This window comes from Amblyraja radiata, chromosome 1, assembly GCF_010909765.2.
Source record: "Amblyraja radiata isolate CabotCenter1 chromosome 1, sAmbRad1.1.pri, whole genome shotgun sequence".
Classification (NCBI taxonomy): domain Eukaryota; kingdom Metazoa; phylum Chordata; class Chondrichthyes; order Rajiformes; family Rajidae; genus Amblyraja; species Amblyraja radiata.
Window position 1 is genome coordinate 110,454,663 of NC_045956.1, and position 253,055 is coordinate 110,707,717.

General features: G+C 42.0%; 3 protein-coding genes across 10 annotated transcripts; 2 read left to right on the top strand and 1 right to left on the bottom strand.

Moving 5' to 3' along the window:
• Window positions 1–12,934: 12,934 nt before the first annotated feature.
• LOC116977987 lies at window positions 12,935–134,796 on the bottom strand. The gene is made up of 17 exons (XM_033028939.1): window positions 134,715–134,796; window positions 134,530–134,603; window positions 126,766–126,877; window positions 109,518–109,592; window positions 86,354–86,442; window positions 82,837–82,999; window positions 81,446–81,529; window positions 79,365–79,429; window positions 70,730–70,807; window positions 66,329–66,389; window positions 61,661–61,808; window positions 32,590–32,745; window positions 31,555–31,653; window positions 29,430–29,473; window positions 26,354–26,431; window positions 22,281–22,328; window positions 12,935–13,449 (listed from the first exon to the last, which is right to left on the bottom strand). Exons 1-17 carry the CDS (start codon window positions 134,733–134,735, stop codon window positions 13,207–13,209), a joined length of 1,638 nt encoding a protein of 545 aa, XP_032884830.1. The 5' UTR covers window positions 134,736–134,796; the 3' UTR covers window positions 12,935–13,206.
• Window positions 134,797–143,968: 9,172 nt separating this feature from the next.
• Window positions 143,969–161,051, top strand: exoc1l (exocyst complex component 1 like). Its single transcript, XM_033023281.1, has 2 exons — window positions 143,969–144,083; window positions 160,687–161,051. Exons 1-2 carry the CDS (start codon window positions 143,994–143,996, stop codon window positions 160,942–160,944), a joined length of 348 nt encoding a protein of 115 aa, XP_032879172.1. The 5' UTR covers window positions 143,969–143,993; the 3' UTR covers window positions 160,945–161,051.
• A 13,378-nt stretch (window positions 161,052–174,429) lies between these two features.
• On the top strand, window positions 174,430–242,716 carry exoc1 (exocyst complex component 1). Of its 8 annotated transcripts, none has more exons than XM_033028953.1 (21): window positions 174,430–174,540; window positions 180,340–180,471; window positions 184,403–184,533; window positions 195,328–195,487; window positions 196,154–196,174; window positions 203,037–203,224; window positions 204,234–204,461; window positions 205,628–205,760; window positions 207,796–207,905; window positions 210,061–210,114; window positions 212,079–212,228; window positions 215,068–215,173; window positions 217,683–217,727; window positions 222,403–222,566; window positions 224,109–224,219; window positions 227,527–227,609; window positions 229,521–229,758; window positions 238,155–238,338; window positions 238,438–238,637; window positions 239,703–239,897; window positions 240,618–242,716. In XM_033028953.1, exons 2-21 carry the CDS (start codon window positions 180,348–180,350, stop codon window positions 240,768–240,770), a joined length of 2,778 nt encoding a protein of 925 aa, XP_032884844.1. In that variant the 5' UTR covers window positions 174,430–174,540; window positions 180,340–180,347; the 3' UTR covers window positions 240,771–242,716. The 8 variants fall into 8 exon arrangements, with proteins under 8 accessions (XP_032884844.1, XP_032884851.1, XP_032884870.1 ...); XM_033028960.1 differs by having other exon boundaries at window positions 227,530–227,609; XM_033028979.1 differs by lacking the exon at window positions 217,683–217,727.
• Window positions 242,717–253,055: the final 10,339 nt, after the last annotated feature.

The following is a 253,055-nucleotide window of genomic DNA, read 5'->3' on the forward strand; positions in this document are numbered from 1 at the left end:
ACTCCCCACCCCATCTCCCTCCTCCTAATTTCCATTATCTTCCTCCCCTCACTTCCATGCCCTGCCCCAGCACCTACCCTGGTCATAGAGCAGCGCCTGGGCCCCGAACTCGGCCTGGTTCTCGTACTCAGCCCGGCCCTGGCTGTAGACTCCAGCCCTCAGCTCAGCCACCGCCTAGACTCCAGTGAAGGCCCCGACTTCATCTCCGGGCTGGTCCCTGACCACAGACCCAGGCTCGTCCTTGGTTCCAGCCCAGGCGGTGGCTTCTTTCTCAGCCCCGGTCATGGCCCCATCCCAAGCTCCAGGCTCGGCCCTCACTCCATCACCAGGCTCGGCTCCAGGCAAGGCCCAGGCCCAGTCCCACTCCCCAGGCTCAGCCCACAGCACCACCCTCCCCACCAGGTACAGGGCGGCCGTAGCTCATCGGGCGTCGCCGGCTGCTGCCACTCCTTCACCGCGCGATGGTGGCGAGTTGGCGACATCCAGCCGACTGACAACGAACGTGGCCAATCAGTGCAGCGATGGTGCCAGGAAGGGGTTGTCTATTGAACAAGATTTTAATGTTGAGTTTAGAGGGAAGCAAAGAGAGTAAACTAAATTGCTATAATCGAAGGCAAATAATGAGTCATTGTTTCTCTGTCACTATAAGCAATGTTGGCTTATTTTTTATGCTTAATATCGTAAATACGTCTTTTTTCCAGCCATGTGTCATTTTTTATATTTCCTTCACACTCAAACTGAGGATCCATAGCACAAGATATTAGCATTGATGAAATCCTTCTCATATCATCCTCAAAGTATATTAAGAAGAACCAAGATAAGCATCAGAACCTTGACTCAAAGTGACAATTGGATTTCAAATAGAAATAAGTAGCAACAATTTGAACAGATTGCAACCTTTTTCTTGTTGGCCTCATTCAAAGAGATAATTCATCAGTGCGGCAGTGCAAGGCGTAACTTATCAGAGATATTTTGGAACAGATGGAATCACTTGAGATAATTAATATTTTTTTTGAGGGTTAAGCATTGGTATTTATACTTCCTCATATGGAAAAGGGAAATCATGAACCAGAGGACATAGGTTCAAGGTGAGAGTGGTAAGATTTAATAGGAACCTAAGAAACCTAGGAGAGCTCCCCCTCCCCTCCCCCCATTCACCATCAACAACACCACATTTACATCTGTGGAGCCATTTAAGTTCCTTGGATCCATCATCTCCAGGGACCATAAATGGGAGGGGAAAAAGGCCCAACAGAGGATGTATTTCCTGTGGCAGCTGAGAAAACACAATCTGCCATAGGCACTGATGGTCCAGTTTTATACGGCCATTATAGAGTCTGTCCTCACCTTCTCCATCATGGTCTGGTTTGGCTCAGCCACCAAGCACGACATCCGGATGCTGTAGCACATCGTTCAATCAGCCGAGAAGGTTGTTGGCTGCAACCTTCCCCCCATCGATGAACTTTACACTGCACGATCATCTCTGACCCCTCTCACCCTGGCCACAAACTCTTTGAAGCATTTCCCTCTGGAAGGTGAATCTGGATTGTCAAAGCAGTCACAGTCAAACATAAAACAGCTTTTTTCCACGACCAGTAGCTCTGCTCAACAACCAAAAGTCTGTAGCCTCCTTTTGCTCTGGGATTTTATTTAATTCTTCGCATGTTTGAATTATAATGTTTTATTCTTAATTGTCTACTGTATATCGTGTTGTTATGTGAGCAAAGCACCAAGGCAAATTCCTTGTATGTATACATACTTGGCTAATAAAATTTATTCAATTCAATTCAACTTTTTCACATAGAGGATGATGGATATATGAAATGTGCTGCCAGAGGTGGTAGTTGAGACAGGTACAAAAACAACATTTAAAGAACATTTGGACAAGTATATGGACAAGAAAGGTTAGAGAAATATGGCCCGAATGCGGCAGGTTAGATGGGGGCATCTTAATCAGCATGGACAAGTTGGGCTGAAGGCCCGTTTCTGTGCTTTATGAATTTATAACCCTTTACACTACATATATATAATTTTCTAGACCAAAGTGGGACCCGTTGAGTCCCATCCCCCAACTCGAGGCGGGGGGGGAGTCGCGGAGTCGAACGGGAGGGTTGGTCTCCGAATGCGGTGTTGGCGCTCACACCGGAGACAGGTGCCCCACCGAGAGCCAATAACCCCATCACCCGTTCCCCCAACGTAACCCGTTCCCACAACGCGAGCGAGGCCGAGCCCTGCGAGCGGGGCCGGGAAAGTGAATAAAAGCAAGGCGGGCTGAGCCGACCGAGCGGGACATGAATAAAAGCAACGCGGGCCGAACCGACCGAGCGGGGCCAAGCCAAGCGAGTGGGGCCGAGAAAGAGAATACAAGTAAGGTTAATCTTTTTTTTTAAACCGCAAGGTGATTTAAAATAAATTTTATATTTAAAGATGCCGAAAATGAAGCAGTCAGAATCAAGTGTTGCAGAAGTCGATGTTGAGTCGACCTCAAGCAGTGCAGAAGCGACCGTTGGGGAGCTGATGAAGATGTTTTTGAAATTAGGCCATCTCCTGACGTCACTGTAAGGTGGTGGAGTATTCTGTTTCACTCTACCATTGTGGGGGAGGAGGGGGGGACATTGTGACATCACTGGAAGCTGGAGTTTTAAAAGGTGGTTTTGGCTTATTTTTACACTTTAATGATGAATAACCTGGGGGGGGGGGGGGGGATGTGGCACTCGGCAGTTTGAGAGCCCATTGTGATTGGTGCACTGTGAGTGGCATTGTGACATCATCACTGGAAGCTGCTGGAAAAAGGCTCTCTGTGAGAAGCGGTTTTTGGCTTTTTTTTTAACTTTAATCATGAATAACATGAAATATAGGATAAAATCTCAAGTGAACCTGAGTACGGTGTGGACTGCAAAAATGGAACATGTAAAAATGTAAGCACTAGCGCGTAGTGTTTTGAGGAAGATACAAAACATACTCACACACACACACACACACACACACACACACACACACACACACACACACACACACACACACACACACACACACACACACACACAAGATGAGACTTTTAGTATATAGATATTATATATATTAAAATGTACTTATTGGATTAATTTCTTACCTCTAGAACTCAATATAATGAAGCATTAAGCCTTGTTAATCACATACCACAGGGATTCTGATCAATGATGTTTTTAAATATATTTGGTTTTAAAAACATTTGAATATTTATCATGTAACCTATAAAGAGATTAAAATAAATCCAATGCACTAAATGATTAACAAAGCATTATTTCATTCATCAGTGTACTAGAGCATGCTCATAGCCCATGTTATCTGAAGTATAAGATATCTAAGAGCACGAGGATCAGCAGCCAAACTCTCTCCACACATCTACATTTAGCAGCCATCTAAACTCTTGTAAACAAATGTCAATGCAGAAGTTTTTGTTATCTCCCTCATTGCATGATGCGAAGGACATATTTCCAGCCATAAACTATCCAGAAGAAGCAAGAAGGAGATTAGAAAATGCTAGTATATATTTTCTCCTCTAGTGCCATAGTTTTCTGGAAAACCAACTGAGATTGCCCATCACCTGCGCGTTGCAGGGATAATGCTCCACAACCAACACAAAGTTCACTGATGCCTGGTCTACTGAAGGACACTATGATGTTTGAATGGTCTGTGGCTTTTGTTGCATCTTAATGGAATCCATGAGGAAATCTTTGAACAATGTTTTGCTTTCATCTTTTTCGGCAGCTGTGAGCATCTCACCGCATCTCAAAATGTCATCCCAGTCTCTTTCTGTAACTTTTTCTCAGAAATGATCTTGACCTTATTAACATGGCAGAATGCCATGGAATGATTTAAGATACTTTTGTTCTGTCAACTTTGCTGTTATTAGATTCATGTGACATGATTGGAAGACAGTTCATTAAACTCTGAACAACTAAGTTGAAGACATTTTTGTCTTGTTGAGAAATGGCACTTTTCTGATTGATATTCAGTTTATTATTTGGTTAGTTAATTAACATAGGGTCAGTCTAACAATTCTAGAAGGCTATACATTATGCTCCAAACTTTTAAGCTGGAAAGAGTTTGGAGAACACTTATGTTGCCATACTCGAGGGCCTGAGCTATAGGGGAGAGTTCCTCATCTTCTATCTCAGCATCTTTCAGCCTTCAGGATTTAGTATCAATTCAACAATTTCAGGTAGTTCACTTTCAATGATTGTGCCAGAACTGACCAGTTCTATAATGAATAGTCCATATCTACAGCTTTTGTTTTTATCCTATCAGAGATAGTTTCATTTTTCCTTATCTATTCCTTTCCCATCTTCTCTGAAACGTAAAATTAACCAGTTTTCTCTCTTTCATGGTTCCAAAACCTTCAGTATGTTTCTCTTCCCACAGACGCTGCCTGATATTGAACACAGAACAGTACAGCAAAAGAAAAAGCTCTTCGGCCCACAATGTCTATGTTCAACACGATGCCAAGTCCATCACTTATCTACCTACACATAGCCTATATCCCTCCATTCCCTGCATATCGATGTGCCGAACCAAAAGTATAATGTATCAAAAGTATAATTCAACTATCACCTCCGGCAGTGCGTTCCAGGCACTCACCACCTCTGTGTAAAAATCTTGCCCCGCACATTTTCTTTAAACGTTATATGTTTCCAGCATTTTGTATTTTTAATTAAAATTTCCAGCACCTGCATCATTGATCTTCATTTGCATTGAAAAATCCTCCAAGAATTTCTGGGAGCCCGGGCGCCAAAGTGGCGCAGCGGTAGAGTTGCTGCCTTACGGTGCCAGAGATCTGGGTTCGATCCTCACTATGGGTCCGGGCTGTATGGAGTTGCTATGTTCTCCCTGGGTCTGAGTGGGTTTTCTCTGGGTTCTATGGTTTCCTCCCACATTCCAAAGATGTGCAGTTTTGTAGGTTAATTGGCTTCTATAAATGACCCCTGGCATGTAAAACATAGAACTAGCATACGGGTGATCGCTGGTCGCCGTGGACTCAGTGGGCCGTGTCCACTGCCTGCCCGCAGTGATGGCAGCCTGCCCGCAGTCCGCCTCTACACCTTTCTTTATTTTATTTTATGTTAGTGGAGGTCTTCTATGTGGGGGGTGGGGTGGGGAAGGGGGAAACTTTATTCTTAGTCCCTTACCTGGCCGGAGAGGCAGCATCCCTCCGTGCTGTTTCTTCGCCCCGTCCTCGCGGCCTACCACCGAAAGGGGAGCGGCGTTTTCCTGTCGGGACCGGCTGGGACTACAGCTTCGGCGGCGGTGGCGCAGCGCTGGGATACCAACAAGGAGCGGGCGATGCCTACCGGGTCGCCGTGCGGTAAGCTCCGGAGCGCTTTGGTCGCCGACTTCCAACATCGCGGAGCTGTGGCTGCGGGCGTTCGGCCGCGGGCGGCGCTGGATTTGGATTTGGAGCGCCGCAGAGCCAGAGATCGAGTTCGCCGGGGTCGGAGCTCCAGCCGGCGTGGCCGGAGGACTACGAGTGCCGCGGTCTCCGGTCTCCGGGGAGGAGGCAGCCGCTCCAGACTTTTCCAAGCCGCTGAGGAATGTTTCACCCGACGCCGATGTTTCATCTTTACGGCAAGAGGGCCCTGAAAATCATCGGACTGGCTACACGGCCACAGATGGGCCCTGACCTCGGGATGTTTCACAGAGGAAGAGGACTTAACTTTCTGGTGCCTTTCCCCCGCAGTGGAAATGTTTTGATTCTGCTGTGGGGGGATGTTTGTGTTGAACTCTTTAATATGTTGTGTCCATTTTTATTCATTTTTTTTAAAAAACCTTTTTCTATGGAACTTATTATTATTTAAATTATGTGAAGCGCTTTGGGGTCAATGCAAATTGTCTTAAAATGCGCTATATAAATAAAGTTTACTTACTTACTTACTTACACACTGTATCTCTAAATTCAAACTCTAATATCCCGTTTCAATGGATCACTACTCATTCCATTGCAGCATAAAACATCTCTCACATAGAACAATTCTCTCAACCAGACAATGGATGGTATGGGGAACATCGGACCCAGTGATAAATGGTCAGCAAGAGATATGCTAGTTCAGTGAGGGGTGGTCAGTTGTAAATGTCTGAGCCTGGTGAAGGGTGGTCAGGGGGTGATGTCCAAGACTGCTGAGAGATGGTCAGGGGTAGACATCAGACCCCAGCGATGGACAGTCAGGCATAAGCATTGAATCCAACGATGGATGGATTGATGGGTCCAACGAGGGGTTGGACAGTCATGGGCAAACACCCAGTCCCATGATGGATGGTCAGGGTAGACATCATAGCCCAGTGATTGATGTTCATGGGCAAGTGTCTAATCCCACAATGGATGGTGAAGGATAGTCTAAACTTGGTGATGGATAGTCAGGGATAGACATTCAAGCCCTGTGGCAAATGGTCAGGGATAGACGTCAGACACCAGTGATGGACGGTCGGGATAAACATCAAAACTCAGGGATAGATGTTCATGGAGAAATGTCTGAGCCCAATAATGATCAGAAGGAGCTATCAAGCTGGTGATGATGGTGGAGGGAGAAATAATGGAGCCTGGAGAGTGATAGTCACGGAACGACATCAGACTAGAGTGATGGGTGGTCAGAGGGTGACCGTGGAGTAAATGATGGAGAGTTGGAAGTAGATATCATAGCAGATGATTAATGGTTAGAGGGAAATTAGCATCTGGTGATAGGTGTCAATGAATTGGAGAGCTAGCAGGAAAACGATCGTCATCATATGTTACTTTAGAACATTATGAAAGATCAGCATTTGTATTTTTTGTCATTACTTGACCTTAGTCCTTGCTGAATCTATTGCTCCTATCAAAATGAGTAATTCTAAATGTTTCACATTACAGAAAACTGTACACAAGCAGTAATCTTAGTGGTGTCCCGGTGCTTAGAATATGTTTAGGTGACGGAGGAACCGAAGGAAATCCACATTAGGCAGGAAATGGTGTTGGGTAGACTGATGGGACTGAAGGCTGATAAATCTCCAGGGCCTGATGGTCTGCATCCCAGGGTACTTAAGGAAGTGGCTCCAGAAATTGTGGACGCATTGGTGATAATTTTCCAATGTTCTACAGATTCAGGATCAGTTCCTGTGGATTGGAAGGTAGCTAATGCTATCCCACTTGTTAAGAAAGGCAGAAGAGAGAAAACAGGGAATTATAGACCAGTTAATCGAGCCATTCACAGTGTACAGATACATGATGTGAAGTGAATAATGTTTAGTGCAAGATAAAGCCAGTAAAATCTGATCAAAGATAGTCCGTGGGTTTCCAATGAGGTAGATAGTAGTTCAGGACTGCTCTCTAGTTGTGGTAGGATGGTTGAGTTGTCTGATAACAGCTGGGAAGAAACTCTCCCTGAATATGGAGGTGTGCGTTTTCACACTTCTATACCTTTGGCCCGATGGAAAAGGGGAGAGGAGGGAGTGGCCGGGGTGCGACTCATCCTTCATTATGCTTGGATGGAGCTGTTCCCAAACTATGCTGTGATGCATCCTGATTAAATGCTTTCTATGGCGCATCTGTAGGAGTTGGTGAGAGTTATTGGGGGACATGCCGAACTACCAAAGCCTTCTTATGGGGCTGTCCCACTGTACGAGCTAATTCAAGAGTTCTCCCGAGTTTCCCTTGATTCGAACTCGGAGAATTACAGTAATAGCCGCTCGTAGGTACTCGGGGCTCTCGTGAACATTTTTCAACACACCTCCATATTCAGGGAGAGTTTCAACATGTTAAAAAATTATCACGAGTCTTCCCGAACTTACCGCGTTTCCCGAGTACCTGCCGTTAGCGTTATGAGCTGCTAAGAGATGTCCCGAGCTCCGACGTACCCACTCCGTACATTCTACGTGCTTACCTCGAGTTTGATTTTTTTTTTTACTTCAGGAGAGCTCATGAATTAGCTCGTACAGTGGGACAGCTCCTTAAGGAAATAGAGGCATTGATGTGCTTTCTTGGCCTTTGCTTCAATATGGGTGGTTCAGGAGAAGTTATTGGTGATATATACTCCTTGGAATTTGAAGCTTTCAACCATCTCTACTTCGGCATCATCAACATCATGTATCACTTTGCTTCCTGAAGTTGATCACTATCTCCTTTGTCTTGGAGACATTGGAAGAAAGGTTGTTGTCTCGACACCAGCACACGAGGTTCTCAATCTCCTTCCTGTACTCCGTCTCATCATTATTTGACATCCAGCCCACAATGATGGAGTCGTCTGCGACTATGTAAATTGAATTAGATTGGTACATGGCTGCACAGTCGTGGGTGTACAAGAAGGGGGCTGGGAATGCAAAAACAGTATATGCAAAACAATGTTGTGCATTTATTTCTACTCCCTATTATGTCTGTTAAAGCTCATAGAAACATAGAAAATAGGTGCAGGCGTAGGCCCTTTCGGCCCTTCGAGCCTGCACCGCCATTCAATATGATCATGGCTGATCATCCAACTCAGTATCCTGTACCTGCCTTCTCTCCATACCCCCTGATCCCTTTAGCCACAAGGGCCACATCTAACTCCCTCTTAAATATAGCCAATGAACTGGCCTCAACTACCTACTGCGTTCCTTCCACGCTGGTGCATAATCCTGGTCCTAGGTAGCTCTAGGTTTGTTGAATAATCTTTTTATAAAACATTCATGTTTTGGGTCACCTTATCCAATGTACAGTTACAAATAAAATTCTTACTGGATTTATAAAAGATGGCTTCCTTTTCCAAGATCTGTTAATTTAAGGTACACAGATTATGATTTTCTATGTGCCCTGTTTCCCATGACAACTAATAATAGCTTCTATTGTTTGTTCCTAGCAGTGCTGTGAGACCAATTACTCCAAAATCGACTTTCCCTTCCTCCTGTTGGTGTTGGTATTGATCTATTATTGTCACATAAAAGCTTTTGTTGACATGCTATCCAATCAAGTCAGGTAATAATATACATGAATACAATCAAGCCGTATACACACAAAAAATAACAGTGCAGGAAATGGTTTAATTGTATAGAAATACTGATAGATTTACAAGTGGAAAATAGTTTTGAAAGAGTGGAGTGATTAAATTGGAAGATTCCCTTCATGATCCAGCACGTAAAGAGTCACCACGCTCTGATGCCATCTTGCAGATTCCTGCTACATATTTGAATCGATGGATTATGTTAATTTGGAATCGATGGAGTCCCGACCCAAAATGCCTTCTCCAGAGATGTTGCCATGTCCAAGATCTTTGTTGGCTTTGAGTTTCACTTATTTTTCTGGTATCTGCAAACAACGCTTTTGATGAAAAACATGAAACAATTAAGTTCTAGGACAATTAGAGAAAGCAGGCAGCCTGAAATTGTTGAATTGATACTGAATGCAGGAGGCTGCAACATGCTGAGATGAAAGATTAGGAACTATTCCTCAAGTTATGATGGGCCCACTAGAACAGTACAGAAGCGTTTACATGTTCCTTCTGATCTTTCTCTCTTTCTTTACTGACAATAAGTCTATACTGATAATAATTTCTTCTTGTTCTCACTAAGCCAGTTATTTTTTTCTATTTTTGTGTCTTTAACCATAATGATAAAATAGCATTTGTTTATTCCCTTTGCATTTTTTAATAGTTTCACTTCTCTTTGTCTGCAATGAGCAATTTGTCCTTTAACTAACTTGCTCCAAGGCAAGACCACTGGGCCACCTGGCCTCACATTGGGGTAATACTCCTCTCCCAATTATGACACATTAACATCAATACTATTACTAAAAGTCTCATCTTGACCAGTTCCGGCCTTGGTTGTAAATACATTTTAGCAAAAACGCTACCCTATATCGCTATGATTTTTCGCCATCTTACTCACCGTCCTCCTCTCCTCCAAGCGCCCCAAGGTTTTTTCCAATCGGTGAAATAATAGAAAAGTTATGAATGTTTAAAAAGTCGTGAGATCAGCAGATTGGTCTACTCGCCTGTCTGTCACCATGATGAAGGTAACACCCCTTCCGGGGGCCAGGAGAATAAAGCCCCGGAGGCCGGACGTGGGTCAGTCAGCCCGGAAGACCGTTAGTGAGAGTTGAGTCCAGAACTGTGATTCTACGCCGTGAGTGAACTGAACTGTGAGTCTGCACCGTGAGTGAACTGATGTGAGTCTACGCCATGCTGAGTCCAAAGGTCGCGATTATTCCGGACGTCCCGCTCACTCCGGAAGTCCCGCTCAGTCCAGAGGCTGCGCTCAGATGCGTGAGTAGATTCAAGAGAGTTTTACTGTCATATATGTGTGTAAGAGAGCGTGTGTGTGTGTGTGTGTGTGTGTATGAGTGTGTGTGTGTGTGTGTGAGTGTGAGTGTGTGAGTGAGTGAGTGAGTGAGTGAGTGAGTGAGTGAGTGAGTGTGCATGTATGAGTGTGTGTGAGTGAGTGTGCGAGTGAGTGTGTGAGTGAGTGTGTGGGTGAGTGTGTGTGTATGAGAGTGTGTGTGAGTGTGTGTGTGAGTGTGTGTGTGTGTGTGTGTGTGTGTGAGTGTGTGTGTGAGTGTGAGAGTGTGTGTGAGTGTGTGTGAGGGAGTGTGTGTGTGCGAGTGAGTGTGTCTGATTGTGTGTGTGTATCAGTGTGTGAGTGTGAGTGGTGGAGTGTGTGAGTGACGGAGGGTGTGAGTACGTGTGTGAGAGATGGGAGTGAGTGTGTGTGAGTGAGTGTATGTGTAAGTGTGTCTGAGTGTGTGTGTGTCAGTGTGTGAGTGATGGAGTGTGGGAGTGATAGAGGGTGTGAGTGTGTGTGATGGAAGGTGTGTGTGTGTGTGTGTGAGTGAGTGTGTGTGTGATTGATGGGTGTGAGTGATGGAGGGTGTGAGTGTATGTGTGAGAGATGGAGTGTGTGTGTGTGAGTGTGTGTGTGTGCATGTGTGTGTGTAAGATGGAGGGTGTGAGTGTGTGTGTGATGGAGTGTGTGCATGTGTGTGATGGAGGATGTGTGTGTGTGGGCCCACCAGCCGTGAGTGAGTGAACTGCCAGCCCACCAGCCGTGAGTGAGTCAACTGCTAGCCCATCAGACATGAGTGAGTGAACTGCCAGCCCCAGCCGTGAGTTAACTGCCAGCCCACCAGCCGTGAGTGAGCGAACTGCCAGCCCACCTGCTGTGAGTGAGTCAACTGCCAGCCCACCAGCCGTGAGTGAGCCAACTGCCAGCCCACCAGCCGTGAGTGAGTCAACTGCCAGCCCACCAGCCGTGAGTAGGCCAACTGCCAGCCCACCAGCGGTGAGTGAGTCAACTGGCAGCCCAACAGCCATAAGTGAGTCAACTGCCAGCCCACCAGCCATGAGTAGGCCAACTGCCAGCCCACCAGCGGTGAGTGAGTCAACTGCCAGCCCACCAGCCATGAGTGAGTCAACTGCCAGCCCATCAGCCTTGAGTGAGACAACTGCCAGCCCACCAGCCATGAGTGAGTGTCAACTGCCAGCCCACCAGCTGTGAGTGAGTCAACTGCCAGCCCACCAGCCGTGAGTGAGTGAACTGCCAGCCCACCAGCCAGGAGTAAGTGAACTGCCAGCCCACCAACCGTGAGTGAGTCAACTGCCAGCCCACCAGCCATGAGTGTCAACTGCCAGCCCACCAGCCATGAGTGTCAACTGCCAGCCCACCAGCCGTGAGTGAGTCAACAGCCAGCCCACCAGCTGTAAGTGAGCCAACTGCCAGCCCACCAGCCGTGAGTGAGTCAACTGCCAGCCCACCAGCCGTGATTGAGTCAACTGTGAGTCCACCAACCGTGAGTGACTGAACTGTGAGTCCACCAACCGTGAGTGACTGAACTGTGAGTGCAAGAATCCATTCGGCCAACAATGTCCATACTATCCCTCTGGAAACCAGTCCCTTTGGCACACAACACCCATACTAGCACTCCAGAAAGCCCCCATCACCCACTGGCCACCAATATTTGAATTGGTGGAGAGGTGGAATATTGCAGTGGGAGACCAGCCCTCCCTTGTGAACATGAGACCCAATGGGTCCCACTTAGTCTAGTCTTTAAATAAATGTGAAGGACATCATCAAATACATCACATTTTCTGTTAGCCGGACCTGGTTTTATAAATACACATTACTTGCGGAGTTCACCATTATTCAAGCACTTCCCTAAGTGCTTGAATACCTGCTTTTAAGACATGGTTGGCCTTTGTGTCCAGGTAGTGCTTTTGATTGTCTTCTTTCTGCAACAGAGTAGAGTTACATGTACCCAACAGAGAAAATTTGCACAAAAACCTTGTTGCAATGGAGATTCTGGTCCATCCTGTGCAAATTGTTCCAGGACAGCACTGACCCTCAATAACATTAGACAAGGAAATCCAAGGTGCCCTTTTCCAGATTGCGTTTGATGTATATTTCTGCTGCTAAACTCTTGGCTGGTCATGTTACAGGCTGAGAATGGAAGAGCTGAAATAGTGGGTAACTTACTGCAAGCAGTCCTGTGGAAATATTAAGCTCCCCAGCTCCCCAATGATCCCTTCAATATGGCCATGTAACCCTTCACTATTGTCAGTGATCACATTTAATGTGGGTCAATTGATACTCTTCCCCAGACCCCTCCAACCTCTGAAGTCTGAAGGATTCTGATCCGAAATGTCACCTGTCCATGCCCTCCGCATATGCTGCCTGACCCGTGCAACTACTCCAGCAATTTGTGGGGGGGTTTTGTAAACCACCATGTGGCTCTCTACATCTTATTTATTGATCCATTCTGCCCTGATGACTCCACTTGATATGTACTTCTAAGTATGAAATTAGCCTGTCTATACCAGCGCAGACTTTTGACATTTCTGAAACTGATGAAAGGGGTGCCTATTTTGATTTTGAATTAAATTGAAGTACAAGACATTGGGTTCAAAATCTCTGATACAAATTTCAAAACTACATGTTCATTTTTATTTTAAATGCTGTTCCGAAAACAAGATAAGATTGTGTACAGATCATGGTAAACAAAATAATGTGATAATTGCAGTAAATTGGTCTGGAAAATCATGAGTACAAGCCTGATATGTGAAGATCCTAACTTTTAGGAGCGGGTCCTTTCACAACATGTCTGAAGTGTGTCCACTATTTAATGATCTGAGAAATGGGTGTCACATTGCCTATTTTATGGTTCATAAATTAAGTAACTAAAATGGTAACTTGAGTGTAAATTAGTAGCCTTGTTGGCGCATGGCAATTAAAAACAAATTAGAAGCTTGTTGTTCCTAAATTGACAGAACCAGAGGTCTGCTTTGCACGGCTGCTTAGCACGTCCCTGATGAGTCGAGCCTTGTACAAGCTCCATTCTTGCTCTCTGGTGAAGTTCTCTCTAATAACCTGCTCATTCGGGTACGTATCCACCAGCTCCAATGCAACTTGCCTTGACCTTTCTGTGGCTTCTCCCAAGAACAGCTTCCTTGGGATGAAAATACACTCAGCTCCACCACTAACCTGAAAAGAGACATAAAGTCGACTGATTACAAAATTATCTTAACAATAGTCAAATTAATATCGTCAAACCAAGTTTTTATTCATCCCACCCTTCACCCATATGCTTATTTGTTGATGACTAGCAGACATCTTTGGCAAGACCAAGTCTGATACGTAAAGATCCTAAGACTTTTAGGAATTGGTCCTTTCACAAAACAACTTAAGTGTGAACACTATTTAATGGTCTGAAAAATAGATGTCACATTGCCCACTTTCTGGGTCATGAATTAAGTAGCTAGAGTGATAATTAATAGCCCAGTTTTTACATCGTGATCAAAAACAAATTAGACAGTTGTCATATGTTGCCCTGTACTTATGAACATTGGAGGCAGTTCCAGATTCTATCAAGTTGATGAATCCAGAATCGCAGACAAGTTGAACCAAATGAACACTGGAGGTTTCCTTCTCTGTTAGATATTCACAACAAGGTTTTGTGGTCACCAATGCTGATATCAACTGTTTGTTCCAAATTTGTTTATTTACTCAAATTTAAAATTCCAAGGTGCCGTAAAGGTGTTGGAATTCATATCACTGGATTATTGGTGCCAGCACCTGGAAATTCATCCAGTAACAACCATAACGTCACCATATCCCTTCTGTTCATTTGAAAAACAGATGCATTGGTTCGAGGCACATGGTTGCACATTTTGAGATCCCAAACCTGTAGCCGTAAAGTTGGAGTAAAAATGGTCATCATGAAACACTACCCAGGGTACACAATGCATCTTTTCCCATTGGACAAGAGGGGAAAATCATTTGTTGCTTTTCTGTTAAATAAATCAAAATCCTTAGATTGCCAGCTCCAACAGGAAATAATGAACACAGCTTACAACTGTACCATAATAGAATGTAGAGAGTGGAGGAAAAACATTCACAGTAATCTCCAAGGACTGAGTTTTGTTATTAAACGCCAACTGAAAACAAGATAACCAGAAAGTTATGGAATCAATAACGTCCAGGAGACCATCAACAAATAATGACAAGAGATTGTAAATTAAAATAACACAGTCTGTGCTGCACTGCTCAGTATTTTTGGAATAAGATAGTGAAAGAGCACCTTTTTACAATCGGAGTAGCACTTTATAAAATATCATCCTGTGGCTAAAATTATTTCCATCCTTTGGGATATTGCCGCGGGTCTGTGCGAAGGAAAATAGACTAATTTCTAAGTAATAAATATCATAGTGTAAGAAATTTAAAAATATATAACTGCTCTGTGGCAGTTGACTGAACAATTCTATATGTTAAAACTGCACCCGGTTGAAGGCCTGGGTGAATTGTAGCTCAATATCATTTACCATATTAATTTATTTAAAGAACCCAAAACATATTTCAAATTGAGAAATATAAATAAGTATTTACTTTTGAACTTGCAGAAATTGATGTATATGTGATGTATAATTTGCATGTAATTTATGTAATAAAATATATAAATCCTGGGCATGCCCTCATCTTGCTGTTGTCATTGGAAAGGCAGTGCAGGAGCCGGAGGCATGAGCTCCAGTTTCAAAAACAATTATTTCCCAGCAGTTCTTGAACCACACCACAGAACCCTCACTCCAACCCTACCTCAGTTGGGTTACAATATAACTTTTTAGTGCTACCTACAGTGCAGAACATTATCAAAGGGCTTGCTTAAATCCATATGGACAACATCTGTGGCTTTGCCTTCATCAAACATTTTGGTTACTTCCTCAAAAAACTCAATCAGATTTGTCAGACATGATCTCCCATGTACAAAACCATGCTGACTAGCCCTAATCAGCCCCTACCTGCCCAAGTGATTCAATATCTTATTGCTCAGAATCCTCTCCAATAACTTGCCTTCCACAGATGTTAGGCTCACTGGTCTATAGTTCCCAGGCTTTTCCTTACAGCCTTTCTTAAATAAAGGCACATCACATAAGTTCACACAACATCACTTAAAGTCATCTTCCAGTCATCCAGCACCTCATCTGCATCTATTAATTATTCATTTATCTCATCCAGGACACCTGGAATTTCTCTAGCTTCCCACAGTGTCCTCAGATGTATTGGAATAAGCCTGGGACGTTTATTTAGAGACACAGGGATGTTGGAGTATTTAGAACAAGGTGCCATAACCTCACAATAAGAGAGCAATCACTCAGGGCAGAGATTCGGTGGCAGAGCGGTGGAGCTGCCTTACAGCACCAAACACCCAGGTTCGATCCTATACGGAGTTTGTTTATACGGAGTTTGTACGTTCTCCCCCGTGACCTGTGTGGGTTTTCTCTGCGATCTTCAAATGCAATGGACAACCGACTATGAGTATCAACTGCAGATGTGGTAAGGTTTGCAAGATCAGCCGAGGCCTGAAGATTCACCAGACCCGGATGAAGTGTTTGGAGGGACAGGGAGTGTCACAAGGCACAGGTATTTTACCTGGTGAGATGCAGGAGGAGCCGGGCCCGGAATCACCCCATAGAGCCCGAAGCCTCCAAGTGGCGCAACTAGTCCCTCGGAACAGTTCTCTGGAGAAAGTTCGAGTCAAATGACCTCAGGCCTGCAAGACGGCAGTCTGGCATCAGTTCGACGAGGACGTCGACAAGGTGCTAGAAGCAACTGTGAAGGGAGATGTGGACCGAAGGCTGCGGACGATGACGACAATCATCATCAGCCTAGCTGTGGAAAGGTTTGGAGCAGTGGAGAAGAAGCCGGCCAGAACACCTTTCGCCATGAACCAACGAGCAACAAAGATCCACAAGATCCGGCAGGAGCTGAAGTCCCTCAAGAAGCAGTATAAAGAGGCCAGGGAAGAGCAATGTCCCCCCTTGGCTGAGCTGCGAACCATCCTGAGGAAGAAGCTGATGACCCTCCGTAGAGCTGAGTGGCACCGAAGACACCGGAAGGAAAGAGCCAGGAAGCGAGCATCCTTCATAGCCAACCCCTTCGGCTTCACCAAACAACTACTCGGGCAGAAGTGCAGTGGGAGTTTGGCTTGCTCTAAGGAGGAGATCGACCGGCACATCCAGACGACCTACAGTGACCCCGTGAGGCAGCAGGAGCTGGGCCAGTGCAACATCCTGATAAAACCACCTCCACCCATCCAGGAGTTTGATAGAAGAGAGCCACTCCTGAAAGAGGTCCAGGACGTTGTGAAGAGAGCAAGAGCTGGCTCAGCCCCTGGCCCGAGCAGAGTCCCCTACAGGGTCTACAAGAACTGCCCCTTGTTACTGAAACGGCTGTGGAAGATCCTGAAAGTCATCTGGAGGAGAGGAAAAGTGGCGCAGCAGTGGCGATTCGCTGAAGGAGTCTGGATCCCAAAGGAGGAAGATTCCAAGACGATCGATCAGTTCAGAATCATCTCCTTGCTAAGTGTTGAAGGCAAGATTTTCTTCAGCATAGTGGCGAGGCGGCTGACCAACTTCCTCTCCAGCAATGGTCACATTGACAGCTCAGTGCAAAAGGGAGGTTTATCTGGAGTGCCGGGTGTCTAGAGCACACGGGAGTGGTGACCCAGCTCATCAGAGAAGCCACGGAGAACAAGGGAGACCTGACAGTGCTCTGGCTTGACCTGGCCAACGCCTACGGCTCCATCCCACACAAGCTGATCCAGACAGTCATGGCCAAGCATCATGTGCCGGGCCAAGTGGCTGATCTCATCTTGGACTATTACAACCAGTTCAGCATGAGAGTCTCATCAGGGTCAGTAACATCAGAGTGGCACAGACTGGAGGTTGGGATCATCACAGGTTGTACCATCTCTGTGATCCTTTTTGCCTTGGCGATGAACATGATCGTCAAGTCTGCTGAGCCAGATGCCGGGGCCCTCGGACCAAGTCAGGAATGCGCCAACCACCAATCAGAGCCTTCATGGATGACCTGACTGTCACCACTGAGTCAGTGCCAGGAGGCAGGTGGATCCTGCAGGGGTTGGAGAAACTGATTGGATGGGCAAGGATGAGGTTTAAGCCAGGAAAATCAAGGTCACTGGTGCTGAAGAAGGGCAAAGTCATGCACAGGTTCCGCTTCAGCATCGAAGGGACACCAATCCCAACTGTCTCCGAAAGGCCAGTGAAGAGTCTTGGCAAGGTGTTTAACAGCTGCCTGAAGGATACAGCATCTGTCCAGGCAACCTGTCAGGAGCTGGAGAGTTGGTTGAGAGCAGTGGACCGGTCGGGGCTTCCCGGCAAGTTCAAGGCATGGATTTACCAGCATGGTATCCTGGCAAGGATACTCTGGCCACTGCTTGTCTACAAAGTCCCAATATCCATCGTAGAGAGATTGGAGAGGAAAGTCAGCAGCTTTCTCAGAAGGTGGCTGGGACTGCCCAGGAGCCTTAGCAGCATCGCCCTTTACGGAAATAACACCAAGCTCCAGCTGCCCCTGAAGTCCCTGGAGGAGGAGTTTAAGGTGATTCGGGCCAGAGAGGTGATGCTGTACAGGGCCTTGAGTGCACTGGGCATCAACGGAGTGGCGAGGAGAAGGGCCATCAAGAACACCACAGAGGCAGCGGAGAAGGCCTCGAGATGGCTCTGGATCAGGAGAGGAGGTCCATGGGGAGGAGCGAATGCCACCTGAACACAAGTCGTGGTCTGATCAACCACGGCTGGATTGTCTGGGTGAGGGTGTCTGATGTTGAAAGACCCGAAACACCCAATGACCCCAGGTTACATCACTGATGATGTGTGCAGGAGCATCAATAGATGTATTTGTTTCAATCCTCCCACACTCCAGACATACAGGTTTGTAGGTTAATTGGCTTGGTATAAATGTAAAAATTGTCCCTAGTGCGTGTAGGGTTGTGTTAATGTGTGGGCATCGCTGGTCGGTGTGGACTCATAGGCTGAAGGGCCTGTTTCTGCACTGTATCTCTAAACTAAAAAAAAAAATAGAAAAAAGTTATTTATCCAGGGTTTGTAGAAGTTACAATTTTTCTTCTGAAGAGAGAAATGGAGGCTGAGTTGCTGAGTTTATTAAAAACTGATTAGATTTAGATTTCTGGATATTCAGGGACTCAAAAAATGTGGGCTTAGTATAAGAATATATATAAAACTGAGGTTAAAAAAAACATTGACTGATCCTATTGAATATTGGAGCAGACATGAAGGATGAATGGGGCACTATTGTTTCCAAACCATAGTTTTCATTCTACTCTTATCCTTATTAGTCATACAAAAAGTGTTCAACATTATGTGCATTGACCTGTAAAAAATGGTTTATAGACGAACCACAAACACATTTGCAAAGACAAGTCACACACTTCAGTAATTCTTTTTTCAAATATTGGAAAACCTCTCCCTTTTACTCCCAGGTAGACAACAAGAGTGCAATCATGAAATTCCTACCTCTTATGCTCTTTTCAAATTTAACTCTACATAATGAACTCGCCTTTCATTCCCACTCTCTCTATCCCTCCCCCACCCAAGTCGCACCCTCTCGTTTTCACCCAACAAACAGCTAACAATGCCCTTATCCGTTATCATCGTTCTTTTTTGCATATCTTCCATTCATTGATCTATATCTCGCAACATCATCGTCCATGTCTCTCATTTCCTTTTCCCGTGACTTCCAGTCTGAAGAAGGGTCTCGACCCGAAACGTCACCCATTCCTTCTCTCCAGAGATGCTGCCTGTCCCGCTGAGTTACTCAGCTTTCTCTGCCTAGCTTTTCATGAACCTCGACTGCAAGATCTCACATTTCTCTCAAGTAAATTCCACGTGTCATGCCCTCATCTATTCATTTAACCTGTCTATAGACTGTGAGTTGCCGCACTGCATTCTCCTCACAACCCACACTGCTACAGAACTTCATATCGTGTCAGAACACATTTCAAGCTTGTTAACCAGGCTCCAAGAATATATTCAATGAATAAGATAGTTTTGTCCTTATTTCTTGAAAGGCTGGTTGATTATGTAGTTAAATTTGAAAAGATAGTTTTGTCCACATTTCTACTTCCATGGCAATTGATACGGGAGTGGCTGCGCTGCCTTGCAGCTGCGGCTCGCCTGCAGTCCGTTTGTCTTTTCTGTATTTTGTTTTCTTTTGTCCTGTGTTTGCGGTTTGTTTCGGTTTGTTTGGCTGTGTGTGTGTGGGGGGGTGGGTGTGGTGTGTTTTTTGGCTCTTCCTTCGGGGGGATGCGACTTTTCCTGCCGTATCCCCGTCTCCGTGTCCGTCTGCGCTGAGACCTATCGCGGAGCTGGCGGCCTCCAACTGCGACCGACCTCGAGGCTGTGGAGGCTGTGGAGCAGAGCCAGGACTTACCAACGCGAGCCTGGCCAACTTCGGGGCTGTGGTTGCGGTGCGGCACAACTTCCGACCTGACTTTGGAGCCTCGGAAGCTCGGCCGCGGGCCAGTGGGCCAGTGGACGACATCATCGGGAGCTCGAGTTCTGTTTTCCGGAGCTCCCGCAACTACAGCTGCGTCCGCTGGACTGGAGGACGGCAGCTTCGGCAGCTTCGACCGCCCCGGGCCGCGGAGTTTGAACCAGCCCGTTTGCGGAGCTCGGATTCAGCCTGCGGGACTTACCTATCATCACCCGGCGGGGTCATAACATCGGAGGCTTGGATTGCCTCAGCGCAGAGGGAAAGCAAGGAGGGAAGAGACAATGACTTTGGGACTTTAAACTGTGTTGAGTGTTTGTTATTTATTCTATGTTATGACTGCAGGCTAAACCATATTGTTTGTTTTGTTTTTGTTTTTGTCTTTTGTTTTTACCTTGTTTGGGATGTGTTTACCTTGTGTGGGACTAAAGATGGAAATTAGCTACTGGCTACAATCTTGCATATTACATGCAAATGTTTATTAATATGCACTGTCCCTAATAAAATCAATTCAATTCAATTCAATTCAATTTAACCAAATTGTCTCAAGTAATTTTCCCAATACGCTATTTCCTTTGTTCATGATATTGCCATTGTGGGGGTCACAAAAAATATTAATTATATTTAAACCCAAACAAAAATTGAGGGGTAAAACCTCACGATGCTTGAATGAATGAAACTATCTTAAATTCTCAAAGATTGAGATACTGTGCGGAATAAGACAGGGCTAGTTTACAGAGGAAAATAAGTTGCAAAAGAGAAAATAGCTAATCATCCAACAAGCCCAGGGGGAACTGGTCGGAGGAAATATGTGCAGACTAAACAGGCATATTTTATAGGCTGACAAGGAGTTAAACATCCAATGCCAATGCTAGTTCATGAAAGAGAAACAAGAATTAGGCTAGGCCCAGATATAGGAGCATAGTTCAGACTTCCAAAGATCAGCTCCAGAATTTATTTTTAATTAAGAGTCCTCTGGCTTATTAGAAGTTGCTATTCAGGGAGACCCCACTGACCCAAGACTGAGATACCAATGAAGGCTCTTTCCATCATTGCTGCAATGCTGGGTATCTGGTTAGTGCACCCTGTGCCATGGTGTTCTCCTGTGGAGTGCCCCTGCACTCTGGCAAGTTAGCAGATGAAGTGCTGGAGGAACTCAGCGGGTCAGGCAGCATCTCTGGAGAAAAAGGATTGGTGATGTTTTGGGTCGGCACCCTTCTGCAGATCATGAAGTCTGGATCAGAAACCTGGGCACTGCCCCTTGATTGAATGCTGACAACACTCCGGCCACTGCCGCAGAGTGGCAGATGGTTTGGGGAAACTCAACACAAAAAACGATAGAAAGCAGTTGCACTCTGTGTCTTAAATTCCATTCATTGGATCAGATCATTCAATCACTCTGAGATTGCTGCCATTTCCCTTCAGTATTGCTCAGGTACAAACACCCAGGACAGTGAGAGGTATTCAAAGCCAGAAGCAGACCCATATTCCTCAGTTTTCCCACTAAATTCCTCATTCCACTCACTAAGCTGCTCATTTTTATCCAAGGTCTCCTTATTTCACTCTTTGGACTCCTTACATCTCCCTCCCCTTTGCTTCTCGTTCTCCTCAAGTTCCTCTTCCTTGCTCCCGAGGTATCTTGGCCCCCTCACCAGGCTCCTTGCTCCTCTTCCGTCATAGCATCATCGAGTTGTAGAGTTGTACAAAATAGAAACAGGCTCTTCAGCCAACCATGTTGATGCATTTGTCAAGTTCCTTGCTGCTTGCCGGGGCTTTCTTAAGTTTCTCGTGTTCTCTCTTCAGACTCCTCATTCCGCTCTCCAACCTCATAGAAACATAGAAACATAGAAATTAGGTGCAGGAGTAGGCCATTCGGCCCTTCGAGCCTGCACCGCCATTCAATATGATCATGGCTGATCATCCAACTCAGTATCCCGTACCTGCCTTCTCTCCATACCCTCTGATCCCCTTAGCCACAAGGGCCACATCTAACTCCCTCTTAAATATAGCCAATGAACTGGCCTCGACTACCTCCTTGCTTTTCTCTCTAGACTCTTCACACTTCTCTACAACAAAATCTTTCTTTGTGCCTAAGGTTAAGAGTGCATTATTTGATTTTAAGCTGCAAGGTTGCTGGTGGCAAAACAACGGAAAATAGTACATACAAGAGGTTTAAAGGAAAAGGTTAAAGAGAAGAGCAGATGCACCATAGAATTAAACATGCCTAGTATTTCAAACTGTATCATTAAAGTGATTTTCAGTGGCCCATTAAAAAGGAAAAGCAAGACATTTCCAAAAGCGTTGGTACTCTATTATTAATTAATGATGTTGTTTAATAGAAAGTAATTCAATCTTAATTAGTAACTGTAATACTTTGGATAATTGATTTGTTTTTTCTCATCACTTTATCGTCTCTACCAAATATATTACAATATATTTAAAATATTATGTAACTTTGTAACAATGAACTGTCAATTGCTTTTTTAAATAGTGACTTTTGCTCTCACCAAGCTTAATCGTAGTTCGCAAGCACTGCCAGGAATATCCGTCAGTCCCTGTCAATAGAGAAAGATTATTTTGTAGTAACAAGTGGTTATGACATGACAGGAATGTACAGTAAGACAACAAAAAGTCTGCAATTAAAAAACATAATTTTTCACTCACACTTTCATGTAATCCACAAAATTATGTATTTATCTTAGAACATGAAACTAAGTGCAAGAATTATTTATTCGTACAACCAATTACAGAAATATGGAATTAATTCCACACACTGATTATTTTTTAAGATTAAGAATGATGGATCTTTGTTAAATATGGTTAAGTGTTACAGAGCAACAAGAAGTAAATGCAATTAAGATACAGTTCAACAAAAAATAAATGTTGATAGAAAACATAAGGGCAGAATAAATCAAAGTAGGAGTAGACCTTATGGCACGTTAAGCTTGCTCCACTTGTCATTGAGATAAATACCTCTGTGATTAATATACAAGGACTTTCTGAAAATCAGCATCTTTCAATTTCCTGCCATTGTAAATTAGAACATAAAGGAGTACAATGCAGGAACAGGCCCTTCAGCCCACAATGTCAGTGCTGAACATGATGCCAAGTTAATCAAATCTCATCTGCCTACAAATATCACTTCCTGTAGTCCTCTAAAATGTCATCTGTTTTTCCATATTTTCTGCCAGAGAGCAATATGTCATATTTTTTAATATGTTTTGGCTATTCCTTTAACCTTTTCATCAACCTCAAAAAAAGTTCAGTGTGTATATATACACATACTCACAAGTACACACACATATATATATATGTTGATATAAAGGGGATTGTGGATCCTCATCCTTCCTCTTCCAAAGTCAACAATCAGTTCATTGGTTTAACTGATATTGAGAGCCAGGTTGTTGTGCTGGCACCATTTGGTCAATCGGTCGATCTCACTTCTATATTCTAACTCATCACCATCTGTAATTCGTCCAACAACGGTGGTATCGTCAGCGAACCTGAAGATGGAATTCGCACTGTGTCCGGCTACACAAGTCATGAGTGAGTAGAGTAGGGGGCTGAGCATGCAGCATTATATAAATGCATATAAATGCATAGAAAATATTCTCATGGATGGATGGACAATTAACGGGATCCTGCATTTAAAAATGGTGAACGAGTGAGTTAAGCGAAAGATGGATCAATCACTTAAAATTGTTCATTGGGAAAACATGAGGGGCAATATTGTGGTTGGAAAAATAAGGTGGTCGAAAACGGTTGGGGAAAAAAATTGAGCAGAGGAATCTTGAGGGGTCAGATATACAAATCATTATAAATGTAGCAATGCAAGCGAATAAAGCAAAGAGGTTATCTGCCCAGACATTCATTTCTGAATGATTAGCAGTGAAAAATAAAAGGTTTGTTAACCTTTGTACTTTCTGTCAGTTAGAAAATAAGTTAGAATTCTACGAACGTTTCCAGTGTCTGTTCATTATAAAAGGAATATGGACAGGCTAGGAGAGATGTAACGAGATTGAAAGAATGATACCTCTGCTAAGCTTAAACGGAGCAGGGAAGATGGAATGGAGTGACAGATATTTAGCATAATTAAGGGGAAATATATAGATATAAGTGTTTAAAAATTTGACTTATTTGCATCCATACTTATGCACAAATCTGGAATATAATTTATTTTGCATGTGCCTTAATTCAATAGACACCACTTCTGGAGGAAATCTCATGCAGCGGAAAATTGAACCCCAACATTTTCAGGTACAATTGATATTTCCCTGATATGATGTCATTGATGTCTGCAATGCTTATTTCTGAATTACCAGCAGAAGTTGGCACAATAAGGAGCAATCATGGCCTTTGTTTAGAACTCCCAACGAAACATGAAGCAAAACCCAAAACAAATCAGCAGGAAAACATAATTTCTAATAACCCACGGGAATATTAATGTGCTGTTGTCTGAGTGCTGCTGGACTGCATATTTCACTGGAGCTGACAGTGATTATTGCAGCAGACGACAGCAGTAATACTTACTGTAATCTCTGCAGAATGAAGACCTCGACCCGAAACGTCACCCATTCCTTCTCTCCAGTGATGCTGCCTGTCCCGCTGAGTTACTCCAGCTTTGTGTGCCTATCTTCGGTTTAAACCAGCATCTGCAGTTCCTTCCTACACACCCATTCCTATATTTCCTTGCAGCAAGACACAGAGGCTGCCTTTGGGAAATGTGTAGCTCTATTTTGATGCTGACGTGGTGTTAGACATCATAGTAAAGAGTAAAGTTTCCCAAGCTTACCACACAGTAGGGTCCCCCAATGGTGCCAAATATTGCACCATTTTAGTCCATCAAATAACTGTAAACTCAATGTGCAGATAAGGAATGATACCATTAGAGAGGAGACAAGAACTGGAAACCAGGGAAGTTGGATAAGCAGCTGGCATAAGGGCATTTAGGCAGGAGGTTGGAAAACAATGAGGGGAACAAGGGTTAAAAGAGGTTACATGAGGTGAGGAGAAGCTCATAGTGTGTGTAAGCACCAACACACACCTGCCTGAATCAAGTAGCTTACTCCAATGTCGAAAATAGTTTGTAAACAACCTGCTGCCATCTGTGTGTTCAGAAAAGTATTTTACATCTATTTGTTTCAGTGAAATTACTGAAGAAAAAGTTGTTTAATTGAATAATCGCAGTGAAATTTAGAATTTGAAGCCGGCACAAACATTCTGAAAAGATCCAATATGAAGTTAGATCTGAATTGAACCATTTGAAAGCTCCAATGAATGAATGGATCTCTTATAAGCTCAATATAAAATGTAAATCTTTTATATGCAGATCTATGAACTCCAAGCATTATGTTGAAAATCAGCGCAGGGTTGCGACGGAGTGATTATAAGAAATCACTGATTTGACAAAGGGGAGCAACATGAGAAATAAAGTGTGTGCATAGAGCCAAGATAACTTAATATAGTTAACTTATGAATCATGAATCATCCAGAAGGCAGAACAGTTTTGGTGTGATGAACGTACTGCTTCTGCACCTCAGTTTCCTAACTTGGATTTAGCAACATTTGTTTTAATTAAATTGTGCATGCACTTTGATTATAATAGATTTACACTTTATATTGCTCCCCTTTGCCTGGGTGCTCTGGTTTCCTCCCGCATTCTAAGGGTGTGCAGGTTTGTAGGTTAATTGGCTTCTGTAAATTGTCACCAGTGTGTATGAAAGAACTAGTGTACGGGTGATCGCTGGTCGGCATGGACTCGGTGGGGCGAAGAGCCTATTTACACGCTGTATCTCCAAACTCAACTAAACTGGACTAAACTAATGCAAAGACTAATAAATTCAGAATCACACTATATGTTATGTATCAAAGCAGACGTGTGTCATAAAAGTAACTTAGCATAGACAAGCGTAAAGAAACCACAAAATCACTCAGCGGGAGCGGGCAAAAATCAGTCAATATTGCTTTAAGGGCCTGTCCCACTTGATGATTTTTTCAGCAACTGCAGGCGTCATATCAGCGTCACCAAAAGATTTTGACCATTTCAAAATCCAGCGGCGACAAAAAAAATGTTGCGAAAAACAACCGGCGTCATTCGTCACCACGCCGCGTCATTCGTCACCACGCCGCGTCATGCCGCATCACGTCCGCAGGCCTGATACGTCAGTCAATGATGCCGGCAGTCGGCGAAAAAAATCGCTAAGTGGGACAGGCCCTTTAGCGTGTGTTTAGTGAGACTGTTTCTGAAATTAAACGAGGTGTTTGATGGAACTCCTGAGGAAGTTCTGGGAATAATATTCTGAAAAGTTGTTAAAAGATGGAGAAGAAGTGAAATTGGTAGTGTACATCATGCTAATGAAAGCTTAAGCTATCCTTGTGCATTATGTCATTAAAATACAATATAAAAATGCAGGAATGTATGATCAAGGATGGACCCTTGCACCACCATGGAGTGACATTGCGGGTAAATTCTCTGAACAAATTACTTCCTTAGTCGCTATGCTGTTATAGACATTAATAGCAAAAAAATAATAGCAAAATTGAAAAGTCAATTCTTCTGCATCCAGGCAATCAAACTTACAAAAATGCCTCCCTGTTCCAATTGTGCTATTTTCACAAACGTTGATCGACGATACTCTCGTGAAGAGTTAGGCAGAATCTTTGGAAACAGAAGAAATTATCTTTTTTACATTATTCTATTATGTGTGATATGCAAACATAAAATGCTGAAGATCGCTGTCGGGCAGCATCTGTGGGGAGAGAGAGAGAGTTGATATTTCAAATTGATAATCTTTTATGTAATTCTTAGGCATTTCAACATGTGGGATGTTCCACCTTTCAATATGGAAAAGAAAAACAAAAGGTTGGAATATCTGTGTGTCAACTGCTCTACATCGGTGAGACCAAGCACAGGCTTGGCGATTACTTCGCCCAACACCTCTGCTCAGTTCGCAATAACCAACCTGATCTCCTGGTGGCTCAGCACTTCAACTCCCTCTCCCATTCCGAATCCGACCTTTCTGTCCTAGGCTCCTCCATGGCCAGAGTGAGGCCCACCGCAAATTGGAGGAACAGCACCTCATATTTCGCTTGGGTAGTTTACACCCCAGCGGTATGAACATTGACTTCTCCAATTTCAGGTAGTCCTTGCTTTCTCCCTCGTTCCCCTCCCATTCCCAGCTCTCCCACAGCCTACTGTCTCAACCCGAAACGTCGCCTATTCCTTCGCTCCATAGATGCTGCCTCCCCCGTTTCTCCAGCTTATTTGTCTGCTTTCGATTTTTCTAGCATCTGCAGTTCTTTCTTAAACATATACATTCATACTATTTCTTTCATATTTTCTTTGGAAATCTTAGCTCCTATGAGAAACTTGCATTTTTTAAAAATATTTTATATAGCAGGGGTGGTAAAGCAAATGTACTGTAGGTATAAATTTGATTCTCTGACACCAAAGGAAAGCTGAAACAGGAGTGCAACTGGAGAGTGACCAGAATTGTAATCATTGTCATTTGATATGAAATATTTGGGGAAAATGAAAAATACATGCTAACGCACATATGGGCAACAATTAAGTTTCTTGGAGATTTTATATATTTCCAGGGTAATTTCACATAAAATGTGAACATTCAATCCATCCTGCCCTAGTCAGGAAAAAAAGCAATAAAGTGCTAGGTTTTAAGTAGGTATGTTGCAAAACCTACCTTAAGCGTCGCTGCAGATCTGTCCCAGCCCGTGTGTGCGACTTTGGCGCCGTTGAGAGGGGGGGCGGGTTAAAAACGCGATTTTCCTTAGGCTATTCAAATCGAGCTTGTTCAGCCGACTTAGTTGCTGACGAAAAATCGCTGCGAGGTTTGTTCGCTGGAGCTATTTTTACATTTAGCGGTTTAAATTTAATTATTATAGTAGTTTAAAAATTATCCTCCAAACCCGTGACCGCCGACCACGGGCCGGATCTCATACAGGGGACAACGGAAGGTAGGTTGTTTATTTTTACATTAAAAAGCGCTTCTTAAGATCCCTTTATACAAAGTTTAATGTTGCGAGTAGCTAATTTGGGGCCCCATTAAATCCCGCAGTATTTTTCTGGGCATTTGGGCTTACAAATCTACCGCAATGGGAACGTTCTAAACCAGCGCGTTCCACAGAGTTCCACACAATCCCACTCGAAAGCTGATTTAAATGGCCATTAATTCACAGCAATTGAACACTAAATTCCTTCCATTTGGCCTATAAATTAATGTAAATGAGATTTTAAAATCATGTGTTATTGTGAATTCTTTGTGAATGTTATTTGGACACTTAGGCTATTTAAAAATGTTAATCTTTTCTTAAGAAATGGATAGATGTTTAGATCTAGTAATTGAAGTTTGGAATTAGTTACAATTGGGTAACTAACTAATTATATGCTTTAATTTCAGGTCATCCAAGTAAGATTGTTTTATATTAGTTTCAGAATGCTTCAATCTATGATAACTGAAAATTTCTTTCAGTTCTCTTAATTTTTAAGAAAGTTCTGGGCTTTTGACTGTCCTTGATCACAGCTTTTGTGTTATGTCCATAGAAAATCAATAGGGAACAAGATGCTAATTTCCGAGTATGAAAATGGCCATAACTTTTTTAATACTTGAGATATGTAAGTGAATTAGGTGTCAAATTAAACTTCTTTTTATGCTTTATCTGATGGGATAAATTGCAGACTTGATTTTTAAAATTGCAAAATTTTGTAACATGGCTATTTTAAGTCACAAAAAGGGTGGAGAGAGAGGATGGATAAGACAGAGGGAATATCTTTGAGATTGTGAAGTCAAGTGATCCTAATGTTCACAGAGCGATATTAATGAAGGTAGTTAAAGAAGCAGAAAACAAATATCTAGTATCAGGACTGTAGTTTCTGCTTGATAGCTGATACGGTGTTGTTTCAATGTCAAGGTCAGTTTATTGTCACATGTACCAATTAAGGTGCAGTAAAATTCAGATTACCATACAGCCATACTAAAAAAAGCAACAAGATACACAACTACATAAAAGTTAACATTAAAATCCCCCAAGTTCCTCACTGTGATGGAAGGCTATAAAGTCCAATCTCCTTCTTCTTTATTCTCCCGGGTCGGGGCAGTCGAACCATCTGCAGCCGGCGGTCGAAGGGTGATCGAAACTCCCACGTCGGGGCGATCGAAACTCCTGCGGCTTGGAGTCCCCAATGTCGGTCTCTACCAGAGACCGCGGGCTCCACGATGTGAAAATCCCGCAGGCTCCCACGGTTGGAGCCCCAAAGATGACCGTCGACAGGGATCGCGACTTCGTGATGGTAAGTCCGCAGGCTCCCGCGATGTAGATCCCGGTCGATCTCCAGCAAAGGCCGCCAACTCCACGATGTTAGCCCGCAGTGCGGACGGAGATACGATACGGAAAAAATCCGTCAAGGTGAGAGATTAGAAAAAGTTTCCCCCAACTCCCCCCACCCCTCACCCCCCACCCCCCACACAAAATAAGCTAAAGAACACTAAAACATACATTTAACACATACAAAACAGACACAAAGAAGGAAGGGACAGACAGACTGTTGGCGAGGCAGCCATTGCTGGCACCAACCAGTGTAAAACTTGTTATCTTTGTTACTCCACTTTAATTCAAACTAAATATTGTTATGATCTTACCTTTTTTCTTTCTTTATTCTGCTCTTGGTCTTCATTATTACCTGCTGATGGACACAAATGATATTTTTTATATATATATATTATGAACGATTTTTAAGAACTTCAACAGAAATCAAAAAAGATGTTGAATTAGCAGATTTAAATTAACGGTTAAAAGCACATACTCGGAACAATTTGAGAACTGAAGCCACACAGACTTGTTTGGTGCAGCATGACCACCTGAAGTAAAGCAACAATGGCTTAATATTGAAGATACACACAAAGTTCTGGAGTAACTCAGCAAGACAGGCAGCATCTCGGGAGAAAAAAGGTGATGTTTCGGATTGGCACATTGAGAGCATAGATTTCTGCCTGGAATGTAAAATACAGATAGCTGAGAACAGCTTTAAACAAACCCATTTGCACCGTTGAAATGAGCCATTGTCAAATATTATTGTGATAATTTAAGAGCATTAAGAGCACAACTCTTAGATCAGTTGCAGGGGTCTGTCAGCCATGAACTAGGAAGACAATGGTACAGTAGATTGTAATTAATAGTTGGCCATCCAGTGGTGTGTATTGGCTTGCTGGATGTCTGACAACTCAACGGAGATTTGCCCCCTTCTACACAGGATTGGGATATCTGAAGACACAGCTTTTTGCCGCTTGTGTCCCATTTTTCCCCGATTTCCCAATGCAACCAAACAGCTGAAATGAACTCAAACTCACTTGGACCATATCCGACACCCCGCTGCCCTTTCTTGATCTCACAGTCTCCATCACAGGATATAGACTATTGTCTGATGTCTATAATAAACCTACTGACTCCCACAACTATCTCGACTACACTTCTTCCCACCCTGCTTCCTGCAAAGATTATCCCCTACTCCCAATTCCACTGTCTACGCCGCATCTGTGCCCAAGATGAGTTGTTCCATACCAGGGCATCCGAGATGTCCTAATTCTTTAGGGAACGGGGGTTCCCCTCTTCCATCATTGATGAGGCCCTCATTCATGTCTCCTTGTTACCCCACATCTCCGCTCTTGCTCCCCCTCCCTCTAGTCGCGACAGAGACAGAGTCCCCCTAGCCCTTATCTTTCAGCCGTCGCACACAACACATAATCCTCCGACATTTTCACCACCTCCAACAGGATCCCACCATTAGTCACATCTTCTAATCTCCACCCCTTTTTGCCTTCCGCAGACACTGGTCCCTCTGCAACTCCCTGGTTAACTCATCCCTTCCCACCCAAACCACCCCCTCTCCAGGCACCTTCTCCTGTAACCACAAAAGATGCAACACCTGTCCCTATAGCTTCTCCCTCAACTCTTTCCCGGGACCCCAATAGTCCTTTCAGGTTAGGCAGACGTTCACTTGCACCTCCTCCAACCTCATCTACTGTATCCATTTTTCAAGGTGTGGACTCTTATACATCGGCGAGACCAAACGTAGACTAGGCAATCGTTTCACTGAACACCTTCGCTCAGTCCGCCTGGTCCTACCTGATCTCCCGGTTGCCAAACACTTTCATTCCCCTTCCCATTCCCACACTGACCTTTCTGTCCTGGGCCACCTCCATTGTCAGGCTGAGGCCAAATGTAAATTGGAGGAGCAGCACCTCAGATTTCGCTTGGGCAGTTTGCAACCCAGCAGTATGAATATTGATTTCTCTATCTTCAAGTAACCCCTGCATCGCCTCTCTCTCTGTCCCTCCCCCACCCAGGTCATTGTGCTAGCTTCAAAGCCAGCTTGCTGAGTCTCATTTTCTGTAACTCGTTTTCACCTAGGGCACAGCTAACAATGGCCTGTTCCCTTTATCATCTTTCATTTTCTGCATATCTTTCATTCATTTGTTCCATATCTCTCTATGTCATTGTCTATATCTCTCGTTTCCCTTTCCCCTGGCTCTTAGTCTGAAGAAAGATCTCGTCCCGAAACATCTCCTATTCCTTTTGTGTGGAGATGCTGTCTGACCCACTAAGTCACTCCAGCTTTTTGTGTCTATCTTCAGCTTAAATACTTAGTCATCTACGGCCCAGAGGTGTGATGCCAGCTGCAGTGTCTGCTTGGCAGGGCGCAGTGCAGATTAAAATGTGGTGTTTGGATAGCATGTCTTCTGCATCTGTTGAAGATTTCCTTCTTACCAGAGGGTTTGGTGGCCTCTTGAGTCTCAATGCCTTCTTCCACAGTTGTGATAGTTATCTGAGGCGTAGACTGCACAAATCTAAATGAAGGTGACTCATCTGTGGGAACAAAAAGACTTCACTGCACTTATTCTTTTGAACAGATAGTGCATATACCATGGAGACACATGAGAGTTCAGGTGGTTTAATGTCACCAAATAGTGACCTTTCAAACTGATACCAACAACTACATTTAAATGTGTAGAAAGGAACTGCAGATGCTGATTTACACCAAAGGTAAGACACAAAATGCTGGAGTAACTCAGTGGGTCAGGCAGCATCTCTGGAGAAAAAGGATGGGTGACGTTTTGGGTCGGAACCCCTCTTCAAACTCAAATTTGAATGATGTTTATTAATTTCTACAAAAAATAAAATAAAAAATAAATTTGAGCTTCACATACACCAGGGGAAAGGGGGAGGAGGGAGGGGGAAGAGGAGAGGGAAGAGGATGGGGAGAGGGGGGAGTGGGAGAGAGGGCGGGGAGGGGAGAGGAGGGGGGAGTGGGGGGAGAGAGGGAGAGGGTGGACTTGAACACGGCGAGCGGGCGGCAGACCTCGGGACCTCGCTGGACCTATGAAGCCCTCGGAAGCCCAACCAAATTACTGCTTGTTCAGTGGCTTCAATCCAGAGCCCGAGGGTGGGGGAGGATGGCTGGGCTGCGGGCGGGGCGCTGCGGACGGCCGGCCGAGTGCGAATTGACTGCGAGCAGGAGGCGACAAAATGACTGCGAGTCTGGTGGAGGGGGGGGGGGGGGGGGGGGGAGGGGGGTTGGGAATATCACCAAACATAAGGGATCTGAAGATGGTTCTGGAGATGTGTCTCGATCAGAAACACCATCTATTCTTTTTCTCCAGAGATGCTGCCTGACCCGGTGAGTCATTCCAGCTTTTTGTGTCTGCCTTCGGTTTAAAACAGCATCCTTAGTTCTTTCCTACAGATAAGGGATTATTTGCTATGGATGTTGCCGTGTTTTTAGCATCATTTATTCCTCCTTACCCAAATACTCTTCTTTGCAAGGTTCCAAATCTTCGAGTCCTTTGTTTGTGTCCTCTGGGATGTGGTTTATTGATATTGTTGTGAAGGACGCAGATTGCTCTCGGCTCATGTCTCGTTCTGATCCACTCGCACTGATGGAAAGTTGTTCTTCGAGGCCTAAATTGACAGAAAGAGAACAAAACATAAAAAGCTGGCTCCAAAGAAATCATCCAAATGCAGTTAATTTTCAAAACAAGAATTCGGTGAACTGACACTCCCTAATTTTTTGTACTATTATTGGGCAGTGAACATCAAAAATGTAACTCACTGGTTGGACAAGTCTGCCCAACAAGTAGACTGGATAATAATGGAGAAAGAGGATTGTTCTCCTTTCAATATAGGAGCAATCCTTTTCTCCCCGATAACACTGAATAGTACAATGTATAAAAATAATCCAATTATTCATAGTACAATACGAATCTGGAAACAAATAAAATTAACTCTCAAATTAAGAAACTTATCGCTTCTCTCTCCAATAGTAAATAATTCATCTACTATTGATAAAACGTTTACCCACTGGGAAAGAATATGAATTAAAACACTTGGAGATATGTATGAAATGGGAAACCTTTTATCATTTCAACAATTACAATTAAAATACAACCTGAAAAATAATCAATATTTCAAATACCTTCAAATCTGAGATTACTTGAAAAATCACACTCAAGAATATCAAACCTTAACCCCAGATCTATTAGATGAAGGAATGAACAGAAAGGCAGAAACAATTAATTTAATATCATATTTGTAGAATATCATTTAAAATATAGAAATACCATCGACAGAGGCAATTAGAATGGATTGGGAACAAGAATTATCTATAAAAATTCCGAAAGACAGATGGGAAAAATACTTGCTATATGTACATAAATGCTCGATTAATGTAAGACATAACTTAATTCAATTTAAAATTTTACATAGATTATATTACTCGAAAACTAAAATGAATAAAATGTTTCCCCCATCTGTGATAAATGTTTATCTCAAAACGCTACTATAGTACACTCTTTTGTCTCTTGCATAAAACTTCAAAAATTTTGGATTTAAATTTTTGGAATTTTCACAAAATTATTTAAAATAAAATTGAACCCCAATACAAAACTGATTATTTTCGGATCAATGGAAGACGGATGTAAACTGACTTCGTTTCAAAAATGTTTTCTTAATTATGGCTTAATAACGGCAACAAAAAAAAATTTAAATTCTGGAAAAATGCACCCGCTTAAAATGTGGATCTCAAATATGTCGGAAATGTTACATCTTGAAGATATGAGATTCGTCCTATCAGGCAAATCAGACCAATTCTTAAAGATTTGGTCTCCCTTTATCGATTTATTGCAAGCATGTGGTGCAACGCAAACTTAGAAATTAACTGTTTCAGAACCGGGTGAGGGGTGGGTAAAGATACGAAGTAGGTATATCCCTTTCAATTTCTCTTTTTTTCTCTCTTTTCTTCTTTATTCTCTTTTTTTTCTTAACTCACTTCACTTCTTTGTTTTCTCCTTCGGGCTATACAGCCCCATGGGCTCTTTCTTTTCTATTTCTTCTCGAACTAACAATATCACTACTTTATATAATATTCTCTTTCTCTCTATTTCTTGCTTTTCTTACTCTTTTTTTTTACTATTAAATTTAAAATAAGAAGTTGTACACAAAATGTAATAAATTATTCTTGTCATATGATTTAACACTACTTCTAATAAAAATATTATTTTTTTTAAATGTGTACATTGCTTTTGTGAAAATGAGAGCAACAAAGACACAAAGGCAACATCATATCAGTGTGAACTTAAAGGATGCCTTTGATATCATATCCCCTTCCTCACCCATGCCCTTGTGTGTTCATGTGACCAGCATGGCAAAATGCCTGTTCAATTTGTGGCCTTCTCAATACCAAGATATTCTGCAGCCAATTCATGCTACCATCATCTGAACTGTAAAACTCATTTGAAAGGCTGGAGCACCAATGCTTTCTTGTAGACATCTGAATAAATGCTTTGCCGAAATATGAGCACAAGAGATTTCATGACAGGGAAATGCTATACAAGAACTTGCTATCGATCTGCAGTGAATGTGGAATAATTGGACAGACAACAATTCAGTGTTGCTTATTCAACACAGCGACATCACAGTGGTGCAGCAAAGGAGGTGTTGCATTACAGTTCCAGGAACTCAGGTTCTATCCTGACTATGGGTGCTGCCTGTACAGAGTTTGTACGTTCTCCCCGTGACCTGCATGGGTTTTCTCAGGGATCTCTGGTTTCCTCCTACATTCCAAAAACGTACAGGTTTGTGAGTTAATTGGCTTGATGTGTGTGTAGGATAGTGTTAGTGTGCGGGGATCACTGGTCCGCATGGACTCGGTGGACCAAAGGACCTATTTCTGCGCTGTATCTCTAACCTAAACTAAACTGAACCCAATGATGTTTCTGCCCTACAAGATTTATTATTGCAGTGTGCTTCTTCTGAAATTGTCCTCAGGACTATTTTGTTCTCAGGACTGAGCTTGATAGACACACCCTGTCTGGCCAGTGCAAAGATCACAGCTAAGGACCCAGTCAACAGAGACGATAATCAAGAGTGTTTAATTGTCAATAGGCACAAAATGCTGGAGTAACTCAGCGGACAGGCATCATCTCTAGAGAGAAGGAATGGGTGACGTTTCAGGTCGAGACCCTTCTTTAATTGTCATGTGTACTGTCATTGGAACAGGCATTTTTCCTTGCAGAATTTAACAGGTCTGTAAACACAATACACACAGACAACATGTGTCGGAAGGAACTGCAGATGCTGGTTTAAACCGAAGATAGACACAAAAATCTGGAGTAACTCAGCGGGACAGGCAGCATCTCTGGTGAGAAGGAATGGGTGACGTTTCGGGTCGAGTCGAAACATCACCCATTCCTTCTCTCCAGAGATGCTGCTTGTCCCGCTGAGTTATTCCAGCTTTTTGTGTCCACACACAGACAATATATCATAAACAAAAATCCAATAAATTAATGATACAAACACAAAAGCAAAAAAGCTTAAGATCCTTTGTGAAACCATAGATGGTCCATAATTCATAATTGAGGTTAGTGTTGTGCAATTTTCAAGGTTGTTGAGAAGAACCTATTCTTGAACCTGGTGGTCACAATTTTCAGTAGGAAAGAACTGCAGATGCTGGTTTAAAACAAAGGTAGATACAAAATGCTGGAGTAACTCAGCGGGATAGGCAGCATCTCTGGAAAGAAGGAATGGGTGACGTTTCGGGTCGAGACCCTTCTTCAGACTGCTGAGTTACTCCAGCATTTTGTGTATACCTTCGTTCACAATTTTCATACAGCTCTACCTTCCTGGTGATGGTAGGAGTGAAAAATGAGACCACGGGCAGAATGGTGTTGATCTTTACGGATACTGGCTGCCTTTTTGAGACTGTGCTTCCTATAGATCCTTTTGTTGGTGGAAAAGCCAGTACGTGTGATGGCCAGGCAGTGCCAAAAAAGGTAAATGTTCTTAACACCTACTTCAGCCATTGAATAAATTGAATACATTTTGAAATGAATTGAATTAGACAATAGACAATAGACCATAGACAATGGGTGCAGGAGAAGGCCATTCGGCCCTTCGAGCCAGCACCACCATTCGCTGTGATCATGGCTGATCATTCACATTCAGTACCCCGTTCCTCCCTCTACTGCCTTATGAGGCAGAGAATTCCATAAATTCACAACACTCTGGGTGAAAATGTTTTTCCTCATCTCCGTTCTAAATGGCCTACCCCTTATTCTTAAACTGTAGCCCCTGGTTCTGGACTCCCCCAACTTCAGGAACATGTTTCCTGCCTATCAGACTGCACAACACTATCCCGCTGAGTTACTCTAGCATTTTGTGTATACCTTCGGGCACAATTTTCAGACTCTTTGCTCCTATACTCAACTCCTCGTGTTATGAAGGCCAACATGCCATTAGCTTTCTTCACTGCCTGCTGTACCTCAATGCTTACTTTCAGTAAGTGATAAACAAAAACCCCAGATCTCTTTGTAGTTCCCCTTTTCCCAATTTGACACCATTCAGATAATAATCTGCCTTCCTGTTTTTGCTACCAAAGTGGATAACCTCCCATTTATCCACATTAAACTGCATCTGCCATGCATCTACCCACTCACCCAACTTGTCCAAGTCACTGCATTCTCATAGCATCCTCCTCACAGTTCACACTGCTACCCAGCTATGTGTCATCTGCAAATTTGCTAATGTTACTTTGAATCCATCTAAATCATTGATGTATATTGTAAATAGCTGCGGTCCTAGCACCGAGCTTTGCGGTACCCCACTAGTCACTGCCTGCCATTCTGAGAGGGACCCGTTAATCCCTACTCTTTGTTTCCTGGCTGCCAATCAATTTTCTATCCATGTCAGCACTCTACATGGATAGTGCTGCCATGTGCTCTAATTTTGCCCACTACCATGTGCTCTAATTTTGCCCACTAGTCTCCTATGTGGGACCTTATCAAATGCTTTCTGAAAGTCCAGGTACACTACATCCACTGGCTCTCCCTTGTCCATTTTCCTAGTTCCATCCTCAAAAAATTCCAGAAGATTAGTCAACCATGATTTCCCTTTCGTAAATCCATGCTGACTCGGACCGATCCTGTTACTGCTATCCAAATGTGCCGCCATTTAATCTTTTATAATTGACTACATTCAATTGAATTGAATTGAATTGAATAAATTTTATTAGCCAAATATTTATACATACAAGGAATTTGCCTTGGTGCTTTGCTCGCAAGTAACAACACGATACACAGTAGCCAATTAAAAATAACACATTATAATTTAAACATGTGAAAAATGAAATAAAATCCCAGAGCAAAAGGAGGCTACAGACGTTTGGTTTTGAGTAGAGCTACTGCTCCTGGAAAAAAACTGTTTTCATGTCTGGTTGTGGCGGCTTTGACAATCCAGAGTCGCCTTCCAGAGGGAAGTGCTTCAAAGAGTTTGTGGCCAGGGTGAGAGGGGTCAGAGATGATCTTACCCGCTCGCTTCCTGGCCCGTGCAAGTGTACGGTTTGTCGATGGGGGGAAGGTTGCAGCCAACAACTTTCTCGGCTGATCGAACAATGTGCTGCAGCCTCCGGATGTCGTGCTTGGTGGCTGAGCCAAACCAGACCATGATGGAGAAGGTGAGGACAGACTCTACAATGGCCGTATAGAAATGGACCATTATTGGCTGTGGCAGATTGTGTTTCCTCAGCTGCCGCAGGAAGTACATCCTCTGTTGTGCCTTTTTGACTGTGGAGTCGATGGTAGCCCCTGGAGATGATGGTTCCCAGGAGCTTAAAATACTTCACAGATGTGACTGTGGTGTTGTTGATGGTGAGTGGGGTGAGGGGAGGGGGAGCTCTCCTAAAGTCTACAATCAATTCCACTGTCTTAAGAGCATTGAGCTCCAGGTTGTCGCGATGGCACCAGGACTCCAGCTGTGTCACTTCCTGTCTATGGGCAGATTCCTTCTCCTCCTGGATCAGTCCAATCAGGGTTGTGTCATCCGCAAAATTGAGAAGCTTGACAGAGGAGTCTGTGGAGTTGCAGTCATTGGAGTAGAGAGAGTAGAGGAGAGGAGAGAGTACGCAGCCTTGCGGTGCTCCTATGCTGCGGGTCTGCGTGTCCGAGATGTGCTTTCCCAGCCTCACATGCTGCTTCCTGTCTGTCAGGAAGTTGATGATCCACTGACAGAGGGTTTGAGGCACAGTCAACTCGGAAAGTTTGGAGTGTAGTAGCTCTGGCACAATGCTGTTGAATGCAGAGCTAAAATCCACAAACAAAATCCTTGCATATGTCCAAGAAGGAACTGCAGATGCTGGAAGATCGAAGGTGCACAAAAATGCTGGAGAAACTCAGCGGGTGCAGCAGCATCTATGGAGCGAAGGAAATAGGCGACGTTTCGGGCTGAAACCCTTCTTCAGACTGATGGGGGGTGGGGGGGGAGAAGGAAGGAAAAAGGGAGGAGGAGGAGCCCGAGGGCGGGGGGATGGGAGGAGACAGCTCGAGGGTTAAGGAGGGGGGGGAGACAGCAAGGGCTAGCAAAATTGGGAGAATTCAATGTTCATGCCAACCGGACGCAAGCAACCCAGGCGGAATATGAGGTGCTGTTCCTCCAATTTCCGGTGTTGCTCACTCTGGCAATGGAGGAGACCCAGGACAGAGAGGTCGGATTGGGAATGGGAGGGGGAGTTGAAGTGCTGAGCCACCGGGAGTTCAGGTAGGTTATTGCGGACTGAGCGGAGGTGTTCCGCAATAACCTACCTGAACTCCCTGTGGCTTGAATTCTCCCAATTTTGTTAGCCCTTGCTGTCTCCTCCCCTTCCTTAACCATCGGGCTGTCTCCTCCTATCCCCCCGCCCTCGGGCTCCTCCTCCTCCCTTTTTCCTTCCTTCTCTCCCCCACCCCCCATCAGTCTGAAGAAGGGTTTCGGCCCAAAACGTCGCCTATTTCCTTCGCTCCATAGATGCTGCTGCACCCGCTGAGTTTCTCCAGCATTTTTGTGTTCCTTGCATATGTCCCCTGGCGATCTAGCTGCTGGAGGGTGAAGTGCAGTCCTAGGTTGACTGCAGCATCCACTGATCTATCTGCCCGGTATGCAAACTGCAGGGGGTCCAGAAGGGGGTTGTGATATTTTTCAGGTGGATCAGCACGCCTTTCAATGGTCTTCATGATTACAGAGGTCATTGCGACAGGCCTGTAGTCATTAAGATTAGTAATCCTTGGCTTTTTGGGTACGGGAACAATAGTGGAGGCTTTGAAGCAGGCAGTGACAGTGCCATAAGCAGAGAGTTGGTGGTGTATCAGTCCTTCAAAAGCCTGCAAACATAGTGTCATATTGATTCACTGTGGATTCTCCATCATTTCATTTTTGATTGTCACTTTCCTCTTTATCAACACTATGCTATCTTCTTTTCGAAAAGGGATTAACATTTTCGGATGAGAAGTCCTGATGATCAGCTTTTGAGGAAGGGACCTGACCCAAACCGTCCCCTGTCCATTCTCTCCACAGATGCTGCCTGATCTGTTGAGTTCCTCCAGAACTTTGTGGAGGAAGGAACTGCAGATGCTGGTTTATACCGATGATAGACACAAAGTGCTGGAGTAGCTCAGCAGGTCAGGCAACATCTCTGGAGAAAGAGGATGGGTGACATTTCGTGTCTGAAGAAGGGTTCCAACCTGAAACATCATCCAACTTTTTCTCCAGAAAAGCTGTTTGACCCGCTGAGTTACATCCAGCACCTTGTGTCTATCCTCCAGCACTTTGTTTTGTGTAAGAGATTAGCTCAGTTTATATTGAAGAAGCACTGCAGGCTTTTACTGCAAACCTGTGATGTGGTTGGTGAAACAAAGAATGGATCACCCGCTGTGACAGCCATGCGCAGCAAGAAGGAAGATCATGTTGGTATCAAGTATCGACTGATGGCAGCAGGAGAATTCACCCAAGTGAAAACACCAGCTTTCAACAACGAGGCCCCAGTTGATTTGTGACTAAATGGAAATTCATCCAATTAGCAGGCAGAGTAGAAAAAACAAAAACAGCAGGAACAGCCTGCCAGAAATTCAGGAAAAGGTATTAATACTAAACAATTGTGCAAACTAGAGCTGTAAACAGTAATCTGTATATAGCGTAAAAATAGGAAAAACAGTAACTTAATTCCAACAGATAATGAATATATCTATATCTATATACTATATCTATATACTTGCCTCATACTGTGTTTTGTATTGAATTCTGTCTTTACTTTGTGTACTAGTCATGTCTCTACTATTTATTTCATTCCCCTCACATGTTTTTCCTCTACATGCTCAATTTTTGTAAGGTGTCCTTGAGACTCTTGAAAGGCGCCCATAAATAAAATGTATTATTATTATTATTATTATTATATACTATTAAAACTCTGTGCCTGCCGCCTGCCGTCTGGCTGGCTGCCTGTCTGCCTTTTGATTCGTTCCCAATACTCGCAGATGTCCAATCGGAATGGCCGATGCTCGCAGATGTCCAATCGGAATGGCCGATGCTCGCAGATGTCCAATCGGAATCTGCCGGCTGCATTTCTTCCTTTGATTCATTGCCACGCCGAATCCAGACGCTCAATCTCCGACATCATTTCCATTTCGCTAGAGATTTCGCTTTTCTTTCTAAGTATCCGCTCCTCATTACATTTCGTCCTCTTTAAGTACACGTTTTTAATCAAATCCTTCTCACCCCCCCCCCCCCCCACCCCCACCCCCTCATGTTGTCGCCTCCTGCTGGCCAGCGACCATAAAGGCTGCTGGCGTCCGCATCTCAACCTCAAGGGACGCCATTTAAAAACGGCCTTTCGGGGATGGCTTTACTTCGACGACCACGTCTCCCGTGGGGGCTACGGGTAGGGAACGGCTGCGTTGGGGGATTATACTTTTAAAACTCTGTGTGTGGGGGTGCTTGGTGTGTGTGATGCCGCCCCGCCCCCCACCCCCCCCCCCCCCCGCAATCGCACGTTGGAGAAACGGACCCGACTTCGAGGACCACGTCTCCCGTGGGGGCTACAGGTAGGGAACGGCTGCATTGGGGGAGCAGACCCAACGGGTCTGCCATTGGTCTAGTATATAACTAAAAGTCTCATCTTGATCACTGTATCACTGCGCTGTATATTGATTTTAGAAAAAGCGCTATCCTATATCGCTATGATTTCGGCCATCTTACTCACAGTCCTGAGGCAGCCCTGAAGATTTTTCCAATCGATTAAAAATAAAAAAAGTTATGAGTGTTTAAAAATTCTTAAGATCAGCTGATTGGTCCTCTCGCCTGTCAATCACCATGATGAAGGTAACGCCCCTTCCGGGGGGGGGGGGGGGCAGGACTATAAAACCCCGGATGCCTGGACGTGAGTCAGTCACTCTGGAAGATCGCGAGGGAGAGGCCACAACTGTGATTCTAAGCTGTGAATCAACTAAACTATGAGTCTGCAAAGTACTTGTAATAAATGATTTGTTAGCCCTTAATGACAATGCAATGAGTTGTTTGGCCTGCCCTGTGCTTGAGACTGCAATGCAAAATGGAAATGGAAATTACAATTCCATGAGTTGTTTGGCCTGCCCTGTGCTTGAGACTGCAATGCGAAATGAAAATAGAAATGACAATGCCATGAGTTGTTTGGACTGCCCTGTGGCTGAGACTGCAATGCAAAATGGAAATGGAAACGACAATGCCATGAGTTGTATGGCCTGCCCTGTGCTTGAGAGTGCAATGCAAAATGGAAATGGAAATGAAATGAAATGAGTTGTTTGGCCTGCCCTGTGCTTGAAACGGAAATGCAAAATGGAAATGGAAATGAAATTAAATGTTTTGTTTGGCCTGAGTGACTGACACAAGGCCCCTATTAGCTGAGAAACTAGTCCCTTTTGCCCAAAATGCCTGTACTAGCTCAGGAACAGCATTTTGGCCCAAAAGGCCCGTGCCAGGCCAGGAAAAGTCTAGAAAATGTACCTTTCACTGAGATTTCACTCAGTCCCTTCAGTATTTTTTTCCCTCCCTTCATTGGTTCCCTGTGAAATCCAGACCAGAATCTGCAGAATTTTTTCTGGCAGTTTCTGAGCTGCCAGCCCACCAGGCCTGAGTGATTGAGCTGCCAGCCAGGCCTGAGTGACTGAGCTGCCAGCCCATCAGGCCTGAGTGATTGAGCTGCCAGCCCACCAGGCCTGAGTGACTGAGCTGCCAGCCCAACAATCCATTTGGCCCACAATGTCCTTACTAGCCCTCTGGAAACCAGTCCCTTCGGCCCACAACACCCATACTAGCGCTCTAGCGCAATGAAAATATTAGATATACACTATAGAGACACAAGAGTGGGGATTTACTCTACACTTCATCTTCTATGAATTTATGTTCCTCATATGCTTTGGCACAATTTCTACCCAGAGAAAAGAGTAAATAAACAGAGAAGGTCGTCATATTGTACTGTAATGTTTCTTTGATTACTGCTGGAAAATCTATGACAATATAACACCAGTGACTGCTAATTTAAATTGACATGGAGTTGGTGAATCGATTATCAGTGAGGTAAAAAAAAGCAGCCTTTTGAATTTGATGTGTGCATAAACAAGTAAAACCAAAGTGAAAATCTCATAGATGCTGTCTGTGAAATGCTGCGCCTTGGCAGGAAGCAATAATTTGTAGAAATGAGTGAACTGATGAGAATTTTAAATTATTTATAAATTATTCTCACTGAAAAATACCACACAAAATGCCTGTTGTTTGCAGCTTGTATTTTTTAGGGCATATTAAAGTATCATTGTACATCTTCACTGGCTCCTAGATTTAATTTTACGTCTGTATTGTCATTCTCTGAGATAAACACTTCAACATTTCAAAACTGATTGTGATAAAAACTAATTAAGCAATTGCTACCTTATTTTCTAATGCCTGCTCCAATTATCATTCCAGTCCACAAAATATTTAAAGTTAATTAAAATTCGAGTTTTTTCAAATGAAAACCAAAAGTAAACAAGGGTCCCGACCTGAAACCTATCCATATCTACCAGAGATGTTACCTGACCTGCTGAGTGACTCTGGCACTTAATGTGTTATTTTATAACACATCATCTGCAGTTCCTTGTGTCTCACCAAAAATATTCATCAGATCCAGCAAGTAAATGTGGAGAGAGTGAAACAGAATTCCCAATGAGAAACCACTGAACGGAAATGTTAGCCTGCAGAGAATTTCCAGCATTTTTATTTTTTAGTTTGGAATTCCAGCATCCACAAGGTTTTTCTTTTGTGTAACGGATTTTTAATTCCTGGTTTGCCATCTTTGGGAATTGTTCCAGATGACTGGCTTCTCAACAGTTCTGCTTCTAGATGGCGCCCAAGCCAGGCGACTCTTTATGTGCTGGTCATAGAAGTGGATCTTCAATCACGCATTACAATCACTCCATTCTTATAAAACTCTACTCCAACACCAGCACTTCCCCATACACTGTGGATGGCTCAATTGTCATTGTGTATTGTCTTTCCACTAACAGTTTGACTGTTTAGCATGTAACAAAAGGTTTTCACTGCACCTCGGTACACGTGACAATAAACTAAGCTGACCTAAATTAAACTAAACTAACTTGACTATATCATTGTGATTGGGCAGCAGTGAACAGAAACCCTATCGCACCCCATATTAAGACATGTAAAGTCCACAATCCAGGGTGTGATAGACCATTGTAAGCATCTTCCCTGGAGTTCAACAATGTATCGTCCTCACCCTTTTGCTGCTAACCATAAAATCTGGCCGATTATCAAACACATTTTTCAGCAATTATTTCGAACCCATGTCCTATTACCTGTATGTTCCAGTTCCATGGTGCTATTTTCTTGAAGTAAAGAATGGGTTGGAGAGGCCATATCCTGTGAATTAATTTATATATTTTAGAAACAAGCCTTTGCAGAAGTCTAAACACGGAGGTGCTATTACTTTATTAACTGTACATACACCCCAAAACACCTCATAAACTTTTGGTGAGACCAACATTATTCTTCCCCTTTTTCATCCTTATTCTTATATAATCACATTCACAAGAAATATTGGTTGTCATTGTCTCGCTACTGGGTTATATATGCTTTTTCTCATCAAAGAGAATATATATGTATTCTCATCAAAGCTCTCGATAAATACAGCAACACTTGCTTGCTCATATTCAACAGCGTCCGTTAAAAAAAGGCTAATATATCACTTATTTTCCTAATTGCTTGTTATAGCTGTGTGCTTGTGTTTCATGGACAAGAACACTGAAATTAGTATGTTAAGGATAGTGTGCTGTTTCCACACAGAGTTCAATTATTACCGAATGTAATATTTGGGAACGTTAGATTGCATTAGACAAGATTAGTTTATTGATATATATAACCATATAACCATATAACAATTACAGCACGGAAACAGGCCATCTCGGACCTACAGGTCCGTGCCGAACAACTTTTTTCCCTTAGTCCCACCTGCCTGCACTCATACCATAACCCTCCATTCCCTTCTCATCCATATGCCTATCCAATTTATTTTTAAATAATACCAACAAACCTGCCGCCACCACTTCCACTGGAAGCTCATTCCACACCGCTACCACTCTCTGAGTAAAGAAGTTCCCCCTCATGTTACCCCTAAACTTCTGTCCCTTAATTCTGAAGTCATGTCCTCTTGTTTGAATCTTCCCTATTCTCAAAGGGAAAAGCTTGATTACATCAACTCTGTCTATCCCTCTCATCATTTTGAAGACCTCTATCAAGTCCCCCCTTAACCTTCTGCGCTCCAGAGAATAAAGACCTAACTTATTCAACCTATCTCTGTAACTTAGTTGTTGAAACCCAGGCAACATTCTAGTAAATCTCCTCTGTACTCTCTCTATTTTGTTGACATCCTTCCTATAATTGGGCAACCAAAATTGTACACCATACTCCAGATTTGGTCTCACCAATGCCTTGTACAATTTTAACATTACATCCCAGCTTCTATACTCAATGCTCTGATTTATAAAGGCTAGCATACCATATACGCCAGGATGAAATGAAATTCTTTACTCGGATGAAACTTACAGTGAACAGTAGACATGGTAATGAGGAAGGACATTCTTGCCATAGAGAGAGTACAGAGAAGGTTCACCAGACTGATTCCTGGGATGTCAGGACTTTCATATGAAGAAAGACTGGATAGACTCGGCTTGTACTCGCTAGAATTTAGAAGATTGAGGGGGATCTTATAGAAACTTACAAAATTCTTAAGGGGTTGGACAGGCTAGATGCAGGAAGATTGTTCCCGATGTTGGGGAAGTCCAAAACAAGGGGTCACAGTTTAAGGATAAAGGGGAAATCTTTTAGGACTGAGATGAGAAAAACATTTTTTACATAGAGATGGCACAATGGGCTAAGTGTTCGGCTGGCAACCGGAAGGTAGCTGGTTCGAATCCCGCTTGGAGTGCATACTGTCGTTGTGTCCTTGGGCAAGACACTTCACCCACCTTTGCCTGTGTGTGTCCTTGGGCAAGACACTTCACCCACCTTTGCCTGTGTGTGTGGATGTAATTATGTGAAGCACTTTGGGGTCAATGCAAGTTGACTAAAAATGTGCTATATAAATAAAGAAATTTAATTTAATTTAGAGAGTGGTGAATCTCTGGAATTCTCTGCCACAGAATGTAGTTGAGGCCAGTTCATTGGCTATATTTAGGAGGGAGTTAGATGTGGCCCTTGTGGCTAAAGGGATCAGGGGGTATTGAGGAGAGCAGTTACAGGATACAGAGTTGGATGATCAGCCATGATCATATTGAATGGCGGTGCAGGCTCGAAGGGCCGAATGACCTACTCCTGCACCTATTTTCTATGTTTCTATGTTTCTATGAGAGGTATAACAATAAATGTAATGGTGAATGTAAAACAACAGAATAAAGTATTGATGATTTACTGCATTATGAAGTAGGGCAGGATAACTGAATGAAGTAGAGAGTAAGAGTAAATGGCAGCACCTCTGGGAAGGCGGTGTAAAATAAGTGATCGGTTCAGGAGTCTAATAGGTGTTCTTAAGTCTGAATGACTGGGTTTTTAAGTTCCTGTAATATCTACAAGAAGGTAGAGAGAAAAGGGAATGGACAGAGTGGCAGGCATCCTTGACACAATGGCAAATGAATGCCTTTTTAGCGGAGTCGAGACCGTGAGTTAATTCAATGAACTTTATTACGAACGGTAACAATGAATAACGCGAGTCTATCAGACAGCTAAATAAATGATGTTGTATCCACAAGTGTGGAGCTCGAATGAATGAACTCGACAAAAAGCGCGCAAAACCCACTCCTCGCGCCCAAGTGACTGGAGTAGTCAAACCCTCTACCCCAAGGCACTAGCAGGTGTCGCTACACCTTTATTATTACAGCCAGGAAGGAAATTTCAAATTAATACCAAAGGCTTTGGTATCTTTTGACCATGGCTAGCACCCCTGACATTTTTGTCCAGAGGTTATGAATGGTTTTAATCCCATTCCAGAGATTTGAACAATAATCTGAACTGCCTCTCCAATGAGGGTGTGTTGCACTAATTCAATGAGAGTTTTTTGAAGTGGTCACCAAGAGGGTGTTGAGGACAGGGCTGGGCAGATTGTCTATAAGGATGTTAGCCAGGCCTGGGCTGGGCAGATTGTCTATAAGGATGTTAGCAAGGCCTTTGACAAGGTCCCACATGGTAAGCTAATGTGGTAGGTTAGACTGCATGGAATCCAAAGTAAGCGAGCCAAATGGATTCATAATTGGCTTTGAGGAAGGGGTTAAAGGATAGTTGTGGAGGGTTGTTTTTGTGATTGGAGGCCAGTGACCAGTGGTGTGCAACAGGGATTGATGCTTTCCTGCTTTCCATTATATACATTAACGATTTGGATGACAATGCACTGTAGGTACTTTTGTAGCGGGCACTGATGGTATCGAAGACAGTGAGGTAGGATATTCAGTGTATAACAAGATCTAGATTCTTTGGGAAGGTGGCCAAAGGGATGGTATATGGAATTTAAATCTGAGAAGTATGAGGGGTTGCACTTCCTTATGTCAAACTGAGGAAGGACTTACACAGTAAATGATAGAGCCTTGGTGAGAGTTGCAGAACATCTGGGATATGGGTGCACTGTTCCCAAAAAGTTGCGAGTCAGGTGGCATTTGGCACACTTTTCCTCATTGGGATGAGTAGTGAGCACAACAGTTGGGACATCATCATACAGCTGTATAAGTTGTTGGTGAGACCACACTTTGAGTACTGTGCGCAGTTCTGATCACCCAGCTACCGAGAGTTAGAAAGGATGCAGAACAGATTCACCAGGATGTTACCTGGGCTTGCGGGCTTGAGTTATGGGGGAGCGAATGGATAGGCTGGCACTTTTTCCTTTGGACCATAGGAGGCTCAGAAGGTGACCTGATTGAGGTTTACAATGTCATGAGGGGCATGGAGAAAGTGAACATGCTGGGGCTCAGGAAAAGGTGTTCATGTCAAACAATGGTGCCTACGTTGGAGCTCGGGACGTCTCTTAGCGACTTGTAACGCTAACGGCAGGTACTCGGGAAACGAGGTAAGCTCGTGAAGACTCGTGAAGATTTTTCAACATGTTGTAAAATGTCCACGAGGGCCCCGAGTACCTATGAGTGACTATTACCGTAATTCTCCGTGTTCGAATCAGGGGAAATTCGGCAGAACTCTTGAATTAGCTCGTACAGTGGGACAGCCCCTTTACAGCGAATGCATCGCTGGAGACCCTTGTTTGATCCCAACTACGAGTGCTGTCTGTACGGAGTTTATACGTTCTCCCCGTGACCTGTTTGGGTTTCTCAGAGAACTTCCGTTTCCTCCTACACTCCAAAGATGTACAGGTTTGTAGGTAAATTGGCTTGGTAAATGTAATAAATTGTCCCTGGTGGGTGTAGGATAGTGCTAATTGGGACGACAGATGGCACAATGGGCTAAGTGTTCGGCTGGCAACCGGAAGGTAGCCGGTTCGAATCCCGCTTGGAGTGCATACTGTCGTTGTGTCCTTGGGCAAGACACTTCACCCACCTTTGCCTGTGTGTGAATGTGTGTGAATGTGTGTGAGTGATTGGTGGTGGTCGGAGGGGCCGTAGGCGCAGATTGGCAGCCACGCTTCCGTCAGTCTGCCCCAGGGCAGCTGAGCCTACAGAAGTAGCTTACCACCACCGAGTGTGACTGAGGAGTGAATGAATAATGCGATGTAAAGCGCCTTGAGTATTAGAAAGGCGCTATATAAATCCCATCCATTATTATTATTATTAATTTGCGGGAATCGTTGGTCGGTGCCGACCCGCTGGGCCGATGGGCCTGTTTCCACGTTGTATCTCTAAACTAAACTAAACTAAACTAAAACATTGTTGCTTGTGGGAACCTGCTGTGTCCAATTTGCCTGCAGCATCACAGTCACAGTGTCTGTACACTTCAAAAATTCTATATTGGTTGTAAATTGCTGTGCTCAGAACTGAGGCTGTGAATAGCGTGATATAAATCCATCTTCTTTATTTCAATTTGATTTCACGATATATCTCTTGATAAGGGCTCGGAAGTGTAAGCACAGTCCTCATGATGGCAGCAATGATTCCATTTTCTTCAGCAATAGTTTCTAACTGGAAATGAAAGGTGACAACATCTCTGTCAAAATATGGGCAGTCATAATAATAAATATGTCATTCACTTTGTTTCCTATCTTGATGCATTGCAAAGCCAGGCATTGTGAAGGGGGAGAATGTCAGAATACAAATCTTTTCCAGCCAGAAGAGGATGAATGGAATAGCTTCATGCACCAGATTCATAAGCAGTAAATGACTGCAGCATGGTAGTGCAACGGTGGAGTTGCTGCCTTTCAGCACCAGTGACCCAGGTTCGATCCTGACTACAGGTGCTGTCTGTACAGCGTTTGTACGTTTTCTCCGTGACCATGTGGATTTTTTCCGGCTTCTCTAATTTCCTCCCACACTCTAAAGATGTACAGGTTTGTAGGTTAATAGGATTTGGGAAATTGTTCATAGTGTGTAGGATAATGTTAGTGTGTGAGTGATCAATGAGCCGAAGGGCCTGTTTCCGTACTGTATCTCTGGACTAAAAACTGGCTCGCTCAGAGTGCAAGATTACTGCAGACCTGCTGAACCACCTCCTTCCTGGCTTGGCAGAGTCTGAAGAAAAGAGCCAGAGAAACTGCAACTTGAACCTGGAGCAATAGCCAATCTGCTGGATGAACTCAGCTAGCCTCGCAGCATCTGTGGAGGAAGGAATGGGCGATGTTTTAGGTTGAAACCCTGCATCAGGAAATTGTCAGAATCAGTTAAAATTATCTTGAAGGTATAAGCAGAACATCTTTGTGGCATTGGGTATAAGAAGAACATCTTTGTGACATTGGAAGGGGTAGGATAGGGACCCACAATCCTGTTTACATCAACAATGGTGGAAAGGGTCAAAAACTTCAAATTCCTGGGCGTGCACATTTCTGAAGCTCTTTCCTGGTCCCAGCACACTGATGCAATTACAAAGAAAGCACATCAGTGCCTCTACTTTCTGAGAAGATTACGGAGAGTCGGTATGTCAAAAAGGACTCTCTCAAACTGCTACAGGTGCACAGTAGAGAGCATGCTGACCGGTTGCATCATGGCGTGGTTCGGCAACTTGAGCGTTCAGGAGCGGAAAAGGATGCAGAAAGTTGTAACCGCTGCCCAGTCCATCATCGGCTCTGACCTCCCCACCATCGAGGGAATCTATCGCAGTCGCTGACTCAAAAAGGCAGCCAACATCATCAAGAATCCACACCATCCTGGCCACGCACTCATTTCTCTGCTACCATCGGGAAGAAGGTACAGGAGCATGAAATCTGTTACATCCAGATTCAGGAACAGCTTCTTCCCCACAGCCATCAGGCTATTAAACTCACCAACAAACAGACTCTGAACTGTAACAGCCTATTGCACTTTATCTGCTAATTTATATGTACATTAAACTGAACGGTTCTGTATTTTTGCTTACTATATTCTGTTGTGCTGCAGCAAGCAAAAATGTAATTGTCCTATCTGGGACACATGACAATAAACTCTCTTGACTTGACTTGACTTGACTTGACTTGGGTGTCTCAGCACACTGTAACTAAATGAAGGATCTATTCTACTGCTCCAGAGCAATCTTAAATGATTCCCCACTCTAATCAAACATTTAGATTGAGTGACCACATTTACTATGCACAGACAACTCTGAACATTTTGTTTCCTGCTTTTTAATTCACCATACAACTGCGAAACTGGGTGTTGTAACAACACCCAATATAAGGACAGATACTTGGATAGGAAAAAAAAGATGGGTAGTGACCTAATGCAGGCAAATAGGATTAATGTAGATAGTCAGCATGGATAATGTGTAAGAAAGAACTGCAGATACTGGTTTAAACCGAAGATAGACACCAAAATCTGGAGTAACTCAGCGGGTCAGACAACATCTTTGCAGAGTGTAGATTTGCAAAGAGAGTCTGGAGAGGTTTGCCAGGGTTCCTGTCACGGTTTATTTGAAACAGCTCTGTCACAGAGGACTGTTTACGGACTGTTCCCAGGGACGCATTCAGAGACTGACATCGAGTGCTGCTGGAGGATCATCAACTCTGTGAAAGATGCTTTTTGGTCTGCCTGAGCGTTGTTGAGTACCCAGCAGAGCGAGATGTCCGTTGGGGAATGTTGCCGACTGGCCTGCTGCAGACTGCAGGAGTACGTGCTGAGAGACGCACTGAAGCTTGGTGCAGCCAACGCCAAGGCTCGGTGGGGGAGGACCACAGTCTAGGGTCCTTCCGCTGCTGGACTTGGGGGGCAGGGTGTGGTGGAGACGCTCCTCAAAATAAGGGAAGGGATTCCACGCCAGTGGGCCACATGAGTGGTAAGGGTGGGAGATAAATTTGTGAAATTTGAGCAACAGTATTGAATGCCTTGTATAGGCTCCGAAAATGTCGGATGAATTTCTTGCATGGTTCATGTATAGTACCTGTATATATTTATTACCTGAATAAAGTCTATTTTGAAATGGGATCTCTGGAGAAAAGGGATAGGTATCAACCTGAAACAATCACCTATCCCTTTCTTCAGCTTTACTCCAGCTTTATATGTCTATCATCAGCATGGATAAATGGGCTGAAGGGCCAATATCTGTGCTCCACAACTCTGACTAAGTTTAAAGAATCACATTCAGCCTTAGTGCATTGCACCCTTCCAGATTCAATATCAAATTCAGCAATTTTGGATAACTCTTTCTTTGAGTGTTAGAACAGTTACTGTATCTGTCTGTAATGTTGACCGAGTATTTTTTCCTTCCATGGTTTGGAAAGAGTTTATTTTTGGTAGCTGAGAATAGCACACTCTGACCTACAGCAATCAGCAAAGGAAAACACTGTGAAATGTTGATGCATGATAGAAAATGTTGAACAAGAATATTTTTCCAAATTCATCTATTAAAAAACTTGTGTTTACCATTCCCCCACTTGAGATTTCTAGCACCAAGATTAATCCCAGGATCTCAATTTTTAGGTGAGAAACTCTCAGAATGGATTCTGCAAATATTGTTGAATCCAACCAATTATTCATTAAATTATCAGAATAAAAACATTAATTTAGGTGGGCAACCTACTCCATTAGTTAATACCCAGCGTGTTGAAGACAAACAAAATCCCACTTTCTTTCAACTTTCACATTCCAGTTGTTCTTTTTGCCTTTTCTTGAGAATTCCTCTCTAAAGTTCATCTTTCCTACCGTACTTCTGGATTCTTTTATTTTATGAGTCTTCGTAGCTTCTTGTGATCCTGCCGTCGCAAAGCTTGGGAGAATTGAAACTATTTTAATTCATTTAAGTGTTTTGTATTCATTTAATTTTTATTAAATATTAATATGTAATATCATATTTTAATGTTTTAACTCATTACTCGCAGAATTGCAGCAACATATAAGAAGGTTGTTCACGCATCACAACAACAAAATAACCCCTGTCTGAACTTGCTCTATCTCTTGTAATCACTTTCCCTTGAACATTTATCTATTCTTTATTTCTTAATACTTATCCATTCATTTTTAAATGATCAGCTGACATAATGCTAAGGGATTTCACATTGCAGTAGCCATCTCTGCAAAATATTTCCTTAATTCCTGCTTTCATCAAAGCTGTATCATCATATGTCAGCTTTTGCGAGGACAGTTGCATTCCAACTAAGACCCGGACATGGTTCAACAACAACAAGCGCTGGTTCACTGCAGAACTCAGACAGCTCCGACAGTCTAAAGAGGAGGCCTACAGGAGCGGGGATGCAGACCTCTACAGGCAGGCCAAGTACAAGCTGAGAAGAGGAATCAGAGCTGCCAAGGAAAGGTACTCTGAGAAGTTAAGGAGCAAGTTCTCAGCTAGTGACTCTTCTTCAGTTTGGAATGGTTTGCAAGAAATTACCAGCTACAAGAAGAAAGCCTCCCGCTCTTTGAACAATCGTCAGCTGACCAACGACCTGAATGAGTTTTACTGCAGGTTTGAAAATCAGAAACATAACACTCCAAACTTTCCGAGTTGACTGTGCCTGAGCCCCTCTGTCGGTGGATCACCAGCTTCCTGACAGACAGGAAGCAGCATGTGAGGCTGGGAAAGCACATCTCGGACGCGCAAACGCTCAGCATCGGAGCACTGCAAGGCTGCGTACTCTCTCCTCTCCTCTACTCTCTCTACACCTCTGTCAAGCTTCTCAAGTTTGTGGACGACAGAACCCTGATTGGACTGATCCAGGACGGGGAGGAATCTGCCTACAGACAGGAAGTGTCACAGCTGGCGTCCTGGTGCCGTCGCAACAACCTCTCAATGCTCTTAAGACAGTGGAATTGATTGTAGACTTTAGGAGAGCTCCCCCTCCCCTCACCCCACTCACCATCAACAACACCACAGTCACATCCGTGGAGTCTTTTAAGTTCCTGGGAACCATCATCTCCAAGGACCTTAAGTGGGGGGCTACCATCGACTCCAGTCAAAAAGGCACAACAGAGGATGTGCTTTCTACGGCAGCTGAGGAAGCACAATCTGCCACAGGCAATGATGGTCCAATTCTACACAGCCATCGTAGTCTGTTCTCACCTTCTCCATCATGGTCTGATTTGGCTCAGCCACCAAGCACGACACCTGGAGGCTGCAGCGAATCGTCCGATCAGCAGAGAAGGTTATTGGCTGCAACCTTCCCTCCATTGATGAACTGTACACTGCAAGGGCCAGGAAGCGAGCGGGCAAGATCATCTCTGACCCCTCTCATCCTGGCCACAAACTCTTTGAATCACTTCCCTCTGGAAGGTGACTCCGCATTGTCAAAGCTGCCACAGCCAGACATAAAAACAGTTTTTATCCACGAGTAGTTGCTCTACTCAACAGCCAAAAATCTGTAGGCTCCCTTTGATCCGGTATTTTGTTGGTTCTCATGCTTAATCAATGGTGTTTTATCATTAATGTCTTATTATTATTAATGTTTAGTGTTTTCTGAGTCATTTGTAATTGTCACTGTATGCCATGTTGTTACTTGTGGGCGGAGCACCAAGGCAAATTCCTTGTATGTGAATACTTGGCCAATAAACTTACTTGCTTACTTACTTGCTTCCTTAAAAGGAAATTGGATGTCAATGTACTTTGTTCACCAGGGGAAATGTTCTTTCACAATCAATTCTGATTTTGCCAAGATATATAATATTTCCCACAAACTATTTGTGGTCCTGTATTTCATGTCGACGTTTTCATTTCAGAAGTTTTTCCACAAAATCTTCACAATACTCTTCCCTTAGTTCCAATGTCTATCATTGTTTACAAAGAAAAGTGAGGCTGCACAGAGCATTGTGTTCAGCCCTGGTATAAAAAGGAAGTTGTTAAGTTGAAAAAACTGCAGAAAAAATTTACGAAGATATTGCCAGAATTTGAGGACCTGAGCTGTAGGGAAAGGTTGGGCAGGTTAGGACTTCATTCCTTGGAGTGCAGGAAGCTGAGGGGTGATATTATAGAGGTGTCTAAGATAATTAAGGGAATAGATAAGGTGAATGCACGGAATCATTTAGTAGGGGAATCAAGAACCAGAGGTGAGAGGGGAAAGATTTAATAGGAACCTGAGGGGCATTTTTCACACTGAGGGTGATGGGTATTTGGGAATGAGCTGCCAGAGGAGGTAGTTGAGGCAAGTACTATAATAACATTTAAAACATTTGGACAAGTACATGGATAGGAAAGCTTTAGAGGGAAATGGGGCAAATGTGGGCAGGTGGGACCAGCGAGGGTGAGCATCCTGGTTGGCATACGCATGTTGGGCCAAAGGGCATGTTTCCGTATGGTTATGACTCTATAAATCTAACTACCTGCAATTCTAAAATAAATAAGCCAAACAAGATTTTGTACAAACTGAGTACTTAATTATTTTATATTCATTGTTTTAAAGCACAAACCCCAAACCGTTTACAATCTTCAAAACTGATCTTTCTACGCCCAGAGACCAAGGACTCAGATGCTAATGGATTGCTGCTGCACCTCACCTTCACATGAAGCACAAGGGAAATGTTTGATCCGGATCAAGGAGTTGGGGAAGGAGATACAGTATTGAAGGTTGGTAATTGGGGGCTCAAATTGTTTCTGAAGCTGAAGCATGGGTGGTAGTTGATCATCAGTCCCCATCAGATGGGAGGGGATGTGTGGATATTGGATGCTTGTTCTATGGGAAGAGTGGATTAAGAGCCTGATCAGAGCCCTCTGGAGGGGGTGATAAAACAGTGATGGGGTGGGAGGGTCCAACAACAAGAGATCAGTGCCTTGAATTGTGATGTCAGGGATAACAGGTTGCAGATAGTGGACTGTGCTGATCGGAGGTGTGGAGAGGATGTGTGGATGTGGTGGGGTCAGTGGGATCAGATAGGGTGGGTCATTGGGGTTGCTAAACAAAAGCGGAAAATAGTGTTTAGTTTAGTGTTTAGTTTCGAGATACAACATGGAAACAAGCCCTAAGCCTACTGGCCCACCGAGTCCATGCTGACCATCGATCACCCATTCACACTAGTTCTATGTTATTCCATTTTCTCACTCCTATACACTAGGGACAATTTACAACAGCTAATTAACATCAAAACCTGAGATAATGCAAAAAACTGGAGTAACTCAGTGGGTCAGGCAGCATCTCTGGAGAAAAGTAGGTGGTGTTTTGTGTCGAGACCCTTCTTCAGACATTGCATGCAAATTGCAAATCTTTGGAATGTGGGTGGAAACTGGAACACCAGGAGGACACCTTGATGCAATCACGGGATTTTGTCCAAACTCCAGATAGACAGCACCCGAAGTCAGGATTAAATCCCGGTCCCTGGTGCTGTGTGGCAACAGGTCAACCAGCTGCACCACTGGGCCACCTATGAAAGTCAAAGCTTGAGTGCAATCCAGCCCTGTGTTATTAAAGATAGACACAAGGTGTTGGAGTAACTCCGTGGGTCAGGTAGCATCTCTGGAGGAAAAGGATAGGTGACTTTTTGGGGTGGGATCCTTCTTCAGACTTAACCTGGTTATTAAAACACGTTTTTTCTTGGTGGCAAATGATGGTTGCTCTTTGGAACAATGTGCACGCAAGTGTCCTGAAATGCCTCAGAGAATGTGGTGCATGTGGAATGTTGTCAATATGATGAGGGGCCATTAGTTGATCCTCATGACCAAATCTCTAGCAAAGTGCCACTTTCACATCAAACTCAGCTGCTAGTGCTTGCACCACTATACCTGTCTGAAAGATGTATACTTGAAACCTTGCTTTGAGCAGCTAATACATCCAAATATTTATCTACACTGGTGACCTGGAGTTCTCTGTGCCACCAGGGACATTGGCCAGATTGAGCCATTGCACTGCCCAGATTAAGCTGCAAATCAATTTAAACCGAGCCCAAATAATAATCAGGCCAATCTCTTCCAGCCAAGGACTTTAAATACATATAGGATAAGAAGGAGATCAGGATGGAAAGTTGAGTACACAGAACATTGCTTAATCAAAAGTACAGCATAGGAACAGGCCATGTCTGTGCCGAACACGGTGCCAAAATAAACTAATCATAAGATCATGTGATAGGAGCAGAGTTGGGCTGTTCTGCCCATCAAGTCTACTCTGTCATTCAATCATGGCTGATCTATCTCTCCCTCCTAACCTCATTCTCCTGCCTTCTCCCCATAACCTCTGACACCCGTACTAATCAAGAATCAATCTTATAGATAATTAAGATAGTATAGATCTTAAGAATAATCATCTGCCTACTTCAAAAATAGACACAATGTGCTGGAGCAACTCAGTGGGTCAGGCAGCATCTCTGGAGGAAAGTAATAATTTCTGCACATTATCCAAATCTCTCAATTCCCTGAATATCCTTATGCCCAACCAAAAGATTCTTCAACACAAGTAGAAATAAGTTGGCTGAACTTTCATACACCTCAACTAGTTCTGAACTTGCAAATACCTTGGGTTTTCACTTTAAAGACCTTCAGTGTGCAAGCTATTCACCGATTCTTAGATCAGAAAAATCAAGCAGGCACCTACTATTTGGTCTTCTCGTAAATGAACATGGATTTTCTTTGAAAAAGCGACATCAATCCATTCAATTGAGCAAGATGAAACTGAGGAATACAAATTCCACTTCGTCTGATCAAAATCCTTTCTCTTGAATTATTCACATTGAACCAGCCTAGAGCGTGTCATTTCAATATTTACATTTCTCTTCTAATAATAATAATAATAATAAACTTTATTTATAAAGCGCGTTAAACAACCGCAGTTGCCACAAAGTGCTGTACATGAGAACTCATGGAAAAAAGTTATTACAAACCATTAAAAACTGTAAAACGAAGGACTAAAAACAGTAAAAATTAAAAGACATTAAAAGCACTAAGAACAAGAGCAATGTCTCAGCCAGTGTCGAAAGCCAGAGAATAAAAATGAGTTTTTAGGGAGGATTTGAAGATGGACAGTGAGGGGGCCTGTCTGATGTGCAACGGCAAGGTGTTCCAGAGTGCCGGAGCAGCAACAGAGAAGGCTCTATCTCCTCTGAGCTTCCGCTTAGACCGTGGTACCTCAAGGAGCAGCTGATCAGCTGACCTGAGGCACCGGGCAGGAGCATATAGGTGGAGCAGCTCAGAGAGGTAAGGCGGGGCGAGCCCATTCAACGATTTGAAAACAAATAAAAGAATTTTAAAATGAACTCGAAAGTGCACTGGGAGCCAGTGAAGGGAGGCCAAAATTGGCGTAATGTGCTCCCTCTTTCGAGTTCCGGTCAAAAGGCGAGCAGCAGCATTTTGAACCAGCTGGAGACGAGCCAATGAAGCTCGTGCGACTCCAGAGTAGAGTGCGTTACAGTAATCCAGCCTAGATGTAATAAAGGCATGGATTACTGTTTCAAAATGCTGCCGCTCGAGGATGGGCTTCACCTTTGCCAGCTTCCTTAGGTGAAAGAAGCTGGACTTAACCACCGCGCCTATTTGTTTATCTAGTTTAAAATCACCGTCCATCCTAAAACCCAGGTTTAAAACTGTTGGCTTTACGGACAATGCCAGTGGACCCAAGTCAACAAAGGGAGGTTCACGGCAGCCATTGGGGCCAAACAAAATCACCTCTGTCTTTTTTTCATTAAGTCCCAGAATGTTTAAGGCCATCCAGGACTTAATGTCATCAAGACAAGACAGAAGTGATTTTAGAGAATAGTCGTCTTCTTTCCTGAGTGGCATATATAACTGGCTATCATCGGCGTAAAAGTGAAAGGAGATGCCATGCCTTCTTAAAATTGAGCCCAGAGGAAGTAGGTATAGAGAGAAGAGCAGGGGCCCTAAAATTGAGCCCTGTGGAACCCCATATGCCAAGGGAGTGGAGGAGGATTCAAAGCCAGCTAGGCTTACACGCATGGTTCTGTCTGCCAGATAGGACCTGAACCATCCCAGGGCACTGCCACAAATGCCCACTTGGTGCTGTAATCGGGAAATTAAAATTCCATGGTCCACTGTATCGAAGGCGGCAGATAGGTCCAGCAAGACAAGAACCACATAATTACCGGAGTCGTTTGCCAGGAGGATGTCGTTAAAAACCCTTAGCAGAGCCGACTCTGTGCTATGCATAGCTTTGAATCCAGACTGGAAAACCTCCCGAATATTGTGCTCATCCAGGAAGAGTTTCAGCTGAGCATAAACTACTTTCTCCATGATTTTAGAGATAAATGGCAACTTGGAGATCGGCCAAAAATTGGCCAGAACAGTTTGATCCAGGCCAGGTTTCTTAAGTAGTGGTTGCACTACTGCATGTTTAAAATTTACAGGGACAACCCCAGAACACAAGCTACTGTTTATGATGGCGAGAACCGACTGCCCTATACTCGGGAAAACCTCTTTAAAAAGAAGAGGAGGGACAGCATCACAAGGGGAACCCGACGGCTTAATATGGCTAACCACATCCTCTAGACCCGACAATGTCAGATGCACAAACTTATCGAATGCCACCAGGCATGGGGCCGGAACAGAGGGGTCAGAGGCAGGAGCTGAGATGAGAGCCCTTATAGAAACAACCTTATTGATAAAGAAGTGCAGGAAGTCATTGCACAATTCGGACGATGCTTCCAGGCAGACAGGCTGTGGGGCATTTAAAACAGAATCAATAGTTTTGAATAACACACGTGGGTCGTGACGCTTAGACACTATTATATTAGACAGGTAATATCTTTTGGCCTCTTTAACAGTATTTTGGTAATTTCGCCAGCTGTCCTTTAGGATTTGCGATGAAACCTGCAGCCTGTCCTTCTTCCACTTTCGTTCAGCTCTGCGACACTCCCGTCGAGCTGTACGAGTTGCGTCACTGAACCAGGGCTCGGGTTTAGCTCTGGGCTGCAAAGTTTTTAACGGAGCCACAGAGTCCAGTATAATTCTGCAGGAGGAGTGGAACCAAGAACTAATCTCCTCTGTACCAAGGGAAGTGGACGCAGAGGGGGCACAGAGCTGATCGAAAGCAGCAGAGAATTGGCCAGCAGCAGAAGGGTTAAAGGACCGACAGCGCCGAGCAGACGCTACAGGTCTAACTGCAGCACTGGAAAAACCAACATCAAATAGTACAGGCATGTGATCAGAAAACACACTATCACAGATCTCCAAGTTCAACACAGGCAAGCCACAAGAGAGAACAAGGTCCAATGTATGTCCATGTTCGTGTGTGGGACCAGACACACACTGCACAAAGTTAAAAGAGTCAATAAGAGTTAAAAAGTCCTTCACCAACGGCTTATCAGGACAGCACACGTGTATGTTAAAATCCCCAACCATAAGGACACGGTCATAGTTAGGCATAATCCCAGCCAGAAACTCAGAAAAGTAATTCACAAAGTCCTTGTGGTATTTGGGGGGTCGGTAGATGACAGCACAAAGCACCGCGTCGGAGCGACCCACCTCAAATAAAGTAGCTTCAAAGCTGGAGAACGTTGATAATGTAGTGCACTGTTTGCATTTAAAATTGCTTTTATAAATGACTGCAGTTCCACCACCACGGCCCGACATCCGCGGCGAGTTGAAGTAAGAGCAGCCCGCCGGCAAAAGTTCAGTAAAAGCGCTGCACTCACCAGGACCGATCCAAGTCTCTGTCACACAGAGGAAGTCCAGAAGAAATCCCTCAAGATAAAAGTTTTGTTTGCCAGCGATCTGGCGTTCACCAGGCCAACCCGGGAAGGGGATAGACTCTTTAGGTTTGCAGATCGGGGAGTCCGGGGCAGTGTCCGCAGGTTCCGGATATTCACCCCGCGATGGCGGGGCCGAGGAGAGCAGGGGGAGCGGAGCCGGTCCCGCTGCAGCCTCCGATCGTAAGAGGGTAGGGGGGGAGGGGGGAGAAAGGAGCAACCTGAAGCAGCCGGCACACCCGGCGACCGCCCCCGTCCCCTCCGAGGCGGCGTGTCCGGCCAGTTTTCCGGGCCGTGGCAGGCGGGCAACTAATGAATCAGTTAACTCATTTCCAGAATATGGTTTAATAAGAGATTACAAAATTGATTACCTTTCAATGGTGGCTCAGAACAGGAGGATTGGAAAGTCCATTCCACTGTAGAAACCATTGTGGTTGGCATGAATTCTATTGTCACATGACATTGATGTCCGTGAGAATACCATGAAGACAATGAGGTTGAATTCCCGGACATTGTTTTATTATCCAGCTCTATTTCTCTGAAACCAAGTACACTATCAGCTGCTGAAATCCTAGCAATTAGCTAACTCGACATGGACTTAAGATCAAAGCCAGCCAGGGTCAATTGCACATTACGACAATGCATTACTAGATTAGATTAGATTAGATTAGATTCGGTTTATTGTCATTCAGACCTTTCGGTCTGAACGAAATTTTGTTTCCCTGCAGTCATACATATAATTTAACAAGTGGCAAAAACACACAATCAACACAAATTTAACATCCACCACAGTGAGTTCACCAAACACCTCCTCACTGTGGTGGAAGGCAAAATCTTAAAGTCTCTGTCTCTTCCCTCTTTGTTCTCCCTCTGCGCCGAGGCGACGGTTCAAACTCCACTGCTGTTGCTGCCTCCGCCACAACTCCAGGGCCGAGTCGGGTCCCCGCCGCCGCCGCTGCCGCTGCCGCCGCCACAGCTTCGGTGCCGAGTCAGGTCTCCGCTGCTGCCGCTGCCGCCGCCACAACTCCAGGGCCGAGCCGGGTCTCCGCTGCTGCCGCTGCCGCCGCCACAACTCCAGGGCCGAGCCGGGTCTCCGCTGCTGCCGCTGCCGCCGCCACAGCTTCGGTGCCGAGTCAGGTCTCCGCTGCTGCCGCTGCCGCCGCCACAGCTCCAGGGCCGAGCCGGGTCCCCGCCGCTGCCGCTGCCGCCGCCACAGCTTCGGTGCCGAGCCGGGTCTCCTCCGCCGCCGCTGCCGCCGCCACAGCTCCAGGGCCGAGCCGGGTCCCCGCTGCCGCCGCTGCCGCCGCCACAGCTTCGGTGCCGAGTCAGGTCTCCGCTGCCGCTGCTGCTACAGCTTCGGTGCTGCCAGCTCCGCCATTAGGCCTCAGCGCAGCCGGAGACGGGGAATACGACCGAAGAAAAAGTCGCATCCCCCCGAAGGAAGAGACCAAAGCATGTTTCTCCCACCCCACCCACACACATACACAACTTAATAAAACAAAATTAACTAAGACATGACAAAGAACAAAACGAAATTAAAAAAAAAACAGACGGACTGCAGGTGGGCCGCAGCTGTTAAGCCAGCGCCGCCACTTCCGGTGTTGGAGTAACTCAGCTAGTTGAGCAGCATCTTGGAGGGAATGGATAGATGACAAGAGTTCGGGTCAACATTTTCAGGTCAAGAGTTTCTCAGACTGAAGGACCCAGAACGTCATCAGTTCATTTCCTCCACAGATGCTGCCTGATCCGTTGAGTTAATCCAGCATCTGTAATACCTAATGTCTTCAATTGCATAACTCTCTTAACTATTCATTTGCGAAGCCACTTACTCTGTAGAGATTTTCCTGTGGACTTTGTTTCCTTCTCCAATGAAGTCAGCATAGAAAGCTCCTTGGTTGATTTTTTTGACCGCAGTCGCTGGGTCTGATCTTTTCCATGATGATCCATTCTGAGATTTGTCACTATGTGACACCGACCCTGATAACATATCAATAGCAAACACTAAATAGCAATAATGATTACTATGAATAAAATCATGAGAGAAATAGATCGGGTGGGCACAGTCTTGTGCCCAGAGTAGGGGAATCGGGAACAAGAGGGCATAGGTTTAAGGTGAAGGGCGGAAAGACTTTATAGGAATCTGAGGGGTAACCTTTTCACGCAAAGGGTGGTAGGTGTATGGAATGCGCTGCCGGTGTAGGTAGTTGAGGCTGGACTATCGCAATGTTTAAGAATCAATTAGATAGGTACATGAATAGGACAACTTTAGGGGGATATGGGCGTAGGATTAGTGTAGATGGGAAATGTTGGTCGGTGTGGGCAAGTTGGGCCAAAGGGCATGTTTCGACACTGTATCACTCTATGAATGGAGCAGAGGATTTGGTGTGGCAAATTTGGCTGAAAACAGGTATGATTAAAATTTAGTCAAGAATCAAATTCCCGAAGGAACCCAGAGGGTCAGGCCACATCTGTGCAGGAAAGTAGATTGATAATGTTTCTGGTTCCATCCCAAAATGGTATTTCTCAATTTCCCTTCACAGATGCTGCCTGACCTCCTGAGTCCCTTCAGCAGTTTGTGTTTTGCTCATGATTCCAGCATCTGCAGTGTCTTGTGTCTCCATGTTTAAATTATATATGTCCAATATTTTAATACATTGGTTATAATCCTCACATTCAATTTTTAACACAAACACTTTAACGAGTATTCTTAAAGTTCACATGGAGGAGATGTCAAACATGTCTTTGGCTCCACAGCTGCTGCTTGACTGGCTGAGTTCTTTCTGAAGTTTAGTTTTGCTCTACATTCCAGTTTTTGCATTTTCTCGCATCTCTGAAGATTTGCTACAATTGTACAGTGTATTGTTGAGGCGACGCAGGAGTACTGTGCACATTTTTTTGCTCCCCTGAATTTAAGAAAGAATAAACTGGCTAAGGAAACCATCCAGAAGAGATTCGCTTGGCTCGTTCCTGGGATGAGAGGATTCACTATCATGAATTGCTGAAAAAGACTCATTTTGGGAGCAGTTGCAGCAAAGATGAAGGAATTGAGAACTGGGGATCGCGTCTTTGTAATTTTCAAATTGAGGTAAGATTTTCCAGCTTGCAGATTAAACAAAATACTTTATTTTTACACTGATGTGGAATATCTCTTGCTTGTCCTGTCACATCTGGTAGCACTAACTGAAGCATTGTTTCATTCTAAGGCCTTCCTCTCCAGGAAACTTATATTACTTTTTGTTGTAATTAAGTAATCTTTCCCTTGCTTTGTTTTTCTCATTACTTTTATCCACACCAATTATGTTCCATCCCATGCCTACACTCTGTTGTGTCTCAGACTCTTATCATTTCATTAACACAGTGGCCTTTGCACTTCTATCACACAACAGCTGGTGCTGCTCTAATTCATGCAGATAGTTTAATGGAATAGAAATGTAATATATTTGATTGTTTTGGAGAGTCTTTAGTCAGAGAGTGGTGGATCTGTGGAATTCTTCACCACAGAAGGCTGTGGAGGCCGTCATTGGATATATTTAAGGCTGAGGTACAGTAGATAGATTTTTGATTAGTATAGTTGTCAGAGGTTATGGGGAGAAGGCAGCAGAATGGGGTTAAGAGGGGAAGATAGATCAGCCATGGTTGAATGGCAGAGTAGACTTGATGGGCCGAATGGCCTAATTCTACTCCTATCACTTATGATCTTATGACCTAACGATAAAAGCAAAGCACAATAATGATAAACTTAACAGTGGTAAGTCTCCAACAGATTTGCATGTACGTAGGCCCAGCTAATATACAGCCAGATTTATTTTGTCTCAGGTGGTAGTGTTGGGCACCAGGATTGACACATTTGAACCTATTTCTAAACTCCTGCTGATAACGTTCCGTCAGCCAATGAGTTGTGGGTGGGATGGGGCAAGGCCTATATTTGGCCTGATAACAGCTAGGAATAACAAAGTCAATTTACTCAGAAATCAGATACAAAATGCTGGAATAACTCAGCGGGTCAGGCAGCATCTCTGGAGAACACAGAGAAGTGATGGTTCCACCTGGGGTCCTTTGGGCAGAGATATTGCCTGTCCTGCTGAGTTACTCTAACACTTTGTGTTAGAGTAACTCTAACAAGAGTGAACCTGGGTCTCTGGTTCTGTGAGGCAGCAGGTCTATCAGCTGTGTCACTGTGCCACTCCCAGATGCTGGAAACCTAAGCAAAAATCAATGGGCTGGAGGAATTCAGCAGGTCAGGTAGCAAGTGTGGGGGGAATGGACAGATAACTTTTTAGATTGCGACTCTTGTTCAGACTGATATAGTAGAGGGGAGTAAGCTGGAAAAAAGAGATGGTGGCGGAACAAAGCCTGGCAATTGATAGGTGAATACAAAGGGGGAGGGGGGGTAATTGCCAGTGGATGGAGTAAATGACAAACACTAGAGGTGGAAAGGAGACAAAAAGGAGTCAGATAAGGAAAGAAGAAGAAGAAGAAGAAGAATGAAATGTAAAGCCAGAGGGAGGGATATGGGAAAAGGGGGGACAGTAAAGAGGGGTGATAAAAGGCAATTATGGGACTCGGGAATGGAAGATGAGCATATGGAGAAGGGGAAAGAAGCAGAAGGTCTAGGGTTGTGGAAGATAGTTGGCGATTTTTTTTGCTGACTGGAGTGAGTGAAAATAGGGATAGTAGGGAGAGTGGGTGGTACTTGAAATTGGGGGAATACAATGTTCATGTAATTGGGCTGTAATCTACCCAAGTGGAATATGGTGCTGCTCTTCCACTTTGTGTGTGGCCTCACTCTGTAAATGATGGAGGCCCAGGACAGAAAGGTCAGCACGGGAATGGGAAGAGGAGTTACAATGGCTAACAACCGAAGATCCAGCAGGCCTGAGAGTTTGGCAAAACGCTTGCCCAGGCTCGCCAATGTACAGATGGCCACATTGGTGGCACGAAATGCAGTAGATAAGATTGGAAAAAGTGCACGTCAACTCCTGTCTCACCTGGAAGGATTGCTGGTGTCCCTGGTTAGAAGTGAGGGAGGAGGTGCAGGGACAGGTGTTACATCTGGTGCAGTAGTCCGGAAAAGTAACTAGGGAGAGCGCAGATTTGGTGGGAAGGGATGAGCAAACCAAGGGGTTGTGGAGGGAGTAATCTTTGAGGATGGAACAGGAAGATGTACCTGGTGATAGGATCACATTGAAGGTGTTGGATATAATGGAGAATGATGTACTGCCACGGAAGCTGGAAGCTCTGCATGCAAACTTTCAAGATGCCCAGATTCAATCTGAGATTGTCGAAGAAATGATAAGCAGATAACTTAAGCTGTTCTCCAGCCTTTGGTACTGATCACGGTGAGGTTCCCTGATTGCACATGGTAGCTTCAGTTAGCATTTACAACTGTTTGCTTTTACTTTAGTAACATCTCCCACTTCAGGAAAAATATGCCATGCAGTCAAAGTGGAATGCAAGGGCGACCATAAAGGAGAAACAATTGTGTGTGTGTGTGTGTGTGTGCGTGCGTGCGTGCGTGTGCGTGCGTGTGCGTGCGTGTGCGTGCATGTGTGTGTGTGTGTATTCATTAATCACATTTCATCACAAAATGTATACAGAATAGTGAAAGGCCTAGAATTTGTTTAAAATTTGTCATCAGTTGTGCAGTGAACTTCCAGCAATATCTCATCTAATTCAGGACTTTGGTACATGTGGTCATTGTGTCACAGGGGCATACAGTCTGGGAACAGGCACTTAAATCCATTGCGTCCACACAGACCATCATCGCTCAAACCAATTCAACACTGATCCCATTATGTAGACACAAAGAATTGCAGGTGATGGAAACCTGCATTGAACACAAACTGTTGGAGTAACTCAATGGATCTGGCAGCATCTCTGGAGGACATGCATAGGTGAAGTTTCGAGTCCCGACCCTTCTTCAAATCCTTTTTCTGAGCCCATTATATTTTACCCGCATTCCCATCAGTTCCCCAGAGTCTACCTCTCTTCTACTCCAGGGGCAATTTACAAGCAGGAACGGGGTATTGAATGGCGGTGCTGGCTCAAAGGCCCGAATGGCCTACTCCTGCACCTATTTTTCTATGTTTCTATGACACTGTAACTATATTCTACAGTCTACCCCACAGTCACCCACACTCCCTATCATACTACATTCTGGAGTAGGTTCAGTTGAGAACTGCTAGCGTAGGAGCTCCACCCATGGAGAAAAACATGAGAAATAAGTTCATACTTTACATACGACCCCAATAATCACACTTGGTTAATGTGAGAAACTGGGTTGCAAGCTCAAGAATTGCATGATATCACTTCCTTGTAACCCCAAACAAAAGTGGTGCAAGTCTCTGTTCACCACTACTTCATATGCTTAATTCATTTTTTTAGTCCATGGATCCAACAATGCACATTGTGATTATCTTTGCAATCACTTTGCGTAATACAACAATGTATATTATAGTATATAAGCCTGATATATGTTAAGGACTAAGCATACTTACAGATTTAACAATGACTATAAATGCAGAGTTGCAGCTTTCTGGGACAACTGCTGTTCCTGATCTGTGAAAGAACCAGAAGCATCATTGTAGAAGTTGTGCAGAAAATAGTGACTTTTGATCAATTGTCAATGTTCTCCAAGCTCAGTTATTGCTGTGAGCGTTGAAATGTTCCCTAATTACAGCACTGTGAAGATATCGGCAGCCAATCTACTCCCTGGAGCACTGTGGCCCCCACATCATACTCAGATTCCCTGCTGTTTCATGTTATTTTGCTTTTATGAGGCACACATTAATATCAACAGTTTCATGATTTTGCTTACAAGAATTCTACCTGTTGGCATAAGATTTTTCCGTTTAACCACAGATAATTATCAAGATAAAAATATATATTTTTAAATGTTTATTCCCTTTCAATCTACATCGAGATTTAAAGCATCTTTCATTGTGCTTTTTATAATTATATAATAATTCTGCATGGTTTTAGCCACTGAAACCTTTGACATTTCTCAAATTCAGAGAAATGCTTTTTCCAATGGTAGCATAAAATAGGTGACATTAATTTAACTGCCCTCGTAACGTTTACCAACGTTAACTGCATTTGATATTCTGCAAAATTTATTCCTATAAAGAGAGTGGCAATCTATCTGTGTACATTTACCGGGTTGTGCATCTGCCTGAATATCAAAGAAAAGGTATATTCTGACTTTGCAGAATTCACTACCATTGAATAGTATTTGTCCAAGGGTTAGTAATGCCATGACATCCCACATCAACAAATGATATTGAAACGAGGAGCCCAACAGGAACAAAGGAAAGATTTAAAAACAGCACTCAAGAGAAATCAAGAAAGTAATGGCCTTATTGTGTTCGATAAATCACAGGATCCAGACAACAGTGTGAATACAAAGTATTTTATTAAGCTACCTAATGAGGCATGTAGACTCACGTATACGAGTACGCACTCGCAAACACTGAATACACAGCAAAGAGCGCCCCCTGGGTGGTGACCTGTTGTCGATCACCTGGCACCTTCCGTGACACGGTCTAAGGCCGGGGTTACAGACTCATAGAGTCATAGAGTGATACAGTGTGGAAACAGGCCCTTCGGCCCAACTTGGCCACACCGGCCAACATGTCCCAGCTACACTAGTCCCACCTGCCTGTGCTTGGTCCATATACCTCCAAACCTGTCCTATCCATGCACCTGTCTAACTGTTTTGTAAACGTTGGGATGGTCCCAGCCTCAACTACCTTATCTGGCAAATTTTCCTATACACCCATCACCCTTTGTGTGAAAAAGGTACCCCTCAGATTCCTATTAAATCTTTTCCCCTTCACCTTGAACCTATGCCCTCTGGTCCTCAATTCCCCTACTCTGGGCAAGAGACTGTGCATCTACCCGATCTATTCCTCTCATGATTTTGTACATCTCTATAAGATATCCCCTCATCCTCCTGCGCTCCAAGGAATAGAGACCCAGCCTACTCAACCTCTCCCTATAGCTCCCACCCTCTAGTCCTGGCAACATCCTCGTAAATATTCTCTGAACCCTTTCAAGCTTGACAATATCATTCCTCTAACATGGTGCCCAGAACTGAACACAATATTCTAAATGATGTCTCACCAACGTCTTATACAACTCCAACATGACCTCCCAACTTCTATACTCTGTACTCTGACAGATGAAGCCTTTTTGACCACCTTATCTACCTGCGACTCGACCTTCAAGGAACCATGCACCTGCACTCCTAGATCCCTCTGGTCTACAACACTTCCCCGAGGCCTACCATTTACAATGTAGGTCCTGCCCTTGTTAGACGTCCCAAAAATGCAACACTTCGCACTTCTCTGTATTAAATTTCATCAACCATTCCTCATCACACCTGGCCAAATGACCCAGATGCTGCTGCAACCTTTCACAACCATCCTCACTATCTGCAAAACCACCTACATTTGTATCATCAGCAAACTTGCTAATCTTGCCATTACTGATGACAAACAGTAATGGGCCTAGCACTGAACCCTGAGGCACACCACTAGTCACAGGTCTCCAGTCCAGGAAGCTACCTTCCACCTCTGCTTCCTTCCATGGAGCCAATTTGCTATCCATTCAGCTATCTCTCCTTGGATCCCATGCGATCTAACCTTCCAGAGCAGCCTACCATGCGGAACCTTGTCTCTCCTGCTCTGCAAAGATGCACGACACAGTCTTTTCTGACCATACCATACCCCCTCATGTGAGCCAATCATGAGCCCGTCCAATCAGACCGTGCCACACTTAGCCAGTTGTGCGCACTGTTTCTGCACTACTTGTGGTTGGGAGAGTAAGTGGTTCACCCAACTACTGCAGTGTTTTGCTCAACAAACCCAGATATTACCAGACATTGTTTGGGAACATTTTAGAACATCTTCTACTTGCTTGGGAACATCTTCGAAAACATCTTGCTTTTGAAGAGTTTGGAATGCCGTGCTGCTAATTTAGCTGACAACTCCATTTTAGCTGACATGGTCTGTTTGACTCCTACACTGCAGTCCTCAATAAGGAAAAGCAAGAAAATGCCCATTTGTACGTTAATGGCATTTCTGCAACATATAAAGTTCACAATCTATCTGTGGATATGGATTTCAAGAGTCAAGTTTCATGAGTGTTTTATTGTCATATGTACAGAAACGGAACATTGAAATTCTTACTTTAACTATAAGAAATTCTTATATTATAAGTAATTCTTATTTACTATAACTCTTATATACTACAAGTAATTACATAGATACATAGACAATAGGTGCAGGAGTAGGCTATTCGGCCCTTCAAGCCAGAACCGCCATTCAATGTGATCATGGCTGATCATCCACAATAAGCAGAAGAAGGCTTCCTACCTTCTCTCCATACCCCTTGATTCCGCTAGCCCTAAGAGCTCTATCTAACACTATTTTTAATGCATCCAGTGAATCGGCCTTCACTGCCTTCTGAGGCAGAGAATTCCACAATTCACAACTTTCTGTGTGAAAAAGTTTTTCCTCATCTCAGTTCTAAATGGCCTACCCCTTATTCTTAAACTGTGTTCGCTGGTTTGGGACTCCCCCAACATCGGGAACATGTTTCCTGCATCTACTGTAGCGTGTTCAAAGCCTTAATAATTTTACATGTTTATATAAGATCCCTTATCATCCTTCTAAATTCCAGTGAATACAAGCCCAATCGCTCCATTCCTTCAACGTATGACAGTCCCGCCATCCCGTGAATTAACCTCATGAATCTACCCTCAATAGCAAGAATGTCCTTCCTCAAATTAGGAGACCAAAACTGCACACAATACTCCAAGTGTGGTCTCACCAGGGCCCTGTACAACTGCAGAAGGACCTCTCTGCTCCTATACTCAACTCCTCCCTTTATGAAGGCCAACATGCCATTAGCTTTCTTCACTGCCTGTTGTACCTGCATGCTTACTTTCAGTGACTGATGTAGTAGGACACCCAGATCTCGTTGTACTACCCCTTCTCCAAAGTGAATAAGCTCACATTATCCACATTATACTGCATCTGCCATGCATCTGCCCACTCACCCAACCTGTTCCAAGTCACTCTTCATCCTCATAGCATCCTCTTCACAATTCACACTGCCACCCAGCTTGTGTCATCTGCAAATTTGCTAATGTTACTTTTAATTCCTTCATCTAAATCATGAATGTATATTGTAAATAGCTGCGGTCTCAGCACCGAACCTTGCAGTATCCTTCAAGTCATTACCTGCCATTCTGAAAGGGACCGTTAATCCATCCTCTTTGCTTCCTGTCTGCCAACCAATTTTCTATCCATGTCAATACTCTACCCCCAATACCATGTGCTTTAATTTTGTCCACTAATCTCCTGTGTGGGACCTTATCAAAGGCTTTCCTGAAAGTCCAGGTACACAACATCCACTGGCTCTCCCTTGTCCATTTTACTTGTTACATCCTCAAAAAATTCCAGAAAATTTGTCAAGCATGATTTCCTTTTCGTAAATCCATGCTGACTTGGAGGGATCCTGTTTCATCGTTGATAATCAAATCCAGCATCTTCCCCACCACTGATGTCAGGCTAACTGGTCTATAATTCCCTGCTTTCTCTCTCCCTCCTTCCTTGAAAAGTGGGATAAATTAGCTACCCTCTAATCCACAGGAACTGATCCAGAATCTATAGAACATTGGAAAATGATCACCAATACGTCCACAATTTCTACAGCCACCTCCTTGAGTACCCTGGGATGCAGACTATTAGGCCCTGGGGATTTATCAGCCTTCAGTCCCATCAGTCTACCCAACACCATTTTCTGACTAATTCTCACTTATTTCAATAATATGGAAGGCAATCATCGATAATTTTAAGACAGACTTGGGTCAAAGAGCAGAACAAATTTCCAACCTGTAATACCGCAGCAGGGAACTGTGGGAAAGCAATGTCAGTTTTTCTATTGTCCATGATGCAAAAATCGGGTGTGACCTGTCAGAAATATAAAATAAATAATAAATAATAAATGAATACTCATACATGGATAACCTTTTTAGAAAAAGCTATACGTCTTTAGGAGGATGGAGTTCCTCAGTTCAATTGATTTTAATGTTAATGTTAAAACAGGGTGGCACGGTGGTGCAGTGGTAGAGCTACTCCCTTACAGCACCTGAGACCCCAGTGCAATCCCAACTATGGGTGCTGTCTGTACGGAGTTTGTACGTTCTCCCAGTTGCCTGCATGGGTTTTCTCAGAGATCTTCGATTTGTAGGTTTGTAGTTTAATTGGCTTGATTATAAATGTAAAATTGCCCCTATTGTGTGTAGGATAGTGTTAATGTGCGGGGCCTGTTTCTGCGCTATAACTTTAAACTAAACTAAATAGTGACCTAATGCTTTCTGTACGATATACAAAAGCCATGGATGTACAAGAGCAACACAAGTCATTGTGTTTACTGTTGGATCTGCTAAATTGCATTATGGTCTTGATCAGCTGGGCAAGTGGGCCAAGGAAAGGCTAATGGAGGTAATTTGGATAAAAGTAAGATGTTGCATTTTGGGATGTCAAATCAGGGCAGGACCTTCATTGTAAATTTTCCTTTCGCACTCTTTAGACTTGAGAGATACCGAGCGGAAACAGGCCTTTCAGCCCACCGAGTCCACGCCGACCATCAATCACCTCGTACACTAGCACTATCCTACACACTGGAGACAATTTACAATTTATATCAAAGCCAATTAAGCTACAAACCTGCACGTCTTTTGGAATGTGGGAGGAAACCAGAGCACCCGGAGAAAACCCACGCAGTCACAGGGAAAATGGGCAAACTCAATACAAACAGTATCCATAGTCAGGATCAAACACAGTCTCTGGTGCTGTAAGGCAGCAACTCTACCACTGCGCCACTGTGCCACCTTAATTTATTTTCTCAAGTAGTGATAAGACAGGTGAAATTATTGAATTGGAACCATCACAAAATGCATCACCAGGGAAAAACTCCACATCAGAAATCTAAGATAGCAAATGGATGTTACTGGTACTATGAAAGCTAACTGCAAAATAATTCAGCACCAATTTACAATGCTTTAGTTATTTTGCCATGAATAAGAGTGAATGTCTGAAAGAAAATCTTATTTAAATTAACTTCAATGCTAGACATAAAGCATATCGTTTCCTATTGGCATTCTTAAAATTGTTGGATGACGCATTAGATTCATCTATTGAGCCTACTTATTGCAGGAATTAATCGATTGACTGGAGGAGAAAGGTAAAGTTAAAAAAAAAGTATACAAAAACAAATTATTGGAGGAACTCAGTGGATCAGACGGCATCTGTGATGAGAAATAGAAGGATGATGTTTCCGGTTGGGACCCTTTTTCAGACTGAAGAAGCATTGATCTAAAGAAGTTACCCGACCCCAAACAGTTTCTTTCCATTTCCATTTGCATAAGAACCTGCATCAAGTCACTCTTTTACTTCCACATGCATTGATTTAACAATTAAAGCGACATTTCCGACTGCGATGATTCATATCTCTACACTACAAATTTGAACATTTAGTTGAGAAGTAAATTCAACTCTGTTCAGTTGACATGGTCTTTATACTTAAGGAATACAAAATACTCTTGAGAAATTTTGTACTCCAGATGGCTTTGTGGCCCATCTTGTTCCATTTGTGTAGAAAGGAACTGCAGATGCTGGTTTAAACCAAAGACAGACACAAAAAGCTGGAGTAACTCAGAGGGACAGGCAGCATGTCTGGTGAGAAGGAATAGGTGACGTTTCAGGTCAAGACCTTCTGCGGACTGGGTCTCGACCCGAAACGTCACCCATTCCTTATCTGCAGAGATGCTGCCTGTTCCGCAGAGTTACTCCAGCTATTTGTGTCTATCTTGTTCCATTTGTTTTGTCTTGACCAGTTCAGTAACGTTGCTTTTAACAATTACAATTTTGTGAAAATTTTCATGACTTTTGCAATACTTCAGCACAACACAATATCACAATTTATTTTGAAACTGTTCTCTTTTTCTTTGAGTGCTTGATACAGATAATACTTCCATTATAGAGGCTGAGAGGTAGGCATAGCACTGACACACACTACAGCAACTCACATGTCTGAAGAAGGGTCTCAACCCAAAACATCACCTATTCCTTTTTCCAGAGATGCTGCCTGACCTGCTGAATTACTCCAGTACTTTGTGCCATCTGGGTCATGCCTCTTGCCACAGTGTTAGCTGTGAGGAGGATGCTAGGAGGCAAATACAAGGCAGATGCAGTATAATGTTGATAAATGTGAGGTTATCCACTTTGGTGGCAAGAAGAGAAAAGTAGACAAATTTCTGAATGGTGGCCAATTAGGAAAATGGGAGATGCAACAAGACCTGGGAGTCATGGTACATCAGTCATTAAAAGTAGGCATGCAGGTGCAGCAGGCAGTGAAGAAAGCGAATGGTATGTTCGCATTCATAGCAAAAGGATTTGAGTATAGGAGCAGGGAGGTTCTACTGCAGTTGTACAGGGCCTTGGTGAGACCACACCTGGAGTATTGCATACAGTTTTGGTCTCCTAATCTGAGGAAAGACATTCTTGCCATAGAGGGAGTGCAGAGAAGGTTCACCAGACTCATTCCTGGGATGGCAGGACTTTCATATGAAGAAAGATTGGATAGACTCGGCTTGTACTGGCTAGAATTTAGAAGATTGAGGGGGGATCTTATAGAAACTTACAAAATTCTTAAGGGGTTGGACAGGCTAGATGCAGGAAGGTTGTTCCCGTTGTTGGGGAAGTCCAGAACAAGGGGTCACAGTTTAAGGATAAGGGGGAAATCTTTTAGGACCGAGATGAGAAAAAAAATGTGCACACAGAGAGTGGTGAGTCTGTGGAATTCTCTGCCACAGAAGGTAGTTGAGGCCAGTTCATTGGCTATATTTAAGAGGGAGTTAGATGTGGCCCTTGTGGCTAAAGGGATCAGGGGGTATGGAGAGAAGGCAGGTACAGGATACTGAGTTGGTTGATCAGCCATGATCATATTGAATGGCGGTGCAGGCTCGAAGGGCCGAATGGCCTACTCCTGCACCTATTTTCTATGTTTCTATGTTTCTTGATCCGCCCATGTGTGGCGACATGCCACTACTTTAGGCAATGTCAGGACACAGAAGGAGCTGAACCACAGCCCCAGACCATTAAGTAAACCCCTCAAACACCTTCTGCATTGTCTCAATGGTGCTTTTGACATTTTCAGTTACTATATCTACTCTTTCGGATATTGTGCATGCCAAAATCAAAAAGTTGGATAGGAATGTAAACATAGGGTCATTCAGCAAATTTTCAATATTGTCTCATTTGAAAATGAAGTCAGTGTTAGATTAATCTAACCTTTCAGCTAAATGGCTCCTGATCACCATCTGGTGGTTATGAAAGTCATTACACCTGTGGCTGAGCTAGAATGTGATGCTCATGATAGCACCTGGAAATTATTTAAAAACTCTTTGTCTCAGTGGAAATAAATGTATTTATTATAGCCACTCATTGCTCCAAGGATAATCAAATATAACTTTTTAGAAATTCAACCTCAGTTTAAGACAATGGGCCACTATATGGTAAATTATAAACAAAAGATTGTAGACTGATGTGGAAACAAGGAACTGCAGATGCTGGTTTACCAAACAAATGACACAGTGTTGGAGTAACTCAATGGGTTAGGCAGATCTATGGAGAAAAAGAATGGGTGACGTTTCTGGTCAGGACCCAAAACGTGACCTAACTATGTTCTCCAGAGACGCTAACTGAACCAATGAGTTACTCCAGCACTTTGTATCTTTTTTAAACTGTAGACCGAGTTCTAAATATAAAATCAACTGAAAATCAACCATGTGGAGCTTTACTGATCATTAATCTCCTGTTTTAGTGCTTTTAATGTTTTTAATTTTATTGTTTTTACTCTTTCTTTTAATGTTTTTATTGTCGTGTAATAATTTCTTGTCCATGATTAGTCATGTACAGCACTTTGTTGCAACAGTGGTTGTTTTTAAAGTGCTCTATAAATAAAGTTATTATTATTATTATTATTATTATTATTATTATAGATAGAGATATTGTGCTATTGGAGTGTGGGGTGGGTGGGAGAACAATAGATAAACTTTATGAACCCCCCTCTCCTCCCCCCCCCCCCCCCTCGCAACTTTAGATTAGTCAATGTGGAACACCACTGCATATAAGAAAAAGAAAAATAATAAAGTGGCCGATATGCATTTTTCACATCTTGTAAAATCATTGTGAAGAATGCTTTAAAGTAGAATCATACAAACAAAGCAAAAATACAATGTCAATGTGTATCTATTTTCCCGCCTCATTTAGTTCCACTCCAAGTGCTTCAGGCTGGAACATTCCCAAGCAAGCTTTCTTTTTGCCCCTCAGTGACCATCAGTGTCATTCAAATGGGCAGTTGACTGTGTTCCTATGCTCAAGCTCTGACTGTACCCATAGAATGGAGTGCCTCTCTGTGGTAATAGCACTTTAAAATGTGTTGTTTCTGAACTATGCAATTGGTTTCATCATAGAGCTCTGGCCACTCATGAAAAAAAATTAACCTGCCCTTAGTTTATTGACTAAGGCCACCTGCAATATTAGTAACACTGTCCCTTGAAGTTTTCTGCAAGCCATTTTAACCAAGGTCATTTAATTGAACCTTAAATACTGTATCTAATAAAGAATAAATACACTGAAGCAAATGCAAGGTAGACAAAAATGCTGGAGAAACTCAGTGGGTGAGGCAGCATCTATGGAGAGAAGGAATAGGCGACGTTTCGGGTTGAGACCTTTCTTCAGACATATGTCTGGGGGGGGGGGGTAGGAAAAAGAAAGGAAGAGGCGGAGAAAGTAGGCTTGTGGGAGAGCTGGGAAGGGGGAGGTGAAGGAGGGAGAAAGCAAGGACTATCTGTAATTGGAGAAGTCAATGTTCATACCGCTGGGGTGTAAACTACCCAAGCGAAATATCGTTAATACAAAATAATTTCTAAATGTGCGAGTTCGGTTTTCCGACTGCCCGTGCCCTGGTCATAGGTCACTTGCGATAAGCATTCTCGACAGCTCTGCTGCTGCAAGGACACAGACCTGCGTTTCATCCGTAGTCAGGATCAACCCCGGTTCTCCGGCGCTGCAAACGCTGTTGAATTGCTACTGGACCGTCCCCGTCCCCTCCCGAGTGTCTCATCCCTGTCCGGGTTCGATCATGACTACAGATCAAATGCAAGTCTGTATTCATGCAGCAGCACAGTTGCTGAGAATGTATATCGCGAGTGACCTTTGACAAATCCCATGATTCCTTGCGTTTTTCGGAATACCGAACTCGCTTATGCAAAATGTAGAATTTCACATAACATCGTACTTGAATGCCATCTAATGGTGATAAAAAAGATGACAGTCCCGAGGAGCTTTAATATTGTGTCATAGAGTCATACAGTATGGAAACTGGTCTTTCAGCCCAACTCAATCATGCTGACCAAGTACCTCATCTAAGTTAGTCCACTTTACTTGCAATTGGCCCATATTCCTATAACACTTTCCTATCTACCTACATGTGAGAATGTTTTTTAAATGTTGTACTGTCTCTGCCTCAAACAGCTCCTCTGGCAGCTTATTCCATAAATCCACCACCCTCCATGTTAAAAGGTTGCCCATGGACATATTAAATATTGCCCTCTCACCTTAGATATATGTCCTCTGGTTTTTGATTCTAATACCCTGGGTAAAAGACTGTGTTCATTCACTTTGTCTATCCCCTCAATTTTCTACATCTCTATAAGAACACCCCTCAGCCACCTACCCCCCAAGAATAAAGTTTAAGCCTGTCCAACCTCTCCCTATAACTCAGCCCCTCAAGTCCTCGCACCATCCTCATAAATATTCTCTGCACTTTTTCCAAACTGAATGATATCCTTCCTACAGCAGGATGACCAAAATTGAACAACTTACTCCAAGTGTGACCTCACAAACATCTTGCACAACTGTAACATAAAGTCCCAATTTCTATACTCAATACCCTGACTGGTGAAAACCAATGAACCAAAAGTCTTCTTTACCACCCTATCTACTTGTGATACCCGTGCCTCTAGATCCCTCTGCTCAACAACACTCCCAGGGCCCTAACATTCACAGTGCAAGTTCTGCCCTAGTTTGACTTCCCAAAATGCAACACCTCGCACTTGGAACATAGAACAGTACATGCCCTTTGGCCCACAATATCTGTGTCTAACATGATGCCAACAGCTCACTAATTTACCTACACATAACCTATTTCTCTCTGCATATCCAAATCCCTGCATATCCATATGCCTAACCCACACTCTTTTAAATGCCACTAATATGCTAATAAATGCTACTTAATGCCAGAATCTCTGGCATTCTAGAAAAAACAATCCAAGTCTATTCAACACGTCCCTGTGACTAATACTCCCCAATTCAGGCATAATTCTGGTAAACCTCCTTTGCACCTTTTCCAAAGCCTCCACATTCTTCCAGTAAAGGGTCAACCAGAACTGCACACAATATTCAAAATGCAGCCTCACAAATGTCTTGTACAACTGTAGCATATCCTCCCAACTTCTATTTTCAATACTCTGAATGATAAAGGCCAACCTTCTTGTCTTTAACAGTTTCCTTCTTAAGTATGTTCCTTGGTCCCTGAAACTCCTGCAGGGATACACTTGATTCCAGCTACTATACTTGGCCCATACCTCCTTCTTTTTGCTGACCAGAACCTCAATTTCTCTCGCCATCTAGGATTCTTTACTTCCACCTGCTTTGCCCTTCACCTTTTACCATCACTCTTTTAAAAGCACTCCGACGCCATTCCGACGACATTTCCGACGTCCCTTTGCCCAAAAAAAACTCTTACAAGTTCATATCTAATGCCATCAAAGTTGGCCTTACCCTAACTTAGAACTTTAACTTGTGATTTTTGCAGAACTGTGATCAATGGCCCCAAAAGGCTCACCCACTGACACTTTAGTCACTTCCCCTTGACAATTTCCTAAGAGTAGGCCAGGCTTAGCCCTCTCCATTGTAGGGCCTTTCTAAAGAAACTTTCCTGAACATATTTGACAAATTCCACCCCATCATAAGACTGATAGAGAGGCAGTGAGATGTTTGCAGTGAAATCCGAAGCTCGGGAGCTTGGTGGCTGAAGGCTGAGATTAATTACATTTATTGGGCCAGAATCAGAGGAACAAGGTATTCAGACAGTAATAGCATTTGTGATGATAACTGAAAGTAATAGGAAAGGCTATGGAGGGATTTGAAGGTGAGGATGAGATTTTTATAGTTAACCTGCTGCTTCACTGGAAGACAATTTAGGTCAGTTAGCAGAGGAGTGAAGGATAAACACAATGACATTTGTGATGGGGACCATAGATGATATTTTTTCACTGTCTGATATTCAGTACCAGATAGACACAAAATGCTACAGTAACTCAGCCGGACAGGCAGCATTTCTGGAGAGAAGGAATGTGTGATGTTTCTGGTCGAGACCTTTCTTCAGACTGAAGAAGACTGATTTGAGTCTTAAGAAGATTTCAGTCTGAAGAAGGGTCTGAAGAAGATTTGAGTCTGAAGAAAGGTCTCGACCCAAGACGTCACCCATTCCTCTCCAGGGATGCTGCCTGTCCCACTGAGTTACTCCAGTATTTAGTGTCTATCTACAATGTAAACCAGCATCTGCAGTTCCTTCCTACACATTCAGTGCTAGATGTTGGACAGGTGATCTGACAGGTGAGGAGAGTTTATGCACGATATGCATGTTATGCACTTTGGGAGTGGCCAGTGCACCGGCTGTGAGGAACAAGTTTTCAGGTGTCAGAGTTTAAGTATTATTGTGGGACCAGTCAAAGACTGTTCCACCAACATGGATTATGGTAGAAAGCAGCTGGAGGGAAATGGTGTGGTCCAATCACTCTCTTCTTCATCCACTATTGTTCTTGTTGTTTTCACTAATTAGATTCCACCCTACTCCAACATCTTTCTCCATCATTCAGCACCACATCATAGTCCTTTTTCTCCATTGGTTTGATATGTTTCCAGATGCAATGTGGCAACTCTATGACTTTAAACTTCAGAGATGCAGCTCGGAAACAGGGCCTTTGGCCCACCAAGTCTATGCCGACCAGCGATCGCCCTGGACACAAGCACTATTCTACACACTACGGACAATTTACAATTTTACCGAAGCCAAACATCTTACAATCCTGTACGTCTTTGGAGAGTGGGAAAAAAACCGGAGCATCCAGCGAAAGCCCACATGGTCACAGAGAAAACGTACAAACTCCGTATAGACAGCGCCCATGGTCAGGATCAAACCTGGGTCTCTGGCGCTGTAAGGCAGCAACTCTACCACTGCGTCACTGCGCCGCTGAAACATTGTTCTAAACAATTCCCACAGTCAGTATTAAAACCATGGCTGATGGCATTGATCATGCACAAAAGCTTGCTCTTCATTTAATTTCTGGGCTGATTGTATAATTATACATATAAGATAATTAAAATTTCACAGTACCCTAGTAACTCTGTGATCACACTATACCGCTGTTCAAGAATTCTGGCCAATATGGATTCAAAGTCCTGAAAGTTAAAATATGTTCAAATAAAAGAAACAACAAAATACATGATATCATTTACATAATTTGGTTTATCTTACATTTGTCCACATTAACTCGTTAATATTCTCACTGACCGGCATTTAGCTTAGATACCACATGGAAACAGGCCCTTCAGCACACCGAGTACATGCTGTCCATTGATCACCCTTTCACACAAGTTCTTTGTTATCACATTTTCTCATCCACTCCCTTCACATTAAGGGCAATTTACAGAAGCCTATTAAACGACAAGCTTGTAAGTCTTTGGGATGTGGGAGGAATCCAAAGCACTCAGAGGAAACCCACAATCACAGAGAAAGCGGGCAAACTCCACAGAGCCAGCAGCCAAGGTCAGGATCCTTAGCTCCTCCACAGTAAAAACTGATGAAAAATATTAATTTAATAACTTCTCCATCTCTTGCAGTTCCACACAAAAGTGGCTATTTGTTTTTAAGATAACCTATTCTTTCCCAAGCCACCCTATGGAATCTCTTAGGGTTTTCCTTTACATAGCTTGCCATCTCCATTTCATGTCCTCTTTTGCCCTCCTGATTGCTTTCTTAAATGTATTTAATTTCTTATGCTCTGCAAGGGATTCGCTTAATCTCGACTGCTGAATCTAATGTATGCCGCCTTCTATTTCCTGACCAGAACCTTAATAGATAATAGACAATAGACAATAGGTGCAGGAGTAGACCATTCAGCCCTTCGAGCCAGCACCGCCATTCAATGTGATCATGGCTAATCATCCACCCCTTTCCTGCCTTCTCCCCATATCCCCTGACTCCGCTATCTTTAAGCCCTCTCTAGCTCTCTCTTGAAAGTATCCAGAGAACTGGCCTCCACCACCCTATGAGGTAGAGAATTCCACAAACTCACAACTTTCTGTGTGAAAAAGTGTTTCCTCATCTTCGATCTAAATGGCTTGCCCCTTATTTTTATATCCCTGAACAACCAGGGTTCCCAAAACATGTGAGCCTTGCATGAACATGTTCCCCTGTACTCTTGTTATCCCACTTCTGAAAGCGTTCCACTTGCCAGCTGTCTCCTTACCTGCAAACAGACTTTCCCAATCAACCTCTGCAAGTTCCCGCCCAATCCCTTTAATTTGGCCATGCCTCTATATAGGACCTTAACTTGTGGCCCAGTCCTACCCTTCTCCAAAACTACTTTAAAGCAAATAGAATAGTGGTCACTACTCTCAAAATGCTTATCCATTGATTTAATGTCACTTACCTTGCCTCATTGCCCTAGATGGGATCCGGGGGGGGGGGGGGGGGGGAGGTAAAAGTAATCCCCTTACTATTTCTAAATTCTATCCAAAGAGCCTCACTGGATTTTCCTCCTAAAATATCTTATCTAATCTGAAGGTATGTTCTCCCTCATCAAAAAGGTATCAGGTCTGCAGCTTCTGTACCGTGGAATCAACAGAGAGTAATTTCTGTGGCAAATTCGTCCTCCAATTTTACCCCAATAAGGCTTCAGTAGGACAATAGAATTTCCATTGAAGTTCCACCAAAGTTAGTCAAGGAACAAGTTCAAAGGAAATTTGGTAAAATGTCTAAAACATTGCTCTCAGAACACAAAAAAATGTTTCTTATAATTCTGCACCACTGACAATAGTTATTTTTCTTCATGATATTCAAACTGAATCATTAGCCACTGTGAGATCAACAGTGCAAATTTAATTGAGAAATAAAATATGGTTAACAAAAGTTATACAGCCACTGTGCATTATTAGAAGGGATGTGGGAAACAGAAATTCCTTAGATTTTTGAATATTTAAGTGTGTTGTTAGAAGTCTCCAAGAAACCAGAGCATATTTTCTATCTAATTAGCTACAAGGACATCAGATACCTTTACAGTCAACTACCAATATACTGTATATATTTAAGAACATTTCAATAGATCATTAACAGATGGATATAGACAATGATATCATGCTTTTGTGTCATTGCCAAGCTCCTGGTAACCATAGCACACCAACGCAAACACACACCTCCTTGTTTATTAGCAGCAGCTCTGCAGTAGTCTTACACAAAACTGTAGTGGGTCTCTTTGTGTTGGTTAAAAGCACTGCATCCTGGAAAACATGTTCAGAAAAAATCAAAGCATGCATCAATTTTTTATACTATTTACATGGGCATCTTCTTAAAAGAAAAATGATTTCCCTCTGCAATTACACATTGGAGCCAAACTTTACATTTACACGGTTCACTGTTTATTATATAACTGTGTAAAATTAAATAAAGGAACTAAAAATGTGCTGAGATATTGAAGTGAATGGCATTCAAACGTCCACAAAATCAAGTATTCTAGATCATCACAGTTTCACGGTAGAGATGCATTTTGGGGAAATCCTTATATAGAATCTGTAGATTAAGTCGGCAGAAGAATTAAAGTAAAAATAATCAAGTCTAGGAAAGACTGAATCTTTCATGAGCAAACTTTAATAAAAGTACTAAAATATACAAAATTAATTTTGATCAAAAAATGCAATGAATCAATTATAAAATATCTGATATTTTGATTATTGAATTCTGTTGAACATTGCAAAGTCCCACGGCCATTCCAAGGCCCCGCTCAGGTGCTCTTCAACCCCGCAACTCGGTCGGGAGAAGTCGCCGTTGCGGAAGCCCCAAAAAGCGGTCTCCCAGCAGGGACCCGAGGGCTCCCGGTGCCGCCGTCCGCCAAACCCGCAGTTGCAGCCTCCGAATCTCCGGGGGTCGGGTCGCAGCAGCGTCCACCACAGCTCCACCCGCTCCGGACTCGGCCAGCCCCGTGACGGTGAGTAGTCGGCAGCTCCGCAGCTGGAACCCCAGGTCGTTCCTGTTGGAGGCCGCTCCACGTTGCAGCCCCAACGACAACGGAGACCCGACAAAGAAAAGGTCGGGTCTCCCGTGCAGGGGAAAGATTTTTAAGTTACCCCCTCCCCCCACCCCCCCACACACATACCCCAACAAAAAAATAACAAAAACTACATAAAAACGAGACAAAAAATAATAAAAACACAGACGGACTGCAGAGGCCGCTGCTGACGAGAGACGCGCAGCCCACCGAATGGGGTTGAGATGAGCTCAATAGGCTAAATACTTTATTTTTGCTCCTATAACATGAACATGAACACAAAGTCGAGAAGAAGGTAGAAATTTTGAGTGGTCATAATACTTTAAATGAAATTCAGATAGAGCATGAGATCCCAGGAGAAATAAGCAGGAGTGGGTCATTTAGCCCTTGTACCTGTTGTGCCGCCCAATAAGATTATGACTCAGTCCCACTTTATTGAAATAAGCCTACATCCTTTAATTCTACTAATATCCAAACATATTTTCATTTTCACCTTCAATATAAAATCATACAAATTAGTTCAGTTAACGCAAATAATCTTACCCCAAACAAGTCACCTTCTTCAATTTCATTCAGAACTTCAGTGATGCTATTCTGAACTATTGAAGAGGCATCATTTGATTTTGCTGTTAGTTTACCAGTAACTACAAAATAGCAGCCTTCTGGTTGATGACCTTTTCGTATGACTGTTGTTTTAGCTTCATATCTAAATAGAAAAGAAATAACACAATGAAAACTTAATTCCAAGCTTGAATCTTCAGTCTCTCGCTTTTCCAACGATAAGTGAGGAGCATAGTCAGCATTGGATGAAAAGCCTATGAGGAGTAGGAACATGCATAGACATTTAACCCCTTGATTATACTCCATATATCATTGCATTTATAACTGATCCAACTTTCCTCAATTCCACTTTTCTATTTTCTCCACAATAGCGCTGTATTCCCAGACAAATTAAAAATCGATATCAGTTTTGAAAATAAATCAAGGATTCAGCTTCCACAGTTTTCTTGGGTAAGGAATTCCAAAGATTTTGAAATTCTTCCTCATCTCAGTCTTAAATGGTTGCACCTTTATTCTAAGATTATACCTTCTGGTTCTATACTCTCCCATAAGAGCAAATAACTTTCTAACATTTACCTTACCCTCGATTAATCCAATATGTTTCAATAAGATTGCCTCTCATTTGTCTAAAGTCTAATGAGTACAGATCCAAACTGTCTTTCTTCATAAAATGATCCCTCAATATCCAGGATCATCCCAGTGAACCTTCTCTGTACAGCTTCCAACAGCAATATATATTTTCTTAACTAAATAGATGAACGCTGTTCATGATACTCAAGATATAGTCACAATGGTGCCTTGTACAATTTAATAACTTCTCTACTTTATTATTCCAACCCTTTTGAAATAAAAATCTGCATTCAATTAGCCTTCCTAATTCACTATTTGTTAGTTTTAAGTGTAATATGTCTGTTACAATGTCTGTTACAAAAAATCACTGGATGTTTTCAAGAGTGTTAGATTTAGCTCTTAGGGCTAAGGGAATCAAGGGATATGGGGGAAAAGCCAGAACGGGGTACTGATTTCGGAAGCAGCCTATATCCTATTAACATAGAAACATAGAAAATAGGTGCAGGAGTAGGCCATTCGGCCCTTCGAGCCTGCACCGCCATTCAATACGATCATGGTTGATCATCCAACTCAGTATCCTGTACCTGCCTTCTCTCCATACCCCCTGATCCCTTTAGCCACAAGGGCCACATCTAACTCCCTCTTAAATATAGCCAATGAACTGGCCTCAACTACCTTCTGTGGCAGAGAATTCCAGAGATTCACCACTCTCTGTGTGAAAAATGTTTTTCTCATCTCGGTGCTAATAGATTTCCCCCTTATCCTTAAACTGTGACCCCTTGTTCTGGACTTCCCCAACATCGGGAACAATCTTCCTGCATCTAGCCTGTCTAACCCCTTAAGAATTTTGTAAGTTTCTATAAGATCCCCCCTCAATCTTCTAAATTCTAGCGAGTACAAGCCGAGTCTATCCAGTCTTTATTCATATGAAAGTCCTGACTTCCCAGGAATCAGTCTGGTGAACCTTCTCTGTACTCCCTATTGAATGGCAGTGCTGGCTCAAAGGGCCGAATGACCTGCTCCTGCACCTATTTTCAATGTTTCTATGTACAAAGGCCCTCATGTCCTTCAAATCCCCAAATCCCCTCAAGTGGACTATCTCTGATCCCCAAATTCGATATATTTCTGTCTCCATCACAGAGGACAAACTATCAATTAACATCTGTTACAAACCCACCAACTCCCTTAATTACCTTGACTACACCCCCTCCCACCCGGCCTCCCGCAAGGACACCATCCCTGACTCTCAATTTCTCTATCTGCACCCAAGGTGAGGCTTTCTACTCTGGGACATTTACAACGTTCTCTTTCTTCAGAGAACGTGGTTTCCCGACTGCTGTTGTGGATAGAACTTTCTAACATGACCACCCAGTCACCCTGCTCTTTCCCCGTCTCTGCATGCTCATCTCCTATCCCCAGGTCCCAAATATCCCTCTCTCCAGATTTACATTTCATTCCTTTTCTTACATGATGCTCTTTTGTCACCTATTCATCTCACGCCTTTGTCACTATCTCCACCCATCTGCCAATAACCCCCTCACCTGTATCCACCTATCTTTTGCCAGTCTTTGCTTCACCACCTCTAGTTTCCAGCTTTCTCTTCCCTACACCAATCAGTCTGTGGAAGAGATCCAATATTGTCTGTCCATTCCCCCCACAGATGCTGCATGGCCTGTTGAATACCTCCAGCACTTTATCTTCTGATTACGATTCCAGGATCTGCTGTTTCTTGTGCTCTCAAATCCTTTCAGTCTGCCACTTTCTACAAAGTTTTTTTTTCCATTTAAATAATAATCTATGTCTTTTTACAAATAATCAGACATCAAACATACCCTTTACCTTTATGTTTTATTCTTAACCCATCAGATAACACAAAAGGAGGTGTTAGAGTTGGCCTTTATAAATAATACAGGTCATAATTTTGGTTTGGATACTCTGCAAGGGAATTTGTTGTTAAATTTGCCCTGCGACACCTGTTGCTGAGTGTCATCAGTGGCTGGCACTCCCAAGTGCAGTTTGGGGTTTTCGACATCTGAGAAGAACATCACAGGGTACTATATTGTCCGGACAAGAATGGATGCAAAGTGTGCAATTGTCTAAGGACAGATCATATTAGCACTAACTTGCCTTAATCACTGACCATTTTTAACCTTACCATTCTGTTTCATGACCTTTCTCAACAGTGCACAGCTGAACACATGTAGGGAATTTTAAATTCATGCATTTGGCAGTCCATTCTACCCAAGGTGCTGCTGGGTGAGGTGAGGTGAGATGGGGTGGGCCAGTTATTGCAGGTCTGGATTGTATCAACTGTTTCACCACAGGGAAGGTTTTAAATCTGATCTCTGTGGTTAGTTTAATTTAGAGATACAACGCAAAAATAGGCCCTTTGGCCCACCGAGTCCGCACCGACCAATGATCCCCGCATATTAACACTCTTGGGACAATTAAAAAAAAACATTTTTATACCAAGCCAATTAACCTACAAACTTGTACATCTTTGGAGTATGGGAGGAAACTGAAGGTCTCAGAGAAAACCCATGCAGGTCACAGGGAGAACGTACAAACTCCGTGCAGACAAAGCCCGTAGTCAGGATTGAATCCAGGTCTCTGGCCCTGTGAGGTACCAATCTACCGTTGTGCCACTATGTCCAATGCTCATTGAATAATATCCCTTTGTGGTACAGCAGAGAACTGTTGCTGCAGGTTTTTTGACAAATATGTCTCGGTATGACCTTAGAACTCAAGATTGTTAAGAGCCTAATTGTAAAAGGCAAGTAGGCCATATTTCATTCTTGGCTCATTCAACTATATTTAAACTTTACTCCAGCAATAAATGACTGTAATAATTCAGTAGCAAACAGTCAATAAAGCTGGCAGATTCATTGTTAAATAATCTCCGGTGTGTCTCTGTAACCTTGTCACTTACCGCTGATAGACTGCAGCTTGGCAAATCTCCAGTTGGACAATATGGGGCATGCATTGAAATGCCTGGTTCTTATGTAGAAGTGTTTGTACCTTTAACGAAAAGGATAAGTACATTTTTATTACTGCAATAATATACTGTATTTTAATTCTACTATATTTTTATACAAACTTGTTACCAATTTATCCCAAATATAATTTCCTTTCCCTTTTAATTTTGTAACCCATTCTCTAACCCCGGCAGTGGATCAGTGCTTTTGTTGCCAGTTGATTTTCAATAAAATCGTCTCTTTTAAACTTAATACACATTTACTGCAGTTATGTGAAGACCAATTCTCTGATTTTTTAAATGGTGACTGAAAATTTCATAGCCAAATTATTTTCCTTTAATGATGCCACCTTACAGCCTATATTTTTTGGCAATCTCCCCTCGAGTCAGATGGCTGTGGTTTTAAATTCCACTGCTGAGATGGAGTGTAAAATACCAGCCACTTCACCGTCATATTGCAGGAAAGTTGCCATCATACAGATGAGAAGTTAAACTACATTTCTTTCTGCTCTCTCAATGGATCAAATCTATGCTAGCACTTATTTCAAAGAAGGATGGAGGTACTGTCCTTCGCACCCAGACCAAAATGTAAGCCTCTCTCGATGCCACTCAGAGAGTGATCTGTTCCATTTGTTGTATCTGAAAGCCTGCAACGTGCAAATAAGTTGTTTCGTTTTCTGCATTACTATAGTAAATCACACTGCAAAGCACTTTATCAAACATGATTCACTTTGCATTATACTGATATTTTATGAAGATAAAAAGGAACTGTATATCGTTATTAAGATTCACAGTTCAACTAATCTTACTGACGTCCAGATATGCAGCTTAAAATTCAACAGCATGCGAGAAAGCCTGGTTCAGTTTCCCATCTAAAAGTCCTCACCTCTCCACCAGCCCACCCATTTCTATTTCACCCACTGGTACCTCTTTCCCTTGTTATGGCTACAGTTCATGGATGAGAAGACCAGTTTGCAACTTTTTAGAAAACAAAATTAGATTAGGAACTTATTGTTTAACACTCAAGTACAATTTGTTTAAAGGCAGGGAGGGAATACAAAAGAGAGTAAATGGAGCGAATAAGGCTAGGAGCCAGACAGCAACTAATATCATGAAAATACTGCAGATGCTGGAAATCTGAAATTAAGAACATCAAATACTTGGACTTTACAGCTGGTTAGGTAGTAGCATCTGTGGAGAAATAGTTAATATTTCAGCCCAATCATCTTTCATCTTTCAGGTGATTGACCTATAAATTAAAGGTAATCCTTGTCTGTAAATGATGCCTGACCATAAATCACTTTATTTCCTCCTAACTGCAACATAATAGTGGCAATAAATTAAACAGAAATATTTTTAATTACACAAACTATGTTATTAATTTCATGTGTGGTACCAAACCTACTTCAAGATAGTGGTAATATCAGCATTAGACCAGATGCCAAAAGGGATAAAACCTTGGCCAAACTATTTCATGGTCAAAAGGTCATAAGTGATAGGAGTAGAATTAGGCTATTCGACCCATCAAGTATACTCCGCCATTCAATCATGGCTGATCTATCACTCCCTCCTAACCCCATTCTTTTGCCATCTCCCCATAACCACTGACACCCGTACTAATCAAAAATCTATCTATCTCTGCCTTAGAATATCCACTGAGTTAGCCTCCACAGCCTTCTGTGTCAAAGAATTCCACAGATTCACCACCCACTAACTAAAGAAATTTCTCATCTCCTTCCTAAAATAACATGGAAATTAGAGCACAACGTTAGGTAGTGTTTGTGTTTTTCCATTACAGCAGCTTTTTTGCTAGTTGTGTTGTCAACTATTCACATCATAGACGCCATATCCAAATATGGAATGGGGTCAATTTAAAGCAGATTGATATAATCCAAAGTTAGAGAACCGGAAAATGACTAAAGTGGCACCAGGTTAGAAGTGATATGTAAAGATTTATAGCCCTGCATTAAATCATTGGGTCCTCATGACTCTGCCATAGACCACAATCAGTTGGGATAGGCGACAAAATATGCTCCACGATAATTCTCAACAGCAATGCCCCACAAGCATAGAAACATAGAAACAGAGAAAATAGGTGCAGGAGTAGGCCATTCGGCCCTTCGAGCCTGCACCGCCATTCAATATGATCATGGCTGATCATCCAACTCAGTATCCTGTACCTGCCTTCTCTCCATACCCCCTGATCCCTTTAGCCACAAGGGCCACATCTAACTCCCTCTTAAATATAGCCAATGAACTGTCCTCAACTACCCTCTGTGGCAGAGAGTTCCAGAGATTCACCACTCTCTGTGTGAAAAATGTTTTTTCTCATCTCGGTCCTAAAGGATTTCCCCTTTATCCTTAAACTGTGACCCCTTGTCCTGGACTTCCCCAACATCGGGAACAATCTTCCTGCATCTAGCCTGTCCAACCCCTTAAGAATGTTGTAAGTTTCTATAAGATCCCCCCTCAATCTTCTAAATTCTAGCGAGTACAAGCCGAGTCTATCCAGTCTTTCTTCATATGAAAGTCCTGACATCCCAGGAATCAGTCTGGTGAACCTTCTCTGTACTCCCTCTATGGCCAGAATGTCCTTCCTCAGATTAGGAGACCAAAACTGTACGCAATACTCCAGGTGTGGTCTCACCAAGACCCTGTACAACTGCAGTAGAACCTCCCTGCTCCTATACTCAAATCCTTTTGCTATGAATGCTAACATACCATTCGCTTTCTTCACTGCCTACTGCACCTGCATGCCTACTTTCAATGACTGGTGTATCATGACACCCAGGTCTCGTTGCATCTCCCCTTTTCCTAATCGGCCACCATTTAGATAATAGTCTACTTTCCTGTTTTGTTTTTTTGGGGGGTTTTTTGCGTTGTCAGCCTCACATGATACTCTCTGTACACTCACAACAGTGTGTACAAATTCTACTCCAACTCTGTTTATTAGTTTGAAGGTGATGCCATCGTAACTGACCAAATCTTGCATAATGGTGAGACGGAGTGCAGGACGGGAAAAGAGAGCTTAGTTACATAGTGTCAAGACAACAACCTCATCCTCAAGTCAGCAGGATGAAGGAGAGGACTTCAGGTAATGGGGTGGTGTGCACACTCCAATCAGCATGAATAGTGCTGAAGTGGAGATGATCAAGAGCTTCAGGTTCTCGGTGTAAATATCACCAACAATGTTTTTCTGGTCCAACTACAATGACACTACAGCCAATGAAACAAATCAACACCTTCCTCAGAAGACAAAGGACATTTGGCATGTCTCCAATGACTCACCAATATCCGTGCTGCACTGCAGAATTTCTGCACTGTAGACAGCATCTTATCGGGATGCATCACAACCTGGATTTGCAACTCTCTGCCCAAGACTGCAAGAAATTGCAGAGTTCTGGATGTAGCCCAGCCAATCACACAAATAAGTCTCCCATCAGGTAGAAGATAAAAAAAGGTTGAAAGCACATACCACGAGATTCAAGGACAGCTTTCCCCCTTTGTTATGACACTCTTGAATGGAACTCTCATTTGCTAAGGAAGAATTCCCAATTTTTAAATCCACCTCATTGCATCCCTCGCACCTTTATTTTATCAGTATTTTCTCTGTAGATGTAACACTGTATTCTGCACTCTGATCATTTGTTATCTTTGCACTACCTACTGTGGTTGTGTATGGCTTGATTGTATTCACATATATGATTTGACTGGATAGCAAGCAAAACAACATTTTTTACTGTATTTCGTTGCATGTAACAATCATCCACCAATGCCAATACGAACTGAAAAATTAATGAATCCAACTGCCTTGCTTTCTTCCCATTTCCCTGTATCAAGTGCTTATCTAATGTTATTCCTTCACAAGAAAACCACTAAAATATTTTAAGACATTTCTTTTGTCCAAGGAGTGTCTAAAAACTAGTGAGGCTACAATTTCCAGGCCAGAACAGATTCAAGTGAATATATTTCCAGATTGACCAGGCAGAATGCACCATCCTTACTTGCCATAATCACTGATCTTTTTTAAGCTTACCATTCTGTCTCATGACCTTTTATTTTAATGAATTTAAATGAATTTTAAATGAATTTTATATTCATGCGTTTGGCAGTCCATTCTACCCAGTGTTGTGGGGTAAGTTAGTTGAGGCAGTTATTTCAGGTCTGTGTTGTATCAGTTAATCGAGCTTGCCAATAAAATTCTCTCTATACTGCAACCATGACAATAAAAATCCAACATTCAATGGCATAATACATTTTTTTAGACCTTTACTTGAATGGATCCAGACCTCAGCTTTTTGAGAGCTGCAAACCCATTCCTTTCCTTTGATTTAGTGTTTAAATACATTTCCAATTCCTTAGAAACATAGAAACATAGAAAATAGGTGCAGGAGTAGGCCATTCGGCCCTTAGAGCCAGCACCGCCATTCAATGTGATCATGGCTGATCATCCACAATCAGTACCCCATTCCTACCTTCTCCCCATAATCCCTTGATTCCTCTAGCCCTAAGAGCTCCATCTAACTCTCTTTCTCCTCAAGCCAGTGGGTGATGAATCACTACCATCTGATTTACGCTGACACACAAAGTTAACCCAGACAAAGTAAAAGCAAGAATTGATTGACCTTTAAATTGGTGAAAACAGCAGTTGAGCCTTTTGAATATAACTGCTGCTCTATACATTTCCTTGCTCCAAGTTGCAATATCCAAAATAAATCGTGAGAAGAGGTAAAAAGATTTCATATACAAGAAAAAATAGAAATTCTCAACTGATAACACTTTCCAGACTTGCCAATGTGACTGCAGTACCTGCCTATCTTTTTTTTTGTTTTTTTTTGCACTCAACATTTATTAACAAGACAAAGTGCACATACAAACAAAATATACAAATCACATAGCAGCTGTCAGCATCACATCAGATCATCCTAGAGTTCTATCGCAGAAGCATCAGATTCACAGGCACCCACGCAAGCTCTTCATATTTAATCCTACTTAATATATAGTCACCCGTTATGTTAAATCAGACACATGTATGCCACTTGAAGAACTTATTTTGTCATTGATCACCCCTATGTATGGACTTATACACAGTCACAATCATGTCTGTACATATGGTTCCAAATACGCGTATACAGTACCAATCGAACTCCTCCCCTCCACTGGGGCTATGGAGAAATCGTGTCCTTAATCAGTCTTGGCAGTTGTAGTAATACCAGTGTCCACATAATGTTGAAAGCATCAGTCCGTAAATGGAGTTTACCTGTTATACTTTCCATCAAATATACACTTTTCAGTCTTTCCCTCCACTGTTGAACATTTAGTGGCTTTACATTTCTCCATGACACTGTAATCATCTTCTTTGCAATCAACAGCAACACCCCATGCAAGTATGTCTGAATTTTGGCATCTATATTTTCTGGAGTCTCTCCTAGTATGAAGCATTCCGGCTCCAGAGGTAGATCCACCCCCAAAATTAGCTTAATCTCCACCAAAAAATATGGGTATGATCACCAATCTTCCCGCATTGCCTGCAGCATAAATCAGAGGTGTTGCTGTATCTTGCTAACATAAGAGGAGTCTTAAATACTCTCATTCTAGTTTTCCATTCAAACTCCCTCTAGGCGGGGCTGTTTGTTAACATGACCCAAAAGACATGTCTTTTCCCACGTTTCATCAATAATAATAATATTCATTCCAATTCCCATTTCTGTTTCATTTCTATAGTGTTTCCTTTTACATAATCTTGAAGTCCTTTATATAAGTGGGATATCAGATTCTTTTTCATCGCTCCCTCCATAGTCAACAGGAAGATCTTTTCCAAATTATAAGGTAATTTACATATCTGCTCCCAATCTACGTATGTCTGCAGGTAATTCCGTATTTGGAGAAATCTAAAAAAGTCTGTACCCGACAAACCAAATTCTTTCTGAAGATGCTCATATGATTTCAAAACTTCCCCACCAAAAAGCCAATCCACAGTAGTGAGCCCTTTGTCCGCCCAATTTCTGAAACCATTGTCAATTTTGCTAGGTACAAAAACAGGAATAGCCGCTATCTTCAGTACTCTAGATATAGAATTGAAGAGATTTCGTTGCTTTCTTATAACCAGCTAGGTTTTCATTGTGAATCCATTCATTATCTGTTTTTAGTTTCTTCCAGTTTGCTTGACTTAGGAATGGGAGTCCTGCCAGGGCAGTACTGGGGCATGAATTTTGCTCTATATTCACCCACCCCGTTTCCTTATCATTTGTTATCCATGCTATCAGGGTCCTCAGCTGCGCTGCCCAGTAATAGTATTTAATGTTGGGCAAATTTAGGCCCCTTTTTTATTTTGAATGTAGCAGTGTCTTGAGTCTAACTCTAGGTTTCTTATTTTGTCACACAAATCTTGATACAAGATACAAGATACATTTATTTGTCACATGTGCCAGATGGCACAGTGAAATGCGATTACCATACAGTCATACAATAAAATAAAGAACACAACACACGATAGAGTTCAACATAAAAACATTCCCACACAGCAGAATCAAAGTTTCCCACTGTGAGGGAAGGCACCAAAGTCAGTCCTCTTCCTCTAATGTTCCCCAATGTTCACCCGTGGTCGGGGCCTCCCCGAGCCCTCCGCAGTCGCCGCAACGGTCGGCCTGATGTTCATGCCCGCTCGCCGGGATGATGTAAGTCCGACGTCGGGGCTGGGGGACATCCTCAGTGGCCTGGACATCAGAGTCTTTGATACCTCTTTGTCCAACGCTTTAAATGCCTCCCCAGGGACCCCTACTGGCAAAGATTGAAATAAAAAAAAGCAGTCGGGGCAAAATATTCATTCGAATAACTTCAATTCTACCAATTAGAGATAGAGGGAGAATCTCCCATCTGAGCATATCTGCCTTTATCCCTTTTAGTAGCTTACCATAGTTAGCTTTGTACAATGATGAAATGGAGGGGGTGATGACAATGCTTACGTATCTAAAACCCTCCCTAGACCACTGAAACCTGACCTGATCATTTAGTTGCGAAGGCCATATACCCGACAGCATAATTGCTTCCGATTTTGATTCATTTATTTTATAACCAGATACTACTACATATTCCTTTAAAACTTGCATTAGGCGAAGCACTGAGGAAATAGGATTGCTCACATACAGCATGACATCATCCGCAAATAATGAAATGTTATATTCCACCCCCCTATCATCTTTAATACCCTCTACATGATCCTCTTGCCTAATGGTTTCAGCGAGCGGCTCTAAACATAAATCAAAGAGCAGGGGACTCAAACTGTCCCCCTGTCTAACTCCCCGCTTCAATTAAAAAAACTCAGAGCAACACCCATTCACCCTCACTCTTGACTTTGGATTTAAATATAGTACTTTCACCCAGTTTATAAATTTTGTATGGAACCCCATCTTATCTAATGTAAGTTCAAGATAGACCCAATCTACTCTGTCGAAAGCCTTTTGGGCATCTAAACTAAGTAACATTGAAGTTTGATGCTTCCTTTTTGCACATGCCATGATGTTAAGGACATGTCCGATATTCTTGGCTCCCTGTCTACCCGGTATGAACCCTGTTTGGTCAGGATGTATCAGTTGTGTTATAATTTTTTGGATTCTCTTAGTTAATATAGCACTAAGTATCTTTTGGTCGTTACATAGGAGACTTCTCGGTCTATAATCTTCGCATCTAGTGGGATCTTTCCCTTCCTTATGGATGACAGAAATGATAGCCTCAGCCCATGATTTAGGTGGGTTACCTTCAGACAGGGCATAATTATAAACTGGCCAAAATCGGAGAGAGCTCATCCTTGTAACACTTATAAAACTCTCCCGGAATCCCATCAGTCCCCGGGGACTTGTTATTCTTTCATTTTTTTAATGACTTCTTTTATTTCCCGCTCTTCTATTTGTGTTGTCATATTTATCGCTTCTCCTTGGGAAAGGGAAGGTATATTTAATCCAGAAAAGAAAGTTGTAATTTTTTCCTCCTTATCTATGATTTCAGGAGAGTCGTACAGTTGTTCAAAAAAGGATGCAAACGCTTCTGCAATTTCTAGTGGTTGTGAAACTAGATTTCTAGAGGTCGGGTGTGAAACTTTGGAAACCACTCGATTAGCTTGCTCCTTGCGCAGCTGAAACTCCAAAAGGCGACTAGCCCTATTTGCCTTCTCGTAGTATTTTTGGTTTGAAAATCGCAGGGCTCCTTTCCGCTTTGTATGTTAAAAGCTCTTCTAACTCATATCTTTTTTGTTTTAGTTCGTTTAAAAGATTCTTATTTTTATTGTTATTTTTATGTTCTACTTCTAATACCTTTATTTTACTTTCCAGGTCAGATTGCTTCTTCAGCCTGCTCTTTCTTACTCTACTCGATATTTCGATCATTTTACCCCTTATTACTACTTTCGCGCCATCCCAAAGAGTGGATGGTGTTACTTCACTGTTATAATTGTTATCAAAGTACTCTTTAATACAGTTCATAATTTCCAGAGTCACTACAGTATCAGTCAGTAAAGAAATGTTTGCTCTCCAGAGAGAGAACACTTTTCTGTTCCTAGGTCCAGGGTGAGAATTATGGGCTCATGGTCACTGATTGTTATTGAGCCTATATTACAATCTACAACTTTATATATATATTGTTTGGGGACACAGAACATATTTATGGGTGAGTAGCTCCTGTGCACGTTCGAAAAGAAGCTATAGTCCCTCCCCCTTGGGTTTTTATGTCTCCATGGGTCTACTAATCCTAACTCCTCAAGCATATTATTTAGTGTTTTGGAATTTTTGGCTTGATTGTGCTCATCTGGTAATCTATCCAGCTTCTCATCAAGAACAGGATTAAAGTCTCCACCAAGTATTATCATACCTTTGGCATTTTCTGCAATTATATTTGCAATGTCTCTAAAGATAGAGTGATCATCTTCCGTTGGTGCATAAATATTTAGTATCGATACTTCCTTCCCACTTATTGTGCCAATTACCATTACATATTTCCCCAGTGTGTCTAGGAGCACTTTCTCTACGGAGAAAACTAAATTTCTATTGAAAAGGATGGTCATCCCTCTCCTTTTCCTATAGGAGGAGCTAAATACCTCACCCACCCACTCTCTTCTAAGCTTTTTGTGTTCAGTTTCCACCAAATGAGTTTCCTGTATCAATGCTTCTCCACATCCTAGGTTTATAAGTTGACTCAGAATTTTTCTCCTCTTTATAGGGTGATTTAGACCATGAACATTATAGCTTACAATCTGTAAATTAGTCATTATCCTTCATTGTGTATTCCACTAGTTGCTTTCTGTACCATTTTTGTTTCTTACTCCGGTTGGCCTGTGAATGTCCGCTATACTCACAATACAATTTACTGGACTGCAATGCTGCGGAATTACTCCTTACATAAAAGAACATTTGCAAAACAAACAAATCCGTGAACATTAAAACTTTGCACACAAGACGAGAAAAAGAAAAGGAAGAAAAAAGGATACTTCCTACCTAACCAACCCAGCTGGACATCCCTAACAAACTGATGTGCCAGCTCCTCATAAAAAGGAGAAGAGATGTGACTAGGTCTCTCCTGGGTAAGCCCACTTGTGTGTGGTTGCAACTACGTAAGGTTGCTCAAAATCCCACTTTGGGAATCCTAAATTACAGTTATGAACAAAAATAAATGGCAGGTATAGCCCCCCGCCTGAGAGAGCCCCCCTCAATCCCTCTCTTAAATAGTGCATTTAAATCAAGTAGAAAAATAGAATACAAAACCAGCCTTACACGTACTATTGAACATGGCATAGCTGGCCTTCTTCAAAACAACACAGCAAAATATATATACATATTATTTATCTGCTTCATTGTGCCAATAATCTTTTGCTGTCATTTTACCCTAGAACCCACGTTTCTGTAGCCTATCTTGTCCAAACACATTTTGCCTATCTTGTCCAAACACATTTTGCATAGCCAATGCAGTTTGTTGGGGTTACTTTGTGCAAGATCCATCGTCATCTTTGTGCCTAGTCAAATGCTGAAGGGTTTGTGATGAATCAGAAGGATTCATCCAACATTGGCTTTTGAAATTATTGCTATGTTGTCAATTCTCAAAGGAACCAAAGATTCATTTGGAAGGTTTGGTTAACACCATTTGGTGTTCAAATTGTAAAAATAGACAGCAAGTTGACACCCTGTTCATTGTCTGTGTTTTCAATTTCAAAGCCTTCACTCTAACCTGACCCCCAACACTGAAACCCTTTCCACATTCGTGTTTAAATAACCAACACCCCCTTTGCAACAGGGAGAGAAAAGTGATCCCTCCAACAACTACTCTTGTAATGAGAATCTTCAGTTAAAACATGTGACAACTGAAGAAAGGTCCTGACCCAAAACGTCATCTATCCATGTTCTCCAGAGATGCTGCCTGAGAGTTACTCCAACACTGCTTTTTTATGTGACAACTAATGTCTGATTGCAGATGTCTCACAGGGGCAGCTATGAGAACTCACTGAACAAGAATGTTTGGAATTGTGTGCACTGCCCAATTGTTCATATAAAATAATTCCGACAATTCTCAGACATATTCTTGTTGAACTAAAATTAACTTTGAAACAGAATAGTATTAAATTTCTCCTTTTAAGCCTGAAACTTTGATTGCTCTCGAGATCTGTATCCCTTTTGAAAGCTACATATATAATAATGCTTTAACATGACATCAGACAATAAAAGGATTGCCATATTGGGGAATTATGCAATGTGCGCAGTTATACATTAAAAGGGGTTAGCTACACCTCCGGTGGCGCAATGGAGTAGGAAGCAGGCACCCGCTTTAGCTCCGCTCCTGAAATGCGCTAAAAAGCGCTAAAAAGCCTGAAAGGAAAAACGGGACCAATTTAAAAATACTCACCAGCAGATACCTGATGTCACGTAAGTGACGTCATCAGAAATCGTCGCACACCGACGAGATACTGGTATTTTTAAATGCAAAAACGGAATTTACCGGCTGTATCGCAGACAAGACCAAGAACCAGACTGTTGACCCTTCAAGAGTCTAAGAAAACAACCCCTGAAGAATCTGAGGAGGAATCGGAAGGAGAAGGACTTATTGCTACTATGAAAGAAAATATAAAAGAACAAGTCTTTAAGACAAACTATGGCAAAGGACTTTGGTGAGATTCTGACTAATCAGTTGACTACTCAGCTGGGAAAGTTGACTACTCAGCTGGGAAAGTGAGAAACAAGAATGGATGTCGGGAACAAGGATATTTGTGAAAAAAATCGATATTCTACAAGATCGCATTGAAGAAGTAAATACAGATTTACAAGAAGAAATCAAACGGGTTGAAGAAGATCTCAGCAAAAAGTTGGAGCCTGTTCTCCTTACTTCAAAAAAACAAAACAAAGCTATTAAAGATCTGGAAGCTACAACTACGGACGTGTCTGATACAATGCAAAGAATGAAGGAAGACATAGACATAGTTTCTGGGCAACTGGCCAGAATGACTGACAAATGCCTAGATCTTGAAGCCCGGTCCAGACGCCAAAACTTAAGAATTGTTGGAGTGAAAGAAGGGAAGGAAACTGGAAAAGACCCTCAGGTTTTCACTGCCAACTTACTTCAACAGGTATTCAATCTCTCTGAGAGACCTAAAGTTGATGTAGCACATCGAGTTCAGAGAGCACGCTCAGGGATTGGAGCTCCACCAAGACAGATTATCCTGAAATTTAATGACATAGCAGTTCTTGAAGACATTATGAAGAGTGACAATTGGAAAAAAACCTGATGTTTGAAGGAGAAAGCATAAGATTCTTCAGAGATTACCCAGCAGAGGTGGTGAAGAAACGTGCCCTTTTTACGAAGACCCGTCTGATCCTTAGAGACATTCCAAACCTGAGATATGGAATAATGTATCCCGCGAAACTGAGGGTCACATATGAAGACTCGGAGCGTTTCTTTATTGACCCAGAAGCCGCATTCAAATACACCCAGGACTTTAAAAAAAAGCACTCTAAAGGATAGTAGAATGCTACGGCTCTGTTTGATTAGCAGGGCTACTGAATGCTTACTGATCCCGTGGGCTAAACCGCATGTTTAATGTATACCTTTTATATATATTTATAAGGGGTAGATTGAGAGAATATGTTTTTCTACATAAAAAGATATAAAAGTTGCAGATAAGATGGCCGACAAACTCGCACGTGCTCATGTCTAGACACTCTGATCATTGATAGATTGGAATGTAAGCGGATAGAATGTTCAAGGCCCTTGTGTTTACTAAGAAAAGGTTCAAGACGCTTGAATTATGCAGCATAGAAAACAAATTAAACCGATCGGAACGTAATAATCTGCTAACAAATTATGTAATTAATTATATCATTAACACATAAAAAACTAACAATCGTACTAAACCATTTATTTTAACCTAAAACCTAATGTATAACCTAATAACAATCCGTTCCTCTTTAAAGTTAATACTGAATAGCTTTTAGATTTATGACCTCTAGTCAATATTCATTGTATCGGTATATATATCATAAATATGTTTAATATCTATTTGTGGGGGCAATCTGGAGCTTCCAGAAATTGCCAGGCCAAAGCGAGAGAGAGCCGCCGGAGCTTGTAGATGTGAGGAGCCAGTAAGAGAAAGACTGAAATTAGCCGGGCGGGCAGGCAAGCCGGTGATTCAGTTTTCAGTTAACCCCTTCAAGCCAGATGATTTTCATTCGAGTATGAGGTTAAGATACGAATACCAATAAGTACGATATTTTGTTAATTAAATTTGGTATTTAACTAGTAAATACCCACTTAGACCTAGTTAAGAAATGTAATCCTCTTAGAGGAAATTACTCACAATTTCACAGTCTTTGACACTGTTTAAAACAGGGTTATTAATAAGCAAAAAACGTTTTCTTTTAATTTAAATACAGCATTTAAATAGTAAATACCTATTTAGTCCAACCTATTAGATGAACTACTTACAGTACATGTTCTGTTGTTTTTTCTGTGCATATAATATCCGGTTCTGGCCTGTTTTTTCTTTTCTACAATATTAGTTTGTAAGGGGCGGAGCTAAACGAGATTTACATCTCCGGAAGATCACACAAATTCTCCCACCAGTTGGTGGTTTCACACAGTATATTTAAATACTGCTTTTTTGTATAATTCATGTTATTTAGCACCTTTTTCGCTTTTTCTCTATAGGGCACCTTTCTTTGGGATATACCATTAGAGGTCTGAAATTGGGAGCACCCACCCAACACCCAGAAAGTTGAGTTATTGTGTTGCACCATCTGAAACAAAGGAATCAATGTAAGCTATAGTGCAAGACGACCCTCTGAAGAAAACTGGAGGAATTACATTTTGTAGCTGGAATATTAAGGACGCTAACGAGCCAATTAAAAGGGGTAGATTCTTGCCCAATTAAAATCACTTAATGCCGACATAATATTTTTACAGGAAACGCATCTTAAAGCTCAAGCTCAGACCAGGCTGAAGGCCAATTGGATCGGTCAAACATATCACTCCTCCTATCTCTCCAAATCCAGAGGCACTGCAATTATAATCCATAAGGGCATACCATTTAAACATAAAAACACCATTGCAGACAAAGATGGGAGGTATGTCATAGTCTCTGGGGAGATATATTCTACTCCACTTACTATGGTAAATATTTATGCTCCTAACTTTGACAACCCACAATTTTTTAATAAAATCTTGAATATAATTTCAGATTCCACCCAGCAAAACCTGATAATTGGGGGAGATTTCAATTGCGTTTTGGATCAATACCTCGATAAATCTGCTCAACAAAAGAGATATAATACAAAATCAAAATCCAGTGAACTCTTAAGTATGTATATAAGAAATACAAATATAACAGACGTATGGAGGATTGCAAACCCATCAGGAAGAGAATACTCCTTTTACTCATCAGTACATAAAACCTATACACGTATTGACTATTTTCTAGTGGACACTAAATTAATACCTTACAAAATTATTCCCAAGTACCATAATAGTACTTTTTCCGATCATTCTCCGCTAACCTTCTCCTTAAAACTAGAAGGAATGTTTAATAAAAAATCATTCTGGAGGTTTAACCCTCAAATACTAAATAATTCGGATTGTTGTAAATATTTAAAACACCAGATGGAACTCTTTTTTGAGACCAATGATACCACAGGTATTTCACCCTCGTTATTATGGGAATCTTTTAATGCTTTTATTGGAGGTTCAATCATTTCATATCAAGCATATCAAAATAAAAAGAATAGGACGGAACAATTGCAATTAGAAGTACAGATCAGACAACTTGATTTAGAAAACGCGATAGATCCGACTATAGATAAACACAACAAGATAGCAATATTAAAATTTAAGCTAAATCAAATTCTATCTGCAAGAGATATCAGATTATTTCAAATTACAAAACATGAAAATTTCGAATTCGGCAACAAACCACACAAACTTTTAGCACACCAGTTGAGAAAAGTTGAAAAGGACCATACTATTCTAAAAATCATATCAGATAAAGGTGAATTGTTAACGCTTCCAAAAGACATTAATGAAAGATTTGCCCAATTTTATCAAAACTTATATACATCCAAAATATCAACAGAAAGGAGAAAAGTTACAAACTTTCTTGATAACTGTAAACGTCCAACACTTAATCCACTGGAACAAGAGGAATTGTCTGTCTGTCTTTTCATCTTTTTTTTTTTTTTTTAGTTAGTTAAAGTGTTTTTGTTTCTGGAGTTCTAGACTTTTTTATGTGGGGGGGTGGGGGGGGGGGGGGAAGGGGGAAACTACCTTTCAGGGTCCCTACCTGGTCGGAGAGGCAGCTTTTCTCCGGGCTGCAGTTTCGACCCGTCCTCGCGGCCTACCAGCGGGCCTGGAGCGGCGTTTCCTGTCGGGGACCGCCCAGAACCACGGCTTCGGCAGCGGCACAGCGCTGGAGCGCTATCGTGGAGCGGGCGATGCCTTGCCTGGGTCGCCGCGCTGAAGCTCCGGTGAGCTGAGACCGCCGGGAACAACATCGCGGAGCTGCGGGTCTGTGGAGCGGCCAGCTGTGGGCGGCGGCGCCGAACTGTACATCGGGAGCCTGGGATCTCGCGACGAGATCGCCAGTAGTGGAGCTCCAACCGGCGCGGCCTTGTTGGCTTTGGAAGCCGCGGCCTCCAGTACGGAAGCGGCCGTTCCAGGTGTCCCAAGCCGCTGTGAGGATTCTCCCGACGCCGGAGCACCATCACCCGGCGAGAACGGCCAGGAACATCGGGCCTCCGTAGAGGCAACTGTGGAGGCCTCAATTGGCTCGACTATGGGTGAACTGGGGTTGGGGACTGGACTTTGTGCCTTCCCTCATGGTGGGAGCCATTGTGGGGGGATGTTCTTTATGTTTAAATCTCTTATTAATGTTATGTCTGTATTCTTTCTTTATGTGCTGCATTGGCAAGAAGCATTTCACGACACCTAGGTGTATGACCAATAAATAACCTTTGAACCTTTTGAACCTTTGAATTAGGAGCACAGATTTCAATTAAAGAAATAGAAGAGACAATCAATTCACTGAAGAACGGTAAAACACCAGGACCAGACGGGTTTAGTAACAAATTTTATATAAGATTTTACGAGGTAATTTCCCCGCGTTTATACAACCTTTATACATACGCATTAACAGACATTACCACAAGCACTAGCTGAATCAACTATCACACTTATACCCAAAAAAGATAAAGATCTAGAAGACCCGGGATGATACAGAGCAATCGCCCTGTTAAATACAGATCAGAAAATATTACCGAAAACTTTGGCAAGAAGATTAATAAATTAATACATTCGGATCAAATGGGGTTTATACCCAAAAGACATTTGTATAATAACTTGAGATGCCTTTTTAACATAATGTACTCACACAGAACTAAAGAAGAAGACTTCTCAACTATTTCATTAACTGCAGAAAAAGCATTTGACCAAGTAGAATGGAAATATCTTTTTACAGTACTGTAAAAATTTCAGATGGGAGAAAATTTTATTTCATGGATAAAACTGTTATATGATAAGCCGACTGCCAGAATACTGACTAACCATATACTCTCTCCTAAATTCCAGTTATCCAGGGGCAATAGACAGAGATGTGCATTATCACCCCTGTTATTTTCCCTTGCGATTGAACCTCTAGCGGAAAGTATAAGAGTACATCCGAACATTCACGGCTATAATTCTAAATACTCCAATAATAAAATATCATTATATGCAGATGATGTATTATTATATATCACCAATTCTCAAGTAAGTATTCCAAATATATTGAATCTTACAGAGGAATTCGGTTCCATATAACAATTACAGCACAGAAACAGGCCATCTCGGCCCTTCTAGTCCGTGCTGAACACTTACTCTCACCTAGTCCCATCTACTTGCATTCAGATTCAGATTCAGATTCAGATTCAACTTTAATTGTCATTGTCAGTGTACAGTACAGAGACAACGAAATGCAGTTAGCATCTCCCTGGAAAACCGACACAGAATATGATTTCAATAAATAAATCTATTTACATGCATACAGTCCTAGTGTTTTTCCTGTGGGAGGAGTGTCCGGGGGGGGGTGGGGGGGGGGGGGGGGGGTGGGTGTGATTGTCAGTCACCGAGGTACATTGTTGAGTAGTGTGACAGCCGCAGGGAAGAAGCTGTTCCTGGACCTGCTGGTCCGGCAACGGAGAGACCTGTAGCGCCTCCCGGATGGTAGGAGGGTAAACAGTCCATGGTTGGGGTGAGAGCAGTCCTTGCTTTGGACAGACTCAATGGAGGGGAGCGAGGAACCGGTGATGCGTTGGGCAATTTTCACCACCCTCTGCAGTGCTTTCCGGTCGGAGACAGAGCAGCTGCCATACCATACTGTGATACAGTTGGTAAGGATGCTCTCGATGGTGCAGCGGTAGAAGTTCACCAGAATCTGAGGAGACAGATGGATCTTCTTCAGTCTCCTCAGGAAGAAGAGACGCTGGTGAGTCTTCTTGACCAGAGTTGAGGTATTGTGGGTCCAAGAGAGGTCATCGGAGATGTTGACCCCCAAGAACCTGAAGCTGGAAACACGTTCCACCTCCGTCCCGTTGATGTGGATGGGGGTGTGCGTGCCGCCCCTAGACTTCCTGAAGTCTACAATGAGCTCCTTGGTCTTCTTGGAGTTAAGGGCCAGGTTGTTGTCAGCGCACCATGCTGCTAGAAGCTGGACCTCCTCCCTATAGGCCGACTCATCGTTGTTGCTGATGAAGCCAATCACCGTTGTATCATCTGCATACTTGATGATGGAGTTAGTACCATGTACAGGTGTGCAGTCGTAGGTGAAGAGGGAGTAGAGGAGGGGGCTCAGCACACAGCCCTGTGGAACGCCGGTGTTCAGGGTGAGGGTTGAAGAGGTGTGCTTGTCTAACCTAACAGACTGGGGTCTGTTGGTTAGAAAGTCCAGTATCCAGTTGCAGAGGGAGGGGTCGATGCCCAGGTTACCGAGTTTGGTGATCAGTTTAGAGGGTATAATGGTGTTGAATGCTGAGCTGTAATCGATGAACAGCATTCTTACGTAAGTGTCCCTGTTGTCGAGGTGGGAGAGGGCGGAGTGAAGTGCCGTTGAGATGGCATCCTCCGTACACCTGTTCTTGCGGTCGGCAAACTGATAGGGATCCAATGTGAGGGATAGGCAGCCTTTGAGGTGTGCCAGGACCAGCCTCTCGAAGCACTTGGTGATGATGGGAGTAAGTGCAACTGGGCGGAAGTCGTTGAGGCTTGCTGCAGTGGAGTGTTTTGGCACCGGCACGATGGAGGTGGATTGAAGGCACGTGGGGACAACTGCTTGGGCAAGTGACAGGTTGAAGATGTCAGTCCAGACGTCTGTCAGCTGCGCAGCACAGGCCCTGAGGACGCGCCCGGGGATGCCGTCAGGGCCAGCAGCCTTACGTGTATTAGTCCTACTCAGTGCCACGTACACGTCGTAGGGGGTGAGTGTGAGGGGTTGGTGATCAGCAGGGAGCACAGCCCTGCTGATAACCGTGATGGCCTGGATGCCTTGCCACATGCGTCGGGGTCGGAGTTGTTGTTGAAGTGCTCCTCAATCCTGAGCTTATGGCAGTGCTTGGCCTTCTTGATGCCCCTCTTCAGGTTAGCCCTGGATGAACTGTAGGCTCGAGCATCGCCTGACCTGAAAGCGGTGTCCCGTGCTCAGACCATAACCCTCCATTCCTTTCTCGTCCATATACATATCCAATTTATTTTTAAATGATAAAATCGAACCTGCCTCCACCACTTCCACTGGAAGCTCATTCCACACAGCCACCACTCTCTGAGTAAATAAGTTCCCCCTCATGTTACCCCTAAACTTTTGTCCTTTAATTCTCAAATCATGTCCTCTTGTTTGAATCTTCCCTACTCTCAATGGAAAAAGCTTATCCACGTCAACTCTGTCTATCCCTCTCATCATTTTAAAGACCTCTATCAAGTCCCCCCTTAACCTTCTGCGCCCCAAAGAATAAAGACCTAACTTATTCAACCTTTCTCTGTAACTTAGGTGCTGAAACCCAGGCAACATTCTAGTAAATCTCCTCTGTACTCTCTCTATTTTGTTGACATCTTTCCTATAATTTGGCGACCAAAATTGTACACCATACTCCAGAATTGGCCTCACCAATGCCTTGTACAATTTTAACATTACATCCCAACTTCTATACTCAATGCTCTGATTTATAAAGGCCAGCACACCAAAAGCTTTCTTTACCACCCTATCTACATGAGATTCCACCTTCAGGGAACTATGCACAGTTATTCCTAGACCCCTCTGTTCAACTGCATTCCTCAATTCGCTACCATTTACCATGTATGTCCTATTTTGATTTGTCCTGCCAAGATGTAGCACCTCACACTTATCAGCATTAAACTCCATCTGCCATCTTTCAGCCCACTCTTCCAAATGGCCTAAATCTCTCTGTAGACTTTGAAAATCGACTTCATTATCATAGTTTCCATAGCTACTCTACTTGTTTCCCTTACCTCACATAGTTCAATATTCTTCTCCTTGGTGAATACCGATTGTTCAATATCTCCCCCATCTCTTTTGGCTCTGCAGATAGCTGTCCACTCTGTCTCTCCAATGGACCAATTTTATCCCTCGTTATCCTTTTGCTATTAATATAGCTGTAGAAACCCTTTGGATTTACTTTCACCTTACTTGCCAAAGCAACCTCATATCTTCTTTTAGCTTTTCTAATTTCTTTCTTAAGATTCTTTTTACATTCTTTATACTCCTCAAGCACCTCATTTACTCCATGCTGCCTATAATTATTGTAGATCTCTCTCCCAAGTGTCCAATTTCCCTTGAAAAACATGGCTCTTTCCAATTATTACTCTTTCCTTTCAACTGAACAGGGACATAAAGATTCTGTACTCTTAAAATTTCACCTTTAAATGTCCTCCATTTCTCTTCTACATCCTTCCCATAAAACAAAATGTCCCAATTCACTCCTTTTAAATCCTTTCGCATCTCCTCAAAGTTAGCCTTTCTCCAATCAAAAATCTCAACCCTAGGTCCAGTTCTGACCCTCTCTATAATTATATTGAAACTAATGGTATTGTGATCACTGGACCCGAAGTGCTCCCCAACGCATACCTCTGCCACCTGACCTGTCTCATTTCCTAACAGGAGGTCCAGCACTGCCCCTTCTCTAGTAGGTACCTCTATGTATTGCTGCAAAAAACTATCCTGCACACATTTTACAAACTCCAAACCATCCAGCCCTTTTACAGAATGTGTTTCCCAGTCCATGTGTGGAAAATTGAAATCTCCCACAATCACTACCTTGTGCTTACTACTAATATCTGCTATCTCCTTACATATTTGCTCTTCCAATTCTCGCTCCCCGTTAGGCGGTCTATAATACACCCCTATAAGTAGTGCTACACCTTTCCCATTTCTCAGTTCCACCCAAATAGCCTCCCTAGACGAGCCCTCTAATCTATCCTGCCAAAGCACTGCTGTAATATCTTCCCTGACAAGCAATGCAACACCTCCACTTCTTGCCCCTCCAATTCTATCACACCTGAAGCAACGAATCCTGGAATATTTAGTTTCCAATCACAGCCATCCTGCAACCATGTTTCACTAATCGCCACAACATCATACTTCCAGGAGTCAATCCAGGCTCTAAGCTCATTCGCCTTTCTTACAATGCTTCTAGCATTAAAATATACACATTTAAGAAACCCACCACCTCTTATTCTCTGTTTATTATCTTTTTCTTCTTTCTCCCCTACATGTTGGGTTTGAGTGTTTCCCTTCTCTGCCTCCTGCCTCACACACTGACTTTTTCAGGATATGGAATAACTATAGAATTTCAGGATATCCTTTTCAGGATATAGAATAAACTGGAACAAAAGTGAAATTATGTCAATAAAACCTGAAGAGTTGACACACCTTGTAAAATTCCCTTTCAGAATTGATACGGAAAAATTCAAATATCTGGGTGTTCAGGTAACCAGAAAATATCTCTCTCTATTCAATGCAAACCTCCCGCCTTTAGTTACTAAATTAAACGCTCTTATTTAATTTTGGAAAACGCTCCCATTGTCTCTAATAGGCAGAATAAATGCTATAAAGATGATCTTCCTCCCACAAATACTGTTTTTATTTCAATCAATACCGATATACCGATATACCTTCCTAAATTTTTTTTCAAAAATCTTGATTCTCTGATTACAAACTTTATCTGGGATTATAAAACACATAGAATTCATAAACGGCATCTATGTAAACCCAAAGAAACGGGCGGATTGGCTCTTCTCAACTTCTTATACTATTATTGGGCAACGAATATTAAAAATGTAATTTATTGGCTGGATAACTCATGCCAACAGGTAGAATGGTTAATAATAGAGAGAGAGGATTGCTCGCCTTTTAATATAGGCGCGATTCTTCTCTCCCAAACAAATTTGAGGGACACACTATATGATAAAAATCCGATTATTCACAGCACTCTGCGAATCTGGAGACAAGTAAAATCAACTTTTAAACTAAGAAATGTATCTCTTCTTTCACCAATAGCCAATAACCCTTTATTCAAGCCATCTATTATAGATAAAACATTTACTTATTGGGAAAGACTAGGAATCAAAAAACTTGGAGATCTCTACGAGATGGGAACTCTTCTCTCATTTCAGGAATTACAGTCGAAATATCACCTGAAAGGTAATCAATATTTCAGATATCTTCAAATTCGACTAAACTTTCACATAAGTTCAGGGTTTCTTCACTTTCTTTACAGAAGAACAGCTTGAAGCAGATTATCTTTGCTTTCTCGAGTTTGGTGAAAACATATACACATGACTACCAAACTTTGCTGCCAGATATACTAGACAAATGTATGAATAGAAATTCAGTCAAACAACTTAACATCATATTTGTATAATAGCCTTTTAAATATAGAAATCCCATCATCAGAAGCAATTAGAAGAGACTGGGAAGATGAACTAGGCCTAAAAAGTCTAAAAGACAGATGGGAAGAAAACCTTTTATATATACACAATTGTTCGATTAACGTTAGACATACGTTAATTCAATTTAAAATACTGCACAGACTCTACTATTCAAAGACTAAACTGAATAAGATCTTTCCAAATGTATCTCCTATTTGACAAATGTCTCCTCCAAGAAGCAACTATAACACATTCCTTCGCCTCTTGGAGAGGAATTTTTGAAATTTTCTCAAAAACATTAAAAATAAAATTGGACCCTGACACGGAACTGATTATTCTCGGAGCGTCAGAAGCCTGCTCTGAGCTATCAATATTTCAAAGACGTTTCCTCATTTATGGTCTGATAATGGCGATAAAACTAATACTCAAATTTTGGAAATATACATCTGCCCCTACTCTCAAAATGTGGATTACAAACATGTCTGAGACGCTACATTCAAAAATATGAGACTTGTCTTAGCAGAAAAACCAGAGCATTTTTTGAAGACATTGACACCATTCATTGATACATTACAAGAATAGTATGATGCAACACAATTTTGGAGTTAAATCTAATTACGGGATGGGTGATGGGTGGGGAGGGATACGAGGCAGGTATATCATCACCTTTTGTTTTTCTTTCTGTTTTTGTCTTTTTATTTCTCTACGTCTTTCTTATTTCTTTTACTAACTCACTCTTTGGCTACACCAATTTGTTAGTCTAGGGGTTCTATTCTTGCACAACCACTTTTTCTCTCTCTTACTTTTTCTCTCTTCTTTTCTCTCAACTGTAGCTAAAAATTAAAATTGAAGCTGTACAATAACTGTATTATGTTATATGCCGCTGCTTATATTTTTCTACACTGCTTCTAATAAATAAAAAATATTTTATAAAATTTAAAAAAAGATACACAGGACAAAATATTTCAATAATATTGTGAGCAGGGCAGCACAGTGGTGCAGTGGTAGAGTTGTTGCATTACAATGCGACCTGGGTTCGACCCTGACTATGGGTGCGGTCTGTACGGAGTTTGTATATTCTCCCTGTGACTGTGTGGGGTTTCTCCAGATGCTCTAGCTACTTCCCACATCCCCAGCAGGTTTGTAGGTTAATTGGCTTCTGTAAAATAATCCCTTGTGTATAGGATAGAACTAGAGTACAGTTTAAGAATAAGGAGTAAGCCATTTAGAACGGAGACGAGGAAACACTTTTTCTCACGGAGAGTTGTGAGTCTGTGGAATTCTCTGCCTCAGAGGGCGGTGGAGGCAGGTTCTCTGGATGCTTTCAAGAGAGAGCTAGATAGGGCTCTTAAAAATAGCGGTCAGGGGATATGGGGAGAAGGCAGGAACGGGGTACTGATCAGCCATGATCACATTGAATGGCGGTGCTGGCTCGAAGGGCCAAATGGCCTACTCCTGCACCTATTGTCTATTGTGATCGCTGGTCGGTGCAGACTCGGTGAGCCATAGGGCCTGTTTCCATGCTGTATCTCTAAACTAAACCAAATTTAAAGAACCTGTTAAAGCTGGTAATTGTTCTTTATTATCTTAATTAGAATCTTGCAAATCTGAATCTTAATAGTTAGACATTTGACACTATTAGTTTAGTTAATAGTGTTGTAATTAGTTTTAATAGTGATTCTATTACCAGTGAAATCCCATGTGCGGTCCGTTCATGAGGGAGTACAGAAAGCAGGCTCTTCAGCTTTGAAGAATCACTCTCCTGTAACAAAGTGAAATGTAGACAAAAATATCAGCTCAATCAATTTCCAAAGGCACTTCTGCCATACCATCTAACATAGGACTAACATCCATGCCACAAAGACAAAAATATTTTCAACAGAATTATAATATGGTCCAGAATTGGTATTACAGGATCAATATATTTTTACCTAACAAGAGTCACAAATAACTCTTGAAGCTATTCTCTTGTTCTTGTTTCTGTACACATGTAGTCCAAAACAATTTATTGCATTTCTTTTTACGGCTCCATTGTACTTTCAATTGGGTTTTCTCATGTCCTAATTTTACTTTTGGGAATGTATTCTGATTTCAGCAAAGTCTCAATTAAAGAACAAATGGGAAAATAAACACTTTGGCCTTTCCTTGTGCAGGAGTTGGAAATCAGTATCAGCAATCATTCTGTTGATTGAGACCAGAGTTGGATGGAATGAATTCAATCCATTGAAGTGGATATAAAATATACAAGTACTTTAAAGGCAATGGATAGCAAGTTTCCTTTCCTAAAACATGCCAGCATAGTGATAGAGCTACTGTCTTACAGTGCCAGAGACCTGGATTCGATCCTGACTAGGGGTGCTTTTCTGTACGGAGTTTGTATGTTCTCCACGTGGCCTGCGTGGGGTTTCTCCGAGATCTTCGGATTCTTCCCACACTCCAAAGATTTGCAGGTTTGTAGGTTAATTGGCTTGTAATAAATGTAAAATTGTCCCTAGGGTGTGTAGGGTGGTGTTAATGTGCGGAGATTGCTGGTCGGTGAGAACTCGTTGGGTCAAAGGGCCTGTTTCTGCGCTGCATCTCTAAACTAAACTAAACCTAAATAACTAAAACACATTAGTGAACTAATTGTTCTCTCTGATCATTATGTACAGCTTCAAGTTTATTTTGAGTAATGCCAACCTCACGCTGCTGTGGTATGGCCTAATGTCCTGCATTTTAAACCCAGACACGCCTGGAAGCCTCACCTCTAACTATGCCATTACTCCAGGTTACTTTGATCATCCACCCATCTAATGCATGTTGCTACCTGGTAACCTGTGAAGATTGTTTATGGCTCGATTGTAATCATGGATTGTCTTTCCTCTGACTGTTGAGCATGCAACAAAAGCTTTTCACTGTACCTCGGTACACATGACAATAAACTAAAACTAAGATTGAGTGTAAGTATTTCTCGTTGCAACTGCCTGGCACTCATTCAAGCTGCCATGGGAGGTGGGAGTGTGGGAGGATAAGTGCCCCAAAGATGTAATGAGTCAAAAATGGTGGGGTGGGGGGAGAAACTCCAGATGTCAGCAACCCAAGTAATCCTTGTGGGATCAGTGGTTTTGCATGGTCCTATAAAAATATATTTTCCATTTGCAGGATAACTTGAGACACTTAAGGGAAGGAAACCTAATACTCTTAGCCATCTACCAATTTTACAATCAATTGAGCAGAAGATTAAAATTATATCAGGATACAACTAATATAGAATTAAAATGCCTGCCCAAATCCAGTATCCTGGAAAACACCAGCTTTAATTCTGTTGCAATAAAGCATCTGTGGGATATTTTGCATTGTTGCTTGCAAGACAAAACTATCTCATTTTGATATGAATTCCCACTAGACCAGGTACAGACTCATTGGGCCCCATCCCCAAAGGCAATATTCCACCACTGGCCCATAGCCCCCAACGGTACAGGCGCAGCTGAGGGGTTCCTTTTGTGACACTCAAGATCCCTGTTGTGACGCGTGTCACGGCAACCCTCCCCAACTGTGCCTCGCCATCCCTCTTCTTACCCCTATCCTCCTCCATTCCTCCTCATCCCCAACACTCCCTCCCCTCCTCTTCACCCTCTCTCTTCTTTCCCCTCTCCTCCTCCCCTCCCCACTCCCTCTCTCACCTCTCCCGCCCTCTCCTTTCCCCTACCGTCAGTCACTTCCTCCCTCCCTCCATAACCCCTCTCCCCTCCCTACCCTCCTTCTCTACCTCTATCTCCCTGCACCCTCACTCCTCACCTCCCCTATCCGACTCCCCCACACTCCCTACTCACCTCCCCCACTACCCTCCTCTAACCTCTAACCCCCACTCCCTACCTCCCTCATTGCCCCCTCCTCCCCCACTCTCCCTCCTCCCCCACTTTCCCCTCCCTCTCCCCTCCCTACCCCTCATCTTCCTCTATCCCCCTGCTCACCCACTCCTCACCTCACCTCCCCCCTATCACATCCCCCACAATGGAAATCACAATGTTTTTTAATGAAATTCTCAATGCAAATCGCGTTTTTCCTTTAAAATAACCTAAACACAATGTTAGCTGTTAATGAAAACAGAAGAATTTGATTAAAACATTTTTTTTATGTAAATATTATTTGGGATCCCATTGTGACGTCATTGTGATGTCGAATGTGACTGACGGGCAGGGCAAGTGGAAAAGTGGTTTGAAAAGTGTTTTTTGTAAAGTTTAAAATAACTTGTAAAATATAACATCAATCTGAACGAAACTTGTTTCATTTCCATCCCAGGACAATGGTGAGTAAGGTGGGCCAAAATTGTAGCGCTATTGTGTACCGTTTTGGCAGGGCTTTGGGGTCACACACACATGCACGCATACAAACAAACAAGATAAGCGTTTTAGTAATATATAGATTGTACACGTTTCTTTGAAGCCTCTATGAATTCTCTGCTTGTATCATAAAAGGCTCATATACAAGGACTGCATAATTAAACAATCCACTATATTTCATCGGATTATGGTTAAACAAAACTAGGCACACTGAGCCATGACCAGATGATAAAAAAGGAAAAATTTAAGCAATGTCTTACAAGGGGTAGGAACAGAACTATAACAAGGCAAGCAAGGATATTTATATGTAGATACAACTCTTTTGTGTACATTGTATGCAAAAATAAAGAATTTCACTGGACCTAGGTACAAGTGACAATAGCATTTCATCATCATCATCATATTCATCATCGACTTCCGGTGGCGCCATGGAGTACTATGGCGCGGCATTGAGCTCCTCTCCCGCAAAAATCGCAAAAAAGCCGTTTTAAAGTCAGTACCGATTTTTTTTTAAACTCTGCTTGGTGTCGTGTCAAGGTGACATCATCAAAAGGTGACGTGAAAATCGGGGAGCTTAACGGTAAAAATCGGGAGTTTTAAATGAGCAAAGAAAAAAGCTTAACCTAAGAAAAACACTATTAGTCTTCAGCTCGAGAAAGTATTGGATACTCTGCAAACGACAGAAGAAGGCTCAGAAGAAGAAGAATCTTATAGCCAATGGTCTCTGCTTGAAATGGCTACAAAAGGAGACAAGAAGGAGAAGGAGGTAAAGCAAATGCTTTTAGATATGACTGCTACAATCAATATTACACTGGAAAAGATGCAGAGTATGGAGTCTCATATGGAGAGTAATAAGCAGAGAATGGAGACTAATATGGAGAGAATTTCTCAAAAAATTGATAATACTTGCAGTGAGTTAAAAGAACTGAAGAAGCAATATAAGGAATTTGATTTAAAAAAAACTAAAGTCAGAGTGTGTTAGAATCGAAAATGACTATAACAAGAAATTTAAAGATGTGAAGGATGATATTGGAAAACTGGATGAAATAATGGAAGAGATGGAGAATGAGATAAAAGAGATGGTCACGGAAATAAGGAGTTTGAAAAAATCACAGAAAACTGAAGAGGAAAAACTGAATGACTGACAAATGTCTGGACTTAGAGGCAAGATCTCAAAGACAAAATCTGAGGATTAAGGGACAGAAGTTTAGGGGTAACATGAGGGGGAACTTCTTTACTCAGAGAGTGGTAGCGGTGTGGAATGAGCTTCCAGTGGAAGTGGTGGCGGCAGGTTCGTTGGTATCATTTAAGAATAAATTGGATAGGCATATGGATGAGAAGGGAATGGAGGGTTATGGTATGAGTGCAGGCAGGTGGGACTAAGGGAAAAAAAATTGTTCGGCGCGGACTTGTAGGGCCGAGATGGCCTGTTTCCGTGCTGTAATTGTTATATGGTTGTTGTTATATGGTTATTCTTGGAGTGGAAGAAGGACGAGAGGGACATGAATCTCAAGCATGTACTTTCGTTACTGATTTATTCAAAGATGTCTTTGAACTGTCGGAAGAACCAAGAATAGACGTCGCTCATCGAGTTGGGCGTGTTGCAAGAGGAACAAATTATTCAAGACAGATAATTGTGAAATTCCGTGATATCTCTTAGGTGGAATTTATATTGAGAAAGATTACCCATGGGAAGAAGCTGACATACCGTGGGGATAATATTCGAATTTTCCGTGATTACCCACCTGAGGTCATCCGGAAAATGAAATTGTTCACACCGGCAAGACACACTCTGAAGGATGTCCCCGGAGTTAGATATGGGGTCGTTTTATCCTGGGAGAATGAAGGTGTCTTATAACGGCACTGAACGCTCATTTTACAGAACCCGGAAAAGCTTTTAAGTATGCAGAGGATATCGTAAAGAAACATCGGGGAAGCTGTCAACAAGGAAGAAGATTGAACTTTTTAATTCTTATGAGAGAGTTTTGAACTGGTTAAAATGGCGGAGCTTTCCAGACAATTACAAAGCTTATCTCTCTGGAATGTGTTTTGAGAGCGCTGGCAATATTTCACCTTGAACGAAAAGCTCAAAGTTTAACCCTTGGTACCTGCTTGTATGGTAGTTAACCCCTTGGTACCTGCTTGTATGGTGTTGGTACCTGCTTGTATGGTAGTTAAAGAATGGGATATTATGTAAGAATCCTGGGTGGATATATATGGTAAAGTTTAGATTAGATTAAGATTAGATAAATTGGAAAGACATATATACTTATATAATCGTGTATATGTTGTGTTTTATATTTGGTTTTTTACTTCTTATGTCTTTTCCTGATTTCTTTCGGCTTTCACTGGTGCTGGTTTGATAAATTCATATAAGAAAAGACAAAATATGAAATGGTCTGTAACTTTTTATGAGGCTCTACCAAGGGGGAGGAGCTCAATGTATAACAACATCAACGGAAGTCTATAATTTTTTTGCCATCATCGATGGCCATTCGTCTTTAAGGTATCTTTTCTTAGATACCTTAATTGCACTTTTTTTTTTAAGCACAATCAAGATTTTTATTTGTTTATTTTTTTTGTAATTAATTGTATATCACATTTTTTCTTTCTTTTTTTAAGGCACTTTATAAGAAGGAGATGCAATATAAATCTAATAACTTGGGATGGCCACCCAACTCCCAGAATTCTGAGGTATTTGGTTGCACCATATGATTCAGGAATACTATCTTGATTTACAATGCAAGACGATAGACAAATAAAGAATGGAGGAATTACATTCTGTAGTTGGAATATAAGGGGTGCCATGAGATAACAAACCAATTAAGAGGGGTAACATTTTTGCTCAACTAAAATCTTTGAAAAGCGACATAATGTTTTGCAGGAAACGCACATGAAACAACAAACACAAATGAGATTAAAGGCGAAGTGGATAGGCCAAACATACTACTTACTCCTCATTTACTTCTAAATCTAGAGGTACGGCCATTCTTATTCAAAAAGGTATACCTTTTAAATTAAAGAACACTATATCAGATAAAGAGGGAAGGTATATTATAGTTTCGGGAGAAATTTATGCAACTCCACTAACTATGATAAATATTTACGCTCCGAATTTTGAGAACCCTCAATTTTTTGATAAAATTATAGATATAATATCAGAGTTTAATTACCAAAATGTGATAATAGGGGGGGACTTCAACTGTGTTTTAGATTCATATCTAGATAAATCAGCAAAACAAAGGAGGAGTAATTTAAAATCTAAGACTAGTGAACTTCTAAATATATATATAAAAAATACTAATATAATAGATGTATGGAGATCTGCTAATCCAGTTGGAAGGGAATACTCGTTTTACTCTTCGGTACATAAAACGTATTCAAGAATTGATTATTTTTTAGTGAATATGAAATTAATGCCATATACAATCAATCCAACATACCAAATTAGTAGTATCTCAGATCACTCTCTGTTGACATTTCAGTAAAATTTGAGGGAATGCCCGGTAAAAAATCTTTTTGGAGGTTTAATACACATATTTTAAATGACTTACAAGGCTATCAATATTTAAAACAACAAATGAAACTTTTTTTTGATACAAATGATACACCAGGTACCTCGCCTTCTTTATTATGGGAAACTTTAAGGCATTTATTAGAGGAATTATAATTTCATATCAAAGTTCTCAAAATAAAAAGAATAAGACAGAACAAATGTTGTTAGAACAAGAAATCAGACAGTTAGAGTTAGATAATGCTAAAGATTCCACGACAGATAAACACAATAAGATAATATTACTGAAATTTAAACTTAATCGAATTTTATCGGCAAGAGTAATAAGACTATTCCAAATTACAAAACAGGAACATTTTGAGTTTGGTGACAAACCACATAAGGTTTTAGCTCGCCAATTGAAAAAACAAGAAAAGGAAAATACTATAACTAAAATTAAATCAGAGAAAGGTGAATTACTAATACTACCTAAAGATATTAATAATAGATTTGCTCAATTTTACCAAATTTATACATATCTAAAATTAAAATAGAAGATAGTAAAATTAAAAAAAATTTAGATAACTGTAATCTTCCAAAACTGGACCTTTCGGAACAAGAGGAACTTGGAGCTCAAATTACAATCAAAGAAATAGGTGAAACAATAAAATCGTTGAAAAATGGTAAGACACTGAAAAACCAGATGGTTTTAGTAATGAATTTTATAAAAAAATTCCATGAGATAACGACCCCTTATTTATTTAATTTATACTCCCATGCTTTTAAAGAAAGCAAACTACCTGAAACACTAACAGAATCAACTATTACGCTTATTCCAAAAAAAGATAAATATTTAGAAGATCCGGGCTCATACAGAGCTATATCACTTTTAAATACAGACCAGAAAATCTTAGCAAAGACTTTAGCAAGAAGATTAAGCAAATATATTAGTAAATTGATAAACCCTGATCAAACGGGGTTTATACCCAAAAGATACTCATTTAATAATTTGAGACGCCTGTTTAATATAATGTACTCACATAAAGTAGAGGAAGAAGATATATCAATTATTTCTTTGGACGCAGAGAAAGCATTTGATCAGGTAGAGTGGCAATACTTATATAAAGTACTGCAAAAATTTAATATGGGAGAGAATTTTATAACATGGGTAAAATTATTGTATGATAAACCGATGGCAAGAATTTTAACTAACAACATGTTATCTCAAAAATTTCAACTATCAAGGGGTAATAGGCAGGGATGTGCGTTATCACCCCTGCTATTTGCCCTTATGATAGAACCTCTGGCTGAAAGTATAAGAATTCATCCGAATATTCAGGGCTATAATACTAGGGACACAAAGAATAAAATTTCATTATATGCAGACGATATACTTTTATATATTACAAAGTCACAAACGAGCATACCAAATTTATTAAATTTAATAGAGGAATTCGGGTCTTTTTCTGGATATAGAATAAACTGGGATAAAAGTAAAATCATGACATTAAAACCTCAAGAACCTACACACTTACTGAAGTTCCCCTTTAAAATCGCAACAGAAAATTTTAAATACTTGGGTATTCAGATTACTAGAAAATATAAAGCATTATTCAACGCTAATTTTATACCTTTATTAAATAAACTTAATACGCTGATTAAATTTTGGAAAACACTTCCTTTATCATTATTAGGCAGAATAAATGCAATAAAAATGATCTTCCTACCACAATTACTATACCTATTTCAGTCTATACCAGTATATATACCAAAATATATATTTTTTAAATTAGACTCTAATATTACTAATTTTATTTGGGACTATAGATCACATAGAATTACAAAAAAACACTTATGTAAACCAAAAGAGGTCGGGGGACTTTCACTTCCAAATTTTATGTATTATTACTGGGCAGTGCATATTAAGAATATAATTTATTGGCTGGATAGTTCTACCCAACAGACAGAATGGATAAAAATGGAGAAAGAGGATTGTCATCCTTGTAATATAGGAACGATCCTCTTCTCCCCGAAAAAACTGAATAACACAATATATAAGAAGAACCCAATTATATATGGTACAATAAGAATTTGGAAACAAATAAAATTATCTTTAAAATTAAGAAATTTATCATTGTTAATGCCAATAGCGAATAACCCTTTATTTAAACCATCTCTTATTGATAAAACATATAACCAATGGGAAAGTGTTAGGCGCTTCCCCCTCCTGGTGAATGCTATGTACTTACCTCTCTGTTTCTCTCCCAAGCACAGGCCTCGTGGCTGTGAGTCTGGAATCGAGGGGTTAAAGGCTCCTGTACCCGATTGGCCAAGCTGCGTCAGGTGACGGGTGACTCATCTGAAGTATAAATACCAGAGCTTCCCAGGATTCTCCTCTTTTCTTCGTCGACCCTGACTGATGAGCAGACTGCTGGTGTGGCCGAGGAAGCCTGACCACATGGCATAGAACTTTGTGTATTTTCACCATTCCTTGTTAACAGATATTGAATTGGGACGGATAAGGGCTGACCTTAGAGTTTTCGTGTATTTTGGTTTCAGGGTTGTATCTCTTTGGGCAGGTTTTGGAATCTCCGGTTCGACGGCCCATGGCGTGGCTGGCTGGAGCATTGTTAAATTGTTTGTCGGTTTATCCATATACCTGACTGGGTTGTTTAAATCAGGTTTGAGTTTTGTGTTCCAATGAATAATTAAAACTGTTTTTTGAACCTGAACCTGGTTTTTGACTTGTGTTACGTGGCTCTGAAGTACTTGCATTCGGGAGTCGTAACAAAATGGGGGCTCGTCCTAAGTTTTGAGGACCCTAGACGTTTTTAGGGGGTTTTTTTGGTAGGCTTCTGGACTGAGGAAGTCTGTGTGTTGTGAGGGAATTTTTTCTTCCCTGTTTGTGGTAGCATTAGTGCCCAAGTTTTAACTGGTGGTTTGGGGCTACATTAGAAATGGAATTTAAGGTGAAAGAATTTGTTGAGGCTCCTAGTCGGGAGTTGTTTGATAGATGTACGAAAGAGCATTTGATTTTGCTGGCTGAGAACTATGCCGTGCCTATTGACAAGCATTCAAAGAAACACTCCATTAAATCGGAGTTGTGGGCTGCGTTGGTGGAGGCTGGAGTTTTGCCTGGTGGTGCAGACAGTCCCCCACCTTCTGTTCAGCCAGTTCAGAACATGGAGGCCGTCATTAAACTGAAGGAGATGGAGCTTGAGTCACAGAGAATTGCCTCTTTGTTAAAAGAGAAAGAGCTCATGCATGTTCTTGAAATGAAACGGCTTGAGCTTGAGGAGGAAACCAAAAGGGCTGAATTTCAGCTACGGGAAAAAGAAATAGATAATTCCCGGGTTTCTTCTAGGGAACGGGAGTTTGATATGAGCAAGAACATCCGCCTGGTTCCCCCATTTCGTGAGGAGGATGTGGACAAGTATTTCACAGTGTTTGAACGGGTGGCTTTGTCCTTGAAGTGGCCTAGGGACGTGTGGACCTTGCTATTGCAGTGTGTCCTTGTGGGTAAAGCACGGGAGGTGTACTCGTCTTTATCTGTTGAAAGCAGTCTGGACTATGAGTGTGTGAAGTCTACAGTATTAAGGGCTTATGAATTAGTTCCAGAGGCGTACCGGCAGAAGTTCCGGCGCTTTAGGAAGTTTGATAGTCAGACTTATGTGGAGTTTGCTAGGGAGAAGGAGGCACTTTTTGACAGGTGGTGCGCTTCTCAAGGAGTGAAGGATTTTGAGCTACTGCGGGCCTTGATGATTATGGAAGACTTTAAGAACTGTCTCCCTGAGAGGGTTACTACTTACCTTAATGAGCAGAAGGTGAACGAGGTGTCTAAGGCTACGGTGTTGGCAGATGAGTATGTATTGACTCATAAATCTGATTTTGTTGGGCGATCCTATAGTTTTGGTGCACGGCCGGTTGATCGTGGTGGTGTCGCCGGTGGCAGTGTCAAAGCTGTTTCTGTGCCTGCAAGTGGCAGCACGTTGATACAGGGGGAGGTCCGAGCTGATAAGGTTGACGGAAATGTGAGGACTAATGAAGGTCCTGTGTGCTACTATTGTAGAAGGAGGGGGCACATGTTAAAGTCGTGTCCCGTTCTGAAGCAGAAAAATGCAAAGCCTGTGGCTTTGGTGGGTGCACAGAAGGCACCTGTCGTACCTGAGGTGCCTGAGTCTGATGAGTGTAGGAATTATTCTGCGTTCATCATGAATGGTTTTGTTTCTCTAGAGGATGGGGGTGATAGAGTTCCAGTATCCATCTTGCGTGATACTGGTGCTACTCAGTCCTTTATATTGGATGGTGTACTGCCGTTTTCTGGGGAATCATCGGTTGCGTCAAGTGTCCCAGTGGTAGGATTCGGGATGGATGACATGGTAGTGCCTTTGCATACCATGCGTCTCGAGTCCGAGTTGGTTTCAGGCCGGGTAACTGTTGGGTTACGGCCGTGTTTTCCCGTTGGGGGAGTTTCTGTGATTTTGGGGAATGACTTGGCAGGAGGTAGAGTTTTAGTCACTCCTGAGGTGACGGCTGTTCCGATGGTGCAGAGTCCTCATAGATTGGCTATGCAGCATCCAAAGGTCTTCGCAGCTTGTGCTGTCACGAGGGCTATGGCTAAGAGCCAGGCGAAGTTTGAGGATGTGGTGGACCTGAGTGAGAGCATTTTTGGGGATCAGGATGATAGATCCTGTGTTGTGAAGGGTGTTTCTCCATCTCAAGATGGGATAGTGTCTGGAAATGTGCCGGTGTCACTGTCACGTGACCGGCTGGTTGAGGAGCAAAAGAGTGATCCAGGTTTATCTGATCTGTGCGACTGCGCAGTGCCTGAGGGGGATATGGATTCCACAGCAAAGGGGTGTTTTCTAAGGGATGGCTTACTGATGCGAAAGTGGTCTCCCTTGGATATATCTGGGCATGATGATTGGAGCGTGGTTGATCAGATTGTGATGCCTCGTCGGTATAGGGACGAGATACTCTGTTTGGCTCATGATGGTCCTCTGGGTGGACATTTGGGGGTCAATAAGACGTATGACCGCATCTTACGGAATTTTTTTTGGCCAGGGTTGAAAAAGGACGTGAAACAGCACTGCAGGTGTTGTCACATTTGCCAGGTGGCAGGAAAGCCGAACCAATCGATTGTTCCTGCGCCTTTATATCCAATCCCTGTGGTCGGTGAGCCGTTTGAGCGGATTCTAGTTGATTGTGTGGGCCCTCTACCTCGGACAAGGGTGGGCAACAAGTTTTTATTAACAATTATGTGTGCGACTACCCGCTTTCCGGAGGTGGTCCCTTTGCGTAGAATTACTGCCCCTGCAATTGTTAAGTCTCTCACTAAGTTTTTTTCGTTGTTCGGTTTGCCCAAGGTTGTGCAAAGTGACCAAGGTACCAACTTCATGTCGAAGGTTTTTAGTCAGGTAATGAAGTTGTTAGATATTAAGCATTGTTACTCCAGTGCGTATCATCCTGAGAGCATACTGTACGTGGTCCGTTGAGGGTCCTGAAGGAGAAATGGTTGCAGGAGGATACAAAACGTAGTATTTTAGACCACGTCTGTACTTTTCGCTCTAGACTGAGGAGGGCATGCGAACTGGCAATGGGTAATCTTGCCTCTGCTCAGTCTAGGATGAAGGACTGGTTCGACAGGAAGGCTTCTAGTAGGAATTTTTCTCCAGGTGACAAGGTCCTGGTGTTGTTGCCTATTCCTGGTTCCAGTCTGCAGGCTCGGTATAGCGGTCCCTATCAGGTGGTTAAGAAAGTTGGTGAGAGGGATTACGTTATTGGTACCTCTGATCGGAGGCGTAAGACTCAGCTCTGTCATGTCAACATGATGAAACAGTACCATGAGCAGGAGCCTGTGGAGGTTGATGGGTCGGAGCTATGTCCTTCTAAGCCTGTTTTGGCTGCAGTGGTGCTGCCCCCTGACATGGGTGGTGATGTGGGGGAGGCACGGTTGTCTGTGGCAGTAACGCAGGGAAAGCTGAGTAACTCTGAGGCTTTGGAGACGCTTCCCTTGCGGTTGTCTCATTTGACTGGCATATCCGTGGCAAGGATGATGTATTGGCTGATGCATTGTCGCGCCAGTGATGTCTGTGCTACTGAATAGTTGCTGAAATTTGGTGGTGTTTTTTAGTTCATTCTTCCTGAGGAGACTGAAGAAGGTCCATCTGTCTCCTCAGATCCTGGTGAACTTCTACCGCTGCACCATCGAGAGCATCCTTACCAACTGCATCACAGTATGGTATGGCAACTGCTCTGTCTCCGACCGGAAGGCATTGCAGAGGGTGGTGAAAATTGCCCAACGCATCACCGGTTCCTCGCTCCCCTCCATTGAGTCTGTCCAAAGCAAGCGTTATCTGCGGAGGGCGCTCAGCATCGCCAAGGACTGCTCTCACCCCAACCATGGACTGTTTACCCTCCTACCATCCGGGAGGCGCTACAGGTCTCTCCGTTGCCGAACCAGCAGGTCCAGGAACAGCTTCTTCCCGGCGGCTGTCACTCTACTCAACAACGTACCTCGGTGACTGCCAATCACCCCCCCACCCCCCGGACACTTATTATCACTTATTATTATTTATTTAAATCATTTGCTATGTCGCTCTTCCAGGGAGATGCTAAATGCATTTCGTTGTCTCTGTACTGTACACTGACAATGACAATTAAAATTGAATCTGAATCTGAATCTGAATCTGAATCTGAGAGCCAGGGAGCTCTCGAGAGGTTTCACCAGACTTTGAAATCTATGTTGAGGACTTACTGCCTGGAGTTTGAAAAAGACTGGGATGAGGGAGTTCATCTAGTTATGTTTGCGGTGCATGAGGTCGTGCAGGAGTCTTTAGGGTTCAGTCCTGCTGACCTGGTGTTCGCGCATACTGTACGTGGTCCGTTGAGGGTCCTGAAGGAGAAATGGTTGCAGGAGGATACAAAACGTAGTATTTTAGACCACGTCTGTACTTTTCGCTCTAGACTGAGGAGGGCATGCGAACTGGCAATGGGTAATCTTGCCTCTGCTCAGTCTAGGATGAAGGACTGGTTCGACAGGAAGGCTTCTAGTAGGAATTTTTCTCCAGGTGACAAGGTCCTGGTGTTGTTGCCTATTCCTGGTTCCAGTCTGCAGGCTCGGTATAGCGGTCCCTATCAGGTGGTTAAGAAAGTTGGTGAGAGGGATTACGTTATTGGTACCTCTGATCGGAGGCGTAAGACTCAGCTCTGTCATGTCAACATGATGAAACAGTACCATGAGCAGGAGCCTGTGGAGGTTGATGGGTCGGAGCTATGTCCTTCTAAGCCTGTTTTGGCTGCAGTGGTGCTGCCCCCTGACATGGGTGGTGATGTGGGGGAGGCACGGTTGTCTGTGGCAGTAACGCAGGGAAAGCTGAGTAACTCTGAGGCTTTGGAGACGCTTCCCTTGCGGTTGTCTCATTTGACTGGCATATCCGTGGCAAGGATGATGTATTGGCTGATGCATTGTCGCGCCAGTGATGTCTGTGCTACTGAATAGTTGCTGAAATTTGGTGGTGTTTTTTAGTTCATTCTTCCTGAGGAGACTGAAGAAGGTCCATCTGTCTCCTCAGATCCTGGTGAACTTCTACCGCTGCACCATCGAGAGCATCCTTACCAACTGCATCACAGTATGGTATGGCAACTGCTCTGTCTCCGACCGGAAGGCATTGCAGAGGGTGGTGAAAATTGCCCAACGCATCACCGGTTCCTCGCTCCCCTCCATTGAGTCTGTCCAAAGCAAGCGTTATCTGCGGAGGGCGCTCAGCATCGCCAAGGACTGCTCTCACCCCAACCATGGACTGTTTACCCTCCTACCATCCGGGAGGCGCTACAGGTCTCTCCGTTGCCGAACCAGCAGGTCCAGGAACAGCTTCTTCCCGGCGGCTGTCACTCTACTCAACAACGTACCTCGGTGACTGCCAATCACCCCCCCACCCCCCGGACACTTATTATCACTTATTATTATTTATTTAAATCATTTGCTATGTCGCTCTTCCAGGGAGATGCTAAATGCATTTCGTTGTCTCTGTACTGTACACTGACAATGACAATTAAAATTGAATCTGAATCTGAATCTGAATCTGAATCTGAGAGCCAGGGAGCTCTCGAGAGGTTTCACCAGACTTTGAAATCTATGTTGAGGACTTACTGCCTGGAGTTTGAAAAAGACTGGGATGAGGGAGTTCATCTAGTTATGTTTGCGGTGCATGAGGTCGTGCAGGAGTCTTTAGGGTTCAGTCCTGCTGACCTGGTGTTCGCGCATACTGTACGTGGTCCGTTGAGGGTCCTGAAGGAGAAATGGTTGCAGGAGGATACAAAACGTAGTATTTTAGACCACGTCTGTACTTTTCGCTCTAGACTGAGGAGGGCATGCGAACTGGCAATGGGTAATCTTGCCTCTGCTCAGTCTAGGATGAAGGACTGGTTCGACAGGAAGGCTTCTAGTAGGAATTTTTCTCCAGGTGACAAGGTCCTGGTGTTGTTGCCTATTCCTGGTTCCAGTCTGCAGGCTCGGTATAGCGGTCCCTATCAGGTGGTTAAGAAAGTTGGTGAGAGGGATTACGTTATTGGTACCTCTGATCGGAGGCGTAAGACTCAGCTCTGTCATGTCAACATGATGAAACAGTACCATGAGCAGGAGCCTGTGGAGGTTGATGGGTCGGAGCTATGTCCTTCTAAGCCTGTTTTGGTTGCAGTGGTGCTGCCCCCTGACATGGGTGGTGATGTGGGGGAGGCACGGTTGTCTGTGGCAGTAACGCAGGGAAAGCTGAGTAACTCTGAGGCTTTGGAGACGCTTCCCTTGCAGTTGTCTCATTTGACTGGCATATCCGTGGCAAGGATGATGTATTGGCTGATGCATTGTCGCGCCAGTGATGTCTGTGCTACTGAATAGTTGCTGAAATTTGGTGGTGTTTTTTAGTTCATTTTCAGAAACTTATTTCTCTGTTTCTATCCCAAGTACAGGCCTCGTGGCTGTGAGTCTGGAATCGAGGGGTTAAAGGCTCCTGTACCCGATTGGCCAAGCTGCGTCAGGTGACGGGTGACTCATCTGAAATATAAATACCAGAGCTTCCCAGGATTCTCTCTCTTCTTCGTCGACCCTGACTGATGAGCAGACTGCTGGTGTGGCCGAGGAAGCCTGACCACATGGCATAGAACTTTGTGTATTTTCACCATTCCTTGTTAACAGATATTGAATTGGGACGGATAAGGGCTGACCTTAGAGTTTTCGTGTATTTTGGTTTCAGGGTTGTATCTCTTTGGGCAGGTTTTGGAATCTCCGGTTCGACGGCCCATTGCGTGGCTGGCTGAAGCATTGTTAAATTGTTTGTCGGTTTATCCATATCCCTGACTGGGTTGTTTAAATCAGGTTTGGGTTTTGTGTTCCAATGAATAATTAAAACTGTTTTTGAACCTGAACCTGGTTTTTGACTTGTGTTACGCGGCTCTGAAGTACTTGCATTCGGGAGTCGTAACAGAAAGTCTCGGAATTAGAAGGATCGGGGATATGTACGAAATGGGAAACCTACTATCATTCTAACAATTACAATTAAAATTTAAACTGAAAAACAACCAATATTTTAAATATCTTCAGATTTGCGATTTCATGAAAAAATATATACAAGGATATCAAAAAATAACTCCTGAATTATTGGAAGAAGCAATGAATATTGAAGCTGACTCACAAAAATTAATATCATATTTATATAATAGTATTCTAAATACTAGACCTACCATCGACAGAGGTACTTAGAGAAGAGTGGGAACGGGAACTAATGATACAAATTACGAAGGTTACATGGGAAAAGTACTTGATATATATTCACAAATGTTTGATTAATGTAAGACATAATCTAATTCAATTAAAAATTTTACATAGATTATATTATTCAAAAACAAGATTGAACAAATGTTATCCAAATATATCCCCCATTTGTGATAAATGTCTATCCCAAAATGCAACTATAACACACTCCTTTGTTTCCTGTATAAACCTTTATAGATTTTGGAGTGATATTTTCGAAATATTTACAAAATTATTCAAGATAAGAATGGAACCTAATACTGAAATGATTATATTTGGAGTAATGGAAGATGGGAATAAATTGAACACATCTCAACATTTATTTTTTAACTACGGTTTAATAATAGCAAAAAAATTAATAATTAAATTTTGGAAAAATACATCAATACCAACGCTTAAAATGTGGATTGCAAGTATGTTGAACACCGCACATCTTGAAGAAATGCGATTCCTCATAATGGATAAATCAGACCAATTCATAACGAGTTGGTCTCCATTTGTCGTCTTTTTGGAATCATATGGTGCAACATAATTGTAAAAACTAACTGTTTCAGGACTGGACGAGGGATGGTCAAGATTATAAACAATGATCTCCTCACCCTTTTTTTTTTTTTTTTTTTTAAATGTCTTATTCTCTTTTTTCTATTTTCTTTTCCTCAACTTTCTTCACTCATTCGTCTTTTCTCTTTTTCTTCACACACTATATATCTCACGCCTTTCTATCCTTTACTATCTAATTTCTTTTTCTTATTCTCATCTTTCTTTATTATAACAAAAAAAATAAGAAGCTGTACATAAAATGTATTATGAAAATATATATTAGGCACTTTGGTGCCATATGATTGTACTTACTTCTAATAAAATAAAATATTTAAAAAAATAAAAAATCATATTCATCATCATCATCCTCAGAAGGTTAAAAGGCTGTTGAATTTTATAGATTGTAGAACTAAAGGGTGGGAATCTTGAAGTATTGAGTAGAAAAACGGAACTGCAGATGCTGGTTTACACAAAAGAAAACAACGTGCTGGAGTAACTTAACGGATCAGCAGCATCTTCGGAGAACATGGACAGGTGATGTTTCAAGTCAGGACCCTTCTTCGGACTGAAGTCTTGAAATAATTTGCTGCTTAATGGGTCAATGTAGCTCAGACAGCTTAGGGGTGACAGGCAAACAGGATGGTTCAATTAGGACACAGAGAGGAGGCATTTATGACATAAATATTTTTAAGAATAGAGGTTAGAAACTAGTCAGAAGTCATTGCAAAGATTAATTACAATAGTATCTAGAGGTGTGCAGGTTACCACTAACATTTTTGGTTTTTGTAAAGTTGTGGATGTTGAAAAGTAATTCCTTGTCAATGTCTGATTTTCTTGTCCGATGATGAGCTACCCATCGTATCACCTTGTCTTTATGTAAGTATCTGCAAAACAAACCAATAGTTCAATGGAACAAGCAGAGATGTACTGTTTCTAAATGTTCATGCAAAGTTTAATTTGAAGTGCGTATCGCAGCTACTATGGCCACCATTACAGCAATAATGCCCATCACTAACATCTTTATAGATTTGCTGGTCTCACATCAATGTTTATTGTTGCAGTGCATAAGGTCAAAACAAAAATGGAAATCCTTTTGCCTCCAAGTCATCGGAGAGTTAAAAATAATACTTGAGATGCATTTACCATGCTCAGCAGCTTTGTCATTTACAAGTTCTCCAATCAGCTCTGCTTGTGGAGATATTTAGGAGTGTGGCCAAAGTATATCTGCAAAGCTTATAATATTAATGGCATCAGCATACATTACTAGTTTAGACAAATGTATACTAAATAGCTACATAAGACTGATCGCAACAAAAATATTTTTCTTAAAGAGAACACTATATTTTATCTAGTATGATCAGAGATTGCCTTTACTGGGATGTCAAATTGTTCAATGTAAAGAATTATATTCTCAGCCTCAAAATGGTCTACAAGACAGGAAATTATTTTGCATGATGCATGTTGAAATTCCACTGTAAATGCTGTACTGTAATTTTGGAAGAAGATTAATAGAAATATCTCACAGTAAAAGTCTAATAATCTGCTATGCCAACTATTTGGAAATCCATATCGCTAAACAGATTATGGTATACCAAATTATGTTTACCACACCCAGTTTATTTTCTCCTTGGGACCCCACTTCCCACTCCCCTTTTCTACTGCTTGGGGACCTGGTTTTCATGATCCAATTCTCATCCTCCCTTCCACTCCGCAGAGTCCAGGTTCCCACGTTTCCTTTCAACTTATTGGAGGAGGATCTTGCATCCCTTTTCTACTCATCTGTGTCAGGTTCCCACGCTTCTTCTCAACTTCCCTGGTTTACTGGAAACATTCATCATAATACTGCACAACATCTAAAAAAGTGAATTAAAAGTATGTTGAAGAATTAGAGACATAGTCATAGAGTGATACAGTGTGGAAACAAGCCCTTCGGCCCAACTCGCCCACACCGGCCAACAATGTCACAGCTACACTAGTCCCACTTGCCTGCGCTTGGTTCATATCCTTCCAAACCTGTCATATCCATGTACCTGTCTAACTGTTTCTTAAATGATGGGATAGATCCAGCCTCGACTACCTCCTCTGGCAGCTTGTTCCATACACCCACCACCCTTTGTGTGAAAAAGTTACCCCTCGGATTCCTATTAAATCTTTTCCCCTTCACCTTGAACCTATGTCCTCTGGTCCTCGATTGGGCTACTCTGGGCAAGAGACTCTGTTCATATACCTGATACCACATGACCTCCCAACTTCTATACTCAATACTCTGACCGATGAAGGCCAAAGTGCCAAAAGCCCTTTTGACCGCCTTATCTACCTGTGACTCGACCTTCAAGGAACCATACACCTGTACTCCTAGATCCCTCTGCTCTACAACACTACCCAGAGGCCTACCATCACATCACTCCAGTCCTCAAACAACTTCACTGGCTTCCCATCTCCCACCGGATCACCTACAAAATCCTGATCCTCACCTACAAAGCCCTCCACCATCTGGCCCCCCCATATCTCATTGACCTCCTCTCCCCCTACCAACCCTCACGGCCCCTCAGATCCACATCAGCCGGTCTCCTCTCCATCCACAAGTCCAACCTCCGCAGTTTTGGGGACAGAGCCTTCTCCAGGGCAGCTCCCAGGCTCTGGAACTCCCTCCCCCAACTGATCCGCAATTCCGTGTCCCTCACCATCTTCCAGTCCCGCCTCAAGACCCATCTCTTCACCTCTGCCTATCCTTAGCCCCACGTCCCCGTCCCTTTTCATCTGTGCATTAATTGCCTCATACTGTGTTTTGTATTGAATTCTGTCTTTACTTTGTGTACTAGTCATGTCTCTACTGTTTATTTCATTTCCCTTACATGTTTTTCCTCTACATGCTCAATTTTTGTAAGGTGTCCTTGAGACTCTTGAAAGGCACCCATAAATAAAATTTATTATTATTATTATTACCATTTACTATGTAGGTCCTGTCCTTGTTCGACGTCTCAAAATGCAACACCTCACAATTTTCTGTATTAAATTCCATCAACCATTCCTCCGCCCACCTGGCCATTCAATCCAGATCCTGCTGCAATCTTTTACAACCATCTTCACAATCTGCAAAACCACTCACTTTTGTATCATCAGCAAACTTGCAAATCTTCCCCTGTATATTCTCATCGAAATCATTGATGTAGATGACAAACAGTAACGGGCCCAGCACCGAACCCTGAGGCACATCACTAGTCACAGGCCTCCAGTCCGAGAAACAACCTTCCAAAATCACCCTCTGCTTCTTCCATGGAGCCAATTTGCTATCCACTCAGCTATCTCTCCTTGGATCCCATGCGCTCTAACCTTCCAGGGCAGCCTACCATGCGGAAGATTGTCAAATGCCTTACTGAAATCCATGTATACAACATCTCGTCAGCAGCGGCCTCTGCAGTCCGTCTGCGTTTTTATTATTTTATGTCTGTTTTTATGTAGTTTTGTTATTTTTTTGTTGGGGTATGTGTGTGGGGGGGTGGGGGTGGGGTGGGGGTGGGGTGGGAGGGAGGGGTAACTTTTAAATCTCTCCCTGCACGGGAGACCCGACCTTTTCTTTGTCGGGTCTCTGTTGTCGTTGGGGCTGCAACGAGGAGCGGCCTCCAACAGGAAGACTGGGCGCTCTGGTGCCGACTATTCACCTCACCGTCGCGGAGCTGGCCGAGTCCAGAGCGGGTGGAGCGGTGGTGGAGCGCTGCTGCGGCCCGACCTCCGGAGCCTGCAACTGCGGGTCTGGCGGACGGCGGCACCGGGAGCCCGCGGGTCCCTGGAGGGAGACCGCTTTTCAGGGCTCCCGCAACGGCGACTTCTCCCGCCCGAGTTGCGGGGTTGAAGAGCTCCTGGAGCGGGGCCTTACATCATCGCCCCGCGCGGCTTGGAATGGCCGCGGGACTCTGCGAGCGCACGCCGGGGACTCTAACATCAAGAACCCGGTGTGCGACCTTGCATCACCCGGCGTGGCTTTAATGGCCGCGGGACAATTCGCCATCGCCCGCCGGGGGCTTTGACTTTGACTCTGACATCGGGGGGGAGAGTGCAGTGGAGAGATAAGTTTTTTGGCCTTCCATCACAGCAATGTGATGGATGTTTATGTAAATTATGTTGTGTCTTGGGTCTATTTGTTTGTAATGTATGGCTGCAGAAACGTCATTTCGTTTGGACCTCAAGGGGTCCAAATGACAAATAAATTGTATCGTATCGTATCTATAGCTCTGCCCTCATCAACCTTTTTGTCACATTTTCAAAAAAATCTATCAGATTTGTGAAACACAACCTCCTACGTACAAAACCCTGCTGGCTATCTCTAATCATCCCGTGTCCGTCCAAATGCCTGTATATCCTATCCCTCAGAATACTCTCTAGTAACTTTCCAACTACAGATGTTAAGCTCACCGTCCTATAGTTCCCAGCACTTTCCCGGTTGCCCTTCTTGAAAAGAGACACAACATTTGCCACCCTCCAATCTTCCGGCACCTCTCCTGTATTTAAGGATTACTCGTAAATTTCAACCAGGTCCCCCGCAATTTCCTCTCTAGTTTCCCGCAATGTTCTCGGATATAGTATCTGATCAGGCCCTGGAGATTTGTCTATCTTCAAGCATGACAGTACCCTCAGTACTTCTTCGACGGTAACCCTGACTGCTCTCAAGACACTTTCAGTGACTGCTTCAATTACCTCCGTCGTACTGTCTTTCTCCTCGTTAAATACAGAGGAGAAATACTTATTTAGGACTTTGCCCATCTCCTGTAGCTCCACACAGAAGTGACCGCTTTGATTCCTGAAAAGTCCCACTCTCTCTCTAGTTACCCTTTTCCCACAATATATGTATTTATAAGATCTTTTGGGATTGTCCTTAATGCTACCCGCCAAAGCTATCTCCTGGCCTCTTTTTGCCCTGATTTCCTTTTTTAGTTCAAGGTTTCATGGTCAGTTTATTGTCACATGTACCAATTAAGGTACAGTGAAATTTGAGTTACCATACAGTCATACTAAGTGAAAAGCAACAAGACACCCAACCACTTAAAATAAAAGTTAACATAAACATCCACTACTGTGGCTCCCCACATTCCTCACTGTGATGGAAGGATATAGTCCAATCTTCTCCCTCTATATTCTCCCGTGGTCGGGGCTGTCGAACCATCTGCAGTCGGGGCCATCAAGGTTCCCGCAGCCGGGGATCCAAAGTCCTTGCGACGGGGTGATCGAAACTCTCGCATCGGGACGGTTGAAGATCTCTGAGGCTTGGACCCCCCGAATCGGTCTCTAACCAGGGACCGCGGTCTCCACGATGTTAAAGTCCACAGGCCCACGGTTGGAGCTCCCCACAGTCGATCCCCGGCAAAAAGGATCTCAAGCTCCACAATGGTAAGTCCGCGCCGCGCCCGCGGTTGAAGCGCCGGGTCGGTCTCCAGGAAAGGATGTGACACTCCACGATGTTAGGCCGCAGTGGTGACTGAGATACATTATGGGGAAAAAAATCGCATCTCGATCGAGATAAGAGATTGAAAAAAGTTTCCCCCACATGAAACAAACCAAGGAACACTAAAACATACTCTTTAACACATATTTAAAATAGCAAAAACAGAAGAAAGGACAGACAGGCTTGCTGGCGCCACCCGGCATCTTGCAGGAATGAGTTTACTCCTTAGTTCCTGAAACTCCTCCAGGGATGCACTTGATCCCAGCAGCCTATATCTGTTCCACACATCCTTCTTGTTTTTGACTAACGTCTCAATTTGTCTCGTCAGCCAAGCTTCCTTACGTTTGCCTGATTTGTCCTTCACTCTAATGGGGACGTACACATCCTGAGCTTTCTTCAGTACATTTTTAAAAACATCCCACTTGGCCGATGATCCTTTCCCCTCAAATAACCTGCCCCAGCCAACTTGAGTGAGACCTTCTCTCATACTCTCAAATTTGGCCTTACCCCAGTTGAGCATTTTAACACATGGCCCCTCTCCATCCCTATCCATAACTATCTTAAACCTAATCGAACTGTGGTCACCGGTCCCAAAAAGCTCCTCCACACACACTTCATTAACTTGCCCTTCCCAATTTCCCAATACCAGTTCCAGCGTTGCCCTCTCACGTGTGGGAGCCTCCACATACTGCTTAAGGAAACTCTCCTGAACACTTTTGAGGAATTGCACCCCATCTAAACCCTTCACGCTATGATTTTCCCAGTCTATATTGGGAAAGTTAAAATCCCCTACTACAACAACAACCTTATTTGACCTGCAGCTGTCTGCAATCTCCTGGCACATTTGTTCTTCAATAGATTAATAGAATCTAATAGAATGAATAGAAATAACTTTCAGTCCAGAAAATCTGTCCTTCGCTACCGAAGTTCTGACCAAGCCAAATTAACAGAGTTTTACCATACTTAAACATGGAAACATAGAAAATAGATGCAGGAGTAGGCCATTCGGTCCTTCAAACAAGCACTGCCATTCATTATGATAATAGACAATAGACAATAGGTGCAGGAGTAGGCCATTGGGCACTTCGAGCCAGCACCGCTATTCAATGTGATCATGGCTGATCATCCCCAATTCCTGCCCTCCCCATATCCCCTGACTCCGCTATCTTTAAGAGCCCTATCTAGCTCTCTCTTGAAAGTATCCAGAGAACCGGCCTCCACCGCCCTCTGAGGCAGAGAATTCCACAGACTCACAACTCTCTGTGTGAAAAAGTGTTTCCTTGTCTCCATTCTAAATGGCTTACCCCTTATTCTTAAACTGTGGCCCCTGGTTCTGGACTCCCCCAACATCGGGAACATGTTTCCTGCCTCTAGCGTGTCCAAACACTTAACAATTTTATATGTTTCAATAAGATACCCTCTCATCCTTCTAAACTCCAGAGTGTACAAGCCCAGCCGCTCCATTCTTTCAGTATTTGACAGTCCAGCCATCCCGGGAATTAACCTTGTAAACCTACGCTGCACTCCCTCAATAGCAAGAAAGTCCTTCCTCAAATTAGGGGACCAAAACTGCACACAATACTCCAGATGTGGTCTCACTAGGGCTCTGTACAACTGCAGAAGGACCGGTGGCGTGCAAAGATTTTGTTCGGTACAAAATCCCGGAGCTCCGCGCGATACCGCGCACAACTCCATACCCCTCCCCTCCGCGCTTCTCAGTGGGACCGGCCCCGCGCGGCCACATGATGCCCGTGCGCCTCAACGCTACGACGAGGTCGCGTAATTTGCGTGCCAAGGACATGTAAGTGGGACAGGCACTTTAGTTTACTCCCGTGTCTGAGCCTTATTTAAAGTCCGTTCCAAGCACCAAATACACAACAGTAGTCAATTTCTACGCTCCAGCTTCGGGATCCATTTTTCCAACTCAAGGCGAGTGTCTGCCAATGAGCAAATGCTGCCCCAACCGATTTGCAGGATGTACACTCATATATATTTTTATTTTTTATTTTTTTTTATTTTATATATTTTTTTTATTAGCAGTACAGTAAATTACATGAATACACATCAGATATATCTTATTACATTATGTTGTACCACTTCGTTTTTTGAGCTTTAAAAAAGATAGAAATAAAAGAAGTAAGGAAAGTGAGCAAGAATCGTGAAGGTGCAGGAAAGTGTTGGGAGAAGAGAGCCTCTTAGGGAAGAAATTAGAGAAAGAAGTAAAGAAAGGAAATAAGACCCTAGAAAGAAAAGAAGAAAAAAAAAAGGAAAAACAAGCGCTCTATTATAACACAAAACTCCGCAAAAAAAGGATATACCAACCGTGTTTTTATTAAAAATCTATTTTATACCCCCCGTTACCAGATCCTGGTACACTCATATATGAACGGCTTATTCGCATGCTGTTTTCTTCCAAAGCAGCATTCTCGCCTTTTACTTGCAGAGCAGCCTGCGGCAATGCCTACACACTATCTCAGTGACTGTGCTGGTGTAGGTTTCATTCTGGGCGTTATCCACTGTTTCTGATGCGCTACACAACAGATGCTTTACAAGCACTAGGTCCTGCTGTTTTCGCTAATGATCAGCGCCTGCAGTTTGCATCGTTTGCTGCTGTTACTGACAAGCATGGCAGAAAAGGCTTGGTTTAGACTGTCTGTCCCACACGGTGTTCCGATGCCGGTCCATTTCCCTCCCCAGATGTTCCCTGACTCGCTGTGTCCCTGCAGCACCTTGTGTTTTAATCAATATTCCAGCATTTGCAGTTTCTTGTGTCTACAACAGTAATGTATCTGCCTTACTTCCTGCTGAGTTCCTCTAGCACTTTGTGTTTTGATGCCTGTCCATTTGTTGAGTTTGAAGAAGGGTCTCGACCCGAAACGTCGCCTATTCCTTCTCTCCAGAGATGCTGCCTGTCCCGCTGAGTTACTCCCGCATTGTGTCTATTTTCGGTGTAAACCAGCATCTGCAGTTCCTTCCTACACATCTCCCTCCCCAGATGCTGCCTGGTTCGCTGAGTCCCTGCAGCACTTGGTGTTTTGATCAAGATTCTAGCATCTCCAGTCCTTCGTGTCTACAACAGTAATGTCACCATCTTACCTCTTTAACACCAGGTTCATCCCGCAGATAGTTTTCACTATTCCGGCGACTCTTCGGAAGCTCCACTTTCCTCGCTGTAATCAACAGAACAGGGCGAATTAACTATGACAGTGAGAGGCGTTTCATTTTTTTAAACATATGTTTCAGACTAAAAAGCTGTAAAGTTCTCTCCGTTGGGTTCTAACCCCGGTCTGGTCCAGGTACATGGCTCGCGGTTGAGAGACCAACTCCCCTCGAATCTATCAGCAAGGCGCAAGTTTTGCTGCTTCCGATCCCTTCAGCATTTATCCTGCGCATTTGGCACAACTGTCTGATAATACGAAACCCTCAATGAAATTCAATCCAGGCTGGGTTCTCAAAAGCTTTTGTGCGTTCCTGCTCATACCTCTTGGAACAATGTCAACTTGTCCGAGCGATTTACGGTTAAGGTGCGCCTGCTTCTGAAGGGGTTACAAACAGCAGCATCAAGCCAAATGTCAACCAGCCACCTATTGCCTTTAATTACGATTATTGCTTCAAATATTTTACCGCAGAACAGTTGTTAAAATGAAGCCAAATGTATACATGTCAATCTTGCATTTCTATAGCGCCTCTTACGACCTCTCATTCATTCCACCCGGACCATTTTGCACAGCCTTGCAATGGTTTTTGCACCATATATATTTATCCAATTCCCTCTTGAAAACCACAACGGAAAATGCCTCCATCCACGGGCAGTGCATTCTCGATTCTAAACGCACATTAGCGATACCAGGAACAAAGGATGCTGGAATCTGGAGCAAAACGGCGCTGGATGAACTCAGCGGATCAGACGACTTTTCAGGTTTTGTTTCATCATTCTTTTATAAAACAGTATTCTTGATTATATTTCCCCTCTTCACTTGAAGGGTAGAATATGGCACCTTTAAACGTGGTGATTCTTGTGTATGACTCAGTGTGGTCTACTATATCTTACACTCTTATACTAATGTCCCTGTCCCACTTAGGAAACCTGAACGCAACCCTCTGGAGACTTTGCGCCCCACCCAAGGTTTCTGTGCGGTTCCCGGAGGTTTTTTTGTCAGTCTTCCTACCTGCTTACACTACCTGCAACCTCCGGCAACCACCTGCCACATTCCGGGAACCGCACGGAAACCTTGGCTGGGGCACAAAGTTTCCAGAGGTTTCCGTTCAGGTTTCCTAAGTGGGACAGGGGCATTAGTATGATTGTGCCTAGCAAGATTATTACTGGACTGTGTGCAAAACAAGAATTTCACTGTACTTAGACAATAAAGTACCAATGAACCATGAATTTTATATTTCCTCACCTCTTTCTTCTTACCAATCTGCCAACACGGATAGATGTGTTATTTGTGTCCATTCTCCGCTTTTCTAATTGATCTAAAATGTAACATTTTGGCTGCAAGTTTATAGGCAAAGTTTAACAATGTGATCTCAGCTTGTAATGTTACTCCCCGAACTGGTCTCAGCAATTGTGGGGTGGCAAGGTGAAAAACAATCAGTCAGTACTTTCACTCCTACTGCAATCTTTATGGGCACAAAGCAACCCTTTGTGTTAGTTTGTGCGTGTTGATGTTTGGTGAAGATAAGAATTAGCTTTGCTCCAATCATTCTGCCACCCCCTATAATTAGATACTCTCAATTAATGTGTTTCACATACAAAGTGTCATTCGGTGAAAGTGTTAAAACAACTTGTTCAGTGAAGATTTACGAGGCTGTTGCCAGGACTTGAGGGCCTGAGCTACAGAGAGAGATTAGGCAGGCTGGGACAAATTCCTTGGAGCAAAGGAGGTGTATAAGATCATGAGGGGAATAGATAGGGTGAATGCACAAAGTCCTTTCCTTGGGGAATCAAGAACCAGAGGACACAGGTTTAAGGTGAGAGGGGTAAGAAGCAACTATTTCACACAGACGATGGTGGGTATATGGAGTGAGCTGCCAGAGGAAGTAGTTGAGGCAGGTACTATAACAAAATGTAAAGACATTTGGACATGAATGTGGATAGGAAAGGTTTAGAGTCTGGTCTGAAGAAGGGTCTCGACCTGAAACGTCACCCATTCCTTCTCACCAGAGATGCTGCCTGTCTCCTGCCTGAGTTACCAGCTTTTTGTATCTATCTAAGGTTTAGAGAAATATGGGCTAGGTGGGACTAGTGTAGATGGGTCATCTTGGTCGCAGGGGCAAGTAGGGTCAAAGGGCCTGTTTCTAACTCTAAATGCATGAAACTATACCTCCTGCATATGAATACATTTAGCCCAATGTGGGAGAAAACGAGAGGTGAGAAAATAGTTCTCGCTCTTTCTATGTAAATTCTCAGCCTATTTGTTAGCAAACACTCAGAGTTGGTTACAATTTCCCTTCATCTAATCCAGCAAAAGGTGGGGCAAATCAGTTTTTTTAAATTTTTAACAAGATTAAATAAAGAGGTGGCAATTTAACCTTCTATATGCAAAAATAGTTTTAAAATATGTAAATATAAACGTAGATACACATAAATGGCTGTAAGGGGTTAGATATAGAAAATAATGTCACCATGCTCCACTGATTGAGGAATCAGAAACATAGCTAATACAATAGAAAATTTGTAAGCTTGTACTCAGTATTAAAGCTACCTCATTAAAAAGGAATAGGTGAGAAAAAAAATAATATGATAGTTATTGCAAATCAAATAACGAAGGCATATCTTATGAATTATATCACTGATTTTGAAATACATTTTATTTCTGTGTTATACAGTGATTGCTTAATGGAAAACACCATTAAATCAATACCTCAATTTGGCTTTAAAGACTATAATGGAATTCATATGGATTGTAAATGACTTACTGGATATTTCTCAGGGGAACAATCCAGCTCGAATAACACTGCAATCCAATAATGTTTGTGTGTCAGAGTGTTTAAATCCATAGAAACATCACTTGGTTACCATTATACAGATTGTATACATGATATCTAATATCTACAGTTCAGGTATTGTGAGTGAAATAAGTTTGATAAATATTGTACATCGGAAAGCTTGCTTAAGGCAATGGCAACATTACTTAGGAAAGAGTTAAAAAAAGAGATATTTAATCCAAAAGGAGACCGTCTGTTTGCTGTGATTGAAGTAAGAATAGGCGAACAGGAAAATGAAAGGTACTTCCTTTGCTGTTCAGGTAACTTTAGTGCTTATACACTGTACAGTTTTGTCTTTATTATTTCTGAACATTGTAAATTTATTTTATGCAAACTAGAAGGGGTTAAATGTGAAGTTAACGCAATCAAGATTATTTGCATGATTATTTTACCAAATTCATTGAAATTCTTGAAAAGCAGAAATAAGCAGTTTGGTATTTAAATGGAGTTTAAAATCTATGTTTAAATATAATGCCCCATTCCTAATTAATTGCCTACTTTATAATCACAGTGGCTGCAGTGAGGTGTGGATCAAATTGATAAAGTTGCAAAATTAATTTTTTTAAATCAGCTTTTTATTTTAATTGTACAGGTATTCCCTTTCCTGTTGCTTAATTTTTTACTTTTTTTTAATTGATGGTTCTTCATTACTTCCTCATTGAAATGTTTTCTCACCTTCTATATGTCATCTTTAACCTAATCTGCTGCTGCAGTATTTCAGCATTTGTTGCGCCCTGTTCTAATCTCTGGACAATTCAGCAATCACCAGAATCCATTTGTTAAAACATCTGGTTTTAGCTCTGCCCGACTGCAATTATTTTCAAATCCATCTAACATGAAAGATGCACTTTTGAAGGATCAGGAGGTTAGATGGTTGGTAAATTTCTATTACAGTGAGAGAAGCACTTAACATTTTAAGATGAGTGACTCTGCCACTGCAGAAAGATTTTCACATACAGTATGTTAAGTTAAAATAAGCTACTATTAAATGATATGTGTTCTTCCCCTATTTCATTTTTTAGCATTCATTGCAGAGGAATGATAGCAGTCTTCCTTGTGCTGGCAGTCTTCAAGGCACACTTGAGGTATTTGAGCATAGAATAAGCTGTTATGTAAGAAATCCTGTCCCTGAGATAAGAAATTAAACAATATATTGGGTGATCATGAAAAAAATCCTTAAAATAGAAATTAGGAGCTTTTCATCAATTAATATTATAATTAAGGCAGATTATCTGGTCATTATTTAGCATGGTGTGGAACCTTGCTGTGTACTGATTGGCACCTATGTTTGCTGCTTTACCACAGAGAATGCATTTTAGGAGAGAACACAGAGATCTCATACTCCAGCTTTCGGACTCCTCCTCGTAGAGACGCTAGCTCTTGGGCACCTCATCATATCTACCCCTTGACCATTACCCCACAGATGAGCACCAGGTCATCATCTCTCAGACTGTTGCAGATCTCATCGCCTCTAGCGATCTCCACTCTACAGCCTCCAACCTTATTGTTTCCCAGCTCCACACTGCCCCGCACCTCCCCACACTGCCCCACACCGCCCCACACTGCCACACACCGCCCCACACTGCCCACACTGCCCAAATAATGGACCCTGCACCCTCTCCTTCCCATTCACCATTTCACACCTACTTAAGGCAAAGACTCCAGTATGAAAAGACTGGATCAATTCCCACCCCAACCAACACTTCACACCCAGCCTGACCTCAGTCTGCAAAGACTGGGCCCTTCTACACCCACCCCCCTCCAATCACCACTTCACACAGAATCACCCACACCCTCCAAGCTGCACAACATAACTTCTCCATCATCAACAATAAAAATAGAGGAGGTGGAGATCCTTTTCAGAGGACACAAAGCCGGAAATCTCCAGGCCCTGACAATGTTTCCCCCTCTACTCTTAAGCTCTGTGCCAAACAGCTGGCACTGGTCTATACAGACATTTTAACCAGTCCCTGCAAACATGTACTGTCCCAGCCTGCTTCAAAGTCTCCACTATTGTCCCAGTACCCAAAAAGGCAAGGATTACTTGTCTTAATGACTACAGGCCTGTTGCACTGACCTCTGTAGTCATGAAGACACTCGAAAGGTTTGTGCTGGCCAAGCTGAAAACTATCACAAACCCCCTGCTGGACCCTCTGCAGTTTGCATATTGGGCCAATAGATCTGTGGATGATGCAGTCAACCTGGGCCTGCACTTCATCCTACAGCACCTGGACTGCCAGGGGGCCTATGCGAGGATCCTGTTTGTTGATTTTAGCTCTGCAATCAACACCATTGTGCCAGAGCTACTACACTCCAAATTTCCGAGTTGACTGAACCCCTCTGTCGGTGGATCACCAGCTTCCTGACAGACAGGAAGCAGCATGTAAGGCTGGGAAAGCACATCTCAGACCTGCAAACCCTCAGCATAGGAGCACCGCAAGGCTGCTTACTCTCTCCTCTCCTCTACTCTCTCTACACCAACGACTGCACCTCCACAGCCACCTCTGTCCAGCTTCTCAAGTTTGCGGACGTCACAACCCTGATTGGACTGATCCAGGATGGGGAGGAATCTGCCTACAGACAGGAAGTGTCACAGTTGGCATCCTGGTGCCGTAGTAACAACCTAGAGCTCAATGCTCTTAAGACAGTGGAATTGATTGTAGACTTTAGGAGAGCTCCTCCTCCCCTCACCCCACTCACCATCAACAACACCACAGTCACATCTGTGGAGTCTTTTAAGTCCCTGGGAACCATCATCTCCAAGGACCTTAAGTGGGGGGCTACCATCGACTCCACAGTCAAAAAGGCACAACAGAGGATGTACTTCCTGCGGCAGCTGAGGAAGCACAATCTGCCACAGGCAATGATGGTCCAATTCTGCATGGTCATCGTAGAGTCTGTTTTCACCTTCTCCATCATGGTCTGGTTTGGCACAGCCACCAAGCACGACACCTGGAGGCTGCAGCAAATCGTCCAATCAGAAGAGAAGGTTATTGGCTGCAACCTTCCCTCCATTGATGAACTGTACACTGCAAGGGCCAGGAAGCGAGCGGGCAAGATCATCTCTGACCCCTCTCACTCTGGCCACAAACTCTTTGAATCACTTCCCTCTGGAAGGCGACTCCGGATTGTCAAAGCTGCCACAGCCAGACATAAAAACAGTTTTTATCCACGAGTAGTTGCTCTACTCAACAGCCAAAAATCTGTAGCCTCCCTTTGATCTGGTATTTTGTTGGTTCACATGCTTGATCAATGGTGTTTTATCATTAATGTTTTATTATTATTAATGTTTAGTGTTTTTTGAGTCATTCGTAACTGTCACTGTATGTCATGTTGTTACTTGTGGGCGGAGCACCAAGGCAAATTCCTTGTATGTGAATACTTGGCCAATAAACTTACTTACTTACTTACTTACTTGTTAGTCAGATTTACCTGAACTCTGAAAATCAACTGAAGTTCTCACTAATTCTGATTGATTTAGTACACCTAGTTAAACTCAGACTATTTACTAATTCAGAATCAGGAATGGAGTGAAAAAATACACTTCCTATCTTGTATGGTTAGTGGTTGTTGATTGGTTTCTAAATCCATTCTTTTATATTTAGGATATGGGTTTTGTAAAATGTCTTGAATGTACACATAAAACTGAAAAACTTTGCAGACCAATACTTATGAAGTACTTATGAAGACAGACTGGATAGACTCGGCTTGTACTCGCTAGAATTTAGGAGATTGAGGGGGGATCTTATAGAAACTCACAAAATTCTTAAGGGGCTGGACAGGCTAGATGCAGGAAGATTGTTCCCGATGTTGGGGAAGTCCAGGACAAGGGGTCACAGCTTAAGGATAGAGGGGAAATCCTTTAAGACCGAGATGAGAAAAACATTTTTCACACAGAGAGTGGTGAATCTCTGGAACTCTCTGCCACAGAAGGTAGTTGAGGCTAGTTCATTGGCTATATTTAAGAGGGAGTTAGAAGTGGCTCTTGTGGCTAAAGGGATCAGGGGGTATGGAGAGAAGGCAGGTACGGGATACTGAGTTGGATGATCAGCCATGATCATATTGAATGGCGGTGCAGGCTCGAAGGGCCGAATGGCCTACTCCTGCACCTATTTTCTATGTTTCTATGTATCTATGTATTATGTACCCTGAACCAAGCACAACTAATTGTGCTTCTTTTAGTTTAAATGGAAGGATGAGCAGGTAAATCCTACCAGAGGGAAGGCTAATCTTCGCAAATAGTTTTATTCTCTGCACTCCACAATAAAGATAACACCCATCCATCCAGATTCTGTGGTCGAGAAATACAACCATGCAATGCTCATATTCAATGCTAAACAGCTTCCTCACATTCCAATGGGAAACACGGTGTCTATTTTGCAAGTCAAGAATTACGTAAGCTAAAAAATACAAGTCAGAAGCTTGGTGTTTCTGACAACTCTACATGTTTGCATTGAACTGAATTAGATGCTCTCAGCAAAATTGAGTATACATGTGACTTTACATAGGCTGATGTTGTACTGGATCGTTAAGATAAGACTTTAGAATATATTTATCTGAATGCAGCTACTCATCCTCACCAACTTCTGCAATGCCCAGAGATACCCTCATTCCCTGTTAGAAACATGGAAACATAGAAATTAGGTGCAGGAGTAGGCCATTCGGCCCTTCGAGCCTGCACCGCCATTCAATATGATCATGGCTGATCATCCAACTCAGTATCCCGTACCTGCCTTCTCTCCATACCCTCTGATCCCCTTAGCCACAAGGGCCACATCTAACTCCCTCTTAAATATAGCCAATGAACTGGCCTCAACTACCCTCTGTGGCAGAGAGTTCGAGAGATTCACCTGTGTGTGAAACTGTGTGAAAAAAAAATTCTCATCTGGGTTTTAAAGGATTTCCCCCTTATCCTTAAACTTTGACCCCTTGTCCTGGACTTCCCCAACATCGGGAACAATCTTCCTGCATCTAGCCTGTCCAACCCCTTAAGAATTTTGTAAGTTTCTATAAGATCCCCTCTCAATCTCCTAAATTCTAGAGAGTACAAGCCGAGTCTATCCAGTCTTTCTTCATAAGACAGTCCTGACATCCCAGGAATCAGTCTGGTGAACCTTCTCTGTACTCCCTCTATGGCAATAAAGTCCTTCCTCGGATTTGGAGACCAAAACTGTATGCAATACTCCAGGTGTGGTCTCACCAAGACCCTGTACAACTGCAGTAGAACCTCCCTGCTCCTATACTCAAATCCTTTTGCTATGAAAGCTAACATACCATTCGCTTTCTTCACTGTCACCGTTGACTGTCACCTCTTGATTAATAGCTATTACTCGAAGACTGATCCGCACCCTGCAAACCTGACCTTTCTCTTCATTTTCCAAGTCAATTAACTGAATATCCCAGCTTCTGACCAGCTCATGTAGCACAGTATTTATGTGGCTGATACAATTGTGCTACTGGTTAATGTCACCCCAAGATGTTTATGGCAATGGATTAGGCAATGGTAATACCATTGAATATCAAGGGGCGGTGGTTAGAGATGGACATTGGAGATAATCATAGCCAGGTACATTTGATGTACTTTTGTTACGTGCCATTTAGCAGCCTATGCCCAATTCTCATCCAAGTCTTGCTATAGGCATGGGCTGCCTCATTTGCTGAGAATATACATAATTAATTGAATTTAACACAAGGATCATTAAAGATCTGAACTGACCTTCTGATCGAAGGAGGTCACTCAAAGTAAATGACAATGATTGTGCCTGGTACTGCCTTGAAGAAGTCCTGCACTGATATCCTAGGATGAATGGCCTCCAACATCAACAACCAACTTCCAACCAATGAGTTAGAGGTATGTTCCAACCAATGGAGTATTTTCCCCTTCATACTAATTGACAATTTTTACCGGGGGTTCTTAATGTCACACGGTAGAATTCTGCCCTGATGTCAAGGCTATCACTCTCTCCTCATTGCTGGAATTCAGCTCTTAGATCCATGTTTGGATTAAATTTGCAATGAGGACTGAAGTGAGGAGTCCTGGCAAAATACGATTGCTATCAGTGAACATTTTATTGGACACTATTGAGTTTAGAATATATCAGCAAGTTTCAGAGAGAAATAGTATGGTTTTGCTCATTGGTATCAGTGAACATTGAGGGCAAATTGGAAGATTGAGGGCAAAACATTGGAAGAAAACAACTTAATGTTATTATATAATAGCTTGTTACTTTGTAAAGAAATTTTAAGATTATGGATTATGTTTGATTTTAGGTTTAGGTTTATTATTGTCATGTACCGAGGTACAATGAAAAGCTTTGTTTTGCATGCTATCCAAATAAATCAGATATGCCATACATAGATACAATTGGTTCAAACTCAAGTACAATAGAAAGGGCAAAGGGGAAGGTACATATAGTTCTTAGCATTGTCCCTTCAAACAACTTTTCCATTTTGCAGCATCTGATTGCAGATACTTCACCAGGTCCTGCTACATGTTTAAAATGACAATGCACCATCTTCTCTTTCTAGTAACAAAGTGCAAAGAAGTGCAAATCACATTTGTGAAAAATATGACATTGCGTCAAAATGAACAACTTGAAAAAATAAGCTCTTGGTTTCTTGAAGATCTTAAGCTTGTGGATGGAAAAGAAGCACATCAAGTAAGTAGCCTGCTGCCTGTCCTACAGTTACTCCAGCATTTTGTGTCTATCTTCAAATTAGTAGCCAGCAGTATAGACTTAATTTATTTTGCTTTCTATTTTCTTTCGCATCATAACATATAATTCACCTTATGTCGCATGCTTGTTTTTCTAATTTCAAACTGGCAATTTTGTTCTAACTGTCACAAAGTGTCCTTGCCATGATCAAGACTTAAATCTTCCTGCGAGGAGAAAAATAATCGTGGAAGGAAACATTTGCCTGCTCCTCTGAATCCACTCAGACCTCAACCATCTTCATGCGATACGATACGATGGAGCTTTATTGATCCCAAGAGGGAAATTGATCTGCCAACAGTAAAAATAAAACACAAAATACACGAAACATTAAATTAAAGTAACAAGTGGTAAGGCATGGGGGATGTGCAAAGATTGGGGAGGGGGAGTCAGTCTCAGTCTCAGTCTCAGTCTACCCCACGACAGAAAGGGGAGGAGCTGTAAAGTTTGATAGCCACAGAGAAGAAGGATCTCCTGTGGCGTTCTGTGCTGCATCTTGGTGGAACCAATCTGTTGCTGAAGTTGCTCCTCAGGTTGTCATGGAGGGGGTGAGCTGGAAAGTCCAGGATCCTCCGCTGTTTGAGGAGCATCCTCCCCTCCAAGACCACCTCCCATGAATCCAACTCCGCCCCCAGGACGGAGCCAGCCTTCTTGATGAGTTTGTTGATCCTATTGGCATCCGCGGCATTCGCCCTGCTGCCCCAGCAGACGACAGCGAAGAAGATCGCTCTGACTACCAAAGATTGGTAGAACATCTACAGCATCTTACTGCATGGTTTGGAGGTTTTCCAGGGGAGACATATTCTTTCTACTTTTTATGTGGTGGCCAAGTACATCTCAGATGAGCATGGCAAGAGGATACCAGAGGTTGTGACTTAGAACAAGTACAACAACAATAACTTGCATTAATGTAACACTTTTGGGTAGAATATATCTTAAATGTTCACAGAGAATTAGAAGACATGACCAAAGACATGAAGTTCTAAGGCACTTTTTCTGTGATTTTCGCTTAGCTCGTGTGTCAGACGCCGTTCTGCCATTGCTTTGTCACAGCCAGTGCCACATCTGTGCCTCTGCGGAGATCGTCTGCAGTACATGCCTCTCCACCGCAAGTCAGTAGGTGGGCCATTGTCTGTACCTCTCCACAGTTGCACTTGTCAGAGTCCGAGAAGCCCCACTTCTTCAGGTTGAGTACACAACGTCCCACTCCAGTGCGGAGGCGGTTTAGGGCTTTCCAGGTAGTATAAGGCAGGTGGTCCTGGTGCCATCTGTTGTTTGGTTTTGGTGCCTGGTATGGTTGGCTCTAGTTCCATGAAGCTGTTCCGACTCTTCAGGCGTTTATTGGCATGTTGGTGATTGTGCAAGGGGTGGCGGTGGTCTGTGTCTGCATTGAAGCGTTCTACTGCTGCTGCCCGATCACATCTTCGAGATGGTTCGTCGATGCCTGCCAGCTCATACAGATGTTCATCCTTTATCGACTTCAGGCATCCTGTGGTTTTCCTGCAGGCAGTGTTCAATGCAGAGTCCACCATGCGTGCATGTTTAGAGCGGCTGCAGACGGGGCTTGCATATTCTGCCACTGAGAAACAGAGCGCCAGGGCTGCAGTGCGGATTGGTGTTGGGTCACTTCCAAATAATGGAAGGGAAATTATGGCCAGAGAATTCAGAGAGAAGGTTCCAATGAATAGGAATGAAACAGCTGATGGTCCAGCAATTGTAGCAGTACATCTATGGGAGGAACTAAAGCATTTCTATGGGTTCTGACCCCAATTCCCTTGGGTATTTTGTCTTGATGCATAAAAACTTTATAGCGTGAGAAACACATCAAATCATCATAACTCACTGTCAGTACACAAAAAAGTTGGAGAAACTCAGCGGGTGCAGCAGCATCTATGGAGCGAAGGAAATAGGCAACGTTTCGGGCCGAAACCCTTAGCTTCATTTGAAAAAACACAAATATATTTCAATGATAGGCAAGAAAGACTATCTCATCAAATCAACAAATGTAATACTCAACAGGGCAGACAGCATTTGTGGAAAAAGAAACCATCAAGTCAAGTCTTGACAATTAACAAGCGACATTAATAGACAACATATTCACAAACATTATGGAAAACAATAGTAAGCAGACTATTATACAGTGACATCAGTGACCATTTACCTGTTTTTATTGTTTATCACTGTAGTTATAGGAAACCTAGGAACACCAGTCATTTCAAATACAAAAGGGTGAGAACCGAAGAAAAGATAAATGCATTTAAGAATGAATTACTGAAACAGAATTGGAGGGTAGTATATGAGGGTGAAGATGTCGACAAAGCATACAATGGATTTCTAAATATTTTTAAATCACTTTATGACAAAAACTGTCCTGTGAAACAATATAGTGATAGACAAAAACAAACAAATAGTCCATGGATCATTAAGGGTTTAAAAAATGCCTGCAAAAAGAAAAACACACTATATAGACAATTCATAAAATATCGAACTTCAGAAGCAGAAAATAAATATAAAAAATATAAGAATAAATTAACCAATATTATGAGGATATGTAAGAAAGAATACTATAATAAAATGTTAGAGAATAATAAAAACAATATGAAAGGTTTATGGAACGTGCTAAATAGTATTATTAGAAATGGATCAAAAAATACAGGCTACCCTGAATATTTTATTGAGGAAGAAAAGACAATAAATAATATGGGTGATGCGGTTAATGGTTTTACCAAATTCTTTGTAAATGTGGGACCAGATTTGACAGAAAAAATTAATGACCCAGAAACAAAAGAAGGGGCAGATACTGATCTTTGGGATAGAAATAATAGCTCTATCTTCCTTAGAGCAGTCGAAGGAAAAGAAATCATAGACACTGTAAGAAAATGTAAAAGCAAATCCTCTACAGATTGGAATGATATTGACATGATTATAATAAAAAACGTTATTGAAGAAATTGCAGAACCACTAACTCATATCTGTAACTTGTCTTTTCAATCCGGTAAATTTCCGAACAAAATGAAAATAGCTAAAGTAATACCATTATATAAAACTGGGGATAGACACCATTTCGCAAACTACAGGCCTGTTTCTTTACTCTCCCAATTCTCCAAGATCCTTTTACAGAAAGACTTGACAATTTCATTGAAAAACATAAGCTTTTGGTCGATAGTCAATATGGATTCCGGATAGACAGATCAACATCTATGGCACTAATCGAACTAATCGAGGAAATCACAAATTGCATAGATAATAAAAAACTTGCAGTGGGAATATTCATAGATTTTTTAAAAGCATTTGATACCATAAATCACGACATTTTACTCATGAAACTGGATAGGTATGGCATCAGAGGGGTTGGATTGGATTGGGTGAGAAGCTATTTAAGAAACAGGCAACAATTTGTAGAAATAGGTGAACATAAATCAACTTACATGAACATAACTTGTGGAGTACCACAAGGGTCTGTGTTAGGTCCAAAGCTTTTCATAATGTACATTAACGACATATGCAAAGTATCAAATATACTGAAGTTGATTATATTTGCCGATGATACGAATATTTTTTGTTCCGGTGACAATATGAAGCAGCTTTTGGAGGTCATCACATCAGAAATGAATAAATTAAAACAGTGGTTTGATGTCAACAAATTGTCTCTAAATTTAAGCAAAACAAAGATTATGCTATTTGGAAAACATAAAATAAACCCTCAAGTACAATTGTAAATAGATAACATAAGTATAGAAAGAGAATATGAAAATAAATTTCTTGGTGTGATCTTAGACCACAAAACGTGAAAGCAAAACTGGCAAAGTCTATAGCAATATTGGGAAAATCAAGACACATTCTGGACCACAAATCATTACATACTTTGTATAATATACTCATATTGCCATATCTGAGTTACTGTGTGGAGATATGGGGTAACACCTACAAAACCAACCTACAGCCGTTATGCACATTACAAAAAAGAGCAATAAGAATTATCAATAGCGTTGGATATCTTGAACATACCAATTTATTATTCTTAAAGTCACATACACTGAAGTTCACTGATCTGGTTAAATTTAAGACTGCGCAAATCATGTACAAAGCAAGAAATTTACTTCCAAGAAATATACAAAAACTATTTATGGAAAGACAGAGTGGGTATAATTTGAGAGGGGAACATAATTTTAAAAAACTCAATGTCAGAACAACTCTTAAAGTATGTGCATAGCAATCTGTGGTGTGAATTTGTGGAATGGTCTGGAACAGGAGATGAAACTTAGCACAAGCATAATTCAGTTTAAAAAGATGTACAAAAACACTTGTTTAAAAGGATATTGGGATGAGGATAGGTGATTGAGTGGGATATTTGTTATACTGATTGTATTGGGAAGGGTGATTATAGAGTGATGGGTTGTATATATGACTAAGATGCTGTATAGTATATGAGGGTTTTTTCTTTTCTTTTTCTTTTTTGTATGGCTTTGTAAACATTTGATTAGTGTTTAAATGTAAATAATTTGGTGTACATATAGTGGCTGTTGTACTTATGGTGTACATGTAGCTGCTAAATTTGTATAAGATAATTACAAGCAGTTGAATAAGGGATGGGAATTAATAAGCTTTGGCTTCTTCCTGCTCCTTTTCGGACACATATGATTTCATTTATTTATAGATATTGTTTATGACACTTTATGAATATTTTTGTTTTGTTTTTTGTATGCTGTTTCACACTTGCTTTTTATTCTTTTATTCTGTTCAAAATAAATAATTAAAAAATTAAATTAAAAAAAAGTCAAGTCAAGAGAGTTTATTGTCATGTGTCCCAGATAGGACAATGAAATTCTTGCTTGTTGCAGCACAACAGAATATAGTAAGCAAAAATACAGAACATGTCTATATAACATAGACCATATATATACACACATATAAATAAACAGATAAAGTGCAATAGGCTGTTATGGTTCAGAATATGTTTGATGGCGAGTTTAATAGTCTGATGGCTGTGGGGAAGCAGCTGTTCCTGAACCTGGATGTACCAGATTTCAGGCTCCTGTACCTTCTACCTGATGGCAGCGGAGAGATGAATGTGTGGCCAGGATGGTGTGGGTCCTTGATGATGTTGGCAGCCTTTTTGAGGCAGCGACTGCGATAGATCCCTTCGATGGTGGGGAGGTCGGAGCCGATGATGGACTGGGCAGTGGTCACAACTTTCTGCCTTCTTTTCCGCTCCTGGACGCTCAGGTTGCCAAACCAAGCCACGATGCAACAAGTCAGTATGCTCTCTGCTCTGCACCTGTAGAAGTTCGAGAGTCTTCTTTGACATACCGACTCTCCGTAATCTTCTCAGGAAGTAGAGGCGCTGTTGTGCTTTCTTTATAATTGCAGCAATGTGCTGGGACCAGGAAAGATCTTCGGAAATGTGCACGCCCAGGAATTTGAAGTTCTTGACCCTTTCCACCATTGATATAAACGGGATTGTGGGTTCCTATCCTACCCCTTCCAAAGTCCACAATCAGTTCCTTGGTTTTCCTAGTGTTGAGAGCCAGGTTATTGTGCTGGCAACATTTGGTCAATCGGTCAATCGCACTTCTATACTCTGACTTGTCCCCATCAGTGATTCGTCCCACAATAGTGGTGTTGTCGGCGAACTTGATGACGGAGTTCGCACTATGTCCAGCTACACAGTCATGAGTATAGAGTGAGTACAGCAGGGGGCTGAGCACGCAGCCTTGAGGTGCTCCTGTGCCGATTGTTATTGAGGATGCACATTTCCACCAATACGGACAGTCTGTGGATGAGGAAGTGGAGGATCCAATTACAGAGGGATGCGCAGAGACCCAGATCTGAGAGCTTGGTAACCAGCTTGGAGGGGACGATGGTGTTAATTAATAACAATGAATAACAATGAATGTAGTCAATGAATAACAGCCTGACATATGAGTTTCTGTTGTCCAAGTGGTCCAGAGCGCAGTGGAGATCCACCGTTGATCTGTTGTGGAAATATTAACAGGTTTAATATTTCCGGTGAAAGACTCTATCAGAACTGAAAATATGAGACCAACTCCGTTTCTCTATCCACAGATACAGGCTAACCTGTTGAGTGCTTCCAGCATATGCTGATTTTCTATAGAACAATACAGCACAGGAACAGGAGCAGCATCCCATAATGTTTGTGCTGAACTTGATGCTGTTAAACTGATCTCATCTGCCTGTACATGATCCATATTCCTCTATTCCCTGTACTTCCATGTGTCTATGCGGAAGCCTCTTATACACCATTACCGCATCTGCCTCCACCACCACCCATGGTAATGCATTCCAGACCCCCACTACTCTCTGTGTAAAAAACCTGCCGCTCACATCTCCATAAACTTTCTCCCTCTCACCTTATAGCTATGTCCTCTAGTGTTGGACATTTCCTCCCTGGGAAAAAGGTTCCAGCAGTCACATTTTTTTACTTCAAAGGACATCTATACTGAGAACTTGCTTTACAATTTATTCTGTTTTCTTCATTGTTGGAAGTACAACATGAAAGTTATTTGAAGGAATAATTTGAAGAAATGACAATTGTAGATGGGACATGTTGATCGGTGTGGGCAAGTTGAGCCGAAGGGCCTGTTTCCACGCTGTAAATGACTCTAAATGTGGCAATGCTCTCGCTTCCAAGACCTGAATATAACCCTGCCCATCTGACCAGAATATTGCAGGGTGGAGAAAGGGTTTGGTTAAAAATAGCAATCAGTTGTTACCCTCAATACTTTTTTTGTGCATTTCTGACGACTTCTACCTTAATCTGTGGACATTTAACATAGCAACGAAACAAAAATTGGAGTTAAGGGGCTGTGCCACTTACCGTCATTTACGCGACAGGCCGGTAGTGACTGACGCGCGACGGTCGCGCAACATCATACGTCCGCACAGCCATCTGGAGCGCGTGACGTCATTTGAAGATAGACACAAAATGCTGGAGTAACTCAGCGGGACCGGCAGCATCTCTGGAGAGAAGGAATGGGTGACGTTTCGGGTCGAGACCCTTCTTCAAACTGTTTGAAGTTTGAAGAAGGGTCTCGACCCGAAACGTCACCCATTCCTTCTCTCCAGAGATGCTGCCGGTCCCGCTGAGCTACTCCAGCATTTTGTGTCTATCTCCAATCGTCTTGGCCCCGCTCTGGGAGTAGAAGTGGGGGCGGATCCGGATCCGCAACTGCCGTGAGCCCCAGACCGAGCTCGGCGATCGTTTGCCTGCTTCTGCTGCTGTTGGAGGTGAGACGTTGCGCCGCGCCAGGGTCTTGGGCCTGTCACACTTTGGCCATCCTTTACGCGACAGGCCGGTGACGTGCAAAGATTTTGTGCAGGACGAAGTCCACACTCCTCCACACCACTCCATGCACTCGTCCCGCGCTACCCACACGCTAGCAGGTCGTGTAAATGGCCCGCGAATGACGGCCAAATGGGACAAGCCCTTTAGGCATTCATAGAAACATAGAAACATAGAAAATAGGTGCAGGAGTAGGCCATTCGGCCCTTCGAGCCTGCACCACCATTCAACATGATCATGGCTGATCATCCAACTCAGTATCCTGTACCTGCCTTCTCTCCATACCCCCTGATCCCTTTAGCCACAAGGGCCACATCTAACTCCCTCTTAAATATAGCCAATGAACTGGCCTCAACTACCTTCTGTGGCAGAGAATTCCAGAGATTCACCACTCTCTGTGTGAAAAATGTTTTTCTCATCTCGGTCCTAAAATATTTCCCCCTTATCCTTAAACTGTGACCCCTTGTTCTGGACTTCCCCAACATCGGAAACAATCTTCCTGCATCTAGCCTGTCCAACCCCTTAAGAATTTTGTAAGTTTCTATAAGATCCCCCATCCATCTTCTAAATTCTAGCGAGTACAAGCCGAGTCTATCCAGTTTTTCTTCATATGAAAGTCCTGACATCCCAGGAATCAGTCTGGTGAACCTTCTCTGTACTCCCTCTATGGAAATAATGTCTTTCCTCAGATTTGGAGACCAAAACTGTACGCAATACTCCAGGTGTGGTCTCACCAAGACCCTGTACAACTGCAGTAGGACCTCCCTGCTCCTATACTCAAATCCTTTTGCTTTGAATGCCATCATACCATTCGCTTTCTTCACTGCCTGCTGCACCTGCATGCCTACTTTCAATGACTGGTACTTTCCTGTTTTTGCCACCAAAGTGGATAACCTCACATTTTACTTCGGAGTCACGTGAGTGACTACGTGAAGAACCCCGCCAGGACGCATGCGTGTCATATCGCTACACGCATTGCAACGAGTCACAGCAGGGGGAACGATGTTCCCCTTAGCGGCAGAATTTGAAAGCCGGGAACAGCAGGTAATGAGACTCTGCGTTCCTTCCACTTACCTTACTGGTGGAGGCATGGACCAGATCCACGAAGGCTGCGAAAAAGCTGGTGGGGGAGAACCGCGGAGTTGCGGGCAGCCAGCAGCAGCAGCCAACGGCACGCCAATCTCCCGTAATGGGAACAGCTGTGCCCGACTTCGCACCCACACCGGCCACGGCCGGGCGGTAAAGCGAAGCAAAAAACTAACAGTAGTTGACTCCGATGAGTCCGACTCTGAATAGCCGCGAGCGGCCAGTGCCTGTGAGCATTGGGGCCGGTTGGAGCGGCTTCAGGAGCAGCCGCGAGCGGCCAGTGCCCGTGAGTATTGGAGCCGGTTGGAGCGGCTGGGAGCGGGGAACTAGAGCAGCCGCGAGCGGCCAGTGCCCGTGAGCATTGGAGCCGGTTGGAGCGGCTGCAGGAACTGGAGCAGCCGCGAGCGGCCAGTGCCCGTGAGCATTGGGGCCGGTTGGAGCGGCTTCAGGAGCAGCCGCGAGCGGCCAGTGCCCGAGAGCATTGGAGCCGGTTGGAGCGGCTGGAGGAACAGGAGCAGCCGCGAGTGGCCAGTGCCCGAGAGCATTGGAGCCAGTTGGAGCGGCTGTTGGAGCAAATACTCCAAAGTGACAGGCTCCGGGAGATGGAGACTAGTCACAGTGGGCAGCTCGTAAGTCCTACAGCAGTACCTCTTGTAGGGTTGCACAGTCTTTCTCCCTCATCAGAGGGGAGTACAGGGGGTCAATTCTGGGCTGACCCTGAAGAGGGGTGTGCAGAACATACCGCTAGTGTGCATGGGGTGCAAGAAAACCTATTGGATATGGTGTCCCAGTTTATTCAACCCGACCAAACTGGCCAAAACCTGGAACCTAAAATAGCTGCAAGTATCGACTACTTGTCATTCAACCAGTTATAAGGACAGGCATTATTGGACACCATCGCAAGACACTTACCACCAGGGAACTGCAAATCACTGAATGTTCCCAGTGTCAACCAGTGTGTTTGAAAACATGTTGGAGCCTCAATCAGTGCCAGGGACTTTAAACTACAGAAAGTTCTGAAAGTCCTAACGCAGGAATTACGGTTTTCGCCCGCACAATAAACGAAAAAGACATGACACAAGGTCACCAGGATGCACTGGCTTTATTTTGCAACTACCAATATGAGTAAACAGCATTAGGAAGAATGCCATCCAACTGGCTTTAGACCCTAATTTGCAGGCCTATGCAAACCTGGAACCTCCAAACCACCAATATTACTATTTGGAGGCAACTTATCAAAACAGGCAAAAGAACTTGACGAAGAGGGTAGAACCCTGGGGCTCATTAAAGCAACGTCTAAAACTACTTCGGCCAGAAACAGCACCCCTACGCACCACCAGTCGGCCAAGACAAACTGGTGAAAGCTCGAAGGCCAGGAACACTCAACATCGGTCTTTTTTAGGCCATGGCCCAGACCGGCCTTCCTGGGAAATGCGCTAACCCTCAACACCGACCCAACTACAGATCCAGACACCGGCGCCTCAACGTCCACGGAGGATGCTGAAAAAGTAACAAACCTACCAATAGTAACCATGGAGGTAGGTGGGTCTGGTTCCTTACGAGGTTGGTGGGAGATTACAATTCTATCTGGATGCATGGAATAAATTAACTACCGATACTTATATTTTCAGAAGTATAGGGTTATACCATAGAATTTATACAAAAACATAACCCTCCAGTTCAGCATGTACCGAACCGAATGTTCGTGCTTACAGGCAAAGAAAAATCAAAAGCGCATGCTGAACTACAGTGGCCTTATAAAAAGGAGTAATGGAGGAAACCCAACACAAATCACAGGAATTCGTGTCCAAAATCTTTATCATAAACAAGATGGTGGTTGACCGCATCATCATAGATTTGACTAATTTGAATACTTTCGTACTATATATACATTACTAGATGGAAACCTTTGTTACTGCTATGCAATTGATTTCCTAAGGTTACTACATGGCAAGCATCGATTTAAAGATGCTTACTATACAGTACCCATTAGAGGTGACCACAGATGTTATTTAACACAATGGATCATCTGGGGTTCACCCTTAACTCAGTTCACATGTCAGTGACTTTGCCGAAAGAAAAGGCAGCCTTAATGGAGGCTTGCAGCAAAATCATTGACATCACAAAACCATCCATCAGACTGGTAGCAAGAATAATTGGTAATAGTGGCTGCATTCCAGCCACACAAATCGGACCTTTACATTATCAAAAATTACAGAGGGCAAAATACGAACACTCAAAAAATTATGGTGGTCATTTTGACAGACCAATGAAGCTACCAACAGAGGCCATAATGGAACTAAAATGGTGGAAAGATAACATTAGGCATTGTTCCAATCCAAACATTATCAGCAACCCGTCTATGGTACTACAAACTGATGCCAGTGCACTTGGTTGGGGTGCTACCAATTCCATCTCCAGCTGTGGGGGAGATGGAATGCACAGGAGGCATCATTATTACAAACACTGGGCATAAACTACCTGGGAATGTTAAGTGCATTCCATGGCCTTAAGTCATATTGTTCTGGGTTATATCACCAGCATGTTAGACTACATATTGACAACACCACCGTGGTAGCATATATCAACCATATGGGTGGAAACAAATCGACATCATGTGACAATCTGGCCAACACAATTTGGCAATAGTGTATCCAGAGAGATTTTGGATATCAGCTACCTACTTACCAGGTAAACTAAATTTAGTGGCAGACACCAGGTCACGCAAATTCAATGAAAACACTGAATGGATGTTGGATAAAAATGTATTTGTTGAAATTACAGCACGGTATGGAACACCAGATATCGACCTATTCGCATCCAGGCTCACACCAGTTATCGAATTATGTTTATGGGAACCAGAACCTGGGGCAGCGGCAACAGATACATTTTCGCTGCATTGGGGGATATTGTTTATTTATGCATCCCCTCCTTTCTGCCTCATCAGTCGGGTATTAAGGAAAATACAGCAAGACTCCGCGCCTGGTATTTTGATAGTACCCGATTGGCCTACTCAAACATGGTATTAGAACCATGCATCACCATCCATCATAGACCTAATTTACTGGTTCATCCCGCAACAAGGGGTAGTTACCCATGTCATAATTATGTAAACCTATTAATTTGTAGAGTTTGAAAGCACCTCTACTACACCTGGGACTGACGGACCGAACAGTGGATATTATTTCAGCGGCCCACAGACAGTCCACCAAAAAACAGTACTTGGTGTCATCAAGAAATGGGAAAAGTACTGTCACAACAACAACATCACCCACAGATCTATGAACATCCCGTCTGTTCTGGAATTCCTGGCTAGCCTCCATTACGATGAGAGGCTCAGTCATAGTGCCATCAACTGCGCCAGAAGTGCTCTGTCAACATACCTGTGGCAAGGAACAGAGCGGCATTCTGTTGGGACACACCCTGGTAACCAAACTCATGAGGGGAATTTTTAATGTTAATCCACCAAGAACCAGGTACGCCCAAATATGGGATGAGAGCATTGTACTGACCATGTTAAGAAACTGGTCTCCCACTACAGCTCTGTCCCTACAGAAACTGACTATGAAAACAGTCATGCTGATGGCCTTGGTCATGGCACAAAGGGTCCAGTCGCTACAGAAACTAAGGCTGGACAACATGACTATTTCATCTGGAAATTTAACTTTTCACATCAATGAATTAGTCAAACAGAACAGACAGGGGTCAGCAGGCCTAAAAACAGAATTCAGGGCCTACCCGACAGATGATCGTCTCTGTATTGTAACACACTTACTATTATATATGGAGTATACTAAGATCATCAGAGGCAAAGAAATGTCACTTTTAATCAGCTACAAACAGCCACTCAAAAAAGTGACAGTCCAGACCATCTCTAGATGGCTAAAACAGGTCCTAATAAAGGCTGGAGTAGACACTAGCATTTTTAAATCTCACTCCACCAGGGCTGCAGCTACATCGGCAGCTATGAAGTTGGATGGTCCTATGGACCAAATCCTCAAGAGCAGGATGGTCAACGGAGAAAACTTTCCAACGATTTTATAACAAACCAGTCATTGAACCTGGAACATTTGCAGAAACAATTTTAAGTTCTGTAATATAATTTTACCCCATAAATAGGGGCTATAATTTGGTGTTAATATATTTATCATTGGGTTTTCAATATCGTATTGATGTCTAATGATGTTAACACTATTCTCCCCATAATCAAGGCAGATGTGATGCATGGACTCGTTTCCACAGCATGAAATCACAGAGCTTTAAAATCTTCACGTAGTCACTCACGTGATTCCGAAGTAAAATAGTAAGATTAAACGAGAACTTACCAGTTTGAAGTTTGATCGTTATTTTATGAGGAGTAACGTTGAGGGATTACGTGCCCTCCGCTCCCACCCTTGATCATATACTCAACTGGTATCTCTTCTCTAAACTTACTATGTTTAGTCATTACAGTTATCTGTGATTTCACACCGCTGCTTTGAAGAATGACACGCATGCGTCCTGGCGGGGTTCTTCACGTAATCCCTCAACGTTACTCCTCATAAAATAACGATCAAACTTCAAACTGGTAAGTTCTCGTTTAATCTTACTATTTATCCACATTATACTGCATCTGCCATGCATTTTCCCACTCACCCAGTCTTTCCAAGTTCCTCACATCTGCTCTGCCATTCAGTACGATCCTGGTCCATCTTTCCTACACAAACCCCATAGTCCTTGATTCCCTTAAGGTTTCTACCTTGAATGTACTCACAAATGAGTTTCCACAACCATCTTGGCTTAAGAATATTAAAGATTTAGTTCTCTCTGGGTCAATAAACTTCTTATTTTGGTCCATTCTTGAGAGTGTAACCTCTGATTCAGGATACCCTGGCCGGGAAAAAACACCACCCCAACATTTACCCTATCCGTCCTTCTTCTAAACTCAAGGAAGTATAGCCAGTCTGTGGAGAAATAGCACCTCATTGTCCATTTGGGTATCTTACAACCCAAAAGTATGAACATTGAATTCTCCAATTTTTTCAGTAACTTCTAACAACCCATAGGCTGTGGGCCGAGGAGCTTTATTCCAGTGTTTCGTGACCCAAGTCACAGAACTACATGAACTTTTCACATATTGTGTAAAAAAATTATATAAATCACCCCTGAAACTTGTCATGAACAAGACTTGCACATTTTTATTAAATTAGAGAAAAACCGGAAAAATTTCGGGTATTTTTAGTCCAATCAAAGCACGTTTAACATTGAGTTGTCTGCCAGTTGGCCAATCACGCGCTTTGTTTCAGGCTAGCACACATCATAGCTGAGAGGGCTTCACTGATGCCTGTTTTACTGGAGATTCCGATGAAGGATCTTTGTCGTGGAAACTTGCAGCAGGGTAATTGAATTTAGTGAGAAAAGCATTAAGAAGTCTGAAAAATGTGCAGCTAAGTGGATAGAAGTGGAAGAAAGTCTTGAAAGCAAAGTTGTGAAACTTTGTGAATCAACTCAAACCGAAAGGTAAGTTATAAAGTCTGAATTTATGAAAATTAATCTGTATAGACTTTAATTAATTTAATTGCACCCTTTATAATGTGAAAACATGAGATTTGGAGGCTTTACATTCACTCATTCACTCATTCATTCACTCACTCATTCATTCACTCATTCATTCACTCATTCACTCATTCACTTATGCATTCATTCATGAAGTTGAGGGCCTAAATTATATGTATCAATAACAAGGTAAATTAAACATTTTCACTAATGCCAGCTTGTTGTAGAGTAATAAGTCTTAATCATCTAATCTCGGAGCTGCCTGCGATAACTTACTGGGAAAAGGTGCTCCGATCGCGGGGCCTATGTATTTAACATAGTGAAGCCGCAGTCTCAATTAAAAAGCGGCCGATTCGCAAACGCGAAGCCGCGGATCTTCTCCGCGGGCGGGGGGGGGGGGGGGGAGGCTGTACATAGTGCCGTCCGTAGCGGCCGTTTCCAGGAAAACGGAGGAATATATCTATCTGGAATATATATAGGTATAATAATATATTATATGATGCTCGGCCCACAGCCTACCACCCCTCCCCCGCTTTTTCTCTCACCCCCCCCCCATGTGCCCTACCTAGACTCACAACTATTTCTCCCCTCCCCTTCATTCGTTCCTTTGGCTTTACAATTTGGAACTCTTCAATCCTTTCTCACACCTTCTGCTTTAATCTCTGACCTTTGTTCCAACCATCAGCCTATCAAAAACCTCCTTGCCTGTGACCACTTATTTCCTACCACACTTTGTCCTGCCTCTCCTCTTCTCCCCCATACAATCAGTCTGATAAAGGGCGCTGAACTGAAATGTCATCAATCCACGTTCTCCAGAGATGATGCCTGACCTGTTGAGTGATCCCAACAGTTGTGTCCTTCAGTCTGTTCAATCTATCCTCATAGTTTTAGTTTAGAGAAACAGCCCCTTCGGCCAGCTGAGTTCACGCCAACCAGCGATCCCCGCATATTACCACAATCCTACACACACTAGGGACAATTTGCGCATACACCAAGACAATTAACCTGTACATCTCTGGAGTGTGGGAGGAAACCGAAGATATCGGGGGAAACCCACGCGGTCACCGGGAGAATGTACAAACACTGTACAGACAGCACCCGTAGTCGGGATCAAACCCGGATCTCCGGCGCTTCAAGCACTGTAAGGTAGCAACTCTATCGCTGCACCACCGTGCCACCCAAAGGATAAACCCTTCCACTTAGGAATCAATCTGGTGAACATCCATTTCCTCCATCACAAGTATAAATTTACTGAGGCAGATAGTCTAGACCTGTACCATGAAGTCCTCATACTGATACAGGGTAGTATAGACCTGTATACAGTGAGCTGTCGTCACACCAGGGCTTGACATGAATGCAATAGGATGAGCTTTTCTTCTCTTCAAAGCCTCTGTAATAAAGGTAATGATGCTGTCCATCTTCCTATTTCTTGAGGCATTGATATCATTTACTCCCTGCAGGAGCCTATATAATATTCAGATTAGAGGTCCAATTATATTATTGGAACTATAATACACTTTCAATAATACTTCGTTGAAACAGGAACTGCAGATGCTGGTTAATACACAAAAGGGCATAAAGTGACCTGACCGAAGAAGAGTCTCGACCCGAAATGTCACCTATCCATGTTCTCCAGAGATTTTACGTGATCTGCTGCATTATTCCAGCACTTTGTGTCCTTTTATTTTTTAATAAGACTACAACAATAATGACCAGTAGGAGCACCTTACACTAAATCTATGACACAGCAGGATCCAAGACAAAAAAAATCCCAGGTAAGTATGATTTTTAAAAACGTTTTAAATGTTATTTGCTGAGCCAGATTGACAAACGTCTCATAGTCCTAATCCCAGCTGCCTTATATTCTGTCCACTGGTTCAAGCAGAGCTGACCCCACCAAATCTGCAGGGTCAACAAAAGGCCACCGCAAAATTTCTCATAAATCTAAGTAGTGCAAAAAATCAACAGACATAACCTGACCACTGGCTAGAAATCCTGCTGCCTGCACCATATTTGGATAAAGTTTCCATCCATTCGCCACTGTAGCTACTGTTCCTCTTGGCCCTCAGAGAAAGGCTGATTTATCAAAGTTTCTTTTAAACATCAAATCTGTGTTGACAATGCCAATTGGAACAATGTCAACTGTGCTGTCTATGAAACATTGCACCCACTCAGTATCTTTCTTGTACAGATATGTTAGATTCTTTGGAGGGGGACCCATGGCATCAGCTGATACAGGACCCCAAACACCATCTACCTTGTTGTCAATTTGCCTTGTTAGTGACTGCCAGAGATTCTGCTTCTTTAAATACAGTAACTGGAAATTTGTTGTTTGATATGGCAAAATACTGGTGACATTGAATTTTCAAGACATTCCCTGTGATTCTGTTGGTTTCCCACTGCACTAGCTACATTTTCTGATAAATACTAACATGTTTTGTGCAAGCTATTCAACATATATTAATATGATTGTGTTGATATAGTAAAATTGGAGAGGGTGAAAAAAGGAACAGAGTTAAAAGTATTTTTTGAAATATATTACTTTAAATAGTAAGGTGAATTGCATGCTTTACTTTGGCAAATGAATGATCATAAATTAATCTTTTTCCATATTTTAATTTTTAGGATAATCCACACTTCGATTTGCACTTTGATAAAGTTTATGGTTGGGAAAGTTCCAGCACAGCTTCCAAGTATACATTTGTCCGATGTTTGCAAGAGCTTAATCATCACTACCTGAGGAAGAAGATCACATTTGTAAATTTTGATGCTGATTATCTAATTGACACCAGTTCGTGTATGAATAGAGGGGATTGCATGCTTGCTCTGAATATGTTTGTGTTATATATTTCTAACTGTCTGTGTTTATCTGCATGCAAATAAGATTAGCGCACAGTGTTCAAGATATCCTGTGTGTCTCATGCCATGAACTGTTTATTGGCTGAACATTAGAAAACACAGAAGCAAACTTTAGTTCCGAGAATGAACTATTAATTGAATTGTATTGTATTGTATTGTATTGTACTTTAATGACACAACATAATTAAATATCAATTCCGATTCATGTATTTCAGGTTTAGATCAGTCCATCATCCACTGAATAAGCCATATTTGTACAAATTGTAAATAAATGAATATGGATGGATAGCAGAAGACCCTTTCTCTGCCCACAGAAAAATGAAAAAAACATAGAAACATAGAAAATAGGTGCAGGAGGAGGCCATTCGGCCCTTCGAGCCAGCACCGCCATTCATTGTGAACATGGCTGACCGTCCCCTATCAATAACCCGTGCCTGCCTTCTCCCCATATCCCTTGACTCCACTAGTCCCTAGAGCTCTATCTAACTCTCTCTTAAATCCATTTGACCTCCACTGCCCTCTGTGGCAGGGAATTCCATAACATGAGACTGATAAACAACTATATAGACAGAAAATGGTGGAGTAACTCAGCGGACCAGGCAGCATCTCTGGACAGAAGGCATGGGTGACGTTTCGGGTCAAGACCCTTCTTCAGACTGAGAGTCAGGGGAGATGGAGACCCAGAGATAAGGAAACATAAAGTGTGAAAACGAGACATCACAGGGGATGAAGTTCAAGGAATAATAGTTCACATAAACCAACCTCTCGGTTGCTAAATACTTTAACTCCCCTCTCATTCCCATTCTGACCTGGGCCTCCTCCACTGCCAGAGTGAGTCCCTGCGCAAAGTGGAGGAACAGCGCCTCATATTTCGCTTGGGTAGCTTACACCCCCGCAGTATGAATATTGACCTCTCTTAATTCAAGTAATCCTTGTTTTTCCACTTCCTCCATCCCTCCCCCGCCTAGTTCTCCAACCAGTCTGACTGTCCATTTGATTAAATGTTATCTCTGTATGCTTCATTGTCATCTTCTCCGAGCTAACAATGATCTATTCACAAATTTTTCCTTGATCGTCATTCCCTTTGATATCTCGTTTTCCCACCTTATAATTCCTTATCTCAGTGTCTCCCTCTCCCCTGACTCTCAGTCTTCAGAAGAGTCTCGACCCAAAACATCACCCATTTCTTTTATACAGAGATACTGCCTGGTCCGCTGAGTTACACCAGCATTTTGTTTCTATTTTCGGTGTAAACCAGCATCTGCAAACCTTCCTATATATTATAATAAAGATAGTTCCTTTGAATATGCTTTGTAAAATCGCCAACCTTCAATAGTTGTGCAAAGAGCACCTGCATTCTTCTTCACAGACTATAAAATTCTTTGTTCCCAAATGAGAAATAAACAGTACAGTCATACTCCGACATATTCTTGTTTCGTTTTTTAACTTTAGGTTAGAGATACAGCGTGGAAACAGGCCCTTCGGCCTACCGAGTCCGTGCCGACCAACGATCCCCACACATTAACACTATCCTACACACTCTAGGGACAATTTTTACATTTACCAAGCCAGTATAGCTACATACCTGTACGTCATTGGAGTGTGGGAGGAAACCGAAGATCTCGGAGAAAACCCACGCGATCACAGGGAGAGTGTACAAACTCCGTACAGACAGCACCCAGAGTCGGGTTCGAACCAGATCTCGGGCGCAGCAAGCGCTGAAAGGTAGCAATGCTACCACTGCCCCACTGTGCTGCACTGCTGTTCTTCTGAGGAACAGCCCAATGGTAATTTCACTTTCAATTAATATTTACTCACCTATATAATGGTAATAAAATTGGGCCTGATGCCCAAATATATTGGTTAATGGTTTATTTCAACACATACAGGCATGGCCATTGTTAAAATTATTAAACAAAGGGAATTCAAACAAATGCATTGAAACATATCAAAGAGTGAAGCATTGACCCTCATGCTAATGTAATTCAGGTCATAAATATATATGAATAATGGAATCTTATCAATCATAATTGAAAATATTTTCTTATCATCACAACATGAACAATATGTTTGTTACAATTCATTCAAGTCAGTTCAAGAATCTCATGTTGGTTTCATCTTTCCTTTTTGTGCTATTCAATCCATAAGGTTTAAAGTTAAATCACTAAATCAAAGTATTTTGATGTTTTTATGGACCAACTGCCACACTGCAGGACACCATTAAAGATGAAATAGGCCAAACTAATTAATTTAAAGCAGGGCTTTGATGATGTCAGTTTTTGAACTTGCACATGCTGTGGTTGAAGAAAAAATGAAAAGATTGGAGGAGGAAAGAATGACTGTGGATCTGAAGCCTTAAAAAAAACAGGAAAATATGTGATTAGGCATCATCTCAACATAGTGCGAATGCACTTCATTTAGTAACAGACCAGAAATAAATCGCAACGTGATTCAAGCAAACTGGCAAGCTGCGAACATTTTTTTTTCATTTGCTTGGATTATTTTCAAACCTGCTTTTGGAATAAAAAATTATTTAAATGAATTATCGCAAATGTTTCTTTTTCATTTCTTTGCTAAGCATGGTGGCGCAGTGGTAGAGTTGCTGCCTTATAGCATTAGAGACCCGAGTTCGATCCTGACCGCAGGTGCTGTTTGTATGGAGTTTATACATTCTCCCTGTGACCTGCGTGGGTTTTCTCTGGGATATATAGATATATTGACAATAGGTGCAGGAGTAGGCCTTTCGGCCCTTGGAGCCAGCACTGCCATTCAATATGTTCATGGCTGATCATCCATAATCAATAACCCATTCCTCCCTTCTCCCCATATCTCTTGATTCCGCTAACCCTAAGAGCTCTATCTAACTCTCTATTGAATACATCCAGTGAATCGGCCTCCACTGCCTTCTGATGCAGAGAATTCCACAGACTCACAACTCTCTGGGTGAAAAAAATGTTTCCTCATCTCCGTTCTAAATGTCCTACCCCTTATTCTTAAACTGTGGACCCCCCAACATCGGGAGTGTTTCCTGCATCTAGTGTGTCCAATCCCTTAATAATTTTATATGTTTCCGTAAGATCCCCTCTCATCCTTCTAACTTCCAGCAAATACAAGCCCTGTCGCTCCATTCTTTCATCATATGACAGTTGCGCCATCCTGAGAATTAATCTCGGGAACCTACGCTGCACTCCCTCAATAGCAAGAATGTCCTTCCTCAAATTAGATCTCCAGTTTTCTCCCACACGCCAAAGATGTACTGGTTTGTCGGTCAATTTAACATTGTTAATTGAACATAATGTGTAGGATTGTGTTAATGTGCGGGGATCGCTGGTCGGCGCAGTGGGCCGCCCTGTATCTCTAAACTAAAAAAAACGAAGCCCATAAAAATTATCATTGAAGATATTATTTCTTTCCCCATAGAAATATGTCACCAGGTCAATTGTGATCTGTTTCACGTCTCCATTCTTAATAGATAAATTATGCTGTCTTTATTTCTAATGCTGTACTCATCTAAAAGTACTGTAAGTATTTTACCCTTTATGAAACTTTAATATTTAATGTACGTACAGTGCACTAGTTATGTCTATTTTGGTTCACGAATAATTTACATAGTGGCTTTATCTCTTTACTAAATAAATTGCATGTGATTAATAACTATTGTTATTGTGTAAAATACCTATGGCTTCTGAATGATAAATCAACACTTGATCTATAATTAAAGTGCAGTTCTTTCCTTATATCTTATTTATTTTCATATAAAAGGTATAAGATAGAATGCAGTGAGATGACAACTTTTATCTAATAGAAATTGACAAAGGATTTTGAACATAAATGGGAGAAAATCGGAGTAAAAGTTTCAAATAAATTATGAAAGATCATTGACCTGAGAACCTAATCCTGTTTTTCAAGCTAGAACTTGATTATTTGGAGTTTACAAAGCGAAGGGGTAGTCTTATAAAGGTGTATAAAATCATGAGGGGAATTGCAGTGAATGTATAGAATCCTTTACCCAGGGTAGGGGAATCAAGGACCATAGGACCTGCGAGGGGAGATTTATTAAGAACCTGTGGAGCAACATTTTCACTCAGACGGTAGTGGGTATATGAAATAAGCTGCCAGAGGAGGTATTTGGGGCAGGTCCTATAACAACATTTAAAAGACACTTGGACAGATGCATGGATAAGGGGATTTGGACCAAACATGTGTAAACAGGACTAGCTTACAGTTGATGGGGCATTTTGGTTGGCATGGATAAGTAGGGTCAACATCATTTACGACGATAATGTGTAAACATCCCAAGAACAAAAATAAATTAATGTTGCCCGAGCTGCTGAGGATTCACAACATTCTCTCCCAATTTAATTTCCAGCATACACGGTATTTTATCTTTATAAACAAATGTTTCTGAACGTTCATGATCATAACATTTTCAGAAGCACAAACACAAATTGTAAAAATGATCAGAATGATAAACTTTTAGAAAATCATAATCCCATGGATTCCCCAAAGCACAGGATTCATCTCTTTGGTTGGTTCAGTATGGTGCTCTGTAGCTGAATAGCTGTTTACTTGAAATTTTACCTCAATTATAAAAAGTTAAATAATTATTAACATTGCTGCAAAAAAAAAGGATCTGTTTCGAGTCAAAAGTCTTGGTGTTTATGCTGAATTTGAGTGGACATATCTACAGAATGAGTTTCTCATTAACTGTAAAGTAGGAGAGTCAAAATTGTTTATTAAATTATAGGTCCTTTTTTCTTCCCCAATGCACAAAATAGATGGTAAAAATTGAGTAATTCTAGGCAATAGACAATAGATAACAGACAATAGGTGCAGGAGTAGGCCATTCGGCCCTTCGAGCCAGCACCGCCATTCAATGTGATGATGGCTGATCATCCACAATTAGTACCCCGTTCCTGCCTTCTCTCCAAGTCCCCTGACTCTGCTATCCCTAAGAGCTCTATCTCTCTTGAAAGCATCCAGAGAACCAGCCTCCACCGCCCTCCGAGGCAGAAAATGTAGGCACTCACAACTCTCTGTGTGAAAAAGTTTTTCCTCATGATCTTCTAAATGGCTTACCACTTATTCTTAAACTATGGCCCTTGATTCTGGACTCCCCCAACATTGGGAACATGTTTCCTGCCTCTAGTGTGTCCAAACCCTTAATAATCTTATATGTTTCAATAAGATCCCCTCTCATCCTTCTAAATTCCAGAGTATACAAGCCCAGCCGCTCTAATCTATCAACATATGACGGTCTAGCCATCCCGGGAATTAACCTTGTGAACCTACGCTGCACTCCCTCAATAGCAAGAATGTCTTTCCTCAAGTTTCCTCAAAGCTGCAAACAATACCGCAGGTGTGGTCTCACTAGGGCCCTGTACAACTGCAGGAGGACCTCTTTGCTCCTATACTCAACTCCTCTTGTTATGAAGGCCAACATGCCATTTGCTTTCTTCACTGCCTGCTGTACCTGCATGCTTACTTTCAGTGACTGATGAACAAGGACCCCCCAGATCCCGTTGTACTTCCCCTTTTCCCAACTTGACACCATTTACATAATAATCTGCCTTCCTGTTTTTGCCACCAAAGTGGATAAGCTCACATTTATCCAAATTAAACTGCATCTGCCATGCATCTTCCCACTCACCCAACCTGTCCAAGTCACCCTGCATCCCAGCTTTATGTCTTGAAGCCAGGGGGGGAAATCGCTATCAAAACATGGGGAGACACACTTTCTTCGTGGCCACACACACACACACACACACACACACACACACACACACACACACACACACACACACACACACACACACACACACACACACGCACACGCACACGCACACGCACACACGCACACACGCACACACGCACACACGCACACACGCACACACGCGAGGTTTCGGAGGCTTCAGCCGTGAGCCCTGTGGATGGTAACATCGGGAGCTGACCTGTTTAAGAAGGAACTGCAGATGCTGAAAAAATCTAAGGTTGATAAAAATGCTGGAGAAACTCAACGGGTTAGCCAGCATCTATGGAGCGTCTGAAGAAAGGTCCCGACCCGAAACTTCACCTATTCCTTCGCTCCATAGATGCTGCCTCACCCGCTGAGTTTCTCCAGCATTTTTATCTACCTTCGAGAGCTGACCTGGTTGGTGACCGACTTTGAACTCCAGCAACAGCAGCTTCGTCCACCGCGAATTGTGCGGCTTCAATCAGCTTGTTCACAGGGCGTTTCATCGCCCGGGGCGGCTTAAAACCAGCCGTGTGATCTTCTATCGCACGGCGGGGGCTTCAGCATCGGGAGCCTCAATGCAACAATTTGACCGCGAGGCGATGGAAGATCCCGTGGCCAATTTTAAGCCGTGCCGGGCGATGAAAGGCCCCGCGAACGGGCCGATTCAAGCTCCGCTCTATGATTTTTGCTCCACCAGGACGTCTCCCTCCACCAATCACTGCTCTCTATCCTCAGTCCCACCTCCAATCATCACGCTGAATCATCATGTCTGCCCCCCCTTACTACCTGCTGATTGACGTCTCTCTCGTCCAATCGACACCCTCGAACATCAATCCCACCCCCACAGTCTCACGGAAAGCGGAAATTTTTAATAGATTTTTTTTCACCGATTTTCAAAATCCGGATTACAAAACATGGGGGGAATTGTCCCCCACCTCTTAAAACATGGAGGTGGCATCTTCTCCCTGTCCCCCCAGGATTTCCGTCCATGCTTGAAGCAAATGGTAGAAGTTACTTCATTTTTCCAATTGTTACACTTTCCACCATAACTAGAGGGCGGCAGAGTGGCACAGCTGTAGAGTTGCTGTTCCTTACAGCGCCAGAGCCCCATGTTTTATCCTGACTGTCTGTATGGAGTTTGCACATTCTCACTGTGACCGTGTGGGTTTTCTCCAGGTCCTCCGGTTTCCTTCCATATCCCAAAGAAGTGCAGGTTTGTAGGTTAATTGGCTATAGTGTAGGATAGAACTAGTGTATCGGTGATCACTGGGCGACACGGATTCAGTGGGCCTAAGGACCTGTTTCCACACTGTATCTCTAATCTAAACTAAAACTGATTTAAACTACTATACCACCTCCACGAGTGACACTGAAAACGTACTTCATATTGAACCCCACCACCTTTGGTAGATTTAATACTGTAGACATTCCTAATAATAATAATCCTAGGAATCAGAGAACCTAAGCTACATTGGTGACGATATTTAACGCTTTAAGCCATTTGAAAAGGAAACGCCCAAGAATGAGTACAAAAACTTTATGCTGACAATTGTATCAAAATCAGCCTTGCATCAATAAGAGCTGCTTCCAAAAATATTGTGCAGAGTTTCCACAGAGTTCTGAATTCTTGTAAATTTTATATTGCAAAACTAAAAAAAATGTGAAACTCTCATTTGACCATCAAACTCACTTGAACATTGTTCCAGAATTTAATGTTCTCCACAGCTCACAGGAGAATAATTGCCTTTATAAGTTTGATGAGAGGCTCGTAAGCTGATCCTACCTCACATGGGCAGAGATCAACATCTTTTGCTCTGCCATAATGGTGCTGTCTCAGTCTAATCACCAAGCTTTATATATATTTAATCATCAAGCTTCACCATCTTTAAATTGCTTTCGACAAAGCACTTAACACAAACAGTAATTTCCTACCAATTTAGAAGGTGGAAATTATCAGCATGGACTACTTATTGTTTTCATCAATATTTAAAGATTGTAGTAAAATATATTATTAACAATCTTCATACCTCAGCAAAGAATGTAAGAAATCTCACCTGTGAATTGTTTGCAATGCTGGCCTTACTTTAATAGGTGTTGCAATAAAGTAGTGGAAGTGGGGGGGTGGAGGGGTTGTGGGGGAGTGGCTAGAATTGGCGGTGCGATGAGGACTCACAGCGGGCGCTGGCCGCTGGCCGCTGGTCGCTGGTCGTTCTCCTCCGCTGGGATCAGAGTCTCCGCTTTTCGTTTGGCGACATCGACGATATCTCCCACCCCGGGCTGGGCTGGGTCTTCGACTCTTGGCTGGGCTGGGTCAGGTCTCCGACTCTGGGCTGCTGCTTGGGATTGGGCTGGGCTGCTTGGGGTTGGGCTGGGCTGCTTGGGGTTGGGCTGGGCTGCTTGGAACAGGGCTGGGCTGGGCTGCTTTGGGTCCCTCCGAAAGTCTGGTTGGAAACCTCCGCCGGCCATTCTCAGCTCCAGTAAAGACGCCATGGCGCAGGAAGGGGCGGACCATCTCAAGGAGTGACAGGGGAAGAGACTAATCCGAGATCGATCTGCGCACACGTGGTTTTTAAGATTTTTAAACCTCGCTAACTTTTGCGACATTCAACTAATCAGAATGAAACTTTCTACGCTCACAGCATAGGAGAACGGTGAGTGAACTGGTGAAAAATCGTAACGCTATCGTGAATCATTTTTGCGCAAATAGAAAGACTGCTAAACCGGAAGATAACAAGATCAGAGTTTTAGAGATAGATAGATAGATAGATAGATAGATAGATAGATAGATAGATAGATAGATAGATAGATATAGATTGCCTAGTTGTCCTTTGGATGAGAGTGGCGAAGTACCTTTTTAAATGTAAGAAATGTACTCTAACAGTGCAGTTAGGCAAGGCAGCACGATGGCGTTGAGATAGAGCTACTGCCTTACAGCTCCAGACCTCGGTTCGATCCTGACTACGGGTGTGTGTCTGTATGGAGTTGTACATGCTCCCGGTGACCTGTGTGGATTTTCTCCAAGATCTTCTGTTTCCTCCCACACTCCAAAGACATACAGGTTTGTAGGTTGTGGACTGAGGAGCGTCTCAACCTGAAACGTTACTCATTCTTTCTCACCAGAGATACTGCCTGCCCCGCTGAGTTACTCCAGCATTTTGTGTCTATCCAGGTTTGTAGGTTAATTGACTTGGTATAATGTAAAATAGTGCTTGGTGTGTGTTGGGTAGTGTTAATGTCCGGGGATGGCAGGTGGGTGTGGACTCGGGCTTGTTTCCGCGCTGTATCTCTAAACTAAACTAAAATGAAGGAGTTACTGATTTTTGATCCTGTGATGATCAGGAGATGGCAATACATTTCCAAATCAGGACACCATGTGCCTTGCATGAAATTGTTCCAGGTGATAACCATCTATCACTGGCATAATATAATTCATATGAAAATCATAGTAAACAAAATCCTATTTTCAGCTTAAAAAGACACAATGTTCTGGAGTAACTCAGCAGGCCAGGCAGCAGCTCTGGAGAACATGGATAGGTGACTGGCAAATGATAGGTGGATACAGGAGAGAAGGATTTTAATTGTTGGTTGGATGGACAAATGCCAGAGATGAAAAGACTAAAACACTTGTCAAAGTTTTCGCCGAACATTTGCGCTCAGTCTGCCAGAGACGGCTGGATCTCTCGGTTGCTAACCAGTTTAATTGCCATTCCCATTCCCATGCTGACCTTTATGTCCTGGGCCTCCTCCGTTGCCAGAGTGAGGCCACACGCAGATGTGAGGAACAACACCCGATATTCTGCTTGGTTAGCTAATAACCCAATGTTATGCACATTGATTTCTCCAATTTTATGTCACTAATTTACAAAGACCCTCCCCCTTCTCCCCTTCCCCATAAGCATCCCCCCCTTTCCCGCCCCCCACCTGGATGTGCACCCATTTCTCCCTTTCCTCTCTTTCCACCTATATTACTATCTCTATCTTCACATTTTGCTCCTTTTCTATCATTTGTTATCTCACACTTTTTATATTTTCATCTCTGGCCTCTGTGCAACCATATGACAATCAAAAACCCTCTCACCTGTATCCAACTATCACTTACCAGTGTTTGTTCAAGAAGGAACTGCAGATGCTGGAAAATCGAAGGTAGACAAAATAGCTGGAGAAACTCAACGGGTGCGGCAGCATCTATTGGGCGAAGGAAATAGGCAACGTTTCGGGCCAAAACCCTTCTTCAGACCAATTTTTAAAACGGCAACCTATTTTTAGTCGCGGCCGGTTTTGAATTTTTTTAAATAATCGCCGGAACATAGAAGAAGCGGAAACCACTTTTGACCATTTGGGAGACTGACAAAAACCTCCGGGAACCGCACGTAAACCTTGGGTGGGGCGCAAAGTCTCCAGAGGTTTCCGTTCAGGTTTCCTAAGTGGGACAGGGGCATTACTCTCTGAACTCGCGTTGCAGAGCCTCCTTCCTCTTCTTCCTGATGTCGTTTGTGCCTACGTGCACAACTACTGCCGGCTGTTCACCTTCCCTCTCGAAAATTTTCTGAATTCGGCTCGTGACATCTTGAACCCTGGCAGCAGGGACGCAACAGACCATCCTCGTGTCTCGTCTGCCGCCACAGAATCTCCTGTCCACTCCTCGGACAATGTAGTCACCCACCACTATGGCTCTGCCCGACGTCGTTCTCGCCGGTGAAGTCCCATCTCGAGGATTGGAGCTACCGACGTGTCCGCCGCTCGGACTGGTAGCGCCGTCTCCACCGACAGTTCCCAAGAGGGTGTACCTGTTTTCATTAGGCACAGCCACCTGGGTCTCTTGCACTCCACAGTTAGCACCCTTTCTCTCAGTCACATGCCTTCATTCTTCCCGTATCCTCGGCGTGACAACCTCACTGTAGGTCCTGTTTAGAAAACGTTCGTTGTCCCGGATGGCCCTGAGGTCATCCAGCTGCTTCTCCATCGTGAGCTCCACGATTTAACAATAATCACACACACAAGTAAAACAATATGTACATGCAACATATAACATGGTTTTATACATTCAAAATAAATTATATTAAGCAACTAATATTATTAATACAAAAATGCTGGAGTAATTCAGTGGGCCAGGCAGCATCTCTGGAGGACACGGTCTGAAGAAGGGTCCCCACCCATAAAGGTCGCCTATTCATGTCCTCTAGAGATACTGCCTGACCCGCTGAGCTACTACAGAGTAGGAAGGAACTGTGGATGCTGGTTTATACCGAAGATAGACACAAAGTGCTGGAGCAACTCAGCGGAGCATCTATGGAGAGAAGGAACGTGTGACATTTCCGGACAAAACCCATCTTCAGACCCCAGACTGAAGTTACTCCAGTACTTTGAGTTCTTAAAAAAACTAATGAAGGGACAGTAGGAACAACCGCTTTTCACTTTTGATAAGCCATGTGTGAATTTCATTTCCTGCTATCAAACGAAACAACATTATAAACCAAATCCATCAAATGTCCAGGGCTATAAGCGAGTTCGGTATTCCAAAAAATGCAAAGAATCATGGGATTTGTCAAAGGTCACTCGCTATAAAGAAAAAGCTAACGAAGCACTGACTGTATAAACTGTGTATAAATTCTTATCTTTATTCATGATTTATGTGTAAAAATATATTTAATCTGAGGAATGGGGGTGCCAGGTAGTGGGAGAGAGGGGTATAACAGTGAGATAGAGGGGGCAGATGTGAGTGGGAGACAGGGAGGTGGAGACTGAACTGGCAGAGAGACATTCTCGGCAGCTGCACGCACACAGGTCCGTGCCTCATCCACAGCCAGGATCGAACCCGGGTCCCCGGTGCCGCAAGAGCTGCCGAACCGACACTAGACTGTTCCTGTCCCATCGCCCCCCCCCAAGTGTCCCAACCCTGCCTGGGGGCAGCCGGAGACATCCGGACCGACGGGACACCGGCCCGGAGCAGCGGCCCCCAGCCAGCACGGAGAAGCGCCAACCCCAGCTCAACTCCACCTGCCTCGCCGGGACAACCGACACACCTGGACCGACGGGACAGCTGGCTGATGACTGGCGCTCGGTCCCCGGGGGCCAACCGACAGCCACTGGATAAGGCAAGAGGCGCAGCTGACGGTCTCCAGCCCGCCATGGAACGGGCCCCCCGGGTGCAGGAGCAGAGCCGAAGCCAGTACCTCCCCCCCGCACCGGCTGCAATCCGGGGCCACCACTCCCCGCCAGCCCAGGGCCACCCCGGACACCCGCTGGGCTGGCGGGGCAGTGGCGGCCCCGGACTTGCAGCCAGCGCGGGGGGGGGGGGGGGGGGGGAAGGTGCTGTCTCCGACTCTGCTCCGGCACCCGGGGGACAGGGACGGGACACCCGGGAGGGGACGGGGACAGCTCAGCAGCAACTCAACAGCGCCCGCAGCACCGGAGATCCAATCCCGACCTCGGACAAAACGCAGGTCTGCACCCATGTAGATTCACAGCTACCGAGAATGTTTATAGCGAGTGACCTGTGACTTGGCCATGCGCAGTCTTCTTCTACTTCTTCTTCTTGTAGGATTCCGGCAGTGTAGACGCTGCTAAGCGTATTACTGCCCTCCACAGGTCAAAGTTTGAACTAAATCCTTACATACAGTCCTGTAACTTGCAGGAATTGAAGAACAGCCCTGGATATCAGTTGATGTTTCTCACTGTGTCCAAACAAAGATGAAACAGAAAAAGCCTCAACTCCAAGTCCTGTCAGTCTAACAAACAATACTTCTCTTTCTACCCTGTACTTTTTACATTCTAGGAAAACATGCTTAACTGTCTCATTACTCCCACATTCACACAAGCCAGAAACATGTTTCCCTACAATGCACAAATAGTAATTTAACCCACAGTGTCCCAACCTCAATCTACACAGTTTAACTGAGTCCCTACGGGACAAAGATGTACAGAAACATATTTTCCTAACTTCAGATTGTATAGAAAAGTAGTGTCTACCCCTGACTTCCATTTCCCATCCTCTCTGCCATTCTTTTGTTAAGCCCTCTTTAATTATTTCTCTCAGTTCCACTCTCCCTAATAATACATGGATATCTATTTCTCTTCTTAAACTCTCCTTTGCTATGAGGTCCACCTGCTCATTCCCCCTCACCCCAGCATGCCCGGGAACCCAGCAAAAAGTGATGTTACACGCAAACCCAATTCTAAAAAACACACTCATGATTTCATTTAGAATGTCAGGACGTGCTTTAGATTTCCCTACTCTTAAAGTTTCAAGAGCAGCTGCAGAATCAGAACAGATAATGACTTCACTAAAACTGGCTTCCTCAATCCACCATAGAGCCCATTGAATTGCCATTAATTCAGTCGTGAGAACAGAGCTTCCATCAGAAATGCGCCGGCCAATCTTCAACCCAAGCTGCTCCACATACACTCCAAACCCAGCTCTCCCACTAACTGGATCTTTAGATCCATCTGTAAAAACAATCAAAGTGCTCTCACTGATTGTATTAAGATATTCCACTATTCTTGGAGTCACCTCGCGCTTATCTTTTTCCTGAAGAAAAGCAAGCTCAATAAACAGTTCAGGAAGAACCCAATAGGGCACAGGTAGCCATATTGTATGCTCTATAATACCCCCTTGTTCCAAACCCAGCTCATGCGCAGTCGGAATACCGAACTCACTTATGGTCCCTGGCGTTGTGCGGAAGGGGAGCTGCGCGCTACCGCCAGCTGCAGAGAGGCAGAGGGGTCTGCCCGTCTCAATCATGGCGTCCGCCCATTTGTCACACTGCGGGCGGGGCGGGGCGGGGCGGTGGACGGAACTGACGAATGCCTCGCCTCTGATGGTTTGCCTGTTGTCGCTGAGGATCGGCTTCGTCCCCCAGGTGTCGGTCTATTACCGAGTGGAGGTAAGCTCGGCGCCGGGAGGCGGTGTCTGACTCCAGCGGGCCCGGCCCGGTCCAGGGGTCACGGGGCGGGTGCTGGAGGCTGAGCCTCTCTCTCTCTGTGCGGGAGTGTTGCTGAAGGTGCCATTTGTCTTGTGTGGCCGAGGCCGGACATCAGTGTCTTGTTGTTGTACTAATAACGTGAGAGCAGGAATATCTGGTGTATATTAACACACAACGAGGCCTCTACCAGTTCCTCCTGTCTTGTGACCGGTTGGGCCTATATGGATGGACCAGCACCTTTCAGGTGTAGGTAGATAGATACAAAATGCTGGAGTTTCTTCAGACTGAAGAAGGCTTCCGACCCGAAAGGTCATCTCTTCCTTTCCCCCGGAGATGCTGCCTGGCCAGCTGAGTTACTTCAACATTTTGTGTCTATCTTCGGTATAAGCTAGCAGTTTCTTCCCGCACCTTTCATGTGTATCCAGGTTTCAAGCTTCAATTAGCTAATTCAAGGCGCTTGAGGAACACTTGGAAGCAAAGTTTAACACTAAGATATTTTGTGATGCCCTGATAGTTTGATAGCCATCGAACAATAACTATGCAGTAGGACAGAGCATGGAGCAAAATAGTGCAAGGCAAATTGCATTTATTGTCAAATGTACATATGGTGAGGTACAGGTACAATGAAGATCTTGCAGCAGCATCAACATAAGCTCAGACAGCAGATAAAAACATAAATGATACATAAATTCTGCAAGACAACAAGAGAAAAACAACTGCAAAAGAAAACAAGGCATTAATGCAAAATACAAAAAAAACAAGTCCAATGTGGTGTCAGAAGTGGTCCAATGTGTTCCATTGCTCATGTAGGATTTGGGTTGTGCAGGGCAGTCCAAGAATTTGATAGTGGTAGGAAAATAATTGTTACTGAACCTGGTGGTGTGTGACTTCAGGCTTCTGTATCTCCTGCTTGACATTAGCAGCAAGAAGAGGGCATGGCCAGGTTGGGATCCTTGATGATATTTTATGTGCTTGAAGAAGGGTCACAACCCACCCATTCCCTCCCCAGATTCTGCCTGATGAGCCGAGTTCCTCCAGCACTTTGTGGTTTGCTCCAGATTCCAGCATCTGCACTTTCTTGCTGATCTACAAGTAAACATACTATTTTATATCTTGTCATCTACAATGAGGGAGGATATTGTAAAAGAGGATAGACATAAAATGCTGGAGTAACTCAACGGGACAGGCAGCATCTCTGGCGAAAAGGAATAGGTGATGTTTCGGCTCAAGACCCTTCATCTTATGAACAGTCTCGACCTGAAACATCACCTATTCTTTTTCTCCAGAGCTGTTGCCTGACCCGCTGAGTTACTCCAGCATTTTGCATCTATCTTCGGTGTAAATCAGCATCGACAGTTCCTTTCTACATATTGTAATAAAGGATTTTCTAGGGAACCGTGATCATAACATAATAGAATTTGACAATCAGCTGAGAATGGAAATCTTAAATCTGAAACAAGTATTTTAAATTGAAAGCAGCTACAAAGGTGTGAAGGTGGAGTTAGTTGGCTAAAGTGGAATAATATTGTATTAAAATGAAAGATGGTAGATAGCAGTGACAGATATTTAAGTATTTTTTACAATTCTAAGTTTTTTTTTTAAGTATCCATTTAAGAAATAGAATCTACAAGGCAAACCAAGGACGTTAAGGATAGTTTCACATTGAAATGTTCTGTTGAAAAGTAGTAGACCAGCAGAGTGGGAAAAGATTAGGAACCACCAAAAAGAGAGAAAATAGATAGAGAATAAGCAGGCAAGAAATATAAAAGCACAAAGAAAATTGACGTGCATCTAAAAAGAAAGTAGCTTAGGAATATGTTGGTACCTTAGCAAATTAATGATGGAAAATAATGAAATGGTAGAGATTTGAAAAGAATTATGTATCTGTCATGATAGAAAATCCAAACATTACAATAATAGAAAATGTAAGGGGAAACAGAGGAATTTCTTAAAAGTACCAAAGAAATAAAGTACCAGACAAATAAATAGCATTAAAAGTTGAAAAATTGCATGGATCTGATTGCCTGTTACCTTGCATCTCCAAAGAAGTGGCTGCAGAAGTTGGTCATGATCTTCCAAAGTTCTCTGGATTTTGCTAAGGTCCCAGCAAATTGCAGAATGGCAAATTTAAGCACCCTTATTCAGAAAAGCTGTGGAATATTAAGGATGTTGTAGCAAGATGATAGCAAATCATGAATGCAATGGTGCAATAGCTTCATGAAATGGTGATCATGTCTAATGAATTTATTAGTTCTTTAAGAATATAATGAGTAAGGTGGATAAAGCAATATCTAGAGTGTAGTGTGATTCAAATTTTATAGGTAAGAGCTATGATATTGGAATTACAGCGGTTGCTGGCTGACAACTGATAAACTAAAATGAGAAGATAATAAAAACAAAAAACATTGTAAATATTCAGCAATTTGCCCTGCATCAATGGAGAGAGGAGCACTTTGGGTTGATGTCCTTTCATGAAAAGGAGATGGTGGGGATCAAATGTGCTCTAGATTGCGAAGTGGGTAGATAGAGAAAACAAGGGGAATGTCTATGGTGGGGTCACATGAGGTGATGCCAGCTGAGAGAAGGTGATGAGGGCATGTTAATTGTTTTTTAGTTTTAAAGCTTATTGCAGATGCTGTCTTTGTTCTCTAATGGGCCTGTCATTAGGCGCGCACACACACACACACGCACACACACAGACACACACACTGTCAGTGACAACACACCGCGATGAACAGGAAGGTTGGCGCTGTAATTAGGCTAAAGCACAGTGTATGGCAAGTCCTTTAAAAGAGGGGGGAGAGAAGGACTGGAGACAACTTTTAAGAAGTCAGAGATACACGGCAGTGAAGCTCGGCAGACATTTAACATTACCGGTCAGTTATCCTTGGTTCTGAAAACGACTGTTTTTTTCCCCAATGAGCCAATGAAATTCACCGGTCAGCACATGCTACAACCTACGAGAACCTTTGACCTCCTCGCAACCCACTAGGACCTCCTGGCGACCCACCTACGGCACGTGAATTCTCGCTACTCTCCATGGCAGCTTCATTCTGGTCGCCACTAATTTTTCAACATGTTAAAATATTTGCAACGACCATAATGAGGCCGCAACTAGTTCCCAGAATGGGGGAACTCCTCACGGCCATAAAGGCGACTCCCCGGCAACCATCCGCGACCATGTGGCGACTGCGTAGTCTCCTGCAGTCGCCTAAAAAGTTGCCTAAGTGGGACAGGCCCATAACTGCCACTCATTTAAGGCAGAGATAGATAGATTCTTGATTAGTACTTGTGTCAGGAGTTATGGGGAGAAGGCAGGAGAATGGGATTAGGATGGAGAGATAGATCAGCCATGATTGGTGTCCCGAATGACCCAATTCTGCGCCTGTCACTTATGACCTTATGACCTTATCTCTGCAGCTCAAACATGTATGCTTTCTAACTTTTACTAATTCTTGTAAACTACATTTGACTTAAAACATTAACTCTTTTATTCAAGAATAGCTTAATCGCTGGTGTTGTCAGACTCATGAATAGAAATGTCATATGCTAGAAATGTTATTCCTGATCTTCCGATATTCCTCATCATGGCTTTTGCACTTTTGTTTAACCCTGCACTTTTTCTATAGCTGTAATTTATCCTGCACTGTTTGTTTATTTTCCTTCTTTTCTCTATCTGATAGAGTCAGAGTAATACAGCAGTTGTTCTATATCTCTCTATATCACCGTCTATATCTCTTGTTTCCCCCTCCCCTGACTCAGTCTGAACCAGGGTCTCGATCCAAAACGTCATGTATTCCTTTTCTCCAGAGATGCCCCGCTAAGTTACTCCAGCTTTTTGTGTCTATATCTTTGGTTCAAACCAGCATCTGCATTCCCTTCCTACAAAAATAGATAGGGGTAGATGCACAGTGTCTTTTATCCAAAGTAGGGGAATCAGGAGACATAGGTCTCAAGTGAGAGGGGAAATATTTAATAGGAACCTGAGGAGCAACATTTTCACACAAAGGATGTTGGGTATCATCATCATCATCCTTTATTGTCATCATGCAAAGCAACAAATTGTACAGTGCAAAATGAGAAGACATTTCTCAGGGAGCATCGCACATAAAAACTTAAACATTTCACACATAAATAAAAACAATCCAGTTCCTGATAAAAACAGTACGAATAGTTAAAAAAAAGTGCAGGTAAAAAAGCAACATTAAAATACAATTTAAAAAAAAAAAAAAAAATCATTAAATGTCCAGGGCTGCTGATTTAAGTGACCTGAGCCAGTGCCAGAGTTATTACTCAGTGCCAGTTATTAAATTGTCAGTGCAAAAGCAGCAGAATCAGGTGGAAGGAAGCTGTTTAGCAGTCTGGTTGTCCGGGCTTTGATGCTGCGGTATCTCTTTCCTGATGGCAGGAGATCTAGATGTGTGTGGAGTGGGTGCAATCTGTCCTTTGCTATGCTCAGTGCTTTTTTCAGGCAACGGCTCTGGAACAGTTCTTGTACCGAGGGTAGCGAGACACCAATGATCCTCTCTGCTACCCTCTGCAGACGGGTATGTGGGACGAGCTGTCAAAGGAAGTCGTTGAGACGGATACTATAACAATATTTAAAAGACATTTGAACAGGTACATGGACAAGAAAGGTTTAGCAGGATATAGGCCAAACATGGGTAGGTGGGACTAGTGTAGAGAGGGCATCTTGGTCGGTGTGAGCAGGTTGGGCTGAAGGGCCTGTTTCTATGCTGCATGACTATGATTCTAACTCCAGCAGCAAGATTTACATGTCTGAAAATAATTCACAAAGGAAAATGGCAAAAACAAAAGAATGGTTAAGACTAATGGTTAATGAAACGTTAGCATTTATCTCGAGTGTCCAAATAGAAAGCAAGGATATGAATGTTACTATCTATAAGCCACTATAACCAGTTTTGAGTCTAGCATCTTGAGAGGTATACTTTAGGCAGGTTGTATAGCCGTTGGTGAACATTATTTATTCAGGGCTGACCTCCATTTAAAATAAAATAAGCTTGCCTGGGTGCTCTTCCTGGCAGAAAATGCTAGTCTTTGGGAAGATACTCACATGTTAAATTTCTATACCTGGTAGAACTTTCAGGGGTGATAACTTCCAGGGGTGATGTCAAAATAAGGCCTGCCAGCAAAATGAGTAGAAAGAAATATTGACAACCAACAAAGTAATGCTCCTGACTATGCCAGGAGCATTTTCTTTTTTTTGAGAAATTAAAAATTGTTTGGGTTTTTGCAAGACAAATTTTCAAGGCCCCATTAAAAAAATCAAAGAAGTTAAAAAGTTGACCACAGTAGAAACATTTAAAAACATTTCCTCTAAACAGTTAACTTCCTTAAAATACTTCCTTGCAGCTCATTTGAAAATGTAAATTAACAAGCCAAATTTGAAATTTTAATAACCCTTCTTGGAGAGATTTAAGAGCATTTTACAGTAATAATTAATCTGTCTTTAAAATATCAAGGTTGTCCCCAGAAGTTTTGAGTCATTCCCATTTATTCATGTCGGAAGGAGAATATTCTTTGCACAACCTTTTGACTTGAGATGATCTGATAAGCATAAAATGTAAATGAAGGCTGCCAAGCCGAAGTTCTCCCTTTGATACTGCCAACAGTCTGAATAGTCATAATTCAAATCGCCAGTGCCATCCACTTCTTTTTTCCATGTGTAGTGCTCTCATGAAAGTTTATTTTTTAATTAATTTTCAACTGATATATGAAACATTTTTCCCTTCTTACCAGCATACAGAATGACAGCAATCAAGCACGCATTACAGAGGGATATTTTCACTCCAAATGATGAACGATTGCTCAGCATTGTTAATGTTTGCAAGGCGGGCAAAAAGAAGAAAAACTGCTTTCTGTGCGCTACAGGTACAACCTAATGTGTAATTTTCATTTATGTTTCATTGTGCAATTGTGTACAATTTGTATTGTGTAATTTTCCATATCAATTGAAACCTTGTTTTTCTTTGTTAATCCCCACACCTTCAATATTCATACCTTTTACCATTTAAAATTAATCGCTAATGCCTCTTTAACAAGCAAACCAATTCCCAACATTCAAACGCAAAGCTTTTGTAGCTACTTTACTCTTAGCACTTAGTGGACTATATCCTCTGAGCTCAATCAATTTGTTACTCTCAGGAAACAATGAAAGGGTGGTTTTATTTCCTTTGTGATGTTTCCTGCTGAATCTTAATAATATGTATAACAGTTTTTGCCCTGTCATCAAATATTTCACATTGTTATAAATTTGTGTTAACCAGAAGCATGAGTTGAGTTATAGCATTGCAGCAAGATTGAGAAAAGTGCCACTAAATCATCCTATCGCCAACTGAAGAGGGGTCCTAAGCTACCATCTATCTCATTGGAGACCCTTAGACTATCTTTACCCAGACTTTATCTTGCACTGAACATTATTCCTTTTATCCTGTATCTGAACACTGTGGACAGCTTGATTATAATCATGTCTAGTCTTTCCGCTGACTGGATAGCATGCAACAAAAAAGTGTCAATAAACACAAGGTCTTAGCACAAAGACGTAGTCTTGTTTGACACTGGTATTCACTGTGATTGAATCTTTTGTAGGCCTGTTTAGTATCGTGTTTTTCATGCCATTGAAGAACAAGTGTAAGACAGAGACAAATTTTAGTGGGCATCTGAACTTGAGAAGGATATTTGCAGAAAGATTGATTGAGTAAAAAATTGTTTGAGTAAGGTTGATGATTGCCATGTATAGTAGCTGGTGTTGCTCCATGCATTTTTCTTGGACTTGTCACAGTGAAGATCATGTCCACGGTGCCTCAGATGGACAGAATCAATACTGCGATTCAGCTACTGGGACATGACAATTAAGGCCCTTCTTGTTGGTGGACCAACAGGGAGATCCCTCTGCAGTTACCACAGAGAAACATCTCCTTTCTTACATAGTTATGAAGAAGGTTGCTGTAGGATAGAGTCAAGGATATCAAGGACAAAGGTGTAATCTAGACGTCTTTAAGATATTACATCTAGTAGGCGTTGACTGCCTGATGTCTTCCTCTGTTCCACCTCAGTTCTTGGCTCCTCTCAACTGGGACCATGGGTTTTTAAGGCATTAAATAACCTATATAGCATGACTTTCTGCAAACTAATAGGAAACCGTTCTATTCATGGCAACCACATTGCAGAACTAAAATCTAAATCTAGAAGGCGAGAATCTAAACCTCAGCAGTCAAGCTACGGTATGCAGATATTGTGTGTGTTAATGCATGTTGGGAGGTTGAGCTCAAACGTTCGTTGTATTCATGAAAGCATTTCAGTGGATGGACTTTACAATCAACGTCTACATGAACAGCATTTGGAATTGTATTGAGAATCTTGAGGCGATAATTTGGAAACACTCCAAAGTCCTGCATATGTAGTGGACTATCTTACAAACTACTCGCCTGCCTGTCCCCTCAACCAAAAGCTGCCCCATCTGTCAGGAGCTTATGGTTCCTTCATTGGATTCGTCAGCCACATCAGATCCCACAAAACTAGAGTTCACGCAAGTCATCCATGATCCTGAAGGACTGCCTAAGGAGAAGAATTTATTTACGTCCCCCCTCCACTCTCCTGCCATTATCAGTCATATTATTTGCACGTGACTGTTTTGCTGTTCCACTATTTTCTGTTGTAATCCAGAAGCTTTTCTCAGAAGATACACAAAAAAGTTGGAGTAGCTCAGCGGGACAGGCAGCAGGGAGATGTGCTGCAACTCTCCAGCATATTGCATTGCTCAATGTCTGTCTTCACTTACTGACCCTCCAAGAAGAGCCTTTGAATGTTGACCTGTTAAGAGGCAATTTATTTATGTTCATTTTTATGTAAATAAATGATTTATCCTATTTCATTGTTGTCAAATTACATCTGAAATACTGCTGTAATATAATTTAAACTGCAAAATTAATTTGTACAGTGGATTGGTGTTATGTCATCTGTAATCACATTTTCAGTTATGGAGTGCAATGCAATATGCTGGAGAGTTGCAGCACTCGACCTCCTGTGTCATCAGAGACCATCTGTCACTTCACCTTCAAATGTTAGAGTTCATTAAACTTTTCTATGAAAACCTTTTCAGATTGCTGATGACTTTTGAATAACCAACGGTTTTTGAATACCAGATTATTGGAGTCATGGTCATACGGTGTGGAAACAGGGCCTTCGTCCCAACTTGCCCACACTGACTAACATGCCCCGTCTACACTAGTCCCATCTGCCTACGTTTGGCCCATATCTCTCCAAGCCTATCCTATCCATGTACCTGTCCAAATGTTTCCTCAACGTTGCGATAGTTCCTGCACATTATTCCCAGAAAATACATCGAGCGTTGGTTGTTTATTTTACTGTTCATTTATTTGTTTGAATAGCCCCTCCCTTTTTAGCCATCTTTAACCCTATAATGCTTGATGCATCATGAGTTGATCCAATTCTGGCCTAGCATCAGAATCTACTTGTGGACTTTGGAAGGAGTAGGATGGGGGCCCATAGTCCCTTTTATATCAACGGGTCAATGGTTGAAAGGGTCAAGAGCTTCAAATTCCTGGGCGTGCACATCTCTGAAGATCTTTCCTGGGCCGAGAACACTGATGAAATTATTAAGAAAGCACATCAGCGCCTCTACTTCCTGAGAAGATTACGGAGAGTCGGTTTGTCAAGGAGGACTCTCTCTAACTTCTACAGGTGCACAGTAGAGAGCATGCTGACCCGGTTGCATCGTGGCTTGGTTCGGCAACTTGAGCGCCCTGGCGAGGAAAAAACTACAAAAAGTAGTAAACACTTCCCAGTCCATCATCGGCTCTGACCTCCCTTCCATCGAGGGGATCTATCGCAGTCGCTGCCTCAAAAATGCTGGCAGTATCATCATGGACCCACACCATCCTGGCCACACACTCATCTCCCCGCTACCTTCAGGTAGAAGGTACAGGAGCCTGAAGACTGCAACGACCAGGTTCAGGAATAGCTACTTCCCCACAGCCATCAGGTTATTAAACTTGGCTCGGACAAAACTCTGAACATTAATAGCCCATTATCTGTTAATTGCACTTTATCAGTTTATTTATTCATGTGTGTATATATTTATATAATGGTATATGGACACACTGATCTGTTTTGTAGTCATGCCTACTATGTTCTGTTGTGCTGAAGCAAAACAAGAATTTGATTGTCCTATCAGGGACACATGACAATAAACTCTCTTGAATCTCTTAAATCTTGAATCTTGCTGCTTTATTGATTATCCATTTGACATGCTTGATTTTATTACCTCTGACACTATTAGTCCTGTAGCACTGCTTGTGTATTTTGAATTTTTGCCTTGTTTTTGCCAACAATATTCTATTTGTCTGGTTGATAAACGATAGCTTCACCCTCTATAATTAACAGGTTTGGTCAAAACGATTGTCTATCTGGTCTAACCGCAGCATTATGAAGTGACAATCAAGTCATCATAGCTAATGACGTTTAACTGTATGAGATGCAAAGTTCAATTATGTTGGAAAAATTGAAGAGGTTGTATTCTGAAAAATAAGTTCAAGATTGCATAGTGGTGTGATTGAAAAGATAGATATTTTTATGTGAATTATTGGACAAATTTAGGCTTTCTGGACTCTGAGCTTTTGTGCAAGGTGTATATGACGATTTAAATGGAAATTAGTTCTGCGATAGTCTTTTAGATTGCTCCTTCAACCCCTTTATTAAGAAAAGCTAATACTTTGGTGATAGTTTGTCTTAATCTCATGGCTCGTTGTTTTATAAACATTGAAATTTTGACTTTTTACAGTAACAACAGAGCGACCAGTTCAAGTGAACGTTGTTAAGGTGAAGAAATCGGATAAAGGGGATTTCTACAAACGGCAGACAGCGTGGATATTGCGAGATTTGGCTGTTGTCGATGCTAAGGATGCCAACAAGGTATGATGTGAAGAGGTGACACGCTACTAAACATAAGGTCATAAGGGATTGGAGTAGAATTAGGCCATTCGGCCCATCGAGTCTACTCCGCAATTCAATCATGGCTGATCTATCTCTCCCTCCCAACCCCATTCTCCTGCATTCTCCCCATAACCTCTGACACCTGTACTAATCAAGAATCTATCTATCTCTGCCTTAAAATATCCACTGACGGCCTCCACAGACTTCCGTTGCAAAAAATTCCACAGATTCACCACCCTCCGACTAAAGAAATTTCTTCGCATCTCCTTCCTAAAAGAACATCATTCAATTCTGTGGCTATGACCTCTAGTCTTAGACTCTCCCACTAGTGGAAACACCATCCCCAGATCCGCTCTACCCAAGCTTGTCACTGATCACATTGTGATATTTAGTGCTCGAAATGGTGAAACATCATTCTATATATTATATTTCTCATTTTAATTTACTCTCTGTAAAATATTAAACATTTTAAAATGTAGGTGCATTTTCTGTTACTAACTGATCAAATTCAGTTGCATTCGAAAGTTACAGCCTTTTTTTCAAGGGAATCTCTTGCCAAGTGACTGGTTTTCTGAGCACAAGGGCTCTGTTGCCCATGGCCATTTGCATGTCTCGGTTGCTAGCCATTTTAGTTCCTCTGCCCATTCTCACACCAACATTTTTGTCCTCTGCCACCTTCACTGCCAGAGTGAGGGAAAACGCAAACTAGAGGAGCAATGTCTCGTATTCTACATGAGTAAGCTACAACCTAACAGCATGAACATCGATTTTCCAAATTCAGGAAACGTGCCTCCCCTCAGTCCCTGCCTCCCTCCTCCATATCTATCTAGGCCCCCTTAGACTTGCTTTTTTTTTCCATTCCCAGTCCCTATTGCCCATTATTCTTCTCCTCTGGGCATTGAGTATAAGAGTCAGGAAGTCATGATGTATATTTATAGGTCTTTGGTTATGCTGCATGTGAAGTATTGTATGCAGTTGTAGTTGCCCCATTACAAGGGCTTTGGAAAGGGTGCAGAGGAGGTTTACCAGAATGATGCCTGGATTAGCTACAGGAAGAGATTTGACAGACTTTGATTGTTGATGAAAGTATATATATACTTAAACAGTCAGATACTTTTTCCCAGGAAGGAAATATTAAATATTAGATAGCTTTAAAGTGACAGGGGCAACGTTTAGTGGAGATGTGCGGGACAAATGTTTTTACACAGACGGTGGCGAGTACCTGGAATCCGCTGCTGGGGGTGGTACTGGAAGTAGATATGATAGTGGCATTTAAGAGACCTTTAGATCGGCACATCTATATACAGGGAATGGAAGGATATGGATCATTTGCAGGCAGATGGGAATTAGTCGGCATAATGTTTGGCTCGGACATTGTGGGCCAAATGACCTGTTCCTGTGTTTTTCTACACCCACTCTAGCAATCCTCCCACTGGATCCCCTTAGTCCCTCCACCATTTCCGTCTGCCCACCTTGCTTCACTTATTTGGTTCCTCCCTTATTTGGTTCCATGCCTCACCTTTATTTCCTATCAGATTCCAGAATCTACGGACACAAGGAACTGCAGATACTGGGATCTCCAGAATCTGCAGCCCTATGCTGCCTCATCCTATCATCTCCAAAGCCTCTGTTGCTATTTCCATTCCTCCCTCCCCCACCCGACTCCATCTGTAATTAACCCCCCATCATCTGGATCTACCTATCGCTTGCTCGTTCTTGTGCCACTCTTTCCGCCATCCCCCCCCTTTTTATACTATCTATCTCCTCCCTTTCATTTCAGATTAAAGGGCCTGTCCCACTTATGTGTCCTTGACACGCAAATTACGTGACCTTGTGGTCACGTTAAGGCGCATGGGCATCGTATGGCCCCGTGGGGCCGGTCCCACTGAGAAGCGCGGAGGGGTATGGAGTTGTGCGCGGGGCTCCAAAATGTTTGTAGTGAACAAAATCTTCGCGCGCCAATGGCCTGTCGTGGACCTGACAGGTAAAGTGGGACAGGCCCAAGACCCTGGCGCGACGCAATGTCTCACGTTCAACAGCAGCAGAAGCAGGCAAACGATCGCCGAACTCGGCCTGGGACTCACGGCCGTTGCGGTCCGGATCCGCCCCCACTTCTACTCCCAGAGTGGGGCCAAGAAAATTGAAGATAGACACAAAATGCAGGAGTAACTCAGTGGGACTGGCAGCATCTCTGGAGAGAAGCAATGGGTGATGTTTCCGGTCAAACCCTTCTTTTCAGACTGAAGAAGAGTCTCGACACGAAATGCCACCCATTCCTTCTCTCCAGAGATGCTGCCGGTCCCGCTGAGTTACTCCTGCATTTTGTGTTTATCTTCAAATGACGTCACGCGCTCCAGACGGATGTGCGTATGCATGAAATCGCGCCCGACCTTTGCGGGACCTTCGCGGTCGTGTAATTTGCATGCCAAGGACACGTAAGTGGGACAGGTCCTTAAGAACTCGCCCAAAACATTGACTGCACATTACTCTTTCCAGTTGCTGCCTGACTCAGAGTTCCTCCAGTAGATTGTTTGTTGTTCCAGATTCCAGCATCTAGAGTCTCTTTTGTCTCTCTTCTATCTCAAGGCCAATGGGTTTTCTCCGAGATCTTCAGTTTCCTCTCACACTACAAAGACATACAGGTTTATAGGTTAATTGACTTGGTATAAGTGAAAATTATCCCTAGTGTGTGTAGGATAGTGTTAATGAGCGGGGATCGCCAGTCGGTGCAGACTCGGTGGGCCAAAGGGCCTGTTTCCATCTGTATCTCTAAACTAAAGCCAGTGTGGAATTACTTTGGTCCTATTTTACTGTAGATGCATTCACATTTGTTATAATGCAGGGTTTGATGGAGGGGAAAGAATAATGGATCAAAACTTGGCTCGAGTTCAAATTGCAATCTCAAAGTGCACATCCTGTTAGTTAATTGTGAAGTGGCAGCACAGATAAGCACAGATGCCCATAGCCCAGCAACCAATCCTTAAAATAAACCAAGAATTTTATAGTGGTCAAGAAAAAACAAAGTATAACTAATTGAAAAAAGGTTAGATGTGAAACAAAATCTAAGTGCAAAGGAAAATTATAATGTGGAACTAACTTGTATCCTCCTATAAAACAACTGTGTCCTCACACATAAAAAGGTTTATTTAAAAAAAAATAAAAACCCTTATGTAGGGAATATTAGTCTTTAGTCACTCTGTTCCACAGATCTCTACCAATCCATACATTACGTACAATGGGGCAGTACCCCAAAATAAATGAATGAGTAATGTTAAGAGTTTCAAAGGAAACCTTGAATTTCTGATGTTGATTCAGGATCTAAGACTCTCTCCCTAGTCTGGTTCAGTAAAATACTGAAATGAACACTGGAGTCCAAACCCTTCTTTATTTGTGTACAACCCCACGGGGCCGGCCTCGGATCCACTCACTCAAGCCCTCAGTAGCCTTGCGTAAACAGAACAGAAGGAAAGACAACCGACATGCCCCAACGATACGATCGCCCTTATATACCCCTATACAGTGGCGGGAAAACTAACGGCACAGAAGTACAGGGGCAGCCCTTACAATCCAATCACGGCACCTATTCAGTACACAGAAACAAAGTAAAAACCTATTCGGTGAGGTAACCCCTCTGGACCAATCACAGGAAGATGCCGAAACAAAGTAGAAATTTAAAACTCCCCTAACCACTCACAAACACGGAACAAGCGTCAATGTGTTGAAACATAACAGAAACCTCTTTAGGAACCCAGACTGAGTGGCGACAGGTGGGTCACATGGGCAGAACCTTCCTAGAGCTTCTTCAGAGGTCCAGACTTACTGGCGACAGCTAGGTCATATGGGTCTCCAGCACCTTGCAATGTATTGTCACTATCAATGAAGCTCAATCTTTTGCAGCCCTGCCATTTCCCAAAGTACCCAAATCCCTGCATTTTCACACTGATTATTGGGTTGCAGTTAAGGGATTCCTTTGGGCTAAAATAATTGCTGAGCAAGTATACTCATGGCTAGTTTGAAGCTAGCATTGGGTGAACAGCTCCCATTGGGGAAATTCAAACTGCAAAATTATTTTTTCAAGTGTTTCTTTCGATAAGAATTCATGGTATCAACATATTTTCAATCACAATTGATCAGAATGATGATTCTTGTTGGGCTGGTGTTTAGATTGGCAATGTAGTGACTGCCACAATTTAAAGATAACCAGGCAGAAATGTGTATGTAGATCTTGCCAAGTGTTTCTTAATGCCAATAAGAATCACATTTTGTTTTTAAAATAGCAGATGGATTTGGCTCTGAACAATTAGAACAGTTTCTTTATGTTTCAAGTATGATAGGAGGTAGAAGTGGCATTCGTTAACATTGAATTGATGCTGACAATTGCATAATCATCATTAACAATTTACATTAATAGGCAAGCAAGGCAACTTTATTTATATAGCACATTTCATACATGAGGCAGACTCAAAGTGCTTCACGTAAAAACATGTCATACAATAAAATTAAATAATAAAATTAAATAAAATAGAAGAATTAAAAGAAAATAAAGCAAAATTAAAAATGCATTATAAAAAGTGCAAAAGTTAAAAGTGCAATGTAGTTAAGATTTAGCTGAAAGCTAAAGTAAACATAAAAGTTTTCAGTCTTCTTTTAAAAGTGGTCAAAGTTGAGGCAAGTCTTAATTCTTCAGGAAGTTTATTCCAGCTATTTGTTGCATAGTAACTAAATCCTGCTTTCCCATGTTTTGTATTTACTCTGGGAATCACTAACAGATTGGTCTCAGAAGATCTTAGAAGAAGGCTTATATAGTGGAAGCATGTCAGTGATATACTTTGGCCCTAAACCATGTAGTGATTTATAGGTGAGCAGCAGGATTTTGAAAACAATTCTCTGACATACAGGGAGCCAATGTAAGGATTTAAGAATTGGTGTAATGTGTTCAAATTTTTTGGTCTTTGTTAGAACTCTAGCAACAGCGTTCTGAACAAGCTGTAGCTGCCTGACAGTTTTTTTCGGAAGACCTGCAAGGTGACCGTTACAATAATCTAGCCTACTAGTAATAAAGGCATGTACACGTTTTTCTAAGTCTTGAGCTGACATGAGTCCTCTTAATCTTGCTACGTTTTTGAGGTGATAGTAGGCCGATTTTGTTACTATTTTGATGTGACTGTCGAAATGTAAATTTGAATCCATAATAACCCCAAGATTTCTGGCTTTGTTTGAAGTTTTCAAGGACAGAGAGTGAAGGTGTTGGGTTACTTTAAGCCTTTCTTTTTTAGCACCAAAAACAATTATCTCCGTTTTGTCCTTATTTAGTTGTAGGAAATTTTGGCACATCCAGTCTTTGACTTGCTCAATGCACTGGCACAGCAGATCTATGGGGCGATAGTCATTTGGTGATAGCGCTACATAGATTTGAGTGTCATCGGCATAGCAGTGGTGGTCAATATTATTATTTCGCATGATTTGCCCTAGTGGGAGCATGTATATGTTGAATAAAGAGGGCCCTAAGATCGAACCTTGCAGGACTCCACACGTTGGTTGGTTCCGATACAAAGTCGCCAATGGAAACAAAATAGTTCCTATCTTGTAGATATGACCTGAACCAACTTAAGACTGTGCCTAGAGCAAATTAAATGTATAAAACAATATACAAAATTAGAACAGATAAGGGAGAAACATTAACACTGCCTAAAGATATTAATGATAGATTTCTACAATACTACCAAAAATTGTATTCATCTAAAATAACAGAACAATCAACGGGAATGGAAACATTTTTACAGAATTGTAAGTTTGCGGGTCTAGATCAGAAAGAGAGAGAATTGCTAGGGGCTGAAATTACGATAAAAGACATTGAAGAATCAATAAAGTCCTTAAAAAACGGAAAGTCGGCAGGACCCGATGGTCTAAATTCGGAATTTTATAAAAAAAATTATGATTTGCTTTCCCCACGCCTACAGACAATGTACAAATACGCTTATACTCAACAGAAACTCCCAGAAACTCTAAATTAATCTACAATCATACTTATACCAAAAACGGACAAGGATCTTGAAGACCCAGGTTCATACAGAGCTATAGCCCTCTTAAATACTGATCAGAAAATATTAACTAAGATTCTATCTAATAGATTGAGCTTAGTGATCAGCAAATTAATACATCCCGACCAAACAGGGTTTATCCCCAAACGGTATTCATTTTTTAATCTGAGAAGATTATTTAATATTATATACTCCAATAGAATCCCTAACGCAGAGCTAGCAATTATCTCGTTAGATGCTGAAAAAGCATTTGACCAGGTAGAATGGCCATATTTATTTTCGGTGATGGAAAAATTTCAACTAGGAGAGAAGTACTGTACATTGGTTAAATTGTTATATTCTAACCCAACAGCTAGAATATTAACAAACAAAATGTTATCAACTAAATTTAATCTCTCTAGAGGCTGTAGACAAGGATGCTCACTATCCCCACTATTATTTGCTCTTGCAATCGAACCCCTAGCAGAAAGCGTTAGAAACCATCCAGGAATATTTGGATACAATACCAGAGACACAAGGAATAAAATCTCCTTATATGCAGATGATATACTAATATATATTACAAAATTAGAAACTAGTATTCCAAACCTATTAAATCTAATAACTCAATTTGGTCAGTTTTCGGGATATAGAATCAATTGGAATAAAAGCGAAATCATGCCAATAACAAAATTCAATTTACATACAATACAACAATCCCCTTTTAAAATAGTTAAAGATAAATTTAAATACTTAGGAATCTATGTAACTAAGGCATATACCTCTTTATTTAAACTAAATTTCCCACCCTTACTGAATAAACTACATAAGAATATTCAATACTGGAAAACACTCCCCATTTCAATGCTTGGGAGAATTAATGCTATAAAAATGATTTTTATACCGCAACTGCTGTACTTACTTCAATTAATTCCAATATATCCCAAACACTTTTTTCAAAAAAGTCGATTCCATTGTTACAAGTTTTGTCTGGGATTATAAGAATCATAGAATAAGTAAAAAACATTTATGTAAATCAAAGATAAATGGAGGTCTGGCTTTGCCAAATTTCTTATTTTATTTTTGGGCAGTCCATATTAAAAACATGAATTTTTGGCTGGAAGAAATGGATCAACAACCAGATTGGCTAATGATGGAAAAGGAAGACTGTCTACCTTTTGAAATTGGACCGATCATATTTGCCCCCACAAAACTGCACAAAAAAACCTATAAAGAAAACCCCATAATACATAGTGGAATACGAATTTGGAAACAAATAAAAAAAGATTTAAAATTGAATAATATACCACTCTGCCTTCCCATTGTAAATAATCCTTTATTCAAATCATCCTTTATGGACAAAGGTTTCACACAATGGAAAAATCATGGAATCAAAAATATAGGACATCTTTATGGGAAAGGTACTTTTCTTTCATTTCAAGAGTTACAACTGAATTATGGACTGCACTCAAATAATTTCTTCAGATATCTACAAATTAGAGATTATGTTAAATCTAATACACAAGTTTACAGGAATAGGGAATCAGAAATTCTTGATGAATGTCTGAACAAGCATCCTAATACTGAAAAACTAATAGCTTATATTTATAACACCCTACTAAATAACGAGGTACCACCGACCGAACCATATAGATACAAATGGGAAAATGAAATAGGTCATCCTATCACGAAAGATATGTGGGACGAAAGTTTACAAGAAATACATCAATGTTCATTAAATGCCAGACATACTTTAATACAATTCAAGGTCTTACATAGACTACACTTCTCTAAAATAAAACTAAATAGAATCTTCCCATAAATCTCTCCTATTTGTGATAAATGTCTACATTTAGAGGCTAATTTAACACATACGTTTGCAAACTGTATAAAACTTAAACATTTCTGGACAGATATTTTTGAAATAACTTCAGAAGTTATTAATACAAAACTGGACCCAGACACAAAATTAATAATACTTGGAATATCAGAACAAAGCTTAACTCACAACAAACCAAAGAAACTTCCTCAATTACAGTATAATAACCGGAAAAAAATTAATATTAAAATTTTGGAAAGGCCCTACAACCCCCACAATTAAAATGTGGATTACGGAAATGTCGGAGACCCTATACTTAGAAAGAATTAGACTTGTCTTAATGGACAAACAAGATCTTTTCCATAAAATTTGGGCTCCATTCATTAACTATCTGAAGGGATAGATTGGCACAGCACGAGGACCCAGCTGAAATTTGAACTCAGGAACAGATGAAAAGCTATACTTTATAACCTACGAACCTATCTCCATTGATGTATTACAGGTAACCCATTCCACCTCCCTTGTTTTTCTGTTGTGTTTTTTTTTTTTTGCTTTCTTTTTTATTTGTAACTTTCTACCCTCTCTTTTTCTCGCTTTCTATAAAAAATAAAAATACTAGAAGCAGAAGTAATTGATAATGGAAAATTTTAATAATGTATGACTGATGTATATGAAAAGTTTTTTTTTACTATAATATGTAACTACATTTTATAATATGTCTACTTCTAATTTTAAAAAAAAATATTTAAAAATAAATAAATAAATAAATGTATAAAAGCATACCCCAGGTGAAATACAGGTCGTCAGGACATAGGCACAAAAGAAGACACTATTAGATAACCAAAGAAATACTGAAAAGTTGGGTTTTTCAGGACAAAATTGAATGAAAACTGGGGATGGTGGGCAGAGGAGTTTGGTGATGGAATCCCAGGGCAAAGAAACCAGGGAGGTGAGGGATGAATGATCATCATTGGTGGGCAAGAAGTGAACAAGTTATAGAACCATGAACGGTGAGTTTGGTGAGAGAATGAAGGAAAAGTTACAGTTAATTCTTGAGTGACCAAGTCAATCACCCGATCTGATCTCAATTGAGAATGTCTTTTATATGCTGAAGTGAAAACTGAAGGGGACTAGCCCCCAAAACTAGCATAAACGAAAAATGGCTGCAACACATGCCTGGCAGAGCACCACCAGAGAAGACACCCAGCAACTGGTGATGTCCATGAATCGCAGACTTCAAGCAGTCATTGCATGCAAAAGATATGCAACAAAATATTAAACATGACTACTTTCATTTACATGACATTGCTGTGTCCCAAATATTATGGTGCCCTGAAATGGGGGGGGGGGGGGGGGACTATGTATAAACATAGCTGTAATTTCTACATGGTGAAACCAAAATGTATAAAAATGGCCTATATTAAAATCTGACAATGTGCACTTTAACCACATGTGATTTTTTTTCTATTACAAATCTCAAATTGTGGAGTACAAAGTCAAATAAATAAATGAATGATGGGTCTTTGTCCCAAACATTATGGAAGGCACTGTGAAGGGGTAGGAGAATGGTCCAGAGGGAGAGAGGATGAGTGAGGGGGAGGGAGAGGGAGGAGGGTAGAGCGGGAAGGGGGTAGAGAGGGTGGGAGTGAGGGTAGATAGGGAGGGGGCATCTCCCTCCTCCACCCCTCCCCATCTCCCCCTTCTACCCCTTCTCTTCTCCTCCACCCCTTCCCATCTCCCTCCTCCACACACACCCCCATCTCCCTCTCCCACCCCATTCCCCAACCATCTCCCCCCTCCTCATTTCCCTCATTCTCCTCCCCTCACTCCCATTCCCTGCCCCAGGACCTACCCAGGTTGTAGAGCAGTGCCAGGGCCTGGAACTTGGCCTGTTTCTCGTACTCGGCCCGGCTCTGGCTGTAGACTCCAGCCCTCAGCTCGGCAGCTGCCTGGGCTCCAGTGCAGGCCCCGACTTCATCTCCAGGCTCGTCCCTGACCCCGGACCCAGGCTCGTCCTTGGTTCCAGCGGCGGATTCTTTTATCGACCCCGGTCACGGCCCCATCCCAAGCCCCGGGCTCGGCCCTCACTCCAGCCCCAGCAACAGGCTCAGCCTCCCCCACCAGGTACGGGCGTCGGGCACCGGCAGCCGTCACCACTCCTCGTTCCCCACGAGTGCTGGAGTGCCCCTCCCTCCCGGATTGTCCCGTCCTGCCTTGCGAGTGCAGTGTGACGTCACTCTGGGTTTTTTTCCTCAGATGGGTGAGTTTTTGGGACTGTTTTTAAAATTTAAGGGATTAATAACTTCAGAAATATAGGTGGGAATGCGACAGGAAGATGTTTATCGCCACGACGGGGAAAATGTGAATAGGATATGTGAAAATGGGACGGCTGTGGCCTAGCGTTTGGAAGAAGATAGGAAAAATTGACATATCGTGGGCGGCACAAACAAGACGAAGACTTTTAGTTATATAGAGATAACAGTAATCCAGAATAGCCACTTGTTTGGCACCACCAATGTCCTCTGTATGCTCAGTTTATTGGATGTCATACTGTATTTTATAGATTCAATTTGGGATTGAATGGATGTTTATGTTAATAATAACCAACATCACCCTTCCAGCAGTTATAGACAATAGACAATAGGTGAAGTAGTAGGCAATTCGGCACCACCATTCACTGTGATCATAGCTGATCATCCACAATCAGTGGATGATCAGCCATATACTGCATTCTACGATACAGTTATAAATTCTGAGCTGAATATTTAGAGATTATGGATATTATCACTTTGTGAAGACTGTTAGATTCTAAACTCCATATATTTGAATATCGGTTAGGGTATACAATCTGATCAAACTACTTCCTCGCCTTAGTGTTTCTTTTCTAAAATTCAATATTTTAACTAAATGGATTTACATTATCTATGCTTGCAGGAGAATCCAGAGTTCGATTTACATTTTGAAAAGGTGTACAAGTGGCTTGCCAGCAGCATAGCAGAAAAAAATAGTTTTATTTCTTGCATTTGGAAACTTAATCAGCGATACCTTAGAAAGAAGATTGAATTTGTCAATGTTAGTTCACAGTTATTGGAAGGTAAGTCTCAGTGTGATGATGATCAACTTTTAATTTTAATAGAAATAATAATAATAATTGTCTTCACACTACTTAATTGTCCTATTTGTGTTATTATGGTGACTTTTTTTCTTTCAGTCTCTTCATAACACAGCCCATTCTGTTCCATACATCGGTGCAACTCCCATTATATTTTCAGTTCAGTATTTAAATGACAGCTTTGTAAAGTTAAATCAAAACATTCAAGCAATGAATAAGGCTAATATAATCATTGATTTGCTGGTGATTTCTTTACATCAAGTCTAGTTTAACATTATTATGCTTTTGCACCATATTACTTTGTATACTTCATCTAAGCCTGAAATTTTTACAGGAATGCACAGCATGACCAGCTTATAGGATGGCTGTGATATAGAGCACTGTATAAATTCAACCTATTTTGAAAATTTATATTTTAGAGGCTTACAATTTAACATTTTTGACTTCTAAATTTGAAATCCTTGGAGAAGATTTCTGATACAATGACATTATGTGAAAACACATGATAATGGTGGATATGGCAAGTTGGGCAGTGTTGCAAATTCACTGTAAAATGCTGCCTTTTACAACCTATATTGCTATCTGTTGCAATAATGTTTCTATGCTTATCTTCCTTTAATCTTCTTTCTCTATTCTTTCTCTGCAAAGAACTTCCTAAAGTTACAGAAGGTTGGTAATGTTTTCTTATTTTTGTCATACTGGTATATACTATAATTTATATTCCACTTTGCATAATACAGTCTAGGGGTTCACTTAAAGAAGTATGGTATCTTAAAAGTGCGTTTCATAACTTCAAAGCACGGCAAAAAATTTCACATGCATTTAATGATATAATAATATTGTACATTGTCATTGTACAAGAACAACGTGATTAAGATTGCAACCTCCGTATCAATGCTATAAAATAAATAAATAAGGCAAAAGTACAAATAGGTCCATGTACAAATAGGTCCAGGTTAAAAATGACAGCAGCTGTCACTGTGTTGAGATAAGTCAGTTGTGCCAGTTGATTATGGGAGCAAAGACAAATTATGGGGGGCGCTTAACAGACTGATTCAGTGCAGTTGTAGCTCTCGGGGAAAAGGCTATTTCTCATTCTGGAGGTGTGGGCGTAAAAGGCCTTATAACGTCTGCCAGATGGAAGAAGTTCAAACAGACGGTGGCATGGGTGTGTGGAGTCCTTACAGATGCTGATGGCTTTTCTAAGGCAACGTGCGTTGTAGATATCCTCCCAATGATCTTCTGTGCTCTGGAGACGACCCACTGAAGAGCTCTCCTATCTGCTGCTGTACAACTAAGATACCACACAGAGATGCAGTTTGTTAGGATGCTCTCTGTGGTGCAGCGGTAGAAAGTCACCAGCACCTGTTTGGGCAGACCAGCTTTTTTCAGCATCCTCAGGAAAAACAGCCATTGCTGTGCTCTCTTGACCAGAGCAGTGGTGTTGTTGGACCACGTGAGGTCCTCTGACATGTGTGTGCTCAGAAACCTGAAGTTGGACACTCTCCGCTCTGTCCCCGTTGGTGAAGACTGGAGTGCACTCATCATCCTGTGACCTTTTAAAGTTGATGATCAGCTCCTTGGTCTTAGCTATATTTAGGGACAGGTTGTTCTCTGAGCACCAGCTCACCAGGTTCTGCACCTCTGCCCTGTAGACTGATTATTCGCCGTTGAAGATCGGCTCGATCACTGTTGTGTCATCCGCAAATTTAACGATGGTGTTAGCGGCGAATGCAGGAACACAGTCGTGTATGAGGAGGGAGTAGAAGATGGGGCTCAGTACACAAACCTGTGGTGTGCCAGTACTCAGAGTAATAGTGGCGGACACTATAGTTGGTATTTGGGCTATAAAAGGATGCTTAATGTGTTTATATTTTAGAGAACTCCAAAGTAATCCTAATCCCTAAAAGTCAGAATTATTTACCTATTGTTTTTTTTTAAGATTTTTTTTAATACTCCCTATTTTTATTATGTTGTGTATTATGTCCATTTTTAATTGTAACGCTGCACGGTAAATTCACTTCACTGCCCCGTATGGTGCACGTGACAAATACATTTGAACTTGAACTTGAAGTATTATTCTGAACTTTTAACCTTACTTTTCAGATGCTGATAAATCTTTTGTGTATTTCTGGCTGTGTTAGCAAGTAGATGTTTACTGCAGGTCATTTTGGATCAGGGTGTGCGACTGTTTTAAGATTGCTGCCAAATACTGCAATTTTTGTTCATTGCTGGCCATTGGGGTATTGTTTTGCAATAGTGACCCATTTACAATTTCAGGCCATGTAGATCTCATCTCTGCCCATTGGGAACGTATAATAGATAGACACAAAATGCTGGGTAACTCAACAGGACAGGCAGCATCCCTGGAGAGAAGGAATGGGTAACGTTTTAGGTTGAGACACTTTTTTGCGGAAGTACAAAGTAAATTGCATCTTCATGATAATGGCCTTGTTGCTGTTATAGTTTTGATAATTTGTAGGGAGCTGTAGATGGTTTTAGCGTGGAAAGGGATTCAAGATTAGAAAAGGCGCAGAGCGTCATTATTATGCAGAATGGAATCTGGACCTCTTTGCCCCAATCATTTGCACAATTATCAGGTTTATTTTTATCTCATTTTTCCTATCACATCCCCATCAATCCCTCCAACATCCCTTCCTGATTATCCTGCTACCCAATATCACTTCGGGCAATTTGCAGTAGCCAATTAACCAACCGACCAGCATGTTTTAGAAGGTAGACAAAAATGTTGGAGAAACTCAGCAGGTGAGGCAGCATCTATGGAGCGAAGGAATAGGCACGTTTCGGGTCGAAACCCTTCTTGAGACTGATGGGGGCGGAAAAAAGAAAGGAAGAGGCGGAGACAGTAGGCTGTGGGAGAGCTGGGAAGGGGAGGGGAAGGAGGGAGAAAGCAAGGACTACCTGAAATTGGAGAAGTCAATGTTCATACTGCTGAGGTGTAAATGCCCAAGCGAAATATGAGGTGTTGCTCCTCCAATTTGTGGTGGGACTCACTCTGGCCATGGAGGAGGCCCAGGACAGAAAGGTCGGATTCAGAATGGGAGGGGGAGTTGAAGTGCTGAGCCACTGGGATAACAGGTTGGTTATTGCAAACTGAGCGTAGGTGTTGGGCGAAGCGATCGCCAAGCCTATGCTTGGTCTCACCGATGTCGAGCAGCTGGAATCACCTGGAACAGCAGATGCAATGGATGAGGTTGGAGGCGGTGCAGGTGAGCCTCTGTCTCACCTGGAAAGACTGCTTGGGCCCTTGGATGGAGTCGAGGGGGGAGGTAAAGTGGCAAGTGTAGCATTTCCTGTGGTTGCAAGGGAAAGTACCCGGGGAGGGGGTGGTTTGGGTGTGAAGGAACGAATTGACCAGGGAGTTACGGAGGGAACAGTCTCTGCGGAAAGCCGAAAGGGGAGGAGATGGGAAGATGTGGCCAGTGGTGGGATCCCGTTGGGGGTGGTGAAAATGTCGGAGGATTATCTGTTGTATGTGACGGCTGGTAGGTGGAAGGTGAGGACAAGGGGGACTCTGTCCTTGTTACGAGTGGGGGAATGGAGAGTGAGCGGAGCTGCAGGATATAGAGGAGACCCTGGTGAGCGCCTCACCAATAATCAAAGAGGGGAATCCCTGTTCCCTAAATAATAAGGACATTTCCGATGCCCTGGTTAGGAAAACCTCATCCAGGGTGCAGATGTGGCGCAGATGGAGGAATTGGGAGTAGGGGATAGACATGTGGGAAAAAATTGAAGCCCTTGTGGAAACTCAAATGATTTCCAGGAAAATGTGCAAACCCCATAGAGACAGCAGCTAAGGTCAGGTATCTGATGCAGTGAGGCAGCAGAACTACCTCCTCTGCTTCCGTGAATTGAATCTTTGAAGAAGTTGCAGGAGAAAATGTTGATTAAGAAATATGACTTGGTTGATTTGACAGGAGTTCCCTGTGGTATCGTTTAGTTGCAACCTTTGCTATTAAAGGTGGAGGATGATGTGGCAACTCTTGCACTGTAACTCTGGCAACAGTGTTACAGATAGAAGATAAGATGAGTCTGTTGGACATTGATACAGGTCTTGACTGCAATTGGCTGAATGATGGGGCAGCTGGTGAGGTTCATGACTAGCATGCCATCAAGAAAACCCAAAGAAATCAATGTGGGGAGACAAAATTGCGATATGTGCTACACACACAAAATTGCACGCACGCGAAATTGCACGCACACACACACACACGCGCGTGCACACACGCACCGGTTTGATGCTCACCTTTATGTTTTTCTCCTTGAGTTGTCACATGGTGAAGATCATTTCAACTGTATCTTTGAATGTCTTAGTGATTAGGTTGACAAATCTGAACCAAGTCACAAATTTATTTAACCAGAAAATCTTGTTCATTTCTAAATAAATATGTTAATAATAATAATAATAATTGGGTCATCTCTCAGGTAAACTTCCTTCATTTCTATCAAGGAAACGGAAAGTACGAGGATATTTGACTCCTAAATAGTCAGAATTATTGTATTTTCTGTCACTTATTATGCTTTGAATTTCAGAGCAACTTTGAACAAAATCTAACCTCATTTTGGGGATTTAGTCGTTTGCTGTGACCTATGTTCTGACAATTGAGCAGAATTTCTGCTTAGATCTGCCAGCAGATAAGTAAATAATGGGTTGATTCTGAGCATTGCTGAAAGCACCCTTCTCTGTTCAGTGGATTGCTGGGCCTGGAACATGTAGTTGTGCTGATGAACTCCTCATGATCCAACAGAGCAACACCAACTTCTGTAGATTTCCCAACTCTCAGGTGCAGTGGTCCCATTAAATGAATGAGAGACACAGACTGGTGACAGAAACATAAATGAAACGACGGTCATTTAAATGACTTGAACCTCAGCATTTGGAAACACACACATGCAAGTGTTGTCTGCATTCTGAACTTAAATGCTGAGATTAACATGACATTGGCTTTAGATTGGATAGAATTTTTTTTAAGCGCTATATTTTTTGTCTTTTGTTTCAATCTAATAATATCCATTGGTAGTGCTTTTTAAACGCGTCGAGTAATTTTGAATGTTTTTGATCAAAATATTTGGTTATATAGAGCCATTAAGATAGCTGATGAAACAATTCCTCACATAGAAACATAGAAATTAGGTGCAGGAGTAGGCCATTCGGCCCTTCGAGCCTGCACCGCCATTCAATATGATCATGGCTGATCAAGTGCTCACCAATGTCATTGTCATTTTGTCACAGTAGCCTCACAGTAGTTGAGGAGAGAGCCGCTGTACTGCATTTTACTGCTTTGGGTCTCACTATTGACCCAAGAGCTAAGCTTCTACTGGATGATTGTGTCTGCGATCTTGCTGAAAGAAACAATGTGGTCCAGTAGCAGCTAGTCACCTCGGGCAGCAAAACATATGCCTCATCAGCTTCATCGTAATGTTAGTAAATTGGAGGGATGATCTTTTTTTAAACACTCTAAATCAGATAAAGGATTTAAAAGTATAAAGATAAAGTATCCCAAACCAGGGCATCGGAAGTGTCCTCATTATTTAGGGAACGGGGGTTCCCCTCTTCTACTATAGATGAGGCTCTCACCAGGGTCTCTTCTATACCCTGTAACTCTGCTCTCACTCCCCATCCCCCTACTCGTAACAAGGACAGAGTCCCCCTTTTCCTCACCTTCCACCCTACCAGCCGTCACATCCAACAAATAATCCTCTGACATTTTCACCACCTCCAACGGGATTCCACCACTCGCCACATCTTCCCATCAACTCCCTTTTCGGCTTTCTGCAGAAACCGCTCCCTCCATAACTCCCTGGTCAATTCGTCCCTTCCCACCCAACCACCCCCTCTACTGGCACTTTCCCTTGCAATCGCAGGCGCTTTACCTCCCCCTTTGACTCCATCCAAGGACCCAAGCACTTTCCAGGTGCGGCAGAGGTTCAACTGCACCGCCTCCAACCTCATCTATTGCATTCGCTGCTCTAGGTGTCAGCTGTTCTACATCAGTGAGACCAAGCGTAGACTTGGCGATCGCTTCGCCCAAAATTATGTTATTTCTGTTTTTGGGCAAAGACTATTTGTACTTGTGCAAGTTTCTATTGTGCAAGCTTAATGCTCACAAGGTCTGATAATGTGTTATCCTTATTTTCTCATTTCTTTAATGCATAGTCCTGTTTCAAATTTGGTTATACGTTAAATTCTTGAGTACCTTCTCATCGCATGATGGAGTGAATTGGTTTTCATATCTTGCAGTTGGTTTTAATGAAATAAGCAAAATAACTTGCTAAAGAAAACTGATTTCTCTACAGAATACATTTTCCTTTCATACACTGTAAATACATATTTTTGGTATGTAAATATGGAAGTGAAATCAAGCACAAATCAATTAGCAGTTAAACATTTCTGGAATAAGCAACATGTTTGAATTTGAACCCTGCTGTTTATACTCTGCTTTGTTCACAAATGAATTTTTTGTATTAATACTAAAAGAAGTCACTGACAGCAGGCAGGCTGGAGTACCGTAGGGCAGTTTTGTATTTCCACACCTGCACATTGCAGTGTGTTGTCTGGTGCATGCAGCATTGGACTTGTAATTGAAGCTGGGGCCATTCTAAATGTTGCTGAGGCAAAGAAATTGAGCACACTGCACTTGGCCCTTTAGATTTATATCAGCTGCAGAAATGCTTAGGAGTTGCAAAACCTGTATATCTTCGGGATATACAGGATCAGCACACTCATGCCCAATATAACACCAATGTATATACTTTTTTTAAAAGCATGAATTTTAACTGGAAAACAGTTATTTAAACGCACCTCGTCAAGCATTGAAATTTGAATCTATTTGATGAGGGATTGCTTTGTAAAATGTATTTTGTAATTAACTCTGAAGCTGAGGTTGTGATTCACAGGTTATGGTAGCTTTGTGGAAGTTTGCTTAGTAATCATTCTGCATCTGTGAATAGTGACAATGATTGTCAGCAGGATATTCACACTAGGTAACTCATACATTTCCACAAGTTTGGATTGCAGGGCATGCCAGAAACCTGGTTAACATTGGTTATAGTTAGGACCCATATGTGGTATCCACTTCCCACTGTCATCCCATCTGATGCTGTTAACACAGTACTGACTAGAAGTATGACATATTCATTTACGGCCCTGCGCAACACAACACAGCATCAATTTGGCGATCAAGATAGTTACTTGATAAGCTAAATCAGCAAGCATGTAGGAAATGCAGGGTTCTGTAATGTTCAAGAAAATCATTTATTGTTCATCTGCCACACTTTGTAAGGTAAATACACAAAGTGACAAACCTACTTTTTAAAAATAAAGAAAGCTTCCAGACATTATTCTACTTTGATGTAGATTACAAGTAATAAGTCTTGTTAGTAGTTGTACTATTCCTTTTCATCTGTTTAATACTGATTCTGTACTGTCTTTTACTATTTACTATTTACTTTCCAAACCAAACTTTAATGTAATGAAGATTGATTAAATAATGTTACCAAATTTCTCCAGAGTCTGTTCCAAGTGGTGAAAACCAGAGTGTGGCCGGTGGGGATGAGGAATCCTTGGATGAATACCAGGAGTTGAATGCAAGAGAAGAACAAGATATTGAGATAATGATGGATGGTTGTGAATATGCCATTTCAAATGCTGAAGCATTCGCAGAAAAATTATCCAGCGAATTACAGGTGTTAGATGGGGTGAGTGTAGAATATTACATAGAACTAATTGTCTGCTTGATATGATCATTTTATCTAGCGAAGAAACCTTGTCGAGTAAATGGAGTAATATCGTATTTGGTGTCTGGTAAATTGTAAATATGTTAATATGTGGATCGATAATAAAATTGTGATTACTGGCTATGGCAAGCAGCATGATTATTTGCCGTTATTTTTTCGGCTGTGTGTTTGATTGTCGAGATGGGCGATCAATTATCAAAAATGTAAAATCATCTTCTCAGGCAAGAATTTGGCCAACTGCATCAGCAATGGGACAACTAGGTTCTTGGCTGCACTTTGCCTGGGGAGTTGCTGTCTGCCACCTACCACTGGATGGTTCGACAGGGAGATCTGTCTATTTAGCAAACACTGTTTATCTGCCACCATTTAAATGTACCCGGTGACGCTGCAGAGGAAATGGTTAGCATAACCAGTGGTACTTGGAATACCCACTTAATTTCTCCCTCCTCTAAAAAGTATCAACAAAAGATTAAAGGAAGACACAAATGCTGAGGAACTCAGCAGGTGAGACAGCATCTACGGGGAGAAGGAATAGGCAACATTTTGGGTCGAGACCCTTCTTTATGTACTCTAGCAAAAAGATGAAAGGCCACCAGTTTGAGATATTTAACTAACACATTGTATGCACATTTATAATTTGTAAATTTATATTATGAATTACTTCCTATAAAAAATGGATTTTCAATGTGATTTTCTAACGATTTCAAATATTGAGATTGGATCTGACGAAGAGATAACAGGGCAATACCTAAAAGTAATTAGTGAAAAGACCTTGTTTTCCATAGTAAGTTTATAAAATAACTTGATTTAAGAGAAGAATAGTCTATAGGGTTTGAGAAGTTGAAACTCGACATTTAGGACAGTTCAAGAAATGAGATAAAACTATCTCCAATAAGTGGTATAAAAAGAAGAAAAAATTGTTACCTTGTCACAGCGTATTTTGTGCAATATGGAATCTGCTTCTTTCCAGGCTAACATCCAATCGATAATGGCTTCGGAAAAGCAGGTGAACACTCTAATGCAGTTGCTGGATGAAGCTCTGAAAGAAGTGGATGAGATTGAGTATAAACTGAGCAGTTATGAAGAAATGCTACAAAGTGTAAAGGAGCAAATGGATCACATATCCCAAAGCAATGACCTCATACAACTCAGTAATACTAATAATGTGAAGCTCCTAGAGGAAATAGAGTTCCTTGTGGTATGTAAAATGTCCTTCCTCCTCATCTCCTCTCACTCATCATTATTTTTATCATGATTTTCTTGAGTTGGACAAATTCACCTGCTTCGACAATTTTGCTATAAAATTTTAAACCATGTGCTAGATATTCTTTGATCAATACGTTCATGTACTATGCAATAATTTGAAACTACAATTGACAACTTTCTGCACAGATTGGACTCTGGGAAATTGTAGCATGTTCCTTAAAGTAGTGCCCTTGCACATGGAGATCATTGATTGTGTAATTGTAATGTCTGTTGGCAACCGATAAATACTTTGTGCTATGACCAAGAGATGTTATGGTTTTCTGTCAAAACCTCAGCTGTTTCCTTTCTTGCTTTCGACAGCAGCATGAGGTGCAGTTCTTTTGGCCCTGTTTAAGCCTGCAAAGATATCTAATACCTCTTAATTATAATTAGTTCAAGAGTTTCACAGTCCCTTTCCCTGAATTCTCTTACTACAATGTCCATAGTAAACAAAGTTGTGGTGTATTATTTGAGTCCTCACCTATATTTTCTATCTCAACAAAGGGATTGTCAATTTTGGCCCTACAGAGATAAGAATTTGTAATGAAAAAGGTTAGCAGGGGATAAGGATGAGTAGTATTGCATATTAGTATCATATGTATATCAAAACCAAATGCACTCACATTTACCATGGAGATGGTAGATGTTGACTTATTATGCTACAGTTGTACTTTCACTCGTGGGAGCTGATAATTAAAACACAATATATTACTAAGTAAATTGGTCTATGTAAAATGTGGACATTGGAATTTATTGAAAAGTGCATAAAGATATAATGTTCTTCATTAATTCCAAGCTTTTCTCTGTAATATTGCCTGGTACTCACCAGAAGGTGACGGTAAGGCTTTAATTGGAAAATATATGGAGCTTTCGGAACAATTAATAGATTCAAGTTTCAACCTTGGTTGTTTGAGTATCCACCCTCCTTACAATTTGCTTTGCACCCTGACTTGTATCATTATTTTAATTGAATGCATTACACTTGCTTACGTTATGTAAATTAATACTGGAAACCTGAGGCAAAAGCCTACAAATAAAAAAACTGATCCATTTATAAATTCATGCATATTATGCTTTTATGAGATTAGAATCTAGATGGTACTCGTGCTTATTTTGCAGAATTATTTGGACCTATCCAAAGGCCACATTAAAGCCCTTACCGATGGGGATCTTTCTTCTTCTAAAGGTATTGAAGCATGCACCAATGCTGCAGAGGCCCTTCTACAGTGCATGAATGTGGCTCTTCGACCAGGTATAGTCACAGCGTTTTAATGATGGATTTATTTGTGTGCTATATGTAAATAATAATTGAGTCAAGAGTATTTTATTGTCATATGTACGAAAATGGAAGAATGAAACTCTTATTTGCAGCAGCACAACAAGTTTCAACACAACACTGTACTCAATAGATAATATAATAAACACAAATGTTCAATATATTTAAAAAAACTGTATTGTGCAACAACAACAAAAAACAGCCCAAAGCCCCTAGTACAATCAAGGCAGTTTGTAGTTGGTAGTTGGAGTTTGTAACATTCAATACGCTGATGGTTGTTTGGAAGAAGCAGTTCTTGAACCTGGAAATTACTGTTTTCGTTTCCTAGCAGGAAAGGTTTTTTGGATTTTAACTTTTTTGGGGGGTTTTCTATAGCATTTAATAATAATCCATGGACCCTACCAGGTTTATTCTGATAATTTTTTAGACACTGCATTTTATTTTTAATCCTGGCAAGCTAGCTAGAGCAGGATACGTTTTCAATGATTCTCGGAAAAAAGCAAATATCACAATTAATTTGCCTGTGAACCCTGTTCTTGCAGTCCCATGTTTATTTGTGCCATCAAAGGGAGGTCTTACTGACACCTAATTTTCTCATATAAAGGAGAATCAAATAGCTTTTTGTACATGTCCTCGAGTACATGTCCTCGAATCTTTTTCTTAGTGGAAATTGTGAATAGTTTAGTGAAAAAAGACACGTAGTGAAGGAGTAACTCAACGGTTCAGGCAGCATCTCTGGAGAAACTATAGTGAAACATGTTTGTTTTTGTAGGTTTGTAAGGGATCAAGACACAGTGTACATCTATAAAGCATACCTTGCAAAATGGACTGTGCTCATATTTTTGCTTTTAGCTTTCCTCAAGCTGCAAACATTTTTCGATTCTAAAAAAGACTGGGCTCTAAATTTAACCTGAGAATATGTTAAACACTGGATTATTTTAAAGTCCCAACAAGCCACATTAAGCAAAAACACCTCTGTGACTCTAGAAATATCGCAAATCTCACATTGACTTGTCTGTATTTGGTATCTTTAGACTTCTCATATGGTGAGCTACATTGACAAGACACCACCTATTGGACATTTTTAAGGTTGAAACCCATGGACTAAGAGGGTTTATGGTCGTACAAGTTTTATAGGACAGTTGGGTAATGTGCAATGGAATTCCCCAGTAAGTGGTTCTTGGAACAGAACATTGTTAAGGTTGAAACCCATGGACTAAGAGGGTTTATGGTCGTACAAGTTTTATAGGACAGTTGGGTAATGTACAATGGAATTCCCCAGTAAGTGGTTCTTGGAACAGAGCAAGTTACGCGGAGAACTGATAGAGGTATTTGACGATATATAAAGTCAACCAAAATGTTCCCATTAGTGGAAAGATCAAGAAATGGGGATGTAGGATAAAGTGAGTGGCAAAGAAACCAATGGTGGCATTAGGAAAAATTATTTTACCAAGCAACTAGTTAATTGAAGTAGTGGAGGCAGTTTCAATTGTTGTGTTTAAATATCTGAAGGAAAATAATTTGTAGGAGAGTGTGTGAAGCATGAGCTGATTGCTTTTACACAAAGCTGGTGGACTCAACCTACCAAATGGTCTTCCTTGCAATCATTTTGTGATTCTGTGAATGATCATTGACAATGCGCGAGGCACATCGTATTGGAATAGTTATTAACTAAACACTTATTTTGGATTTGGCTATATTGTTTGAAATGACTGGCTTGTCAATTGAGTTCAACACCCAAAAACATGTCTGCACAACTTCAGTCATGAGATTAGGACATAACTCAGAATGCAGTTTGTTTCAAGCCTTATGTGACTGAATTAAGAGACCAAGTTTGCATTAAATAAGTTATGGAGTACAATACCTGTTAAAGGTTAGTCATATGATTTCAGAGGAGAGGAAGTATTGCTAATGTTATTTCATTTGCTTTTGCAAAACATGTGTAAAATCATTTATTTTACAGATATTCTGAAAGTTTTCTTTAATATGATTTTCGGATCATTTGTTCCAGGACATGAGGAGCTTCATGCAGTGAGACAGCAGCAACAACAATTCAGGGATCTGCGTGAACAGTTCGCCAGGAGACTGACCAACCATCTTAATAATGTCTTTGTTCAGCAGGTATGCCAAATGCTGATTGCTTTTCCATAATGTGTTTCTTGGAAATAAATATTCCATTTTATCTTGTTAGTGCCTAAATTCTCATCTTTCGTTTTTTTTTATTGATCACATTTAAGTCATTGAAAGCTTTCTTTCATTTCAAATTATCCAAGATTATATCATAGAATCACAGAATAGTTATAGCACAGAAGACGACCAGATCAGTTCATCCAATAGTACTGATTAATGTAAAGATATGATATCTGGGTGAAGATTCAGGCTTCAAATTGGTCACCACTGCCGGCCCGCGGCCAACTTCTACCGCGGGGCCGGCATGGACTTACCATCACCCCTGGAAGGGAGCTTCGACCGCCGGCCCTGCGGTCTACGGTGCTTCTGGCTGCGGCGGGGACTTTAAATCTTGACCGCCGGCCTGCGGCCTACAACAACTTAAAGCCGCGGTCTCCGGTGAGGAAGAGCCGATCCTGGACTGACTCTGGACTCTGGTCCTGACCACGGGGGGGAAATGGAGGAGGACTGGCCAAATGTTGTGCCTTCCACCACAGTGATGAATGCTGTGGTGGATGTTTGTGTTACAGTTTTATTGTGGTTGTGTGTTCTTTATTATTGTATCGCTGCAGACAACCCAAATTTCCACCAGCCTGGCTGTGTGGCAATAAATTATATCTAATCTAATCTATCTAATCTAACAATTTTCAGCAGCCATCTCAAAGTGGCCAGCAATGGTTCATGATCAATCCTGCATGTGGAAGCTAAGATGCTTCTAATCTCAAAAAGGAGAGCAGGAAATCATGGATCAGACTGCAATATTCTTATATGACAGATTGATTATAACAATTGATATTTACCAAAAATGGCAAGAGTTTTATTTAATGTTTTACATATCCAAGATTTTTCATCAAATTGCTTTTGTTTTTCACATCTTTTTTTCACTTATTTTGGTTTGCATTTATGAACTAAATAAAAAAAAATTTTAGGGTCACTTCAATGATAGTGTGTAACAAATATGTATTCCTGGTTTTATACTGATGTTATATGAATCTGTGTTCATAACTATTTTTATCTGAAGGACCTGGCAAAGAAGGTATAAATGACAGATGGAGTTAAATCCGACCATGGTGGAGGTCTTGCACTTTGGAGGGCAAATATAAGGGAAAATATACAATTAATGGCATCACCCGTAGCAGCATTTGGCGTACAGCAGGATTTTTAATCCAATTCCATAACTCCCTGAAAGTGGCAACTCATGTAGATAGAGTGGTAAAGAAGGCATATGGTATGGTTGTCTTCATTAGTCGTGGCGTTGAGTATAAGTCAGAAAGTCATGATGCAGCTTTATAGAACTTTGGTTAGGCTTTATTTGGAGCATTGCATGCAGTTCTTGTAGCCCCATTGCAAGAAGGATATGAAGGCTTTGGAAAGGGTTTTTGCAATGTTTGCAGGATGAGGCCTGGATTAGCTACAGGGTTAGGCAGACTTGCATCGTTTTCTCTGGAATGCTGCAGGCTTCAGGGAGACCCGATAGAAATGTATAAAATTATTTGCGGCATAATGCGTAGTGGTAGAGTTGTTGCCTTGTAGCACCAGAGACCCTGGTTCGATCCTGACTATGGGTGCAGTCTCTACGGAGTTTGCACATTCTCCCAGTAATCGTGTAGGTTTTCTCCGGGTGCTCTGGTTTACTCCCACATTCCAAAGACGTAAAGATTTGCAGGTTAATTGGCTTCTGTAAATTGTCGCTAGTGTGTAGTATAGAACTAGTGTATGGGTGATCATTGGTCGGCGAGGATGGTGGGCTGAGAGGCCTGTACCTACACTGTATCTCTAAACTAGGTAGGATAGATGGTCAGAACCATTTCCCCCCCAGAATGGAACAATCAAATACCAGAGGGCATAGCTTTGAAGTGAGAGGGGCAATGTTTAAAGAAAATATGTGGGGCAAGTTTTTTTTTACACAGAGTATGATGAGTGCCTGGAACTATAAACCACGATTGTTGATAACATTGTAACTTTGTAACTAATTTATAGACGTTAGTTTTTCACATAGCCGCTTGTATATTTAGTGTTATCAGTATTCTTTCAGGCTCTGGTACATTTCTGCATCGGTTCGCCTTTTCATATATCACTCGTTTCATTTTTATTTTGTTTTAATCAGTTTACTCAGACTCTCACCCTATACTATCGCAGAGCCTCCTACCACTCAGTTTCTGTGAGTACACTGAGCATGAGGTACTTTTTCAGCTCTTGCGGCTGGTTGGGCTTTTAAATATTTGATTACTAAATGCAGCTTTCTACATGTGTGTTTTCAACAGGTATCTTTTTAACTGCAACAGCATAAAGTAATGCAAGTTTTGAGTGACAAACCTTCTCCCTTTCAGTAAATACATTAAAGGTTGCATTGGCAGTGCATCAGAAGGTTAATTTCATTTGCAAAGCTTAGCAATAGCTGATACCTCTACAAGCACTGCTTCCTAATCTTAGCATTTGTGATCTTCCATCATAACACTTACAAACTTTGAATTTTAAATCATTGTCCTTGTGTTTGGTTTAATATTTTGCATGAGATATTGATGGTTTTTGACAAAGAATGTTTTTTAAAACTCACCCTTGATGGAGTTTCACAGCTGCGAATTTGTTTTTTTTTTTTCTATGTTAAAGATGTTGCCTGAATACAGTTTTTGGATGCTAGTTCATCTGTGGCAGTTTCTCCCAAACAGCCTCAGCCTAACAAGTTTTAAAGTTTAGAAACAGCTGGTAATATAGAACCCCTTTCTTAATAATAAATTATTAATTTGGTATATCAATAGAATACTTTGTTAAAGGAATTCTGCTATAATGTGTGTTTCCAAATTGGATATAATGCAATTGATGAATTAAGGAGCTCTATTTGTATTATGCAAGTCTAATTGGCAAGAACGTGATTTCAATCAAGAAGGATGGAATCGTATAAAAGTTACTTTAGAAATAGACAAGCAGGAAAGGAAAGCTGTCAGAGAAAATAACAGTTTCATGTAACCTTCAATGTCAGACTTCAATGTCTCTTATCTACAATTGACAGGCAATCATTTCTATTGACACTTACAAAATTATACTCTGTTAAACAATATAACATACAACCGTTGGTATTTTTCAACAAAAAATAATTTGTGGCTATTAAAGACCCTTTTTATTTTTGAAAATCCTGCAGAAAACAAAATTCTAAAACTCTAGCCCCAAACTCACTTTTCTTCATTGATACTATAGTTTTTAATAATGCGGTTTTCTATAACGCAAGGTGTCTTAGAAACACAACAATCCTATTATAGCAGAAGTACTTGTAATGAAAACTCAATTTTTGTCAAAATTTACTCCAACAGTTTAAAACATTTCCTTGGAATGGTGTATCCAGTTGGTTACAATGTTATGCCCTCTGGCTGGCTAATGATTAGAATCATATTTTCAATGAAATTTATTTCCTGATTTCACAAATGGGAGGTAGAGTTTATATGCCTGGGACTCAGAAACAGAATATTCCAAGAAGTGCTTTGTATCATGTTGCAGATAAGACTAGTACCTAGCTTCAGAAGAATATCAATGAAGTAGACTACATGCAGATCGACTCAACAAAATCCAAGCCCTTATATTTAATCATAATAAGAAATTAAGGGGACATTACTTTCACATTCGTAACCCATGGTAAAACTCATAGTGAGGTCTCTATTGTAAAATTACACGCCTTTTCTTCAGATAAGATAATTGACATTAAAATTAACTGTAGATATAATTACTGGTAATTAAAAAAAACACATTTTTGGCTATTCAAGTCGCTAAATGATGGGATTATATAGTTCATAATTTTTTGTTGTGTATTTTGAGCTGTTTCCATTTTCTGTTGATATTGTCTGATTTTCTTTAATGGCTTTCTGTAGATTACATTTATCTTTTATTTGTGCCTATATGTTTTGATTTGTAACCCTATAGCATAACTCTTGTAATAGTCTTGTCACTGCATATAATTTTAATTATTTATTTATTTTTATCCACAATCATTTCCACAGTCTAACGATTTGAGTTATAGTAGCATTGTAGAAAAGAACCATATTAATTTCTAGCTTTTGCACATATTTTCTACAACCTCGTGAGGATTTTCAGATTTTAACAACCATGGTTGACTTGCAGTATTTTTGCTTTTAGGGGCATGATCAAAGCTCATCCATAGCTCAGCACTCAATTGAGCTGACTCTCCCCAAACACCTTCCATTTCATCGAGATCTACTTAGATATGCCAAACTAATGGAATGGTTAAAGAATACTGATCGTGAAAAATATGAAGGCTTGAATAAGGTAGGACTTGAAATGAACTTTTACCATCTTTTTTTGATTATTGGATGTTAACTAAAGGGCACTTGGCTGTCATTTGCGCCTCATTTACACGTCATATGTAAAATAGGTCGACGCGTCGTTACGCGAGACGTCGCGTGCAAATCAGGTGTCATCATGCCGTCTGGTGCGCGTGACGTCATTAGAATACCCCGCGGCGCGCGGCGACGCATGGTTACGCACGGTGATGTAACCATGCGTCACCATGCGATACACGTGAGACGTCGGGACGCAGCGTGCGACGCCAATGCGTCAGTGTGCGTACCCAATGCGTCAGCGTGCGTACACGATACGTCACTCAGGTGGCGTGCAAAGATTTCGTGCAGCACGACATCGCGCGCAACTCCACACTCCTCCACACCTCTCCATGCACCCGTCCCGAGCTACCCACACGCTACCTGTGTGTCACAACGTGACAACCACATTTTGGGAGGTTGCGTAAATGGCGCGCAAATGACAGCCGTGGGACTGGCCCTTTAGGTACAATAATTTGGCAGTGCATTTATTTTGCCTCCTTGCTCATTGCTTAAATATATTTGATGATATATCTAAGATAACCAGTCTAAATTGTGCCAATATTGATACTGATCTCTTTTCTACCAGCTGATATATTAAACATTGTATATTTGTTTTTGTTATTCAGCAGTAAGATAGCTCATGTCTTTTGATAAACCCTGAATTACATCAAAAACAAAGTTGTTTCATGGGCTTGCATGGCAGGATTGGGCGCGAAATCTCCTGCTCTTCCTGAAGTCTCAGATTGGCAGCGCCTTCTGCACCCTGGCAGAATGTGCCAGCTAGCAGCCTTGCTGGAAAGGGTGTGGCACATTGTTGGACTCCTGTCCATCTCCCATTCATATCACTTCTCCCTCTTTGTGCAATCCACCAAACCGCATTGTAACAGGCAGATAAAGAACTGCTGACCAGATTAACAAGTAATTGGTTTGTTGTTAATTCAAGATTAAGATGATTCAATGTAACATTTAAAACCATAATTCAAGAGGGCTGAGGACAGCCTCTGGGCATTTTGAATTAATGATGGCAGAAATGCTGAATAATTTAGATGCACAGGTGATGCATCATACAGATTTGCAATGGAAATAAAAGAATATTATAGGAAAGCAAAAGAAGGCTAAATAATGGTAGCTAACTACTCCCATCTATGTTCTGTCATATTTTATTCGCCTTAGCTTGTTGAAAACATACTATCTTCCAAAGATTAATTAAGACATCCTTTAGGTTCTTGAACAGGAAGGAAATATCATTTTTCTTTTCAATGTATGAACTTTCCATGGTTAATATAGATGTAACGTTGCATGGAATTCTAAAACTAATTTGAAAAATTGCATCAGCAGAGGCACCCAAGGTGATGCTCATTATGATTTGAACTTGGGACTAAATTTCAAAAATGGGTTTTTGCTCATTAATGGACACACGATATGTATTCTTTGGGATAAAATAAATCACGGGAATCCCAGGTGAAGGCTACATAGGGCTAAAGAATAAAAGCTGATTGTTGAACATCATGAATGAGGCAATTGTGCACAATGACCATTAGGCATAGCCAGTTGATGGATATTTTCTGATATGACTTGCTGGCAATGGTAAAGATTTAAGACGTAGAATTTAAATGCAACCGCAAAGTAAGGAAGGATTTCTCCTCCTAGCAAGGAATGTAGATCAGAAGACTCATGGCAAGACGAATGATGTAAAACTTCAAATTTAATTGATCTGAAGATTGACGACCACATGGTATTATTGGTTATAGGCACAAGAGCTGCTTTAAATTAGTTGCGTCCAATATAAAGAAGCAATTGTTAAAACAAATTAGTCATTAGTCGGAGGTCCAAGAGGCAATGACTTCTTCCTGTTGTGTTCTGTTGACTACAATTTCACTTCCTGCTGAATTGTGCGTTCTCTCAGACTCCTAACTTAAATGCTTTATTTTCTTTGAATATAAAGAAAAAATAGTATATTAAGCTATTATATCTATTCAGCCCTCGTTTTATTTGATATTGGGTTTGTTCCTTCTTTCTCAGGCTTGTGTACACTTCATGTGGGACTTTCACAGCATCATTCACCTTTTGTCACTGTCTTTACTTTAGTGATAAGGTATCAAGTTCTTCCATTGTTCTGTGATTCCTAATTCGGGTATTGGGAATTATTACTTGCTCCTACATTGCTTGCAGATTTAGTTAATATCTTATTCCTTAGACCTTTGCATCAAAAAGATAATTTTCAAATCCAACAGGGAGGCCACTGATAAAATGAGCAAATATGGAAAGTAAACCTTAGTTTTCGTGCAGGTGAAGTGTCTGACAATGGAATGCTTAATTTGAGTCAGCCTTCCAAGGCAGAGTTTGGGTTCTGATAACTAGTTGGTTTGACATTGGAAGTTTGGAGTAGGAGTCTTGAGACAGAGTTGGAATTCTTTGCATGCAGTTCCAGCAAATATTGGAAGTCACTGCTTCATCAGATGGAATTGTTCAGACAAGAAGGTAGTGAGATGCAAGATTTATAGTTCGGCTTAGTTTTTGTACCTCCATAATAAGTCAGCAAATTGCACTTCAGCGCACCGAATGTGATTAAATGGAATTTGTCACTGCAAGGTGGCAGCTTACATTATTACGTCAACCAAAACTTTTATTTTTATTCTGCAGGTTAATTCTTAACTCTTATTGCTTGACCTGAATTGTTTACTCAACGTGAAAATGTAGTGCCTTCATATACTTGCATCTATATTTACATATTATCTTGTAAAATTGAGTGCAAATATATTGTCTGCTTTTCTTTTTCTTTGCAGAACTATGTAGATTATATTTCCAGGCTGTATGAAAGGGAAATTAAGGAATTCTTTGAGGTTGCAAAGATCAAAATGACTGGAACATCAAAAGAAGGAAAAAAGTTTGGTAAGTTGAATCTTCCGCTTGGAAGGAATGGTTTCAAGAAGTGAAGTCCTTTGCAGGTGAAAACAAATCTTGCCTCCAAATCTTACAAAATGAAGAGACTTGTAGGAAGGCAGATGTTTCTTCACTGACATTTATGTTTTTATAATTCTTCCTTTTGCTGTGTGATGCGATTTCTTGTTTAGTTATGCTGATATTTGTTTTTTTTCTTGATTACTTATCAGTTTTTACAATATCTGTTTAAATTGACTTAAAATCTGTCACTATGAATAAAAACAAGTTTAGAAATTAGATATGGATTCAGCTGAATAGTCAAATATTGAGTAATGTTTATGTAGCAAAACGGAGAAATAGAATAGTAATTTTTTATATGGGTTATCTTTAATTAGATGTTGCAAATCTGTCACCTCACCTTTTATTTATTTATGAATCAAAGTAGATTAATATGATATGATGCAACTCTTTGTGTGACGCCAAATCAGTGTAAACTTTCAGGACATTTGGTTATATTATTTCTACTAATTTCTCATTATAATCGTTTGCCTGTGTAGATTGTGAATAAACAAATGATTTTTGCAGCAGTGTAATTCTGCTACAGTCCCAATGATTTCTATAAGTCTTTGTCTTTTTTTCTGAATTTGAGTGGTGGTACAATGGACTTTGCTTAATTTGGGTTAAAATCTGTAAAGATTTATTAAGAAAAAAAGAATGAAATTCAGCAAGTTGATATTAAACCAAATTGAATTTGATTTAAAAATGTTTGACCTTACAAATTGTATTTTTATTCTTAGCAAGAGTTGCCTTTTAGGTTTCAGTGGTTGAAGAAAATCAATATCAGACATGTTTGTAATTACATGTTTCTAAGATTTGTAATTAAGTAATGTTAAGAATGTTTTGGCTAATTTGATTAGGAGTCGTTTCCAAGATAATAGGATGCTAACCACTCAGAATTATAGCCTTGGTTTCAGTCCTGTTCTCTTTGCTGGCTCATTTGTACCTACTCCCCATGGCCTGCTTGCTTTTCATAGTAATGTGCCTTCCTCTGCTTTATATGTTTATCAGCTCAAAACCTAACTACCAAACTCTAACATGTCGCATTGGTGCCCTTAGAACAACAAATATTCTCTTAGCTCTTTTTATCACTCTCCTGATAATAATTTTAAATTGATAATAGTCCTCCTTATTGCTGAATATTCTGTATAAATTAATTTTGCCAAAGGCCTGCAAAGTTTTTAATATATTGTCAAAATGGCCCAATGAAAATGGATTTAGAACCGCAATTCTCATCTGTAACTCATTTTCTTATCCCCACCATTAGCCCAGTGATCAACACCATGCAGTTCCCTCAGATATCAAGTGGAAGAGTTAAACCATTGGGTTTATTATATTGAAATATGTCTGTTGTACTGCAGGCAGGAATATTGTGAGTTTTCATCTATAGGAGATAAAGCTGTTGGGTCACTTAATCTTTTCAGAAGGCCAATGTGTAAAGCAAGTGAAGTAATGAGTTGTAATTCTAATGATTCTGATTTGGAATTAAGCCATTTTAAGACTGCTGTGTTCATTTTCATCTCCATTGCAAAAAAAAATGCAGAATAATTATAGATATTTGAAGGGAGAATCACAAGACTGATTAAAGTAACGTTGATGGGCATCTCGACGAAGGGAGAGCTGGAGGAGGTAATCATGATTTTAAGGGATAGGTTTAGGTTTATTATTGTCGCGTGTTACAGTGAACATCTTTATTTTGCATCTTATCCAAATAGATCAGATATGCGATATATAAATATAGTCAGTTTGAACTCGAGTACAATTGGCAGAGCATAGGCGAAGATTCAGAGTACAGAATATAGCTCTCAGAATTGTAACAAATCAGTTCCTTACACAATGAATGGATATCTTCATGCAGTACCATAGGTAAATCTGTCAGAAGCCAGACTGGCAGTTTGGTACAAAGGAAGTAAAGGAGTCAAAATAAATATGTATATATTATGTGTGAGGGTGTGGCAATTGAAATAAGATCAAGAGCTAGTGATAGTGAAATTGAAAACCATTACAGAGTTTATAAAATTATCAGATTTATTAGGAAATACAGTGAAGAGTGTTGTTTAATATTAATTTGTCTTTGGTTAGACAATAGGGTGTTTTTCCAAATCTTCACAATTCACTTCTCCAAAACCCATATTCATCTTGAATACTTCTTTTAAATCTCCCTTAGGATCTTTAGTTTAGTACCCCAGGTCTTCCCTGAGGATAGTTGTAATATAAGTAATGTGCATGTCAGATTGAATTTGTCAGGATAATATCTGTTAAAAGTAAACATGAGTGAATTAGTACATCTGTACCGTAGTGTGCTTTGCTGATGTGTAAAGTAATATACAATGTCTTGCAGGCATGTGCATCTCTTTCTGCCTAGTAGCTAACAAATGTAATTCTTCTGCACCGTTTCTGCCAAAAGCATACATCTTAACCTATCTTTGTGTTTTGATGCCTGCAATCTAATCCCGTGCAGCCACACTACCTCGAAAAGAGAGTGCTGTCAAACAGGATATAGAAAGTGAGTATTGCTTCCTTTGCAAGCTGCTGCCTAATAACCTCAATGAAGACATTAACAACTTAATCATGTTTAACAATATTCACTATTGCTTTACTAAACTGAAGATTTACATACTTGATTTAAAGTAATTCTGTGAAAGTTCACTATCTTTAAAAATAAATTATGCTGTCACTTTCTTGTTTGGACAATGAAAATGGTGGCTTTTTAATATGTGGTGTATTATTTCAATCCAGCCACTCCACTTTCCTCCCATGTTCAATTGCATGTAAATTAGCTATTTGTATTGGTCTACCATGGTGCAGGAAGAAATTTGCACATTGGGTTTACAACATGGTAAGGCAATTAGCGAATCTATATTTTTGTGTATGTCTGTGCCTTACAATAATCTTGCATGAATTGAACAAACTAAGCACAACTTCTGATAATCATGGGCCCCAAGTTGATTCTTGGTAAATGGAAAATAAAATTGTTATGGAAGCTTTCTTCTGAAAGTTGGTGGAATAATATTTAGTGTAGGTATTTACAGGCATTTTAACCTTCTCATAGTTAACCCAAAACATGTTAACCATAAACCTAAAATAACCATCTATTTTTCAATGGAAAAAGGGCTTTGTTAAAAAGATTTTGGGGAAAAAATCAGTTCCTTGTGGATTCTAATTTATCAATATCAGTTTTATTCGTCACTTGCACATAAAGTGCAAGTGAAATGAATTTACCAGCAGCGGTACAATGAAAAAAGAACGCACAAAAACACAATAAAAATTTAACACAAACATCCACCACAGCATTCATCACTGTGGTGGGAAGGCACAAAATTTGGCCAGTCCGCCACCATTCCCCCGTGGTCGGGACCGCAACCCTCTGCAGCTGCGGGCGTCCAGATGTTCAGACAAGGTAAAGTCCAGGTAAGTCCTGAATCGGTGCTTCCCCTCCAGAGACCGCGGCTTCAGGTTGTTGTAGGCCACAGACCGGAGGTCGAAGATTTAAAATTCCCGTCGCACCGCAGCCAGAAGCACCGCATCTCCTCTCCAGGGGTCCCAGGCGAGGCACCCCGCTCCTGATGGTAAGTCCCCGCCGCGCCCGCGGTAGAAGTAGGCCGTAGGCCGGCGGTTGGAGCTTCTTCTCCTCCTGGGTCCCCAACGAGGGATCCCAGATTGCGGACGCCGCGCCAGCTGGAGACTGCGGCTTCAGGCTGCCGCAGTCCAGCGAACGGAGCGCGAGCCCCGGCGAGGGCTCGCCCGCTCCACGACAAGAGTCCACGCTGCGCCCACCGCTGAAGCCCCGGGCACGTCTCCAGGAAAGGCTGCACCGATCCTCGATGTTAGGCCACGGGGGAGGCGACATAGGAAAAGTCGCCTCTCTGTGGAGGAGGCGACCGAAACAGTTTCCCCCTTACCTCCCCACACCACCCCCCACACAAGACACACATAGGAACATTAAAAACATTCATTAAAACACACAAAAAAACAAAAAAAAGAAGAAAAAACTAGCACGCTGCTGGCAGGGCTGCCGGCTTGCAGCGCCCCCACCGACCGAGGTTTAAAAAACAGTTGGATCACAAAATGTTATTGCTATTGTACTAAATGATACAGAAATTGTGGGGTTTTTTTTGGTATTGACAGTTGTATTTGATTATTAATGGTATGTTTTGAATATTTCATGAATTAATTTACAACTAAAATCAGGCTGTTCCAAATCTTTTAAATGAATATTGTAAAGAGTTAAGTTGTTTTAATGTTCTCTGGCCTGTCTTGTTGAACAGTAATGCTCCTGGCATGAGCCAAGTTTTAAACATTAGAAGATTAAAAATATCTCAGATAAGCACTTAAACTTGGAATGAATGATGCACTGCTTTTGTGTCTTTGAAATTGGTTTTAATCCCACTTGGTCTTATAAAATACAACAGAGCTTTTGTTCCTGATAATGCTCTGTTTAATACAACATTTATCTTTGGTTGTATCCACCCCATAGCGCAATTTGTTTACATCATACTCTTATGTATTAAAAATATCTTGGATCTAAAACTTCCAAACAGGACTAGACGAATTTGTGAAATTGTCAGTGAAGACAATTGAGGTGATTCTACAGCTAATTCCTAACTAGAAGACGGAGATCTCCAACCCGCATTCCCAACACAGTGGGCCAGACGCACACACACATTTCCATTTTGAAGTGTTCCCTTCTATTAGAGAAAATATAAATATCACTTATGATTATTGAACAAAAGATCACAATTTTGCTATCAATAATTGGTGAAAAATGTTCCATTACCTGTCACATGTTATCATTTGCATGCAATGATGCTTATGGGGAGCTGGGATTGGCTACATTGTTCTTGCAGATATCTTGTGTAGGTTGTTTGAGCCAAATGATGCCACAATACTATCATTCTAAATATTTCTGTTTTCGTTTGATTTCTGAAAAGATCCATTTGTCTTTTGCATGTTATCAATACAATGTCCATATTCCCATCTTTTTTTTAAATAAAAAAGGCAATTTAGTGCACGTTTGCTCAGTTATGGTACTCCACTCACTTGAGTCAAAAGGCTGAGCATTTAAACTTTGCTGCAGTGATGTGAATACATAATCTAGGCTCTGTCTCTGCAGTATTGAGGAGTGCTGCAATGCTGACATACCATCTTATTGTGAAAGGTGTTAAGCCAAGGCTTTATTTTGTCATTTTGGTGGATGCAAAGGGTCTGATGCAAGGGTTGCTTTAAAAAAAAAGAAAAAAGTGATCTAGCTCTCCAAATCTTGCAGGATATATATTCGTAAGTAAGCGTCACCAGAATAAATTACGACACAGTAGAGAAATGTACCTTAAAAATGTGTGTTGGATTCTCAAACCATGATTATAGATTAGAGCGAAATTCTGATGTGCTATTTTGTCTTTGATACTGTAATATTTTACTCCGCCTCAACTTCCATAAACAGTTCCAACCCTTCCTTTAACATTGAGGCTTTTATTATTTTATTCTGCTCAAATTAATTTGTCTTTATGGTTGCCATTTTGTAAAAACATCTGTTAGCTTTCGGAGAGATAAGCCTAAGTACAACAGTGTCCGATAAAGATTGTTTTTGTATGGCTCCACGGCCTCGTGCCTTTCTTAACAAGATTCACTGTACTGGTAATGTTTATTTTGGATGTATACATTACACTGAATTAGGAGAAAACCTGGCAATGTATGCCTTCAGGTTTATGAAAATAATTGGCACTTAGAGTATAAATTGTTAGATGCTTAGGAATCCATAGATAAAGTTCCTAAAGGCTTCTGTTTTATTTGCAAACATTTAAAAAGAAACCTGCATTTGCAGGAAATCTGGAATAAAAACAGAAAATGGTAGAAACATTCAGCAGGTGAGACAACGTCTATGAAAAGGGAAATAGGGTTGATGTTTCCCCATAGTTCCTACATTTTATCATTTTATTTTCCTATGGCTCTCTCCTATCTGCCACTTCAACCAACTTACTTCCCCTCTTTCCCTGTTCTGCCAAAGGATCTTAAACCTGAGACTTTCTCTTTTCACACATGCTGACTGACATGCCGAGTATTTCCAGTATTTACTGCTTTTCTTTCAGATTCACAGCATCTGCATTTTTTGTTTTATTTCCATCAAGAAAATATTTTTAACTGAATATTAAGAATAGACTAGAATTAGGTTTGTAAATTTAACAAGAACAGCTCTCTTCAAAGTGTCATTAATGTGCAACGTAGCAAAGATGAGCAGGAAGCAAGAGGATTGAGTAATGTTTAAAGAGCAACAGACGATAACTAAAAAGGCAATACGGCGAGAAAAGATGAGGTAAGCTAGCCAAGAATATAAAGGAGGATAGTAAAAGCTTCTTTAGGTATGTGAAGAGGAAAATAATAGTTAAGACCAAAGTTGGACCCTGCTAGAGGCAGGAAACATGTTCCCGATGTTGGGGGAGTCCAGAACCAGGGGCCACAGTTTAAGAATAAGGGGTAAGCCATTTAGAACGGAGATGAGGAAACACTTTTTCTCACAGTGAGTTGTGAGTCTGTGGAATTCTCTGCCTCAGAGGGTGGTGGAGGCCAGTTCTCTGGATACTTTCAAGAGAGAGCTAGATAGGGCTCTTAAAGATAGCAGAGTCAGGGGATATGGGGAGAAGGCAGGAACGGGGTTCTGATTGGGGATGATCAACCATAATCACATTGAATGGCTGTGCTGGCTCGAATGGCCGAATGGCCTACTCCTGAATCTATTGTCTATTGTTCTCAGTTCTTCGGCAAAGATGAGTTTCACTTGTATGAATGGTATTTTCTCAACATTGAGTGATGGTGGTTTTAATTTTGGTTCAATTACTTAATTAATACTTTTTACTAAAAACCATAAACTCTGCATAAAACTAATATTGTCTAGGAAAAAATATGTTCCACTTCATTTGAGTTATTTTTAAATTATCCCTCAGAAATATATATATCATATGTAGCTGTACTAATTTTAAGTAGCTGGCAGTGAGCAGTCATGCATGCTGAACAATTCTGGGCCAATGGTTATGTTGAATTATCGTCTAAAATTTCAATTAAAATTGTGACACTGAATTTCAATGTCTGATATTCTAACCACACGACTAATGTTTGAATACGGCACATTTTGAGACACGAATGCAGTATAATGTTGGTATCATTAACTTAGATTTATTGGCCTGCAGGTCTTCATGGAAGTTCTGGAAAGCTTACAGGTTCTACCTCAAGCCTCAACAAGTTGTCTGTTCAGGGATCAGGAAATCGTCGCTCTCAGTCATCCTCGCTACTTGACATGGGGAACATGTCTGCCTCAGACCTCGATGTAGCTGATAGAACCAAATTTGATAAGGTGTGTAACATAGTTAGTTAACATAATGAACACTTGGTTTTTCAGAACTTATTTTGTGTAGTGTTTGAACCCAAATACAACATGCATGTGTGTTATTAAAATGCTATTATTAGATGCTTCCATTGAATGGTTTATATATATATGCTGGTTTAAAAATTAAAAATCCAGCCTCTGAATTCCGAATTTTTTCATATTGTGACATATAAATAAGCAAAATACTCATTTCATATACCCTCAAGTGCACTGGTTATTCATGAATAAGTTAATTTAATTCAGAATAAATACGGACCACGGTTTCTTAAAAGAAAAACGTAGTCCTAGATGTACATAGAACATAAAAACAAATGCTGGATATATATGAAGAAAATTAAAGACCTTAAACAATTCTCTCTCTACTGATGATGTCAGATTTGAGTACTAAATTGCAACTTTTCTCAGTCTTGTTCAAGATGTGAATTTTGAATACTTTCATATTGAAAAGTGGGACAGTGCAAAATACATTATCCCATTCTAATAGGCACTTGGCATAGCCAGATTAAAATGTGCATGAAGCACGTTTTTGCAATGTTTATTGCTTATATGGCAGGCTTATTACAATATAGCCAGCTGTTGTGAATAGTTAATGCTGTTTACTTCATTAGCGGAAAAGTGTCTTTGGATTTCCTGAGGTTTTTTGTATCAATTTTCTGAAGGGAGATGAATTTCAACTGTAGTTGTGCATCTGTCAAAATGTACTTGTAAAAGTATATGATAAACTTCACCAGTTGCTTAGTAGGCCATCAAACTTTAAAAACTTCAGGAAAACCTCTTCCTTTTCTCCAGAGATACTGCCTGCACTGCTGAGTTACTCCAGCAATTTGTGTTTGTCTACAGGAAATCCTAAGACACTTGACTTACATGACTGGAAAACTGCAACATCAGGCTGCCCAAATGGTACAATCTGTAGAACATAGCCTTCTCAGAATGCACTTTTATGTATCTTTCAAAACCTTGGTATTTTATAGCCAAAAAAGACACAAAATGCTGGAGTAACTCAGCGGGGGCAGTCTGAAGAAGGGTCTCGACCCGAAACGTCACCCACTCCTCTCCAGAGATGCTGCCTGCCCCACTGAGTTACTCCAGCATTTTGTGTCTATCATCGGTTTAAACCAGCATCTGCAATTCCTTCCTACACTTATAGCCAATTAAGATATTTTGAACTATTGTCACTGTTGCAATGTAGAAAATGCAACTTATTCCACAGATAATTTTTGCAAGGATGGCATTCATCTGGGACATACATTTTATTTGTTTTAATGATGCATGTGGAATGACATTCAACCTGGATTTATTAGTAGTAATAATAATTACTTTGCTCTGAAGATCAGAAAAATTCTGCCATGTGGAGAAATTTATCATTTTCAAACTGTAGGTTTAGTAAAGATGATATTTGATATTATTATTGATCAGTAAATTCTATTCAGATTACATGACTCGCATGGCTGAAAAGATGTGTGTTATGAATCTTTACGATGCAACTAAATAGTGTTTCCATTTATGCAGATTTTTGAGCAGGTCTTGAGTGAGTTAGAGCCTCTGTGTTTGGCTGAACAAGACTTCATCAGCAAATTCTTCAAGCTACAACAAAGTCCAGCTTTACCAGGATCAGTAGTGGTATAATGTTCATATTCTACATACGTAAATAAGTTTATCTGTAACTGTGTAAAGGGAGCCCAGACTGGATATTGAGTGGCATAAGTGAAGGTGTGTTAGTGGGAAATGGATGAAAGGATTAGAAATATTTTGTTGGAGGTTGGAGGGTGGTGGGTGTGGGAGATGCTTGGTTGGTGGATCTGTAACCATTGGGTGGATGTGAAAGTGCTGCTGGACAAGGGGTAGTGGGAGGATGAAGCTGAGCAGTTACATAGATAAATAGAAAACAGGTGCAGGAGCAGGCCATTCGGCCCTTCGAGCCTGCACCGCCATTCAATATGATCATGGCTGATCATCCAACTCAGTATCCTGTACCTGCCTTCTCTCCATACCCCCTGATCCCTCTAGCCACAAGGGCCACATCTAACTCCCTCTTAAATATAGCCAATGAACCGGCCTCAACTATGGCAGAGAGTTCCAGAGATTCACCACTCTCTGCGTGAAAAATGTTTTTCTCATCTCGGTCTTAAAGGATTTCCCCCTTATCCTTAAGTTGTGACCCCTTGTCCTGGACTTCTCCAACATCGGGAACAATCTTCCTGCATCTAGCCTGTCCAACCCCTTAAGAATTTTGTAAGTTTCTATAAGATCCCCCCACAATCTCCTAAATTCTAGCGAGTATAAGCCGAGTCTATCCAGTCTTTCTTCATATGAAAGTCCTGACATCCCAGGAATCAGTCTGGTGAACCTTCTCTGCACTCCCCCTATGGCAATAATGTCCTTCCTCAGATTTGGAGACCAAAATTGTACGCAATACTCCAGGTGTGGTCTCACCAAGACCCTGTACAACTGCAGTAGAACCTCCCTGCTCCTATACTCAAATCCTTTTGCTATGAATGCCAACATACCATTCGCCTTCTTCACTGCCTGCATGCCTACTTTCAATGACTGGTGTACCATGACACCCAGGTCTCGTTGCATCTCCCCTTTTCCTAATCGGCCACCATTCAGATAATAGTCTGCTTTCCTGTTTTTGCCACCAAAGTGGATAACCTCACATTTATCCACATTATACTGCATCTGCCATACATTTGCCCACTCCCCCAGCCTATCCAAGTCACCTTGCAGCCTCCTAGCATCCTCCTCACAGCTAACACTGCCCGCCAGCTTAGTGTCATCCGCAAACTTGGAGATGTTGCCTTCATTTCCCTCGTCCAAATCATTAATATATATTGGGTGCATGTGACCATTGGGTATATCAAGGATATCAAGGATATTATTTTAATCTATCCAAGTCAGATTCCCAACATCGGATGGTGCAACCTAGGAAGTGGTAGCCGTTGGGTTCCGCTCTGCATTATCATGCTAGGTGTTCAATGGCACAGAGAAAAATAATGGAATCCGCAACTTGCAGTTGGTCCCCATTTTCTCTTACGATTAAAATTGATTCAAACGATGCACAAAAGTACGGGTCAGAGAAGAACAAATAATCCATGGATTATTGATATGATGATTCATAATATAAATTAATTGTTATCGTTTTAATATTTGACCCAAAATGCTTTTATCCTATTCAATACAGTGGCCCTAATGAAAATAACAACCTCCAGTCAGACTGCGGTAGATAAGAAAGCTAAATACATGTTGAAAGCAGCACCTTGTTCGTCACTGTGTATCTTAAATTCTTCAGGATTGTCTTTGGAATGAATGAAGAATTTAGTAAAGAATGAATGAATAAAGAATCTATTTAAACAGTTAATACGTTCCATTTCCTTTTAAAAAGAGCTTAGTGATTTTAGCTTGTATGGACAAAGTATTTCCTCTATTATACAAGTTTGAAACCATTAAAATTGCATTGCTCGTCGATAAAGATAGCGCCATGTAATCATTCCTATGAATAATAAAGCTTTACTGGAAGTTCGGTTGAGACATTTAAACTGATGTTACACCACCAGTTATAAATGCTTGGGAAAAGGAGAATGATATGTGCTACCAACTTTGTACTTGAGTCAGTTTTAGCATGTTTGATCAGCCCAAAGTTTTAACCTTATATTTAATCATATGAACTGACAAGACAATTAATTCTTAGTCTGTGAGAACAAACCTTTTTTATGCAATAAGTGATTCGAGACTATAATACAATGCCAGGATTTGGACAGGAGGTAGATTCAACCGTTGTGTTCAGAAGAAAATTGGATAAATGCTTTAAAGGAAAGAACTTGCATAATTATAGGAACATGGCAATGGAGTGGGTGCTAGATGTACTGCACTTGCATTAAACCGGTGCAGAGTCCAGGGTAAATTATCCCTTTATGTGATCTTCCTGTCCACAACATTCTCCACCCCCCATTCCCAACTCACATCTGTTTAGCAGTAAATACTGACAATCTTCCCGGATTGTGTCAATGAAAGTGTTGGAAGACCAGGTCAGTGAAACAGAATTGGTTTGAAGCATTTCTCCATTCAAAATTCTTGTACTATATTCAGACTTCTGATTCTAACTGGCTTGCATTGATCTGAGTGGTATTAATTGGTTTGCATTGGATGAATACAAAGCATCAGGAGTATTAAATATACACTTTATTTGTGACTAATGTTAATACAAATGGATAATTGAGCAAATGGAAAGTCAATGGATGTTCTTGGGAGTGAGGCCATTCATCTGTGATACTGGCTCAGTCTTAGTACAAACTGACTTGCTGGGCATGTCCTGTACCCCTGCATTTCACCACTCCTACATTCCTACGTCTGAGTTCTCATTCTCTACGTGCCGTCACTCAGAGCTTTAATGAACAAAGTGCCATGTTTTCCTTCCCTAACTGCCCCCAATAACTCATCAACCCAAATGAAATTGTTTTTCAGCGTATCCCACAATAACCCTGACCTTGCCCTTTGAGATATTCCCTGCACCATTCAAAGCCTCCTCACCCCTCATACAGCACAATATTAACATAATTGTTCACTTTCTCAGGTCAAGGGCCTTCAATCTGAAATGGCCTCTCTGACTGCCTCAGTGTTTCCAGCATTTTCTGTTTTATTTCAGATTTGCAGCATCTGCTAAAATTTGGTTTTCATTCCATGTCAGCTGTAATTGCTTATAAAATTGAAAGTAACCATACAGTGGGATAAAATGTGTTTAGTTCCTATTGGGGAATATATTTCATCAATTCCAGAAAGTTAAAAAAGTTAGATTTAATTATGTATTTGTTAAATTAGCAAGCAATTCATTACAATTGTTTGTATTGCACTGACTTGAATTATATTAAAATTAGTCTAATTGAAATGAGATGTAGCATCTTAAGGTTAATTTGTGTTGTATTCTTTACAGCAGACAGACTCTAATGAGGTGGATGGAGGATATCTGTCTCGGCCACATAATCTTTTAGGAGACAAGTTCTCGGTACCATCTGAGTAAGTTATGCAATTTATTGAAAAATATCCAGGACTGGTGATTTATTGAACACAATTTTTAGAGACCATGTATATTAGGCTGATAAAGAAGTAAAATATTTAAAGGGGCCACAATGAATTAATATTTTCATGTACCTCATTAAACAGAAATACCAAAACATCTTATTAATTGTAATAATTTGATTCTTTACTTGCACGTATTTCCTTTAATTTGTAAAAAAACTAATAGTTAAAAAAAAACTAAAAAATAATAGTCCCAGGCCCATGATTGTAACAGTATAGGTAAATTGCCCTTTGTAAAATTGCTCCTAATCTGTAACTAATGTGCAAATTAGTTATTGTCTTTTTGAAAATTTAGCAATCTACCATGCAATGGGCTTGTTTTTTTTAATAACATGTATCTATCACAATCAATGTTATAATTTTTACTTCAGAAGCTTGAAGACGTAGATCAGATGTTGTTGAATTATAATAAAATAACTGGCAAAATGAAGCCATCACAGGCCACTTTTCTGGTATTTCTTACCGAAGGGCTGGAATTTACAAACTAGGGTTTCAAACTGTAGTTTAAAACTTGACCTCACACTTACTGAAGCTGAATAATCAGCTCCATTCATGCGACTATGTCCTCAATATGCACTACTTTGTGCAGACAACTGAAAACTATATTCATTGTAAACAAATCTACAATTAAAAATGTATATTACTTCTGCTTTACTTCAGTCTTGCATTCTTTGGCCGTTTCTTGATGACCTTTTTTAAGGTTGAGTAAAACAGTCCATGAAATACAACAAAATCGCATTCAACTAACAAGAGATTTCCTATCGAGTTCTGCAATGTATCAAATGGTTGGTTATACCTGGAACCAATGGAGATCAAAAATCTCTCTGAAAATTAACAAAGCTGCAAATCAGTCTGAAGAAGGGTCTCAACCCAAAACGTCACCCTTTCCTTCACTCCAGAGATGCTGCATGTCCCGCTGGTTTACTCCAGCATTTTGTGTCTACCTTCGATTTAAACCAGCATCTGCAGTTCTTTCCTGCTGATAATCAGACAAATAGATAATGTGTTTCCGGGGTTAGTATACTCAAATTAGTAGGTTTCTTATAAATCCATTTGCCACTTAGTTGTAAATCTGTATTCAAATTAACTAATCACTTGAAGAACGAAGGAAATTATGATGCCAAATAATTGTCAACTGAAGCTTGTCTATTTTTATAAGGCCCAATTTAAATGTATTTGCATAGGAACCATCGCTTTTAAAGGAAAACAACATCCTTAAACTCATCTGCAGTGTCTTTTGTATTTTAAGAACACTGACACTCAACAAAATGTAATGTGACTGCCAGATTTCTGTACATCTTAAAATATTTAAAATGCTGAAGCAAACTCTTATTTTTTTTTATAATTCTAGCTCATCGGCAAACATAATATCTTTAAATTGGTGAATTAAAGATTCCGCTCTGATAGGGTACTTTTTTGATTTGATTTGCAGTTCATCTTGGTCGTTTTTCAGATTCTATTCTACTACAGTGATTAGAGTACTTTTGTGCAGTATAGTAAACCTGGGTTTCCTTTGGGTGCTCCAGTTTCCTCCTTTATCCCAAAGATGTGCGGATATACAAGTAAATTGCCCTCTGTAAAATTGCCCCTAATCTATAGGGAGTGGATGTGAAAGTGGGATAACATAGAACTAGATTGTGTGACCGATGGCTGGCGTGATTCGGTGGCCCAAAGAACCATTTTATATGGTGTATCTCGAAACAAAACACAACTTCCAGTCTCTGTAATGTTCTATATATTTTTACTTTAAACTGCAGACTAATAATGGAATTTGGGGTGTCAAAAAGTCCGAAAGATGTTTTAAATGTTTAATTATGCGTTTAAAACCCATGTCACTTATGATTGCAGGAAAGAGGAGACCAGCATTATTCGATCAATGATGATTAAAGTTTTCCGCTGCATAGAGCCAGAGCTGAACAACCTCATTTCACTTGGAGACAAGATCGACAGCTTTAACTCATTGTACATGTTGGTAAAGATGAGCCATCATGTTTGGACGGCAGAGAATGTGGACCCTGCCTCTTTTCTTAGTACGACGTTAGGAAATGTTCTTGTGACAGTCAAGAGGAATTTTGACAAGTGCATTGTAAGTAATTATTTTGAAGTTGTATATGTAGCAAATAACCATTTAATTAAATGTGGCTTAACCATATAACCATATAACAATTACAGCACGGAAACAGGCCATCTCGACCCTTCTAGTCCGTGCCGAACACGTATTCTCCCCTAGTCCCATATACCTGCGCTCAGACCATAACCCTCCATTCCTTTCCCGTCCATATAACTATCCAATTTATTTTTAAATGATAAAAATGAACCTGCCTCCACCACCTTCACTGGAAGCTCATTCCACACAGCCACCACTCTCTGAGTAAAGAAGTTCCCCCTCATGTTACCCCTAAACATCTGTCCCTTAATTCTCAAGTCATGTCCCCTTGTTTGAATCTTCCCTACTCTCAGTGGGAAAAGCTTATCCACGTCAACTCTGTCTATCCCTCTCATCATTTTAAAGACCTCTATCAAGTCCCCCCCTTAACCTTCTGCGCTCCAACGAATAAAGCCCTAACTTGTTCAACCTTTCTCTGTAACTTAGTTGCTGAAACCCAGGCAAAATTCTAGTAAATCTCCTCTGTACTCTCTCTATTTTGTTGACATCCTTCTTATAATTAGGCGACCAAAATTGTACCCCATACTCCAGAATTGGCCTCACCAATGCCTTGTACAATTTTAACATTACATCCCAACTTCTATACTCAATGCTCTGATTTATAAAGGCCAGCACACCAAAAGCTTTCTTTACCACCCTATCTACATGAGATTCCACTTTCAGGGAACTGTGCACAGTTATTCCCAGATCCCTCTGTTCACCTGCATTCTTCAATTCCCTACCATTTACCATGTACGTCCTATTTTGATTTGTCCTGCCAAGATGTAGCACCTCACACTTATCAGCATTAAACTCCATCTGCCATCTTTCAGTCCACTCTTCCAACTGACATAAATCTCTCTGTAGACTTTGAAAATCTACTTCATTATCCACATCCCCACCTATCTTAGTATCATCTGCATACTTACTAATCCAATTTACCACACCATCATCCAGATCATTGATGTACATGACAAACAACAGTGGACCCAACACAGATCCATGTGGCACCCCACTAGTCACTGGCCTCCAACCTGACAAACAACCATCCACCATTACTCTCTGGCATCTCCCATTCAGCCACTGTTGAATCCATCTTGCTACTCCACCATTAATACCCAACCATTGAACCTTCTTAACCAACCTTCCATGAGGAACCTTGTCAAAGGCCTTACTGAAGTCCATATATACAACATCCACTGCTTTACCCTCATCAATTTCCCGAGTAACCTCTTCAAAAAATTCAAGAAGATTAGTCAAACATGACCTTCCAGGCACAAATCCATGTTGACTGTTCCTAATCAGACCCTGTTTATCCAGATGCTTATATATATTATCTCTAAGTATCCTTTCCATTAATTTGCCCACCACTGACGTCAAACTAACAGGTCTATAATTGCTAGGTTTACTCTTAGACCCCTTTTTAAACAATGGAACAACATGCGCAGTACGCCAATCCTCCGGCACTATTCCCGTTTCTAATGACATTTGAAATATTTCTGTCATAGCCCCTGCTATTTCTACACTAACTTCCCTCAATGTCCTAGGGAATATCCTGTCCGGACCTGGAGACTTATCCACTTTTATATTTCTCAAAAGTGTCAGTACTTCCTCTTCTTTGAATCTCATAGTTTCCATAGCTACTCTACTTGTTTCCCTTACCTCACATAATTCAATATCCTTCTCCTTGGTGAATACCGAAGAAAAGAAATTGTTCAATATCTCCCCCATCTCTTTTGGCTCTGCAGATAGCTGTCCACTCTGACTCTCTAATGGACCAATGTTATCCCTCGTTATCCTTTTGCTATTAATATAGCTGTAGAAACCCTTTGGGTTTACTTTCACCTTACTTGCCAAAGCAACCTCATATCTTCTTTTAGCTTTTCTAATTTCTTTCTTAAGATTCTTTTTACATTTTTTATACTCCTCAAGCACCTCATTTACTCCATGCTGCCTATAATTATTGTAGATCTCCCTCTTTTTCCGAACCAAGTGTCCAATTTCCCTTGAAAACCATGGCTCTTTCCGATTTTTACTATTTCCTTTCAACCGAACAGGGACATAAAGATTCTGTACTCTTAAAATTTCACCTTTAAATGTACTCCATTTCTCTTCCGCATCTTTCCCATAAAACAAAATGTCGCAATTTACTCCTTTTAAATCCTTTCACATCTCCTCAAAGTTAACCTTTCTCCAATCAAAAATCTCAACCCTAGGTCCAGTTCTGACCCTCTCCATAATTATATTGAAACTAATGGTATTGTGATCACTGGTCCCGAACTGTTCCCCAACGCATACCTCTGCCACCTGACCCGTCTCATTTCCTAACAGGAGGTCCAGCACCGCCCCTTCTCTAGTAGGTACTTCTATGTATTGCTGCAAAAAACTATCCTGCACACATTTTACAAACTCCAACCCATCCAGCCCATTTACAGAATGTGTTTCCCAGTCTATGTGTGGAAAATTGAAATCTCCCACAATCACTACCTTGTGCTTACTACTAATATCTGCAATCTCCTTACATATTTGCTCTTCCAATTCTCGCTCCCCATTTGGCGGTCTATAATACACCCCTATAAGTGTTGCTACCCCTTTCCCATTTCTCAGTTCCACCCAAATAGCCTCCCTAGATGAGCCCTCTAATCTATCCTGCCAAAGCACTGCTGTAATATCTTCCCTGATAAGCAATGCAACACCTCCACCTCCTGCCCCTCCAATTCTATCACACCTGAAGCAACGAAATCCTGGAATATTTAGTTTCCAATCACAGCCCTCCTGCAACCATGTTTCACTGATCGCCACAACATCATACTTCCAGGTGTCAATCCAGGCTCTGAGTTCATCCACCTTTCTTACAATGCTCCTCGCATTAAAATATACACATTTAAGAAACCCACCCTCTCTTATTCTCTGTTTATTGTCTTTTTCTTCTCTCTCCCCTACATTTTGGGTCAGAGTGCTACCATTCTCTGCCTCCTGCCTCACACACTGACTGCTAGCTTTCCCAATTTGAGTCCCTCCCCCCAACCATACTAGTTTAAAGTCTCCCCAGTAGCCTTTGCAAATCTCCCCGCCAGGATATTGGTCCCCCTCGAGTTCAAGTGCAACCCGTCCTTTCTGTACAGGTCGCACCTTCCCCAAAAGAGGTCCCAATGATCCAGAAACTTGAATCCATACCCACTGCACCAGTCCCTCATCCACTCATTTATCCTCCACCTCGCTCCAATCCTACTCTCACTGTCGCGTGGCACAGGTAGTAATCCTGAGATTGTTACCTTTGCAGTCCTTCTCCTTAACTCTCTACCTAACTCCCTAAATTCTTCTTTCAGGACCTCTTCTCCTTTTTTATCTATGTCGTTGGTACCTATATGTACCACAACTTCAGGCTCCTCTCCCTCCCATTTCAGGATTTCTTGGACCCGTTCAGACACATCCCTGACCCTGGCACCAGGGAGGCAAACTACCATCCGGGTCTCTTGTCTGCGTCCACCGAATCGCCTATCCGACCCCCTGACTATAGAGTCCCCTATTACAATTGCCCTCCTCTTCTTTTCCTTACCGTTCTGAGCAACAGGACCGGTCTTTATGCCAGAGGCCCGGCCGCTGTCGCTGCCCCCAGGTAGGCTGTCTCCCCCACCCTTACTCAAACATGAGTACTTATTTTCAAGGTGTACAGCCACCGGGGTACTCACCAGTCCCTGCCTCTGCCCGTTGCCCTTCCTAACTGTGACCCAGTTTTCTGTCTCCCGTGGTCTTGGAGTGACCACCTCCCTGTAACTCCTATCTATGACCTCCTCGCTCTCCCTGAGCAGACAGAGGTCATCGAGTTGCTGTTCCAGGTTCCTAACACGGTCCCTTAGGAGCCCCATCTCGACGCACCTGGCGCAGATGTGGACGTCTGGAGGGCACTCAGACTCCATGACCTCCCACATCTGACATCCAGAACAGTAAACTGCCCTGGCCCTCATTCTCCCCCTTATCCGAATACAATAAAGCCTTACCCGGGATACAAGCCAATCAGCTGCTTCCTCTAGTCCTGTAACGGCTGCTTCCTCTAGTCCGTTCGACCAATCAGAGGCTTCCACCAGCCCCCTTAATTTGAAGTGTGATCTGCGAATGGAACGTTGCAGATTTTGATAGTCCTCCCTCTGTAACAGCTCCCGGGCCTCTGTTGAAACAAGCCCCGCGATGGGTTTTTTAACTCACCACACGAAGGTCGCTCCTCCCTCTGTAACGGCTCCTGGGCCTCTGTTGAGACAAGCCCCGCGATGGGTTTTTTAACTCACCACACGAAGGTCGCTCCTCCCTCTGTAACGGCTCCTGGGGCTCTGTTGAGACAAGCCCCGCGATGGGTTTTTTAACTCACCACACGAAGGTCGCTCCTCCCTCTGTAACGGCTCCTGGGCCTCTGTTGAGACAAGCCCCGCGATGGTTTTTTTAACTCACCACACGAAGGTCGCTCCTCCCTCTGTAACGGCTCCTGGGCCTCTGTTGAGACAAGCCCCGCGATGGGTTTTTTAACTCACCACATGAAGGTCGCTCCTCCCTCTATAACGTCTCCTGGGCCTCTGCTGAGACAAGCCCCGCGATGGGTTTTTTAACTCACCACACGAATTCGCTCCTCCCTCTGTAACGGCTCCTGGGCCTCTGTTAACTCAAATTAACTTACTCTCATGGTTTAAATTAATTTATTAGTAAAGCATGCTTTAACATTAGATAGTCACCTCAAAGTCTTTAGGGGGAAAACTGGTCCCACCAGTACATACAGAACTATTCCTGTTTTATTTATTCCCTGTTACTTTTTGCTGTCAATTCTTTCTGCTGAGCATGTTTTGAGGACACATCCTCAAACGTCTCACTGAGTTAGATCTTTCAAGCTGATCCTGCCCTCGACCACGCTCCATATATTCCAGTTTCAGTTTAGTTTATTGTCACATTTACCGAGGTATAGTGACAAGCTTTTGTTGCGTGCTAACCAGTCAGCGGAAACACTACACGCATTTCCAGAAAGAACCACTAGATAGTGTTTAAGAGTCTGAACGCTCGTCAGTTTTTCCCCATCCCTCGGATATACTGACCTTAACCTTGGCACTCCCACTTAGCTTAATTCAGCATTGTTTGGGAATTATGATTGCAGGAATGGACTGTTCATTAGTTTAACCAGATAAGCCATGGCAGAGTGCAGGTCTATATAATTGGTTTAGATCAAGATCTTTGATTTAGGCTGATTTTCATAGCATTTGAGTGCAAGCAAGTCAGTTCCTTGTTTTTTATGATGTGCAAACTCAAGGACAAAGAACAAAGGACATTTATTGTCACATACACCAATTGGTGTAGTGAAATTTGAGTTGCCATTTGCAGCACACCAATAAAAATAAAACACAACATTAAAGAATTTAACATTGAACATAAAAACATCCCCCCACAATGGTTCCCACTGTGAGGGAATGCAACAAAGTCCAGTCCTCTTCCTCTTGTTCACCCATGGTCGGGCCTATTGAGGCCTCCGCAGTCGCCGTGACGGCGGCCCGATGTTACAGACACTCTCGCCGGATGATGGAGCTCCGGCGTCGGGAGAACAATCTCAGCGGTTTGGAGTGTCTGGAACGGCCGCTTCCTCCCCGGAAACCGCGGCTCCCGAGGTCCACAGGCCGCGCTGGTCAGAGCTCCAACACTGGCGATCTCGGCGAGAGATCCCAGGCTCCGCGGTGTTTAAACCCAGCGCCGCCCCGCAGCTGGACGCTCTGCAACCACAGCTCCGCGATGTAGGAGTCGGCGGTCTCAGCACTCTGGAACTTACCACACGGCGACCCGGGTAAGGCATCGCCCGCTCCGCGGTGGTGCTTTAGCGCTGTGCCGCCGCTGAAGCTGAGGTTCTGGCCGTTGGTAGGCCGTGAGGAGGGGGCGAAGATGCGGCTCGGAGGAAAGCCGCATCTTTGACCAGGTAGGGACTGTGAAATGCAGTTTCCCACCCCCCCCACCACCCACCACCACCACACATAAAAAGACAAGACCTCCAAAACAAAAACTTTCAACACACTAAAAAAATGTTTAAAAGGGTGAAAGGACAAACAGCTGCAGGCAGGGCAGCCATACTCGACGGTGCCCCCACTCGACTCTATTGTGTCCTGTTGAAGATCAAAGTTGCCTCTTAAAACTAGGAATAGAAAACTTTTCATTTAACTATGTAACACATCAATAAGGAATGGCACTTGGAGAGTTTTTTAACGGAACGTTATGGTTTACGATATTGCATTCAATAAAGAAATTAAAACATTTTGCAAGGCTTTAGTGAACAACTATAGGGTTTGAGGCTATATGGCTGAAGCTGTGGAACAAAAAAGGGATGATCACCTTGTTAGGGGTGTACTACACACCCCCAAATAGTCAACGGGAATTAGAAGAACAAATGTACCCGAAGATTGCAGACAGCTGCAGGTCAAATAAGGTTGTTATAGTAGGGGATTTTAACTTTCCCAATATTGACTGGGAAAATCATAGCGTGAAAGGTTTAGATGTGGTGCAATTTCTAAAAGGTGTTGAGAGTTTTCTCCAGCAATATGTAGAGGGACCCACATGTGAGAGGGCAACACTTGATCTAGTCTTGGGAAATTGGATGGGCAAGTGAAAGAAGTGTTCGTGGAGGTGCCTTTTGGTACCAGTGATCACTGTTCGATTAGGTTTAAGATAGTTATGGATTGTCACAGAGAAGGCCAATGTGTTAAAATGCTAAATTGGGGTAAGGCCAACTTTGAGGATATGAGAGAAAGTCTAGCTCAAGTTGATTGGAGCAGGTTGTTTGAGGGGAATGGAACATCCCGCCAAGTGGGATGTTTTTAAAAGTGTTCTGACAAAACGTACCTGTTAGAGGGAAGTGCAAGGCAGGCGAACATAAGGAAGTTTGGCTGACTAGAGAAATTGAGGCATTGGTCAAGAATAAGAAAGACGCATGGGACAGGATAGGCAACTGATCAAGTGCATCCCTGGAGGAGTTTTGGGAACAAAGGAGCAAATTAGAAGGGCAAAAAGGGTCCAGGAGATAGCTCTGACAGATAGCATTAAGAACAACCCCAAGAGATTTTATAAATACATAAAGGGCTAATGGGTAACTAGAGAGTGGAACCCCCTCAGGAATCAAAGCAGTCAAATCTGTGTGGAGCCACAGGAGATGGGCAAGGTCCTCAATGAGTATTTCTCCTCTGTATTTACTGAGGAGAAAGACGGGAGGATGGAGGAACTTGGGGCAGTCAATGGAAGTGTCTTGAGAGCAGTCAGTGTTACGGTTGAAGAGGTGCTGAAGGTACTATTGTGTATGAAGGTTGACAAATCTCCAGGGCCTGATCAGATATATCCAAGAACATTGTGGGAAACCAGAGGGGAAATTGTGGGAGCCCTGGTTGAAATTTACGAGTCCTCTTCAAATACAAGAGAGGTGCTGGAAGACTGGAGGGTGCCTCTATTCAAGAAGGGCTGCAGGGAAAATGCTGGGAACTATATGCCTGTGAGCTTTACATCTGTAGTTGGAAAGTTACGCGAGAGTATTCTGATGGATAGGAAATGCAGGCAAAGGCTGAATAGGGATAGTCGGATGGGCAAAGGCTGAATAAGGATAGTCGGCATGGTTTTGTACGTGGGAGATCTTGCCTCACAAATCTGATTGAGTTTTTTGAAGACGTGACCAAAGAGCTGGATGAGGGCAGAGCTATAGATGTATATATGATCTTCAGCAAAACATTTGACATGGAAGGCTGCTCTAGAAGGATAGATCGCATTGGAATTCAAGGAGCGATAGCTCATGGATAGAAATTGGCTTCATGGAAGGAAGCAGAGGGTGATGGTGGAAGGTTGAGGCAGGGACTATCCCAACATTTAAGAAACAGTTAGACAGGTGCATGGATAGAACAGGTATGGAGAGATATGGACCCAACGCGGGCAGGTGGAACTATTGTAGCTGGGACATGTTGGCCGGTGTGGCCAAGTTGGGCCGAAGGGCCTGTTTCTACACTGTATCACTCTGACTCTATGACTCTTAACAGGTGAACATCTCATGGTTGGACACAGTTCTTTGTTAGTGGCAGCATATGATTTTTTGTGATAAATGATGGGCTCATTAAACAGCAGAAAGTACATATTCAAGTTTCTGCTTATATTTGTCATGAGACTTTGTTTCACCTCAAAAATATACCATCCAATATTTCTAATAGGTCTAAAGTAATTCCGCTAAAATATAAATGATAATACTTGTGCTGTGGTTTTAGATTGTAGGGTTTAGACTTTTAAATGTCAAGGTTATAAAATGTCCAATGCTGCATTAGCTTGTTTGTGTGTTCTTTTAGTGGAATCAAATGAAGCAGATGGAAGACGTGAAAATATCGAAGAAGAGTAAAGTGGGAATTTTACCATTTGTAAGGGGGTTTGAAGAGTTTGCTGAGCTAGCAGAGTCCATCTTCAGATCAGCAGAACGCAGGGGGGACCTGGACAAAGCCTACACCAAACTCATCCGGGCAGTTTACAACAATGGTGATAAGCTGCTAAAATGTGAACTGAATTCACAGAATTAATATCTATATATTTAATATTTTCCTTTCATAATAACTTCGGATGTATTTTTATTATCAGTGGAAAAAGTGGCTAATGAAAGTCAGAAAACTCCTCGTGATGTTGTGATGATGGAAAACTTCCACCACATTTTTTCAACACTCTCTCGCCTTAAAATTGCATGTCTAGAGACTGAAAGGAGAGAAGCCAAGCACAAATATACAGAGCATCTGCAATCTTATGTGATATACTCTCTCGGACAACCTCTTGAGAAACTTAACGTAAGTTTTCTACATTTCACTTGAGGAGAAAGCGTTAACCTTGACCTTAATGTTCCTCAGAAGGATATTCTAAAAATAACAGTAAAATAAAATAGCATAGTATTGTTTTAGTGTTAACTTAGGCCATATGGAATAATCTTAAATGCTACAATTTTCCTTATTTCTTGTGGCATCACAACAAAGGAATCTGGCTGTCAATCATGTGGGACTTTAAGAATCATAAGCAATCAAAATTCTTTGATTCTCGATAAAGTTGAGTATCTATTCCAAAATAAATCGGAGAAACACCTGGAAAACCATAAGCTTTACTGATTTACAAAATATCAACTGTTATTAACAGTGGGAGAAAAGGTGCTGTTCTTCAAAAAGAACACTTGAATGGTTTCAAATATTCCTCTCTCAAATATGAACACAAAGATTTGCCGTGGGATGTTACACAGTATTTGTTTCGAGACTTAAAACAATGTACAGGTGACAAACCTCAATATACAAGACTCATTTCAATTCTCATCATTATTGTCGCAACACTACATTCCGATACAGAGCAACGGGAATATGGTGTTTTACAATGTTATTAAAATTCAGAAAAATATATATAGAACTGGCAAACCTGAATGAAACTAAAAAATCAAATTTTTGAAGTTTTTGTATTTTGTAAAGGTGGAGGTTCTAATAGGACAAAATGTTGTTTTTTTGAATAACTAACATTTATTAGAGTGTAAAACAGAAAAGTATATAGAAGTGTTTGAAAAGTGACCAATTAAAAATAAATTGTGGAGTATCAACTCGAGCTTGCTTTGGGAGAAGAAATCACAATACGCAGTCTCAGTGCTGAAAAACAAGAATGAATTGTTTATTCAAGCATCAGGTCCATAGTTTCTATTGGTCAAACCATATTTGCTGCAAATTATATTCTGCATGATTAACCTTGTGGTTCCTACCACTATTTTCCTAAATATAATTTATTGTTCTGAGAAGAAAATGTTGACAAATTTAGACATTGGAACATTGATTTTTTTTTAGTATACAGTGGTTGTGTCACTAACTAGTTTGTTGTCCATGCAGCATTTCTTTGAGGGAATTGAAGCGCGTGTAGCACAGGGCATCAGGGAAGAGGAAGTCAGTTATCAGCTGGCCTTCAACAAGCAAGAGCTAAGAAAAGTTATTAAAGAATATCCTGGAAAGGAAGTGAAGAAAGGACTGGATAACCTGTACAGAAAGGTGGACAAGCATCTCTGTGAGGAGGAAAACCTGCTGCAGGTGAGTGTTGATGGAATATCTGAATGCCTGCTTCTTTGTATGTCTTGTGTACAAAAAATCCACATGTCCTGGTTTTGCAGTTTGAATTTCTGGAAAGCACTTATTTTTTCCTTGCTGAATACAGTTCAGTGGTAATTTGGAAGAATGTTACTTCCTCTTGCTCCTGAATGTCCATTATGCTAATGCTCATCATATTTCTTCATCATAACATCACCTGCTATTTATCATTTGCACTGTTGATTGATGATTCTTTACATAAATAATTCCTCATTTCTGTCTCAAAAATGTTTTTCATTTGTTTATGCTAGTGGGCCCTTGCCCAGAGTTGAAGAATAATACTCGGGGTTTCCCTTCTCTCTACCATTTCTGCCTCTTGACCTCAAGTGCCTAATGTTGAAAGTTAAATTGCACATTTGTATTTATTTTGCATCTACCTTGATCCAGTCATGTTAAGATTTCCGTCTGTTCAGTATGTGCATCTCTTCTGTGCTTTGTTATCTAATCATGTGGGACTCGCCTTGACATATTTCCGCTTTGAGAGTTGGTGTTGGGAAAAGAACCATAGAGATTTATTATGCAAACAATACACAGGCATTTAAAAAAAAAAGAATGTGTTTGGATTTGTGTCTGGAAAAACATCAATGAAGTATTTAATTTCAGCATGTGCAAATATTTGTTTTCCTCATTGTTACATTCTGATGTTTTTAATTTCCCCCAAAGGTTATGTGGCATTCAATGCAGGATGAATTCATTCGTCAGTACAAGCACTTTGAGGGACTGATAGCTCGCTGTTATCCTGGATCTGGGATTACAATGGAGTTCACCATTCAAGACATTCTGGAATATTTCTCTAGTATTGCTCAGTCTCACTAAAACAAAGCTGTGCATGATAAGTGTGTCCTACCCAACTTTCATAAAATGCTCTTTAATAAATCCTGAAAGAGGATCCTTTTGGTGGAATTGTCATTTAATGTTACCTTAACAATGTCCATGTTCTCTCTAGCACCCCAAGGCTGAGATGTACTGTAACCAGTTTTTCTGGCCTTATTAACTTGTATGCATTATTTAATATATGTTCCAATTAGGGATGCAGATGCTCTGTGGTGTGCTCCTTCATAGGATCAGAGGCTCCAGTTTTAAAAAAAAAATGTAATATATTTTCAAATGTTATGCTATTCTTTAAACAAAATACATTTTTTGGCTCGACATCAAGCGGCAATTTGCCGTTACATAGTTAATCCAATCACAACCTTTGAGTAAAGAGATGTTGATGGCCATATTTTGGTTCTGTAATTTTAAGGAAAGGTTCATAGCTGTTGGAAAATTACTGAGCTTGATTGCATTTGTCAAAGTGAATTTAAGTAAGATTTAGTTTTAGTTTAGAGATACAACACGGAAACAGGCCCTTCGGCCCACTGGAACGAACCAAAGTAAGATTGTTTCCTCTAACATAATAATTGGATATCATATAATAAAATATTGTAAAAATGCTTACCATATCCCAGAAAAAGCAGATTTAGTTTAAAATAACACTTAACTCCAATATGTTAATTATCTTTATCTTCAATTTTCTGTGGAAATCTATTAAACATTAAGCTAATATTTAAGAAATTTTAAATTGACCCAATAGAGAGCAAGCTTTAACAGAATATGTCACCCTTGAGAAACTTAAAAAAAAACAATTTTACAGAAATTCTGAACACAGGTTTCAAAATATTAGTGTAAACTTAATACAGTAAATTTGGAAATTCAAATTTGCCTTTGGAATTAAGCATTGAATTTCACGTCACTTGAGGAGATTCCAAAGCCATTAATGAGCTATTATTTAATTTGCAATGCTAAGCAGAGCAGGATAAATTAAAACTAACACTGGAAATACAGATGCATTAATATACTCACACATGGTAATTCTTGATATTACAAAGATAAAAATTGTCTTCTATTTAACATTTAGAAGATTGTATTGTGTGATGTTTGAAGTAGGCACCTGCACTAATCAATTATAAACACTAATCATGTTGCAAAATATACTAACTGATTTGATTTTGTACATTATTCTGAATGAGTACATTAACATTTAAAATATGTAATAATGCACATTGATGTCAAACAGCAAGAGGTTGTAATTGTATTTCAGCCCATTTACTGGAACTAAGCAATTCAAATGTTAGTGCGAATCTCATGACAGATGTTTAAGATGTATCCTAGATCTAACCTATGGAATTCTTCCTCAGTAAGGCCCTCTCACATAAAAGTGAGATACTTTTGTTTAAGATATGTATGAAACAAGCGTTTATTTGTAATATGCCACATTGATTTAAATCATTTAATAACCTTTGTATGTAGACAGTACCTTATCTTGCAATCACGTGAATGGATATGTTTACTAACACGTCAGGTGAACACTAAAGATGATTTAAATGATCTCCAGTCCATTATATAATGAATTCAGAAAATAACCATTTTTATCAGCATTATGAATTGTGGAAATGAATTAAGTAACACTGAAGAGAATACTGAAATATTTACATTAAGGTGCACATATTATTGATACTGCCCGTGTCTTTATCATGTTCGGCTTGCCTTACAATATAAAATGTTGTACCTTATTGATGCATAACTTCTACTTTATTTAAACCTTTAAAGTTTATTGTTGATAGCTTCCTTCAGCAGACTTGCATCATGTTGTCAATCTATGTAATACGCTCTATCATTTATTTACTCTGTAAACAGTACCATTCTATGAAAAAGCAGATTTTTATTGACTTCGACAATTTATCACTGTATTTAAAACACTCAATAAAATATAGTGAACGTAAGTGTTACTTTAGCCTGTTTTATTTAGCCTGAGTGCAACGGACATTATTTGAAACAGAAAATGCAGAAAATGTATGGAGTAGTAGCCAGAATACACAAAATGCACCACTCGCACATGCAGATTTATATATTTTTTATTATTGCTAATTGCTGCTTGAAATAACTGTCACTTATACCTTTTATACTTTGGAGATTACAAAGAGACGGACTGTAACTATAGATGGGATTTGTCTTGCTTCATGTAGAATATGCTGTGAACAGTCAAGAAGTCAGGCAGCATTTATGGAAAGAAAAAGTCGTTGAAAAAGACAGAAGTGTTGGAGGAACTGTGGGTAGGTGACGTTTCGGGTCGGGATCCATCAGGCTCAAAAAACGTTCATGTTTTGGACTGAAAATCTTCTGGAACGTTCTGATGAAATGTATGTCCTTCAGGCATGGAGAACAGATCTTGAAACAAGATTCCAGATGCAATCATACAAGACCCCCGAGCAGTCGAGCCAAGTAGCCACCACCCTTGCACTCAAATTATTTCGCAATAAACCCCGATGTACCATTTCCATCTCCATCTAACATATTGCCATCTAGCTTTGCAACCTCAGTAACTCATGAGAGTTATTGGCCTCCGACTTAATCAAAGCACGAGGGTAGCCGTCTCATCACCTGAAGTTAATAGATATGAACTATAAACAACTGGTTTGGAAACTTTACTGACCCAGTAACACCTGTAGCATCGAGGATGGAGTATGCCTCAACTGTCATCTCCTAAAGTGCAGAAATCTTCTTCAAAAGAAATATTACATAACGAAGCCCAAATTAGCCCCGAGGGGGATTTTCGCCCGCTGCTATTTCCCGCGAATCTAGCACAATCGTCCTTTCAAGTGTCGTTCCCTACTCTACCACTGGGTGGTGTTGCCTCCAGGTGTCGTTCCCCCACTTTACCGCTGGGCGGCGCTGGCGATCAGGTGCTACTCTTGGTTCTTTGTCCTCCAAAATATTCCAAATGGAATTTAAACTGGAGGTGGCGGAGGGTGGACTTAAGCAAAAAAGGATTCTTATAGAAGAAGGATTTGAGTATAGGAGCAGGGAGGTTCTACTGCAGTTGTACAGGGTCTTGGTAAGACCACACCTGGAGTATTGCGTACAGTTTTGGTCTCCTAATCTGAGGAAAGACATTCTTGCCATAGAGGGAGTACAGAGAAGGTTCACCAGACTGATTCCTGGGATGTCAGGACGTTCATATGAAGAAAGACTGGATAGACTCGGCTTGTACTCGCTAGAATTTAGAAGATTGAGGGGGGATCTTATAGAAACTTACAAAATTCTTAAGGGGTTGGACAGGCTAGATGCAGGAAGATTGTTCCCGATGTTGGGGAAGTCCAGGACAAGGGGTCACAGTTTAAGGATAAAGGGGGAAATCTTTTAGGACTGAGATGAGAAAAACATTTTTTACACATAGTGGTGAATCTTTGGAATTCTCTGCCACAGAATGTAGTTGAGGCCAGTTCATTGGCTATATTTAAGAAGGAGTTAGATGTGGCCCTTGTGGCTAAAGGGATCAGGGGGTATGGAGAGAAAGCAGGTACAGGATACCGAGTTGGATGATCAACTATGATCATATTGAATGGCGGTGCAGGCTCGAAGGGCTGAATGGCCTACTCCTGCATCTATTTTCTATGTTTCTAAGAGCTACCCTAAATTTAGTTGCGTCTAGTTGAGTAACTATGGTAGGGCGAAGACTATTCCATGCTTTAATTGTATGGGGGAAGAATTAATTGCTGTACACATCTGTCTTGGTAGCTGGTATCTCAAATTGGATCGAATGTCCTCGTCTGCTCCTAATAGGTTTAGGTTTGGTGATCTATGTCGAGCTGACCATTTAACAGGGCTGCCAACATTGAGTGAGAGTTGGGAGTGAGAAATTGCGAGAGACCAAGCCCAAGGGAGCGCTGCAACTGAGGGGTGGGGGGGGGGGTGGGAGAGGGGTATCCCCCCTCCCATTGGTACGGAGCTTTTGCATTTTTCAGTTTGAAATTGTGCAATCTGATGCATACTGTAGTGAGTCTTTTAACACACTTGAATGCAATATTTATGCATTAAATTGGATTAGCTATGAATAAGATTAGGTGAAATTACATTCCTAATTACATTCCACAGTAGAGCCAGACTCTGATCAACAGCACATGAATGATCTTAGTATATTCATGTATGGAAATCAGATTATTAAAGGACAAAGGACATTTATTGTCACATACACCAATTGGTGTAGTGAAATTTGAGTTGCCATATGCAACACACCAATAAAAATAATACAGAACATTAAAGAATTTAACATTTGACATAAAAACATCCCCCCCACAATGGTTCCCACTGTGAGGGAAGGCAACAAAGTCCAGTCCTCTTCCTCTTGTTCACCCATGGTCGGGCCTATTGAGGCCTCCGCAGTCGCCGCGACGGCAGCCCGATGTTACAGGCCCTCTCACCGGATGGTGGAGCACCAGCGTCGGGAAAACACTCTCAGCGACTTGGTGTGTCTGGAACGGCCGCTTCCTCCCCGGAGACCCCGGTTCCCGAAGTCCACAGGCCGCGCTGGTCCGAGCTCCAACACTGGCGATCTCGGCGAAAGATCCCAGGCTCCGCAGTGTTTAAACCCAGCGCCGCCCGCATATTCAAACACTTGGCCCATGTTGACCAACCTGGGTCTCACTGCAAGCCTGGTACTACTCCCGACCCTGAATGCAGTTGCATACCTTCTCTCATTTTGACCCTGCCCTGCCTTACACATGGCCCCCTATTCTACCCTGATCATAGCTGCTTACCTACTTAGGTTCCCAGTGTTGAACACTCCCATTGTCCCAGCTTTGACTGCACACCTAGTACTATTCCAGATCTTGACTCTGGATGCACACTTGGCCTTGCTCCTAGCCTCTCTGCACTGACAATATATCTGGCCCACACATAAAGCCCCATAACTGACCCCCTGGACTTAACCTATTACGTTCAAGTCCACAGGTGCTTATCTAATACGGTAATCTTTTATGGGGCACTTCACGGACCAAATTGTGTATAACAAAATTTGCTACATCCATTGACTTCCTTGTTCTCTAACATGCTAGTTACTTTGTCAAAGAAGTCATCAGTTGGTTGAACACAATTTCTCATCCATAAAATTATACTCACTCAGCTGTATAAGTATTCTGTTACCATTTCCTTCATTCTCCTAACAAACTCCTGAAATCATTTTCACCCCCAATATTTTCAGTATTTTGCAGTCTTCCTCTCAGCTGGGACTTTTCCGAAATGCAAAGTCTAATAATTATATATTTAAGCAATATTATTCTATTAAATGTAATCTTGAGAGTACATAATATTTTCTGTGGTATTCATAACACAACAAAGAATTAAAAAAATCTTTGTTTTGATTGCACCTACCAACATGCATACATTATCATATTACAGTTAATATGTACCAAGGCCAAATTTTTGTTCCAATGCTCCCCATTCCCAATTACTTTTACATTGAAGTGATTGAAATCCAAATGAAGTTTAAATGGCAGATATTAGTAGTAAGCACAAGGTAGTGATTGTGGGAGATTTCAATTTTCCACACATAGACTGGGAAACACATTCTGTAAATGGGCTGGATGGGTTGGAGTTTGTAAAATGTGTGCAGGATAGTTTTTTGCAGCAATACATAGAAGTACCTACTAGAGAAGGAGCGGTGCTGGACCTCCTGTTAGGAAATGAGACGGGTCAGGTGGCAGAGGTATGCGTTGGGGAACAGTTCGGGACCAGTGATCACAATTCCATTAGTTTCAATATAATTATGGAGAGGGTCAGAACCGGACCTAGGGTTGTGATTTTGATTGGAGAAAGGCTAACTTTGAGGAGATGCGAAAGGATTTAAAAGGAGTAAATTGGGACATTTTGTTTTATGGGAAAGATGTGGAAGAGAAATGGAGTACATTTAAAGGTGACATTTTAATAGTACAGAATCTTTATGTCCCTGTTCGGTTGAAAGGAAATAGTAAAAATCGGAAAGAGCCATGGTTTTCAAGGGAAATTGGACACTTGGTTCGGAAAAAGAGGGAGATTACAATAATTATAGGCAGCATGGAGTAAATGAGGTGCTTGAGGAGTATAAAGAATGTAAAAAGAATCTTAAGAAAGAAATTAGAAAAGCTAAAAGAAGATATGAGGTTGCTTTGGCAAGTAAGGTGAAAGTAAACCCAAAGGGTTTCTACAGCTATATTAATAGCAAAAGGATAACGAGGGATAAAATTGGTCCATTAGAGAGTCAGAGTGGACAGAGTGGACATCTGCAGAGCCAAAAGAGATGGGGGAGATATTGAACAATTTCTTTTCTTCGGTATTCACCAAGGAGAAGGATATTGAATTATATGAGGTAAGGGAAACAAGTAGAGTAGCTATGGAAACTATGAGATTCAAAGAAGAGGAAGTACTGACACTTTTGAGAAATATAAAAGTGGATAAGTCTCCAGGTCCGGACAGGATATTCCCTAGGACATTGAGGGAAGTTAGTGTAGAAATAGCAGGGGCTATGACAGAAATATTTCAAATGTCATTAGAAACGGGAATAGTGCCGGAGGATTGGTGTACTGCGCATGTTGTTCCATTGTTTAAAAAGGGGTCTAAGAGTAAACCTAGCAATTATAGACCTGTTAGTTTGACGTCAGTGGTGGGCAAATTAATGGAAAGGATACTTAGAGATAATACATATAAGCATCTGGATAAACAGGGTCTGATTAGGAACAGTCAACATGGATTTGTGCCTGGAAGGTCATGTTTGACTAATCTTCTTGAATTTTTTGAAGAGGTTACTCGGGAAATTGATGAGGGTAAAGCAGTGGATGTTGTATATATGGACTTCAGTAAGGCCTTTGACAAGGTTCCTCATGGAAGGTTGGTTAAGAAGGTTCAATGGTTGGGTATTAATGGTGGAGTAGCAAGATGGATTCAACAGTGGCTGAATGGGAGATGCCAGAGAGTAATGGTGGATGGTTGTTTGTCAGGTTGGAGGCCAGTGACTAGTGGGGTGCCACAGGGATCTGTGTTGGGTCCACTGTTGTTTGTCATGTACATCAATGATCTGGATGATGGTGTGGTAAATTGGATTAGTAAGTATGCAGATGATACTAAGATAGGTGGGGTTGTGGATAATGAAGTAGATTTTCAAAGTCTACAGAGAGATTTATGTCAGTTGGAAGAGTGGACTGAGAGATGGCAGATGGAGTTTAATGCTGATAAGTGTGAGGTGCTACATCTTGGCAGGACAAATCAAAATAGGACGTGCATGGTAAATGGTAGGGAATTGAAGAATGCAGGTGAACAGAGGGATCTGGGAATAACTGCACAGTTCCCTGAAAGTGGAATCTCATGTAGATAGGGTGGTAAAGAAAGCTTTTGGTGTGCTGGCCTTTATAAATCAGAGCATTGAGTATAGAAGTTGGGATGTAATGTTAAAATTGTACAAGGCATTGGTGAGGCCAATTCTGGAGTATGGGGCACAATTTTGGTCGCCTAATTATAGGAAGGATGTCAACAAAATAGAGAGAGTACAGAGGAGATTTACTAGAATGTTGCCTGGGTTTCAGCAACTAAGTTACAGAGAAAGGTTGAACAAGTTAGGGCTTTATTCTTTGGAGCGCAGAAGGTTAAGGGGGGACTTGATAGAGGTCTTTAAAATGATGAGAGGGATAGACAGAGTTGACGTGGATAAGCTTTTCCCACTGAGAGTAGGGAAGATTCAAACAAGGGGACATGACTTGAGAATTAAGGGACAGAAGTTTAGGGGTAACATGAGGGGGAACTTCTTTACTCAGAGAGTGGTGGCTGTGTGGAATGAGCTTCCGGGGAAGGTGGTGGAGGCAGGTTCGTTTTTATCATTAAAAAATAAATTGGATAGTTATATGGACGGGAAAGGAATGGAGGGTTATGGTCTGAGCGCAGGTATATGGGACTAGGGGAGAATAAGTGTTCGGCACGGACTAGAAGGGTCGAGATGGCCTGTTTCCGTGCTGTAATTGTTATATGATTATATGGTTATATGGCATCAGAAAAAGAAACCCTCCGGAATAGATTGATTAGTAAGACGGGATGTTACAATCCCTAAGATTTTTCACTGCAATTGACATTCTTGGGGATGACCACTTGCTGATTTTTCTACCAATCAGACACATCTTCAGTTGTGTACCTCAACGTCACTGGGTGTTTCAGCCTTTTATCACAAGACACCCTCAGTTGAGGCAGGCCCACCGCAGGGTGATCAGACCTGGGCCTGTGTCTTATGGTTAGCCTCTTCAGCCACAGCTCCATTCGGCGGCATTGGCAAGTTCTTTTATTGCCTTCCTTTGTGCCTGCCCTCTGACTCCTACTTCCCTCAGGAGCCTTGCGGTGGAACTGGCTACAAAGCCCTTGCACCCCACCTCCACTGGGCACACCCTTACCCTCCAATCTCTCTCCTCTGCCTCTGCTGCAAGGTTTGAATATCAAAGCTTTTTTCTTTCATAAGCTTCGTCCACAGCCTCCTCTCAGGGGACCGTCATCTCAATGATGAAAACACGCCGACAGGAGTTGGATCAGAGAATGAGGTCTGGCCGCAGGTTGGCAGCTGCGATTTCAACTCGGAACGAAAGCCTCTGGCCTAGGTCAACGCACATTTCCCAGTCCCTGGCTGCATTCAGTGGGAATGAGTTGAGAGGCGAGGGGTTAGTCCTTCATTTCTCTCCTTCCCGGATGAAGGAGTATTTGCGGGAATGGTATCTGGGCATGGCATTGCATTGATAGGCATGGCGTTGGTGGTAACTCTCTTCCACTCGAGATCAGCTGCCAAACACCTCAGCACCTGGTTGTGTCGCCAGGTGTATCTGCCTTGTGTTAGGCTGGTCTTACAACCGCCCAGGATGTGCTTGAGGTTTGCTGGAACTGCACACAGGGGGCAGGCTGGATCCTCTCCCAGCCAAAGATTTAGGTTTGTGGGAGAGGGAAGGACGTCATATGTTGCTCTGCTAATGAAGCTCAACTTATTTGACTCCATGGTCCACAGCTCTCTCCATGTGATCGTCCTCCTCTCAACGACATCCCACCTCATCCAGCGGCCTTGTTTGGCTTGGGATATGGCTTTGGCACACCTGGCTGCTTCTTCCTGGTGGTGCACCTCCTCCACCACCAGGTGCCGACGTTCATCTGGAGTAGCCTTTTGCCAGGTAGGTTTCATTGCTCCCAGGTCAAAACCCCCTCGGCCTTGTTGGACATGGCCCACTATATCCCGGTGTCGGAGGGCTGATTTTGCATCCAGTACCACTGCTGCTGGAGTCCATTTCTTCCCTGTTGCTAGGGTTGGAGCAATACCTCTTATTATTGGGTCCCAGGATTCTGTTAGTATCATGTCCAGCCTCACTTTGGCACATTTGTATTCCTCCACCAGGCTTGAGACTGGCAGTGAGAAGGCTCCATTCCCATAGAGCCCTATGCTGCTGAGGCATCATGGTAGCCCAAGCCACTTCCTCACTTGTCTCTCCAGCTGGTTGACATGGGATAAAGTGACCTCATAGATGGTAATTGGCCACATGAGTCGGGGCAGTAGACCGAATTGAAGGCACCAAAGCTTCAGCTTCCCTGGGAGAGCAGTGTTGTTGATTTGCTTGAGGCCAGTGATTGTATCCTGCCTGAGTTGTTCCACCTGCTCTGCATCCTTGAGGTATGCAGTATACCATCGCCCGAGGCTTTTGACAGGCTTCTCCAGGACAGTTGGTATTGTCTCGTTATTGATGCAGAACCTTTCGTCAGTGAGCCGGCCTTTGACGATGGAAATACTGCAGGATTTGCTGGGTTTAATCTCCATTGGTGCCCATTTGATGTTTTCCTGGAGTTTATCCAGCAGGCGTTTGGTGCATGCTTTTGTTGTTGTTGTGGGGGGGGGGACAAATGGATTCTTGGGCCAAATGGATTATTGGGGTGGCAGCTCAGTCACTCAAGACTGATGTGCTGGCAGCTCACTCACGGCTGGTGGATTGGCAGTTAAGGCTATTCCTTGAGTCAAGGTCACCAAATTCAGGTGCATTTCCTACTGCTTCAAGCAGGGTGCAAGGCCACCGAATTCAAGTGCAGATTCATACCACTTCAAGCAAGGTGCAAGTCCACCAAATTCAAGTTCAAGTTCAAGTGAGTTTATTGTCATGTGTCCCTGTATAGGACAATGAAATTCTTGCTTTGCTTAAGCACACAGAAAATAGTAGGCATTTACTACAAAACAGATAAATGTGTCCATATACCATGATATAAATATATACACACATGAATAAATAAACTGATAGTGCAAATAACAGAAAGTGGTTGCTAATAATCAGAGTTTTGTCCGAGCCAGGTTTAATAGCCTGATGGCTGAGGGGAAGTAGCTATTCCTGAACCTGGTTGTTGCAGCCTTCAGGCTCCTGTACCTTCTACCTGAAGGTAGCAGGGAGATGAGTGTGTGGCCAGGATGGTGTGGGTCTTTGATGATACTGCCAGCCTTTTTGAGGCAGCGACTGCGATAAATCCCCTCGATGGAAGGAAGGTCAGAGCCGATGATGGACTGGGCAGTGTTTACTACTTTTTGTAGTCTTTTCCTCTCCAGGGCGCTCAAATTGCCGAACCAAGCCACGATGCAACCGGTCAGTATGCTCTCGACTGTGCACCTGTAGAAGTTAGAGAGAGTCTTCCTTGACAATCCGACTCTCCGTAATCTTCTCAGGAAGTAGAGGCGCTGATGTGCTTTTTTGATGATTGCATTAGTGTTCTCGGACCAGGAAAGATCTTCAGAGATGTGCATGCCCAGGAATTTGAAGCTCTTGACCCTTTCAACCATCGACCCGTTGATATAAATGGGTCTGTGGGTCCCCCTCCTACTCCTTCCAAAGTCCACAATCAGTTCCTTGGTTTTGCTGGTGTTGAGGGCCAGGTTATTGCGCTGGCACCATATGGACAGTTGCTCGATCTCTCTTCTGTACTCTGACTCATCCCCATCAGTGATACGCCCCACAATAGTGGTGTCGTCAGCGAACTTGATGATGGAGTTTGCACTGTGGTTCGCTACGCAGTCATGGGTATAGAGTGAGTACAGCAGGGGGCTGAGCACGCAGCCTTGAGGTGCTCCCGTGCTGATTGTTATTGAGGCTGACACATTTCCACCAATACGAACAGACTGTGGTCTGTGGACGAGGAAGTCAAGGATCCAGTTGCAGAGGGATGCGCAGAGACCCAGTTCTGCGAGTTTGGTAACCAGTTTGGAGGGGATGATTGTGTTAAATGCCGAGCTGTAATCAATGAATAACAGCCTGACATATGAGTTTTTGTTGTCCAAGTGGTCCAGTGCGGAGTGGAGGGCCAGCGAGATCGCATCCACCGTTGATCTGTTGTGGCGGTACGCGAACTGCAGTGGGTCCAGGTTTTTGTCGATGTAGGAGTTGATTTGCTCCATGATCAACCTCTCAAAGCACTTCATCACCACCGGCGTTAGTGCCACTGGTCGATAGTCATTGAGGCATGTCACCTTACTCTTCTTGGGCACCGGTATAATTGATGCCCTTTTAAAGCAGGTGGGGACCTCAGACCTCAGAGTGCAAGTTCAAGTGCAGTTTCATACCACTTCAAGCATGGTCCAAGTCCACCAAACTCGTGCAGTTTCATGCCACTTGAAGCAGGGTGCAAGGCCACCAAATTCAAGTGCAGTTTCATGCCATTTCATGCAGGGTGCAAGGCCACCAGATTCAAGTGCGGTCTCCGACCACTTCAAGCAGGGTGTAAGGCCACCAAATTCAAGTGCAGTTTCATACCACTTCAAGCAGGGTGCAAGGCCACCAAACTCAAGTGCAGTTTTCTACCACTTCAAGCAGGGTGCAAGGCCACCATACTCAAGTGCAGTTTCATGCCGCTTCTAGCAGAGTGCAAGGCCACCAAATTCAAGTGCAGTTTCATGCCACTTCAAGCAGGGTGCAAGGCCACCAAATTCAAATGCCGTTTCATACCATTTCAAGCAGGGTGCAAGGCCACCAAATTCAAATGCAGTTTTATACCATTTCATGCAGGGTGCAAGGCCACCACATTCAAATGCAGTTTCATACCATTTCAAGCATGATGAAACTACCATAAAACCACACAAAACACCACATAAATACCACACCCACAGTTTAGTAGACATTCAGTGTGTTCAGTTGATTCACAGCTCAGACAGAGTAGTGACCTCTCCCTCCCCCATCTTGCAGAGACTGAGCCACACCCACACGTCTGGGTTTTATAATCCCTCCCCCTCTCACCGGAAGGGGCATGGCCTTCATGGCGTGATTG

What these genes read in the sequence shown, in the direction of transcription:
- LOC116977987 (XM_033028939.1), bottom strand. Translation starts at nt 134,735, where the DNA reads ATGTACCTGGACCAGACCGGG. An exon ending in GTGATCACAGAGTTACTAGG is followed by an intron (nt 70,808 to 79,364) that starts GTACTGTGAAAT and finishes TATTTCTGACAG; the next exon opens with GTCACACCCGATTTTTGCAT. An exon ending in CACAGGAAAATCTCTACAGA is followed by an intron (nt 32,746 to 61,660) that starts GTAAGTGGCTTC and finishes CTGTCAATTTAG; the next exon opens with GCCTCGAAGAACAACTTTCC.
- exoc1l (XM_033023281.1), top strand. Translation starts at nt 143,994, where the DNA reads ATGACATTGCGTCAAAATGAACAACTTGAAAAAATAAGCTCTTGGTTT. An exon ending in ATGGAAAAGAAGCACATCAA is followed by an intron (nt 144,084 to 160,686) that starts GTAAGTAGCCTG and finishes TTTAATTTTTAG; the next exon opens with GATAATCCACACTTCGATTT.
- exoc1 (XM_033028953.1), top strand. Translation starts at nt 180,348, where the DNA reads ATGACAGCAATCAAGCACGCATTACAGAGGGATATTTTCACTCCAAAT. An exon ending in GAATGTGGCTCTTCGACCAG is followed by an intron (nt 205,761 to 207,795) that starts GTATAGTCACAG and finishes CATTTGTTCCAG; the next exon opens with GACATGAGGAGCTTCATGCA. An exon ending in GGAATTTTGACAAGTGCATT is followed by an intron (nt 229,759 to 238,154) that starts GTAAGTAATTAT and finishes GTGTTCTTTTAG; the next exon opens with TGGAATCAAATGAAGCAGAT.